At 32.3% G+C, this 288,358-nt stretch overlaps 19 protein-coding genes and 2 long non-coding RNA genes across 57 annotated transcripts; 8 read left to right on the top strand and 13 right to left on the bottom strand.

The window, feature by feature from the left end:
- Positions 1-51,966: 51,966 nt before the first annotated feature.
- LOC138179937 (protein asteroid-like) lies at positions 51,967-54,680 on the bottom strand. Its single transcript, XM_069113213.1, has 2 exons — positions 52,406-54,680; positions 51,967-52,369 (listed from the first exon to the last, which is right to left on the bottom strand). Exon 1 carries the CDS (start codon positions 54,630-54,632, stop codon positions 52,482-52,484), a length of 2,151 nt encoding a protein of 716 aa, XP_068969314.1. The 5' UTR covers positions 54,633-54,680; the 3' UTR covers positions 51,967-52,369; positions 52,406-52,481.
- An 889-nt stretch (positions 54,681-55,569) lies between these two features.
- LOC138179785 (oxysterol-binding protein-related protein 8-like) lies at positions 55,570-60,095 on the top strand (the record flags this gene model as incomplete). The annotated part of the gene is given in 13 exon segments (XM_069112924.1): positions 55,570-55,735; positions 56,810-56,865; positions 56,938-57,168; positions 57,243-57,387; positions 57,446-57,667; positions 58,352-58,506; positions 58,580-58,758; positions 58,838-59,015; positions 59,116-59,212; positions 59,298-59,499; positions 59,501-59,627; positions 59,700-59,948; positions 60,030-60,095. Coding segments are annotated over 13 exon segments (2,073 nt in total), but the record flags the coding sequence as incomplete, so codon positions are not given.
- Positions 60,096-75,990: 15,895 nt separating this feature from the next.
- On the top strand, positions 75,991-78,006 carry O-fut1 (O-fucosyltransferase 1). The gene is made up of 6 exons (XM_069113232.1): positions 75,991-76,210; positions 76,311-76,426; positions 76,496-76,619; positions 76,682-77,046; positions 77,158-77,394; positions 77,474-78,006. Exons 1-6 carry the CDS (start codon positions 76,105-76,107, stop codon positions 77,675-77,677), a joined length of 1,152 nt encoding a protein of 383 aa, XP_068969333.1. The 5' UTR covers positions 75,991-76,104; the 3' UTR covers positions 77,678-78,006.
- Positions 78,007-78,451: 445 nt separating this feature from the next.
- DCTN2-p50 (dynactin subunit 2) lies at positions 78,452-80,747 on the top strand. The gene is made up of 9 exons (XM_069113608.1): positions 78,452-78,680; positions 78,882-78,953; positions 79,035-79,168; positions 79,235-79,346; positions 79,443-79,594; positions 79,663-79,909; positions 80,010-80,186; positions 80,300-80,402; positions 80,480-80,747. Exons 1-9 carry the CDS (start codon positions 78,645-78,647, stop codon positions 80,656-80,658), a joined length of 1,212 nt encoding a protein of 403 aa, XP_068969709.1. The 5' UTR covers positions 78,452-78,644; the 3' UTR covers positions 80,659-80,747.
- A 260-nt stretch (positions 80,748-81,007) lies between these two features.
- RpL27 (ribosomal protein L27) lies at positions 81,008-82,224 on the bottom strand. Of its 2 annotated transcripts, none has more exons than XM_069113612.1 (4): positions 82,123-82,224; positions 81,424-81,655; positions 81,200-81,336; positions 81,008-81,087 (listed from the first exon to the last, which is right to left on the bottom strand). In XM_069113612.1, exons 2-4 carry the CDS (start codon positions 81,640-81,642, stop codon positions 81,039-81,041), a joined length of 405 nt encoding a protein of 134 aa, XP_068969713.1. In that variant the 5' UTR covers positions 81,643-81,655; positions 82,123-82,224; the 3' UTR covers positions 81,008-81,038. The 2 variants fall into 2 exon arrangements, with proteins under 2 accessions (XP_068969713.1, XP_068969714.1); XM_069113613.1 differs by lacking the exon at positions 82,123-82,224 and adding an exon at positions 81,966-81,989.
- A 114-nt stretch (positions 82,225-82,338) lies between these two features.
- Ntf-2 (nuclear transport factor-2) lies at positions 82,339-85,464 on the top strand. 2 transcript variants are annotated; one of them, XM_069113616.1, is made up of 5 exons: positions 82,339-82,822; positions 82,899-82,970; positions 83,162-83,260; positions 83,778-83,898; positions 85,128-85,464. In XM_069113616.1, exons 1-4 carry the CDS (start codon positions 82,715-82,717, stop codon positions 83,889-83,891), a joined length of 393 nt encoding a protein of 130 aa, XP_068969717.1. In that variant the 5' UTR covers positions 82,339-82,714; the 3' UTR covers positions 83,892-83,898; positions 85,128-85,464. The 2 variants fall into 2 exon arrangements, with proteins under 2 accessions (XP_068969717.1, XP_068969716.1); XM_069113615.1 differs by lacking the exon at positions 83,778-83,898 and having other exon boundaries at positions 82,352-82,593; positions 82,688-82,822.
- Hpd (4-hydroxyphenylpyruvate dioxygenase) lies at positions 85,440-88,239 on the bottom strand. Its single transcript, XM_069113609.1, has 11 exons — positions 88,065-88,239; positions 87,811-87,837; positions 87,671-87,733; positions 87,327-87,431; positions 87,093-87,218; positions 86,944-87,033; positions 86,765-86,865; positions 86,609-86,686; positions 86,289-86,523; positions 85,974-86,213; positions 85,440-85,889 (listed from the first exon to the last, which is right to left on the bottom strand). The coding sequence occupies exons 1-11, from the start codon at positions 88,065-88,067 to the stop codon at positions 85,815-85,817; spliced, it is 1,143 nt and encodes a 380-aa protein (XP_068969710.1). The 5' UTR covers positions 88,068-88,239; the 3' UTR covers positions 85,440-85,814.
- A 1,790-nt stretch (positions 88,240-90,029) lies between these two features.
- HPS4 (Hermansky-Pudlak syndrome 4 protein) lies at positions 90,030-96,741 on the bottom strand. Of its 3 annotated transcripts, none has more exons than XM_069113604.1 (9): positions 96,351-96,466; positions 94,993-95,227; positions 94,458-94,688; positions 94,259-94,353; positions 94,120-94,189; positions 93,872-94,039; positions 92,475-93,809; positions 92,166-92,392; positions 90,030-91,836 (listed from the first exon to the last, which is right to left on the bottom strand). In XM_069113604.1, the coding sequence occupies exons 1-9, from the start codon at positions 96,464-96,466 to the stop codon at positions 91,662-91,664; spliced, it is 2,652 nt and encodes an 883-aa protein (XP_068969705.1). In that variant the 3' UTR covers positions 90,030-91,661. The 3 variants fall into 3 exon arrangements, with proteins under 3 accessions (XP_068969705.1, XP_068969708.1, XP_068969707.1); XM_069113607.1 differs by lacking the exon at positions 96,351-96,466 and adding an exon at positions 95,391-95,712; XM_069113606.1 differs by lacking the exon at positions 96,351-96,466 and adding an exon at positions 96,555-96,741 and having other exon boundaries at positions 90,031-91,836.
- A 417-nt stretch (positions 96,742-97,158) lies between these two features.
- LOC138179780 (4-aminobutyrate aminotransferase, mitochondrial) lies at positions 97,159-101,208 on the bottom strand. The gene is made up of 9 exons (XM_069112919.1): positions 99,332-101,208; positions 99,124-99,239; positions 98,880-99,047; positions 98,724-98,810; positions 98,395-98,590; positions 98,161-98,333; positions 97,710-97,867; positions 97,363-97,631; positions 97,159-97,286 (listed from the first exon to the last, which is right to left on the bottom strand). The coding sequence occupies exons 1-9, from the start codon at positions 99,381-99,383 to the stop codon at positions 97,159-97,161; spliced, it is 1,347 nt and encodes a 448-aa protein (XP_068969020.1). The 5' UTR covers positions 99,384-101,208.
- A 6-nt stretch (positions 101,209-101,214) lies between these two features.
- On the bottom strand, positions 101,215-116,017 carry E(bx) (nucleosome-remodeling factor subunit NURF301 E(bx)). Of its 7 annotated transcripts, XM_069113592.1 has the most exons (26): positions 115,683-116,017; positions 112,612-113,675; positions 111,958-112,240; positions 111,653-111,861; positions 111,192-111,557; positions 109,931-111,130; positions 109,661-109,851; positions 108,446-109,567; positions 108,055-108,364; positions 107,858-107,993; positions 107,228-107,505; positions 106,977-107,117; positions 106,771-106,875; positions 106,491-106,669; positions 106,127-106,375; positions 105,839-106,055; positions 105,406-105,747; positions 105,161-105,340; positions 104,848-105,078; positions 104,426-104,735; positions 104,135-104,336; positions 103,777-104,039; positions 103,539-103,706; positions 103,257-103,452; positions 103,086-103,170; positions 101,215-102,970 (listed from the first exon to the last, which is right to left on the bottom strand). In XM_069113592.1, the coding sequence occupies exons 2-26, from the start codon at positions 113,660-113,662 to the stop codon at positions 102,768-102,770; spliced, it is 8,217 nt and encodes a 2,738-aa protein (XP_068969693.1). In that variant the 5' UTR covers positions 113,663-113,675; positions 115,683-116,017; the 3' UTR covers positions 101,215-102,767. The 7 variants fall into 7 exon arrangements, with proteins under 7 accessions (XP_068969693.1, XP_068969698.1, XP_068969692.1 ...); XM_069113597.1 differs by lacking the exon at positions 112,612-113,675; XM_069113591.1 differs by lacking the exon at positions 115,683-116,017 and having other exon boundaries at positions 112,612-114,465.
- Positions 115,255-117,400, top strand: LOC138180113 (probable aminoacyl tRNA synthase complex-interacting multifunctional protein 2). Of its 2 annotated transcripts, none has more exons than XM_069113611.1 (4): positions 115,255-115,588; positions 116,496-116,654; positions 116,735-116,945; positions 117,018-117,400. In XM_069113611.1, the coding sequence occupies exons 1-4, from the start codon at positions 115,424-115,426 to the stop codon at positions 117,374-117,376; spliced, it is 894 nt and encodes a 297-aa protein (XP_068969712.1). In that variant the 5' UTR covers positions 115,255-115,423; the 3' UTR covers positions 117,377-117,400. The 2 variants fall into 2 exon arrangements, with proteins under 2 accessions (XP_068969712.1, XP_068969711.1); XM_069113610.1 differs by having other exon boundaries at positions 115,255-115,606.
- Positions 117,401-118,585: 1,185 nt separating this feature from the next.
- sdk (sidekick cell adhesion molecule) lies at positions 118,586-161,305 on the bottom strand. 6 transcript variants are annotated; one of them, XM_069113599.1, is made up of 27 exons: positions 161,118-161,305; positions 160,198-160,510; positions 130,893-130,988; positions 129,837-130,016; positions 129,261-129,474; positions 128,818-128,991; positions 128,355-128,563; positions 128,124-128,274; positions 127,846-127,973; positions 127,607-127,717; positions 126,658-126,777; positions 126,429-126,584; positions 126,230-126,356; positions 125,857-126,158; positions 125,586-125,771; positions 123,287-125,510; positions 123,016-123,212; positions 122,740-122,936; positions 122,424-122,663; positions 122,144-122,341; positions 121,916-122,057; positions 121,550-121,828; positions 121,284-121,304; positions 120,593-120,750; positions 120,349-120,511; positions 119,953-120,281; positions 118,586-119,889 (listed from the first exon to the last, which is right to left on the bottom strand). In XM_069113599.1, the coding sequence occupies exons 2-27, from the start codon at positions 160,292-160,294 to the stop codon at positions 119,647-119,649; spliced, it is 6,642 nt and encodes a 2,213-aa protein (XP_068969700.1). In that variant the 5' UTR covers positions 160,295-160,510; positions 161,118-161,305; the 3' UTR covers positions 118,586-119,646. The 6 variants fall into 6 exon arrangements, with proteins under 6 accessions (XP_068969700.1, XP_068969699.1, XP_068969701.1 ...); XM_069113598.1 differs by lacking the exon at positions 161,118-161,305 and having other exon boundaries at positions 160,198-161,024; XM_069113600.1 differs by lacking the exon at positions 161,118-161,305 and having other exon boundaries at positions 119,953-120,278; positions 160,198-161,024.
- Positions 161,306-161,914: 609 nt separating this feature from the next.
- On the bottom strand, positions 161,915-163,830 carry LOC138180456 (small ribosomal subunit protein uS8A). Its single transcript, XM_069114359.1, has 4 exons — positions 163,683-163,830; positions 163,151-163,285; positions 162,163-162,328; positions 161,915-162,047 (listed from the first exon to the last, which is right to left on the bottom strand). The coding sequence occupies exons 2-4, from the start codon at positions 163,281-163,283 to the stop codon at positions 161,954-161,956; spliced, it is 393 nt and encodes a 130-aa protein (XP_068970460.1). The 5' UTR covers positions 163,284-163,285; positions 163,683-163,830; the 3' UTR covers positions 161,915-161,953.
- Positions 163,831-164,184: 354 nt separating this feature from the next.
- On the top strand, positions 164,185-183,784 carry Ubr3 (Ubr3 ubiquitin ligase). 8 transcript variants are annotated; one of them, XM_069114338.1, is made up of 31 exons: positions 164,185-164,351; positions 164,452-164,737; positions 164,812-165,190; positions 166,042-166,255; positions 166,328-166,456; positions 166,535-166,800; positions 166,873-167,117; positions 167,192-167,309; positions 167,389-167,568; positions 167,666-167,892; positions 168,014-168,169; positions 176,385-176,566; positions 176,656-176,792; positions 176,883-177,025; positions 177,098-177,267; positions 177,414-177,657; positions 177,728-177,890; positions 177,977-178,159; positions 178,493-178,645; positions 178,889-179,067; positions 179,146-179,569; positions 179,667-179,812; positions 179,895-180,041; positions 180,115-180,429; positions 180,506-180,725; positions 180,804-181,013; positions 181,079-181,365; positions 181,452-181,799; positions 181,884-182,012; positions 182,105-182,244; positions 182,391-183,784. In XM_069114338.1, the coding sequence occupies exons 3-31, from the start codon at positions 164,950-164,952 to the stop codon at positions 182,506-182,508; spliced, it is 5,814 nt and encodes a 1,937-aa protein (XP_068970439.1). In that variant the 5' UTR covers positions 164,185-164,351; positions 164,452-164,737; positions 164,812-164,949; the 3' UTR covers positions 182,509-183,784. The 8 variants fall into 8 exon arrangements, with proteins under 8 accessions (XP_068970439.1, XP_068970435.1, XP_068970437.1 ...); XM_069114334.1 differs by lacking the exon at positions 164,452-164,737; XM_069114336.1 differs by having other exon boundaries at positions 164,185-164,465.
- orion (chemokine-like protein orion) lies at positions 168,623-175,695 on the bottom strand. Of its 3 annotated transcripts, none has more exons than XM_069114345.1 (9): positions 173,942-174,078; positions 171,017-171,982; positions 170,716-170,857; positions 170,343-170,483; positions 170,064-170,281; positions 169,768-169,988; positions 169,443-169,681; positions 169,239-169,368; positions 168,623-169,156 (listed from the first exon to the last, which is right to left on the bottom strand). In XM_069114345.1, the coding sequence occupies exons 2-9, from the start codon at positions 171,521-171,523 to the stop codon at positions 168,820-168,822; spliced, it is 1,935 nt and encodes a 644-aa protein (XP_068970446.1). In that variant the 5' UTR covers positions 171,524-171,982; positions 173,942-174,078; the 3' UTR covers positions 168,623-168,819. The 3 variants fall into 3 exon arrangements, with proteins under 3 accessions (XP_068970446.1, XP_068970447.1, XP_068970445.1); XM_069114346.1 differs by having other exon boundaries at positions 171,017-171,545; XM_069114344.1 differs by lacking the exons at positions 171,017-171,982; positions 173,942-174,078 and adding an exon at positions 174,858-175,695.
- A 1,455-nt stretch (positions 183,785-185,239) lies between the features above and the next one.
- LOC138180457 (small ubiquitin-related modifier) lies at positions 185,240-186,923 on the bottom strand. Of its 2 annotated transcripts, XM_069114361.1 has the most exons (6): positions 186,785-186,923; positions 186,598-186,666; positions 186,435-186,512; positions 185,996-186,067; positions 185,671-185,770; positions 185,240-185,568 (listed from the first exon to the last, which is right to left on the bottom strand). In XM_069114361.1, the coding sequence occupies exons 1-5, from the start codon at positions 186,797-186,799 to the stop codon at positions 185,708-185,710; spliced, it is 297 nt and encodes a 98-aa protein (XP_068970462.1). In that variant the 5' UTR covers positions 186,800-186,923; the 3' UTR covers positions 185,240-185,568; positions 185,671-185,707. The 2 variants fall into 2 exon arrangements, with proteins under 2 accessions (XP_068970462.1, XP_068970461.1); XM_069114360.1 differs by having other exon boundaries at positions 185,240-185,770.
- A 747-nt stretch (positions 186,924-187,670) lies between these two features.
- LOC138180455 (protein RER1) lies at positions 187,671-195,816 on the top strand. 4 transcript variants are annotated; one of them, XR_011173310.1, is made up of 8 exons: positions 187,671-187,826; positions 188,754-188,833; positions 188,974-189,078; positions 189,150-189,246; positions 189,419-189,636; positions 189,720-189,793; positions 192,618-192,903; positions 195,424-195,816. XR_011173310.1 is itself a non-coding variant. In XM_069114357.1 (7 exons), exons 2-7 carry the CDS (start codon positions 188,759-188,761, stop codon positions 195,440-195,442), a joined length of 588 nt encoding a protein of 195 aa, XP_068970458.1. In that variant the 5' UTR covers positions 187,671-187,826; positions 188,754-188,758; the 3' UTR covers positions 195,443-195,816. The 4 variants fall into 4 exon arrangements, 3 of the variants coding, with proteins under 3 accessions (XP_068970458.1, XP_068970457.1, XP_068970456.1); XM_069114357.1 differs by lacking the exon at positions 192,618-192,903; XM_069114356.1 differs by lacking the exon at positions 195,424-195,816 and having other exon boundaries at positions 192,618-192,940.
- Positions 190,219-273,802, bottom strand: Dh44-R1 (Diuretic hormone 44 receptor 1). Of its 4 annotated transcripts, XR_011173309.1 has the most exons (11): positions 255,919-260,571; positions 213,228-213,417; positions 202,667-202,760; positions 199,306-199,399; positions 199,046-199,126; positions 198,290-198,366; positions 196,642-196,761; positions 196,154-196,339; positions 194,435-194,589; positions 193,934-194,206; positions 190,219-192,712 (listed from the first exon to the last, which is right to left on the bottom strand). XR_011173309.1 is itself a non-coding variant. In XM_069114354.1 (10 exons), exons 1-10 carry the CDS (start codon positions 273,249-273,251, stop codon positions 194,062-194,064), a joined length of 1,248 nt encoding a protein of 415 aa, XP_068970455.1. In that variant the 5' UTR covers positions 273,252-273,802; the 3' UTR covers positions 190,219-194,061. The 4 variants fall into 4 exon arrangements, 3 of the variants coding, with proteins under 3 accessions (XP_068970455.1, XP_068970453.1, XP_068970454.1); XM_069114354.1 differs by lacking the exon at positions 255,919-260,571 and adding an exon at positions 273,146-273,802 and having other exon boundaries at positions 190,219-194,206; XM_069114352.1 differs by having other exon boundaries at positions 190,219-194,206.
- Positions 260,571-265,862, bottom strand: LOC138180461 (uncharacterized). 3 transcript variants are annotated; one of them, XR_011173314.1, is made up of 4 exons: positions 265,079-265,862; positions 264,652-264,741; positions 264,146-264,402; positions 260,571-260,698 (listed from the first exon to the last, which is right to left on the bottom strand). It is a non-coding gene; the product is annotated as an uncharacterized LOC138180461 (long non-coding RNA). The 3 variants fall into 3 exon arrangements; XR_011173316.1 differs by having other exon boundaries at positions 265,086-265,862; XR_011173315.1 differs by lacking the exon at positions 264,652-264,741 and having other exon boundaries at positions 265,086-265,862.
- LOC138180459 (uncharacterized) lies at positions 271,232-278,449 on the top strand. Its single transcript, XR_011173312.1, has 3 exons — positions 271,232-271,869; positions 271,939-272,338; positions 278,325-278,449. It is a non-coding gene; the product is annotated as an uncharacterized LOC138180459 (long non-coding RNA).
- spin (lysolipid transporter protein spinster) lies at positions 274,691-281,149 on the bottom strand. 3 transcript variants are annotated; one of them, XM_069114348.1, is made up of 10 exons: positions 281,131-281,149; positions 280,266-280,667; positions 279,964-280,160; positions 279,716-279,867; positions 279,426-279,629; positions 279,229-279,363; positions 278,880-279,141; positions 278,698-278,796; positions 278,349-278,568; positions 274,691-275,186 (listed from the first exon to the last, which is right to left on the bottom strand). In XM_069114348.1, exons 2-10 carry the CDS (start codon positions 280,474-280,476, stop codon positions 275,107-275,109), a joined length of 1,560 nt encoding a protein of 519 aa, XP_068970449.1. In that variant the 5' UTR covers positions 280,477-280,667; positions 281,131-281,149; the 3' UTR covers positions 274,691-275,106. The 3 variants fall into 3 exon arrangements, with proteins under 3 accessions (XP_068970449.1, XP_068970450.1, XP_068970452.1); XM_069114349.1 differs by lacking the exon at positions 281,131-281,149 and having other exon boundaries at positions 280,266-280,573; positions 280,639-280,789; XM_069114351.1 differs by lacking the exon at positions 281,131-281,149 and adding an exon at positions 276,508-276,602 and having other exon boundaries at positions 280,266-280,783.
- Between the last annotated feature and the right edge of the window lie 7,209 nt (positions 281,150-288,358).

The raw sequence follows: 288,358 nt of genomic DNA, 5'->3' as shown, positions 1-288,358 counted from the left end.
ATAACGTTACACCATATAACGTATTACGTTATAACGTAATACTATATAACGTTGTGTTATATAACGTATTACCACATATCGTTATACCACATGACGTATTACGTTATAACGTTATACCATATAACGTATTATGTAATAACGTTATACAATATAGCGTATTACGTTATAACATTATACTACATATCGAAATACGTTGTAACGTTATACTACATAACGTAATACGTTGTAACGTTATATCATATAACGTAATACGTTATAACGTTATACCATATTACGTATTACATTATAACGTTATACCATATAACTTACTACGTTATAACGTTATACCATATAACGTTATATTATATAACGTAGTACCATATAACGTTATACCATATGACGTATTACGTTATAACGCTATACCATATAACGTATTACGTTATAACGTTATACCATATAACGTATTAGGTTATAACATTATACTACATAACGTAATACGTTGTAACGTTATACTACATAACGTAATACGTTGTAACGTTATACCAAATAACGTATTACGTTATAACGTTATACCATATAACGTTATGTTATATAACGTACTATCATATAACGTTATACCATATGACGTATTACGTTTTAGAGCTATAATATATAACGTATAACGTTATAACGTTATACCAAATAACGTATTACGTTACAAAGTTGTACCATATAACGTAATACGTTGTAACGTTATACTACATAACGTATTACGTTATAACATTATACTACATAACATAATACGTTGTAACGTTATACTACATAACGTAATACGTCGTAATGATATACCATTAACGTAATACGTTATAACGTTATACCATATAACGTATTACGTTCTAACGTTATACAATATAACGTATTACGTTCTAACGTTATACCATATAACGTAATTCGTTGTAACGTTATACTACATAACGTATTACGTTATAACATTATACTACATAACATAATACGTTGTAACGTTATACTACATAACGTAATACGTTGTAATGATATACCATATAACGTAATACGTTATAACGTTATACCATATATGGTATTACGTTCTAACGTTATACCATATAATGTTATGTTATATAACGTAGTACCTTATAACGTTATACCATATGACGTATTACGTTATAATGTTATACCCAATAACGTATTACGATATAACGTTATACCATATAACGTTATGTTATATAACGTAGTATCATAAAACGTTATACCATATGACGTATTACGTTTTTGCGCTGTACTATATAACGTATGACGTTATAACGTTATACCAAATAACATATTACGTTTCAAAGCTATACCATATAACGTATTACGTTATAACCTTATAGCATATAACGTTATGATATATAACGTAATACGTTATAACGTTATACCATATAAAGTATTACGTTATATCGTTACACCATATAACGTATTGCGTTATAACGTTATACCATATAACGTATTACGTTATATCGCTTCACCATATAACGTATTACATTACAAAGTTATTCCATATAACGTATTACGTTATAACGATATAGCATATAACGTTATGTTATATACCGTAATACGTTATAACGCTATGCCATATGACGTATTACGTTATAACGTTATACCATATGACGTATTACGTTATAACGTTATACCATATAACGTATTACGTTATAACGTTATACTATATAACGTATTAGGTTATAACATTATACTACATAACGTAATACGTTGTAACGTTATACCATATAACGTATTATGTTCTAACGTTATACTATATAACGTTATGTTATATAACGTAGTACCACATATCGTTATACCATATGACGTTTTACGTTATAACGCTATACCAAATAACGTATTACGTTACAAAGTTGTACCATATAACGTATTACGTTATAACGATATAGCATATAACGTTATGTTATATAACGTAATACGTTATAACGTTATACCATATGACGTATTACGTTATAACGTTATAGCATATAACGTTATGTTATATAACGTAATATGTTATAACGTTATACCATATAACGTATTACGTTATATCGTTACACCATATAACGTATTACGTTATAACTTTATACCATATAACGTATTACGTTATAACGTTATACTATATAACGTTGTGTTATATAACGTAATACGTTATAACGTTATACCACATAACGTACTACGTTATAACGTTATACCATATGACGTATTACGTTATAACATTATACTACATAACGTAATACGTTGTAACGTTTTACCATATGACGTATTATGTTATAACGTTATACCAAATAACGTATTATGTTATAACGTTATACCATATAAAGTTATGTCATATAACGTAGTATCATAAAACGTTATACCACATGACGTATTACGTTATAACGTTATACCATATAACGTATTACGTTATAACGATATACAATATAACGTATTACGTTCTAACGTTATACCATATAACGTAATACGTTGTAACGTTATACTACATAACGTAATACGTTGTAACGTTATATCATATAACGTAATACGTTATAACGTTATACCATATTACGTATTACATTATAACGTTATACCATATAATTTACTACGTTATAACGTTATACCATATAACGTTATATTATATAACGTAGTACCATATAACGTAATACCATATGACGTATTACGTTTTAGCGCTATACTATATAACGTATGACATTATAACGTTATACCAAATAACATATTACGCTTCAAAGCTATACCATATAACGTATTACGTTATAACGTTATAGCATATAACGTTATGTTATATAACGTAATACGTTATAACGTTATACCATATAACGTATTACGTTATATCATTACACCATATAACGTATTACGTTATAACGTTATACCATATAACGTATTACGTTATAACGTTATACGATATAACGTATTACGTTATAACGTTATACCATATAACGTAATACGTTGTAACGTTATACTACATAACGTATTACGTTATAACATTATACTACATAACATAATACGTTGTAACGTTATACTACATAACGTAATACGTTGTAATGATATACCATATAACGTAATACGTTGTAACGTTATACCATATAACGTATTAAGTTCTAACGTTATACTATACAACGTTATGTTATATAACGTAGTACCACATATCGTTATACCATATGACGTTTTACGTTATAACGCTATACCAAATAACGTATTACGTTACAAAGTTGTACCATATAACGTATTACGTTATAACGATATAGCATATAACGTTATGTTATATAACGTAATACGTTATAACGTTATACCATATGACGTATTACGTTATAACATTATAATACATAACATAATACGTTGTAACGTTATACCATATAACGTATTACGTTCTAACGTGATACCATATAATGTTATGTATTATAACGTAATACCTTATAACGTTATACCATATGTCGTATTACGTTACAAAGTTATACCATATAACGTATTACGTTATAACGATATAGCATATAACGTTATGTTATATAACGTAGTACCATATAACGTTATACCATATGACGTATTACGTTATAACGTTATACCATATAACGTATGACGTTATAACGTTATACCATATAAAGTATTAGGTTATAACATATACTACATAACGTAATACGTTGTAACGTTATACTACATAACGTATTACGTTATAACATTATACTACATAACGTAATACGTTGTAATGATATACCATATAACGTAATACGTTATAACGTTACACCATATAATTTACTACGTTATAACGTTATACCATATAACGTTATATTATATAACGTAGTACCATATAACGTAATACCATATGACGTATTACGTTTTAGCGCTATACTATATAACGTATTACGTTATAACGTTATACCAAATAACGTATTACGTTACAAAGTTATACCATATAACGTATCACGTTATAACGATATAGCATATGACGTTACGTTATATAAAGTAATACGTTATAACGCTATACCATATAACGTATTACGTTATATCGTTACACCATATAACGTATTACGTTATAACGTAATACTATAAAACGTTGTGTTATATAACGCATTACCACATATCGTTATACCACATGACGTATTACGTTATAACGTTATACAATATAACGTATTACGTTATAACATTATACTACATATCGAAATACGTTGTAACGTTATACTACATAACGTAATATGTTGTAACGTTATATCATATAACGTAATACGTTATAAAGTTATACCATATTACGTATTACATTATAATGTTATACCATATAATTTACTACGTTATAACGTTATACCATATAACGTTATATTATATAACGTAGTACCATATAACGTAATACCATATGACGTATTACGTTTTAGCGCTATACTATATAACGTATTACGTTATAACGTTATACCAAATAACGTATTACGTTACAAAGTTATACCATATAACGTATCACGTTATAACGATATAGCATATGACGTTACGTTATATAAAGTAATACGTTATAACGCTATACCATATAACGTATTACGTTATATCGTTACACCATATAACGTATTACGTTATAACGTTATACCATATAACGTATTACGTTATAACGTAATACTATAAAACGTTGTGTTATATAACGCATTACCACATATCGTTATACCACATGACGTATTACGTTATAACGTTATACCATATAACGTATTGCGTTATAACGTTATACCACATGACGTAATAGGTTATAACAATATACTACATAACGTAATACGTTGTAACGTTATACTACATAACGTATTACGTTATAACATTATACTACACAACGTAATACGTTGTATCGTTATACTACATAACGTAATACGTTGTAATGTTATACCATATAACGTAATACATTATAACGTTACACCATATAACGTATTACGTTATAACGTAATACTATATAACGTTGTGTTATATGACGTATTACCACATATCGTTATACCACATGACGTATTACGTTATAACGTTATACCATATAACGTATTATGTTATAACGTTATACAATATAACGTATTACGTTATAACATTATACTACATATCGAAATACGTTGTAACGTTATACTACATAACGTAATACGTTGTAACGTTATATCATATAACGTAATACGTTATAACGTTATACCATATTACGTATTACATTATAACGTTATACCATATAATTTACTACGTTATAACGTTATACCATATAACGTTATATTATATAACGTAGTACCATATAACGTAACAACATATGACGTATTACGTTTTAGCGCTATAGTATATAACGTATTACGTTATAACGCTATACCATATAACGTATTACGTTATAACGTTGTACCACATAACGTATTAGGTTATAACATTATACTTCATAACGTTATACGTTGTAACGTTATACTACATAACGTAATACGTTGTAACGTTATATCATATAACGTAATAATTGTAACCTTATACCATATTACGTATTACGTTAGAACGTTATACCATATAACGTTATGTTATATAACGCAGTACCATATAACGTTATACCTTAAGACGTATTACGTTTTAGCGCTATAGTATATAACGTATTACGTTATATCGTTATACCAAATAACGTATTACGGTACAAAGTTATACCATATAACGTATTACGTTATAAGGTTATAGCATATAACGTTATGTTATATAACTTAATACGTTATAACCTTATACCGTATAACGTATTACGTTATATCGTTACACCATATAACGTATAACGTTATAACGTTATACCATATAACGTATTACGGTATATCTTTTCACCATATAACGTATTACATTACAAAGTTATACCATATAACGTATTACGTTATAACGATATAGCATATAACGTTATGTTATATAACGTAATACGTTATAACGCTATACCATATGACGTATTACGTTATAACGTTATACAATATAACGTATTACGTTATAACATCATACTACATAACGTAATACGTTGTAACGATATACTACATAACGTAATACGTTGTAACGTTATACCATATAACGTAATACGTTATAACGTTATACCATATAACGTATTACGGTATATCGTTTCACCATATAACGTATTACATTACAAAGTTATACCATATAACGTATTACGTTATAACGATATAGCATATAACGTTATGTTTGATAACGTAATACGTTATAACGCTATACCATATGACGTATTACGTTATAACGTTATACCATATGACGTATTACGTTATAACGTTATACGTTATAACGTTATACCATATAACGTATTACGGTATATCGTTTCACCATATAACGTATTACATTACAAAGTTATACCATATAACGTATTACGTTATAACGATATAGCATATAACGTTATGTTATATAACGTAATACGTTATAACGTTATACCACATAACGTATTACGTTATAACGTTATACAATATAACGTATTACGTTATAACGTTGTACTACATAACGTAATACGTTATAATGATATACCATATAACGTAATGCGTTATAACGTTTTACCATATAACGTATTACGTTCTAACGTTATACCATATAACGTTACGTTATATAACGTAGTACCTTATAACGTTATACCATATGACTTATTACGTTATAACGTTATACCAAATGACGTATTACGTTATAACGTTATACTATATAACGTTATGTTATATAACGTAGTATTATAAAGCGTTATACCATATGACGTATTACGTTTTTGCGCTGTACTATATAACGTATGACGTTATAACGTTATACCAAATAACATATTACGTATCAAAGCTATACCATATAACGTATAACATTATAACGTTATAGCATATAACGTTATGATATATAACGTAAAACGTTATAACGTTATACCCTATAACGTATTACGTTATATCGTGACACCATATAACGTATTACGTTATAACGTTATACCATATAACGTATTACGTTATAACGTAATACTATAAAACGTTGTGTTATATAACGTATTACCACGTATCGTTATACCATATGACGTTATACCATATGACGTAATACGTTATAACGTTATAACATATGACGTATTACGTTATAACGTTATACCATATAACGTATTGCGATATAACGTTATACCATATGACGTAATAGGTTATAACAATATACTACATAACGTAATACGTTGTAACGTTATACTACATAACGTATTACGTTATAACATTATACTACATACCGTAATACGTTGTATCGTTATACTACATAACGTAATACGTTGTAATGTTATACCATATAACGTAATACGTTATAACGTTACACCATATAACGTATTACGTTATAACGTAATACTATATATCGTTGTGTTATATAACGTATTACCACATATCGTTATACCACATGACGTATTACGTTATAACGTTATACCATATAACGTATTATGTAATAACGTTATACAATATAGCGTATTACGTTATAACATTATACTACACATCGAAATACGTTGTAACGTTATACTACATAACGTAATACGTTGTAACGTTATATCATATAACGTAATACGTTATAACGTTATACCATATTACGTATTACATTATAACGTTATACCATATAACGTATTACGTTATAACGTTATACCATATAACGTATTAGGTTATAACATTATACTACATAACGTAATACGTTGTAACGTTATACTACATAACGTAATACGTTGTAACGTTATACCAAATAACGTATTACGTTATAACGTTATACCATATAACGTTATGTTATATAACGTACTATCATATAACGTTATACCAAATGACGTATTACGTTTTAGAGCTATAATATATAACGTATAACGTTATAACGTTATACCAAATAACGTATTACGTTACAAAGTTGTACCATATAACGTAATACGTTGTAACGTTATACTACATAACGTATTACGTTATAACATTATACTACATAACATTATACGTTGTAACGTTATACTACATAACGTAATACGTCGTAATGATATACCATATAACGTAATACGTTATAACGTTATACCGTATGACGTATTACGTTATAACGTTATACAATATAACGTATTACGTTATAACATCATACTACATAACGTAATACGTTGTAACGATATACTACATAACGTAATACGTTGTAACGTTATACCATATAACGTAATACGTTATAACGTTATACCATATAACGTATTACGGTATATCGTTTCACCATATAACGTATTACATTACAAAGTTATACCACATAACGTATTACGTTATAACGATATAGCATATAACGTTATGTTATATAACGTAATACGTTATAACGCTATACCATATGACGTATTACGTTATAACGTTATACCATATGACGTATTACGTTATAACTTTATACCATATAACGTTATACGTTAGAACGTTATACCATATAACGTATTACGGTATATCGTTTCACCATATAACGTATTACATTACAAAGTTATACCATATAACGTATTACGTTATAACGATATAGCATATAACGTTACGATATATAACGTAATACGTTATAACGTTATACCATATAACATATTACGTTATAACGTTATACAATATAGCGTATTACGTTATAACGATATAGCATATAACGTTATGTTATATAACGTAATACGTTATAACGCTATACCATATGACGTATTACGTTATAACGTTATACCATATGACGTATTACGTTATAACTTTATACCATATAACGTTATACGTTATAACGTTATACCATATAACGTATTACGCTATATCGTTTCACCACATAACGTATTACATTACAAAGTTATACCATATAACGTATTACGTTATAACGTTTTACCATATAACGTATTACGTTCTAACGTTATACCATATAACGTTAAGTTATATAACGTAGTACCTTATAACGTTATACCATATGACTTATTACGTTATAACGTTATACCAAATAACGTATTACGTTATAACGTTATACCATATAACGTTATGATATATAACGTAATACGTTATAACGTTATACCATATAACGTATTACGTTATATCGTTACACCATATAACGTATTACGTTATAACGTTATACCATATAACGTATTACGTTATAACGTAATACTATAAAACGTTGTGTTATATAACGTATTACCACGTATCGTTATACCATATGACGTTATACCATATGACGTAATACGTTATAACGTTATACCATATGACGTATTACGTTATAACGTTATACCATATAACGTATTAGGTTATAACATTATACTACATAACGTAATACGTTGTAACGTTATACTACATAACGTAATACGTTGTAACGTTATACCAAATAACGTATTACGTTATAACGTTATACCATATAACGTTATGTTATATAACGTACTATCATATAACGTTATACCATATGACGTATTACGTTTTAGAGCTATAATATATAACGTATGACGTTATAACGTTATACCAAATAACGTATTACGTTACAAAGTTGTACCATATATCGTATTACGTTATAACGATATAGCATATAACGTTATGTTATATAACGTAATACGTTATAACGTTATACCATATGACGTATTACGTTATAACGTTATAGCATATAACGTTATGTTATATAACGTAATACGTTATAACGTTATACCATATAACGTATTACGTTATATCGTTACACCATATAACGTATTACGTTATAACGTTATACCATATAACGTATTACGTTATAACGTAATACTATATAACGTTGTGTTATATAACGTATTACCACATATCGTTATATAACATGACGTATTACGTTATAAAGTTATACCATATAACGTATTACGTTATAACGTTATACAATATAACGTATTACGTTATAACATTATACTTCATAACGTTATACGTTGTAACGTTATACTACATAACGTAATACGTTGTAACGTTATATCATATAACGTAATAATTGTAACCTTATACCATATTACGTATTACGTTAGAACGTTATACCATATAACGTTATGTTATATAACGCAGTACCATATAACGTTATACCTTAAGACGTATTACGTTTTAGCGCTATAGTATATAACGTATTACGTTATAACGTTATACCAAATAACGTATTACGGTACAAAGTTATACCATATAACGTACTACGTTATAAGGTTATAGCATATAACGTTATGTTATATAACTTAATACGTTATAACCTTATACCGTATAACGTATTACGTTATATCGTTACACCATATAACGTATTACGTTATAACGTTATACCATATAACGTATTACGGTATATCTTTTCACCATATAACGTATTACATTACAAAGTTATACCATATAACGTATTACGTTATAACGATATAGCATATAACGTTATGTTATATAACGTAATACGTTATAACGCTATACCATATGACGTATTACGTTATAACGTTATACAATATAACGTATTACGTTATAACGTTATACTACATAACGTAATACGTTATAATGATATACCATATAACGTAATGCGTTATAACGTTTTACCATATAACGTATTACGTTCTAACGTTATACCATATAACGTAGTGCCTTATAACGTTATACCATATGACTTATTACGTTATAACGTTATACCAAATGACGTATTACGTTATAACGTTATACTATATAACCTTATGTTATATAACGTAGTATCATAAAACGTTATACCATATGACGTATTACGTTTTTGCGCTGTACTATATAACGTATGACGTTATAACGTTATACCAAATAACATATTACGTTTCAAAGCTATACCATATAACGTATAACGTTATAACGTTATAGCATATAACGTTATGATATATAACGTAAAACGTTATAACGTTATACCATATAACGTATTACGTTATATCGTGACACCATATAACGTATTACGTTATAACGTTATACCATATAACGTATTACGTTATAACGTAATACTATAAAACGTTGTGTTATATAACGTATTACCACGTATCGTTATACCATATGACGTTATACCATATGACGTAATACGTTATAACGTTATACCATATGACGTATTACGTTATAACGTTATACCATATAACGTATTGCGATATAACGTTATACCATATGACGTAATAGGTTATAACAATATACTACATAACGTAATACGTTGTAACGTTATACTACATAACGTATTACGTTATAACATTATACTACATAACGTAATACGTTGTATCGTTATACTACATAACGTAATACGTTGTAACGTTATATCATATAACGTAATACGTTATAACGTTATACCATATTACGTATTACATTATAACGTTATACCATATAACTTACTACGTTATAACGTTATACCATATAACGTTATATTATATAACGTAGTACCATATAACGTTATACCATATGACGTATTACGTTATAACGCTATACCATATAACGTATTACGTTATAACGTTATACAATATAACGTATTACGTTATAACATCATTCTACATAACGTAATACGTTGTAACGTTATACTACATAACTTAATACGTTGTAACTTTATACCATATGACGTATTACGTTACAAAGATATACCATATAACGTATTACGTTATAACATTATAGCATATAACGTTATGTCATATGACGTAATACGTTACAACGTTATACCATATAACGTATAACGTTATATCGTTATAGCATATTACGTTATGTTATATAACGTAATACGTTACAACATTATACCGTATAACGTATTACGTTATATCGATACACCATATAACGTATTACGTTATAACGTTATACCATATAACGTATTACGTTATAACGTAATACTATATAACGTTGTGTTATATAACGTATTACCACATAACGTTATACCACATGACGTATTACGTTATAACGTTATACCATATAACGTATTACGTTATAACGTAATACTATAAAATGTTGTGTTATATAACGTATTACCACGTATCGTTATACCATATGACGTTTTACGTTATAACGCTATACCATATAACGTATTACGTTATAACGTTATACCATATAACGTATTACGTTATAACGTAATACTATAAAACGTTGTGTTATATAACGTATTACCACGTATCGTTATACCATATGACGTTATACCATATGACGTAATACGTTATAACGTTATACAATATAACGTATTACGTTATAACATTATACTACATAACGTAATACGTTGTAACGTTATACCAAATAACGTATTACGTTGTAACGTTATACCATATAACGTTATGTTATATAACGTAGTATCATAAAACGTTATACCATATGACGTATTACGCTTTTGCGCTATACTATATAACGTATGACGTTATAACGTTATACCAAATAACGTATTACGTTACAAAGTTATACCATATAACGTATTACGTTATAACATTATAGCATATAACGTTATGTTATATAACGTAATACGTTATAACTTTATACCGTATAACGTATTACGTTATATCGATACACCATATAACGTATTACGTTATAACGTTATACCAAATAACGTATTACGTTACAAAGTTATACCATATAACGTATCATGTTATAACGATATAGCATATGACGTTACGTTATATAACGTAATACGTTATAACGCTATACCATATAACGTTACACCATATAACGTATTACGTTATAACGTAATACTATATAACGTTACGTTATATAACGTATTACCACATATCGTTATACCATATGACGTTTTACGTTATAACGCTATACCATATAACGTATTACGTTATAACGTTATACAATATATCGTATTACGTTATAACATCATACTACATAACGTCTTACGTTCTAACGTGATACCATATAATGTTATGTTATATAACGTAGTACCTTATAACGTTATAACATATGACGTATTACGTTACAAAGTTATACCATATAACGTATTACGTTATAACGATATAGCATATAACGTTATGTTATATAACGTAATACGTTATAACGTTATTCCATATGACGTATTACGTTATATCGTTTCACCATATAACGTATTACGTTACAAAGTTATACAATATAACGTATTACGTTATAACGATATAGCATATAACGTTATGTTATATAACGTAATACGTTATAACGCTATACCGTATGACGTATTACGTTATACCGTCATACCATATAACGTTATGTTGTATAACGCAGTACCATATATCGTTATACCATATGACGTATTACGTTATAACGTTATAGCATATAACGTTATGTTATATAACGTAATACGTTATAACTTTATACCGTATAACGTATTACGTTATATCGATACACCATATAACGTATTACATTATAACGTTATACAATATAACGTATTACGTTATAACATCATACTACATAACGTAATACGTTGTAACGTTATACTACATAACGTAATACGTTGTAACGTTATACCATATAACGTAATACGTTATAACGTTATACCATATAACGTATTAGGTTATAACATTATACTACATAACGTAATACGTTGTAACGTTATACCATATAACGTATTAAGTTCTAACGTTATACTATATAACGTTATGTTATATAACGTAGTGCCTTATAACGTTATACCATATGACGTATTACGTTATAACGTTATACCATACAAGGTATTACGTTATAACGTTCTACCATATAACGTTATGTTATATAACGTAGTATCATAAATCGTAATACCATATGACGTATTACGTTTGTGCGCTATACTATATAACGTATGACATTATAACGTAATACCAAATAACATATTACGCTTCAAAGCTATACCATATAACGTATTACGTTATAACGTTATAGCATATAACGTTATGTTATATAACGTAATACGTTATAACGTTATACCATATAACGTATTACGTTATATCGTTACACCATATAACGTATTACGTTATACCATTATACTACATAACGTAATACGTTGTAACGATATACTACATAACGTAATACGTTGTAACGTTATATCGTATAATGTAATACGTTATAACGTTATACCATATTACGTATTACGTTAGAACGTTATACCATATAACGTATTACGTTATAACGTTATACAATATAACGTTATGTTATATAACGCAGTACCATATAACGTTATACCTTATGACGTATTACGTTTTAGCGCTATAGTATATAACGTATTACGTTTTAACGTTATACCAAATAACATATTACGCATCAAAGCTATACCATATAACGTATTACGTTATAACGTTATAGCATATAACGTTATGTTATATAACGTAATACGTTATAACGTTATACCATATAACGTATTACGTTATATCGTTACACCATATAACGTATTACGTTATAACATTATACTACATAACGTAATACGTTGTAACGATATACTACATAACGTAATACGTTGTAACGTTATATCATATAACGTAATACGTTATAACGTTATACCATATTACGTATTACGTTAGAACGTTATACCATATAACGTATTACGTTATAACGTTATACAATATAACGTTATGTTATATAACGCAGTACCATATAACGTTATACCTTATGACGTATTACGTTATATCGTTACACCATATAACGTATTACGTAATAACGTTATACCATATAACGTATTACGGTATATCGTATCACCATATAACGTATTACATTACAAAGTTATACCATATAACGTATTACGTTATAACGTTATACAATATAACGTTATGTTATATAACGCAGTACCATATAACGTTATACCTTATGACGTATTACGTTATATCGTTACACCATATAACGTATTACGTAATAACGTTATACCATATAACGTATTACGTTATATCGTTACACCATATAACGTATTACGTTATACCATTATACTACATAACGTAATACGTTGTAACGATATACTACATAACGTAATACGTTGTAACGTTATATCGTATAATGTAATACGTTATAACGTTATACCATATTACGTATTACGTTAGAACGTTATACCATATAACGTATTACGTTATAACGTTATACAATATAACGTTATGTTATATAACGCAGTACCATATAACGTTATACCTTATGACGTATTACGTTTTAGCGCTATAGTATATAACGTATTACGTTTTAACGTTATACCAAATAACATATTACGCATCAAAGCTATACCATATAACGTATTACGTTATAACGTTATAGCATATAACGTTATGTTATATAACGTAATACGTTATAACGTTATACCATATAACGTATTACGTTATATCGTTACACCATATAACGTATTACGTTATAACATTATACTACATAACGTAATACGTTGTAACGATATACTACATAACGTAATACGTTGTAACGTTATATCATATAACGTAATACGTTATAACGTTATACCATATTACGTATTACGTTAGAACGTTATACCATATAACGTATTACGTTATAACGTTATACAATATAACGTTATGTTATATAACGCAGTACCATATAACGTTATACCTTATGACGTATTACGTTATATCGTTACACCATATAACGTATTACGTAATAACGTTATACCATATAACGTATTACGGTATATCGTATCACCATATAACGTATTACATTACAAAGTTATACCATATAACGTATTACGTTATAACGATATAGCATATAACGTTATGTTATATAACGTAATACGTTATAACGCTATACCATATGACGTATTACGTTATAACGTTATACAATATAACGTATTACGTTATAACATCATACTACATAACGTAATACGTTGTAACGATATACTACATAACGTAATATGTTGTAACGTTATACCATATAACGTAGTACGTTATAACGTTATACCATATAACGTATTACGGTATATCGTTTCACCATATAACGTATCACATTACAAAGTTATTCCATATAACGTATTACGTTATAACGATATAGCATATAACGTTATGTTATATAACGTAATACGTTATAACGCTATACCATATGACGTATTACGTTATAACGTTATGCCATATGACGTATTACGTTATAACGTTATACCATATAACGTATTACGTTATAACTTTGTACTATATAACGTATTAGGTTATAACATTATACTACATAACGTAATACGTTGTAACGTTATACTACATAACGTAATACGTTGTAACGTTATACCATATGACGTATGACGTTATAACGTTATACCAAATAACGTATTACGTTATAACGTTATACCATATAACGTTATGTTATATAACGTAGTATCATAAAACGTTATACCATATGACGTATTACGTTTTTGCGCTATACTATATAACGTATAACATTATAACGTTATACCAAATAACATATTACGTTTCAAAGCTATACCATATAACGTATTACGTTATAACGTTATAGCATATAACGTTATGTTATATAACGTAATACGTTATAACGTTATACCATATAACGTATTACGTTATATCGGTACACCATATAACGTATTACGTTATAACGTTATACCATATAACGTATTACGTTATAACGTAATACTATATAACGTTGTGTTATATAACGTATTACCACATATCGTTATACCACATGACGTATTACGTTATAACGTTATACCATATAACGTATTACTTTACAAAGTTGTACCATATAACGTATTACGTTATAACGATATAGCATATAACGTTATGTTATATAACGTATTACGTTATAACGTTATACCAAATAACGTATTACGTTACAAAGTTATACCATATAACGTATTACGTTATCACGTTATAGCATACAACGTTATGTTACATAACGTAATACGTTACAACGTTATACCATATAACGTATTACGTTATAACGTTTACTACATAACGTAATACGTTGTAACGTTATACTACATAACGTCATACGTTGTAACGTTATACCATATAACGTAATACGTTATAACGTTATACCATATAACGTATTACGTTACAAAGTTATACCATATAACGTATTACGTTATCACGTTATAGCATACAACGTTATGTTATATAACGTATTACGTTATAACGTTATACCAAATAACGTATTACGTTACAAAGTTATACCATATAACGTATTACGTTATCACGTTATAGCATACAACGTTATGTTATATAACGTATTACGTTATAACGTTATACCAGATAACGTATTACGTTATATCGTTACACCATATAACGTATTACGTGATAACGTTATACAATATAACGTATTACGTTATAACATTTACTACATAATTTAATACGTTGTAACGTTATACTACATAACGTAATACGTTGTAACGTTATACCATATAACGTAATACGTTATAACGTTATACCATATAACGTATTACGTTCTAACGTGATACCATTTAACGTTATGTTATATAACGTAGTATCATAAAACGTTATACCATATGACGTATTACGTTTTTGCGCTATTCTATATAACGTATGAAATTATAACGTTATACCAAATAACTTATTACGTTTCAAAGCTATTCCATATAACGCATTACGTTATAACGTTATAGCATATAACGTTATAATATATAACGTAATACGTTATAACGTTATACCATATAACGTATTACGTTATATCGTTACACCATATAACGTATTACGTTATAACGTTATACAATATAACGTATTACGTTATAACATTTACTACATAACGTAATACGTTGTAACGTTATACAACATAACGTAATACGTTGTAACGTTATACCGTAATACTATAAAACGTTGTGTTATATAACGTATTGCCACGTATCGTTATACCATATGACGTTTTACGTTGTAACGCTATACCATATAACGTATTACGTTATAACTTTATACAATATAACGTATTAGGTTATAACATTATACTACATAACGTAATACGTTGTAACGTTATACCATATAACGTATTAAGTTCTAACGTTATACTTTATAACGTTATGTTATATAACGTAGTACCACATATCGTTATACCATATGACGTTTTACGTTATAACGCTATACCATATAACGTATTACGTTATAACGTTATACAATATAACGTATTACGTTATAACATCATACTACATAACGTAATACGTTGTAACGTTATACCACATAACGTAATACGTTGTAACGTTATACCATATGACGTATTACGTTATAACGTTATACCAAATAACGTATTACGTTATAACGTTATACCATATATCGTTATGTTATATAACGTAGTATCATAAAACGTTATACCATATGACGTATTACGTTTTTGCGCTATACTATATAACGTATGACATTATAACGTTATACCAAATAACATATTACGTTTCAAAGCTATGCCATATAACGCATTACGTTATAACGTTATACAATATAACGTATTACGTTATAACATTATACTACATAACGTAATACGTTGTAACGTTATACTACATAACGTATTACGTTATAACATTATACTACATAATATAATACGTTGTAACGTTATTCTACATAACGTAATACGTTGTAATGATATACCATGTAACGTAATACGTTATAACGTTATACCATATAACGTATTACGTTCTAACGTTATACCATATAACGTTACGTTATATAACGTAGTACCTTATAACGTTATACCATATGACTTATTACGTTATAACGTTATACCAAATAACGTATTACGTTATAACGTTATACCATATAACGTTATGTTATATAACGTAGTATCATAAAATGTTATACCATATGGCGTATTACGTTTTTGCGCTGTACTATATAACGTATGACGTTGTAACGTTATACCAAATAGCATATTACGTTTCGAAGCTATACCATATAACGTATTATGTTATAACGTTATAGCATATAACGTTATGATATATAACGTAATACGTCATAACGTTATACCATATTACGTATTACATTATAACGTTATACCATATAATTTACTATGTTATAACGTTATACCATATAACCTTATATTATATAACGTAGTACCATATAACGTAATACCATATGACGTATTACGTTTTAGCGCTATACTATATAACGTATTACGTTATAACGTTATACCAAATAACGTATTACGTTACAAAGTTATACCATATAACGTATCACGCTATAACGATATAGCATATGACGTTACGTTATATAACGTAATACGTTATAACGTTATACCATATGACGTATTACGTTATAACGTTACACCATATAACGTATTGCGTTATAACGTTATACCATATGACGTAATAGGTTATAACAATATACTACATAACGTAATACGTTGTAACGTTATACTACATAACGTATTACGTTATAACATAATACAACATAACGTAATACGTTGTATCGTTATACTACATAACGTAATACGTTGTAATGTTATACCATATAACGTAATACGTTACAACGTTACACCATATAACGTATTACGTTATATCGTAATACTATATAACGTTGTGTTATATAACGTATTACCACATATCGTTATACCACATGACGTATTACGTTATAACGTTATACCATATAACGTATTATGTTATAACGTTATACAATATAACGTATTACGTTATAACATTATACTACATATCGAAATACGTTGTAACGTTATACTACATAACGTAATACGTTTTAACGTTATATCATATAACGTAATATGTTATAACGTTATACCATATTACGTATTACATTATAACGTTATACCATATAATTTACTACGTTATAACGTTATACCATATAACGTTATATTATATAACGTAGTACCATATAACGTAATACCATATGACGTATTACGTTTTAGCGCTATACTATATAACGTATTACGTTATAACGCTATACCATATAACGTATTACGTTATAACGTTATACCATATAACGTATTAGGTTATAACATTATACTACATAACGTAATACGTTGTAACGTTATACTACATAACGTAATACGTTGTAATGTTATACCAAATAACGTATTACGTTATAACGTAATACCATATAACGTTATGTTATATAACGTACTATCATATAACGTTATACCATATGACGTATTACGTTTTAGAGCTATAATATATAACGTATGACGTTATAACGTTACACCAAATAACGTATTACGTTACAAAGTTGTACCATATAACGTATTACGTTATAACGATATAGCATATAACGTTATGTTATATAACGTAATACGTTATAACGTTATACCATATGACTTATTACGTTAGAACGTTATACCATATAACGTATTACGTTATAACGTTATAGCATATAACGTTATGTTATATAACGTAATACGATATAACGATGTGTTATATAACGTATTTCCACATAACGTTATACCACATGACGTATTACGTTATGACGTTATACCATATAATGTATTACGTTATAACGTAATACTATAAAACGTTGTGTTATATAACGTATTACCACGTATCGTTATACCATATGACATTTTACGTTATAACGCTATACCATATAACGTATTACGTTATAACGTTATACAATATAACGTATTAGGTTATATCATCATACTACATAACGTAATACGTTGTAACGTTATACTACATAACGTAATACGCTGTAACGTTATACCATATGACGTATCACGTTATAACGTTATACCAAATAACGTATTACGTTATAACGTTATACCATATATCGTATTACGTTATAACGTTATAGCATATAACGTTATGTTATATAACGTAATACGTTATAACGTTATACCATATAACGTATTAAGTTCTAACGTTATACTATATAACGTTATGTTATATAACGTAGTACCACATATCGTTATACCATATGACGTTTTACGTTATAACGCTATACCATATAACGTATTACGTTATAACGTTATACAATATAACGTATTACGTTATAACGTTATACAATATAACGTATTACGTTATAACAGTATACTACATAACGTAATACGTTGTAACGTTATACCATATGACGTATTACGTTATAACGTTATACCAAATAACGTATTACGTTATAACGTTATACCATATAACGTTATGTCATATAACGTAGTATCATAAAACGTTATACTATATGACGTATTACGTTTTTGCGCTATACTATATAACGTATGACGTTATAACGTTATACCAAATAACGTATTACGTTACAAAGTTATACCATATAACGTATTACGTTATAACATTATAGCATATAACGTTATGTTATATAATGTAATACGTTATAACTTTATACCGTATAACGTATTACGTTATATCGATACACCATATAACGTATTACGTTATAACGTTATACCTTATAACGTTATGTTATATAACGTAATACGTTATAACTTTATACCGTATAACGTATTACGTTATATCGATACACAATATAACGTATTATGTTATAACGTTATACCATATAACGTATTAGGTTATCACGTAATACTATATAACGTATTACGGTATATCGTATCACCATATAACGTATTACATTACAAAGTTATACCATATAACATATTACGTTATAACGTAATACTATATAACGATGTGTTATATAACGTATTACCACATATCGTTATACCACATGACGTATTACGTTATAACGTTATACCATATAACGTATTACGTTATAACGTTATACAATATAACGTATTACGTTATAACATCATACTACATAACGTAATACGTTGTAACGCTATACTACATAACGTAATACCTTGTAACGTTATACCATATGACGTATCACGTTATAACGTTATACCAAATAACGTATTACGTTATAACGTTATACCATATAACGTTATGTTATATAACGTGGTATCATAAAACGTTATACCATATGACGTATTACGTTTTTGCGCTATACTATATAACGTATGACGTTATAACGTTATACCAAATAACGTATTACGTTACAAAGTTATACCATATAACGTATTACGTTATAACATTATAGCATATAACGTTATGTCATATAACGTAATACGTTACAACGTTATACCATATAACGTATAACGTTATATCGTTATAGCATATAACGTTATGTTATATAACGTAATACGTTATAACTTTATACCGTATAACGTATTACGTTATATCGATACACCATATAACGTATTACGTTATAACGTTATACCATATAACGTATTACGTTATAACGTAATACTATAAAACGTTGTGTTATATAACGTATTACCATGTATCGTTATACCATATGACGTTATACCATATGACGTAATAAGTTATAACGTTATATCATATGACGTATTACTTTATAACGTTATACCATATGACGTAATAGGTTATAACAATATACTACATAACGTAATACGTTGTAACGTTATACTACATAACGTATTACGTTATAACATTATACTACATAACGTAATACGTTGTATCGTTATACTACGTAACGTAATACGTTTTAATGTTATACCATATAACGTAATACGTTATAACGTTACACCATATAACGTATTACGGTATAACGTAATACTATATAGCGTTGTGTTATATAACGTATTACCAGATATCGTTATACCACATGACGTATTACGTTATAACGTTATACCATATAACGTATTATGTTATAACGTTATACAATATAACGTATTACGTTATAACATTATACTACATATCGAAATACGTTGTAACGTTATACTACATAACGTAATACGTTGTAACGTTATATCATATAACGTAATACGTTATAACGTTATACCATATTACGTATTACATTATAACATTATACCATATAATTTACTACGTTATAACGTTATACCATATAACGTTATATTATATAACGTAGTACCATATAACGTAATACCATATGACGTATTACGTTTTAGCGCTATACTATATAACGTTTTACGTTATAACGTTATATCAAATAACGTATTACGTTACAAAGTTATACCATATTACGTATCACGTTATAACGATATAGCATATGACGTTACGTTATATAACGTAATACGTTGTGACGCTATACCATATAACGTATTACGTTATATCGTTACACCATATAACGTAATACGTTATAACGTTACACCATATAACGTATTACGTTACAACGTAATACTATATAACGTTATGTTATATAACGTATTACCACATATCGTCATACCATATGACGTTTTACGTTATAACGCTATACCATATAACGTATTACGTTATAACGTTATACAATATAACGTATTACGTTATAACATCATACTACATAACATATTACGTTCTAACGTGATACCATATAATGTTATGTTATATAACGTAGTACCTTCTAACGTTATAACATATGACGTATTACGTTACAAAGTTATACCATATAACGTATTACGTTATAACGATATAGCATATAACGTTATGTTATATAACGTAATACGTTATAACGTTATACCATATGACGTATTACGTTATATCGTTTCACCATATAACGTATTACGTTACAAAGTTATACAATATAACGTATTACGTTATAACGATATAGCATATAACGTTATGTTATATAACGTAATACGTTATAACGCTATACCATATGACGTATTACGTTATAACGTTATACCATATAACGTTATGTTGTATAACGCAGTACCATATATCGTTATACCATATGACGTATTACGTTATAACGTTATAGCATATAACGTTATGTTATATAACGTAATACGTTACAACTTTATACCGTATAGCGTATTACGTTATATCGATACACCATATAACGTATTACGTTATAACGTTATACAATATAAAGTACTACGTTATAACATCATACTACATAACGTAATACGTTGTAACGTTATACTACATAACGTTATACCATATAACGTATTACGTTATAACGTAATACTATATAACGTTATGTTATATAACCTATTACCACATATCGTTATACCATATAACGTTTTACGTTATAACGCTATACCATATAACGTATTACGTTCTAACGTTATACCATATAACTTTATGTTATATAACGTAGTACCATATAACGTTATACCATATGACGTATTACGTTTTAGCGCTATAATATATAACGTATGACGTTATAACGTTATACCAAATAACGTATTACGTTATAATGTTATTGCATATAACGTTATGTTATATAACGTCATACGTTACAACGTTATACTACATAACGCATTACGTTATAACATTATACTACATAACGTAATACGTTGTAACGTTATACTACATAACGTAATACGTTGTAACGTTATACCAAATAACGTATTACGTTATAACGTTATACCATATAACGTTTTACGTTATAACATTATAGCATATAACGTTATGTTATATAACGTAATACGTTACAACGTTATACCATATAACGTATTACGTTATAACGTTATAGCATATAACGTTATGTTATATAACGTAATACGTTATAACTTTATACCGTATAACGTATTACGTTATATCGATACACCATATAACGTATTACGTTATAACGTTATACAATATAACGTATTACGTTATAACATCATACTACATAACGTAATACGTTGTAACGTTATACTACATAACGTAATACGTTGTAACGTTATACCATATAACGTAATACAATATAAGGTTATACCATATAGCGTATTACGTTATATCGTTTCACCATATAACGTATTACGTTACAAAGTTATACCATATAACGTATTACGTTATAACGATATAGCATATAACGTTATGTTATATAGCGTAATACGTTATAACGCTATACCATATGACGTATTACGTTATAACGTTATACCATATAACGTAATACGTTGTAACGTTATACTGCATAACGTATTACGTTATAACGTTATACCATATAACGTATTACGTTATAACGATATACCATAAACGTATTACTCATAACGTTATACCACATAACGTATTACGTTACAAAGCTATACCATATAACATATTACGTTATAACGTTATAGCATATAACGTTATGTTATATAACGTAATACGTTACAACGTTATACTACATAACGCATTATGTTATTACATTATACTACATAACGTAATAGGTTGTAACGTTATACTACATAACGTAATACGTTGTAACGTTATACCATATGACGTAATACGTTATAACGTTATACCATATAACGTATTACGTTATAACGTTATACCATATTACGTATTGCGTTAGAACGTTATACCATATAACGTATTACGTTATAACGTTATACCATATAACGTTATGTTATATAACGTAGTACCATATAACGTTATGTTATATAACGTGGTACCATATAACGTTATACCATATGACGTATTACGTTTTAGCGCTATACTATATATCGTATGACGTTATAACGTTATACCAAATAACGTATTACGTTACAAAGCTATACCATATAACGTATTACGTTATAACGTTATAGCAAATAACGTTATGTTATATAACGTAATACGTTACAACGTTATACTACATAACGTATTACGTTATAACATTATACTACATAATGTAATACGTTGTAACGCTATACTACATAACGTAATACGTTGTAACGTTATACCATATAACGTAATACGTTAAAACGTTATACCATATAACGTTATGTTATATAACGTAGTATCATATAACGTTATACCATATGACGTATTACGTTTTAGCGCTATAATATATAACGTATGACGTTATAACGTTATACCAAATAACGTATTACGTTACAAAGTTATACCATATAACGTATTACGTTATAACGATATAGCATATAACGCTATGTTATATAACGAATACGTTATAACGTTATACCATATGACGTATTACGTTATAACGTTATACCATACAACGTACTACGTTATAACGTTATACCATAAAACGTATTAGGTTATAACGTTATACTACATATCGTAATACATTGTAACGTTATACTACATAACGTATTACGTTATAACATTATACTACATAACATAATACGATGTAACGTTATACAACATAACGTAATACGTTGTAACGTTATACCATATAACGTAATAAATTATAACGTTATACCATAAACGTATTTCTTATAACGTTATATCACATAACGTAATGTTATATAACGTAGTACCATATAACGTTATACCATATGACGTATTACGTTTTAGCGCTATACTATATAACGTATTACGTTATAACTTTATACCAAATAACGTATTACGTTACACAGTTATACCATATAACGTATTACGTTATAACGTTATACCATATAACGTTATGTTATATAAACTAATACGTTGTAACGTTATACCATATAACGTAATACGTTATAACGATATAGCATATAACGTTATGTTATATAACATAATACGTTATAACGCTATACCATATGACGTATTACGTTATATCGTTATACCATATAACGTATTAGGTTATAACATTATACTACATAACGTAATACGGTGTAACGTTATACTACATAACGTTATACCATATAACTTATTACGTTATAACGTAATACTATAAAACGTTATGTTATATAACGTAGTACCTTATAACGTTATAACATATGACGTATTACGTTACAAAGTTATACCATATAGCGTATTACGTTATGACGATATAGCATATAACGTTATGTTATATAACGTAATACGTTATAACGTTATACCATATAACGTATTACGTTATATCGTTACACCATATAACGTATTACGTTACAAAGTTATACAATATAACGTATTACGTTATAACAATATAGTATATAACGTTATGTTATATAACGTAATACGTTATAACGCTATATATTATGACGTATTACGTTATAACGTTATACCATATAACGTATTACGTTATAACGTCATACCATATAACGTATTGGGTTATAACATTATACTACATAACGTAATACGTTGTAACGTTATACTACATAACGTATTACGTTATAACATTATACTACATAACGTAATACGTTGTAACGTTATACTACATAACGTAATACGTTGTAAAGTTATACCAAATAACGTATTACGTTATAACGTTATACCATATAACGTTTTACGTTATAACATTATAGCATATAACGTTATGTTATATAACGTAATACGTTACAACGTTAAACCATATAACGTATTACGTTATAACGTTATAGCATATAACGTTATGTTATATAACGTAATACGTTATAACTTTATACCGTATAACGTATTACGTTATATCGATACACCATATAACGTATTACGTTATAACGTTATACAATATAACGTATTACGTTATAACATCATACTACATAACGTAATACGTTGTAACGTTATACTACATAACGTAATACGTTGTAACGTTATACCATATAATGTAATACAATATAACGTTATACCATATAGCGTATTACGTTATATCGTTTCACCATATAACGTATTAGGTTATAACATTATACTACATAACGTAATACGTTGTAACGTTATACTACATAACGTATTACGTTATAACATTATACTGCATAACGTAATACGTTGTAACGTTATACTACATAACGTAATACGTTGTAACGTTATACCAAATAACGTATTACGTTATAACGTTATACCATATAACGTTATGTTATATAACGTAGTATCATATAACGTTATACCATATGACGTATTACGTTATAACGATATAGCATATAACGTATTGTTATATAACGTAATACGTTACAACGTTATACCATATAACGTATTACGTTATAACGTTATAGCATATGACGTATTACGTTATAACGTTATACCATACAACGTACTACGTTATAACGTTATACCATAAAACGTATTAGGTTATAACATTATGCTACATAACGTATTACGTTGTAACGTTATACTACATAACGTAATACGTTGTAACGTTATACCAAATAACGTATTACGTTATAACGTTATACCATATAACGTTTTACGTTATAACATTATAGCATATAACGTTATGTTATATAACGTAATACGTTACAACGTTATACCATATAACGTATTACGTTATAACGTTATAGCATATAACGTTATGTTATATAACGTAATACGTTATAACTTTATACCGTATAACGTATTACGTTATATCGATACACCATATAACGTATTACGTTATAACGTTGTACCATATAACGTTATGTTGTATAACGCAGTACCATATATCGTTACACCATATGACGTATTACGTTTTAGCGCTATACTATATAACGTATTACGTTATAACGTTATACCAAATAACGTATTACGTTACAAAGTTATAAACTATAACGTATTACGTTATAACATTATAGCATATAACGTTATGTTATATAACGTAATACGTTACAACGTTATACCATATAACGTATTACGTTATAACGTTATAGCATATAACGTTATGATATAGAACGTAATACGTTATAACTTTATACCGTATAACGTATTACGTTATATCGACACACCATATAACGTATTACGTTATAACGTTATACAATATAACGTATTACGTTATAACATCATACTACATAACGTAATACGTTGTAACGTTATACTACATAACGTAATACGTTGTAACGTTATACCATGTAAAGTAATACGATATAACGTTATACCATATAACGTATTACGTTATATCGTTTCACCATATAACGTATTACGTTACAAAGTTATACCATATAACGCATTACGTTATAACGATATAGCAAATAACGTTATGTTGTATAGCGTAATACGTTATAACGCTATACCATATGACGTATTACGTTATAACGTTATACCATATAACGTATTAGGATATAACATTATATTACATAACGTAATACGTTGTAACGTTATACTACATAACGTTATACCGTATAACGTATTACGTTATAACGTAATACTATATAACGTTATGTTATATAACGTATTACCACATATCGTTATACCCTATGACGTTTTACGTTATAACGTTATACCATATAACGTATTACGTTATAACGTTATACCATAAACGTATTACTTATAAAGTTATACCACATAACGTATTACGTTACAAAGCTATACCATATGACATATTACGTTATAAAGTTATAGCATATAACGTTATGTTATATAACGTAATACGTTACAACGTTATACTACATAACGCATTATGTTATTACATTATACTACATAACGTAATACGTTGTAACGTCATACTACATAACGTAATACGTTGTAACGTTATACTACAAAGCGTAATACGTTGTAACGTTATACAAAATAACGTATTACGTTATAACGCTATATCATATGACGTTATGTTATATAACGTAGTATCATATAACGTTATACCATATGACGTATTACGTTTTAGCGCTATACTATATAACGTATGACGTTATAACGTTATACCAAATAACGTATTACGTTACAAAGCTATACCATATAACGTATTACGTTATAACGTTATTGCATATAACGTTATGTTATATAACGTAATACGTTACAACGTTATACTACATAACGCATTACGTTATAACATTGTACTACATAACGTAATACGTTGTAACGTTATACCATATAACGTAATACGATATAACGTTATACCATATAACGTATTACGTTCTAACGTTATACCATATAACGTTATGTTATATAACGTAGTACCGTATAACGTCATACCATATGACGTATAACGTTATAACGTTATACCATATAACGTATTACGATATAACGATATAGCATATATCGTTATGTTATATAACGTAATACGTTATAACGTTATACCATATGACGTCTTACGTTATAACGTTATACCATATAACGTAATACGTTGTAACGTTATACCATATAACGTAATACGATATAACGTTATACCATATAACGTATTACGTTCTAACGTTATACCATATAACGTTATGTTATATAACGTAGTACCTTAGAACGTTATACCATATGACTTATAACGTTATAACGTTATACCATATAACGTATTACGTTATAACGTTATACCATATAAGGTTATGTTATATAACGTAGTACCATATAACGATATACCATATGACGTATTACGTTTTAGCGCTATACTATATAACGTATGACGTTATAACGTTATACCAAATAACGTATTACGTTACAAAGCTATACCATATAACGTATTACGTTATAACGTTATGCCATATAACGTATTAGGTTATAACATTATACTACATAGCGTAATACGTTGTAACGTTATACTACAAAGCGTAATACGTTGTAACGTTATACCAAATAACGTATTACGTTATAACGCTATATCATATGACGTTAGGTTATATAACGTAGTATCATATAACGTTATACCATATGACGTATTACGTTTTAGCGCTATACTATATAACGTATGACGTTATAACGTTATACCAAATAACGTATTACGTTACAAAGCTATACCATATAACGTATTACGTTATAACGTTATGCCATATAACGTATTAGGTTATAACATTATACTACATAGCGTAATACGTTGTAACATTATACTACAAAGCGTAATACGTTGTAACGTTATACCAAATAACGTATTACGTTATAACGTTATTGCATATAACGTTATGTTATATAACGTAATACGTTACAACGTTATACTACATAACGCATTACGTTATAACATTGTACTACATAACGTAATACGTTGTAACGTTATACCATATAACGTAATACGATATAACGTTATACCATATAACGTATTACGTTATAACGTTATACCATATAACGTTATGTTATAAAACGTAGTACCATATAACGTTATACCATTTGACGTATTACGTTTTAGCGCTATAATATACAACGTATGACGTTATAACGTTATACCAAATAACGTATTACGTTACAAAGTTATACCATATAACGTATTACGTTATAACGATATAGCATATAACGCTATGTTATATAACGAATACGTTATAACGTTATACCATATGACGTATTACGTTATAACGTTATACCATACAACGTACTACGTTATAACGTTATACCATAAAACGTATTAGGTTATAACGTTATACCATATAAGGTTATGTTATATAACGTAGTACCATATAACGTTATACCATATAACGTATTACGTTATAACGTTATACAATATAACGTATTACGTTATAACATCATACTACATAACGTAATACGTTGTAACGTTATACTACATAACGTAATACGTTGTAACGTTATACCATATAACGTAATACGTTATAACGTTATACCATATAACGTATTACGTTCTAACGTTATACCATATAACGTTATGTTATATAACGTAGTACCTTATAACGTTATACCATATGCCGTATAACGTTATAACGTTATACCATATAACGTATTACGTTATATCGTTTCACCATATAACGTATTACGTTACAAAGTTATACCATATAACGTATTACGTTATAACGATATAGCATATAACGTTATGTTATATAACGTAGTACCTTATAACGTTATACCATATGACTTATAACGTTATAACGTTATGCCATATAACGTATTACGTTATAACGTTATACCATATAAGGTTATGTTATATAACGTAGTACCATATAACGTTATACCATATAACGTATTACGTTATAACGTTATACAATATAACGTATTACGTTATAACATCATACTACATAACGTAATACGTTGTAACGTTATACTACATAACGTAATACGTTGTAACGTTATACCATATAACGTAATACAATATAACGTTATACCATATAACGTATTACGTTATATCGTTTCACCATATAACGTATTACGTTACAATGTTATACCATATAACGTATTACGTTATAACGATATAGCATATAACTTTATGTTATATAGCGTAATACGTTATAACGCTATACCATATGACGTATTACGTTATAACGTTATACCATATAACGTAATACGTTGTAACGTTATACTGCATAACGTATTACGTTATTACGTTCTACCATATAACGTATTACGTTATAACGTTATACCATAAACGTATTACTTATAACGTTATACCACATAACGTATTACGTTACAAAGCTATACCATATAACATATTACGTTATAAAGTTATAGCATATAACGTTATGTTATATAACGTAATACGTTACAACGTTATACTACATAACGCATTATGTTATTACATTATACTACATAACGTAATACGTTGTAACGTTATACTACATAACGTAATACATTGTAACGTTATACCATATGACGTAATACGTTATAACGTTATACCATATAACGTATTACGTTATAACGTTATACCATATAACGTTATGTTATTTAACGTAGTAACATATAACGTTATACCATATGACGTATTACGTTATAACGTAATACTATATAACGTATTACGTTATAACATTATACTACATAACGTAATACGTTGTAACGTCATACTACATAACGTAATACATTGTAACGTTATATCATATAACGTAATACGTTATAACGTTATACCATATTACGTATTACGTTAGAACGTTATACCATATAACGTATTACGTTATAACGTTATACTACATAACGTAATACGTTGTAACGTTATATCATATAACGTAATACGTTATAACGTTGTACCATATAACGTTACGTTATATAACGTATTACCACATATCGTTATACCATATAACGTATTACGTTATAACGTTATACCATATAACGTTATGTTATATAACGTAGTACCATATAACGTTATACCATATGACGTATTACGTTTTAGCGCTATACTATATATCGTATGACGTTATAACGTTATACCAAATAACGTATTACGTTACAAAGCTATACCATATAACGTATTACGTTATAACGTTATAGCAAATAACGTTATGTTATATAACGTAATACGTTACAACGTTATACTACATAACGTATTACGTTATAACTTTTTACTACATAATGTAATACGTTGTAACGTTATACTACATAACGTAATACGTTGTAACGTTATACCATATAACGTAATACGTTATAACGTTATACCATATGACGTATTACGTTACAAAGTTATACCATATAACGTATTACGTTATAACGATATACCATATGGCGTAATACGTTATAACGTTATACCATATAACGTATTACGTTATAACGTTATAGCAAATAACGTTATGTTATATAACGTAATACGTTACAACGTTATACTACATAACGTAATACGTTGTAACGTTATACTACATAACGTATTACGTTATAACATTATACTGCATAACGTAATACGTTGTAACGTTATACTACATAACGTAATACGTTGTAACGTTATACCAAATAACGTATTACGTTATAACGTTATACCATATAACGTTATGTTATATAACGTAGTATCATATAACGTTATACCATATGACGTATTACGTTATAACGATATAGCATATAACGTATTGTTATATAACGTAATACGTTACAACGTTATACCATATAACGTATTACGTTATAACGTTATAGCATATGACGTATTACGTTATAACGTTATACCATACAACGTACTACGTTATAACGTTATACCATAAAACGTATTAGGTTATAACATTATGCTACATAACGTATTACGTTGTAACGTTATACTACATAACGTAATACGTTGTAACGTTATACCAAATAACGTATTACGTTATAACGTTATACCATATAACGTTTTACGTTATAACATTATAGCATATAACGTTATGTTATATAACGTAATACGTTACAACGTTATACCATATAACGTATTACGTTATAACGTTATAGCATATAACGTTATGTTATATAACGTAATACGTTATAACTTTATACCGTATAACGTATTACGTTATATCGATACACCATATAACGTATTACGTTATAACGTTGTACCATATAACGTTATGTTGTATAACGCAGTACCATATATCGTTACACCATATGACGTATTACGTTTTAGCGCTATACTATATAACGTATTACGTTATAACGTTATACCAAATAACGTATTACGTTACAAAGTTATAAACTATAACGTATTACGTTATAACATTATAGCATATAACGTTATGTTATATAACGTAATACGTTACAACGTTATACCATATAACGTATTACGTTATAACGTTATAGCATATAACGTTATGATATAGAACGTAATACGTTATAACTTTATACCGTATAACGTATTACGTTATATCGACACACCATATAACGTATTACGTTATAACGTTATACAATATAACGTATTACGTTATAACATCATACTACATAACGTAATACGTTGTAACGTTATACTACATAACGTAATACGTTGTAACGTTATACCATGTAAAGTAATACGATATAACGTTATATCGTTTCACCATATAACGTATTACGTTACAAAGTTATACCATATAACGCATTACGTTATAACGATATAGCAAATAACGTTATGTTGTATAGCGTAATACGTTATAACGCTATACCATATGACGTATTACGTTATAACGTTATACCATATAACGTATTAGGATATAACATTATATTACATAACGTAATACGTTGTAACGTTATACTACATAACGTTATACCGTATAACGTATTACGTTATAACGTAATACTATATAACGTTATGTTATATAACGTATTACCACATATCGTTATACCCTATGACGTTTTACGTTATAACGTTATACCATATAACGTATTACGTTATAACGTTATACCATAAACGTATTACTTATAAAGTTATACCACATAACGTATTACGTTACAAAGCTATACCATATGACATATTACGTTATAAAGTTATAGCATATAACGTTATGTTATATAACGTAATACGTTACAACGTTATACTACATAACGCATTATGTTATTACATTATACTACATAACGTAATACGTTGTAACGTCATACTACATAACGTAATACGTTGTAACGTTATACTACAAAGCGTAATACGTTGTAACGTTATACAAAATAACGTATTACGTTATAACGCTATATCATATGACGTTATGTTATATAACGTAGTATCATATAACGTTATACCATATGACGTATTACGTTTTAGCGCTATACTATATAACGTATGACGTTATAACGTTATACCAAATAACGTATTACGTTACAAAGCTATACCATATAACGTATTACGTTATAACGTTATTGCATATAACGTTATGTTATATAACGTAATACGTTACAACGTTATACTACATAACGCATTACGTTATAACATTGTACTACATAACGTAATACGTTGTAACGTTATACCATATAACGTAATACGATATAACGTTATACCATATAACGTATTACGTTCTAACGTTATACCATATAACGTTATGTTATATAACGTAGTACCGTATAACGTCATACCATATGACGTATAACGTTATAACGTTATACCATATAACGTATTACGATATAACGATATAGCATATATCGTTATGTTATATAACGTAATACGTTATAACGTTATACCATATGACGTCTTACGTTATAACGTTATACCATATAACGTAATACGTTGTAACGTTATACCATATAACGTAATACGATATAACGTTATACCATATAACGTATTACGTTCTAACGTTATACCATATAACGTTATGTTATATAACGTAGTACCTTAGAACGTTATACCATATGACTTATAACGTTATAACGTTATACCATATAACGTATTACGTTATAACGTTATACCATATAAGGTTATGTTATATAACGTAGTACCATATAACGATATACCATATGACGTATTACGTTTTAGCGCTATACTATATAACGTATGACGTTATAACGTTATACCAAATAACGTATTACGTTACAAAGCTATACCATATAACGTATTACGTTATAACGTTATGCCATATAACGTATTAGGTTATAACATTATACTACATAGCGTAATACGTTGTAACGTTATACTACAAAGCGTAATACGTTGTAACGTTATACCAAATAACGTATTACGTTATAACGCTATATCATATGACGTTAGGTTATATAACGTAGTATCATATAACGTTATACCATATGACGTATTACGTTTTAGCGCTATACTATATAACGTATGACGTTATAACGTTATACCAAATAACGTATTACGTTACAAAGCTATACCATATAACGTATTACGTTATAACGTTATGCCATATAACGTATTAGGTTATAACATTATACTACATAGCGTAATACGTTGTAACATTATACTACAAAGCGTAATACGTTGTAACGTTATACCAAATAACGTATTACGTTATAACGTTATTGCATATAACGTTATGTTATATAACGTAATACGTTACAACGTTATACTACATAACGCATTACGTTATAACATTGTACTACATAACGTAATACGTTGTAACGTTATACCATATAACGTAATACGATATAACGTTATACCATATAACGTATTACGTTATAACGTTATACCATATAACGTTATGTTATAAAACGTAGTACCATATAACGTTATACCATTTGACGTATTACGTTTTAGCGCTATAATATATAACGTATGACGTTATAACGTTATACCAAATAACGTATTACGTTACAAAGTTATACCATATAACGTATTACGTTATAACGATATAGCATATAACGCTATGTTATATAACGAATACGTTATAACGTTATACCATATGACGTATTACGTTATAACGTTATACCATACAACGTACTACGTTATAACGTTATACCATAAAACGTATTAGGTTATAACGTTATACCATATAAGGTTATGTTATATAACGTAGTACCATATAACGTTATACCATATAACGTATTACGTTATAACGTTATACAATATAACGTATTACGTTATAACATCATACTACATAACGTAATACGTTGTAACGTTATACTACATAACGTAATACGTTGTAACGTTATACCATATAACGTAATACGTTATAACGTTATACCATATAACGTATTCCGTTCTAACGTTATACCATATAACGTTATGTTATATAACGTAGTACCTTATAACGTTATACCATATGCCGTATAACGTTATAACGTTATACCATATAACGTATTACGTTATATCGTTTCACCATATAACGTATTACGTTACAAAGTTATACCATATAACGTATTACGTTATAACGATATAGCATATAACGTTATGTTATATAACGTAGTACCTTATAACGTTATACCATATGACTTATAACGTTATAACGTTATGCCATATAACGTATTACGTTATAACGTTATACCATATAAGGTTATGTTATATAACGTAGTACCATATAACGTTATACCATATAACGTATTACGTTATAACGTTATACAATATAACGTATTACGTTATAACATCATACTACATAACGTAATACGTTGTAACGTTATACTACATAACGTAATACGTTGTAACGTTATACCATATAAAGTAATACAATATAACGTTATACCATATAACGTATTACGTTATATCGTTTCACCATATAACGTATTACGTTACAAAGTTATACCATATAACGTATTACGTTATAACGATATAGCATATAACTTTATGTTATATAGCGTAATACGTTATAACGCTATACCATATGACGTATTACGTTATAACGTTATACCATATAACGTAATACGTTGTAACGTTATACTACATAACGTATTACGTTATTACGTTCTACCATATAACGTATTACGTTATAACGTTATACCATAAACGTATTACTTATAACGTTATACCACATAACGTATTACGTTACAAAGCTATACCATATAACATATTACGTTATAAAGATATAGCATATAACGTTATGTTATATAACGTAATACGTTACAACGTTATACTACATAACGCATTATGTTATTACATTATACTACATAACGTAATACGTTGTAACGTTATACTACATAACGTAATACATTGTAACGTTATACCATATGACGTAATACGTTATAACGTTATACCATATAACGTATTACGTTATAACGTTATACCATATAACGTTATGTTATTTAACGTAGTAACTTATAACGTTATACCATAAGACGTATTACGTTATAACGTAATACTATATAACGTAATACGTTACAACGTTATACTACATAACGCATTATGTTATTACATTATACTACATAACGTAATACGTTGTAACGTTATACTACATAACGTAATACATTGTAACGTTATACCATATGACGTAATACGTTATAACGTTATACCATATAACGTATTACGTTATAACGTTATACCATATAACGTTATGTTATTTAACGTAGTAACTTATAACGTTATACCATATGACGTATTACGTTTTAGCGCTATACTATATAGCGTATTACGTTATAACGTTATACTACATAACGTAATACGTTGTAACGTTATATCATATAACGTAATACGTTATAACGTTGTACCATATAACGTTATGTTACATAACGTATTACCACATATCGTTATACCATATAACGTATTACGTTATAACGTTATACCATATAACGTTATGTTATATAACGTAGTACCATATAACGTTATACCATATGACGTATTACTTTTTAGCGCTATACTATATATCGTATGACGTTATAACGTTATACCAAATAACGTATTACGTTACAAAGCTATACCATATAACGTATTACGTTATAACGTTATAACAAATAACGTTATGTTATATAACGTAATACGTTACAACATTATACTACATAACGTATTACGTTATAACATTATACTACATAATGTAATACGTTGTAACGTTATACTACATAACGTAATACGTTGTAACGTTATACCATATAACGTAATACGTTATAACGTTATACCATATAACGTATTACGTTCTAACGTTATACCATATAACGTTATGTTATATAACGTAGTACCTTATAACGTTATACCATATGCCGTATAACGTTATAACGTTATACCATATAACGTATTACGTTCTAACGTGATACCATATAATGTTATGTTATATAACGTAGTACCTTATAACGTTATACCATATGACGTATTACGTTACAAAGTTATACCATATAACGTATTACGTTATAACGATATAGCATATGACGTTACGTTATATAACGTAATACGTTATAACGCTATACCATATTGCGTAATACGTTATAACGTTATACCATATAACGTATTACGTTATAACGTTATACCATATAACGTATTAGGTTATAGCATTATACTACATAACGTAATACGTTGTAACGTTATACTACATAACGTATTACGTTATAACCTTATACTGCATAACGTAATACGTTGTAACGTTATACTACATAACGTAATACGTTGTAACGTTATACCAAATAACGTATTACGTTATAACGTTATACCATTTAACGTTATGTTATATAACGTAGTATCATATAACGTTATACCATATGACGTATTACGTTTTAGCGCTATAATATATAACGTATGACGTTATAACGTTATACCAAATAACGTATTACGTTACAAAGTTATACCACATAACGTATTACGTTATAACGATATAGCATATAACGTTATGTTATATAACGTAATACGTTATAACGTTATACCATATGACGTATTACGTTATAACGTTATACCATACAACGTACTTCGTTATAACGTTATACCATAAAACGTATTTGGTTATAACATTATACTACATAAGGTAATACGTTGTAACGTTATACTACATAACGTAATACGTTGTAACGTTATACCAAATAACGTATTACGTTATAACGTTATACCATATAACGTTTTACGTTATAACATTATAGCATATAACGTTATGTTATATAACGTAATACGTTACAACGTTATACCATATAACGTATTACGTTATAACGTTATAGCATATAACGTTATGTTATATAACGTAATACGTTATAACTTTATACCGTATAACGTATTACGTTATATCGATACACCATATAACGTATTACGTTATAACGTTGTACCATATAACGTTATGTTGTATAACGCAGTACCATATATCGTTACACCATATGACGTATTACGTTTCAGCGCTATACTATATAACGTATTACGTTATATCGATACACCATATAACGTATTACGTTATAACGTTGTACCATATAACGTTATGTTGTATAACGCAGTACCATATATCGTTACACCATATGACGTATTACGTTTTAGCGCTATACTATATAACGTATTACGTTATAACGTTATACCAAATAACGTATTACGTTATATCGTTTCACCATATAACGTATTACGTTACAAAGTTATACCATATAACGTATTACGTTATAACGATATAGCATATAACGTTATGTTATATAGCGTAATACGTTATAACGCTATACCATATGACGTATTACGTTATAACGTTATACCATATAACGTATTAGGATATAACATTATATTACATAACGTAATACGTTGTAACGTTATACTACATAACGTTAAACCGTATAACGTATTACGTTATAACGTAATACTATATAACGTTATGTTATATAACGTATTACCACATATCGTTATACCATATGACGTTTTACGTTATAACGCTATACCATATAACGTATTACGTTATAACATTATACAATATAACGTATTACGTTATAACATCATACTACATAACGTATTACGTTCTAACGTGATACCATATAATGTTATGTTATATAACGTAGTACCATATAACGTTATAACATATGACGTATTACGTTACAAAGTTATACCATATAACGTATTACGTTATAACGCTATATAATATAATGTTATGTTAAATAACGTAATACGTTATAATGTTATACCATATAACGTATTACGTTCCAACGTTATACCATATAACGTTATGTTATATAACGTAATACGTTACAACGTTATACTACATAACGTATTACGTTATAACATTATACTACATAATGTAATACGATGTAACGTTATACTACATAACGTAATACGTTGTAACGTTATACCATATAACGTAATACGTTATAACGTTATACCATATAACGTATTACGTTCTAACGTTATACCATATAACGTTATGTTATATAACGTAGTACCTTATAACGTTATACCATATGACGTATTACGTTATAACGTTATACCATATAACGTATTACGTTATAACGTTATACCATATAACGTTAGGTTATATGACATAGTATCATATAACGTTGTACCATATGACGTATTACGCTTTAGCGCTATACTATATTACGTATTACGTTATAACGTTATACCAAATTACGTTAGGTTATATGACGTAGTATCATATAACGTTATACCATATGACGTATTACGTTTTAGCGCTATACTATATATCGTATGACGTTATAACGTTATATAATATAACGTATTACGTTATAACATCATACTACATAACGTATTACGTTCTAACGTGATACCATATAATGTTATGTTATATAACGTAGTACCATATAACGTTATAACATATGACGTATTACGTTACAAAGTTATACCATATAACGTATTACGTTATAACGCTATATAATATAATGTTATGTTAAATAACGTAATACGTTATAATGTTATACCATATAACGTATTACGTTCCAACGTTATACCATATAACGTTATGTTATATAACGTAATACGTTACAACGTTATACTACATAACGTATTACGTTATAACATTATACTACATAATGTAATACGATGTAACGTTATACTACATAACGTAATACGTTGTAACGTTATACCATATAACGTAATACGTTATAACGTTATACCATATAACGTATTACGTTCTAACGTTATACCATATAACGTTATGTTATATAACGTAGTACCTTATAACGTTATACCATATGACGTATTACGTTATAACGTTATACCATATAACGTATTACGTTATAACGTTATACCATATAACGTTAGGTTATATGACGTAGTATCATATAACGTTATACCATATGACGTATTACGTTTTAGCGCTATACTATATATCGTATGACGTTATAACGTTATATAATATAACGTTATGTTAAATAACGTAATACGTTATAAAGTTATACCATATAACGTAATACGTTATAACGTTATACTATATGACGTATTACGATACAACGTTATACCATATATCGTTATGTTATATAACGTAATACCATATAACGTTATACCATATGAGGTATTACGTTATAACGTTATACCATATAACGTATTACGTTCTAACGTTATACCATATAACGTTATGTTATATAACGTAGTACCTTATAACGTTATACCATATGACGTATTACGTTATAACGTTATACCCTATAACGTATTACGTTATAACGTTATACAATATAACGTATTACGTTATAACATTATACTACATAACGTAATATGTTGTAACGTTAAACCATATAACGTAATACGTTATAACGTTATACTATATGACGTATTACGTTATAGCGTTATACCAAATAACGTATTACGTTACAAAGTTATACCAAATAACGTATTACGTTACAAAGTTATACCACATAACGCATTACGTTATAACGTTATAGCATATAACGTTATGTTATATAACGTAATACGTTGTAACGTTATACTACTTAACGTAATACGCTGTAACGTCATACCATATAACGTAATACGTTATAACGTTATACCATGTAACGTTATGTTATATAACGTAGTACCATATAACGTAATATACCATATACCATATAACGTAATACGTTATAACGTTATACCATATAACGTATTACGTTACAACGTTATACCACATAACGTATTACGTTCTAACGTTATACCGTATAACGTTATGTTATATAACGTAGTACCTTATATCGTTATACCATATGACGTATTACGTTATAACGTTATACCATATAACGTATTACGTTATAACGTTATAACGTATAACGTTATGTTATATAACGTAGTACCTTATAACGTTATACCATATTACGTATTACGTTATAACGTTATACCATATAACGTATTACGTTATAACGTTATACCATGTAACGTTATGCTATATAACGTAGTACCATATAACGTTATACCATATGACGTATTACGTTTTAGCGCTATACTATATAACGTATTACGTTACAACGTTATACCATATAACGTATTACGTTATAACGTTATACCATATAACGTTATGTTATATAAACTAATACGTTGTAACGTTATACCATATAACGTAATACGTTATCACGTTATACCATATAACTTATTACGTTATAGAGTTATAGCATATAACGTTATATTACATAACGTAATACCTTATAACGTATTACCATATAACGTACTACGTTATAACGCTATACCATATGACGTATTACGTTATAACGTTATATTATATAACGTATTACGTTATAACGTTATACCATATATCCTATTACAAAAAAACGTTATATTACATAACGTAATACGTTATAACTTATTACCATATGACGTACTACGTTATAACGTTATACCATATAACGTATTACGTTATAACGTTATACCATATAACATATTACGTTATTACGTTATACCATATAACGTTATGTTATATAACGTAATACCTTATAACGTCATACCATATAACGTATTACGTTATAAAGTTATACCATATAACGATATGTTATATAACGTAATGCATTATAACGTTATACCATATAACGTAATATATTACAACGTTATATTATATAACGTATTACGTTATAACGTTATTCCATATATCCTATTACAAAATAACGTTATATTACATAACGTAATACGTTATAACTTATTACCATATATCGTACTACGTTATAACGTTATACCATATAACATATTACGTTATAACGTTATACCATATAACGTATTACGTTATAACGTTATACCCTATAACGTTATGTTATATAACGTAATACCTTATAACGTTATACCATATAACGTGTTACGTTATCACGTTATACCATATAACGTATTACGTTATAAAGTTATAGCATATAACGTTATGTTATATAATGTAATACGTTCTAACGTAATACCATATAACGTACTAAGTTATAACGTTATACCATATACCTTATTACGTTATAACGTTATACCATATTACGTATTACGTTATACTGTTATACCACATAACGTTATACTATATAACGTATTGCGTTATTACGTTATACCATATAACATACTACGTTATATCGTTATACCATATAACGTATTACGTTATAAAGTTATACCATATAACGTTATGTTATATAACGTAATGCGTTATAACGTTATACCACATAACGTATTTCGTTATAACGTTATACCTTATTACGTTATGTTATATAACGTATTATGTTATAACGTTATACCATATAGCGTATTACGTTATAACGTTATACCATATAACGTTATGTTTTATAACGTAGTATCTTATATCGTTATACCATATGCCGTATAACGTTATAACGTTATACCATATAACGTATTACGTTATAACGTTATACCACATAACGTATTTCGTTATAACGTTATACCTTATTACGTTATGTTATATAACGTATTATGTTATAACGTTATACCATATAGCGTATTACGTTATAACGTTATACCATATAACGTTATGTTATATAGCGTAGTACCTTATAACGTTATACCATATGACTTATTACGTTATAACGTTATAGCATATAACGTTATGTTATATAACGTATTACGTTATAACGTTATACCATATAACGTTATGTTATATAACGTAGTATCATAAAACGTTATACCATATGACGTATTACGTTTTTGCGCTATACTATATAACGTATGACGTTATAACGTTATACCAAATAACATATTACGTATCAAAGCTATACCATATAACGTATTACGTTATAACGTTATAGCATATAACGTTATGTTATATAACGTAAAACGTTATAACGTTATATCGTTACACCATATAACGTATTACGTTATAACGTTATACCATATAACGTATTACGTTATAACGTAATACTATATAACGTTGTGTTATATAACGTATTACCACATATCGTTATACCACATGACGTATTACGTTATAACGTTATACCATATAACGTACTACGTTATAACGTTATACAATATAACGTATTACGTTAGAACAATATACTACATAACGTAATAAGTTGTAACGTTATACTACATAACGTAATACGTTGTAACGTTATATCATATAACGTAATACGTTATAACGTTATACCATATTACGTATTACATTAGAACGTTATACCATATAACGTATTACGTTATAACGTTATACCATATAACGTTATGTTATATAACGTAGTACCATATAACGTTATACCATATGACGTATTACGTTTTAGCGCTATACTATATAACGTATTACGTTATAACGTTATACTACATAACGTAATACGTTGTAACGTTATATCATATAACGTAATACGTTATAACGTTATACCATATAACGTTATGTTATATAACGTAATACCTTGTAACGTTATACCATAAAACGTTATACCATATAACGTAATACGTTCTAACGTTATACCATATAACGTAATACGTTCTAACGTTATACCATATAACGTATTACGTTATAACGTTATACCATATAACGTTATATTATATAACGTAATAAGTTGTAACGTTATACCGTATATCGTAATACGTTTTAACGCTACACTACAAAGCGTAATACGTTATAGCGCTATACTATATAACGTAATAAGTTATAACGTTATAGCATATTGCGTATTATGTTATAACGTTATACTACATAGCGTAATACCGTATAGTGCTATACTATATAACGTAACACTTTGTAACGTTATACATTATAACGTATTATGTTATCTCGTTATACCATATAACGTATTACGTTATAAAGTTATACCATATAACGTTATGTTATATAACGTAATGCGTTATAACGTTATACCATATAACGTAATATATTACAACGTTATATTATATAACGTATTACGTTATAACGTTATACCATATATCCTATTACAAAATAACGTTGTATCACATAACGTAATACGTTATACTGTTATACCATATAACGTAATACGTTATAACGTTATCCCATATAACGTTATACTATATAAGGTAATACGTTATAACGTTATACTATATAACGTAATACGTTATAACGTTATACCGTATAACGTTATACTGTCACGTCCCGCTCTCCGCGCGTGCCGTAACGACGAAACGAAAACTACTATATGCAAATCGCGCGAGTAAGGTTTCGAATACACAAATGAACACGCGCTACTACCAATAGCCGACTCGCGATTTGGAAACCTATGGCTCAATATATTATAAATCAACCAATAATTAAAATCTATGTTTATAACTTTAAATAAGCCTACCAATAACCGACTGGCGATTTGAAACCCATGGTTCAATATCATATAATGTAATACTACAATTAAGTCGAAATGTCGCAATACAATTAGAAAACCTAACCAATAACAATCAGTATAAAATAAAATAAATAAAATCAATTAATAAACTAAACTAGACGCGGGCCGATCAAATAAATCAAGAATAAGAAGGATTATATACGACAAATTAGCAAAATAATGGAAAAGGAACAACAGGAAGATATACTACAATCAATTAACGGAGATGGAATATGTAAAATACAAAACAAAAATAAAATCATCGAATAAAACTAACTAATGAATTGAACGAGTCGCGAACCGAACAAATAAATCGAGAAATAAGAGCAATTACATACAACATAATAGTAATGGAGAATAAATGGAACAATAGGAGGACACATTTTAATTAAGCTACAAGAATAAAATATATAAAATGATTGAGGAAACTAATTAATAAACTGAACGAGCCGTAAACTGTCCTGATGAATCAAAAGAAGAATGACTACATATGACATAATAGCAGGAGGGAAATAATTGAAACAACAGGAATACATATTTTTAATTAACAAATACAAGGAATAAAATAGATAAAATATTACCGACTAAGTAAACCTGTTAACAAATCAAGCGATTAAGAGCAATCAACACCGCAACAAGCTTGGAGAATTACATACAGAAATTCCACCGTCAAGTATAAACATATATGTAAATCACATTAAACACATAATAACCTAGTAAAAATTAGAAACAAAACTTTCAATACTTTGTAACAAATCCAAAATTATCAAATTACAAATATATATGCATATATGAAATCAAATAATTAACAGTCTAATGAATACATAACCTAAAATACGCAATACTATATTATTAAAGAATTTATATGAAAATTACATTGTCAGAAATATGTATATGTGTGCGTGCTCTATACTATTAAATCAAATTAACAATCTAGTAAACATAAAATGCATAATTAAAACTAGCCAACATTCCAGCAAAGAATTATATATGAAAACTATATTACGAAACATGCATGTATATATATGAAATCTATATTTCAAACCAAACTACTAATAATCTAAATGAACATAAAAGAAATAGAACACCCAACATAACACTATTGAAACTAACTAACATTCGCACAACCTTAAAGAATTTTATATGAAAACTACACTGTCAGAAATATGTATATATGTGTGCTTTATATTATTGAATCGAACACTCAATAACCTAGTAATTATAAAAATACAAATCATGAAAACACATTATTAACATTAACTAAGATTTTAAAATTAAATAAATTCTATTATGAAATACAAAAATAAATAAATAAATAAATATATATATATATATATATATATATATATATATGTCGGAGATGAAAGGACATCGGAGCCTTCCCTTTGGAACCCCGGGAAAATCCCTTAACACCGTAATCTAGATTCTATCATAGGCGTAATTAAACAATTGTCGTCTTTCGATCCGATTGTATTTGTTCGAGATTTGTGATAATGAGCTTGGGCTCGAGGCGACAGCCAGTCGCCGAACGTAGCCGCGGTCACGGGATGAACGCTTTGTCTAACAAACGTATGAAGTAATTCTATAGCTCTCCTTAAAAGAAATATTTCTGGCGACACGCGACAGTAAACATTCCAACGGTCTCAGTCCCGTGGCTCGTCACACGCAGACCCAATACTTCGAGTAAGATGATTGCCAGATGTCGATGCGTCTCCGCAGTACATGTTCAGCTAGCCTGAGGGCCCGTTATAAATATTAAGATTTAGCTAACTAAAGTCCTTCAAACAAACAGTCTTTGTCCCAACTACGAGAAGATAGAGGAGACCTATTTTTCAACGAACGACGTCTCCCACTAGCAACTTTCCCTGGAGGGCGACTAGCATCTTTTTCTAACCACCGATATGGAGATTGACCAATTAGCAGTAACATTAATTTCCCTTACTTTCTGAACGAAGACTATCCTCGACGAATCCGATGATCTCGTGTCCTTAGACACACCCCATCATAGTTTTCCTCTGCAGCATCATCGCGACGAAAAGTCATTCTCTCGCGAGATCGTATTAGCGACTTACTTAGCGTCTGTACGCTCGGTGGATATTCCCCGTTTTAACAAAGAGTCTGACTTGGATTTTGCGGGCACGTTCATCCATCACCCCATCGACCGCGGATTCGTTATTGAACCTAGGATCATTATCATTAGTTTCTCGAGTGTCTAATTGCCACGGTTGCTTGTCCAATTCTATAATAATCGTATCTGCACTAGTCAATGTCTTCTGTATTGCTTATCGACAATGTGTAAACCAAACGACGATTCGTTTCACGCCCCTAATCCTAATTCCAATGTAAACCCGACATATACCATATATATATATATATATATATATATATATATATATATATATATATATATATATATATATATATATGGTATCAAAAACTAGCATTAACTAACATTTTAAAATTAAATAAATTATATATGAAATTACATTATGAAATACGAATATAAATGTATATATAAAAATAAAAATGTATACACATATACATAACTTAACAAACATAAATAAAATAAAAATACATATACGAAACTATACTTTAACAGACAAATGCTATATGAAAATTATATTTTTATATATATACAAATACATATATATACATCTATATATTATCAAAACTAACATTAACTGACACTTTAAAATTTTATGAATTCCATATGAAACTATATTGTGAAACACACACACACACACATATATATGTATATATATATATATATGTATATATATATATATGTCGGTGATGAAAGGAAAGCCGAAGCCGTTCCTTGGAAATTTTGGGAACATCCTCTAGTACTCTAGCCTGGATTTTATCATAGCTGTAATTGTTCGAGATTTGTGATAGCGAAATTGGGTTCGAGGTGACAATTGGTCGCCGAACGTAGCCACGGTCACGGGATGTACGTTTTGCCTAACGGAGGTCTGGAGTGGTTGTGTGGGTTTTCCGAGAAATGTGGTTGTGGCGGCATGCTGCCTCGGAAGCGGGCCTAGCCACGTGTGATGCTGCCTCGGAGGTGGGGATACAATGGGCCATACATTGTATTACTAATCAAACTCCAGGCAGAAACTGCCTAACAACGGCGTTTGGAACTTTCTCGATGCTTCTGTCACGACCGGCTCACTTTAAAATCGGAGATAAAGATGTGGCGGCACTCGGCGACAATGTATATCGCTGAAGTGCCTAATGAACCATCAACATCTCAACGGTCCTTCCACCGAAGGTTCTAGAAGAAAGAGCACGTGGCAACGGCCGCGGACGCCTAGCAAATGCATGGACAGTGGGGATGTTGAGGGATGACAAAAGAAAGTGATCGGATCCGATCGAAAGTCAAAAAATCATAAGAGCTTCAGTCTTAAAAGGTCACGCTTAGAGCTCGGAAGTAGATTGTAAAACCAAGTGTTAGAAGAAAAATAAAGTTTCTTTTTTTTATTCTTTTTTGTTGTTCTTTTGTGTAATTTTACGTGACACTTCCAACGAGTCTGCCTAGCAACGGCGTTTGAAACCTTCTCGATGCTTCCAAACGGGTATAGAAAAACAAATGCAATCGTACAGCGAGAAAAATCTCGACGAGGCTGGCATTCTTGCGACTGCTTTGGAGAGTGACACGTCGAGTTTTCAACCATCGTATTTCTGTGCTTAAGATCAGTCTACGCTTAGTAAAGAGTTATCCCGTTGGCCGTGGATTCGTTTGAAGTCAAAAATATTGTTAATAGCGTTCATTAAACTTATTATTCGTAAATCATACTATTCATTGAACTTACTATTCGTTAAACTTATTATTCAATAGACTTATTATTTGTTAGACTTATTATTCGTTCAACTTATTATCCACTAACTTTATTATTTGTTAAGCTTATTATTCACTAGACTTATTATTTGTTAATCTTTGTAGTAGACTTGTGTATACGTGTAAATATAATCTCGGTTGTGTAAAACAATGGTTAATTCACGTGAAGAGTTGTTACGCGCCCAAAATTCCAACCATAACCCGACATATATATATAAATAATTAAAAATATATACTACTTCAGGTTTCTTAATGTATGCATATATATGTATCTTTTTAAAGATTTGCATCATTTTGATTTATTGTTTGTATTAAGAATAAATCGATATTGTAAGTAATATATAATATAATAATAAATAAAGAACATACTAAAAAACAAAATACAAAAATAACATTTACAAAACAATCTGTTTAATATTTGTAAGAAAACACCAAGGAAACAACGTGAAAACATTCAGCTTCTTTATTATGACGTAACTTATAAAAATGCGGATAATATAAAATTGCCTTTTATGAGTACTTATAAATCTTAATATCTACTATAATAATTTTTAATCTTTCAAGTAATAATGTGCCGGAATAGACAAAATTATCAAAAAAAGAAAAACAAATATTTTTGGTTCATATAAAATGAATCTTCATAACGATTACTCTTCTAAATCACGTGAGATTATTCTTCACAGTATCTTTTATCGATTCTAAATTTTTTTATTTCATTGAATTGAACATTCATCATTCTGTTTATCCAAAAATCAATTAGGTGGTCATATTTCCATAACACCACAGATGATACTTGCAGCGATAAAAAGACTTCACTTACGTAAAGTTTATGTTCCATCGAATCTCATTAGCGAATATTTACGTGGTTCCTATCCAGTTGAAAATAATCTAAGAATGTTTACCGAAGAATTAAAAAGAAAATTGGATTGTACTGTACGTGTTGGATTAATATTAAAACATGGAGAGGATTTGTATTATTTACCTACTCTAAGGCAAAAAGCAAATGCACTTAAAACAGCATTCACTGCATTTTGGGAGATATATAAAAACGTAATTATAAATATATCATTATGCGTCCTACAAATTTTATTCAAAATTAAACAATTTTTTAAATTCATATTTATAAATTTGTATTATATCGTCTTTAATTTAAAAAATTTCTAATATTTCTTTCAGTATCCTAAATTCCGTATCTCAAAAGCTAGGAATCAGAACAAAAATCATTTTACATTAAAGGAACGAACTAAAAACGGGAAATATTCCAAAAATAATGACAGTTAACATTTTTGCAATTTCTGGTGAATACGGTGGGTGGTGTAGCACATTCCAACCAAGCTCCAATAGCTTTTGTCGAATAGTTAAAGACACATGAGGTCTCGCATTGCTCTGATGAAACACGACGTTCTTCCGATTCACTAGTTCTGGACGTTTTTATTCAAAAGCTGTCTTTAATTCGTCTAATTGCGAGCAATACCTTTCCGAATTTATCGTCGGGTTGTTTGGTAGAAGCTTGTAATATAGGATTCCTTTCCATTTCTACCAGACACAGAGCATAGCTTTCTTCAAATGAAGACCGGCTTTTAGGATGGCTAACACTAAACCTACTGTGACCACTTAAATGATCGTTTTTTAAATTTCGTTTAGAATTTTTTATATACAACGTTATTGCACCGCCATTTAGCTTCACGAATATACGTATAATATCTTCTTCTTATAATATACGTACAATGAATTTTTTAATATTCACTTCTTTTCTTATTGTGTGTTTTGTGAGAATAATATGTAATCCGTCTTACCTATCACGACTGGTTATTTGACTGGTTAAACGATTTATATTTTTTTGCAATAGTAGTCTCTCGAAAACTCAATTCTGAAACTGAAAGCGGAAGGAAACAGAGGCATTTCGAGTGTTGGGAATTAAATGGGATCTATCTACTGCAAAATTATATGCATTTATTTCACTGTAAAATTCAAATCTAGGAGATGGCCTCTACAAGTATTTTTCAATATCTTAGACATAATCGGGATAAATGCATAGATTTTAAATAAAGAAATCACGAGAGAAGGAATTTCGAGGCAAGAATTTTTATTTCAATTACTAATATTTTTAATACTATTTTTAATAATTTTTAAAACTATATTTTTTTACTATCAAACTGGCTATTATCTTCATTCTATATTAAGAAATACAAGTTGTTTTAAAGACCAGTCACAGTAGGAATATGTATACATGTAGGTTTAGTGCTAAAAGTGATTCATTCTACCTTCCCCCGAGATCTTTTCCGCTTAATCCATTTTTAGTCCCCTATCATTACTTACTCTATAAAACGAATGCTACTAGAGCTAATTGTCTAATTTACCTATTTAACTAGATACCTCCTCTCTCTTTATTCTTTCCTTTTTTTTCTTCTGCAATTTTCTCACCCAGTCTACAGTCCTATTTTTTCCTTGTTCGTGAACTATGTCTCCTGCACTAATCTTCCCTTCTAATTCTGTTTCTTGTTATGCGCTTCCATATTTGATCCTATAGAGTTCACATTCCCTTCTTTCACTCTCCTATCAATATCTATTCTACGTCTCCATCAATCCTTATCTCTCTTGTGCCAGTAATTACTGGCTTCCCTCCTTTATTTCCTTACTTTAATATTCCAGCATTTGCACCACTTATATATTTAGCTTATATATTTATATCTTTAGTTATATGTACTTTAATTTTATTATCACATTGTATTGCATTTGTACTTGTACTTTCCTGTCTCATACTCTTAAATGCCTCAAAGTGTCTTCCTGCCTTCCTTAAGAGATTTGTAGAGTAATATTATTTATTTTGAAACATACATAAAAACATTGGTTTGACTTTTAATAAAAATGTATTAAAAAATCTTAAGAGACTTGGAGACATTTGTAGAACAATATTTATATATTCTTCGATATTATGGTGAGTTTTAAAAGTATTACACAGATTATACAATAAAGTACCATTATATAAATGTGCAACTTTGGTCTGTGGGTAAGGACATCCCAAAAGTGTATTCAAATCCATAGTATGTTTCAAACAACTTTGGAACTCACCAAAAACGTGTACTATATGTATATCAAACTTGTCTGTGTTATATAATGTTTCATCTACTTCAAAAAGTGAAATAAAAAATGGCGCTGCTAGTACATAGTCGTCATGAATGATTTCATTATAGGCTTCGTGAATTGTACCATTTATTATACAACATGAGTTATAATTACTTTCTTTTCTTTTCTGCTTTATAGCTTCCATTGTTTTCTTATATTTTTTGTTAAAAGCCTCTATACTTCTATATTTCCCAATTTTGAAATCTACTATATCAAATAACATACAAATAAATAAAGAATATAAATAACATTTGTGAGATATAGGACATTCTTGTTGATGTATCCAATATTTGATGCATCCAACATACAATATCCACTTTGGTGGAAGTTCATTTATACAATCCATATCTGTAATTCCTAAAGTATTGTTTAAAATCTCTCTCTGAGTAAGTGATGGGATATCTCTAAGATTGAATGAAAAAGGTAGACTAAAAATATTCATAATTTCTATAGCCTCTAACTTATAGCACATAATCTTTTTATCTTCAGTTCTCATTAAGTATTTTATATAATTTATATTATTGTCTACCATTAATTTTAGAATTCCAATGATGATACTAAGGATTTTTAGGCTTACTTTGATGTTTGAAGGATAACGAAAATCTTCTACTTGTATGGGGCATACATATAAACGATGAATTATTAAATTCAGAAAATATGATGGATATTTACCAGTACGAAATTCATTTACAAACCATATAGGCAAATCACTAATAGTTGCAGTGTTAAACATTAATTCAGACTCAGTAAATATCTTTGCTATTTCAATTTCATCATCTTCTTCCTTATCTTCTTCAGTTGATTCATTATATCTTCCACGAACTTCTTCTATATATGTCAATGTATTGATATCTCTATCAAATTTAAAGCTTCTATTGAAGTGATAGGTATTTACATGAGTAATATAATCTCTTGAGAAACCCAAAGTTACAAGTATTTCAGCACATTCATTTCTACAGCCATTTATACTCATCTCTATTAAATCCAAAATTTTTTGTCGCATAGGCATAGTTAACCTACTTAAAATTTCAATGATTGCATCATACAAGCTATATTTACTCAACCATAGCAAAATTCTACTTATACAGTGTTGTCGGGTATAATAGTTTACACTTGATGAATCTAACTTTAAATAGCGGAAGAAGTTTCTAAATGTACCAGGTTCCACATAGTCATTGCCTAATAGTATTGCAGCTAATATTATCTTTGATTGATCTAATCCTGTAAAATATTTGAATAATTTCTCAATCTTATAAATTTTACAAAATTTAATATAACCATTTCCATCTGAATCTTTAATTACATCAGTTTGTAATGTATCAAATGGTATAAATAATGATCCATATACATAAAAATCTGAATCATAGCTGAGAACTGGACAATTTAATATCTTTGCTACTGATGCTATAATATTATCAGTTTCAAATAGACACTGTACAAATCGAATATTTTTTTCCTTCAGTACATTAATAAAAACTCGTTCGTTTAGCAAAGGAAAAATTTGTTCTGGACAATTAGTTTTGAATGCAGAAGTTGGTAATATATCGAGTCTCCTTTTCATTCTTCTTACAATAGTTTTGAATTTTTTACTTTCAACAGCACCATCAAAAAAGACTAAGGGCGTTACATTACACTTTAATAAGTCATCAAAGAAATCTGATATATATTGCTCATAATTATCGTAATCACCACCAAATGTCCAATTATTGCATGTGCACTTTTCATATAATAAATACTTAATGTTATTTCCATCAATTACTAAATACGTATCACGTAATTTGTAGTGCTCTAAAAAATTACATTTATGCTTGTTTATATAAGCAGTTAATCCTGGAATACCCATTATCTTCCTGTTTATTTTTCTTGTCACACGTTAAACTAGTAAATATAAAATATGATGATATTCATTTGTTAACAATATACGCACATATATCATGCTTACGAAAAGGATACTTACAAAAATATAACAAAATTTCTGGTATTCTGTATTCAATAATACAATAGTAAAAATTAATACACCATGGCACAACAAAAAGCCGTATTCCCCGATTCAGTGTTGTCTACCAATTTATTGGATATGTTGTGTAGCCTTCCCAAAATTTAGGGAATTTGGCATGATTGCTGCTCTTGGAGTGCTGAAGTACTCTGCTCGCGTTACAAATTCAAATAATTTCAAAACTAATACAACATTTAAATTAAGAAATACACAACGAGAAAGATTGATTTGAACAATAATTTATATTTAAAACTGAATATTTATTATAGATTAACTACTTTAACAAGATTTGCGCTTTAATGAAATTTATTTATACACTGAGATATAACTTATATGAGATATAACTATAACTGATTAAAAATCACTGGTAAGATGTTATATTGCTTATCTATGTGCTGATAAAATACATTTGTAAAATACATTCTACTGCCCTTTATAGGAAACATATGAAAAAACAAAATATTGACATATGATCAATTTTATTAGTCTATAATAACAGAAATTTAAAATAAAAAATAGAATTGTGTATTCAATAGAATGTGACTATAGAATGTTTACTGTAAATTCTGTCTTTAAAATTTAATGTTATTAGCAGTTCATAACTAGCGTTGCTGAAATGGATTTATACTTTAGAAAGTGATATGATGTAATTTAATCTTAGTATCTTTATTGTTAAGTAGCTTATAGCTCAAAAATTTTTAGAGTTTGTGATTTTGAAAGATAGATATTTATATAAGATTGAAAAATACATATTTACATGAAACAGTTGTAAAAATATTGATAAATAGTAATTGTAATTGTGAACAAAACTAAATATATAGAACCAGTGGATCAACAACTTCGACGAAGCAGTGTTCAAGTTCAATCTGCAACATTACCTAAACTTCCATCAACAGAGTCCCTATCAACAAGTGTAAATTTTGCAACAGCTGCACCTCCACTATCTCCAGGTATAAACACAAAGCTATGTTAATATCATAATGGACAATTATTCGAAATTTGTCAGGTGCTTTTTTGACTTTTGTGTAAATTATTACTATTTCTTGTACAAGTAGTTGATTAGCTGTAAATAATTGCATATTTTTTATTTCCTGTTTGGCTTATATTTTCCTTTCATGCTATGCATATTATTATTCAGATTTTTAAGCTCTGAAATGTAATTTTTGTATATTGTATAATCTTCTTTGGCTGACAAATTATTAAATATGTATATTAAATAGATTACTATTATGAATATAAGTTTCAAATAAATAATATTTCTGTATAATAATTACATATAAAACTTATAGTTTATAAGTATTACATAAGTTTAACTTATGGCTAAGATAAATACAATCGAATTTTGTTAAATGTGATCTTTAACACAGATGAAAAAAATGCGATTAAAAGGTCTAATATGAAGATGCTAACTGCATAATGCGTTATGTTAATGAAGCTATTATATGAAATAATTTTATTTGTATAACATACTGTACTCTGTAATAAATAAGGAACTATAAACTATTCTTTTTTCAATTCTATAAATTTTTCACAATGAGTTTTTATTTCTGTATTATTGGAATTCTATTTGCCAAGCTTGTTATGTGAATGTTTTAAGTTTTATTGTTTTTAAGGCTTCCGGTTTTAATTAATTGTAAATAAAAAGAAGTTATATTAAAATTACTAGAGTGATAATCATAATATTTTATATAGTTCATTAAATCATTTATCAACTTTGAGTAAATATTACCGTTTGCATATTTTCATCATTTTAAAAAGCACATCTAATATGAAAATTAAAAAAATATTCATAGAAGTTATTAAAGATTTTAGTTCATAATTGTATTTAATAATTTATTTATATATAACATACATTGTTTTAAATCATATAACTGTTTAATATTTTTGTTTGTAACTATTTTTGGACATTAATATTTATTGCTAAGTTAATATTTAATGAATGTAACTGTATTTTTATGTTGTTATAATATCAGTGTTTAATTAATATTTAAAAAAATAATTTGTAAATAATTTAATTGTTATAGGTTTAACAACTACAATGGGAGAAACAAATCAAAAAACAGATAACTCATCTGATAAAGTATAAAATATTTAATGCACTGTTTTAAGACATTGAAAAGGTATTTATATTTTATTTTTGTGTAATTTTTAGTCTTTAGATTCTTGTAAGTTAACAAGAAAAGAATCATATAAGGCTCAAAGAAAGAATTACCGGATGGAGAAGAAAAGAGTTGCCAATGAACTCTTAAGTTCGTTTAAAGATCCAACTGTTATTGTTATGAGCGATTGGCTTAAAGTTCGTGGTACATTAAAGAGTTGGACAAAATTGTGGTGCATCCTGAAGCCTGGTTTACTTTTGCTATACAAAAGTCCAAAAACAAAAGTGCTCATTTATATTACTTTTAAATAGAATATTTATTTGCTTCATACATAATTATACTCATATACCTATTACAGAGTAATCACTGGGTGGGAACGGTTTTACTTAATACATGTCAAGTAATAGAATGTCCAAGCAAGAAAGATGGATTTTGTTTTAAATTGTTTCATCCCTTGGAACAGTCAATATGGGCTCCAAGAGGCCCAGAAAAAGAAGCTATTGGTAAATAATGAATTTTGTACAGATGAAAAAATATATTTCTACTTAATCATTTTTATAGGTGCGGTTGTACAACTTTTGCCAACATCTTATTTAATATGTAGAGCACCTTCACAGGCAGCTGGTAAATGTTGGTTGGATGCACTTGAATTATCTTTACGTTGTTCATCTTTAATAGTATGCTCAACAAGTGCATTACCACGTGCTTTACCACATGATACTACAACAACTCATGAAACTCAGTGGAGTGAAGCAGATTACGAAAAACACTTTGATGAATATGGTAGGCATAACAGAACAATATTTTTTACAACGTATCAAGATGTATGTTATATTACATAAAATGTTAACTTTTATTCTATTATTCCTTCTCTTTTAAGAAATTTACTTGATATAAGAAGTAACATTTCTCTTTTATACATTAATACATTATAATTGACTTTAGTACAAGGACAGCACTCAGAAAAATACTTAATTAAGCTTTATTCATGGAAGTTATTGGTACTAATTATGTTGTTATTGTCATTCCTTTCCTGACTTTTGTCACCTTAAACACTTGCTTTAATATCCACAGTATGCTTGTCTAATTATGCTCCTCAATCACCTACAACACCTCAAAGACGTTTGTTATCATGTCCTCAGCCTTTAACATCTTCTATGTCAAATAATCCTAAAAGTGTTTGTCCTTCACCAACTCCAATGTTTCAGCAGTTATATCATGCAGTAGCATATTGGGAGAAACAATTTTGCGATAAATCTCCACCTGTTGCTGCAGATACAGATATTATTTTGTCTTCGAATACTGTAGATATGTTAGGTGATGGAGATACTTATCCCCATTTTGAATCTTCTATCTCCAAGCCTATTACGTCTTGCACTCGACGCATGACTGTTCCTTCTGTACATGTCCTGGAGTATGATACTCCAACAGTAGTAACGCTAGATCCTATGCACTCCTCACATATAGACCTGGACGACATTAGCCAGCCAGAGAACGGAGTAGCAGCTGATGCAGAAATTAGTGCATCAGACAGTGAATCTGAAGGATCAGCTAAAGAAGATCAACAAGAAACAATTAACGAAACTCTATATGTTGCGAATGAGTAAGAAGTCCTTGGAGCGGTAAAATAAATTATATTGTATTGCGCCTTATCCATAATCGAAACTAGAGTTTTTATATTTGTGTTTGATACAGGCTGGAGAAGTAGTTACAGAATTACAGGAAGAACAAAAATCTTTAATATGGTTCTTGATGAAACAAGTTCGACCAGGCATGGATTTATCGAAAGTAGTCTTGCCGACTTTTATTTTAGAACCTCGTTCGTTCCTAGAAAAACTGGCTGATTCTTATTACCATGCAGATTTATTGTCCCAGTAAGTATAAATTTGTAGATTTTGAGAAACATTTGAATAAAATTATTATATATATATGCTTTGTTTCTTGTTCTTACAGAGCAGTAGTGGAAGATGATGCATTTACACGTATGAAAGGTGTTGTTAAATGGTATTTATCTGGATTTTATAAAAAACCTCAGGGTTTGAAGAAACCATACAACCCGCTTTTGGGTGAAACTTTCCGCTGTTATTGGCAGCATTCTAATGGTTCAAGGACTTTCTATATTGCTGATCAGGTGTACAATTATTAAAATTTTTTAATTTTTTGTAATTATATGTACTTGCTCCATCTTTATTACTACTACATACTTATATGAAACATTTCAATGTTAATAGTTATCTCATCATCCACCTATATCAGGCTTCTATGTTACAAATCGACAAGATGGATTTACTATTAGTGCTACAATTATTGCTAAATCTAAATTTTATGGTAAATATATATATTTTTTTGTTAAAAAAAATGAAACGTTTTGCTAAGACAGGCATTATATGAAAATATACATTCCATTTTTCAGGAAATTCAACATCAGCAGTTTTAGATGGTGTTGCAATACTGACAATGTTGCCCAGAGGAGAAGATTATACAATGACAATACCTTACGCCCATTGTAATGGTATTCTTATGGGAACATTATCTATGGAATTAGGTGGGAAAGTTCATAAGTAAATAATAGTCATAAAATTAATTATATGTGTTTGTGTGATTACTCATTCAATAGCCATTTCTTGGAGGTGCAGAACAAATGAATCAAGTTACAGGGGGAATACGTCTAAGAAAAGAAACTCTTGCTATTATATCAGGCTATTGGGATGGTCAAATATTAATTACAGATAAAAGAACTGGGGTATGTTGATTATTTAGGATTCTATACACAGTAATTAATAGTTAAATTAAACTATGTCAATTAATCTTGCAGCAAGAAAGTGTGTTTTTCAATCCTACTCCAGAAATACGTAAAAAGAGATTAAAAAAGTACACTGTATCTCTAGAACATCAAGGTCCATGGGAAAATGAGAAATTATGGTACGATGTTACTCAGGCAATTAATGGCGATGATCAAGTTGCTGCTACTGATGAAAAAACTCAATTGAAAGAAACACAAAGAGAGCGTGCTAAAGAACGAAAACTTAAAGGACAGGAATGGATTCCTAAGCATTTTGTTCAGGTATTAAATAACAATAAAAGAAACTGCTTTTGTAAGCTCCTATTTATATTCTGAACAATATAATTTTTTTAATATTATCAGGATATTATAACGAGTATATATATATGTCGGGGTGGCGTTGCGGACAGGATTGTGGGTGTTTGGTGAGTCTTCATTGAAATTAGCCATCGTTGCGATATAATAAAGACACAGTTTATTAGCACAGGCACGGATGATACAAATTTGACAATCGACTATGGTGATTAGGCACCCGCGATACTAGTAACAATGGTCTCGGGTTCGATAACGAATCCGCGGTCAACGGGATGATGGATGAACGTGCTCGCGAAGTCTAAGTCTGAACAATAATAATTCGTAAGAACGTTACTCCCTTTAGTCGACGAGATCGCGTGAAAGAATGCCTTTCCCGTCCCGATGATGCCACAGAGGAAAACTATATCGGGGTGTGTCTAAGGGCACGAGATCATTGGATTCGTCGAGGATAGCCTTCGTTCAGAGAGTAAGGGAAATCGGCGTTGCTGCTAATTGGTCAATTTCCATATCGGTGGTTAGAAAAGATGCTAGCCGCCCTCGAGGGAAAGTTGCTAGTGGGAGACGCCGTTTGTTGAAAGAAATAGATCTCCCCTATCTTCCCGTAGTTGAGACAAAGACTGTTTATCTGTTCGAAGGACTTTAGGTAACTAGATCTTAGTGTTTATAACGGCCCTCGGGCTAGCTGATCACGTACTGTGGAGACACATCGACATCTGGCAATCATCTTACTCGAAGAATAGGGACTGCGTGTGGCCACGGGACAGAGACCGTTGGAATGTTTACTGTCGTGTGTCGCCAGAGATATTTCTTTTAAGGAGAGCTATAGAATTACTTCACACCTTTGTTAGGCAAAGCGTTCATCCCTTGACCGCGGGCACGTTGGCGACCGACTGTCGCCTCGAGCCCAAGCTCACTATCACAAATCTCGGACAATTACAATTAGGTTGAATAACTACAATTGTTTAATTACAGCTATAGTAGGCTCTAGGTTACAATGTTGCGGGATTATCCAGCATTCCAGAGGCTCCGGTGTTCTTTCCTCTCCGACATATATATATACAGACATATACACAATGACATATTCCTTTGAGTCGCTTTTACCACTTAGTTTGCCCGTTATATCCATGTGAACCGTGTGCCAAGGTATGCTGGTCTTAGGTATGGGATGTAATTCGGCTTGTGCTTTGCCTGAACTAGCCTTTGAAACTCGACAAACATGACAGTTCTCAACGAATTTGCGAACGTATTTCGCCATTCCTTCGAACCAGTAATACTCGTACAGTTTCTCGAGCGTTTTATCCCATCCTAAGTGCATGATTGACTGGTGTACATGGTTGATCACGGACCACCTAAAACCTCTTGGGACAATGGGCAAGCAGAGAGTTCTGCCTCTCCTTTGTATCTTACGGTACAGGGTGCCGGATCGTAATTCGTACTTATTCACGACATCGTCCGCAAGCTCATCGTTCCGCAACTTATCGACGATTTCCGTAATTTGGGGATCGCGACGTTGCTCCGCCAAGAGCCAATCTTCGGAGATTTCGGCCAGATTGATTTCTTTTTCAGCAATTTTGACGATCGTACGGTGATCCGAGACTACGGGGTTCCGCGAAAAGAAATCGACGTGAGCCATTCGTCTGCCTTCCCGATACATAATGTCAAAGGTAAAAGTTTGTAGGTAAGCCCACCACCTGTAAACCCTGTCATTTAAATGCACCTTATTGCTGGATGCCTTCAAGGAATTGCAATCAGTGACAACAAGGAATTCTCGCCCGTGTAGATAGTGACGGAAATGCTTGACGGCGTTTACGACTGCTAACGTTTCTAGTTCATAGGAATGATATCTAGATTCCGTAGGGCTAGTCCTTTTGCTGTAATACTCTACTACTCTATTTTTACCTTCGACCTTATGCATTAGGATAGCCCCGTATCCTTCTGAACTAGCGTCGGTGTGTAGCTCTATCGGGTAATTGGGGTCAAATATCATTAGCACCGGTTCATCGGTCAGAATAGAAATTACTTTTTGCCTTGTCTTTTCGTGTTTATCCGTCCAATTTATGTTCTTGTTACCGGAAGTGAGTGCATACAAAGGTTTCATTACTTGTGAGAATTTAGGAACGAATTTTCGGAAATAAGAAGCTAGACCGATGAACTGCCGAAGCTGTGTGACGGTCGTCGGTGCGGGTAAAGAGCTTAAGGCGTGTATTTTACCCGGGTTGGGGCGAACTTCTCCGTTACGAATTACATATCCCAAATAGAGTACCGAGGTCGTTAGAAAAGAACATTTTGAAAAGTTGAAGGAGAATCCGGCTTTTACAAGGGTATCTAATACGATGTTCAATTGTTCTAGGGCTTGATCTACCGAGTCAGCGATAATTAAGACGTCATCCAAGTAAACAACGACGTATGAATAAGCAAGGTCGCCTAAGGCTTTGAAAATGGCTCTCTGGAAAACGGCTGGTGCATTTTTCAAACCAAACGGCATCGTTACGTATTCGTATTGACCGTCGGGGGTGACGAACGCTGTATATTCAGTCGAGTTAGGGTGAATGGGAATCTGATGAAATCCGCTGGCCATGTCCAAGCTAATGAAGTATCTCGCACTCTGCAATCTCGCGATTTGATCAGCAATAAGGGGTAAGGGATACCGATCCGCGACCGTGTTTTTATTTAGCGCCCGGAAATCTACGCACAATTTGTCTGATCCGTCCTTCTTCTTCACAAGTAACATGGGGCTCGCGAACGGCGAATTACTAGGTTTTACAATTTTTGCCCTAATCAGTTCACTTATTCGCTCGCGCACTATTTTCCGCTCTTCCTCGCTAAGTCTGTAAGGACTTCTTTGTACGGTGACATTAGGGTCAATCAATCGAATTTCTAACTGGTCCGTACTTACACGAGTTCGCGGGAAACCCGTAATAAATGACTCTTTGAATTTTTCGAGAACAGAAATCAATCGATCTTTGTCGTTGCCAACTACATCAGTGTCGACCTCGTTAATGTTGACCGCATCTTCCGCGACTTTGCTACAGGCGTTAACCATTTTTGTCTTGCAAATATCGACGCTTTTTCGTGTAATATTCACGTCAAAACCTTGGCTCAAGATTTCACGACCAATCATGATATCGTATTTTAAGTAGCTATCAGCAAGGACATGAAAAGTTATCTCCAATGTAAAACCGTTAATACATACAGTGGACAAGATCTGAGATGTACTGTTAACACAAGTATTTCCTATGCCTCGCATTACTACTACATCAGTCGTTCGTTTGCCAGAAAATTTCGAGGATATAGATTCTTTAATTAATGAGCATTCGGCTCCGGAATCGAAACAAAATGGGAACGACTCACCCAGATGACTTAAACTGCCAGCTGGAGACTCCACCACGCAGGAGTCGACTCGACGTTCGTTCTTGGAGCCGGGTTTTCTGTTCTGCAGTAGCGGACAATCAGGTGCGATATGGCCCTCCGCACGACACTTGAAGCAAACCACCTTGGACGATGCGGCTGGTCGGCTTCTTTCCTGATGTCGTGTATCCTTCCGCTGTTCGCTACGCATCCTCTTGCGACACTCCATTATTTTGTGTCCGTGAGTACCACAGTAATAGCACCTCACCTGGGGGTCCGATAACTTGCGTCGTTTAGCTTCGGGTTCCGCCGGTGGATTTCTTGACGAAGATGTCGGTTCCTCCTCGTAACAGAAGGGTCTCATCTCGTTTCGAAATTGATCCTCCGTCTTGATGTCGCTCGTGAGAGCCAATCGTTTAAAACGTTGGTCGCGCATGCTTGCCAGGAAGAGAATGATGACGTAAGCATTTCGTCCTTCGTAGAATGTCGCCACCTCGTCTTCAGGAGGGAATAAAGACGACAGTAATAAGCCCCTAGAGATTCGTTCTTTCCCTGTGGTTCCTTGGATACCTTCATTAACGACGAGGGCGTTGTCTCTTGGCCACCGAAATGCACAAGGAATCGTTCCTTAACAGTAGACCAGGTTATCTCTTCGTCTATCATCGTTTGCGTCAGCCAATGTGCCGCAGAACCCTCTAAAGCTTCATTTAAGGCAGAGTATAACGCACTGTCTCGTAGAGGGTTGTCCTTCACAAGCCGACTAACGGCCAAGCACCACGCGGCTGGATCGGCGCCTGCGACTTCGGGGTTAAAGCGTGGTAACGAAAATTTTCCGGGTTTCACACTCGGTTCAAGCTCCCTCGGTTTTTGCGCTAGCGTCTGAATTAACTCGCGCATAAAGGCCATCTGTTCTTGTATCACTTTAAGCGATTCTGATCCCACTTCTGATGTCGGGTTATGGTTGGAATTTTGGGCGCGTAACAACTCTTCACGTGAATTAACCATTGTTTTACACAACCGAGATTATATTTACATGTATACACAAGTCTACTACAAAGATTAACAAATAATAAGTCTAGTGAATAATAAGCTTAATAAATGATAAAGTTAGTGGATAATAAGTTGAACGAATAATAAGTCTAACAAATAATAAAGTTAGTGGATAATAAGTTGAACGATTAATAAGTCTAACAAATAATAAAACTAATGAATAATACGTTTAACGGATAGTAAGTTCAATGAATAATATGATTTACAAACAATAAGTTAATAATCGTTATAAACAATAATTTTGAGTTCAAACGAATCCACGATCAACGGGATGACTCCTTACTAAGCGTAGACTGATCTTAAGCACAGAAACACGACGTGTCACTCTCCAAAGCAGTCACAAGACGAATGCCAGCCTCGTCGAGATTATTCTCGCTGTACAATTGCATTTGTTTTTCTATACCCGTTTGGAAGCATCGAGAAGGTTCCAAACGCCGTTGTTAGGCAGACTCGTTGGAAGCATCGAGAAAGTTCCAAACGCCGTTGTTAGGCAGACTCGTTGGAAGCATCGAGAAAATTCCAAACGCCGTTGTTAGGCAGTTTCTGCCTGAGTACATCCCGTGACCGTGGCTACGTTCGGCGACCAATTGTCGCCTCGAACCCAATCTTGATATCACAAATCTCGAACAATTACAGCTATGATAAAATCCAGGCTAGACTACTAGAAGATGTTCCCAAAATTTCCAAGGAACGGCTTCGGCTTTCCTTTCATCTCCGACATATATATGTATAGCTGTTGTGTGCGAAATAAAGTAAACTATTTGTATTTCTGAATCCTCTCTATACCTTAACATGGTAGCAGAGCGTGGTTACTAGTTTTGCAAGCTATTTAGTGCGTGGTTTTTAGTCTTGCGAGTTAGTTCGAGTGAGTTTAGTAAGGGAAGAAACGTTCAAAGGATATAAAATAAAAGAAAAAATACTTTAAGCACGTAGGAACGATTGAGTAAAGAATAGGAAATCAATTAAAATGGAGAGATTGGAAATTATGATATCGATATTTGTTGGTGAGGGTTACGGTATGTGGAAGAAAAGAATAACGATGTAATGGAATGTTTGGCAAGAGATATGCATGGTAATGTTTCGCTGTCTAAATTAAATACCCATGTAATAGAGAATATGTAATAATCCATGTAATAGAGAAGAATCTTTTCCATAGGTTCTCTAAGAGGTTTTTCTATGTGCGATAGTCGAATCAAAGATTTGAATTTTTCGATTTGATCTACAATGTTTGTATTTTCAATAATGTTAGAAATTTGAACTGAGGACTTACCACCATTGATAAAGCATACTGGCGTTGGCTTTCCTTCGAGGTATACAATTTTTTGAACGGTTTCTCCTGGTGCGAGGGTTGGTCCTTACTGCAGCAGAGGGGTGTTATTATCTAATTTTAATGTTTTATTGGAGAGTTCGAATCGATATTGATTTAAACCGGGTAAGACTAATATGCCGTCTTCTATAATAAGGAAATTATCATCTACTAAGGAAAATTCTATCTCTTTGTTGAATAAATTTAGTTTAATTTTGGAATTGGATTCGTATTTGGAATGCCCCATGGAGAATTTCTTTGTGTCTGGTATTATTATTCTTCCTGGGTGTTTCGACCACTCGCGGAGAGACGCGATCGCGAGGAAGCACGTCAACGGGAGTCGTAAATTCCCGTTACGATTAGATAATCGACGCCACGAAATGATCGATCCCCTATTTCGGTTAGGATAATAGAGATGGTTTAATTGAGTAGTTACACTGAATTAACAGGTATAACTTAATGTTTATTCCAACAACCTTGTAGAGAGATGATTACACTGATGCGTACGTGCAAGTTAACTATGTAATTGTTTTAAGTATAGAAGCCCGATAGTGACATGTTGCCTTGACCCTCCTGATGTCGCAGGAGAAGTGCTGTAAAGTGACGATGCTGTATCGGAGGAAAGCTAGTCGTGGGTGTGTCTAACGCAAGAGATCATCGGATTTGTTGATGACAATTTTGATTAGGAAAGTGAGGGCAGTAGACATTGCTTCTGATTGGGTAAAAGAAGGTTGGTGGACTAGGAAGGGCCTTAGCCGCCCTCGATAGAAAGTTGCTGGTGGGAAGCATCATACGTGAGAAAAACTAACTTTCCCGTGTCAAGCCGTAGTAGACAATACTCTTTAGAAGGCGATTTAGAAATAGGATATTTGTTCGGTCTGAAGGACCTCGACTAGGAAATTCCTTAGATTTATGGAGGGTACTTGAGAATATTGAGGATACGCAGTAAGGACGAGCGGACATCTAGTTACCATCTTGCCCGCGGTGTGTGGCCAGGTCTAGGCAGCGTGTCGCTCGACGTAACACTGGGTAGCATTCTCGTTTAAGCAAGTTGATTCCTGCTCCCGAGTCAACGAGAAATCGCAATCCTGGTCGTCCTGGTAATTGTAGTCGTATTGTGGGTAATCTTCCTGAGATAGCATTGTTAATTCTGATTGTTCTTGAATGTGGTTTGTTGCTGGAGGGGCTTTTGTTTGAGGCGGTATTCGAAAATTTTAGCATTGATTGGCAAGGTGTCTCAATCGATTGCATTTGAAACATTTCGTTTGTGTCCTTTCGTTTAATGGTCGGTTCTCAAGCTTTGTAAAATTATTCATTCTTGGTTGAATGTTTTGTGTGGGTGGAGTTTTATTATTCATGTTACTTGTAATCGTGAAGCGGTTACCTACTGGACGAGACGTCTGGTTACGATAAGATGGCAGAGTGGTTGTTTGTCGTGTCATCCGTCTGCGAGCGTTATCTTCGCGAAAGTATCTTTCCACGTCCATTGCTTTTTTTTCTGCGTCGATGATGTTTGGGAGGGAATTAGCTAATAGCACTTGTCCTATTTCTGAACGAAGGCCTCTTACATAGTCAGTCACAGAGTACATGTATAGTCGATCGTTCATCGCTCGTTGAGTTAGTTCGTTTTTATATTCATTAGTAATGCTGTATTGAAGTTTGTTAAAAGCACGTCGAAATCTAATGTTATAATTTTGCACACTTTCGGTTAATCCTTGCCTTATTTCTCTTAATTGATCTTGGTGTTCTCTTGCTGATGCTTGAGTAGCTACGTTACGTCTTAATGCTTCGTACAGAGTTTCGAATTCATTAATATGGATATTGCGGATTGCCATTGCGGCTTTTCCTACAATTTTCTCTATTTTGATCACTTTTAATAATAACACATCATTCTCATTTCTTTTATTTCACAAATAAAATCTTCTACACCTATATCATCTTCTCCGTATAATATCGGAATACACTTTAATGCAATTTCAGTTTTTAGATTTCCAGAGTTTGCAGCTGTTGGATTGGATGGTTGGACGTATGTTGGTGGTCTTTGTGGCATAGGCGGAGATGGATTAATATCGTATTTTAATACTGATATATTATCGTCATCGTTAGTCATCATAGAACCGAATTCAGTTGATTCTACGTCTATTTGTGATAGTTTAACACGAGAGAGGTTTCTACCTAATATTTTTATTTCGTTAGCGCATTTTCTATTTTCTTCGTTGGCTAATCTTAATGCATTCTTTATTTCGTTAAATTGTTGTCGAAATTCTTCCTTCTGTCTCTGTACTAAGTCTGAAATTGCTCTGGTAGAGGAATCGAGTGATTCCGTTCTATTTTGGGTTCCACTTGTAGAGGGTAAACTTGTCTCGGCTTTTGAGTCTTTCTTATTGTTCATTGTGAATATTGTCTCTTCGCTAGAGTTGCTAGAGAAACTAACTTTTCGCGTTCTATATTGTTTAAAAGAATCCAGACTTTTCTCTCCTTGATACGTAAGTTCGTAGAACGAGGTTCCTTTGCGGTGTTTTCCTCTGTGGCACGTTCAAAGATGCTGTTTGAGTGTCAAACTCGCTCTGTTGATTTATTCTATGCTGACAGTAATCCCGCTGATTTGATCCACTGTGGTAAATTATTGATAGCAGAGTTCACAACACAAGTGGTCCGAATCCTTCGATCTTCAATGATGTCCGTAGACCGAAATCGTAATTTCGTTTACACTGAAGCGAATGGATCCTGGCAGGATCGCCAAAATGTCACGTAAAACATGACAGGAAAATAAAAATAAAAAAATGTTGGGTTCTTGAACCAGAGTTCGAGATACCTTTATTCTATAATAAGAGTACATGTTTACGACTAGACCGTTACCGAAAGACTGAAGCCTCAATCAAGACCCAGCCCTTCTAGATGTTCGTTTATCTTATGCCTACGTGCCGAATTCATATTCCTTTGTTTTGGGAGTTAGTGTCGTGTGCAAGTCGGTTCAGGTTTCCTAAGTCGGTTGTAGATATTTGTTGTCGTTACACTAGAACACTATCTCGACAACGCAACTCGCACTCTCTGACTTTTCGATTCACACCATCTGGCTTCTCCACTGACACTAACTGTTCTAGTGTCACGTAAAATTAAGACTTCGGTTTTAAGGACAAGAAGTTTGAGTCGTAACTCAACTTTAGGTTTCTTTTCTATAGAACTTTATTGAATAACACAAGTTTATAACCACTGTTTACGGGACTGATCTGAGAGATGTTGATTGGTGAGAGTTTGTAATTCCAGTGTTGAGGTGTTCTCGTATTATTACGGAGGAAAGCTCGGTGTGGGTGTGTCCCTTTGAACTAACAATGCGGATTCGTTGTTCACACTTTTCGTTAGGAAAAGCGATGCCAATTGGTTATAGCTCGCGTTAATAAATGAAGATAGGAGGAGGAAGCCTCCTACCAACGTGGCTCGTAGGTGACATTATTTATGGGAAAAACCAGCATTTCCGTTAGCCAAATATTCGGTTTTCCCATTAGGTAACTACCTGCTTTCTCCGTAATTTGTAGGACCGTTTAAGGACCATCCATAAACCGATAAAACTTACAGGAATAAACTAAAAGTTTAAGTTTATGGTGGGTCCTTGAGGTTATTGAGGGTACGCGGTAAGGGCCCGCACACATCTAGCCTCAGTTCTGCCCGAGCAGCCGAGCTAAGTGCGGCAAGTGAGTAAGATAAAGACACGAACGGCTACGCCCATAGCTAAATGTTGGAAACCCGTGTCTTCTATTAAGAAGACTATAAGGAAACAGAAAATGAAAATAAAACCAATAAAGATAATCGACAAAGACGAACAATACTACATAAATAAAACAACAGACATAACAAAACCAAGTCAACAAATAAATCAAGAACAGAACTGCTCAGTTACAATTGAAGTCGATATGGAAACAAACAAAGAAACAACACAACAGGATGGAAGCTGGAAGGTGGCGAGTTACAATAAGAAAAGAAAAATAATAGGTAATCTAGATTCAGAAAAGCAGCGATGGTTGCAAGAATTACCATTAAGAAACTCCTTCAGCTCGCTAACGGAAGAAATAGACGATGACCCAACAAGCAAACCCACAACTCAACCAACACACATTACAAAACTACCACCAATATTTGTTGAGGCGCAAATAATAGACCCGCTTATTGATCGATTAAACAATATAGCTGGGAAGGATAATTACACAATAAAACAAACAAAACTGGAGCAAGTAAAAATCCAAACAAACTCCCCAGAAAGCTATAGGTGTTACGTCGCCTAAAACATCTGCGCTGCAGCTCTCGCGACCGGCCAGCCGACGGCCTGCGTAACGTCATTTCGACCCTCAATAAACCTGAGGACCAACCATAACTTTCTCTTGTATTGTGTACACATGTATCTGCATTCCATCCGTCGTCTTGAAGGCTTTCTTAAGGCTAGAAATATTTGCGACGCACATCTGGTTTTTAGAGAGGTCCTTGGGTTTATTAGGCGCAATCAAAAATGCGGAGAAAGCGGGTACGCGCCCATTAGGAAAAACCAAACATCTGTCTAACAGAACAGGCTGAGTTTTCCCATGTGCAAGGTCATTTATGAACCACGTCGGTAGGAGGACTCCGACTCACTCCTTCAGGTTTCAGCATGGGTCACAGCCAATCGACATCGCGGATCGTTGCCCTCACTTTTCCTGACGAACAACGTGAATAACGAATCCGCGTTCTTCATGCAAAGGGCACACCCACACCGAGCTTTCTTCCGTGTTAGCCTAAGGGCGACAATTAGTAGAAAAACAACGTCGACGTGTAGCACCTAACTCTCCCGTCCACTAACATACGAAATTCGATTGTACGAACCTTGCTCTATTATTCGTGTCTATCTCATATTCGTGCGACAAGTTGTTATCGACGATTTGTATCTACTCAACAGTGTAGTTTAAGTGTTGGAAATATATATTTTATAATTCTGTGAATCACAGTGTTATATAAACTTAATCACCCCTATTATCTTAACGGAAATCAGGGGATCGATCAACTCGTGGTGTCGATTAGTATAATCGTAACGGGAATTTACGACTCCCGTTGACGTCTCTCCTCGCGATTGCGTCTCCCCGCGATTGGCCGAAATAACAATAGGAAAGTGATAAACGAACTAAAGGAAAAAAATGCTATATACCACACGTACCAGCTCAAAACGGAAAGGAGCTACAAAGTAGTTATAAGAGGATTACATCCTAAAACTAACACAGAAAAATTAAGCGATGAACTAACAAAAATTGGCCATAAAACAAGATTAATTAACAATATGACCAGATATGACACAAAGCAACCACTACCATTATTTCTAATCGAACTAGGACCGAAAAACAATAATAAAGAAATATACGAAGTTAAAAAAATTCTAAACACAATAGTAACCACCACGCTACAAAAAAGATATACCACAATGCATGCGGTGCCAACAATACGGTCACACAATAAATTATTGTAACAGAAGCCCGGCATGTGTTAAATGTGCAAAAAATCACACTGCCCATACACAGGAAGAATAGAAGAAGTTAGATGTTATAATTGTAACGGAAACCACTCAGCCAGCTATAAAGGATGTGAAATCAGGAAACAACTACAACGTAAACTGTTTCCGCCACTTCGCAATAGATCTGTCGATAACTACCAACAACAACAAAATACAACGGACAACGAAGCAACATTGAAAGTACAAAATGAAATAAAAGCTATAAACAGAAACACAGATCTCCAAGGAAACCGAAGCTACGCGCAAGTGACCCAAAACATCAGACAAGCAACGCCCATAAACAATCAGAGTCAAAGCAACAAGACCGAAGACGCTACAGAAATCAAAGAACTACTTAAAAAATCCATCAAAAACACCGAAATACTTACAAAAATGATAAGCGAACAAAACGCAGTCCTCAGATAACAAACGAAACAAATAACAGTCATGCTACAACTACTTACAAACATGCTGAGCAAAAAATAAGAAATAAAAACGGACATGCCTAAAATAGCAGCCTGGAACTCTAACGGCCTACAACAAAGGGCCCTACAACAAAGAAACCAAAACATTCCTGTACAACAATAACATCAACATACTACTCGTATCAGAAACACACTTCACTACAAAAAGTTACATAAAAATACCGTATTACACCATATATGATACCAAGCATCCCTCAGGAAAAGCACACGGAGGGACCGCAGTAGTAATAAAAAACGACATTAAACATCACTTACACAGCCAAGTTAGTAAGGAACATATACAAGCAACCACCGTTACTGTACAAACTAACAGCAACCATTTACAGTTGCCAGCAGTATATGTACCGCCGCGACACAAAATTACATCACAAATGTGGGAAGAGTACTTTCAACACCTAGGTGACAAGTATATCGCAGCTGGAGACTACAACTCAAAGCACACGCTATGGGGATCAAGAATCACTACACCACGAGGTAGAACCTTGGAAAACTACATTAGAAACAATAACCTCAATATATTATCCACGGGAAGACCGACATACTGGCCGACAGACCTGAGCAAAATACCTGATCTACTCGGTTTTGCAGTTACAAAGGGACTAAACGTAAATAAACTAAACATAGTACCCAGCCTTGAGCTTACCTCCGATCATACACCCATAATAATTATATACAGAAACAAACCAATACTTTACAGCAATTCTGAGACACTATGCAATAAAACCACCAAATGGCAAACATTTAAAGAAATAATTGAGAGCAAAATCAACTGCAACATCCCATTGAAAACACCTGAACACATCGATCAAGCAGTAACAACATTTATAGAAACTATTCAAGAAGCAGCATGGGCAACCACTATACCTGAATCAACCAACAGACAAACAAAAATAATTCCATTAGACATCCTCGAAAAAATTAGAGAAAAAAGAAAAGCGAAAGCAAAATGGCAAAAACATAGAACAAAAGAAAACAAAAAACACCTAAACAAACTTGCAAAGGAAATAAAAAACAAAATAAAAGAACACAACAACAACGAGTTTACAAAGTTCATTGAGTCACTATCTGCACACGAGAACTACAACTACTCCCTATGGAAAGCCACAAAAAAAATAAAGAAGACAATAAAACTGGTCCCAGCAATCAGAAGAGCAGATAACACATGGGCAAGAAGCAACGAAAAGCAAGCTGAAGAATTTTTCAATCACCTATGCAACACATTTACACCACATAATATCAACAACAGCAACCACAATAGTTATACGGACGAGGATGCGCTAACCACTAGTACATCAACTGACAAACACTACACCATACCTAAAACAACAGCACAAGAAATTAGAAACATAATCGAGAAAACAAAAAATAATAAAGCACCAAGAATCGACCTAATCAATGGCAAAATCCTGATAAACCTTCCGCCAAAAGCGATAAGACAAATCACAATAATATTTAACGCAATACTAAGAATTCAATACTTTCCTAAAATTTGGAAACTGGCACAGATCATAATGTTACCTAAACCAGGCAAAGACCCACATCAAACTACATCATACAGACCTATATCATTACTTCCTGTGTTCTCTAAAATACTAGAGAAAGTAATTTACGACCGCATAAAACTAATAATAGAGAAGGAAAAATTAATACCAGATCACCAATTCAGATTCAGAAACAAACACTCCACTATAGAGCAAATGCACAGACTGGTCAACGAAATAATAATAGCACTAGAAAACAAGCAATACTGTACAGCCCTCTTTATGGACATAGAGAAGACATTCGACAAAATAAACCACGAATGCCTTCTACAAACAATCAGGAAACAATTCCCGGAACAAATATACCAATTAATAAAATCCTACTTAAACAGCAGAACCTTCATAATAAAAATCAAGGACGCATACTCCGAAGTCAAAGACATCAATGCAGGGGTTCCGCAAGGAAGCGTCTTAGGACCAATATTATACACACTATACATGGCCAACATACCAACAACTACCAATAGCAAAATACTGACATTCGCGAACGAGACAGCGATACTAGTCAGGCATACTAACCCTGTAATAGCAGTCACATTACTACAAGAACATATCACAAAAATAGAAAAGTGGCTACAAGTTAACCAAATTAAAGCAAACCCCAGTAAATGCAACCATATTACATTTACACTGCGAAAACAGATACCACCAAACATCTTTCCTAACGGCACGCGCATATTACAAACAAGGCAAGTCAAATACCTAGGACTCCACATAGATACACAACTCACATGGAAACAGCATATCAAATCAATAACAGGAAAAATACAGGCGGCAAGGAGACAAATGTATTGGCTAACAAGTCGAAAATCCAAACTAAGTATAGAAAATAGATTAAAAATATACAAAATAATCATAAAACCAATCTGGACGTACAGAATACCACTATGGGGAACAGCAGCAATGAGCCATATAACCAAAATAGAGACAACGCAAGCTAAAATTCTTAGAACAATAGTAAACGCCTCGTGGTACGTTAGAAACGAGGACATTCGGAAAGACCTGAGAATACCAACGGTCAAGGAGGAGATTAGCAGAAATGCAAGAAGGTACAGAGAAAGAATAGCAACGCACCCGAACCGGCTGGCAGTGGAAACGGTCAACACATCAAGCATAGAAAGAGGACTAAAAAGGAAACACCCAACAGATCTCACAAAGGACATAACCTAACAAACACGAAGATGGTACCCCGCTGGGGGTAACCACCCACATGTTATATTATTATACCACTAAGCTATAATATTTTACCAAATGTCCTACTGGACAAATTGTAAAATTTAAATAAATAAATAAAAAAAAATTAAGAAGAATTGAAAAAGAAAAAGCACCGATCTATGAGGTGAAAAACATCAGGAACCACCAAGACCTGGAAGGAGGACTACAGGGGAATCTAGATTCTGAAAGAGAACTAAAAGGGATTTTGCAAGTCGCGGAAGAAACGGGAACTGCCAGGATTCTCGCAATTCCTAAAGTCGCGACGTCAATTGTACCAAATTATCAGAGAAATCTCCTAAATAAAAGTACTCATTTCAGTAGAACTTAATATTTTTATTTGAATATTTCCCGCATTCCGGCAAGCAGAGAGGATCACAGACAACAACTCACTTTCCTGTTTCCCGAAAAATCACTGTAAATCCAACAACCTTATTTGTCCTACCAGATCGTACAACTGTGATAGCTTGTCCACTGTCCAAATCACGTTCATATATAAACAAGTCTCTACAGTTGCTATGGAGAACTGCCAAAAATTGAGTCGTGTCTAATCTTAACCCTTAGAGTGCTGAATACTCGAGGCCTATGCGGTCCGTACGGACGGCGCGCGGCCAGCGCTGACGATCGCTGTGAACGGAGTACTTTTCGCTATACTGAACTCTGTTGATTGACTATTCAAAGCGCAAATCGTAATAAGTTATAGTAATTCTTTTGCACGAGATTAAATGATTCAAGAGCGTTATTTTTTAGTATTAATTATTTATTATAAACATTGAAATTTACAATAAACTAGAATTTGGGTAATAAACTAGAAAACAATAATCTAAAAAACTAAATTTAGTAAATATAACACAAGTTCATAATTCAGTTATGTGTGAAAAATTTCAAAACAATTATCGATACATAATCCGACATCGCATTTTCTGTATTCGCATCGCGTGTCGCTCCTTCTCTTATTTTTCACACAAACAACACATTTTCTTGATAATTGTGTTGTGCCGGCACGATTAGGGCATTTTGATGGAAAATGCCTATCAATTAAACGAAATGGTAAATCCTCAGACTTTCTCTTTCCTCCTCCTACTGTGCTTCTACGTTGGAAATATTTTTGTAAAATGTCTCTTATCGACGCTAAATGAAATTCACTAAATTTTTGTTTCGAAGCAGTAGATTTTTGATATAAAATATTTATCTCGCACAAACGTAATAGTATTACTTCTGCGTAGGTGTACGGAAAAATTGACAAACGCATATATGCGTCCTTAGTCCATGCCGGACACTTACAGAAAACGCATATATGCGCCCTTAGTCCACACCGATAGCTTTCGCCAGACGCATATATGCGTCCATAGCACTCTAAGGATTAAAAAATAAAAACATGGAAAGTCATGTATGCGAGAAGGGAAACTTTCTTGTCTTCCATGATGATTTTTCACAACTAGTCACGACTCAATTTTCAAATGGTCCTCCCTAGGCTTCTGTATATGAGTGTCAAGACCTGTTTACATGACCGTGGCCTAGACTCGCTTGCTTTGAAAGCGTTTCTACATATGCAATAATCCATGCACGTATCCATAGTAATGGTGGAAATGTATAAAAACCGGAGTAATTTATATTAAATTGTGAGTCCTTAATTATTTGTGATTAAATAAAATAAGTAAAGAAACTCGAAATGTTCAGTATTATTTTCATTCTACTATTAACCACATTTTATAACACATATTGTGAAGACTTTGATATTGATACAAATGGATATATTGTTTATTGTCCTTGTATGGGTATGTCCATGTATAACTAAGATTTTTATATGTAATTATATAAATATATCCTAGAATAAATTAATCCATTAAAATCATCGAGTTGATTAATTTTTTTTAGGGCGATTTGGAAATCAAGCGGATCACTTTTTAGGTGCTTTAGGATTTGCAAAAGCACTAAATCGTACTTTAGTTTTACCACCATGGGTTGAATATAGAACTGGAGAAACAAGATCTGTTTGTAAACAATAACATTTAATATCTTATAAAATATAAATATTTTTAAACAAATTTATCATTTTTTAGATACAAGTTCCATTTGATATATATTTTAATGTTTCAAAAGTTCAAAGCTTCCATAAAGCACTATTAATGGAGAATTTTATGCGAGACATAGCACCAAAAATATGGCAATCTAAGGAAAGAGTATGTAAGTTTAAATGTTTAAGTTCAAAGACAAAGTGTTCCTTTGAAACATGTTATCCTTTTCAGCTTTCTGTTATTCTGCACGTGGAAAAGGAGATTCATGCAATGCCAAAGATGGAAATCCATTTGGGTCATTTTGGGATACATATAATATAGATTTTGTAAAATCAGAATTTTATGGTCCTTTACATTATGATGTTCATCATACAGACATGGCAGTACAATGGAAAAGACAATATCCTGCATTACATTGGCCAGTATTAGCATTCACAGGTGCACCTGCTAGTTTTCCTGTACAATTGGAAAATAAAAAATTACACAAATATGTTGAATGGAATACAGACATGCTTAATAAAGCCATAGCATTTATAAAACAAAAATTACCAAGAGGAGCATTTGTAGGAATTCATCTACGTAACGGAATTGATTGGGTGTGTATCTATCTTCCAGATATTCAAATTATTCATTTCACTATAATAAAACTTTAAGAAACTGATAAAAAGAATTAGATTTGTAAATAAAACACATTTTATGTTTAACAGGTTCGTGCTTGTGAATTTATATCCAGCACACCAAATCTCTTTGCTGCTCCACAATGCCTTGGGTATCGTAACGAACGTGGAAAAGCAACTTCTGCTATGTGTCTACCATCATTTGATTTAATAGTACGTCATCTAAAACGGGTTATTCGCAATGGTAATGACATCAAATCAGTATTTGTAGCATCAGATAATAACTATATGATCGAAGAACTTACTAAAGCCTTAGCACGGATGGAAGTAAGAAATATAACAATATATATACAATACATATACATTTATATATATACAATATAAATACATTTAATATTTACTATAGGTTCCAGTTTTTAAACAAGATTCACCTGCATCGCCTCATTTAGATTTAGCTATTCTTGGAAGAGCAAATTATTTTATAGGAAACTGTATATCTTCATTCTCAGCTTTTGTCGCAAGAGAAAGGGAAATTAAAGGGTATCCCACATTTTTTTGGGGTTTCCCTTCAGAGAGGTCTTCATCTTCTATTACACATGAAGAATTGTAGTGACATAATTCTTAACTAGGTCCGTTTATTTCTATTAATTTTTCCTTCATCTATAATTAATAAAAGCTGGACCCATTTAAATTATTATAATTAAATTATCCTAAAACTCCGCATGATATACATAATTGTATATACAATGAAAAAGGATCTTTTATGTATACTATCTTTTATTATATTTTACAAAAAATGGTCATATAAGATAAAAGTTCTTTTAAATATATAAATATTGCTTTTAATTAAAGTTAAGCTATAACATGATTCATGAAAGTTTCAATAATTATCTATCAATACAACATTGATTGGGAACTTTTTAGTTCTTTCATATTGTTCAGCAAGCAATTAAAATATTTGTTGCTCGCAAATCATAATGGCCTCAGGAACAACTATATCAAAACACATATAAAAGATGAAATTTTATAAGATACCTAAAATATTATCCAAAAATTTTACATTTTTGAAAGACAATACATATGCGTTATACATAAACTTTAATTGTTTTATTGTAAATTACAAAACAATTATAACTTACACAAAACTGATTAGATATCAAATTAAAATGTGTATTTTTTGTATACCTTATATCTTTGAACAATTCAAAAGTTATTTTAATCATATAAAATAATTACATTTACGTTTACAAGATTATAATTTTGTTATTATTAAAATAAAATATATTTTATTTTCAAAAATATGTATCACTTTTCTAAGTTTACCATTTTTTAATGTAGTACTGATACTTGCTGGAAGATATCGTGATAGTCGTACGAACGTGAAACATATGCTATACACAACCAGATACAACCAAATGCTCAGTGACACTTCGTAATATATTCGGTTAAAATCTTAATGCTTTACACCAATATTTTACTAATTTTATTAATCACTACTAAACGAAAAAATTTCTTGTATTTTTGAAAATAATTTGGCTGAATAAAATTTACAGCATTTTTAAAATTAATTACGAAAAATGGCTGATCCTAAATATGCCGATTTACCTGGGATTGTAAGTACTTCATATTTTATGATAAAATTATGTCAATGTGATTTTGTTATTAAATATAATTCATTTTGAAATGAGAATATAATCTGAAATTGAGATAAGGAGATATAATCTGAAATGGTATAATTTTGTATAATCTCGTCTATGTCTTATAATTTACATAAATGGACATTTAATATTTCAATGTTTTCATTGTATCTACAGGCATATGATCAAGTGGACGTTTATGAGACTACTGATTTACCAGAATCAGAACAATTTCAACTTTACCCCGAGGTATAGTATTGAAAATTGATTATAATATAATGTATTATGTAGTATGCTGTATTTAGCAGTATGAATATTTCCTTTTTTTAGGATGAGACAGATTCTATAGAAAAATTACATACTAGTGCCACTGAAGCATTTATTAAATTTAAAAACAAACGTTTCCTCAGCAAAGAAGTTGACTTCTCCGATCGAATATCACTCAAACCAAGAACTGGCTATAAGTAAATATTTTGAATAAGAAAATATAAGATGTAAGATATACGTTGAAGACATATAACAAATTTTAGATTTGGAGATTGGGAATTACCTGGAGAAGGAGAAAAAGAAACCCCTATTCAAAAGTACCAGCGCTTGCAATGTGAAATAAAAGAATTATATGAAGAAGTGAATGACTTGAAGGTATTAATTGTTCTATTATACATATTTGAAATTTTACGATGTACCATATTGTTCAAACCTTAAAAGTGAATGAATATTTTATTGTTTCTTATATAGGAAAAATCAAAAGAGGAAAAGGTGAAATCTGTTGCTGATATAATTTCTCAAGTACAACTCTTAGGAAAACAATTAGATTCCTTAAAATTAGAAGAATGTCTTGGGGCTGATCTTGTTGCAACTCTATCAGATCCACAAGGCACAAGAATGAAGTAAGTTTATTTATATTATAATAAGGTGTTTAGAATGAAAATGTTTCTTTTGTTGATGAATATTTTAGACAACTGATATCACAAATAGAAGCATTCAAGCAGACTAGTATTCTTACTTCTGAAACTGATTCAAAGTCACAGAATGCAAAAGATGATAAAGCAACTGAACCTGGTGTACTTAAGTATCAGATGATGTATCTTCCAGAAAAAGCAAGAATGCAGGAAGCAGCAAGAATTGCATTACTTGAACAAAGGCTTTGCAATTTAGAAAGTGTAATTGGGACAACCAGTGATAAACTTTCCAAATTTTCACAGGTATGTAGCACAATGAATTCTTACATAATTATAATACTTATTGTTAGTCATATTTTTAGTGTGTTTCTAATAATAAGTAAGTAATACATTTTTTTTATAGAATCTCAAAGGTCAAGGAGTAATGGAAGCTCTTCAAGAATTAGGAGCAAAAGCTGCATTATTAGATACTTACCAATTAGATATAATTGAAAGCCGATTAGCTGCACTAATTCATAGAATGGATAATGTTGCACAAAAAAAGACTGCATTAACATTAGATTCAGAACAAGAACAAAAAGTATTCTTTTTTTTAGAAATATTTAAATAACATGAATTTACTTACGAGAGGTCGACATTAGAAACTGGAAATAAGTGAATAACTATTTTATCTAAATCAAATTTTGTTTTTAGATTTCGGAAATGTATGATATTATGAAACAAACGGAAACTATCTCACAAATTTTACCACAAACCGTAAATCGAATGTTGGCTTTAAATACTATTCACCAACAAGGTGTGTATTTAAATATATTTATAAAACTTTATAAATTTCTTTTTCCAAAAAATATATTTTTTCAATATTTTTTTTAGCTGCTACATTCAACAAATCTTTAACACGTTTAGAAGAATTACAATCACAAATAACTTCTGACTTGGAAAGTAACAAGTCTCTTTTAAAAGGAGTACAAGAGAGCTTTGCATCAAACTTAGAAATTATAAAGAGTAACATAGAATCATTAGATGAACGTATTAAAAAACTGAACGTGTAATTCATAAGAGCATCATTGAAATTTTCATTATAGATTATATCTCAACTTGTTTAATAGATATTTATTAAATTATATATTATTTACTAATATTTTCTAAATATATTTTTAATTTATTCATGATTTAGTACACCTTGTCATACATTGTTATTAAAATATTTTTAATAATATAAATTTAATTATTTTTAATTAAATAATGCAAGTTAACTATATTATTGTAGCAAAAAATTCAATAATGTATAAACATTACAAGTTAAAAATAAACTAGAATCATGCTTTTCAAGTATATGTACAAAAAATTGCTTTTTTTATTCTGGAACAGGAAAAGAGGTGGTAAATATTACACTTAAAATATTTGTAGATTTATATTTATTTAAATTTAATTAGAATCGTAACTTTTGGAAGAACCATTTGTTTTTACCAGATTTGTACCTAAAAATAGATATTAATATCACTTGTCTATCTATAGTAAATAATCTTAAACGTAATCTCAAAACAGTTGCAAAATATAATATTAAGGAATAATAGATATAGATATACATACTTTTCTTCAAATTTAACACGTGTTTGAAATCGAATTTTCTTGCGCTTCATTGGGTCTTTAAGGTCTTTGGGTGTTACTTTATCCCAATGTAAGTCTACAGTGTATCTTGTTGGCATCAAATGGTTATAATTAAGTACCTATCATTAATACATATATTTTGAAATAAAATTATATATATATAATAAAACAAGGAAAATTACACAAACAACTAGTGACAAACTTACTTTCACAAATGGCTTAATTTTGGAACGTTTATGAATCTTTGCTTTGCCCATTCTTTTGTGTACTTTTCGTGGATATCGGTCAATACCTGCTACCATAGCATGTCCATACTGTTTTTCTGTAGTACCATCATCATAATTACGCATGATGATAGCTTTCCTTCCTGCGTATCGGCCACTAAGGACCAATACAACTTTTCCTGACTTCATAATCTTCACCATCTTGAAGATATATCTATAGAGAAAAGTTAAGAAAATTAGTTTAGTAGTATCAAAATTGAGAAACGAATATTTTGTTACAAAACTCGTATATAATAATTTATTTTACGTTAATTATTAATTTTTTTAACAAGATTTTTTTAACGCCTAGACTACATTGGCAGTTGTAAACAGATATCACATAACCTCTTTTATATCACCAGTACTTAAAAAATTAACAAATAAATTTATACATAAAATGTTTTTTAAAACACAAAATTTAAATGATTAATCTAATTTTAATCTTAGTTTAACGAAAACAAACTTAAAAATGTTTGTTAACATACTCAAGAACTTATTAAAATTCTACAATCAAATAAATGATCACTATCCCAAAAATACCGGAATAAACGTTACTAAAAAGAATATTATATCTATAAACAAATTATTTTTCTATTTTCCGATGTTTTTGGATTAGTTTCTGCAATGACAAACATCACACACCTCGCGGCTTATCGTACCGGAAAAAAGGAAGTCAACCTAATTCTCAATTGGTTACCCGTTCGATATTTAAAATTCAACCTACAGATGTCGTATCATTAGACATCCGGCGATGTTTAATAATAACCAATCCTATGTCGTGGTTTGAATGACGTTTAACAAAATTATTTCTTGGCAGAAAATTTTTGTTCGGACCGGTTTTATCCACCACATCATTTAAAGATCATTATTTATTTCTTGCAATATATATCATATAATTTTCAGAAAAGCAACGGATTGATTTCGTATATTTTCAATCTGAACCACGAATCAGAAGCAACATTGTTTCTACAAAAACGAGTACAATCGTTGCCGAATATCTAAACTTTTCGAGAGTTCGAGAATAATCCCGATGATTTTCTCGATACATCGAAATGATTGGTCGGCATAAGTAGCTTCCTGCTCGCTTGTATCTTGCACGAGGGATGTTAATAGGTACTATTTTACCCTTGTCGTAGAACTTTTTTTAAATACGATTTGTCGAAGGATTGAATCATTTAAAAAGACTGATATTGTTGATATCGTATAGTGAGTGTGAACACAATAAGTTAGCGTGATGGCATTGAACGCTCAATATGAAGTTATTGGAAAGGGTTTCGTACAACAGTATTATGCGATGTTTGACGACCCCGCACAAAGACCAAATTTAATAAATATGTATAATGTAAGCTTTAATTGTTTCTAATCACATTTATTTATTGTGACAATTTTTTCTCTATATACTTATTCGACGTTTACAGACCGAGTCATCTTTCATGACATTCGAGGGTTTGCAAATACAAGGTGCTATTAAAATCATGGAAAAATTAACTGTGAGTTTCTTTTAAGAAATGGGCTATATATATCATATTTTATTATATATTTCATTATACTATACCTATCATTTTTTAATATAAGTATATTTTATATAGACTAGAAAATCATATAGTTCATAAAAAGATTATGAAATTAAAGAAAAATAAATTAATTTTTTTTATGTTGATTAGTAATCTTTAATTTTCAGAGTTTAACATTTCAAAAAATAAATCGGATAATAACTGCCATTGATTCACAACCTATGTTTGATGGTGGAGTGCTTATTAATGTTTTAGGAAGGTTGCAGGTAAAGAAAATAACTTTTCATTATTATATGAGTATAATATGAATAAGCAGATAGGGAATTTGCATGTAAAAATATACAAAATTATTCATATTTATATATATAGTGTATATATATATACTATATATATAAATATATGCTATATATATGCTAATAGCAGAGATTATACATAAATGAAAGAATTTTATTTAATATGTGCAGAGATCTTATTCCAATTAGTTCAGTAATTTAACTTCTTCTATCATACACAATTTAATGCAGTTTCTAAACAAAGAGATATATTTGGCCCGATATTTTTTTTAAATTCATTGACGCATTTATATTTTTATTCGTCCATATATTGTATTTTATTGGCTGGACATGCTACACAAATGTGTACTGTACTGCCTTACATTTTTTGTGCTGCCATATGAAGATAGAGATTGAGCTATGACTAATGTCCAGCAACAATCTCTCTATATACCTCCGCAAAGAAGATGAAATAAGAAAATTCAGTCAGTGATTGTTGATGATTGGGCAGACTGATGAGGATCAGCCCCATGCATACATCCAGACATTTGTCCTGAAACCAATTGGCACCAGCTTTTACGTGCAGCATGACATCTTCAGACTTGCTCTGCACAACACGGTTTAGGCGTCAGGTATTGCTATTCCATTGATCTTCGTACCATGGTACAGGCAAGCCTGATACTAATTTTTGATGTCTAAAGCTGCTTCATGTATGTCAGTATGCTTTCTTATTATTAATTTTAATTCAATTATGTGTTATTTGCAATATTGCTTTGCTATTTGCTGTAATCAATAATTTGAGAAAAATAATTTTTACATTTAACTAATATTAATATTTAACAATTTGGTAAATTTGAGAACTTAAAATAACTCTATAATAGTGAAAACATTTTTCTACATTTTAATGTTTGTTATTATAATTATTTAAATTTATCAAAGTTTTATAATTTTATTAATTCACTATCTGCATGTACTATTTAATTAATTATATTTTAAACTATGTAATAAGTATAAATAATTTATTGCACCATCCGCATATTTCAATATTTTTGGAATAATACATTTGTAAAAATGCGTACAATGTATTATATGTATATGTAATAAGGGTGATGATAAAAAAAATTTAAATTGCTGAACTGACCGGAATAAAATATATTTTTTCTCTTTTGATTAAAGTCTAATGACATGTTTAATAATAGCTTATACTACTAATAATATAAGTTTATAACAATAATTATTATTATTATTAATTTGTCTTGTGTATCAATATAACAGTAGTTTAAATATTATATGAAATGATATATGAATATATGAAAATAAAAATAATTCAATTAAATTTAATTTTTGTATAGCTTACAATAATATATCATTATTTTTTAATGTTGTAATAATTATCACATATTTTTAAATAGAAAAAATTCTATAGTATTTAATCTGTATATTAAGCAAAATGTTATAATAATATAGTTGAAGATGTTATTTTTAGCTTAATCATAAGTCAAAAGTAATATAACCTTTTTCGCATAGAATTTGATTGTATGATGAGTTTGTCATTGTACTGTATACTTCTTTATTTTTATTACATTTCTAAAACATTTACATAGTTTTTGCATGGGATGCAATTAATAGAATTATTAGCTATGTTTAATAATAATTTACCTTTATTGATAGTAATTCAATTACATACCAATATATTTTTACACAATACAATTTTTATATAGTAAGGTCTATTACAATTATGTAAAATATATTAGCAAGAAAGGAAAATTATGTATTTTATATATTCTTTTATTAGATTTATACATGTGGTAATGATATACATAGCTTAAGTGTATAATTATATATCTATAATTTGTTACAGGCAGATGAAGATCCACCACATGCCTTCTCACAGATTTTTGTGTTGAAGCCACTGGGGAATTCATTTTTTTGCCAGCATGACATCTTTCGTCTTGGCATTCATGATAGTGTATGAAGAGAAATGTCTGCAAGTTTATTACAGTTAATAGCAGACAGGTATCTGAGCCATGGACTCCCCAGAGATTAAAATAAGTGAGCTACTTTCTTCTTAATATCCTTTGTCATCACATATTATTCCATTCTTTCTAGATACTGCAGTTTTTATATGAAAAATATTTGCTTATATCTTGGCCACAAAAGAAAGAAAAGAGCATTAAAAATAAATACAGTTTAATAATTTTCTTGTTTTCCTCTTTTTCTAAATACACCTATTGCTTACATGTTAATGACATAATATCACAATATAATATAGCAGCATATAATATTCAATTTTAATGATTGATTATTACTTTTTAAATTGTATTGTTACATATTTTATTTCCTCATACTACATGTATTTTTGTAAAACAAATATTGACCATTAAATACAATATCTGGAATTAATAACATGATAGTAGTTTCTATTTTACAACTTGCAGTATAAAAAAATTTTAATGTAATGAAGATGAAAAACATGATTTTTAAAAAACAAGCTGCTATATATAATTGTATTTTATCTTAGTTGACATAAGTATTAAAAATATGAATTTTACAAATTGCCACGTTTAGCTTGCTCCATTTCAATAGCTTGAAATAGTGCTTGAAAGTTTCCAGCTCCAAATCCCTATAACAGAAGTAATTTTTATAATTTTATTAGTTTCAGTTTTAAAAGATTTATGGTAGGTTTAATGATCATTATAATACCCACATTGTGATTATGCCTTTGAATGATTTCTATAAAGAGAGTTGGACGATCTTGCATATTTTTAGTAAATATTTGTAAAAGATATCCATTTTCATCATAATCGATTAAAATTTTTAATTTTTGAAGTATATTGACATCTTCTAAAATTTGTACACCACTGGTTTTTAGACGGTTTCTTAACATATCATAGTAAGTGTCTGGAACATCTAGGAACTCTACCCCTCTAGTTTGCAGATTTTGTATCTGTGAAATAACATAAATTCTTATTTTTTAAATTTTATTTAAATTTCGAAAAGCTATGTCAAATGTGTAATTTACAGCTGTAATTATGTTGTTTGTATTAAGAGCAATATGTTGCACTCCTGCTCCCCCATAATACTCAACATATTCTTGGATTTGAGAACGCTTTTTGCCAGGTGCAGGTTCATTAATAGGCATTTTCACTGTTTCTTCCCAATTCGTCATGACAATGGAACGCAGAGCTGAATATTCTGTGTGTAATTGAGAATCGTCTACTGACCAGAATCGATGAAATTGCAAACATCGCTCATACCTACAATAAAACAAATTTTATATAGAAAACACAATCGCGTGTACAGACTTCTCTAATTTCTTAAATTTTTTATCAGTTTGTATACCATTTTGCAACAGGTTCCATTTGTTTGTCAGATTGATTGCCAACAATATGGTCAACAAAATTCAATTCTACTTTTGGTCTAAGTAACAAAAACAAAATTATTAGAAACTTAATAATATTATTTTAAGAATAATTTGTTTGAATTTAAGTTACATACAAAGTCTTTAAAAATGGGTCTTCTGATAGCTTTTGAAACCCTGGCAAAAAGAATCCGTTATACTTGGATCTGTCTATTAGCGTATGATATGTATCTCCGTACTAGTAAATAAGAGAATAATTATGTTTTATTGAAATACTGTTGTTAGTTCATTATTTTCTTTCTTTGTATGTACTTACGGTACTTATGGTAGCAAATTTTACAATACCATATTCATCATTTTCTTCCCATATGTCTTTTACTATTATGGCACCTCTTTCTCTTGCGATCTAAAAAAATAATAATCCTTTCATTCATATATTCGCAGGAAGTTATAATATTAACATACTTTTACAATGATGTCTATGTCCTCAACATTAAAAGCAATATCACGAACACCATCTCCGTGTCGGGAAAGATGGTTTGCCATTTCTTCATCATCAGGTTCATAAGCTGATTCAAATACAAAAATAATCTATAAATAAAAACAGTATTTTTATTTTTTTACTAATATAAGATATTAGACAGGTAAAAGATGTTACTTTATAAAAATATGAACAATAAACATTTGTTTAGCATTTACCTGATTTTGTTTAACGACGTGTGATGCCACGCGCCTGGAACAAGTCTCTAAACCACGATAAGCCAAAGGTTCAAAACCCAATCTAGTGCAGTAATAACTGGCTGCCTAAAGTAACAAATGTGTTTAAATACAAGTTCATAATAGGTGGGTGGCTTATTTCAATTTTGTTTCCGTGTGAAAATATAAAAGAAATCACAAATATCGGAAAACGAGAAAATGTTTTAAAGTATTAACAAATATGAATCCTGAATATTTGCTCATGTCATGAAATTCATGATTTCATTTATTATTTAATGAAACTATCTGGTTTTTTTAGTAGATATGTACTATTTTGTTCTAATTACCTGTTTTGCATTTCCAACCCAGAATTTAAGGTGATCGAAGCACAAGAATTTTCCTCCTAAAGGCTAAAAACGAAGAATTACATGTTAAATATATGGTATAATTATATTTTCAATTAAAGTATTTGTGTTACTATAATTACCTTGGGACCTTTATCTGTATATGTAGTCTGAAAAAAATGAAATTAAAAATTTTATATTATCGATTCATCTGAAAATCAGAGAACATTAAAAGTTTTATTTTATTTAAATTACAAACGATTATATTCGGACTGAAAACTAACATTTATACAAATTAAAATGTCCTTAATTAAATAGTATTAACACTACTACGGTACTGTAATAATAAATTTTTTTATAGTAGAACTTAGTTAAAAACAGATTATAAATTTCATACCATTTTGAATACTTGCGGAAAGTTAGAACGAGCTAGTTAATGATTTCTTTTTCGTGGTTTGTAATCGGAAACATCTTGCTTAAATATAAGCGCGTGAAAATCAGTAATGCTATATCCTGATCGCTGATTGGTTGATCAGAGAGGCTTGTTTGTGTCGCATTCTTTTAAAAACTGTGAGTCGTAAATCTAACGTATAATACTAATAGCAGGTTTTTCAGGATTATTTACGATCACCTGATATTTTATTCATCGGTTTATCTGTGGAACTATCATCTTTAAGGTCATTTTTTTTAAATAATATTTATTAACTTATGTACTGAAGAAATTTTGTTTATTGTCGATTTTCAATTATATCGATTAGTTTATTTATTTAAAATCCACATTAATATCCTCCGTGATATCTTTTAAAACATTTAAGATATATTGAAATGCTAATTTTCAAAATTTTTATTACAATATGTTTGAAAATATAAAATTGTAAAGTATTCTAACATTTAAAAATTTCTTGTACACTTTATTAATTGCAATTAATAACAAAAATGTATTTGTAAATATTGTTCCAGTAAATATTCTTGTTTTTCACGCCTATTTTGTATTTGTATAGCAAACGCGAAAATAAAATACAATTATGTTTATTGAAAAAATATTATACATCTTTTTAGTATTTAAACAAGTTAAACAAATTAATCATTTTTTTAATTATGTTTACAAACCAAAGTCAACTTTGCCGTACATTTTTGAATGATTAAAAAGAGTAAACATTAGTTTACTTACTAAAGTAAAGCAATAGTATATATATAGTATAATATATTTGTTAATATTATATATATATCGTTGTATAAAAATAACTATTTTTCTGAAAACTATTTCACCACAAACAGGAAGAATTCAAAGTATTTCATTCGTATAAAACTTTCCATTTGCGAAGGCTCGCCGTTCTATATGACGAAACGTGATCGTGCGTCAACACTTAGATTCTGGTTTTAGAGGCGCGTCCTGTTTAATATAAATTACCTGTTTAATGTAAATAATTATCAGAAACGTGCGTAGCGCGTGATACAAACATATTAATGAACCGACAGAGCTAGGAGGATCACCTCGACTCGTTTTTCTCTACTATATTGAGGTCTACAAAAGGCAGCAGAACGATTTCAAGACACATGTTAGATATCTGTATATAAATATTGAAAAAAAGGTGACCTCTATTTCTTTAAAATGTTCTTCTTCTTTTTCTTTTGTTATATCAATTATAAAAAAAACTACTTTTTTCCTTGAAAATATTTAGGAATGAAAAATGAAACATATATTATTTGAAGTATAATATCTATAATAATTTTATTTTATATCGGAATAAAAATTTAAAAAATGATTAAGTTCAAGTATTGCATATTTCAATTATAATTTTTATTCAATTAAAGTATATTCCATGGATGACATTACAGTGTTTTGTTGTTCATGTTCTACTGCATGTATGTCTTATATTATTTGTGAATTAATATCTGCGATTATACTTTGATATGACTAGTTTGAATTGGATTTAAATAAGAGGGACAAAGTGTTTCATAACTTAAAATCAATTTAAAGTATACATACTGTTAGTAAGGAATAATTTGAAATATTCATAGCTCCCCGCAATACACAATAACTGACTAGATTAGATTATTATATATTTAAAGATATTATAATTATATTTAGAAGATTATTATAATTACAATATGTAACATATCAACATATGTAATAAAATTTAAATACTGCATATTATTATAAACAATATAAAATATGGACTTTACGTAATAATTAGAAATCGTTTAATACGTCAAAATATCTAAAACGTTTAGAAGAATCATAATTCATTTTAGGTTGTATCTTCATATACAAAGATACTTAAGATAAAATTTATATTCATCTTAGAAATTACAACTATAGTTATAACAGAAGAATACATAAACTACTAAACGTATTAATAAAAAAATTATTTTTTCGGGAAGAATTTACTTTTCAGATTAAAATTAAAATTTAACAAATACCATTAAAAAATATATATAATGTGATTGCGTTGATGTTTAGTTATTATTAAGTTTTTATAACGCATTTTATGATTTTCAGGAATTACATTAATATTATTTATAACATTCTTTTTTGTTAACATATTGACCTCTTATGTTATACATTATTTTTTTAATAATATTATTAGTTTAATCTACTTATACTAATAAATCTAAAAATTACATTATTATTTATAAATCATGTAAACAGATTACATATCAGACCCTTCTTACATATATTTATATACAAAGAACTAATTATATATTTATAATACATACAATATAAATTCATTTATACAAAACGGAATTGTTAAGAGGTCAAGCAGTAAACAAAAATTAATTGCCTTATGCTTAAACGCAATAAAAATCTTTACTCATAATAACACGATTGTAAATAGACAAATAAATTAATACTTAATATCACTTAATTTGGACATAGCATTACAATACTAGAATGATTTTGTTTTATTTAGGATATTAAAAGCTTGGAAAAAACTGTTGCATCATGCTATTAAACTGTATTACAATTTTAAACATTTTAAAAGAATTTTTATCTACCTGTTATGAATATTTATTCATTATTTATCTAATTTTTGAAACCATACATGATAAAAATTATTATTTAGGTATAATATATATTTCTACTACATTTATGTTTATGATACAAAACTTTTAAATGTAATTGCAAATTTTATTGCGTAATATCATTCATATTTAATAAGATAAAAAAATGTAATAAAGATATACAATATCTGAAGTTCACGTTACTTTGTATACTATTATGAAAAAATCAATTGTTCAGTGTGAATTTGTTATCGAAGAATTTCTTTTAATAAAACATTTAATATTTCATATTAAAATACATCATTTATGATCGCGAAAATAGTAACGTTTCAATACCGGTTTTGTTATGTATGGTCGGTACATGTGAGTGATATAAAAATTCCTTGATTACCGCCAATTCTTAAATTATTAGACTCAATAGTATGATCTTTATTACAAAAATATATGTAGAAAATTTGGTAATATTTTTTTCTATGAATATGTAGTATTTTTTTATCGTAAAAATGTTCTTGGTCGATTAAATTAATGGAATGTTTAATTATCCTTTTATTTGGAAAGAGATATGAAAATTTGAACTCATTGTTTCTTACTCAAAATATGGACGTTTTAAATAAATATAATACTAAAAGTATACATACACGCATTAACATATATACGTGATGTTTATATATGGTTATTTGAAAATCGTTGCTATGGTAATAAGAGTTCAACTACTGTTACATACTAACTACTAAATAAAGAATTGCATTCCCATTTTTAATGCCCTTGTATTACCATATAACAAGGTAAAGAGAATGCTTCTAGTTAATATTATTAAAAACATCAGGAAAATGTATGTACTACTATTTGGAGATAAAATATGTACAGAATGTTATATATTATTATTAATTTGGCATGCCAGGAAATATAAAAAAAAGAACAAAATATTAAATAAAACAATTCAATCCTAAACGAGATTGTGATGGAAGCATTTGTAGATAATTATTATTTACAGCAATACAATCCCATGATCTCTTTCCAGTCTACGTTTTGCTTTAAGAGATACAATTCCCATTAAATCTGCAGGAGTTGGAAGTCCTCCAGAGGTATTTGGAGCCACTGCTTGTTGATAAAATACCTCTACGTTTCCACACTGGTTACCATAAACAACGGTATCCTCCGTTCTAGTTAATTAATAAAATATACTCGTTTTTTTACTATATTTCATGAAAAATTACCATGTTTAGTGCTTTATAATGTATAAATATATAAGTTAGTACTTATATATTACTATTATATAATGTTATAATATATATATTAATATATGTTTAGTGCTTTGTAATATATAAAACAAAACATACTCTAAATGTGTAATACAATTCATTTTCTTGAAAATTTTTGGTAGTAGTATTATTTTAACCGAGCAAAAAGATATAAATAGGTCTACTGAAGCAAGCAGACATATGCAAAATTGCACTAAATGAATCAAATTACCTAATGCTTAAATAATTACCTGACAATAATATCTGTGAGATTGCTGGCATATGTGAACCTATCATGAAGGCAAGAAACAATATCCAATTCAGTAACACCCCAGAGTCCAGAACGATTTATTGTGTCCCATTGAGGATCAATACTTAATATACTATATAATTCCTTATTTTCATTTGAAGGTAGAGGCTCTAAACATTGTTGTAGTCTAGTTTCAAGTTTTCCTAACGTATTCACGCAAGTTTGCCACTATAACATGTATTACTATAATATATATTATCAAAAAATTAAATTTCAATATATTAGATATTAGACAATAAAATATACTTACGAGAGAGTGTATAAGATCAGGATTATTAGCAGTTCCATTTTCCATTAATAGTACTAGCACCATATTGTGATGTCCACAGAGAAATAGTTCTGTTTTCTCAAAAGAAACTTCATCTTTGGAAGTAGTTACCCAATCTTCTTCCAATTCATCTTCACCGTCACTGCCAGTTTCCTTATTAACTGCTTCCAGTTTTTGCTTAATTATTTGATTTGTTGCTGTTGAAAAGCCCGATAAATCACGAAATTCGCTAGGAGTTGTTTCTCTACTACAAAAACCGCTAGTTCTCTCATCAGCAAGTAAACTGAGCTTAGACATAAGAGGCGTTAACTGTAAACCATCCAACTTTTTCTTTTGAAGAAATTCATACACGTTACCGCATTCCGATGCTGATTTTCGTCTATCATCATTATCAGTGATATTGAGTGGTTTCAAAGGAAGACTCATTGATCTGCGATAAGTTTCTTGTTTCACTTTACTATCTATTTTTATGTCACGAGAATTACTTGACTTTTCTAAATTATCACTGATCATGGTATCACAGTTATTTGTTACATTTTTCATGTTACAATCGTTAGCTAAACTTGTTAAAAAGTCGTTACGATTAATTGTATTATTTCGATCATCCTTAAGTTCTTCGTAATGCGAAGATATATATTGATTATATAAAGACTGAGATACTGGTAATCCATCACATCGAAATATAGGATAATATGGGTCAGTAATTGTATGAAACTGCCTTTTATGTAAAGATTGCTTTTGAGGAGAAGTTTCGGGAGATATATTTTGTTTTAATTGTGGCAACCCTAATCCATATGTTCTTACTGATATTCGATTGGAGTACAAATTGGACGATCCTAAATCATGCATACTTAAGCTTCTCTTATTAAATTCTTTTCGTTTAACTAGTTTTTCTTTTGGCGTAACGTTTCTTAATTTATTTAAACGTTTATATCTAAGTGCTTCCTTAACAACATCTGGAATATCATCTACATTTGTTTTTATTTCTTTCTTTTCTTCTTCTGCTTCATTATTTGTATCTTCGTTTGTGTTACATATTAACATAGCATTACCATGTAATACTCTATTAATATCTTTTAATGGTGTAGAGCAAACGCTAGGAGTTAAAGGATTTACACACTTAGGACGGTCTGTTTTACTTTCCTGTTTACGTTTCACTGGAGAACTGTAAGCTGTAAGTGGTACGGAGGGTATATAGTGACTATTATCGTTGTACTGTAATGAATCTAATTCTCCTTCTTCAGGTACAGTAAAAATGCGAGAAGTATCACGTTTCATTCCGGACAAAGGGAGTTCCTTACTGTTCTTGGACATGTTCTAAGAATATAATAGTTTCATCATTAAATAATTGTTATAATTCATTGTCAAAAACTACTAACCTTTCTTTGAAATATCTTTTTTGTCACAGAATCTAAATAAGAACTATAATATCGTTCATTATTTGCTTCTTGTACAAGTTTCGTAAACTGTTTTTGCTCTATATATACTCGCAATAACTGTACTCCAACAGGTAGATGAAATTCTGTTGATATTCTCTCTGCAGGAGCCTAAAAAATTGTATTAAAAGAAACAATATTGTATATTATGTAAATATTACATACTATTAATATATTTTAATTGAATATACCTTTATTCTATATGGATCAGTTATAACAATTTGTTTGGTCAACTCAGCACTTAACTGAGTTGCAACTACCCTGAAATATTAATACTTTTAGTTTTTAAATTAAAAGAACAATTTATTTGTCACTGCTCTAGAAACTTACTTATTATTATAGAAGAGTGCACCACCTATGATACCACTGATTTCTTGATAATATTGTAAAACTTGAATTGCTTCTAAAAATATGTTGCTAGCACTCTAAAACAACATAATATTAATTTATATTATATCCACAATAAATAATTAAATATATTAAAAAGGAGCTGTATAAAATAGAAAAATTGATATCATATATCAATTACCTTTGGAAGTTTAATGATAGGAATATTGGAGAAAAGATTGGCACTATATTGAAGTATTGGCAAATATGTTTCAAACATTTGATAAAGCTTCTCTGTGAACTTATTTCTGTCATTATTAAATGATTCCAGTATCTTATTCAAATCATAATGAAAAAATTTTAGCAATGATTCTAATGTATTTGCACGCCTTTCTAGAATCCAGTCATGAATATTCCTATCAGTTCCAACTGCCTGTAAAGTAGTAAACAATGAAATTTATGTGGCAAATATTAATTCATACTAAGTATGACACATTAAGCAATGAGAAAAATATTACGTTTCATTCATTGAGACTACACTGATAATTGTAACTGCTTTAATAGATAACTACTACTATCAAATTATGCCATACATACAATGATTTTCATATTTTGCATTATATTAATTCTGAAGTCATGTAGTCAAATTCTCTTATATTTTCAATTATTTTTATAAGTAAATAAATTATTATTAATTATACCTATATAAAGAAAAAATATAACAACGATACACTTACAAGTATGTATTGTCCAAATTTCTTTAATACAAATTTTCCTCCTTGTAATGTGATTGATTTTGGATTAGAAAACGAAGTTGAAAGAAATTGATTAACAGCCATTAATTGCCCTGCTAGAGCTAATCTTTGCGTAAGAGATACCCATGCAGGATGAAAATACATAACTGCCTCTGCAGGATCATCATCTTCTTTACAACACCTTACAGTGTCATAAACAAATACTATCATCATCTCTCTAAAAAAAAAGTCAGAATTAACATAATTTGATACATATATATTATATTAACTTATATAATATGTTGATAGTATGTATATAGTTATGTAATACTACGTATGATTTGTAAATTCATATTGAACATGAACAAAGTGATTTCTCCTTTATAAATGAAATAGCTTACCCTGGAGTAATTGATAAAACTGTTCTATATGTATCTGTGAAAACCTATCAACTTTCATTTTTACAAAATTATAGACATAATATTAATGTCTATAACTTGCTCTGATTCTGATACACGAATGAATCTATGAAGTAAATAATTGTGAACAGAGAATTGCTGATTAACTGCACCACTAACCGATAACAAAATAAAGGAGATAAGATTACAATTTAGAACATATCTTTTAAAAGCATTGTTATATATAACACTACGTTTTGTATAAGAACTCATTGCATCATTATGATTCAGTAATTTTTTAAAAACTCAACATGTTTTTCCAGTTTTTATGATGCTAGTAGTTGTATGAAGTTGCTGAATTAATTAATTAGCAATGAAAACATTTTCAACTCTGATTAATCTAATAGCTTTAGATAAACTGTTGAAGATAGAATAAAACACAAAATGAAGGAGGAAAATTTTATTTTGACAAAATTCTTAATTTTGAAAATAATTTATTTATATCTATGTAAATTATCTACATTAACTGAAAGTATATAAAATTAATAACATTAATAAGATATATTTTATTATGAAATAATATGAGGAGGCATAATTATAATGTAATAAAGTCTGAAACCTTACTCTAAAAAAAGAAAATGTTTCCTTATACATCATGTCAATTACTCTAACAAGTACAAGTGGAAATATAATTTATATAGTAATTACTCATACTTTTATGGAAAGAATAAAACAAAAAAGCTATAGATACATATAAACTAATTACTTATAACAACATATACATACACATATACATACATAAGTATATACATAATTTTTCAAGAAGCACGAAATAAAGGAAATATATTACTTTAGAACCAATAATGTAAACTAATACATATTCATAACTTAGCAACATAAAAGTTTAAAAGTAATAAAAAAATTAAGTACGAAAATATTTTGACTATTAATCCATAAACTCACACCAACTTGAAGTCAGCATTCTGTTTGACAAAAATTAAAGATTTAAAAAGGGACATGCCGCCAAGAAATAAACCGATGAAATAAGTGCAATAGTAATATAGTTTGCAGCGTGGCATAGTAAACAGAGCATTATCATTGAATTAATGATGCACTTTTTACGCTGCTATAATTAGATAAAGCTAGTGTTACGCAATATCTTCGTACTTTGCCATGGTGACTGTTTACGCTTCAACGTGCCGGGGCTAAGGACTTCAGTTGCGATGTTGCGATTATCAATTGTAAATTGTAACGTCCTTGTAAAATCCTTTCCTCTTCGTTTACTTTTTTTTACTCACAATGACAAACTTAATGTCTTGTTTTCTGTTCTATCCTTATGGTCGTTCAAGATGCTACTAGGCGTCGCGAAAAATGCACTTCGATGGAAATGCACTTTCCCGTTATGTAATGTAAAATCTGAGCCATAATAATCTTGATTTCCAATCACGCTGAATGGAGCCGCTCCTTTACCGCCATACTGATATCGATCTCCTTTATATGTACACAGACAACATGTATATTCTTGGTCCTTGATCGGTAATGTAACTATGTGACTACTAGCCGCGATGTTTGAATATCATTTGAATTTAGATTTGAATGTAATGGCAGCAGGTGCGCTCTGTTATTACTATTACTATCGTATAATATACTTCATAATTAGTTGTTATATACATACATATAATAATGTTATAGAACGTATATTTTTGTATTAAAGTATATATTTAACAAGTGTATAATACAATAAATAAGTAAAATATAATTTACAAATACATCAGCACTCTGCAAGTTCTTGCAAGCAATCGCGAAGAATTTCTAAAAAGATATCGGCATGATATTCTCCGAATATTAGACATGGTCTTAATCGAATTGATTTTGTTCCACAGTCGCCCACTTGTATACCTAACATTTGCAAATTTACTATACAGAAGCAGAATATAAAAATTGTCAAATGAATATATTAAATTTTTTATATTACCTTTATTACGTAAAAGATGCATTAATTTCTTTTTCATATCCCTACATCTCGTATCAAAGGCAATGATAAAGCCTCTACCTCGTACGGAACTTATAATATCCGAAAATTCATGTTGTAAGGTGTTTAGTTGACAAAGCAAATAATTGCCGACATAACATACATGAGTTAATAAGTCTTCTGCTTCAATGGTTTGTAATACTGCCTCTAACAGTAAAATTTGGATTGGATCTCCCATCCATGCATTAAAAACTCTATATGGTTGCTTGGGCCTAAATAAATAGTATGAAAAATATTTATAATGATACAATATTCTATTCAAACACTATTATGTTTAATAAATATGTTACATGTATTCGGGAGAATGATAAAATCCACTAGCTTGCATTTTGTAACTAAATGTAACGATATCAGGAGGAATGTTTAATTCAAAATATTCATGTGCCCATATTCTTCCTGTTGCACCACCTCCTGTTTGTATTTCATCCAATATGAAAGGAATAGATCTCTGAAAAATTTATTGTGTTATGTTTCTCAATATTTATATCTTATAAAAATCTAAACAGAGCATATTAAATATTTACTCTTTTACACATGTCTTGTAATTGTAGAAAAAAGTCTGGGGAAGCGTGTCTATCTCCTCCTTCACATTGTATTGCTTCAACTAGGATACCAGCAACTGGCATATTCTTTTCATATCGTTCTATTAAATCCTCTACCTTTTATATTTTGATGTAGATTTTATCAATCTTTAGCAACAAAATTAATTTAAAATTTATATCATAGTACTATTAAATCTACTTGTTCCAAGCACCGAGCATCTTCCTCTTTATTTTCTTTTTCATGCTGATCCAATGGATATAAATAATGTGGATAAGGTGCAATTGGCCATTGAAGAGAAGGTATATCAATTTTCATTATGTACTTATAATGCGTTAATGCCAGTGCACCAAATGTTCTACCATGAAATCCTCCTAATTTTATAAATTTCATCAATTTGTAGTGTTGGTATATTACAACACTATGTTAAGGTACCTTCAAAGGAAAGGATAGACAATTCAGGACAACCAGGTGGTTTATTAAAAGGTGCACTTTCCTTTTCTTCCTCTGTAAAATCTTTGCCACGTCGATGTCTTTCTGCATATTTTATAAATGCCATTTGTATAGCATGCTCAATTGAACAAGCACCACACATGGCTGTAAAAATGCATGGTAACCCTTTTGGAGCTACCTAATGTATGTGTGAAATAATATTATATTTAACAAATTCATTGTTATTTATTATTATTTACTATCCAATGTTATTTTTATACTTATTGATAAAATAAACGTAGTTACAAATTCGATAAGTAAAAATATCTAACACATGGTTGAAGCAATGTATCCTGTATTTTACACGGCCACTCTAAACCAGGGAATAATCCTATTGCAGGCCTGTTTGCTATTACTCGCTAAAAATTTATTATGTTGACACCTTTAAGCTTATTTTAGTGGATATAATTATTTTCAATTATATTTACTTGATTTCCTCCACAAGATAATGCACCAAGGATTGACCTATGATTATATCCAAGAGCAAGGGTAGATAATTGCATAAACATATCTAAGAAAACATTTCCATCAATATCTGCTAAGTAATTTCCAACAGATCTTTGGTAGTCCCCAAAATATTGAATGGAGCCTACTTGCTGCAATATTTTAAAATTGTTTATATGAATGTGTCAATCTTCAATAAAATTTGAATTTCGTGATAATAATATAAACCTGAATTTTAGAAAATTCATTGAGAAGTGCTTCTGACCTTGGTCCAGGAATTTCAGTAAGCGTATATGGTTTTGCAGGTTCCCCAGGTAATGGTGCTTTTGGCATATGATGAAGTTCTACACATTATTTATCAAGTGTAGTATGTTAAAATTTTAATAATATAATTTTATTTTTCTATTAACCAGCAATATAGTTGTTTTGTACTTACGACGAGGTTTCGGACTCTTTTGAACAGAATACACAATACTTTTGCACAACATTTTATAAGAAATTTCCGTATTTATTAAATAATGTCACTAATATAGAGAATTTATGAAATTCTACTATATGTATGTACATGTATTCTTAACTCATATTAAATAAAAACTTGAGAGAATGTTTAAAAAATGATAAAAGATGTGTAATATATGCATTCACATAAATGACACATTTTTACTTTTGTTTCAAATCATAACAGAAGAATGTAAATAGCTATTAATATAGGTCCTGTGTAATATTATTTGAACTTTGAAGTATTTAAGTTTACACTTAATAGTAATACAAATGATGATGTTAATACTAGTAGAATAATTCGAAATTATTTATAACATTATTTCTTTATACAAAAATCATTGTTTCTTGCAAATAAAACTAAAAATTAATTACTAAACGGTATTAATGTGCTTTTTTAAAGTTTCATGAAGCCACTGTCATACAGTAGTTTATTATTTTTTAAGCAATACAAATTAAAAAATGTAAATTAACATACTATGCTTTTCTCTAACTTATATTTATAGTGCAATAAAAACAACAAAGTTTATGATTAAAATTAGTACAAATATATTTATTATAAACTAGTAGTATTAGATTTAGATGAATATAGTTATGTAATCACACTTTGTTGCTTTTGTTCTTAATAGAAATAAACACCTCGTTACATGATTAATAAGCGGGCAAAGTGAAATAGAGCAGCACAGAATGTACGTGGCTGCAAATTCTTCACCCAGTTTTTACATTTCAGTAGCATGCCAAAAACTTACACGACTAATATATAATATATGTCTTGAAGTATTTCTACAATTTTTTACAGAAAAATCCTTTACTCCAGTATGTCGTCAAGTATCGCTCTTATGTAAGAAAAGAATACTCGATAGAATGATCGTAATCTGATCAAGTTTGTTTTAACATATTCAAATTTCAAGAGTATTCAACGATTTTATAGGTGCACGTGCATCTCGTAGAAGATATTGGGAGATTAACTTTTTGAGATACAATCTGATTCTTCCGTTTGTCTCCGAAGATCAATAAAGCTAGTACGGAGCATTACATATTTCCAAATGCATATATTCCGCTCGCATTAATATATAATGTGAATACTTATTAATACTTATTAATTTTTATTTATAAGTCTCTATGAGTCAAATAATATTCTGAGGCAAAGCGGAAGAATATTAAAGATACACTAGATCTCAAAGAGTAAATCCATTGAGGCATACTTTACAAAATAAAATTTTTTTAAAATTTTTGGTTAACTCTGCGATATATAGATCAAACAAACTTAGAGATATGGAACTTTTTAAAGATAGAATACGACAAAGAATTAAAATAAAAATGTATAACACTCCAGTATATCTAAGTTATAAATATACCGACACACTTTGAGAAGATGATTTTTGAAGTATATTATAATAAAGATAAAAGAAGAGCCTCAATAAATTAATGAGACGCATATGACACGATCACTTGGAACGAGTTTACAATAAAGCTAATATGGTGTATATAAATCTGGGCAAAATAACGAACTGTATGTATTCTGTAACTATAATCGAAAGTCGAAGGTAAAAAACAGATCAGTGCCAGGTTTTGTGAACATTGAATTAAAAATACTGTACAAGCATCATCCTGGCAAAAATGTACAACCTGCTTTGAGCGATCTGTTTTTTTTTCTCACTTAAACAAATGATTGACAATCGTCAAGACGCATCTTGAATTCGTGAACATACACGTTAATGTACATATATGAAACCACAGTTCTTAATATCAGAGAACAGATTTCCTTGTAGAAATACTACTTAGACCTTCACAGAATATTGAGTTGCCACTTAGTTCACTTAGTTGCCAATTCAATAAGTCTATGTAGTTTAATTTCATAAAAGTTCTTGAGTTCTCCAACATTTAAGAATTACATATTTACTATATACTTTCACTCTTGCATTTTATTAGTGAAACATTAGAAACAGTATTTCCTTGCTGCTTTTTATATGAATATGTATGTATGTATATATATACGTATATATTTTTTCTCGATCATTAGACGTTTATGAAATAATATTGCGTCTTCATATCCTGTAAGAATACAGAAACTAAATATACTCGTACATATGCTACACGGTATAGTTTCATAATTTTCACAAATGGTAGTTTAATAGCTAAAATATAAACAATATTTTCATTGAATTCAATTTCTTGCATTTAAATGTCCTCGTCATATGAGGACGAATTTATGGTCACTTCTACTTGGATATATACAAAGCAAACATCTGCTTGCTCCTTATCAACTAACATCATATATGTTACTTATAAACAATTTTATAGAAAATTTATATGATAAAACAACATAATAATAATTACTTATGAGCACAATAAACAAATTTGTACAATTTATTATGCGCTTGCTAAATAATCCTTACATCTATGATGTGAGAAAACTGGTTTCATTTTTTATTAAATGAAACATAATGACAGTGATTGGACCAATTTCTTCCTCTTTATTGAATGATAATAAACTCTCTAATGGTTTTCCACTTTTTCCGTAGTTTTTATAATTTTTCAAAATACATTGCATTGGATTATTAAAAACATACCATTCTAAACGCTCAGTGGCACTGATTTGATATATTTATAATTATTCTTAACATGCATTATTACACGTATTTGATAGATGTACATAAACAGTGATGCCTGTGAGGAACATATGAATTTTGAACCGCAAGTTATGATAATTTTTTATAAAAAGCTTTTTCATCTCTTTCATATACAAAACATAATAAATAAACATGTATTGCACATTTTATTCAATATAAATTATTTTTCATTTTACAGTATGTTAATTGAATTCTCATTTTATAAATTTGAACTTACACCTTCTCAGTATTTTTATATTAAATATTTACTGCTTCTTTTTGTTAAAAAGATGTATATAGGCATAATATATTTAAGAAACTAATATTTTATTGTCTAAATAATTGTATAAATAAAGAATAAAAGTATTATTATGAATGATATGTTTGTATCATCCAAAAATATTAAACGTAATTTATAATAAATTCTTACAATAAATGATGCTTTTGAAGTAATGAGAAAAGCATCGTTGTACTTAAAGAAGACTTTGTGTTTTAGGACTAAAATGTTATAAGTTCTGGTTCAAAATTCATTGTACGACACAATGCAAATAAAAGTTTGCGAAGGCAAATTAAATGTTCACACAATTCTAATAAATAGTGAACTTATACAGACTACTGCTAATATACTTATGGCTATTTTGAATGTCTCTTTTCTACTGGCACAGATCATTTCTGTTGTTATACGAATTAAACCGTTGATACTTAACACTTCCACTCGTTTATAGTTACAGTTTTCCCGCCGTTTATCCTTTATTTGATTGCTTACTTTCCTTCAGAGAACTTCTCTCTTAAACTTTTGATCTTATGAACAAAATAAGTTTCTAAGGATTCTGCACACTTAAAAAAAGGTGATTCTTTCGGATTATAATAACGACAATTGTCAAATATTTTCGTCATATCTCCGATAAATTCACTTAATTTCTTGTAAGATCTGTCATTTATCCTCAATTCTATCGTTTGCAGATCTGTAAACATAATTAGCAGAAATATACTGGTAAAGAAAATTGTATTTCCTCCCTTGAATTTTAAATTCATCAAAGATTAAACAATATCGTTATATGGAATTTAAATAACACTTACCCATCGGCTCCTTTATAACTTTATAATAGTCTGGTGCTTCATTTGGATCTACTGGTTCCATAAATGGCCAAGCACTTTTATGTGCCTAAAGATCAAAGTTTTTGGTGTCAATAATTATAAAAAATATTATTTTAACAAATAACTTTTTTTTATTATTTACAACTATCTTACCTGTATTTGCTTAATTAATTTTTTTAGGAGATCAAGGTCTTTTGCATTAAGATTTTTCATGTTAGCAAAGTTAACGGAAGAATTTCGTTGACAATTTGGACAAACGTATTCATCGATATTGTCTGCTTCCGATTGTAGAATACCGACGCATCGACCATGGAACCAATCTTGACACTTATCGCAGCAAATATAAAATCTGCAGAAACAAAAGCGTTAAAATATGTGATAATAGATCTAGAATAAGCCAATGTAATCTACAAATAAATTGACACCATTACGTACTGAGATTCGTCATAAGGCTGTTTACATAAACAATATAACTCCTGTGTATCTCTTGCATGTCTACATTCTGTACAAACAAACTCAGAAAGTGTCTTACACATTTCTTCTGTAATTCCAACGCAATCTCCGTGGAACCAATTGTTACAAAGATCACATCCAACATAAAACCTAATTCAATACCATAATTCACCATCATTAAATAAATATTACGAGTAAAGAATTTTTTTATAGTACTTACTTCGTTTCATCGTATGGCGTTCTACATAAACAATATAACTTCTCTTTCTTGATTCTATTCGTAGCGGCAGCGGTTGAAGCGCCCGGTGGTGTAGTATTGCTTCCTTGGGCTTTATACTTCCTTGGCCTTCCACCTCTATTAGGCGGACTAACTTGTTGAGACATTTGAGCATTTGCTTTACGCTTCGCACTTCCTACTTTTACCTCATCTTGTTTGTGTCTTTCCGCCTTGGTTCTCGAAGCTAATTCCGCTGATAAATCTTTCTATAATTTCAACAAAGAATAATATAAATAAATTTATATGAATGTGTATATATTATAACAAATAACATATGCTAAATATATTTAATATATAATACCTGAATATCTATCTGTAATTCTTTTTCAAGCAGTGCTCTCTTCTTTAGAATATCCTTTTTAAGTAATTCTTTATGTCTAAATAACAAAACTTGCATTCGTGAGTGAACCTGTTGCTTTCTTCGTTGCTCTTGACTGTCTTTTAGCTTTGCTGCTCTTTTTTGTGGGGTAGACTCATTCTCTATTGGTTCAATCTTTTGTACTCTAAAAAGTAAATGGTATTATTAAAAAAAAGTGATTTTGTATAACAAAGTCTTTATTTTTTATATCTATTCTTAGATTTAGAAATTTACTTTGGAGTTTCACGACTTTCTTGTTTTAATGCGGGCTTCTTTCTAGGTGTTTCTGCCCAATCTGTATCTTTATCATTTGTTATTGATTGTACATTCGTAGATGAGGTCGTTGTTGGAATGTTAGAAGGTGCTGGTCTTTTACGAGATGGAACACGTGGAGTCGTAATTGTAGGCGTGGTATGAGTTTGATTATTGCTTGCTGAATTTTCAACACCTCCTTTCATCTGCTTCTCTTGGTATCGTTGTAGTTGTAGCAGCTTTTCTTCTATTTCAGGATTAAGGTTTTCTTGTTTCAATGCATTCTTGATGGCTGAAGATTTTTATAATAATAATTAGAATATTTGAAATAAAAATAGAAACAATTAAATATTTCTAATCCCATTGAAATCAAACAGTAAAGATAATATTAATTAATAACTAACTTTGTTGTATGTAATCAGGCGTTAAAATAAATTTGTTAGCCGAGGAATCGTTTCCTTCTTTTAAAGATTGCAAAGGTTGCTGACCATTAGCTACATTTGTTTTTTGCGATTCCTCTTCTGTAGTCACACTAGGTTGTGCAACTTGTTGAACAACTACTTTCGGCTTTTCGGGAGAACTTGAAGTTGCTGTCGATGGAAGCTCTGGAATGCTTTCAGTTCCCGTTTGAGGTTCTATCGAAATTAAAATAATATTAATACCATTACAAATTTAATTTAATCAATGCAAAAGATATCAAATCATGTAGATACAAACCAGTTGCTGCTGGTGGTGAAACAACTGGTTGTTGTGCAGTTTGTGGTTTTGTTGCTGGTGTAGCAGGTGTATTTGCTGTTGTAGAACTTTGAATCGATTGTTGACTACTAGGTGCAGGTTGAACAGCTAAATAAATTTTAGTAGGTCCCAAAACTCCTTGTTTTCCTGTTGCAGCTTGGGCTATAAAATATGTATAGTATAAATATGCTAATAACATTAAATACATATATGACATGTATACAAACCTTTAAGTAGTTGTTGTTTGACCTGTTGCTGCACCATTACAAGTTGTTGTGGAGTAAAATCTGCACCTTGCAAACCTTGTAAAACTATACGAGGACCTTGAGTAGTTTGTATAACTTGAGCAGTAACGCATTTAATGACAGTTCCAGGTGGTTGACCCGCTAATAAAGATGCTTCTACACTTCCAGGTGCTGGAGCATTAGAAGTTTGATTTGCTGTAGTTGTAGTAGTAGTCGATGTCTCATTCGTCGATGTAGTACTACCAGTGCTATTATTTGTTGCATCAGTTGACTGTGCTCCTGTTGTTGCTGTAGTTGTTGATTGAGTAGATTGTAGTACAGGAACTAAAACATTCAAAAAGTTCATTTTATTTAAATAGTTTTACCTTTAATTTTTTGATTAAAACATTTATTAAGATATAAAATTTGAATATACCTTGTTTAGTTGGTGTTACAGTATTTTTTACAATAATACCACTGTTTGTCGAATTTAAATGTACAATTTGATTGCCTGTCGGAGTGCTACGAATAACCACTTGATGACCACCAATTGTCGTTAACTGAGCTTTACCCGTTGCAAGCTGTTGAGCTAAATTAGCATTAGTAACCACTATTTGATTTCCACTAATGACTTGTCCACCAGAAGATATGACCTATGTTATTAATTGATATATTACTATTGCGTGCATATATTTTATTAAGATTGAATGTAACTGTAACATACTTGTGCACTTTGTACAATTTGTCCAGTATTGGCCACTACAATAGCATTTTTGGTTGGTTGTGTGGGAGTAGTGGCAATAGTTACAGTGGTTGCTGATGAACGTTGAATTCCTTGCTGAGATGGAGCTTGCGACTGCTGAACACCTTGTACTTGTGACGTTGTATTTGTTATTGTTTTGCATGGACTAGTCTTAGTTGTACAATTAGCTGTCGTAGCCACTTTAGCTGTAGTTGTTGTAGCTGTTTTTGTCTTGAAAAAGGAATTTTATAAATTAATAAACCATTTTTATTTGGAATATTTTATCTCACGATATTTTACACACAACACAACACAACACACACACACACCAAGTTAATAATTTTACCTGTATGGTTGTTCCACCAGTTTGTGCAAGAGTAGTAATTGCTTGACTATTGTTTAATACATGAAGTTTTCCATCCGGCATTTGAACTAATTGTTGGCCAGGCATCAAACCTCGAACTTGAAGCTTTCCATCTGGGCCTCTTATAATCTGTACCCTTTGTTGAATTTGTTGTATAGAACCTATTTTATGAATATAAATTTAATTAGAAAAAGAAAAAGATAAATTGTAATCTAATTGTTGTTGTTACTTGAATAAAAAATAATCAATGTTATAAATGTACCTGCTTGACCAGAAACTTTAATTAGGGACTGTTGATTTCCAGCTTGCTGTGTTTTCGGTAAAATGCTTGTAGGTCCAGAAACAACTTTTGTTGTTCCAAGAGATGCTATTTCAAAGAAAATATTAGATATATACATAAATATCAAATACACGTTACATTTATGTATATATTTGACTTAATATTTATATATTTAATTTGGTATTTACATTTTGCCATATAAATACGCTTTGTACTAATAAAAGGCTTATTCTGTGCAGGTGTTGTCAAGAGGGAAGTTAGTTGTGATTTTGTCCCACTGTTTGGATTTGCTGGTATTGCAACTTTGGAAACCAATTTAACTGTGCCATCTGTGATAAAAAATTAATATTTTTTTTGCTATGTAATAATTACATGATATATCATATAATCAATTATAATTTATTTCAGAATCGATTTGATTAATATATCTAAATCTTACCATGAGTGGAGTTAGCTGTAACTTTTACAACTTGTGTAGGTGAACCAGAATTGGCTGGGCTTTTTAGAGTTTCTAATGCTCTCTTTTGTTGATGAGCAGCTCTTTGCATGCGCAATTGTTGTTCCATCTTTTCTTTAATCTCTTCAGGCGTTGCTTTACCACTAACAAGTTGATCGCTCATACCAGAATTTGCGCCTGCATTTCGGTTAGAACCAACCGCGGATTGTGGTTGTCCCGATCGACTCCTAGTAATAATCTGGGCATTAGCCTTCTCTAACCTGGATAAGACACACACCAAGTGGAGGGTTAGTATTGAATGGTGTTAAGTGAGGATAGGTCAGAACTGAGTGATATCATAAGGTAAAAGCAATAGGAATTTAACGTAATCATTAATATCCTAATTCTAATAAAATTGTAGGGAAATACAGATATTTTAACAAATTGTAAAAAATGTACTTGTATGAAATTTTCTTGAAATGAAATGTTTAAATGACAAAAGTCCTGAAGTTATAGTATAGATAGGAAATAGTATAGTATAGATAGTTATAGTATAGTATAGATAGGAAAAGAAAAAAGAAGTTATAGATCAGAATACATAGAATAAATCATAATTTTTTTTGCTAAACATACCTATCACCATATTGTTTAATTTCCCATAGCTCCAATTTGTCCTCATCAACCCACTCTTCTGTAACTTGTGGTTCGGTGCTTTGTGGTGATTCTGGTCGTTTCCTTTTTCGCAGACCACTTCTTATAGATGTAACTTCTATAAAATATAATCACACATCATATCACTTATTTTTTAAAATTTATTTATTAATACAAACCTCTGACTTGTTTTGGAAGTTCCAAAGGTATAACAACTTTCCTACGTAAGTACTGCGTCTTATCTAAAAATTGGCCAACATGACGGTGTTTAAGAATTTCTAATGACATAATTTCCGTATCAGTTGTAATTTGATGTTTGCCATCAGTAGATAATGGTTTTGCAGCCATATCGTCCCAACGAAGACATGCCCATAATATTCTTAATTGAAGAGCTGCAGCAGCCAATGATTTTATGCCAACTGTTCTGTATAACCAACAAGTCTTAAATAATGGCCTAGGGCAGGGATATGGCCATACTGACATATTTGCCTATAATAAAGAAATTAAAATTATTTCATTACATTGTATTATATTTTATTGTTTTTAATACAAATTTTATTAATGAAATACCTTGGCCATATGATGAAAACCTTGAACTTGTATTCGTCCACCAACTCTAGCCAATTTACGCAATTCATGTTGTGGAAGTAGCAATATACTACGATGTTTATTTTTTGTACAAAATGTGGAACATAAAGGGTATTTAACAGGAGTGCGCTTCTTTTTTCTATCAGCCAAAGAGATTGCAACTTTCTTCAGATAAACTTTTCCTTCGGTTGAAGTAGTAGAGTACACTCTTTCTGTACCATCAGCATTTAACTCCTTAGCCATTGTACTTCTTTGCACTGTTCTTCCTCTTCGATTAACAATCATTGTCTTTTGCCCTGCACTTGTTTTAACTTCGGATGAAAATGTAACTGAATTTTGAGAACTTGTACTTTCTTGCATACTCTGTATAACGCCATCAACTGACTTTATAGTCTGTTGTGTTGTAGTTACTGTCGTAGTAGTAACTATATTATTAGTTGTAGTGGTCACTACATGTTCTGAACTGACATCTTTACCATTAGATTCAACTTTTATTTTTTTGATAGGAGGCGAAGCAACATCTTTTACTACATTTGTAGCTGGTGTTTCTTCCGTACAATGAGTTGCAGATGCTACCGCGGATTCTAAATCTTTCCTGATTGCATCTCTAGCTTCATCATTTCCGTCTGTCTTTGAATTTGTTTGTGGTTGTTGTACTATAGTTGCTCCAATTGACAAATTCGATGTCGATTGATTATTATTTAAAGCATTAGCTTTCCTTAACAATGCTATCAGATCGAGTTTTAGTCTTGCTTTTTGAAGACATATAGGAGAATAACAAGTAGATGTTAAACTTTGTGTTGTAGTTGTAATCTTTCCTGGCGGTGCAGTCATATTACAATATCGTGAATAACAACTAGTATTTTTACTAAATCTCATTATATTGGCATATTGGGCTTTAACGTGTTGAATACGCTTTCCTATTACAGTCAGCATTTCTCTGGTCGATGTAGGCATAGTTTTAGGCTGCTTTCCAGTAAGAATATTCTGTAAAGAATTATCAGCTCCATCTGTATCACTTTCTTCGTTATTTTCTATATCAATTTCGGAATCTCCATCTGCTTTAAGATTTGTCGATTGATTTAACAACTCCTTTGATTTCTCCTAAAATTAATGCGTATTTCAAAGAATACATAAATAATATGCTAATATGTACTACTTATATTCTACTTTATTTTACCGATAATATCTACTTACAGTCTGTATTAATCTTCTTTCTTCTAAAAGTTTTAAATGTGTCCTACGTGCCAAGAAATCGTCGACCCTAGTCTTTTTAGCAATTTTTGGGTAATGAAGCCTCCCGTTAGTCGTTAGTGCCTTAATAATATCGATTTCTTCAAATTCTTTGATAGGTGTATAAACTTTCTCGATTTTCATACCAACTAAAACTATGGGTAGGAAAAAATTAATACCATAAGCTTGATGTATATACTTAAAAATAGTTGAATATTTTTTTACCACACTCACATGATAAATTCATTTTTGTTTCCTGTTTAATCTGTTGCAGTTCTGTTTTTGCCACTGTTTTTTCTTCGGTTTTTGTATCTGTTTCCGTTTTATTTTGTTTATCTTCAATTGGTTCTTTTTTTATGTTGTCTTCTTTGCACTCTTGTTTTATAGATGTGTCAATTGATGTATCCTTTAATGATTCTTCCTCTTTAATTTCTTCTTTTATTTTAATATTCATATCATTTTCTTCTTTTTTAGAAGAGCAATATTCTTTCATCAAAAAATCATATGTAGGAGGATCTAAAGCTAATATTTTTAATCCTTCTTGATCTTTAATTTGTACCATAATTTTCTGTGGGCCTATTCGAAGACCCAATTTTGAGATGTCAGAACATCTGTAACGGCGACTAGCAGATACCCATAGCCATCCGCCTTGTCCGTGTACTCGATATTCTTCTCCTTTTTGTTTCCATACTTGATGTTTCAAACCCAAAGTATATTTGACAAAATTAAACAGACGATTACGTTCTTCTTCATCCTCTCTTTCCTTCTTATCTTTCTTATCCTGGCGCTTCTTCTCTTCTCGTTCAAGGGCTGTTACTCTTTGTAATTTCACGTGTCCAAGTTGATCATGCCATACACTAGCAAACACTACTGATTTAATGCATGCTTGTAAAACAATAAGAGCACGCGCAAAATCTCTGGGATTAACGCAAGCACCCACCGCCGTAGTCCAAGGTTTACGCAAAAGAGGCCAATTAGTATGCATAAATGATGATTGAATGCTACTTTCGAGTTGAAGAATTGTTTGACGAAGTGTGCTTACTAAGAGAGCTCGTGTTCCTGTCAAACTCCCAACCCATTTGAATTCTGAGGCCTGTGTAAGCGAAAATTTATGTGACAAATGCCTCTTTTTATCGCGTTCTTCGTTACGTTGGGCCTTATTCAGAGAAATAGGATTGGTACTGTATTGATTCACGTATGATTTAAAGTTGTTATCCATTCCTAATTTAAAGAGATGTGTACCAGAAGCTATTTGATGAGCTTTCTGTCTTGTTAATCTAGTACCATCTCCCTCCTCTTTCAAACTTTTATCTAGTTTTTCTAACTCTTCCTTTGACAACTGTCCACTACTACGTTTCTTTAAATCATCCATATTAAATGTCCTAGGTTGTAAAGATCCTGTTTTTGACCTTGTTACAATAGTATGTTTTTTTCCTATGAAAAAAATGTAAATTATTCTATCTAATTGAATCAATTTTATAACTGCACAACTTACCATCTTTACCAATTTTTGAAATACCCTCTTCTCCTTCTAATACTTCTTCATCAATTTCTTCAGAGGATGATGATGATATACTGGCTTTAACATCTTTATTTACTCCATCTGTTAAATTGGTATCTACACCATCTGTTTCTACATTTTCTGTTCCTAGTTTTTGAGTATTTTCTTTTGCATTTGATTCTTCGGACGATTTTGTTTCCTGCTGTTCAGTGACAGCTGCCAATTGTTCTTCTAAAGAATCTGTACCTTCATGAATTCTGCGTACCATTTCTTCAGCTTCTTGCCTTTGTTTTTCTTTTTTCTCCTCTTCTTCTTTTTCTTGTTTCTCTTGGCGTTCTTTTTGTAATTTTTGTATAAGACCTGCAATGCATATTTGATGAAAGTATTAAATACTATTCCCTTAAATTAGAAATAAAATTTAAAAAATGCAAAATTTTATAAATGCAACCACTCACTGTTTTCTACTTCTAGGTATGATTTTTTGTTACCCTTGTACTGATTAGTGATTTGTTCTGTAAGTTCCATTTGTCTTACGATTTCATCTTTGTAATCTGATAATTCTCTATAAAGTGCAACTTCCATTTCATTACGGTCTAAACAAAGCATTAATTCTTCTAGCTGTAAAGGTGCACTATAATACCAAACTTCTGCATCTTCACTTTCACTACAATAACCGATTTTATTAATACAATCAACATTTCTTTAATATATAATGCAATATATCGTATAGAAAATTCTTATTTTTGTACAGTACACTTACACAAAAATTCTTCTTGCAAGAAACCAATATTTTCTGCCATGTCTATCAAATCCTAGATGTTCTTGACGACATAGTGAACCATTTTTCTCAACATCAGGTATACAATCAGCAACTCCTGTAACTTTGTGAGCTTTGCATGTACTACATTGCCAGTCTTCAGTAGGAACATCAACCAGTGGAGGTTCAACACATTCTAAGTGGAACACTGCTGGGCAAGTTTCACAACATAATAAATCTCCTAGACGATGACATACTCTACAGTGATCATCATAGTGCATATTTCCTATAAAATAATAGTATTTATGATACATACTGTCATCATAATATATTATAAGGAATATTTTGTAATTGATGAAAAATTATTAATAAATTAATAAAGGCATTAATAAATTAAAAAGTCGATTAAAATAATTTTTAATATACATATTGACATTAAGGAAATATTAATTATTAATTAATATACAAATTGATACATATAATGTTCAATCACTGAAAAATGTTTTAGCATTCATATTTACAAAGGAACAAAGACTTCAGCATGGACATACAAAATTTTCCTGCTGATTAAATAATAATTTATATATTTCTAAACATGAACATTTATGAACCATTATGTAAAAAAATATACATAAGAAATAAAACAACATGAAATACCATTTAGTGTACCTTCGTGCAGCAGGTCTTCTCTTACTGGATTTGTAATTAAAAATTGATCTGTCAAAAATTGTAGCACCTTGATTCTATCTTCAACAGAAGTAAAAGGATATTCGCACGTTGATAAAATATGTAAAATATTTTGATCAAAAGACTTGTCACTTTCTACGTAAGAACGTAATGCTTCTGACCAAGTCATAGAATCCACAAAGTATAAACTAACATTCACAGAGTCTTTTTGATCTAGAGGACCGAAGTGTGTTTGCTGAGAATCTTCTTCTCTAAGAAGCGCTTTGATGAGCATAATATGTATCTCAGCCAATAGATTAGTTTGATCTTCGCACATAAGTGCAGCACAGAAATCTTCAAACCTAAAGGCTGAAAGACGTACCAAAGTACGAAAGTGTCTCAATACTTCATAAATAGATAAACATGGCATAACAAGTTCTCTAGGGACTAATAGATCATCAGATGATTTAGGTAAATTTAACGGCGGCAGTTCCCTATTTTGGAGCCACAATGGTTCTGGACTTGGTGGCCTTTGCTGACTAAGCAGTGTTTTACGGGGTGTGCCACTAGTAGTACTATAACTGGAGAGGGAAAAGTCACTGTCACTGGAGGGATCAGGTTCTTCTATACTTTCAGATGAATCTGCATCGCTTTGCAGAAGATCCTCTTCAACTTCACTTTTTTCACTGGACTCATCTCCAAAGTCCGACCCATAATGATATTCAGAATCGTGATAATCAACGTTTGGGTTGTAACCTCGACGTTGATATGCACCAGAACTTGAGTGACCACCTTTTCGTGAATGTCTGTCTCTGGGTCCTCGAGATTTTCGAGTTCGCGTACTTCGTCTGCTTTCCTCGCTTTCAACTGGCGATGATGGTCTTGAAGGTGTCGGTGTACTTGGTTGTGAGTTTGGTGTTTCCGAACCCTTGTTTTGCAAATATTTCGGCTTCTTCATAAGATGATATTGAAACTTTTTGGGCCTTTCCATGACCACCGATTTCGGAGGTCGGCCCCGTCTCTTCGACCCTCTCCCCGTCATTGTTCGTCACACACTGTCAACGAAATGGCACTTACTTAACACGTGGTTTATGGAAACGCGTGCTTGTAAACAAATACAAATGACATCGTAGGAATGAAATGGAACTCATGTTTGTACTCTGATCTTTGCGCCATTTTTCGGCTATGGTCACGTGACCAAACACAATTCTTTCATGATCAAACGTTTCGGTACGATCTTGCGTGGCTTCTATTTTTCTGTCGACGAACGACAATCACTTTCCCGTAATTATAACAACTTGTATTACTACTAGTAACGACCAAAATAAGTACAGAATTATTCACTGACGCGAATGTAAGGGGAATTTACAATATCTAATCTTTTAAGAGAGCGCTGCTGCAATTGGTTCATCGAATAGCCGCCATGTCTGGCCTCGAACGCATCTACTCCAAAAGTAGAGAAAAATCTTTGATAAAATTTTCCTTTCTCCTATCTAGAACAATCTGTTGCTCAACACATTCCCCTCGACTGAGTTCTGACAAGATTCATGCAATGCAGAAACTAACTGATTGCTTTTTAATTTCTCACGAAACGTACAGAAGATCCAATCGCTTTCACCGTAACTACACAAGAGCCTGTCAGATCAACAATAGGTGGCGACATGCGCGGTTGGAAGAACGCGATTCTAACCACACTTCCGATAAATATGCTTCCTTCACATTATTTGTTTCCTCGATTTTTCACAAGTATCCCTATTTTAGTCCACTACACTTATTATTTCTAACAAATTATGCAATTAATTCGTATACACGATCGAACGAATTCGCTGTTACCCGCAAGAGAGAAATCTAACCTTAGTTATAGAGAAGCTTCGATAGAGGACACCACTATAATTCCAAATTGTGTGTCGTTTTGTCGGTACACATTCTTTTTAGCTCATAGTATCATATTAATTAAAAATTAATATTATTAATATCAAAGAAAAAATTTTTCCTATATTTATCATGTAATTTAGTTAATAATAAATTTCAACTAATTTAAGAAAAACCAGCGATGAACGCGACATCTTCCTAATTGAAGCTAAAATTCTGTCAAGTTTAAACTAATGTTGCACAACTTTTTTCTTTCAATACAAACTTAGTTATTAATTATTGTTAAAAACAGTTGCTTCCTAAATGCTATAAAAGAAAATACTTTGTATTAAAAATAAGAATTTTCTACAAATGTTATTCTTTCTAGTACATTTAATAATCACATAAAAGTTGATAGAAGTTGCCAATCAGATACATAGATAGTAATATATTATGATTAAATGTATGTTTATTAAATACTTGTTTAAGTAATAAAATAATAAAACTAGAATTTACAAGAATAATTTATCAACGATAAATCACCGAATTAACGTCATATATATTATAATAATGTATTTCCAAAATTGATTCCTAGATGAACGAGAAAATAATGTAGCTTTAATTAGCCACTTAAGTAATGACAAACAAAAAAGAAACAATTTTTGGAAGCATAACACGTAGGATAGTACACGGATATATATTAGTAAGAACGACATAAGATTCCCATATGATGTAATTTTGACAAAAATTATGGCGCCATCTTTGAAACGGATGTCAGTGGTTGGAAAGCATTAGCGCCAGTATGAAAGCACGAAGGAGGGAGAGGGGATTAAAGAAAAATGGCCGTCAAGCGAAAATCGAGAAATACGAAAAACGAACGAGAGTGTAACGATCAAATGTGAATACGAGTCGGCGGTTTTTTTTACGAATTAATCACGGGATAACGAACGAAATGCAAAACGATATGAGAATGTATACGTTAAAGCCGATTGTTTCCTTGCCGCAAATGTTGCATCATAGGAAAACGATGTACGAAATGCGAAATATTCATGAAGAACAATCAACAGACGACCATATGGAAGCCGAGAACAAGATCGTGCCTGATATCACTGAGCAGGTTATCAGCTTTTTAAAGGTTTTCATCATTTCTGTTATCTTGCCGACGTGAACGAGAATGTTGCTAGTTTAACTGGAATGAACGGTTTACTCACGCGTTTATTAAGCATGGTAGCTACGAGTGTTTCTTCTGTCTCAAGCTTGTTGTGCATGACTCCTCCCAAAATTTCCACAAGCACTAATCACGATCGACCGGGAATATGGTTCTACAGACTTGATCGATGCTTGCCCCTCCAATTTTTCAACTAACAGGACCTTACGCGGCTACGGCAGATGAAAAATTCAGTTCGTTTGAAGGATAAGCGGGAATGCGCTGATAATTAGTATAGAAGGGCAAGCTTACTAAATTAGAACTGCACTGAAAGCTACAAAGTACAGTTGTATAACCAAACACATGTAAAACCTAACCCAGTAAAAAGATGTATGTACTTTGTAGATATTTACTGGCATTAATCAACAAGTTAGTGATCACCTATCAAATCTATTCTCCATAACCCTATGTTTTTAGGCATTTTTTTTCTGAAGTGGAAATAGTAAATATATGAATGTTGAATGTTGCTAGTATTTTTTAACTTGAAACAGAGTTTGGAGTATATTTTGTGAGAAACTGTATTGTCATAACCATTATATTGAATTGTGAGATTTAGATTGTGATCGATTAGTAATTATAATGATGATGTTATGTGTGAAAACTGCTTTGACAATGTTTGGAAAATAGAAAAATTTTCTTTTAATCATGATGTTTAAATTATAATTGATAGATTCCATACAGTAATGTCAAATAATTTTAGCTTTATTTCAGAACTATCTAGTTAATTTATTCCTCTTATTAAGGTTTATATTATGGTAATCACTAATTCTTTATATGGATAATATTAAATGTACCTTAAAGTAAGATTTTATTTCAGAGTTCACTACCAGAATATAATGCATTAGAAGCACGGCAAGAAAAGATACTAGCACAACTTGCAGAACTTAAAAAGCAAGTTTCAACACTTTCTGGGTTTTTAAAACAAACGAAACAAACTACAGTAGTTGATAAAAGTTCTACAGTTAATAAGAACCAGGTAATATCAATGTAAGATAATATTTTTAATCTTTTAAGTAAGAAGTTCACATGAGAATTTATTAACATTGACTTTTATAGGAGCCAATTAATGTGAATCTTATCATTAATGTGAGTCCTAAAAGACAACCTTATTTTATATCAGCATTGCAAAAGTTGTGGAAAGATACTGATATTAAAGTACAAACTTATGTTCATTCAAGTATTAATAAAGAAGTGTCTGTTAATTATGAATCAACTACAAGTTCTTCCAAAAATAATATTATTAATTTATCATTGATCTGGAAAAATGGTAAAATAAATCATATTTATGGAAATATTTAAATAGTAAAAGATATACACTTACAAAAAGCTTTATTTTCAGTTAATGATCTGGAACTTATATCTGGTCTATATAGTTACTACATAACTGGCGAAACAAATTTTTTAAGATATTTAAGTAGATTAATAAATTCGCATAATTATGAAAATTCTGATTGTACAGAAAAGATAAACACTACTGACTTGATATTAGATTTGTGTCATTCTTTATATTTTGAAGAATCAGCAAAGAAAAAGCAAGAAATATTATCTTTAATAGCAGATAAATTAAATTGGCCAGATAAAAAGGACTTTGATATAGCAGATGTTGCTGTATGGTGTACAATTAAACAATTTTTTCCCAAAAAATATCCGCCAAAACTTAACAAATGGTATGAAGCTTGTGAAAAACATTTTGTATAAATAAAAATCTCTTATTAAAACATATTTATTATTTATTTGTATAAACACACAGTTTCAATTGTTTTAAAAATATTCCAAAACTTAGTAAGAACATCATTGACCAAAATTATAAAAAAATAGAGTGCATAAAATTATATAAATTTTATTAAAATATTAACACATACTTAGAATATGTTGTACAAGTAATGTATAATTTCAGACGCGATTTGTTTGAATTTGTCATTAATATATAGAAATGCGGATAAAAACAATTTTATCCTCGAATTAATTATTATTGGCAGTGTGTAGATACAATCATCTTCATTTGTACGAAGATTAAGTTTTTATGACACAATGACAATAATTGATAATTGATGTTAACAAATAGGGAAATTAATGCTATATAGTATAAAAATCAGAAAGCAAGTTTTCTAATATAATATTAAGAATAAAGAATGTATCGTTTTTAAAAGTAAATATTTATCAAACAATTTGCTATCTAGTTCATGACATATATTAATTACAATTTTTGATTTGTAATTGATATTATGATTGTGTTGAATGAAAAATTAATCAAATTAAAAGTTCGAGTATAATTTTATCAACCTTGTTTCATTAACCAACTACAATTAATAATTACTCTATTAAATATAATAGAATTATAGCTGCCATCATTGAACTGTTCAATTATTTTCATTGTCTTATATTTTCAATGATACATATATTCCTAGATTTTAGCGTATATTATCGAAGAATATTTCAAAATTTCTTTTACATTTTCTACGATTTCTTAACATTTTGTTTGTATCGTTTCTATGATCCTTTTTTACAAAATAAGTATCAAGCAAAAAAGACATTTCACGCATCAATATCAGTCTGAAATGCTTTTCACCTTTAAAACAATAATTACATAGATTAAATGCATTATGGTAAGAAGATTACTGTCCTAAAATTGAATAAGTTTGTGTATGATAATGTTTTACAATACTGTAAGTGTAATATTATATACTACAAATGAATTTACGATATTGTGGTGAATTAAATAGATTGCATTTTCTTTATATGCAAATGTCAATGCATTAAAGTCATGTCTTTTTCTTCTTCATTCTATGATTTAAAAAGAAAGATGAAAATAGACGATAGATATCTATTTGAAGAAGATAAATATATGTTGTTGAAAGATTACTTAGCATAAACTTTTATCTAAGCTGTGCACTAAATGTACAAGTGTTGTATCGGTATTTGCTATTTTGTAATTTATATAAATTTTATGTACATTATACATAATAATATTAAAAACAAAGACCCTTAAAGATAGAAATTCACGCAGTTGCATTTCACGCAATGTTCTCTATTTATTCGGTACAATAACTTTATCAGACTCATTTTTAGTCTATGAAGATTAATTGAAATTGATATGATAGGCCTGATTGTGAACTGTTCATATATTTAGATCGATGTCTTATATTAAACAACTTTTATTTTGTTGCACAAATGTCAATTAAAAACATTAAAAGAAAGTATTTATATGAGTGGAAAAGATTTATAAGTGATACTATGATTAGTATGTTCGTATGTTTTAATGGATTATAATTTAGTTGCTTTTATCATATTAATGTAGTATTAAAATATTTTAAAATAATATTATTTTGTTTTTTGAGTTTATTAATTATATATGCGGTTATCTCTGGCAGTTTTCAATACGATATTGTTTTTTATTATTATTAATGATATTCTATTTCATTTTTAATACGTTATATTAACAGATTGTTTCAAATTTATTTTTCTTACACTTAAAAAAATGCGCAAGCATTACGTTATTCGAGATCCATGCAATATTTTGTTCCAACTTCACTTAATGAAAGTAAAAATATTCATTATACACATTTGGACTTTACCTAAAATTATAAATAATATGTATTTCAATATATCACAATATGGTGGTGCCAAAGCATTTTAAAATTACTATACGAAGTATCAGCGTGCGTGAAACACTCATAAATTTGTGTTTCAACATAAGTCTTTAACTCTGTGTATTTCAATTTCAGTGCTGAGCTATTAAAATTCTAACTATTCTGCTTCATGAAAATGATCAAAATTTTAACAATATCTCTTTTTACGCATATTTAACAATTTTCTTTTTTCTCCAAATTATTTATATGCTTCAAAATTAATTCGTGCTCAGCATAAATTTATTTTACTTTAATCGTATAACGATTATAAATTTTGCTAGTCTATAATTCGGCACCCTATCTACTTAACGAAAACTTTCGTTTTTTATTACGAACAAATTATACGAAAGACGAAAAACCAGGCAATGGTGCTCTCGACCTTGCCATATTGTTCATAATAATTTGTCCCCCATTTAAACTGACAACGGCACTACCTTCAGGTTCAGAATCAGTGTACGATGAATAATTTCTAACTGGTTTTTGACGTTTCCAGGACTGTCTTAAGGAATCATTAACATTAGCGTAATGATTTACGAAGGAATGTGGATCCGATTGTACACTTTCATTCTCGCTTTCAGATCCCTATAACATAAAATACGTTATGTATAATGCATATGTTTTATACATATATTTAAGGAATGTTACCTGTGAATCTGTTGAACTAATTTCGGAAGGTTTTTCCGTAACGCTGCTATCGTCAGGGTTTTCATCATATCCTTTCAGACTTTCTTCGTCGCTATGATAAGCAACAGAGGCTGGTGATGGTCTAGGAGGTGACTTTCCCAACATTGTAGGAGGAGGAGGATGCATAGATTTTCTTGCTAAAGTGTTTCTTTTACCTAATGTACCACAAGCATTAGCCATATTCATAGCACCACCACCTCCTTGTCTTGATCTATAAAGCTCTAAATCAGACTCTTGTCTATCATCAGTATCCATCGCCATAGACTCTTCAAGTGTCTTTTGTGCTTCTTCTAGAACAATTACTTGATTATTATAAACTCATATACTTTGTGTTAGAATGTATTTATTACAACTTACGTTTATATTTATAGCTTTTACTTTTCACGCATAGCACTGCTATGACCATTATAATAATTATAATTGATGCAGCAGCTAAAGTAACCATAAACCAAGTTTGTCTGTAAAATGGTTTATGTTGTAGGTATGCATATTCAAGGTATAGCTTTGATGGAGTTAAAATCTAAAAAAAAACAGGAAATTATCATTAGTATTTAATGCTTAGAAATATTTATAAAAATTTATATACAGCAATCCTATTTACCGTTTCTGTGGAATATGCTGGATAACTAATTCCATAACGATTATATGATATTACTCTGAATAAATACGATGTAGATGGAAGTAAATTTTGATAAGATACAGAATACTCTGTCAATGGTCCATTACTACTACGTACGATTGTCTGCCAACGACTGTCATCTATAATTACAAATATAATAATAAAATTTATTTGGCATTGATAATGAGATCATAAATGTAATTGAACTTCTGCAGGTTTTCATAAAATTATGTGCTACAGGAAAGAATGATATATCTGGTTGCTTTCATAGCTTTTAAGAAAGTAATGATGACTGAAAACTTATATAGTTATGTTGTGTGTTATACATTACATGTTTTAAGGGAATTAATGAAGTATTAGATGTAAAAACTGAAAAATTAAAACTGTAGGAATACACCATCATCTAACATGTCAAACTTTAGCTATTCATTTATTACTGTAAATTATAGCAGCATTCGAAGTTAAGATGTTTGATGAATTTCTAACTGAACTCATGGAAAATGTCATGCTGTGACATTATCATGCAATCAACAGTACAAATATCACTAAACAAATCACAGATTAATAACAAACAGGAAGCTATATTTTAACGCTAACAAAAATCATATTTAACTGTTGATATCATCTAATACAATACTCGACGTTCAATATATTTACGTGCATTGACACTTACAATGCTGCCACTCTTCCATTGCTATATGATTATAAAAAAGGCAATATTAGTAATACAAATAATATAATCTGGAATTTTATAAATAGATAATTTATTTTTAAATATGTGAAAATAAAATAATCAAAGTAACTCTACTATTCAGTTTTATCTTTCACATGTATAAATATATACTTTCTAGAAATATTTTTCATTTTTTTTATCAATTCTGCAATCTTCGTTTTAATATTTGAGGGGTTTTATAAATGTTAATAGTTCATATTATTTACCTTTCCGGCGCGTTTCGATGTAGTATCCTAGAATGGGTCCTTTTCCAGAAGCACCATTAGACCACTGTAATTCAACACTAGACACTGTTTTTGTAACAGCAAGATTGCTAGGTGCCATTGGTGAACCTTCTTGTGGACCTGTTGTAACATTTCCAGATATAGGCGGACCAAAATCAATGGTTTGCGCTCTAACCATAAAAGTATACGTTTCTTCTTCTTCTAAAGGTTGAATTAGTAGACTTGTTTCCGTTACCTTTTGTTTAACTTGCTTACTAAAACCTACAATAATATAAAATGTTACGTATCTAAGCAATTGTTTGTTCGTATATTAAATATTTGGAATAACTTTTATACTAAAAAACATACGATCATTTTGTTCTGCAGTTTCATATGTAACAATGTAGCCGACTATTTCACCATTTCGTAATTTTGGTGCTTCCCAAGAGACGCGGAGACTAGTCATTGTAATTTCTGAGAATTGTAAATTGTGTGGTGGTCCAGGTATATCCTATAAATCAATTGAATATATTTAAAAATGAAAAAGAGAAGAAAAGCAATTACGACATCAGTTTAATTATTGTTAAACTTATGTACCTGTTTAGTTCTGACAGTGATAGATGGGGTTCGAGGACCATCACCGGCAGGGTTGAAAGCCAATACTTGAATGCGATATTCTGTATATTTATCTAAAAACACTAAGCTATGTGTTAAGTATGATGCTGGTACAACTTCTATTTCTTCTTCCTGTTTGTTTTCTAAATCTTGAGGAGAATCAGTAACTAAATAGAAAATCTAAAATAAGAAATATAAATAATAAATATTGCTTACACAATTAAATTAAAAAATAAATTCTATATGCAAATGATAATTTTACTTTATATCCTAATAAATCTCCATTTTGCATATTGGCTTGGGGTGGTTTCCAACGCAGATGTACTTCTGTAGAAGAAATTGGTTCTGCTTTTAGATGTTGTGGTTCTCCTGTAGGAACTGCTTCTCCTACATATACAGTCACTGGAGGGCTTGATGGACCTTCGCCTTCAGAATTGAAGGGTAACACTATTACTTCGTAATACCTATCTTCTGTTAAGTCGCTTAAAACAATCTTCGTAGCCTGCAAAAGTTAAGAAATGATTAATACAACTTATCATTTACAATCTATTACAGTGTTCTATAATTATAATCATTACTTTTATTCCTAAAACTTCTTCTTTAGGAGTATCTTGAAGGGCTGTGGGAAAATCAGAAACTGGTTGATAAACGACGCGATAACCACCTGTTTCATGATCGCCGCTCCAATATACTTCATCTATTGCGTTCCAATGAACTTCTATACTAGATGTCGTTATTGGAACTACTTTCAATCCGGTAACTCCCCGAGAAGGTGCTATAAATTCATATTATGATAAAAATTATGTATCTTAACGAAATAAATTTAGGACAAATGAAAAGTGAATTTTATGTACCTGCTGGTAGAGTTTGAACTTGAACAGATTCTGTACTCCAAGTTGAAGGACCTATATCGTTAGTTGCTTGTATTCGGAATTGATAGAATGTAAATGGTTTTAAATCATTTGCTGTATAAGATGTTAATGTTGGTTCTACTCTTTCAGGAATCGTTTGAAATGGTCCTGAATTTTCTGATTGTTGTACCGTATAATATCTATAAAAAAGCATTATACATATTAATTTTACATAATATAAAAAATTATACATTAGATGTAGTGAAAAATTTACCTTAATGGTGCAAACCCATCACGGCCAGGTGTCCAATTAAATGTTATCTGTCTACTTTGTATTTGCGATCTGCTAATTTGTGGCATCGATGGCGATTGCGGACGTTCTCTATTATTTGTAGTAAAAACGAGAGCGTATGCTGTTTTTCCCCATCCTAACCTCGTTTGTGCTGTTACCGAAAACATGTAATACTTCTCTGGCTCTAGTCCAGTTGCTCTAAAAGTTCTATCTGATGCAGGAAACTCCTTCGAAAATTGATGATCCTGACTATTATTTAGATGAAACATAACTTTATAGGCGAGAATCTCTCCGTTCGGATCTTCTGGAGTATCCCAAATAATCCGAGCAGTGGTAAAGCTTACATCAGGGAACGATACATTCGATGGAGGTCCAGGAGCATCTTCAAATGTTTGTACTCTAACTGGCGGAGTGCTTAAAGTGCCATCGCCAAGACGCGTATAAGCTAGAACTTGTATGTGATACTGGACAAATTTTCGAAGTTCTGTTAAAGTTGTTGTAAATGTTGTATTACTAGGAATGTTTTTATACTGGAATGCTGATCTAGCATTTGCACCGTAGTAAACTTTAAATCCTTCTATTTGTCCATTCTGATGTTCTATGGGAACATCACCCCATCTAACTAATATAGTCGTGGAAGACGTTGCATTGGCTTCTACATTAATAGGACCCATCGAAGGAACTGATTCGCGAGTTCTTTCAACAGCTTTCGGGCTTATTGTCGATGATCCAACGTCATTAAGCGCTTGCATTACAATTTTATAGAGAGCATATTCTTCCATGTTCTCTAAAATATACGAATTCGCTGTATGGTCTTCTATAGTTATGCTCTTTGACTTGTTCGTTCGAATTTCAGTATAAGTAACATTATATCCCCTTGGATTTCCGTACCATTCAATCTGTTGTAATGGAATCCATCTAACACGCAATTCCGTGGCGCTCATTGCACGAACCGTAACATTCCTAGGAGGATGTGACGGTGGTGCTTGAATCGTTTGAAATTCTTTTGTTGGTTCGGAAGGTTGGGAAGCACCGACAACGTTGTTAGCTATTAATCGCAATTTATACTGCATAAATGGAATTAGACCACCTACAGTGATTGTACTAGCATCAGGATCTGAAACTTCGTAAATATTGTACCATGTTGTGTTTCGAGTGGTTTGTGCTTGTACTGTCCACTTTATTATGGACGAATTGCCGTCAAAGCCTGGAGTAAATTGAAGAACAACAGAGAATGCATCTATATTAGATAGTGCTAATTTAGTTGGTGGTTCAGGAAGAACAGGCTCAACGCCTGATTGAATAACAGCTACTGCTGGTTTTCCAGGGCCTACTGAAGTCCAAGCAACAACTTCAAATTTATAATGAGTCATTGCTTGTAAATGTTCGATTTTGGCTGAAAGAGTGTCTGACGTGAAGTTTTCTACTCGTAGAGAATCCGGTACATCTTTGATCATATATTTTAATTGGTATTGGATAAGAACTCCATTAACTTCCTGTGGAGCGTTCCATTTAACGGTGAGTGAACGATCACTTATGTTCTCAAATTGTAGATTTTCTACTTCTTCAGGTACATCTTCGCATGTACGAATTTGAACGGGAGAACTTTTTTCACCATCACCTGGATCAGTGAAGCATAACACAGTTATATTGTATAAGGTGTATTTCTTTAAACCTGTCATAATTGCACTTTGCTCTGCAAGAGGATCGAATAAGCTAGGTGGTACTGTCATCGACTTGTATTCGCTCGCTTCTGTAAAATTATGCCCGATCCAGGCTTGTAATTTATAACCTTGATTTATTCCATTAATCTTTTGCGGATTGGGAGGTTTCCACCACACTTTTATCGATGTTGAATTAATAGCTGTTACCTTTACGTTTGTGGGTGGTGCTTCAGGTACTCCTTCCTTGGTTTTAATCTTCAAACCTTCCGTAAATACTCCAACCCCTTTATCATTATACGCTGCTATCTGTACGATATAATCCTTCCAAGTAATTAGGTCGGTAATAAGATAATTTCTTTGTGCTTCGTTAGTAATATTCTGTATTGTCCATGGATTGTCGTTGTAGCCGTATAGTCTATATCTTAATACGTATCCTAAAATATGGCCATTTCGATATTCTTCTAATGGAAGCTGCCACTGCGTGATTATTTCTGAGGATGATCGAGCGGAACCAACGAATCCTACCGGTGGTCCACTCGGAGCTACAGTAAAATTCACAAATATTAATGAAAGTTTGGGAAACTATTAAGATTTGCAGGCTTGTAACTATTACTTACGCTCTTGAGGAAGAACTACTACATTACTGGGATCCGAAGGAGGTCCTTCGCCAACACTATTTTCTGCAGTCACTCGAAATTGATATGCAGCAGCAGCTTTTAGATTGTTCAATAGCACCCAACGATTTTGTGCCGAAACATTATTACACTCCGTGATCCAATTTAACGCAGAATCAGGTATTGGTCCTATATAAAGTAAATCGGAAATATATAAGTAGACATGTACAGACAGATTAAATTTTTTATTAAAGATCAATTTATGTTTAACTACCGAGATCAGAAACTTCCCGCCTTTGAACGATAAACTTTTTTGTTGGACTGTTTCCATCAAAGCCAGGAACCCAACTAACGTTTATGGTGCGAGGTGAAATTCGCTCGACTCGACTAGCCATTACGTTTATTGGTGCGAACGGTAATTCGATTACACTAAGACGAGCAGATCGAGTCTCATTTCCTCCTGGAGAAACCACAGAACACATATATTCACCCACGTCAGACGCACGAACGGCTGCTATTTCCAATGTACCATCATTTCGCATTTTTACTCTTTGACTGGCTTGTGTATTTATTACTCTGCAAAAGCAACAAATATGCTGTAACCATTTTTATTATCATAAATATCAGTAATGTAGAAATGCACGTACTGTGAATTATGAAACCATGCTATATCGTACAAAACACTTGGATCGTTGGAGACCTTGCATTGTAATTCCGCGGTATAGCCGAGAAGTACGGAGGTATCCACAGGTGGTTGAATAATTTGTGTTCGAACTGAAATGAATTAAATTCTGGTCAGAAACGGGTGATTTCTTAGTACTCTAAAATTATTTAATCATATTTTACCTAAAACAGTAAGATACGCTGAACCATTTACAGAACCAGCTTCATTAGCTCGAATACACGTGTATTTTCCGGCGTCGTTTGGTTTTACCGCAGCGATTAAAAGATCTCCGTTATCTAAGACTTGTACTCTTCCGGCGATTTCCACAGGAATTGTATCTATTAGTGAATCAATGTGTATATCAGTGTTATGGTATTAGTTGCCCGTATGAATTAGTGATTAATAATTTACCATTATAAATCCATGTAGTGTTAGGTATCGGAGCTGCTACAGCATTACATGTTAAAGTTGCATCCTTTCCATCTAATATAGTTTGGTTTTGTGGACCATTCTCCATGATTGGTCCAGATGCTGAAAACAATAATTTGAATCTATTAATGTTTTGCTTGTGACCAGGAAGAATTGATTACATGCACGCAAAAAAAAAGGCAGGAACAATCGATCACAAAAGTAAACTTTCCCCATTTCAGTGTTTTCCAGTATACCATCCATTGACATTTTATGAATAATAGTAAAAAATGAATCAAAAAAGCATTGGAAAGAATTTAATAGCGTTCATTCGTATATATAATGGAAAACGCTGAATTTACCAATACCTGACTTCAATTAATAATAATTCTCTATTACCGAAACTTTATTTTCACTAAAAATTAAATTACGTATACTCTATGGCACAACTACAGAAATAGCTAATATTCAAAATTTTTTCCCTACGATTATATTCCTAATCTAGAAACGTGCTATTCACGATATATTTTGTCCGTTTACTGTGACGAAGATACGTGCAAATGCTTAAAACAATTCGTCTACGTTTTCTGATACTGATAAAAGTATACTAATTTTGTTCCAAATATAAATATAATTGAAAAATACTTTTTGTTTGTAATAGTGTTAATAACACCGTATATTGTATGTTGTGTAATAACATCACATCATATTTATTATTACGTTCTTTGAACATGTTGAGTATTTTCTATAATTTTTCAAAGAGCCAATGTGTTTTACACACAAAAAAACTATCGTGCTTTGCAGATGTATTCACTATAACTACCAGAAAAAAACACGGATACAGCTGGTAAAAGCAAACATTGTGGTGTGATATGCATTCTTCAAGCATGTGCCCGGGGTAATTTCAAAAAGGAGGTGGATATTTCGTGGCGACTTGTCGTTAGAATCTTACTGTCTGGATATTGAGAGAACTTAAAACGGCGATCAGATTGGCGAACTCTGACTACATTGTAGCCAGCTGCCCAGCGGACAACTCTGTTTTTCAGTCTGCTTTCTAATCCTTCTGCCCCATAAAAAATACGTCATTTATTATAAATATAAAGAAACATCGTTTGACTAATAAAATAAAACAAAAAATTAATAATAATATATTTAATGATTTTATGTAACTCCAATGTGTAATGTACTAACTTTTTGCTTTTAACCAGGTGTAACTGGATGCTTCGCCAGCGTCGTTGGATGCAAGACATTGGAACATTCCTGAGTCATCCATGGTTAATTTTTTAATTGTTAAGGAGCCATCTTCTTCCAGTGCGTACCTATACATAAAAGTGCAGAAGAATATAGAAATAGGAAGATAGGAGAATTTTGAATTTGATAGATGATTTCAGTTAAAATACATACTTTAGGTAGCAATTAATGAATTTTTTTACTGATTGAAAATTTAGCAGTTTTTCTAAAAATCATACCTAAATCCAAGAAGATGATCAACAGGCTCTGCATTTCGAAACCAAGTGATTTTAGGAGGAGGTACACCGACAGCATCGCATGGTAACGTTACAGTTGATCCATAATCACTAAGAGTCTCTCGTTTCAATTCCGTTATAAAAGTTGGTTTTTCTAAAATATTATAACATAAGAATAACGCATATGTGGGAAATTTAAAGGTTACGAATCTCCAATTGTTGAATCCGTCTTACCATATACGACAACATTCGCGCTCGCGTTCACTGTTGGATATCCACCGCTTCTTAAGTCCACATGGCACGAGTATACGCCGGTGTAAGTTATGTTTGCCGATATTAACGCCAAAGTTCTATTCCACGAGTCGTTAAAACTATATGATATCCTCGAGTTCTCGATGGGGATCCCGTCTTTCGTCCATAAAGTTCGTAACTCATGAAGAGATCTAAAATTACCCGTTTGAAACATTTCTCTCACAGAACAGTTTCATGTAGAGTGATTACGAGCCAGTTTATCAAACTTTCAAAGCGTAACCCATTCTCTTTAAGAAAGGGAAAAAGGTATAAAGTCTTACTTTTTCAAAGGTTTATTTTGTATTATTGCAAATATTCAGATTTTGTAGAATGGAGGTCGCAAGGGCATTATTATTTTATTATATGACTAATTTGTATCCTTTCTTCTGTAAAATTCACGAATTACCTAGCATTGGCTATGCAATGTATGTAGGTAACGTCCTGGTCCTTGATGATCTGAGTGTCCTGCGGTTTCACTATGATACTAGGTGCTACCTCAGCGTTGGCATCTCCCGTAACTTGCAACTTGAAAAAGGGACTGTTCTCCTCTTTTCCCAATTGCGTGTTAATGGCTCTGGCCCTGTTTAACATATAAAAGTGCAAAAGGAACATTTCCTTTAGTTTCTCTAGTTATAAGAAAATTACATGTAACGAAAAATAAGTTCCTCTATTTCTTTATATGAAAATTCCCTTAAGTTGAAAAATTTCACTGTAGATACATAAAAGAATATATAAACTTTTAGATTGACAGCTTATATAGCTATCGTCCCATAAAGTTTCACAGGTACTTCATCCATTCTCTGACAACTAGACAAGGTAACTCCCTGGACCAGTTACTTTAATACGAACCTGTACAGGCCTTGATCGCTCTCAGACGCGTTCAGGATAAGCAACGTGTGATGAACAGACGCATATTTTATGCCGTATAACAACGAGCCGTCGGACGTGAACCATGTAACGTCAGGTGCAGGATGGCTTTCTATCGGTGGCAGCGTTAAAACAGCCGCGCTGCCCGATTTCACGCTCACCATCCTCTCTGTGAGATCCTCGAACACCCCCATATCTAGACAGGATAATATTACGGTGTTACTTTCATCACGCTGGATGCATTAACTGCGACAAAATATGTACGTTGCTCGTGATAATCAGAGCATCGTGTCCTAGAGCGTGATAAAGAGGAGAACGCAGATGGATCGAATGTTGTGCGCAATAAAACTCGCTGTGTTTAATTTACAATTGGCTGTATTATATAGCTCGACTTTGAAATAGCACGCTTTTCATGTAATTCGTTTCCTGTTTTTAGTTTTGTTATGGTAGATCGAAATAAATGAAAGTGAAAGCAACTGAAACGTGTTCGATTCTTGATTACGATTAATTAGGATAATTAGAAAAATGTGAAACTGTCGTATTTAATTATATACGTACAGGCTACCGCAAATGTAATTCTTTCACTAAATATAGATCCTACGTCGTTCGTGGCGACACAGTGATAAACTCCTGCGTCTTCTCTACGTGTACTTTGTATTCGAAAATAAGGCTCCGAAGTAAGCTCGTTGCTGAGGGGTACCCCATCTTTGAACCACTTATATTTTGGCTGAGGATTTCCTGCGAACAGAATGTAAACGTAATAATGTATCAGAGAATAGTACTTTATTTACCTGAATTTGTCAGAGGGCAAACAATTTATATAATTGAAGTTCTATCTTTTAGAAAAGATATAAATCATTAAAAGTGAAAGTTTCATTAACACAAAATTTTACTAGATACATTACATATACTACAGTGATGATCCTAAATTTGTGTATTTTCAACAAATTATTACAATTTACACGATTTCAGTTTTCGTTTTCATGAATTATATCTACTTCACGTTTAAATGTCACGAATGATGACAGTTCAAGGTGTTTATATTTTTCGCGGCTACTATAGGCATTCTTCGTTTGGTCAAGAAGTAGATGTAATATACAGCGACCTAATACTATTAGTACAGGGTCATACTATCATATTACGGCACTACGGTGCAACTGTAAGGCTTCATCTGGTCACCGTCTCATCCGGTTGTTATTCGATATTTCATGAGGACAATGGGATATTAAAAACACGTAGGAAAATTTGTCAGTTTCCATAGAACTGAAATTCGAGTAAAAAAAAAAAACTCCAGAAATCTCGAAAATGAAGCATAAATCGGAATAATCGCATGATTGTTTCATATCTCAAAACTTATCGACTAAAATAATTTATTAAATTGTACATTTATTAATTGTAAGAACAAGACATTTTTTATTTTCAATTTGATGATTCAAATTTGGAATACGAGAAAAGTACGTTTTACTAAGTGAACTCTATAAAACTTAATCGATTCATCTTTAAAATAATATAATATCGCGGTAAAATCGAGACGAGAAGAGGTTCTTAATGCATTTGAAATCATCGCTTCCGGGTCGAATCTCGTTGAATATCCGTGCTACGTTCCCTATTTACCTCTCGCTTGACACTGCAGAAATTTTGTCCGATTCTCGCTAAGAATATTGCCGCTGCTGGAAGGCTGAGTGGTGAAGCGCGGTTCCTGGAGGGTCTCTGTAAAAAGATCGAAAGAGCGAATTTCAATATGTAGTTCAATTACGCTGTTACTCGCGAACAAATTGATTAGATCGATATAGCATTTCGTGTAGATATACTTTTAGACATTTTCATAGATTTTTCTGGAAGTACTTATGAGATTGAGTATTAAAATAACAACATTTCATACCTTGTACGAATTTGATATCAAAAAAATTGAGAAAGGTGTCGTAAACTCGTTATAAACTGTACGAGAAATGGTTTTTAAGGTACTCGACGAATTAGTAGGCTTCATAACCGAAGCAGTAAAAAGAAGAGAATTCTTTGAAGCAGTTCTGAATGTTATGTTAAAAAAGCTAGATTTTAATTTCTTAAATTCTAGTGATTTTGTAAAAAGGTACGTTTCAATATTATTACTAGTACCTTGTTCCTTGTCTCAAGAAAGTTTTCATCCAATTTACGAAACTTTCAAGGAACGGAACAAAGTTTGCGAGACAATGAAAGAAAAAGCGTATATTTAGACAATTAACGACGAAACAAAGAGAAATATCAAACGAAACGGGTTGAGCGTTGCGGTGAATCCGTCGGTTAGCCGATGAGAAAGTCCACCGTATTCGCCCCCATCTTAAAAATTATCGGACCGTGTCAGAAAAGAGGGTGCACGTGTCGGTTTACGTCCATGTGACTCGGTTCTACGGCATCCGGCTGTTCGCATTCTTTACTCTTCTCTTCATCCTTTTGGTACACTGTAAACTACGCACGTCTAAACCTGATGACTCAGTCGTTGTTACATGGGACTCGAACATAATGCACGTATACACCATAAGCTATAACTTTATGAGCCCTTTTCGGTTGCTTCGCACTGCATTGGAATCCATGCAGTTATTTACTTCGAGTATAGTTCCTGTATTCATTTATTCTATTAATATAGAGTACTATTGCGTTCTTTTTAATTAAATTATAGAATTTCAAACTATAGATTATGCACGATGAGTCTTACAATCTATTTGAGCGTATAGTGTAGAGACAATTTTCTTGATCAGCCATTCATTTGATTAATAAGGATCTGTTAACTTTCACTTGGAGTCGATGAAAAGATAACACCATACGACATTAACGCTGCAAATGTGGTTAAGTTTCATTAAAAACAGATTCGAGCATTAACACGCTAATGGAGTATAATTAGAACAGCCTGTGAAACGATTATTTCCGAGTAAAGTCGTTTCTTTTCAGCTGTACATACAAACACGCAAGAACACTTTACGACGACGATGTGTTATTGTGTTTTTTGGCGTATGGAGTTCCTCGTCAAGAGGATAACATTTTTAATCTTGAACGAGCTGCGGGGAAAAAAATATTCTTTATTAGAGAAATTACGCAGAAAAGCATTTGAAATGAGAAAATCTTTCATTTAAAATTTACAACAAAATTAATTTTAGTAGCAGAATGCACAATTAGTGTCCCGAAATTTTTAGAATTCGACTGTCTTTAAACTTTCTGTCTGTTTTAAATATTTTTTATAATCGAATATTCTATAATTTTAAAAATCTTCCTTTTACAATACGATTGAAAGCGTAATGCGATGAAAGAAACCATCTTCGCGTTAAATAAGATTCACGCAAGAGTAACGAGAGACGGTTTCTGAGTCGATAAATTGGAATGATCGTTGACACAATAATCGATGGTACACTCGATAATAATTTTTTGAAGGCCGGCTCGAGAGGCTTGTCTTGTTGAAAGAAATGATATAGAATAGGGAAAAAAATAACGGGCTATTATCTTTCAAGTAGCATTTTAGACGGTCGTGCTTGGTTGACAGTTTCTATTTCCATGACCATATAATCAGTCGCGTTAGCTTGAAACGATGGCGATGAATTACAGATACGATAAATACACGTCCATTAGAGAATACACACAATATTCTCGTGCTTTTTATTACTCGATTATACGTATACATGAACATCTTTGTTGGCATCTTTGTGTCTTCCCATGGGAATATTTTGTTAGCTCGAGTACGCTCTTTATGAAAAGTTCATTCCAACAAATATAAGTATGTATAAAACTATAAATATAATAATTTTCTTACGGAAAATTATCTTCTTATGCAACTTATCTCCAACTTATCTCTAACTTATGATCCGTATCCAGATAAAGGTAAAGAACACTAATCAAACTATGTAGAATTAATTTGCCATGGATAAACACACGACACACCCTTTGATTTATAGAGCATAGCACAGCTTCGTCTTGAAGCATAAGCACTGCGCTTCAGGACCGCCATTCATTATTCTTGAAATCCATCAGTGTCTAGGAGTGCCGCGCGATGTAATACTTAACTAGTAAACTTTCCATTGACTTAAAATTGCACTACATCTATGAATGCGCGATGGAACTGTCTTATCGATATCACGTTGAAATATACTCCGTGTCTCACAAGTTTCCGTATAACTTTTATTATTGTTATTAGATAGAGCTTATCGTAATTTATTCTAATGATAAACGCTACTAACTAATAAATCCGACTCTATAAATTCGTTTACAGACTACAGCATAAGAGAGTGGCGTAATCAATAATATTTAGGCTCAAAAACTGAAAAAATTTAAGGAATAGCGTCTTAAACTGAATTTCTTATTTTTAACATAGAATCTCTGAAATTCCAGGAAATTTACTGCGCGAGAGAGTAAATGCACAACAGGTTGTTGTTCAAAGGAAGCTCGATGTGTGCGCAAACGGTAAGTGTACAAGTTTAGCGAAGTATTCTTTCTGGTGAGATGGCGAGAAAAATGAGAAAAGCTGATTACCTCATTTTCTTCAACGCACCGAAATAAGACGGAACATTAATGCGGTCACGCTGAAATAAGAAGCGGCAGCTTCATATGTGCTCCTTATAGCATCTCAAAGAGGGATACTCGAAGAGCTTTAATAAGTGGAGCACAACGGGTGCTGCTTTTGGGTCCTGCATACTCTGTAGCATAGTGGGTCTGGAATTTCCTTTCATCCTTTTAATCAATTTAAATAAATTTTTATCATTATTGTAATTTTTATAATACTTCTATGTGTGTTATTTTCTACATGATAAAAATGAATTAAAAATGTAAAATGGAGCATTTTACTTTCCTGTCTTTAGTTATTCCATGACGGGATGTCAGTACTTGACTACCACACCGTGTAACATGGCATAACAGCATGCATTAATGCGACAATGTAATCATTTGCATAGCATCGCGGTGTCGTCAGTAAAACTAACTAACTGTAAAGCTTAAACGCGGTATAATTAGAAAATTTTGAAATTAGGAAGTGCATCTGTATCAGCAGAGGCTTGTATACATGCTACTTTGTATATTTTCAAAAAGGATAGTACAAGTAATAATAGAAAATCAATTTATCATATATCTTCAAATTTTATAAAAATCTACTTCATCTCTATTTTATCAAGATGAAAAGATATTTTTGTATAAATCAAACTTTTAATACGCTAGATATTTTGTAATATTCTACATTCAATATTCAACCCTTTTCCATAATTTTAACACGAAATTATATAATGTAAACGACCGAATACTGCAAACTCATTCAAATACATCTGAGAATTGCCGTATTCGCCCCGCATTTTATGCAGCCTCTTTTGAATTTCCGATTCGAAAAGTTCGCGTCAACGTGAACGATATTCAAGATATTAAACTGTGGGAAAAGAATGGAAAATTTTTCAACGACCTAGAAGCTGCTCGAGTTCTAAGAAATATTTTGAGACATTGAAAGTATTACACATCTTCGTGTTCACAAAGCATTCCGTGTCAAACTCGACGGTATCTTTATGTATTTTCATATCTCTTTTCTTCAATACCTTAAAAATTGTCCTATTCTTTTTAGATAAAATACTAAAACTATTAAAAACGTACGAAAAAGGTGTATAAAAGCGCATAAAAATATTTGACTGGGTCCAAAATGTAAAGTTGGAGTTTCTATCAAAGTTCACCCTTTTGTCTACAAAACGTATGCGAATAGTTAATTATATAGCAACGTGTTTTGCTGACCAGTAACCAACCACAATTCGATCAATAAGTAGAATAAAACTAATTGCTACTCTTTTTTAATACTAAAATGCGAATGAAAATCAATACGAAATTAATCCTGTTCTGAATTCGCAAAATTAAAATTTATACTCGATATCTACGATGTCAAGTAATTTTAATAATTCACAGCAGTATTTTGTAAAATTTAAGGAAGTTTTAAATAACATGATTTGAACGTATACATTATAAATATATATTACTTCGAACTGCTGAATTTTTAATTCTCTTTTTATTTCAATGGAATAGTTTTAAAGACTATTCATGTACCAATGAATATTCTCAGTCACTAATGATTCCTTATATTGATCGTATCAATTACTCACCCCACAAGGAGGTGCATGACTTTTGTTTCACCAATTTGGGCCAAATTTCACGCATAATCAATTTAACACGATATTCAAATAATTTAATAATTTATTATCCAAAATTATACTATTCAAACATATGCAGTGCGGTATATTATTCAAATATTTTGAATTAAAATACCCATATCTTTTGATTTAATATTCTAATGCCTAAATCTTTAACTTTTGCAAAAATACAGATCATTATTATAATACAACATCTCTTATAATTTTTTCTATAAAAACAAACTAATCTTTATTATTGATAACATTTCAATCAGTTCAACGCAGCATAAGTTCTCGTTATTTTTTGCCAAACAACAGCAGAAGAACAGTAATCAACGAAGCATGCAAATGAAATAGATTTTCCGGTGATTCGTCCATCATTGTCGCCGAAGCAGCATACAACGAGCTCTATGAAAGGAAAAATCAGGTTTATTCAGTACGACAATCGCTGCACGATTTATCCAGCACATGCTCGTGTTATCGTGGCTGTACAAAAGCAGCGGTATACGTTGCTGAACTACTGAACCCCTATTTTAAGCACCGCAGCTGTCACACGAAATACGGTAAGAGAGAGGGTATGCGTTTACGCACAAGGGCAAGACTGCAGCCCGTGGATAATCTGCTTTTACTAACAGCATATTACTAAGTTGAGGATATACCGGATCTGTTTGAGAGACGCTTTCCTTGCTCCCTAAAAATATGCGCGCTCTTCACAAGGGTTGAAGTTTTCACTGAAAGTGAACTCGACCTCGGGTGGATCACTTTTCCTGTATCCCTACCGTGTTAGATATCTAAACAGGAGTTAAACACAAACGTTTTTATTACAGACTTCGAAATTGAAGGATTTCGATTGGAGACATCTTATAACTTCTAGGTATATTTTCAAATTGATTTCAGATTTTATCATAACATTCGTATCTCGTTACGATGCTAATGAAATGTCAAGTGTTGTATAACACAAATATTCACGACTACACTGCGGATTTTTTTGAATGTATGAAAAATTGTAATGTGCAAAAATATACGAAATATACGTAACAATGACAAATATATAAAAATCCAGCTTTCATATATTCATTTAATTGCTTCACTTCTATCGTCAACTAATCTGTTCACCACATTTTCCATTATAAACCAACAAGCATCTATACAAACATCCCTACACACACTTCCTAAAAGAAGAAAAAAGGAAAGAATGAAGAGAAATTCCAACAGCGTGGCTTCTCCTTGTCGGATCAGCTTCGATCGAGACGAAGATGGAAGTTCAGCACTGCACAAAGAAGGCAAGCACGAGGTTGACCACCTGCAAACTGCAGAGAGAGGGAGAGAGTGGCATGCACCCCAGCGGGCGGAAGCTATAGCTGGCACTGCGTGTTGTAAGACGCAATGCGCAACATTTTGCGGAGGGCTTCGTCGCTTATCGGTCAGGATATCTCGCGTGAACCAGCCCGAATCAAAGTGAAATCCGTATTGTCACTCAAATCGGACAAACTGTGCGCGTCATAATTTTTCTTTTTCCGGAGCGAATCCATGCTTCAGTTTACGAACCCAGTTGAGGAAGGTTTGTAAGTTTTTATCATTGATTCTGGCTTTCTTTCTCTCTTTCCTTCTGGAGTGGTTCTTCTTGAAGTAGAAAATTAGTGATCGATAAAAGTGAGATTAAAATTTGTGGAACACTTTCTTTCATTTAAATAGGTGGTTCGAATACTTTTAACATATTGATATTTCTTTTGAAAAATAGATAAAATATGAATAGCTTGGAAAAATGTATTACATATGGTGTAATAAAAAATTCATACTGAATTTTGTTTTTAGAATTTTAAAAGTCTTTTTGGAAGGGCTAAGAATAATTTTATCCAAAAATTTCCTGTACTAAAACATCATAATTTATCCACCTGTGATATACACACTTGCGATAAATAGTCATAAAGTTTCAAAAACACCCATAAAGCCAACTGACAATAGTTTGCGGCGCATGTATATCATAAGTTTCTCGATGTTCACAGTTTTTAATATTCGCAATAGGATATATCTCGACTATAAAGTCTGTCGACGTATTTGGCAGAACAAAGGAGTTTCAACAACTTCCAATTCGAAATAGTTCCAGGTTTGTCCCGTAAAGCAAATTTTCCACGCAACAGAGCAACATAAATTTAAATCCAAAAATGAGAACATATTCCAGTCTCGTACAAAACATGGCAATTGATCCAGATTGTCAGCGAAGAGATTTTAATCGATCGGAACCCTGTGTTCATGCAAGATTTAATTACAATCTACAATTTCAAATAAAGTAATAATTCTTAAAAGGGTCAATAATTTGCTTTTGATTCTTTGCGCTGACTAGATTTATTTTCTTCACTTATTTTAGTTTACCTCATAGATGTCCTAATATTTACGGATGGGGATGTAAGGCCGCGTTCACGACATCTTTCTGGGTAAACGCACGCTCTTTGGAACGATTCGATAAATCGGAACGAGGATAGGCAGACGGGCGGCAGAATGCGGCATTGGCGAAAAATTGCGTCGAAAAATTGGCAAAGCAGGGCGACTTGTCTGTGCATTTCGGTCGAAAGTAATCGTCCAACTATCGTGCATTCGTTTTTTCTTCCCCTGGCATCGAATCGATATCGTACCATCCGCGCGCGATCGAAAACCTTCCTACTGGCTTATCGTAAAAACACCCATTCAATCGTTAGCCATCAAAATTAAATTCAATTTAGAATTCGCAATTTTGTCTCATTTTGATAAGAACAGAGAAATCGACAGAATTAGGATAAATAAGTTAAGGAAAACGACGATTCGAAACGGAGAGTTCGTGCGCCACGTTTTTTTATGAAACGATAACTTAAATTATTTTCATCCACAATTTGAACTATTTTTATTCATATACTTGTAAAGCTGTGAGTAAATCGAATAGATTTAGAACAATTTGGCATCCTTTTCCGGAAATATTACAATAGATCGAAAAAGAATTTAAAATAGAGATTATTTGTTAAAATAAGAGATAGCAATTTACTGCACTTTTGCGTTTGAGATTATTTCAATTTCGAATATTTTATGAAAAAGTATTGTGTAATTTTGATAACAATGACAAGCGAATAAAGCGTGAAACACAAGAATGTATTTTAAGAACTTCATATGTTTTCTTCCATCTGTCTTCACCCAATAATAATGCCATACTGGTCCTCATAAGTGCACACAGGTGTGAACATGAGGTAAGTACGCTTTGGTTTCAACAATAATAATCTCTACCCTGTTTATGATTCATTAGAAGTAAAAAGAGCAATGTACTCGATGGAAGTGGTACTTTATTCTTTCGAGAAACAACTGAAGCAAAGAACTGGAGTCATTCAAGTTAAAGTGATTTATAGATCTGATCATATACATCATAACAGTAACGTAGTATCATTTCAATGAACTGAAGTCTACAGATCAAACAATTGTTCTAATACGTTTGGATTTTGTACAAACATATGTGTTTTGAATAAAAATATAAAGGTATTTAAACTTTCAATTATCCGTTATATTACAATAATAACGCTTAATATTCAGTGAGGTCATTTTTAACACTCATTTACGCAGAAATATGCAAAAAACCTTTGAAAAGATCTGATATATTCAACATAACATGTTCAACCATGTGCCCCATGAAGATTATTATTAAACGCTTTCAAAATGCGTGTTACCACACCATGAAACCAGTGCACCTTTCGCAACACTCAACGCTTCCCACCGAAACAAGCATGTTCAAGGTTCGTTATGCCAGGGTTATTTAAATCACCGCTGCTCTCACCGTATTGTTTACGCTCAATAGAGAACGCAGGACGTGCTTAACCTAACCCAATGCTAGCTTTTTCTCGTCTACCGTCGACGAAAGGAGATCCCCAGAGGGAATCGTGGGGACATCGGAACAGGAACGTACGAAAGAACGAAACCAACGGTGCATCGACCCTCGAACACGTGGCATCGTCGTCGAATTCGAGCGTGTGTTTCTCCTAGGACCATATGCGCTTGGCTTCCTGGCCGCACTTCGCTTACAAGTGCACTTCATCGTCGACTAAAGCCGACGACGGGTGGTTATTTCAAGGCGAACCCCTGAAAAAAAAGAGAAAGTTCTCTCCCTTCGCCCTTTGTCTAACGCCGCTGACTCAGCCAGCCACTATGCTAGACTGCCAATACCAGCACACAGAAATTGCTGAATTTCTTCTGTTTAACCTGGAGAAGCTTGTGCCGACTCGAAATCCTCGTTGGTTCACTATTACGAGAATAACGTGGAGCTCGATCCCTCGTGGACATACTGTGACCTTTATCTTATACCTATACTTATATAATGACTTGCATGTGTTAATTGTTGGTATATATAGCTCATTATGACGAGGTTTGGGTTTATTAAGGATAGAAAGCTTGGTTCTTGGATTTGCGTATCGTAAAAGAGTGAATGGTAGCTTTAAGGATTCTTAATTATGATTTAAAGAAAGTTTTGATGGTTGATTGTTTTGTGAGAGAATTCTATTTTTTTAAATTCATTCTCATTCATTAAATTCTTTTGGTCTGCATTTGATAGCAATAGACTGCATAACTCCTATAAAAGCAACCCCAAAACTTTCTGAACTCACGGTTTCTAGCTAAAACAGCTATTAAAATCGACCCGGAACTTTCGAATTAAATACACTCACGTATCACGTCAAAAGCAGAGAATCTACTGGATATCAGTCGGCATAGTACATCGATAAGAAAGGTAGTATAGTGGATCGATTTTCAGTGAATGTATTCCAAGAAATTGGTCGAGTTCAACAGCCACGAAGGGAACTCCAAGATTACACGTAGGCGACAAATTAAGTGAATAAATAAAGAGAAATTAAATTAAATAAATAAAGGGGGATTAAGTCGCAATCTTTCACTGGTCATGTACAATTGATAGTTGAAAAAAGGTTCAACCCACGACAGATCAATATGATTTAATTAATTAATATCAGTATTATCGAATTTACTGAATTAATATTTTAACATTATATATTTTTAATTTTTAAACAAATAATTAAAGACTAGTTCACCCATTCCCTGTTCAACAAATCTAACGCAAATTTATCGCTATCAAATAAACGAAATATCGAGCACATACGAGCATACAATTTCATTATTATATGGAATGATTGTACGTCTCGCATGGGTTGCGTCATTAAAAATCTAAATTCGCTAAATCGCAAAACGTCACCGGGTGAAATATCGGAGCGGCGCGTCGCATAGCTCGTCTGCATCGGGGTTAATGTCACTAACATGCTATTTTATTTACGTTCCGGTCGCGACACCCACTGAACAGCATAGCGTCATCCAACGTGCACCTATCCTAAAGGAGGATGCGTGGCAGTTTCCGCGGTTACGATTTCATTCGGCTTTGGAGCGCAGGCGGTGGCTTCTGAATTCCAGTCTCGACCGTGAACCTCGTTCATTTCGGTCGGCTGCACTGGCAGATAGCCAAATATCTCTTCTTCCCTCCTGGTAACGTGTCTAAACGGCTACCGCGAGACAGTGTACAGTCCGACTCTGTACTCTCCAATGCAATCGCGTTCAAGTACATTACACCGGAGGTCCAATGCCAATCCGAGCCGGCGCTGCTTGTCGTAGCGTCAAACCAGTTTCTCGCCGATAGACGCGGCCTTCTGATGTAAACGTCAAAGAAAAATCAGCGGGCTACGCTACCAGTTACGTCATATCATTCTCAGGAAACAGAATTTCTCTATTTTTGAAAGATTCTTGATTGAGAATGAGTGACTGGAAATGATAACTATGAGATGTTATAATAAGTAGGTTATTCTAAATGTTCTGAATGTAATTTTGAGTGATTTATTTTGATTCTGTATTTATAATCTTATTCTGAGGTTTCCATAAATTACAGACAATTGAAACGAATGATGAAGCTTCGATTGTTTGATGGAAATTTTACTTACTAACCGATTAAATTAACTCATGCTGTTTGAATTCACTTATCCGGACGTGAACTCTTATTAGATCCACGAAAAATTTGTTATTGCGTAGAGAATCAGTGATCTATCTCCTATTATGTGAACTGTAGTTATATAAATTGCTGGTCTGCCGAAAGATGTATATAAATAAAATTTTACTCTATATAGCAAAAACGTTTCTATTTATTTTATTAGGTTTCCTTTATACTATAAAATTTATTACTATTATTATTATTATTTTTTATTGCTCATTTATGACTTTGATTCATTCATTTCAATAATTCCTTAATGCATAGAAAAAATATGTATATCAGATATGTATATGTATATCAATTTCCTAATCATTTCACGCAGTACAATTTTAATGTCAAGACATAAAGTGCAGAAATGACAGGTTTTCGCGTGGACTGCACAATATGCATAGGGCACAATGTACACACGGTCATTGTTCAAGAGTCGAAGAGTAACTCGTTCAGCAGAGCAAAACCTTGAATTAGCACAGAAGAAAATCACCGACAATTCAGTGCACATTCTCACAACTTGTGCATTCCCACGACTGAATCTTCGCCCTTTTTTCGTCTACATTTTCTACAATCCAAGTTTCCTTTACCTAGAAAGAATTTCAGAAAAAGGTTTTGTAAAATGGCTTTTATTAACTCGTTTTTTAAATAACACAGCTCGTCACATTTATTGGAAAATTATAACAAATGATACTACGTCTCTGTTTAGAACAAAGTAAATGTAGGTAAGTACTTTGCAGAATGAGGTCAATAATGGGAATAAGTAGAAGAAGAAAGATATGACTCTGTTACCATTACATATTAATGTGTATTTGTATGGATTCGAAATATAATGTGACCTTATCCTTAATTAGGATATTCTTAGAGTATTCTTCAATAAAATTATTGGTAGAGCTACTTGTCCTCTTTACAGAATATTATCAGAATTGTTCCTCAATATCGAATCTTTTCAGCAGTAATCGAATGTTCTTTCAGGAACAATAATCCCATTTCATTGATTGAATTTTTGTGGCTACGAAAGCGAAATTTACAAAGAATATTTCTAAAATTATGAAATTCGTAAATTCATATGTTGAAGGAAGCAAAGATAACAAGTAAAGCAGAGTAGAAAACTATCTTCTCATAAAAACAGTAGATTGGAATTGTAATCCCAACGGGGTTAATAGTGCAAATTTCATTATACACATGCGAACGCGTGAAGAACGGGCGGAGAGATGCAGCGTGAAACAGAGTGTTTAAAGTTCATTGAACAATCGGCTGGAACGAGGCAGCTGGCGGTTCGCGATATGTAAATGGAACGTAAATTTGTAAGCATCGCGTGCTCGACCTAGAGAGAAAGAAGCCCTTTGAAGGGAAATCCTTCAGGAGAAGGGAGGAAACGCGGCGCACGCTATCATTTTTGCACTACCAAGTCACGGCAGTCTTTCTCCTCTTTTTTTCTTTCGATCGAACGATCGTTTAATCACGTTTCAGGCCTGTTTTTTTCTCCTCTAAAGAAGATTCGAGGTTCAGCCGATTATCTTTCCTGTGCCTGCAGATAAAACCGATAATTGGGTTGCTCGTCTCGGTAGTGAATGAGAATAATAGAATTGAAAATGATTTTATTAAAGAAAGGTCTACTCTCTTCAGTATTTAAGAATCTAATCTATCACATAAATTTATAATATATAACAGAAATCTATTATATCTCTATAATAACCATACAATAGAAGAAGAATGTCAAGTTTGATTATAAAATTGATTGTTTTCTTTTGTTCCCATAATGATTGTTAGACGCAATAAAGGAAGAAGAGTTTCTTCTCATTATTTATGTGGGAATAATCGTGTTGCAACAAGATACAAGTTTTGCAATGAAATAGGAAATAGCTGTTTATAATGTAGTGATATAATCTTCAACTTATATCCAGTTCTGAAATTCATAAGTTGAAAGTAAAGTTGGAATTTCTTCAAATTGAATTCGATTATAAATTCAGTTCGTTTTTATTACGTTTTCGACCCTCGATACAAGTATGCTTAATAATAAATGAAAATGGAATGAATTCTCGAGTAATCTTTTGACGAATCTTTCAATATTATACAATTGAAATAGTCGAACACTTTCGGAGCTCTAACGACAATCGATGGAATTTCTTTTCAGCGATAAACAAGGTTTAAACGCTTGATAGGACCGATTGTACCGAGCTTAGACACTGAAATCAAAGTTCCGCGTTACATAAGGTCGATCGATACGATTAGCTCGTGTATCTATATAACGGTTATTGCACTTTGTTGAATTGGAATTAGTTCATCGCTCTCGCAGTCTTAACTGACCGTTTTACCAACTTGCGTAAGTTGCAACTGGCTCGAGTAAAAGTGAAATAAAAACTAGAAGGCGATCAAGTGTAACAACAATCGGCATCTACGTCATGTCTTTATAAAATTTATCTCAGATCGATTAGAAAAAACTGCTCGTTCCTGAAGTGGAAATACATGAACATAGTTTTTAAAGTGAAACTCGATGGGATAAAATTTCAATCATTCGCTTTAAGGATTTCAGCGTTTGCACGCAGATAGAGCTAATTACAAAATACTGCTATATATAATAATAAAAATTGTTTCACCCACGTTACAGTTCACCACATTATTATATTACATTTGCTTCGCGCTACGGGTGACGTTTAAACTACCAGTACCCTTATCCCAACATACAATACTGCATTTACTTCAGCCAATTATTATTCACGTTCGTGTTATGCTGCGTGAATTCCTACTGACATTCGAAGGACGCACGAAGACATAAGTGGCGGAAGATTACCCTTTGAATCGAGCCATCCCATTTCGTAGCCTTGAGCAGATCCTGTTTTACAACGTCACGGTGACAAAGCGGATGTGAAAGGCAAATGTGCCGAATGAAATTGAAAAGTAGAAAGTCTTTCGATTTTTTACTATTTTCGAGTTTATTATTTTTACCTCTATTCGACTGAGTTATGTACAATAATACAGCCTCATCGTTCTGCCCAATACATATATACACAGAATGGACAAATGACCTAATATGAATTGTGCAATACTGTCCATCCCCAGTACTGTTAGAAAATTACGTTTCTTTCTCAATTTTCCACGTTCTCTTTGTCGTTTATGCACCGCGAAACACGATCAGAAAGGCAGGTTCCCTTATTCATTAGATTAATTTCATTTCGTACGGTTAATGGAAGAAGAACTGGCAGGTTCGTACGGTAGGAAGAGGGCAACCGAGTCCAATTTGGCACACGGCTCGCTGCATGCTTCGTGGCTCGTCTTGAGTGTCCTTACAAGCACCAGGACACTGGACGAGTTTCCGCGTGGTCGACTCGTTAAATTAAGTTCGGCTAAACTGAGCCGTACTTTCCACAAAGAACCTTCGTACATTCACCAGCTATGACGTTCTGCTGGCTATCAAATTAAACAACTGACTATGTTTTAACTATCCGCGGACGATGAACCCATATACGCGTTCAATCTAATTGTAAGTTATCGACATAGCCGATGAGCTCACGTACTTACATACGCGTTTAGGCAAAAACGATTAACGTAGCTGATACTTTCAACGAGAGACTCTGAAAGATCACTTTGATTTTGGCAGAAAAGAAATACAGTATTAGTCCTCAGAATGTTCGGAACAAAATTGTTCAGGACGGAATGCAGAAATTGTAATATATTCTCTATAATATAAATCATACGTTATAAATTCTGTACTTTCTTAAGTCAACGAATGTATTGTTATACTCGCAAGAAAATAGATACTATATGATCGTTAAAGAAACTTGAACGCTGCAATACCGTTATATACATTCCCTACATTTTCAAACATTTCTAAAACAAAACGTAGATACGTCCGATCATCCCCTTAGGATACTTTGCTGAAAAAGAATTATTTACACGAAGGTAGTAAGGACACATAAGGAAGATTCCGGAGTGACAAGACGCTGGGTTAGGTTAGGTTATGTCTTCGTGTACAGAGAGTCCAGAGCGTCGCAGTCGTTGTGATAGCAGTTTCTCAACCAGTCTTTCCTATCCCTTCTCCTCGATCCACAACCGTCCTCGCTGGGTCCCCTTTTATTCTTCTTCTTTCCCGACTTCTTCGACCTCTCTTTCCACGTTTTACCTTCGCGAACTTGGCTCGCTGCTTCGTCTCGACCTTCTCTTTTCCCCTCATCAGGTTTCTCTAGCCGCGTCGTTCGTTTCTCGGGCTCGCCGATGGGACCGCGTTATACACACGAGCGCGTATTCTACAAATTGCTCGGTCAAGAACGCCAGAGACAATCATACCACGAGAGTTCGTTCGTTCGCGGAACCCTTTCACGAGACTGTAATCCCTTCGTCCGACGGTACAGGAAATACCCATCCGAGCCGATATGTGACTAAGAAACCGAAAGGTGTTCATTAAGGGTTCCAGGAAGACCTCCCTTAACTATTTAACTGCCAACGATTTTTCTGGAATTTTTTAATCCTGTTGTTGAATTTAATTGGCTGTCGATGGATTTATTTAAACTTTGATTTTAAATGCATGTATATTTGTTTTGACGTCAACTAGAATACGTTTAAGAAATTAGAATTTAATAGAATTTCTCACTTAAAAATTTAGTGACTTTTGTAAGATTTTCCAAAGTCATTAGAATGTTAAATAAGTTTCGTCTTTTTATTATCAATTTTACATATTTTCAACATTCTAAGAAGAATTGGCTTCTTACAAAGATGTTCCACTGCAAATTTATTGTATCAAATATTTTTGCTAATTCTGATAAAATACCTGGTAAACAAAGCATTATCGTCAGTTACAGAATGAAGTAAAAAACTCGAGCACTGGAAGGTTTCTTAAGCCTTAGCTTGTAGAAGCTGCACGGCTCGTAAATCGTCGCAGTTACACTTAAACTGAATGACTCCACGGGTAATTTGTCGAAGGCGTTCGCAAAAGTAATTTATAGTTGAATTTCTTAACGGAATCTCGTATCCGTGTAACAAAGTGTTACACAATTGTTACGATATTATCTGCGAGTTGCAGCTGCATTATTTGCCACATTGATGGTCGAAGAGAGAAACTTTCTCCGATAACCGTTGGAAAATGACGAGGGGAAAACGAGAAAAGACGAAAAGAACATGAAATTTCTCACAATCATTCGATGTAAATATAACAATGTTCAACAATAGTCTGTATTCAGTGAATTAAACATCTAATCCAAAAATGCTTGAAGACGCTAATGTCAAAGATGCTCGATCAAAAAATACCTCAATTGAGAGTTGTTGGTCAAATTTGCTATTTTACCTTCTTTGTATTCAGCTCGCATCGCGAGGAATAAGAAAGGTAAGCAACGAGCAAGAAATCGCGCAACGCAAAAGTTTCTTAAAAAAGAAAAGCGAAAAGCTTGCCACGTTGGTACACACTTTATCACTCAGTTCACGGCAGGTATATTGCAAAGTTGAAGGGGGTACCGGAAACGCGGTATCATGGTAAAAGTGTAGCTGTACTACGGTATGCGCTGTGCGGTAATAACAGTGCACAAACTGCGGACTACGATTGCACAATCAATTGTACTCGCGTAGCCAAGTTTACGAAAACAGTGCCCGTTTCGTTTCATTTTATTTCACTTCGTTCCTATTGATGTTACGTACAAACAAGATATTTTGAACGGAGAGCGCTATCTATGCAGAGATTATTATACGCTGAAATTGAAGTTATTGTTATACATCTAAATAATCCAATAAATACATTTTTCTAAATTCACAGTAAATCTTAATAAATTTCTCACTGAAGGGATTAATGAAGACATCTTATTAACATCTGTGTAGCAACACATATGAAATAAAACGAATGATTTTTAAAATTCTAAGTTCATGATTTATTTTTAATCTAACTTTGTACATTTATTACGTATGTAATGGAGCTGGGAAGAAGCTGTTTAATCATCGTCTTTGAAAGTGAGGTTCACTGTCTGACGTTACATATGTAATAAGCCAGTGAAACTGTAACACTTTTAATGTCCTTTCGTAGTCGTGCTCAAGTAACCGAGCATTTCCGTTAGTGATAGAGACCTTGAGCGTATAGGTACGCACTGGCAACGTAGTACTTACTACTCCATTCACCGGCTATTTTCACTTTTCACGCATTATACTGCTTCTGGTAACAACAGCGGAACACGAAGGCACAAAAAGGCTTTAAGTCTTGTAAGTATGTATAAAGAAGCATCATTTAATGGAAATATGAGGATTCTGTTGGAATATTGCAAGTCGTGGAAACAATGGACTAACAGACTAACTTGGATAAAATATATGACTGCTTCTATTAAATTTTAACTTTGATAACTTTTTATTTAATAATAATTTCTGATTTTAATACCGCTATATTATGACAAAAGAATTTGGGTGATGTTTCGATGTTAATTTCCACCTTTGATAATTTTTCTGTGATGAATGTTATCTATGAAATACCAGGAAACCGAATGATATCTGTATTAGTTCATTCCCATCTTTGATAATAATTTTTCTACAACGGACGTTATTTATAAAATACGAGGAATGCTATGTGATATCTCTATTTTTTTTAAAGAGATATAATACTTTGAAGACAAAAAATCATAGATATGAGGTTGTTGGTTTCAACTAAATTTTTTTCTGATGAATCTTGAAGACCAGGAACATTTGAATAATTTTTCCAGTGAGCATTATTTACCATATTGAATTCGATATTGAAATTTCAATTATTTTTTACTAACGCGCTTAATTGCTTAGGGATTATAATCTAATAGATGAGGGTTACAGAAATATATTCTAATAAAAGATTGGTAGCATATTTTTAGTATCTCTATGTTCAAGCATACATTATATATAAACATGTCTACGTATTAATTGATAGTTTTAAATTTCTTAATTTTTCACACAAAAATAATCTAAATATAAAAATCTAGACAGAAGTAACGCAAAATACTAAAACGAAACGGCTGTGTGAAAAATCTGCAAATACAACTGATCTTCTTACGCGTAACAGCAGATCTACGCTAATTCTCACAAATGCGCGTACGTATGAGCGTTAGTTAAGTATACTTCCGTCTTCAGAAAAGCATGCACCGTAATTCGTTAGAAATAAAAAGACCAAAGTACTTCGCGCGAGTGGTACTTGGTCCTTTAAAAAACAGCCACGTACAGAATCAGATTACTTCGACTACGGTGACTCCACGAGTTTGTTCGTATCGTATACTTCAGGATATTAACTAAAAGTTGCGACATCATTTCTTTCTTTTCGAACTAATTTGAAGAAAATTACTTGCGTAATTCCATTATATTAAGTAAAGTTTCATTTCGACAAAAAGATGTGAAACATTTTTGCACGCTTAAATTTTTCATAAATGCGTAAACACATAATCTACAATAGTAACGAAAATCCGAATGAAGCAACAAACGGATCAACAAACAAAATCAAACAAGTAAATATCCAGTTGCTGTTGCGCAGTTTTTGAAATAAATCATTTCATTGACCGTATGCGAAAACATGGAAGATCAGCAAGCAGAGTTCGGTGCTCGCCACTCTCGAGTCATGAATTTCAGAGCTGTTTAAGACCGTCTTGATAGCCTGGGCTTCGCCCGGTTGAAAGAAGCTTATAGAGCCAGACTGAAAGAGATCGCCCTCGCTCTTCCGCACAGTCGTTTTCCTCTATTCTCCCCTTTTCTTCGTTTTGCATCTCTATTTCGCTCTTTGAACACCCAGTGAGAGGGACAGAAATCTTTCGATATAACTTCGCGAATCTCGCGAATAGCGGCTGTTTAGCAGCGACCCACAACGAAAGGAAGAAGAACAGTCGGAGGAAAAGGCAGAAAAAGCTGGAAACGAGGCGTGACACGTAGGTCGTTCGCTTCGAAAGATCTTAAAACAATAAAGCTGTTCGCTGACGACGAAATACAATGCGTGTGAGTATCAGATATTAGAGAAAAACGACAGGTCACGCGTTTCAGTATTTTCACGTCCCCGACAGAGAGAAAGAGAGAGGGGTCTCCTAGTCTTAACGGAACCTTCTTCCTAGTCGAGGAGGGCACAAGCACGCTTTGAAAACGTTCACTTTTTTCCATTTGGTAGACTGGTTTCATAACGAACAACACGTGGACGATAAATTTCCATTGAAGGAGAAAGAGAGAGGTTTTCGATACGATTATTGCATCCTTACATCGGTATGCAGCGAATGGAACTGGATGGAAGAATACAATTGGCGAGGCACCAAGAGGTAATTTGATGGAAAAGGAAAGAAAATGTTTCTGCGAAACCCTCGCTTTTTTTTATTTTTGTGTCTTATTTTTTAATTTTCGTATTAAGGGGATTAAAGGCTACGGAAAAAGCTGTTGAGGAAAAGCCTCGAATTGATATTGTAGCATATTATTGGTTTCAGTATGAAACAACCATAAATTGACAAATAGAGAAATATAATAATGGCATAACATATACGTATAAGGCATGTACATATAAATAGTTCTTAAAATTTATTTTGGAATTCATTATTAATAAATTTATATTACCATTGCATTTAGCAAAATAATATTTGTAATTTCACGAATGTTTCATGCTGGTCGAATCGACCAGGATATTTCCGTTCTTACAGTTAATTGAAAAATCTGCGTGGATACGTCATTAGATTCTTCGTATCTGTTGAAAGCTTGATTTCTTCGTATTGCAAAGGCTCAACGGGCAATGGTCGACTCAGACTATCGAGGGTCTTGAAAGGATTCCTTTGAATCGAGTCACTGTCCGTGGAGCACACCCAAGGAATCGTTCGAGTCTGGTTTAGTCATTGCTCGAAAATCTACTACTTTATACTATTTCAAGATGTTAAATAGATTTTGCTATAGGTTTACGTAAGTAAACGTAAAGAATTTTTTATAGAACGATCGAATAAATAAAATTCGAGGTTGACTATCCTTTCTAGCTCCAAGTAAAACTTCAGAAAATGGTCAGAAAATTGCATTGAAGATATTGTCTTAAACTTTGTGCTACGTAATTAAACAAAATTTAATTTCTATTTGACTTCTACTTTATTGTGCTCACAAAGCTGTAAATTTACATACAGATCCGTGATCTATGGGTTACATTATGACACCGAATTTATTTCTTCCATCAGTGTAAAAATTTCATAAGAGTTGCAAGGGGCTTTCGTCCAGGAGCGAAACGAAAGTTTCGAAAAGCGAATCGGTCACGATTCACTGACCGGTTCACGTGGAGGAATTATAGCCGAGGAATTAAGCGATGCACGCGTAATCCTTGGATTTTCGTCGAAACATTTTCATCCTCCGCTTCCCTGTTCATTTCCAAGTCAAAGAGATAGAACAACGTGGCAAATGCAAGATCAGCTAAACCTCGGCCATGTTCCACGCCGGTTTTAACGTTATGTAAAGTGATTCCTTTCGCGAGAAGATAGACCTGCTATGACGCGACTGGCCTGAAGTGTAATTTTTATCTCCCTGGTCGTTACCAAGTTTTTACGGCCACCCAAAGCGATCTAAAGGAAAATGGAAACGTTAGAATATGAAATGTTAGATTTATTTCTTTGTTCTCTAGTTCATTCCTCGCTACTGACGCATACGTTGCGTCCTTTTAATTATCTAAAACTTGGCCGTTTTATTTTGTTCAGATTAATGCAAGTAGCTTGAATCTCTTTTACCCAGAGTAAGTAGTTTATACAAAAGTACAGAAGTATAACCAATCTGTAAACAATTTTCGAAATCATCGAATATAAATGAAATCGAATAAAATACCGAACGTGATTCAGAGCACAGAGATACGGCAAAGTTTCGAGACATTATTTGGATCGATTCATTCCGCAAAATTGAAAGCGTAAAAGCCATTTTGCCCAGGTTTACACCTCGACCATGCGCTACTCTATGAACTAACCAAAGAATAAACCGACGTTGGACGCTGTAAGGAGTGTACTAAAAACGAAAAACTTGATTCTGACTTTACTGTTCCCGGTGAATAGAATCCACTGTCCGTAGAATCCGTCATTCCAGGCAGTTACCTATTCTTCCATAAAGAGGAGAGCTCGTCTCAATCGACCTGCACCGGGGCCACTTACCTGCGTCGATGCGTTCGAAGGCACGCAGCACACGTGCATGACCCTCTCTTTCTCTCTTGGTGTTCCACGGAGAACAAAACCGAAAAGAAGAAGTGGAAGATGAGAAAGCCTTGCCGGGGGCGGTCAGTGGCCTCTGCACCGGCTACTATGAGACGACAGAACCGCCTTGGCTCGGTTCTTTACGTGCTTAGACGACCCTAGCGAGAATAATAATGGGAATTATGGCAAACGATGACTCGAACGCCACGAAAGAAACGGTCATTTCTTGTTACACTTCCACAACATCAGAGACACGTTCTAATGAAAGCCGAGCGATGGGAAAACACGAAAATCGTGTACGCATTCTATGAACGAAGGTTGGTAGATGCTTGCCAGATCGTTTAGTTAAGTGATTGACATTGCCCATTTGTGAATATCATTTCAGCTATTATAAATACGTTTCTTAGATCTTGTATAAATTTGTAGATCATGTTAGAAGTATTGAATTTAAGTCTAATAAGTGAAAGTGAGGACATTTTAACATTTTGTAAAATTACTCAACTGAATTCAACGAATTTTAGACATTCGTAAAAGTATTAATACATTCAACGAATTTAAAAAATGATTTTATTTTCCCGAATAAACCGACAGAATAAACGTATAAAGAATTTAAAATAGGCAACTCGAAACCTGTAATAAAATTCACCTCAAAATGAAAGGTTAAACAGGCATAAACTGATACGAAAAGTTAGAAATTAGTAGCTATAGCGGCAAAGTAAAATTCAGCGCTCCGTGATATACTATCTTTCCGCCGCTTCAATCGATTGTTGCCATCTGAACAAACAGTCGTGTATACATTATAAACGAAACCATGATAATAATAACACAAACGTTCCTGCTTCCAACGTTTTGAAGCAGATGCAACACATTTTCATTTGATCAACGATAAACGAACAGGCAGGTAGTACGTAAGTTTTCACTCGATGAATCAGTGATGAGTGAACCGATTTAGAATTCCGTTAAAAAAAGAAATTTTGGTTAACAAAATGATTAATAGTCGGAAACTGATTAATTTAAAAGATATTTAAAAAATGTTATGTCATCATAATGCTTTAATCATGATTATTTATATATAGTATTTTTATACGTTATAGATTGATTCTTTCAATGTTATATAATGTGTCATGTGCATTCATGAACTGCAACGGGGCGAAAATATGTATGCAAGGATACAGATTCATTTCGAGATCAAACACACGACCCAAAAACGATTCTAGGGGATGTAGATCGCTCCGTTCTTTGAAACACAAACGTTTGTCGTTCTGTTCAGCAACTTTTCTCATATCTTCGCGTTCGTACGAAACATTCCAATGGGAACGAGGTGAGATCTTTACTCGCAACTCGGCATCGTTACAAAAGCTTATTATTAGTTCCATAACTTGCTTCCCTCGCTTGCATAGTATGTAATCATTTTTACGATTTGTTCGCAATCAAATTAAATATTTCACAAGAATCGAAATTCTTTCTCCAAGAAGGAAGACAAAACAAAACAGAGACGATAGTATAATAACGTTAATTTGAAAGTAAAGCCATTTTATACAAAGCTACGTTTAGGTTTGATTTTCAAACGATTTACTTAGTTCCATTCAAAGAATGAGACGAATAAAACCAAAAACAAAAACTGCAGTTAAAACATTCCTGCGAGATCCAATAGCGGGCTGTACTTTCATCGACCACTACGTCGACGAAGGTACAAAAGCAATCGGAAACGCAAAACTTGGTCGTTTCATGGAAGCGAAGAGGAAGTTGTAACATGCTGAAGGGCGAATTGGCCCGCTATCCGCTATACGGAGAAAGATGACGATAATGAAGATGATGCGGTGAAGAAATAAAAGGAAAGGAAAGGAGAGGGGGACATCCGGCCGACGAGCAAAGGCATTCATACACGTTTCTTCGTCGCCGTGGGGTAACAGCAACGCACTACACGTGGACAACGAGCCTAGAGATTCTCGTATGGATGGTAAAGCGCTATGAAACGATCTAGGTTCCGATCTTTAACCTCTTTTACGATCTTCAACGAAATATCTCGCGACTTAATGTTATTTACCTCGCATTTTGATATCTCGCGTCTCGTGACTTCTCTTCGTTCATCACTGATCCACGAAAGTATTTGAACATTTATCACAGCAAACTTTCCAAATTTCATTAACACGTGAGACTCGAATGCTATAATTGTCCATATTGCTTACATATTAACGTTACGATAAGAAACAATAGTGCAATGTATAATTTGCAAAATACGAAAACCCCAATACTTGACTAACGAAAAAGCTGATTTTTCCCATAAACAATATTACCTACTAGCCATGTTGGTAGGAGGCTTTCTCCTTCTATCTTCATTTATTAACATGGCCTATAACCAATTGGCATCGTGGATCGTTACCCTCACTTTTCCTAACGGAAGGTGCGAACAGCGAATCCGCGTTGTCAATTAAAAAGGGCACACCCATACCGAGCTTTCCTCCGTAATGAGACGAGAACACCTAGGGAGAAATAGACAAAACCCACGAACAGTGAACATCTCCCCGATCAGTCTCAATTATTGTCAACCTGTGCTGTGCTAGTAAATAAAGTTGGTTAGAAAATAAAGACAGTAGTTGTTGACTCAACCTTCTTGTTTTATCAACCAACCCTTAAGTTTACGTGACAATAGGATAGCAGTTAGCACAACGAAAGACACGAGACTAAAGGGAGCAATTGTCGATTAACAAATAACCTAAGTAGATACATAACGGCAATTTATCTATTATAAAACGTATCCTCTCTCTGTCTATTCGTACGAGTGGTCAATTGGAAAATTGATAGATCTTATTCTTCGCGATATCTTTTAATTGTAAATTATTGAATTTCATGAAATTTTAAAATGAAAGAACGAGGGCATATTTCATAAAGTGTTTGACAAAGAATCTTCTCTTGTCACAGAATTAATAATTAAACTAACGTACATACGACAAAGACAGTCAGTCTAGATGATTTTAAAATTCGTTCGTAGCCATACCTTGCCAGGCCGATATCTTGCCAGGAAAAAAGGGCAGATACCTGGTGAAGGTGAATAGGACGCTGTAGAAAATGGTAGAGTGGAACAGAGGCCAATACACGAAGGGAAGAGCTGGTGCTCGAGGACCAGGTAAAGACCCTTGTCCTCTATTGTACTACGGTTTAAGCTGACGCCAGTGATAGATACCTTTCTTGGCATTATATGCTACTCATACCACCAAACGCTTACCTTTTACACGGCACAGGTTACCGAACGTATGGTCTTTTACCTATAGATAACACAAGACATTTCAAAATTTATATACTTGGAAAGCTAATAGAATTCGTCAAATAATATTTAACTGTTTAATTTGTATGCTTGAATTTTCTACTATTTTAGATATTTAAATATTTTAGCATTCTTGTTACTAAACAGAAAATTTTCTCAATTTATTCAACGCGAAATACATTGCACAAAACAATTTGAAACTAAAATGAAACTGAGGCTTAAAAAATTCAAGGACCGCAGCAGGCAGCAAATTAGAAATGTTTCTCCGATGGTCCATAGCTCTGGACCATCCAGTATCGTTGCGACCACAACGAACTGGAAACACGAGAAATCTTCTCTTCCTGCCGATCCACCGAATCCGATACTCCGCCATATTACGCGTAATCACCCCTTCTCTGTCTCTTTCACTCTTTCTCTGTCCATAATAATAATAATTTAATGATCGTCCAACCGTTACTCTCCACATTGGGGGTGATGTCGTGTAACTTCGCTTTCGTATCGTTGATCGCGGGCGGATCGTTTGCATTGCGAAAGCAGGAAGTCATTACCAACGCGGCGGTGGGATCGCGAAACGAACGTTTTCAGAGCGAAGTATGTAGATCGTTTGATATCTTCGCAAAGTTGGAGCACGCGGCAGGGCCGCGTGAAAATGGTAATTACTGTCGCAACACAGATGAAGTTTTTTGTTACAACCCTTGCTTCATTTTCGAAGCAAACGTGCTCCCTTCCGTTAAAAAAACTTCCTAATTTCAAGAAAATTACAAGGAAGTCGTTGTTATTATGCGAATTTTATGGCAAAACGGGTATTAGCTAATGCTTGATCTCTGTGTTGTAGAATTTCTGATAAATAGTATGATATTAAAATTGCTGTAATGAAATTTTAATATGGCGATTGCTTTATTCTGTTACTAATCTTGAGGAGAATATAAGAAAATTATGGCTGATTTACATATCTTTGCGTTTCATCGATAGGTTCAAAGAAATGGAACTTTGTTGTATTAAAAAGATCTCAAAACTTTTTATTCTTTTACGTCATAATTGATCCCTCAAGCCTGCAAAATCAATTTCATCTGGAAAAAATTCTCGAAGAACCGTTCTATTAGGAAATGAGATACAGTTGACGAAAAAATCAGCATACGTTCCTCGAAATAACGACATTACGAAGCCTTTTAAAAGCTTGGAAAAGGTAGAAATACATTCTGATAATTCGTACTTTTTCTCTTTCATCGTATTTAAGGATTGTTCAACACACTACCGGTCGCGTTTTTAAACGCGAGACCTCGGCTTGGTTGTCGTGTGTTCTTTTCCCTACGAATCGTTCGCCAATTTACCTTTACACCAGAATGCACTCATATACTCTTTACTCGACTGCATCATGTCGACCGTCGACCTGGAAACACGAGAACACTCGTTTTCCTTGCGACGCGTATACGAAATATGTACCAATTTCGCGTACACGGTGTTTCTACAGTGGAAAATTTGACTGTGAAGCTATACACTCGTATGTATGCGTTCTCTCTGCTTTTTAATCGGAGCCATTGCCCGTTGTTCCATCGTGTCGAGGTGGTGTTAAAATGAAAACGATGAAGGGTCGCAAGAATAGTTCTTTGCTCTTCCAGAAATTATTAGGCATGGTAATGGACGCTGTTTTTGCACTCAGATATATTAAGCACTAAGAAAGACGATCATTACTCGGATTGATAATCTCTTGAATATATTATACATGCAATAATAATTTTTTTGTTTTGAAACCTTCTTTTTTTACACGTCGTTTCATTTCTATCGGAAATAAATTCTGCCCTATATGTTATGATTTTATTCCTATATATCTGAATAAGTTATACACAGGCTGTATTCTAATTATTATTAATTACATCTTGAGTGATATAATAAATTATATACGGGCTTGTTTCGTTTTATATACTAAAATAAACTGCTAAACAAGTTAATCAATAATATATAATATAAATAAATTGTTAACTTTTTGAGAGCTTAATGATTTCATACTTTATATTGTTAAGTAAATATGTATGGAATAAAAGAAAATATGGTGTATAATAGACCGCTACGTATGATTAACCTACGATAGCACTGAATGTTTTAAACAACACAGATAAAAGAATTTGTAAATGTTTAGAGTACTATGACACCAGTTTGAGCGTTTAATAAATGGCTGTGCTAACTCGCCTAACATATTCACTTCACTAAGTGCGTATGTAGTTATCAACCATACCATACAGTGTATTATAGTTCATTACATTAATACGTTCATTGTCAAAAGAAAAATTCGTCTTGAAAGAATTAAAGTACTCAGTACTTTTTCCTCTGTCTTTAAATAGTTTGCGCATTTTTTTCCTGCATTCTTTTAGATTCAGTCAGAAAGTAATCTATTATTATCCACCAGTGAGTAATGAAGAAGCATACCTGAGTGAGCTACACATTCGGCTAGCGTGTACGTACTACTCTACCATCGATAATTAGTATTAAAGAGCGTGCATCCGTATACCATCTTGATTACATATGTAGCTAACACCGATGCACGTGATCCTATATTCTTTCATAGGCTGCTCATTGTTAGACCGCGGATATTTATGAGAATGTATAAAGTATATAAATTTCATGCAGTAGCAAATATAGCAATTAGTCTTTTGAATGCTATTAAATAATTTAGATGTCGAAAAACTAAAAGTGAGTCTGAAGGAATGTTACCATCTTCGTTCCAGACTTTTCATTTTATGTCTGACCGACGCAGGCGTAGCTTCGTATAACGAAGACAGTCAATCATTGATTAAATTTTCTTTAAACAACACCAGCCTTTGACATACCACGCCGTCGATAAGAAGAGATAGAGGACGAATTTAGGCAACTGGAGCATCATGCAAGCTGCTCCAAATCTTTACACCACTCCGATTATCTTCTTTCGAAATTTAGCTTGTATCAGGTTAAATTTTTGTTAAATTATTCAAAAACTAATTTAGGATTACTGTGCATATACATCCATGAATTGGAATCGTGGCACCTGTATCGATTCACATGGAAATCCTTGGTCGGTTCCTTTGAAACGCGATGTGAAGAAGGGAAAATAAAAATCCGCGAAAATCCGTCCCTCCTATACACGAGAGCGTAGGAGCCACCCTAATTGAGATTTATTACGACGTTAATCCGGCCAATTGTGTGAACGAAGTTAAACCGTTGACCTCTTGGTTGACGATCCGAAAGAATACATACAGCACGTGCCATGGTCTCGCCTTATACGTGTATTGCGATAAATAATGTCGCCGCCATATCGTAGGAAAATCTGCCCCAATTTCTCGACTGTTTTAATAAACGAATTTCCGGCACGGTGTAAGCACGAGTATTGCCTCCGCGTTTATTCGGGATAAAATGCTTTAGAGGAAATATGCTACTTTGTTATCGTACAATCCGTGAAAATAATCGGTGTTCTAACTTGGAATAATATTATTTCATAATACATTTTCATTTCAGTAATAGTAAAAAAAATATTTTCATTGAACACGATAAAATAGAAAAAATTAATTTCATAACTTATGTAACTTATGATTGCGTTAGATATGTAAAAATTGTCGTCTAAAAATTTAAATCGACAATTTCTTCCGCGGAGTTATCGTAGTGTATAAAGTAATGCTCGCGACTATTCTTTTAGGCTAATGCATGCACTCATAAGAACAGAGCATAAATCCGCGGCGGCATTTGGCGGTTGTTCTACCGTATAAAACAACTTATGGCCCATTAACGAGAATCCACTTAACGACGTTACGCGTGCAATCTGTCCTTGATACCATTCGTAATGAAGCGCATTATACTGCCACTAGGAATGGCTACCCATCGATACCGTCGCAATAAATCATATAACCGCACAATTAATTCCATAATCGAGCGGAACTGCACACTGTATTAAGTCACTTGGGCGTAAGAAATTTCACGCAAATAAAAAGACCTAATTTAAATTGGAATTTATTGTAACGCAAAATACACTCGATATTAGATAGTCATATTATATTAAAAGACCCTCTTTTGTTCTAGATTTAATTATTTAAATCAGGGCTTCTCTCAAACTTTTATGGGACGAAGCCCACTTTCAGAAACAATAATTATGATCAACCCGAAGATTACGCAAAATGTAATTACTACCGAGAATTGATTAATAAACAATTCAAAATTGATTTGCATCAGATGTGCAAGTTGAGAGAAGCTAGACAGCAATAGTAATCCTCATATGGTCTTTAATTAAATCGATTTTGAATTGTTCATCCAATGATTCTGTATGAGTAATACTGTCCTGACGAATATGTAAATTAATCCCTAATTGTAATATTTAACGCGACCCATCCAAAAGTAGCCCGCTATCCACCAATGGTTCGCACCCACACTTCGGGAATTTCTTCAAATTACGATTTTCTAGGTTTAAATATTCGACACCTATCAGTTTCAAAGATCCGAACGCACGTAGTTCAAAAGGTTAATGTTAAATCGAAATACACATTGCGAAGAAGCTTCGAATTTCCTCTATTTTGGGCAAATATCCGCTCATTTCTTATTCACGTATACGCAGATACGTGGATAAAAGCAATTTGGCCAAATGCCAAGAAATCATTGTTTACTCTACTCAGCAATGTTCCCCATGTTTAAATCGCTGTGAATTAGGCTTGACCCGTTTCAGGAACCGTTTGGTTCGATTCTCTGTCGTCTCGCACTCACGTTGAACGTTCATCGTTGTCACAAATATTGTAACGGCGAGTGTGTAACCTGTTCTCGTGCCAGTTTCATGACAAAGCGAATACAGTTTGTACGCGTAATAACGACAGCAATTACCGGCAACCTCGAGAGAGAGTTCACGATTTATCATCCAAAAATCCTGCACCAATATAAATTTCAATAATCACGTCGTACATTTTCGTATCGTGACACCTCCAAACACGTTTAATTCGAAAACTGAAAAATATGCTTCATATTGCTAACACTTAGTAAATGAAGTTATAAATTCCCCACAGCAATACATAGTAATAATCAGCAGTTAGCATACCATTTCGTTCCATGCAACTATGTAAAGTTATGCATAAGATATTATCTTTGAGAGAAAAGAAATTTAATAATTCTTACATCAAAGCGTAGAACAGAAAATAAAAGTATTTCGTATTTTTTTCAACCTTGCTACAATCATCGAATATTTATCTTTCAATTTCAATCTTCTTTCAACAAATAAAAAGACTTCTAATGTCTTAAGAAAAACTGAAACGAGAAACTAAACTTAAGAAACTTATTTTGACCATAGAAAATCGCGTACAAATTGACCTAAAGAATATAGTAGAGTTAATAAAAAGATGTTCGTTTTAAACAAAAAATTGTACGGGTAAAGAAAACGTGCGCGATATATGCGAAAGAAAGTCAAAAAATGGTGAAGGGGATGAAAATGGGCGCGAAAACTCACCGGTGGCGCAGGCGCTTCCAGCGATCCAAATGAAATAAACAGCGGCAAACAGGAAGGTCGACAGGTCCGCCACTGCATTTCTCCACGGCATCTCCATGTTACTTTGGTGAATTCCTTGCCGCTCTTGCCCACTTGCACCACTTCCTTAACACTTCAACCCGGGAACGTCATACAAATTCCACGACGAAGTTACGCAAACGAGTACCAACAATTCCTATACGATCTCCACATTTTTAAGTTCACGTGCGAATTCAGCCTCGAGTTGCGTTATTTCTTTTTAGTAGGCGTAACGGAAGAGTATTACGGCGTACACCTGTGAGACAACATTCCTTTTACTTGCACTCATAGTCCCTCCTCCTTTCGAAAAACCAAATGTCTCGAAGCATCTGTACTGTTTTCCATTCGACTTTTGATTTAATGCAATACGGTAATTGGTTCTTTCTTCTTTCACCTTGGACTTAATAGTTCAAGTTCCTAAGCTCCCTCGTTAAAATTAGCATTACGTATCGTTGGATGTTACCTTGCGGTTCATTTTCACATTCCGCATCATTTTTCGAAATTATACACGTGAAATGCGGTCAGTCTCATAAAAATGTAAACAAAGCTTTGTAATCTTATCGTCGGAAGATGTATGAATTAACGGATGAGATCACACGAGAATTGTTGCAGCAACGGGGAAAAAAAATTATGAATTTTTACGAGAATTGCACGATACACCGATCATAGAACAGGTAAACTTGTACATATACTCAAAATATTAAAATCCAAATGTCAACGCACTTGATTTCATATTTCTTATCGAAACTTATTATTTCTAGCAATTGCAATGTACGTGAGAAGTGAAGTTTTCATGCATTCTTCCGTACGGTTGTCTCTTCAGGTAAATCCCAGGTAACGCGGCACAAAACGGTCACACTCACCTGGTAACACCTGGCAACACCGTTAAATTTGTTAGAAATGCTCTAATACGTTCTTTTTATTCAAATTAAAAACACAATCGAAAAACTTTTATTTACGAAACCCTAACGAAATGTAAAAACTTGCACGACGCGACGCATGATGCGAACCGTCCGTGAGTTTCGTTCGAATTACAAAGTTTTGTTGACTGGCCGTCATCGGCTGCGTTCACAGAAGGCGTAAAGTTGAAATCGCAACCACGCGCATGCTCGAACTGCCCTAATGCTGTTCAACCAATCAACAAAAAGATACGGCGGCCAATCAGAAGTTTTCTGGATGTTAAATGCGTTGGTTGGTTTTTGCTATAGCAAATTTATAATTATCACATGCATATAAGAATTTATTTTCAAATAAAAAATACTTTTATTTGGAACGCGTTAATATTACTCGTTATTATAAACAATGTAGAAGTATTATTTTTATATTATATTATAGTTTCTATAAGTTATTGTACCTTGAAATATATACATTTCAAATTTGTACAGAATACGTTAAAATAATAATTGTTACTCTGATAATTAAATTTTTTACTATTATATTTCTTTAACATTTCCATTAATATTTGCCTTTAATTTTGAGAAACATAGAACTACCATATTAAAGTATAAATACTACTATAAATTACTACAGATATATTAAATTTCTTTTATTGTAAAAATTTTAAAAATAAACAAGCTTGTAAATTATTCGAAAAAGATAAGGAAACAAGAATCAGGTACAAAGATAGTTACTTTATTTTAATAAATATAGAAAAGCAATATTTTCGATATTAAGAAATTTTTATTGAATTAAATAAACATTAAAAGAAAAACCCAAGTATTTTTCCTCCAAGATGCTTCCTTCTAGCTTCTTCATGATCCATAATTCCTCCACTTGTGGTCAACACAACATATCTAAAATATTTATAAATTATAATTACACCATGAAAATACAAAAATATTCATTGCAAAACCATAAGTTTCTCTATAAAATATAACACTATAAATTTCAATATATATAAACACATACCCAAACTGTCGAGATGGCAACAGGTTGTTGGTCCATTTTTCAATATCATTAATTGGGACATCAAATCTTGGTGAAATTACGCCACACTTGTTTAGTCTTCCACTAAGATTTACTACAACTTTGCCACTGCGGTGATCGTCAACAATTTCAAATTCTCCAATATATCCTTGAACATCAAAAGTAATTTGGTAAAAAGATCATGTATGTATTACATATGTACATGAACTTAAGGGGGTATTCTGGTCTAGAAATTTGAAAACATCGACTATTTTTTCTTTTCATATTTCCAAAGTTTAGACATTCAAGAATATGCCCTTAAAAGGATTTTTCAAAAATTTCAATTATTTTATGAGTTACAGCCATTTTTGTGACGCAGCATCTGCTCCGGTCCGACCGGGACCAATGTGCAATAAACGGTAGACGCTGCCCGAATACCTACGTCCCAAAACTTTAAACGCGTTTTTCTCGAAACTACTTTTTTCGAGTTGGCGTGCACGATATCTCAAGTTCTAATGAACCGATTTATTTTAAATTTGGTCTGAATATTCCTTATATACTCCTTTATCGTCCGGATTACGCTCAGCTCAAAATCTTTAATATTACTATTTTTTAAACGTTCGGAATTGTCAAAAAAACGTGCGAAATAAGAAATTTTTTTTCAAACGGCCGTCATTTTGTGAAAAAATGTTGTATTGACTTTTCCAAATTTCAGACGATAGCGGCATCCATACTAATTAAGAATCCATTCGCATTTTTTGTTTCGGATGACCAGAAGGGTTGATATTATGCACGCCACGACACTCCATTTTTTTGGCAGCACCCACTTTTAAAAACAAATATTTTTTGTTTCGCTTGTACAAAGCTTAAAAAATCGCCCGAAATTCATGCCTCTAGACTAGAATACCCCTTTAAAGTCAGAAATTAAAGTTAAGAAATAAAACAATTCTTTTACTATTTCATAAATAAGAAAATGTTCGTGTAGCCTTACCTTTCCTCATCATTACAGTCAGAAATTTAATGATTACTTTTGAACAGGGCCTTAATAGCACCTGTCTTTTTCCACGTTTTTCAGCATTGTTAATGGATTTGAGAGCATCGCTAAGAACGTTCATACGCACCATGGCTGAAAATAAAACGTAATTTTAAGTTATTTAGTAAGTATTTAAAAACTACATGTACTTCTAGGAAATACACAAGTTGTATTTCAAAATGTCAATAAAACATAACCTATAAAGAAAATGGATGAAATTCTAAATGTGTAACTTAATATTTTTATAAGCGTTAGTAATACGATATAATTAGCTTGAATAAAATAATAATCAATTTTAAAGAATACAACTTAAATTTTATAAGAAACAGAACAATAACAATGAAACAGGCAATACCATCTCACTAACCACCTCATACTTTTTTGAGTATTATAATAAATGCAAAATATTATTATAGATCAATCAATTATTAAATCTAGAAACTAATTCATAATTAATTTACATTGGATGAATTTGGAAAACTAAGATTACCTGCGATTTATAATTTAGTTCACCACAGCAACGTACACGCTCGACTAGTTGACCAAAAAAGAGAAGTTGGAAGTCAGGGTTACCAAAGTAGCCACGTAAATTTGCGTGTATCCCATTGGTTGAAATTCTTTGAACTTAAATAATGATTCAGCAATGGTTAATAATAATCGTCGCTTATTTTACGAATAATAATAATTAGTAGCAATACTTATATACAAAAGACATAATTTTATTCAAATACAGAGTACACAATTACATATCTAATCTTTTTATGTGAAACTCCATGATAGACGCAAAACGTATTACGCTCCTTAATAGATCAATTTGTCCAAAGAACCATATATGATTGGATTATAAATAAAGTGAATAAATAAATATATTTTAACCGATATTTTTAATTTTATTTAATTATATCAATTCTTATAAATTTTTTATGCATATTGTTTGGTAATTACTATACTAATGAGTATTATCTACGTGTATAGATTTGAACGTAGTGAAAACGTTCTGATGAAATACATTCATTGAAAAACAAGATCTGGTATTCTGTCATTGTTCTGTCGATAAGATAGACAAATTCTTGATCAGAAAGAAGAAGATGTACCGTAGAAGAATATAAGCTGTGGTCAATTGATCGAACGATTGGTGATCGAGTGCTTTTGCTGTTCGGTAAGTGTGAATGTGTGTTGTATCAACGACGATTATTGTGCAAGTACCGAGTACTTGTCGAAACACGAAAGCTGAAAGTCGATAGTAATCCACGGTTCAGGAGAGTGGTATAAGGTAACGGTCCCTTGCTGCTTTCGTCATGTTGTCAAAATTGATGAGGAAGACAAAGTTGACGGGAGATGCTCACTGATATGGAGGTTGTTGAGAATTCCCTGGTCCGCGGGCCGCCTCTACTTGAAAGGTTTCCCGGAAGTTTTCACACGAGAAACACGCAAAAAGGTGTAAGTCGTCAGGCAACTATCGGCTGTCCTGTCGGCTTCCTGAAATTTTAACATCGGTATCACCTGATTCCCGACTTGACTTGCTCATTTCTTTTCCGCTGTTAAGTCTGTTATTTCTAGGTTACGCTTTTTACAACGATCCGCACCATTACAATAATAACTATTTACATTATTTACAGGTCCATTGAGGTGTTCCCGCGGGATTTGGCGAGCTGGCGAAGCCAGGACGTGACATCGTACACTCGTCATTCTCGGAGGATACCGCAACACGTATCAAAATCAATGATACCCTCGCTGCGCGAGGACAATATTTCGCGATGTTCTCGGTGTCTAATTTATGCACTGAAATATTGAGGAACAGGAGTAAAAGTTATACAGCTGCCCATATACATGCAGAATGTAGCAATTTAGCTAATGACAATGGATGTCCACCATCTCTTAGTAAATTATTGGATGAACTGTTAAATCCTAGTAAAGATATTGGTGATAGAGAAACTATCAACTGGTGTAAATGGTTAATAGCTAGTGGTCATACTCCGGAGAAGTTTGCTAAAACAGGTACGCCATGTGTATTTTATTTTCTTAAACTGCACAGTACGGAAACTTTTTAAATCCAACCATATTCTAGCCCACAAGTTAAATGAATTGATCATTGTCAGTATTATCTCATTAATCATATTTTTGACAAATATAGATATATTTTATGCAATGTGTTTGATATTTTTGCATATTTATATATTGCACTATGTTATGATTATACTATATACAGTTGCTTCAAGTATTATTCATTAGAAACATGTTTCTAAAAGATTTTTTACTTTATTAAATATATCGTATATATAAATACATATTATATATTGTTATAAATAATATTTAATTTAAATGCTTAAACTATTGAAAAAGCAATATATAGAATTTATCTTTAAAATAAATTTAATCTAAGATAACTTAATAACTACTGCAACATAGTCTGGTCATTGTTTGATACTTTTAAATAATATGCTTTGTTATGAGCATTATTTTGAAGTCTGTGATATAAGTATAGTGCAATTTGCGTATTTGGCAGCAGCAAGATTACCCGTCAAATATATATTTATATAAATTGCTATATTTATGAAAATATAGGTGCATGAATGATCTTAATACATGACAGTAAAGTTTATAAAATGTAACAAATACTTTGAAGCCAAAACAAAAATTGCCTAAATCAATAATAATAATTTCAGAACAATATTAAGTATTAGAAAGTTTTTAACCTAATTAAGAAAATTATATTTTTCAATAATGTAGTTATGCAAGTTTAAAACCTTTATAATCTTTAAAAACATACATATTGAAACATACATTTATAAAACATATATTGGATTAAATTTTCATCCATCCAAATCAAATATTTATAAACATTTCAGTGAGAATGTATGATAATGCTACAACATGTGGACTGGTTTGGACACCTAATTTTGTAGCATATCGTTGTCGTACATGTGGTATATCACCGTGTATGTCCTTATGTACAGAATGTTTCAAAAAAGGCAATCACTATGGCCATGATTTCAATATGTTTTTAAGTCAAGCAGGTGGTGCTTGTGATTGTGGTGACTCATCCGTTATGAAGGAATCAGGGTAACAATTTTATCAAATAAAATTGCTTGATATTTAAGAAAAGAATGATATCTAATAAAATTGTTGTCCTAGATTTTGTGATAGACATGGTCCAAAAGCCGCTGTTGATAAATCAGCTGCTCCGTCAAATTTAATGTGTGTGGCAGAAGCAATGATGCCTAGAATAATTCTTCGCCTTATACAACATTTACGCGAGAATTGGTATATCATATATCTTTCTATTTAATTATTAGAAGTATAAAAAATGTGTAATGTGTGGAAATATTTTATTTAATATAGTACTGTGGGTCGACGAAATTATGAAGCTGCAATTCAAGATGCAGATGAATATCTAACAATGCTCATTGATTTCAATAAAATGGGTGCATTAATGAGGCATGTTATGACATCAGCTCTTACCAATCCACAAAAGTATAGAAGTCTTATGGATCCTACTGTATCAACTGGAGAACCAGAATATGATAGCTATTGCCAAGATAGTAACGAAATATATCAAAATGCAGTAAGGTCTTTGCCAAATCCAGAGCCACCTGATGAATATAAAGGTAAATTTTTTTTTTAATGTATATCTACAATTGTAGCAGAATATATTTACAATAAATACTATATTGTTTTAGAGTGTGCATCATTACAAGAACATTTACAGCATACTACTTTCTTAGAAGAATTAATGTTTTGGACAGTAGCTTATCAATTTCCACAGAAATTAGTTTGTTTGCTATTAAATATGTTACCGGATCCAGAATATAAAGAAGCACTTACTCGTGCATTTGTATTACATTACAGTAGAGTTTCAATGATGCTTGAACGTTCAACAGACCCAGATACTTTAAGCAACAAGGTGGTCCATGTCAGTGTACAGGTAGGTATTATCCAAGAATAATATTATATTTATAATAAAGAAAGTGCTTGATGTGTTTGTGCTTTATATTTCAGCTATTCAGTAATGAAAGTTTAGCATTGAAAATGGTAGATCAATTAAAGTTGTTGCATGTTATGGTAATAGCTTTAAAGTACATGATGAGTAAGATATTGATTCAAAACACTTTACATGGTGGGTAATATTTGTACAAGTTCTATTGAACTTTCGATATTTGTTTATTAACATTAAATATAATTTCTTATTTTTTTAGATCCAGATAAAAATTTTCATTATGTAGTAGACTGTGAACGACAAGTAATGAAGGAACACTGTTATTGGCCTATTGTATCAGATTTAAATAATGTTCTTTCACATAAGCCTATAGCTGTTAGATTTATGAGCGATGATACACTTTTAGAAATGTGGTTCGATTTCCTATCTATGTTTCAAGGTATTATTTAACTTTTGTACAATTGTAATTATAGTTACTTTTACACATAAAATATTTTTGATACATTAATAAAATACTTTGTTGTGCTTATTCCTAGGAATGAACGTGAATCAACGAGAATTAAATCAACACGTTGAATATGAATCTAATACGTACTACGCTGCGTTTAGTGCCGAATTAGAAGCTAGTGCATATCCAATGTGGGCTTTAGTTTCTCATTTACGTGGTCCAGAAAGTGCTGCTCTTACCCGTAGGGTGCTATCATTTTGTCTCACTGCATTACAAGATTGGTTAGACGCCATAAATTTCACTCATCCAAATGTGGTAAGTAATTAAATGTTTATTTTGTAATAACATATTTTCTATTTTTCCTAATATGCAATTAATTAGTTGAATTAAGGTATCAATACTATTATAGCCCCAATATCTCTTCTTTTTGTTACAGAGTGACAGTTTACAAGTATCATTTCATCTACCATTGCATCGGTACTTTGCTGTGTTTATGTGCCAAGCTGTGCGTCAACAAGGAGCTACCCTAAATGATTTATTACCTCCTACTGATATGTTACATCTTCTAATGATGCATCCTTTACGAGTTCAGGTAAGTACTTTTCTCTACTTCCTAGTATATTCTCTCAATGTAGTTATGATGTGCATGTACAGTATTTTAAATAGAACTAAAATAATATTTGAAAATATCTATAAAGAATCATATCTTCATATTGTATGTCATTGAGTACTTTTAGTAGAATTTCATTGAGATGATATGTGTATATGATATATATGGATATCGGTTGGTTTTTTTCGGATAGTTATTTTATTTAATAAATCAAAATATCAAAAAATACTTTGAGCAACGAGTAGGTTTACATTAAGTTATTTCAATAGCATAATATTAAAGAAAATCTATGAATTTCTTATTTAAACAATAAAATATAATTCCTTATAAAGTAGCAAGTATCATTTTTGAAAGTCTTATCGGAATTAGGAGTGTAAGAAAATACAAAAGGAATTTAACTTTTGTGATATGTTGTTTTAAAAGAATTATACATGCTAAGATGGCACAAAAAACAATTGTTTAATGGAGGATTGTTTCTAAAAAAAAAAGGGAGTTATTATTGATATATAATCAATTTTATAAATCACACTTATCAAATTTAAATGTAAATTAATGAAAGACATATGAAAGTAGAAATAAAACACAAAAGATAATTACGAACTATATCTTAGTAATACGCGCATAAATTACATTCATACTACTCTTATTTCATTTGGAGCATCGATAACTGTATCTGCAGAAGGAGATAAATCAACTTGTAAATGTTTACTAAAATCATACGTAATCAATCTCATTGCTACAAATCCACCCGATCCTGGTCGGCCTTTATGAAAAATTCCGGCACCTGCAATTGGAACTGGTGGATTTGATTCTACTGGTTGAATATCAATGAATGGTATTGTGTTTTGAGCAACGTCATTTTTTTGATCGCTTGGTGCAAAATTCAGGTATTGGAATGGTTTCGAGTCTGGTAGTGCTAGAAGAGGTAATCGAGTTGGTATATCAGGATTCTCAAATGTCACTTCAGTTCTGCAAATAATTATAATGCTAGATAAGCAAATACACATTCATAAGTATACAAAAATATGTACAAGACATGTGCAGATTTTACCTATTGGTTCTATCATGACTGATCCAGAAACTCCTCTCTAGCGGTTTTATTAATTTCCCAGTCGTGAAATTAAAAGATGTCATTCTTGCTTCTAAGTTTAATCGTGAACCAATCATTCGGAACTTGAGTCCTGAAAAATAGGTATTATAAGCGTGATATTTAAAAAGGGATATGAAAGAAACATAAATTTACACATAAATGTACCTGTCAAAAGCAAATTGTCATCAAGGACTAGATCATCTAAATCTAACCCCCTTTTTTCCCATGATAATGTGTGATAGTCAACACCATTTTTAACATTGTTATCTAATACACTGAACTCTTCTATTGGTTTCCACCATATAGTGGATTTATTAATGTATCCATGTGGCATCAATTCACCTTCCTGTATCTGCATATGTATTATTTGCTTCACTTTCTTGAACCGGATGCCCGTCACGACTCTGTAACAAATAATATTATTATTAATTATGAAAGCAATGACATCTTAAGAGTCTTCCTAAAATATCTGCCATAGTCAGTCACTTACTTATTGTTTGCTACATCAGATACAACTTCCCTTAAGCTGAAGTATCGATCAGAGTTTACATTATTGTCATCACAGTAACAAAAACAATAGCTACAGTGCCAGAATAACCAACGCCACCAGCTATCTACTTTGGTTGTTCCTCTCTTGCAAGTATTTTTTTGTCCGAACAGTCGACCATTTTCATATTCTATGTATTCGTATCTTCGATCACTTTCCTGTATCTAAAATAATTTATAAACACTTCACATACATTCTTATTATATAACATTCGAACGCAGAAAAAATTTTCAATTTACCGAAGGACAAATCCACATATCGGAATCAATATATTCGCATTTTAGTATTCGACCGTTACATTTGCGCTGTTGGGAGCAAAATTGATTTTTGTAACATCCATAAACTTTCGAATATTCGTAATAAGCACAATTTTCTCTACAACTCGAGTCCTTGTTTAAGTCCACTTCGTTCACAATATATCCTTGGAACAACTGCGTTAATTTGGTGTATGTTTCATCTGTAACAATTGTTTCAGTTATATTTGTTACACATGTTACACGCGAAAGTAGGAAATATACCTAATTTATGTGATCTCGCATCACATCTCCAGAGTTGTCGTGGAGCAAACGCCATGGCTGTTTTAACAGCCCGCAGAGTTTCCATCGTTCTCGTCTCATACTGTTGCTTCACAACTTCCATTTCTTCAGTGAAATTAGTACCTACATCAAGTTTATTATAATTAGAAAGCGAATTTTTCAATAATAATATACTATATTAGGTGCAGCATACTTTTCTTTAAATAATAAGCGATCAGAATATTTTTTTTTAAATATGATAAAATAGTGATTGTGAACTGTATACTATAGCATAAAATTTTTAAACATAGTTACAAAAGTTGGAGAAGAAAATAACAAGTTATGCAATATACAGATAACAGTCACTGCACCATACCTGGGTTATAAAGCCGCAGTAGCTTATAAGAGAATTGGATCATACCATAACCCTTGATTTCCGTTAGGGTTACCGTTGTATATAAATTATAGAGCAATTGCTGAAGCGACTGATTTTCATTACAAATTTGCGAAGCTGCTTCCTAGTGAAAAACAAATAGAAAAAGAAAATACAAAATCTGTCCATATTGAACAATAAATTCTTAAATCTTTGAATTGCTAATTATCAAAGAAGAACGTTCGCTACTTCGTTGATCATCAGAATTGGAAGTTCTTTACAACTCGTTTATTTATTTTTGTACCTGATAAGCCGAAACGAACAATTTTTCGTGCACTATCAGGTCACCGATTCGAGTGAGGGCGCGTACAATTGACGCATTCGGATCGTGTAGAATTATATCCCAGAAATCGCTCAGCTTCGGTATATCAAGAGGAATCTTTCTGCCGACTATCTCCTGTTGCATCGTTCGAAAAACTTGGTACAGACCATCTATTCCTTTTAGTTCGTTTTCTGTTCGAGCCCATAACCAAATAGAACTCAATGCATTTAAATTTTCATAACCATTGGTTGAGAAGTTTCGTTCTAGTTCATCGCCGAATTTCTTGAAACTTTTTATGAGCCATAGGTACTTTCCACCATCTTCAAACTCGTGGAGCCTTGAGTGAAACAAATCTCTCTCTAATGTTTTCTCCAATTGCAACAACTTATTTCGCATTTCATCGATCAATGTTGTATCGTATTTTATACCCAATGTTCCCCATATTATGCAGAAAAATAGAAAGCATACATGGATGTTTCGTATCTTCATTTTGTAGTCTATTTATTTGATTCTTGAAGGGTTAAATTTTTCAATTATATATATATATATGTATATATATAGATGAACCGGTGCATAAGGACTTATATTTAATACCTGTATGGAAATATAAGATAGAAATTCGTGCTAAAAGAAATTGTTTCAATGCACAATTGTCTGATAAGTTAAATATTTCAGTCAAGAGTATTTTGCAGACATAAATAGTCTGGTGTACACTCTTCTTACTTGTTAATTAATTAGTTAATTAGTATATTTTGTGATTCATTCCGTGCCGTGCGTCATATTGCTGATCCACAGTAACCATAGTAAATAAAGATACATTTGTATTCACTTTTTAAACAAGTTGTACATGAATAAAAATTCAGCTGACAAAATTCTATAGTACCGTAACTTCTTATAATTATCGTTTACGAATTGGTATGTAAATATCGTACTTCCTCCTCTAGTCCCCTGTTGTTTTTCATATCAAAAATATTATTGATGGTGAGTCATGTTTAACAATACGGAATTAAACAGTGTGACATAGCTGTCATTACTTTGACCTTACTTAAAAGTCTACTACAACTCAAGTTTCTCACGGCTCGGAATAAATCAATCGTATAATGCAGAATGAGATTCCTCGTACAATTTGAAAAAAAATACCAAAATAAAACACTATTCATAATACGTAACGGCCTTAGAATCTCTGACAGTAAGACGTCGTATGTTTATAACAACTTTTCATAATACTGTGTTTATGCGAAATGTACACATAGATTGCTACACGCTAAGCTCAATGGTAAGGGTCGAATGTACCGATTACATTGATAATTAGATACGTCAGTAATTGGATTAGAATCATATCGCGCGTTTCGTTCACGGAAAAATTACTAAGATATATGACATCTCGGAGATTCGTTCTCGATTGATAATACTTTTTTATCTCCGGTAGGTCACGTTTAATTCATATAAACATGAGTCACATCCGCGTGTAGCTATTAGCTCTTCCGGTGATTCAGACAATTTCGACAATAATCGATCGATATTTTGAGCGCCTGTCCTTTCATTTCGATATAGGTAATAAGTTTCTCATATCGTTGTGATGTCTTATATAGAAATCTTTAAGAAGCGATACTTGTTTGTTCGGAAAAAAATGAGTCGGTAATCATATTTGTCCAAATTTATAATAATTGAAAATTTATAAAAATCGGTTTCACTGTATTAAAGATAGCCTCTCTTAAAGTTTTGTCGTATCTATCGTAATCTTATTACATGTGCATATCCCTATTTAAAACGTGATTGGTTTTTAATATCGGTTGATTTAAGTTAGTAATTTCTGTAATATTTCTTTCTTTATTATTTATTTTTAATCCTCCGGAAATCGCAGTTGATCTGACAGATACGTGTTAAATCTAATTCTAAATATTTTTAAAAATTGTTCATTCTTTACATTTAAATTAGTAATTATGTAGTTTATATACGTAAATATATCTATATATTATGTTTTGTATTAATTTTAGTATAATTAAAGACTTTATATGTTTATACAGTTCTTTTGTCAAAAATAAGCATTGCAGCATAGAGTTTAAGTTACTTTGTCCCTCAGATATATAGCGACCTTTGATGGGATTTTTACGATTGCGTCTTCTGCACAGTTAAATAAATAGAGATATCTTATGATATTCGTTGACGCTACATTGACAACTATCGTAACAAGTCACGAATTATATCTAATATTTATTGTTATCTAATTACAAACAGATCGATTTCGAAGGTGAAGGTTAAATTATTTTCATACATATTTTATTCGCAGATATATCAATAAATACCTTTTTAACGAGTATACATGTACAAATGTGAAATATTATGTGACTATTTTAAAATGTACAAATATTGTTTCAACGTGACGCATTTGTATTTACACACAACACAAATCCTGCGTGCAAGTATTCAAGACGACACGACAGAACGATGTGAGAAACTTTTAAGGTGGTACTGTTATTCGGACAGAATATCTAAGAACGAAATCCCCTAACGTTCTTATATTCTGTAAAATATATACTACACTTGACTAGCATCACACTATTTACTGATAACCCAAAAATAATATTCGATTTAATCTTAACATTATTTTTTCCAATGGCTCTATTCTATTAACGAATGGAAAGTAACGTTTGAAAGTTATATAGGCCGTGAAAGGTTAGCATGATTAATTGAAGCGTTTCGACCGTAATAAGCAAAAGCATTGAAATCTGGTAAACTGTTAAAAAATCTTATATTATCCTTTTTTTTTAAATACTTGGATTATTAATTCTATGTTGTTTAGAAATGTTTCACTGTATATATCGTTGCACAAACATTCGCTCAATAGTAGTCTTTTATAGTTGGAAAGTAATTGATAGTCGTGTTTTTGATACGACGAAAATATACCTCCGAAACAAACACTTTTCCTCGTATGCACAGGCTCTACTAAGAACTTTACGTTATTGTTCCCGTCATTTGACTCTCTGTGTTCCTCCCCTCTCGAGTTGGGATCGTTCGAGGCTTAATGGTGTTACATATTTCTGCGCATGCTCCTCTTCATTCTCTCTCTCTCTCTCTTCATACTTCGTACTTAAATCGTTTGCACAAACTGCATCATTGTTGTTCCAACAGAAATGTTGCATTTCGTTCTTTTGCTCTTTATTTTACATTGAATGATTGATTTAATAAAACTTTTTTTGTAAAATGCACTCGTTGGCAGAGTAGACTTAAAATGTTTAAGTTTTTGTTGTAACGATCACGTTACAATTCTTTGATAATTATTTTTGATAATACAAAATTGGAGAGAATATAGCTTACGCAAGAGTTTGTTAGATAATTAAACAAATCATTGTCTATTTCCCCTATATCATTAACTTTGTTAAGTTTATTCTATATTTTTTTTACCGATTTCTTTAAAAAGAAAAAAATATACACGAAATAAAAGATTGTTCGGATAATAAACAATAGCAAAGTTATTGCAGTGTTATCTATGTTCGTACCGAGTATGTAATTTGAATAGGTACAGATTGTCGGATGTCATTTGATCACTATGATATTCTCCCGTATGTAATACCCCTTGATAGTCACGATTAACTAATTTCTAACAGTACATTAACGGATATTCGAATCGCCAAAATATTAAATACTTCAAAATTTGTTCCATTTCATATAATCTAAAAAAATTATCTTACAAATTCATGAAGTTGAAGGAAATTTTTATTTTTCTAAGTTTTTAGAAAACACGTTTAAAATACATATGTTCCCACTATTACGCGTCATTTTTCTTTATTGAAAATGTGTTTAAAAATCTACAAAAACTTACTTGCATTTGGTTTGCCAATAATATGAGAACGCTTCTGCTAAGAATCTCGTCGGGAGAAGGAACAAAAAGCCGATGAATGCTTTTCAAAAGATCAGGGAGAGCATCCGTTCTCGAGGAAACGCACGTTCTCGCGAAATCTTCTAATGTGTACCTCTCGTATTTGTTAGGCGCTTTCGAATACAAATGGAAGACATTGTATAAATCGTTGATTTTCCCAACGAATTGATCAATCATACGTAACTTTTGATCAAGCCTTTCTTGTAACGGCATCTCAGTTAAAAGTTTAGCCACAATGCTGTCCAAACGCATATCTATCTGTTCTTGAAAAGTATCAATCTGTTGCGATATTTTCGATATACGATTCTTTAATTCTTTCTCCATTCTGTGAACAAATGGCAAATTGTTGTCATACTCAGAATCTTTTGGTCGTATAAAGTCCCATGATTCGAAAATGTCTATCACCACCTCATGTCCAAATTTTATTAAATCTTTTACATCGACATAACCAAATTCAAAACTATATGTAAATCGTTCTGCGCATAACATACAAATAAAAATAATCTTCAAATTAATTGTGGCCATTTTTTTAATTCAATGACAACTGAATCGAGAGGAAATTAATTTGCACAAATAACACTGATCCGATCTTGCTCTTCTTTCTTCCTTTATCATTTGATTATTGAATTGTTTTCTTTATTGTCACAAGTTTTAAAACTATACTGATTATAAGGATGGAATCAAGTTTTCGGAAAATTGCTGAAGAATTAATCACACTGACACGAGGAAGAGCTCTTAGTCAGCTCTTCGGACGCTATAAATGTCCCCTCTTTGTTCATTGATTGTAGAATCTCTAGGAACAGTACGAACTGACAACACAGCAGTTGAAAGTTGGAATTCTTTCCAGTGACGGGATTGGTTGATTAAGTGGGGGATTTACCATAGTCTACGAATCATGTATTCTATGGGAACCCGTCTTTCTTATATTTGGATTTCAAATGTTTCGTACGTTACATGTTAACAATATCATGTGCATAAAAGCAGATGATAAATGTATATGAATATACATGAAAATTATGACAAATAAATTTAAATCTTTGTACAAATTTATTATAAGTAATGGATCACATATAGAGATTTTGCTGTCTTCTACATGCTTAGAACTTATCTTTTTTATTTCAATAGTATACCTGAACATTTCATGTTAAATAAAATTTCATTAATGTTAGAAAAATTTGTATTTCATTTATTTAACGTTATGTATCATATTTAACAATTATTAAAGTAACTGAAATTATAGAAAACGAAACTCTTTTCAGTACCGTTAGCTTTTTTACGCATCATGCATACGTTAAAAAATAATACCTTCAGCTATGGAATAAAATAATTTCTCAATAAATACCTTTCTTTCGAACTTAGTTTTTATACTATTTCATGTTGTGCTACATTATATATTATATATCTTATGCTGCTGTAATATATTGTTAGCTATTAAAATAATGAAAATTAAGACAATGAATTTTTGTTTAGGTTGCCTTTTATGAAATTTTAAATGGATTGTGGGTGCGTAATGGTCTCCAAATAAAAGGTCAAATTATGACATACATACAGTGCAATTTTTGTAACTCGATGGTAGATGCAGATCTTTATCTACTTCAAGTTTGTGCAACAAAGCTACAACCAGATATTTTTCTAAAAACAATCGTTAAAAAGTAATTTTCAGTATCTTATTAAACATATATTTATGTTATACATACCCTTTAAATTACAGTTATATTTGTCAATAATTTTATTCCATTAGGTTTCATATAAAACAGGAGATGAGTCTTTGTTTGTATAGAACTCAAAATGAATACATGGATGGAGAACATGACACACCAATGTTAGAAAGCTTTTTAACATTTCTAGCTATATTGGTTAATGTTCGGACAAATTTAGGTAAGTTCTTCATACCATTTTCTTAAGTTCATTGATAACATATGAAATCTACATACATATATGTATATAAAAAATATGGTCTTATTATAGGTTTATCTGATCCTGAAATGTCCCGCCTAGAAATGGTTACTTTATTATCTATGGGAGATAAAACCCATAGTCAATTAATGGAGTTAATGCCCGAACGTTCTGGTAGTACCCAAAATAGAGATTTCGAATCTGTATTAGCTGATGTATGTTTTATATTTCTTTAAACAGAATACAATTTTTTTTTTATAGTACAAATTGTAAAATATGATTTACAGGTTGCAGTGTACAGAGCACCTAATCTTGAAGCTAGTGGAAATATGCAGCAAGGAATGTATGGTCCAAAACCACGTCTAGTTTGGGAAGAATTATTTGATCCTTTACATGTTTTATTAAGAGCAGCACAAAAAGGAGATTTCCAGATGGCAATGGATCGCTTTACTGAATAGTAAATAAACTACATTTGAAAAAATAATTTAAAAAAACATAAAAACGTTGTACTATAGTTCTTTTAATATATATAAAATTATTGGTTTATTTTAATTTTCATAATCTTGTCTAGTTCTTTCATTAAATATTTTGTAAATATTTCAGTGTAAAACAATCAGGAAAATTAAAAAATAGTGCAATTCCATGGCCACCATTTAGGCATCCTGCTCCTGTTTCACCAGCATATGATGATCCACGAATTGTACTACGATCAAGAGTTTTTCATGCTATGATTTTAATAATTTTATATAAGGCTGTGTATGGACACAACATATCAGAGCATGTAATGGCACTGACTATTTACTTATTAGAAATGGCAGTAATTACTGCAGAAATACCTGATAAATCTGTAAGTAACTAATTATAACAGAATTACAGAATTATAAAATAATAATACTATTTCTTTTCATGTTTATTAGATGAATCCTTTGTGTCAATATAATAGTAGTGACGAATCATCTCGTATAATAAAAGATATGGATCTAGGTGGTTGGTACAAAAGTGATGATTTATCAGAAAATTTGAGGACAGTGATACCTCAAGTCATCTTGATCCAAGAGTCGGAGCCAAGTAATTCAGATAGTGAGTAAAGCTATCATTAAATTACAATGGGTTACATCTTGCTACATATGATAGTTTTTGCTTTGACATTTTGCCATTTTTTTTAGGTGATTTTGAGTGGGAAATTCAAGGTGAAATGGCTGAGGTTGGAACTTCACTCATGATAAATGATGCAACAGATGAGGGTTCTTTAGAAGTTTTAGCTCTTCCATCTTTAGATACTATTACTAATGACACTGGGTTACAAATTGCTGTGAATGCTTCTTTACCTGCTTTACCTCAACCAAATGGTATGTTTTGTTTCTGTATTTTCATATATTTTAAGTAATCATATAAAACACACTAGTTAAGAACAAGTTGTAAATTAAATATTTGTGCATTGATAAACTAATTCCATTTTTGTAAGTTTTGTAAATTTTATGTATATATTAAAAACAAACAATCCTTTAATGTTCCTCTACATAAAATTCTTAATCTGTGTTAGTATAGGGTACAATATATATCATATTTTATACATATATTATACTGTATGTTCTTAACTATAAAATGGATACTTTGGTGTTGATTAAATCTATTATATAATATCGCAATGATGTCTTATTCTTTTCTTAATTATTTTATAGACCAATTTCAAATAACTTTTGTACCTGAAGATGGAATTGTTACTATATCAGAAGCTAATAGTGAAGATGATTTAATACCTCTACAAAGAGCTTTGCCACCAACCACTGAAGAATCCATGGCTCTTGCCATTGAATCACCTCCTTTACTAAACAGTATGTTACTTAATCTTATCACCTTAACCATAGTTATATCCTTCTTATCAATGTTATGCATTCTGTACTGTTGCAAAATATGTATATACTCTGCTTTCTTTTATGTTAATCATATAAAAAAAGACACTAATTTTATATAGAAAAAGACACTAAAACGAATGTCTTTTAATTAATATCGTTTTATATTAGAACATGTTTTCAAAATCTTGTATTCTTTTTTCAATCTCTATTAACTATATACAGATATTGGTGGTCAACCTGCATTGCCACCTGCACCTCAACGACCTGCTGTTATGGCTGGTAATGAAATAGTTGCTGCACCCACAGTGTACTCAAGACTGAGTAATTCTAGAGTAACAACAACAGAAATTGTTCCATCTACATCAAGTTCATATAAACATTTCAAAAGAAGAGATGCTCAGGTAATGATTTACGTATATTCTAGTAAATCAATTGTTATATTTATTAATTTATTATTTTATAAATTTTTTTCTGTTTAGGGTGGATCATTACAATCACAAACTGTAAAAGTAGACGAGAGTATAATCACATTATTGTTAAAATTGCATTCACAGTTGTCAGGTGTTCCAGATAGTTATAACCCTGAACAAATTGCAATGTCAGATAATGAAGCTAGTAGCAGTTCAACCATAGAACCAACAGAATCGCGAATTGGTGATGGTCCGTTCTTTATCGCGCAAATACTGAACAAAATTACAAATTTAGATCCTATGTGCAAAGATGCTATAAATGAAGCTAGGAACAAATTATGGCCAAGTATGCAGGAAAGCGAAGATAAACAGCGAGAGAAAGAAGATCGAGAAAGAGAAGAAAGACGAAGACGGGCGAAAGAAAGACAGCAAAAATTAATGGCAGAATTTGCCAATAAACGAAAGCAATTCATGGAAAAAGCAATGGAAACAGGTAAAATATAAAGGATAAAATATGTATATAAGATATAATGAATTTCATGTGCTGTATGTAAACAAAATGTAAATAAAAATTATAATGTTTTGTTTAGATGAAGCAGGGGTATCGGGTATGGATTGGGATCAAAAAGATAATGCGACTAAATTAACTAGCAAAAAAGAATACGATTGCGTTATTTGCAGTCAAAGTAGTCCTAGTACTGAAGATAATCCTATGGGTCTTGTTGTATTAGTTCAAGTAATTAAATTCGTACAATTTTATTCATATAATTTCATTTTTATTGACTACTTACTTAATTCTATATAAATTCTATTCTTAGGGGACAAGTGTAATTGGTCATGAACGACAGCAACCAGATAGATTGCTTTTACCTACTTCTGATGATGATCCGCCTATACCAAAGTGTGATACACGTGGTGCCTATTTTGACCGTAGAATGGATGCAATGGACCGACATTTTGATACTGTAAATATTTAACATATAACATCCATTGAATACAGTAAAACAATTTATATACATTCTTATTGGTGTTTTACAGATTTCGTTGCTGTTATCCGTTAATCTAGGTTGGGAAGGTGGTGTATATGTGCAAACGTGTGGACATCATTTACATTTAGATTGTTTATTGCCATATGTAAAGTCTCTGGGTCACCAACAAAGACAGCTTTCTCTTGCTGTAGATAGTGGCGAATATCTATGTCCACTTTGTCGACAGTTAGCTAATTGTTTTCTTCCACTTTCTCCTCAATTGGGGAAGCGTGGAACAATCGTCCGATCTCCTTACGTCCCTTTCACTACATTACTCTCAGAGATAAATAATCTTCTAAAAGAGGTACAACGAAACCCATCAACAGTAAGTATCTCAAGAATTTTGTTTACTTGCAACTTTATATGTTCTTTGCAATTAACAACATATACATTCTTTATAGAGACGAACATTTTTGTCTGAAGCAATGCGTAAAGCAGTACAGGATATGACAAGATGCACAAATTCTAAGTGTCAACAACAACATAGTTACAAGAGTTTGTTCGTTTTCATAACTTCTATAGCACGAACTAATTTTGAAATTGAACTTGTTCAACGTGGTGGATCATTATGTATTCCACCACCTACCACGATACCTTTAAGGCCAAAACGTGATTGCATTGGTACATTTATTTTATTGTTGATGATAGTTAAAAATAACTAGGATTGTAAATTTTACATTAATAACATTTTCTTTCAAGTTGCACTTCTTGATGTTCTGGCAAAAAATGCACGTCTATGTATGATTTGGCCGGTACAACACACATGGCAACAATTATCTGGTTTGCCTCCAGAGCCTGCAACTCCACTCGCATTAACATTACACGAGGGAGAAGTCCCCTTACTTCTCAGAGATCCGACTGCTCTTCTTATACAGTTTATATTATTGTTACCTTTGCATGCCGATCAAGGTAAGTAAATAACTTCATTTGTAAATATTTTAGTGATTTCATAAAATTTAATTATTTATTTTCAGCGTATTTCTCTAGTGTAGTAAAAGTAATCTACAACTTATTGTACTATCAAGTTATAGTACAAATAAGCGGTGGTCTCACACAAGCAGAGAGAAATACATTTTTAGGAGATACATTTTTAAGAGAATGCATCGAGCGCGGTCCTATATCTTCTGAAACTATATTCTGCAAAATCATTGAATATTTCAATAATAGCCCACTCTACCATTCAGATACTGTTTTATATGATCCATCTACTTCATCGTGTACACCATATGCACGAGATAAAATGCACAGTATCGAACAACAGGTAGGTACAAATTAGTTAACATAATTCATAATTTTCTTGTTTTCCTTTTAAGATACTTTGTCACATACATAATTATATTATTTCAGATACAATTTATGTGTTTACCATTTTTACGAGTAGCTGCATTGCTCCGTTATCATTTATATGAGGAACCGTTACCTATAATTAGATCACCACAAACTGAATTTGCGAAATTAGTTCGTTATTTGGAATTAGTTACAGAAAATATGGATTGGAACATGTTTAACTCTGCTGTAGCTTTGAACTGGCAAGATAGCGAAAGTAGTATATCGGTGCCCCGTATGTGGTGTGATCAATTCCTTGCTTTCGTAAATCAAAGCGATGCAGGCAGGTATTTAATTATGGAACAGCATGTGTCGTGGCAGGTACCCAAGTTACTGAGCCTTCCAAGGGAATATGAGAAGATTTTCACAGTATGAATATATATAATTAATTATAGTTTATATATCATTTTATACTTGAATATTAAAACCTTATAAATGATTATTCATTTTTAGTATTATCATGGAAGACAGTGTCGTCAAGGTCATTCAATTCCTCAGGAGATTAGTATCTGCTTATTGTGTGGTGCCATCGTTTGTTTAAAACAAAATCGCAAGCAGTGGAATGTATGCGAGGTTGTTCAAGTAAGTACTTTATCTATATATATATATGCTTTCCTTTGTATGAGCATAAAAATATATGAGTTATATAAACATAATTATTCCTTGGTTTATAGCATTCGATAGATTGTGGAGGTGGAACTGGTATATATTTGGTGGTGACATCAACCTATATTGTAGTAATTCGTGGTCAACGTGTCTGTTTATGGGGATCTTTATATCTCGATGATTTTGAGGAAGAAGATAGAGATCTGAAGTAAGAGTCTCATTTTAATATCAGATAAGATATTGAAAAAGTGCAATCTATTTTTTAATACATTTATATTGGAATTTTTGTTATATTATTTTACTTCTCTAGAGATATATCAATATTATACTACATTTATTAATTTCGTTTTATAGACGCGGGAAACCTCTGTACCTAAATCAAGATAGGTACCAATTGTTAGAACAGCAATGGCTAGCGCATAGGTTTGATCATACGAAAAAAACATGGGTATGGCATCGTGACATACTGTAACATTTTACAGCGTTGAAAAGTACTTACTCTAAAACGAGTAGAAGACTTTCAACAGATTTATTTCCATACAATGCCTCGCCAAGAAATAACATCGCTTTAAGAATTAACAGATTGCTCTAATATACTTTATGGATAATTATATTTATTATGATGCAATGAGTAAGTAGACATAATATTGAATGAAAGTATTACGAGAAAAAAATGAGGTGAGAGCTGAATTAATATTGTTTATAGTCATAATACATGAAAGATTATATCCGAAGAAATTTATGTTTTGAATTACACATTGTACATTCTATTTAAGTATATACATATAAATTATGTCCTAATAAAAAAAATACTTTTTAGTGTGTAGCATTTGTACTTAAGACACGAGAACTATTCAATTCTTTTAGTCGAAATTTCGGTTACGCTAAGAATTAGATAAATTATATCATTGAAGATAAATATCATTATTAATGAAATCATAATTTTGTCTGTTAAGGAGGATTGAATTTATTGTGTGCTTCTTTTTAATGTAGGAAAAATATGGAAAGAAAATCCGTTATATCCTATAATTTATTATCATAATTACTCTGTTAATTAGAAAAAAATCTTGATTCAAAATTTCCTTTGCATCCGGATTATTCAGAAATAGAATATTTTACAATTCATTAATAAATCAAGAAAAATACTAAGGATTATATTAGATCTACAATCTATAAACATGACAAAATCAAAGACTGAAGTCTTTATAAGAACTCTATCTCTGAATAAATTTAATAACAAGCTCGAATTTAAATCCCTATATAATTTTGTTGCAACTCATAACACGTTTTACTCTGATTCTAAATTTATATAAGCAAGGTAGAAGTATTGATCATGCATGAATTTTTAATTAGAAGGTAAAGGGGTAATTGTCATGTTAAATTGGCGGAGATGTTAAGAAATAATTTTCTAGAATGATACATTAACTGTAACAAGAACGGCATGCAAATTATGTTTGGAATATTGAATTAACACGTGTTTTTATTGTTAAAAGATCCTGTGTCAGCAATGTAGTAGTAAGTGAGGTTGTTATTAACACCATAAACGATATTGTAAAACCTTCTCTTGTAAAAATAGTTTTTGTTCTAATTTAATAATGTGAATTTTTCGCAACAATTCATGAGAAACTATAGGAAATCATTCACCGATCAGTGAACTCGAGATTCAAACAATATTTGATGCATTATTTTTCTGTATGCATATGTATGGGCTGTGTATATGAACCTATAAACTCATCTTATTGAACGAACTATTTATCTACTCGCTGATTTTTTTTCGCACCGGTGCATAAATGCTAAGTAATTGTACTGTGGCAATTAAGTTGTTATTGTTTTTGAAGAAGCAATTTATATGCAAACATTTAACTAAAAAATGATCTTAAATCTTCGTTAGCATACATTTCAATTTTCAATAAATTAGTATTTATGACAAAAAAGTTTTCCATTTGAGACTTCAATTTTTGTGAAACTATGATTACACAGGCAAAAAATTGCTTCTTCCAAATTATAGATCACTGTAAATGTGTAATAATGATAGGACGCCACATAGTAGAATTACTGGTTAACTCAAGATGATCTGTACATAGTTAATTATTTTTACGAATGTCCGCTTATAATGTTAAAAATTTGCGAATAATACATTAAGAAGTGCTAAAAAATAAATAATAATAGCAATTATCAACTCTGTTCAATGTATAAATAAAAGCAATTCTATTAAATGAAAAGATTGCCTTATAATCTATAAGCATTTTTATTTCTGTAACTATTTTTTAAACAATATGTAAAGTAGAGAAAGATGAAGAATCATTTATTTTCTAGATAATTATTACAAGTAATTTATGCTTTTGGCAGATGCAAACACGTTTTGTGAAATCGATAAAGCTATGTAGATGCAATTTTATCGTAAATCTAACGATTATTACAATATTATTTATATCAAAATCATTTTCTGCTTTTGTTACGAAAATGAGAGTCTAGTTTTTATTATTATTCAGTTATTCTTCTATTTAACAAGTGCTACAAGTTTCATGATAGAGTACTACTAAAGGTAATGTAATTATTGTTTTTACTTATTTGTTCTCATTAAAACATCTATTTAAATTGTTTACACTATTTAAAAAAAAGCGAATGTTGTTTAAACATACAATGAAAGAAAAGTGCCAATTAATGTTTACACCTTATTAATGAAAACAGAAACTATATTACTTATCTGTACAAGAATAAATTTTATTACAATTTGTAAAAATTTTGTCCTGTTAAATCAATGAATAAGTATTTTGTAATGAGGATGCCCGTATAGAATCATATAGCTTCAAATTATATATATCAAAAAATTGTTTAAATCTGTAAATCTTTGGCCCAATGCCAAACTTAATGCTTAACTTCAATATTAAATCAAATAGCAGTTTTTGAAAAATGAGAACCTCTTTTACTAAAGTTTATACATAAAGTATAACTATACAGCAGTCACTTTTATTATGTATAGTGATTTGAAATTTTGTCATTGTTATATATAATTTACTGATAATAACATAAAACGAAATCTAAAATAAGAAGTTCTTCAGAAACATCCACATTACTTACATCGAATTAATTTCTTCATAATTTATCCATGAAAAGTAATTTTTTGCATATCAGTAATGCATATTTTTTGAAATAGAAAATACTTTTGTTAATATTAAAATTACATAGAAAAGGCAAAGGGAAAATATTACAATTATCTCTTTTATTATAGACGTACCTTAAACGCAACAATTTTGTTTAAATCATATTCATATTATGTAATATTTACCGTACTTCAATAATGAAATTAAAACTTTCGGAAACTCCCGCGATCTAAATCTATAAATTTGGAAATCCATAGAATGCAAATATATTGCCAAATGTTATTAATAGACAAAACTCACTGTATTTAAGGCATGATTCTTTTTCAGTTCTGTTTCTTTTTTTTTTTGTTTTTGCTGGATGAACATATACATTGTATGAAACTGACTGTTGATGGTCCTTAAACTTGCCACGTTACAGGAATGTAGAACTGCACATCAAAATGTTACGTAAAAAACCAAATTACATGTTTCTTTAACATACATATATATATATATACTGATAAACTTGTCCATTTCTTTACGATAGTCACTTTCACTTTAAAAGATATTGAAACTGAATAAATTTCTTCAGTAGCGACCACCTGTTTGCTCTTGGTATACTTCAATAACATCATCATTTTCCATTTCCAACTAAAAAACAATATTAGTATCATATTATCATTATACAAAATGGAATTATATTAGCTATAAATGTAATAATAAAGTTAATCAAAAAAAAAGATAAATTGTGATAAAATTTTATTCAATTTTAAATTATTTATTTTAAAGGCGTAATGGTAATGTAAGGTAAAGGTGTAATGAATTCTTACTTCTACAATAGTTAATTAAAAATTTTAAGCTTATATAGAAATTTACCTGCTTTGGTGTTTCGTCGTCATTAATTCTTTTACCATCAAATAAAAACCTGAGTGATGTCATAGGAACACCCTAAATAAATTATAAATATCTTTTAAAATACATAAAGATAATATTACTTTAGATACTTCCGCAATAAGAGATAAAATTATCAGTTTTTTCTATTTTTGAAAGATTAAAAATACTTCCGTAAATTACATTTATAAATATAGGATATATATAGAAATTCATTCAAAACTAAAAAGTCTTCTAGTCGTAATGATGATATAAAGTTTTCATAAACTTTTTAACTTATACTTTTACTGTACACGATTTCAGTTAGTTATCACATGTCATGTAAAAAATAAAATAAGAAAATTTTTGTGCTATCTTTTTTAATAAATTATTTTTTGAAATGCATGACATTTAGACACACGCTTATTTTGAAAAGTGGACTAACCACACGATCGCTGTACGATTTCTTTAATTTACCCATTTGAGTGGTCATCTTTACCCTAAAGTGAATTTCATTGCTGTCCTAAAAAAAAGAAATTATGAAACCTGTCATTAAACGTCATGGAACTAAGACGTGAATATAAAAGAATAAAACGGCAACTTCTTACATTTCCAACAACTTTAAGCTTGATGTATTCGGAATTCGCGTCGCCTGGGCCGGCTTCAGGTTTTTGCTCCTAATACGCAAGGTTAGACCGATTAGATTCAAAATATGATTGAACATTCAAATGTTATGTTGCATCTATACCACGAAATGTAGGTCAATAAATTGCTCTTTAAAATCGGGAAGCTCACCTGATTATCAGACATGGTATTTAATTAAATATAATAGTTCTTGACCACGCGCCAGAACAGTAACCAAACACAAGCACGCAATATGGCGCCGCACTTTTGTCAGTTTCACAGTCTTCTATTCTAAAAATGAAAATTTTAACGTTGTGTAGTTATTTTCGTTCCAAAAGACATCAGCTTCCGACAGTTCCGCTTAAACATCATCTTTCAAAAGTTAATCATTGTTTATATATCTATATATACTTATATATGTATATATGTATATGAACGCTAGATAAACATTCATCTTTATCAGAATAACAAAATATTATTGTGATAAGACATTCATTAGATAAAATATGATTCTCCTTTCCTCTTCTTATGCTTAACAAGTATATATGTATATATATGTATAAATATATATATATATATATATATATATATATATATATATTATGAATTACTTCTATGTTAATCAGTTAATTATATTTGTCTTGTTATGCTTTATGAACACATTAAAAATTTGTACGTAAACTTATATTTGTATCGAAAAAATAGTATTTTTCTAAAATTTAGGATGTATTATATTCAATAATGTATATCTACAATTATAAAGAATATAAAAGTGTTTAAAATTAGAAAAAAATCATGCCAAATGATTTCGATTTCTTAAATATCTAGTTTTTAACGTTTTTATTATATGTATGTTATTAAGATTATATATTTACACTTGTTAGTGTTCTTATTGGTTATATAATTATTTTGTTAATAAAATAATCAGATAAATATTTAGAAGTAATAGCGAATTACTTAATGAAAAAATCACCTCGGTACATGTTACCAATCACGAATTAATGTAAATCATATAATTCGTTACATAAGAATCAGATTTAATGGTCATACACACTTGGGATACAATACTACCAGGAGATAAGTTGAAACACCTTGCAAATTTTATAGTACGCCTAATCATAGTATGCCATTAATGTTTTGACGTGTTATTTTTTTAACCGAATAAACAGCGAATTAGTCGCGAAAATTGGCTGAAAACATATAAATACTTTAGGTAAATGTTATTCATTTCCGATCTACCTGCGATTTATAATTGAACTCAAGATAATTGTAAAATGAGGAGGTTATGTGCATATCGTTTAGTTTATTTCGTGCTTTTCGGAATTTGTGAAAATAGTATTAATTTCTTAAACATGAATGTTCGCACTTTCTTCCCAAAATTGATATAGTTAATGAATAGAGATCTGAAATTTCATGCAAATTTTAAGTTATCGTTTGATATAAGGTTCGATCAAACTATTACTGAGGAAGTCTTAAATTCTAGCAACCTTGAATTCGTTTTTATAATTGATGTTAATAATTTGGTATATTAGCATTGTTCTTAAACTATCAAATTGCATTTGTACACGCGAATTATTATTTATTCGAATGTTCAACAAGTATTTTTCACTTTGATTGGATTTCTTATCTAATTGGATCTGTAACATCTGCCGGAGTTCATTGCAAGACATATTGTATATTTCTTGTTTAGATTTATTTGTAAAAATATATTTAGTAATATAAAAAAGTAATGTATTCATAATGACGAAATATTTAATTAGATTTATTAATACAAGTGGAACTTATTATATATATATATTAATGTCTTCTTCTAATAAAGTAAAAAGTAAAGTAAAATATAGTTTACTTTTGTTCTTTACTTTTAAGTTTATGACTTCAGTAAAATATTTAATATTTAATTCTTTATAGTTACATTTGGTTTTTATCTGTTTTTCCAAATTCATTATTTATTTACATATTTAAGGGGTTAAGAATATCTTTGTATAATGTAATATTTTATTTGTGAAACTATAGTATTTATATAATAAATAGAGAATGTTGCTACAAGTATGTAGTTTAGTTGAAGATGTTTTAATAGGAATATTGCAATGTACATATGAATTTATAATCATGATTAAAATAAAAATTTTATTGTAAAAAGGTAAAATGATGCAAGATGAGCATCTGGGTGGTCCTCCAAGACGAAATGTTTTTAGTCAAGCAATAGGAAGAATATCACAGGTACTTAGTGATACGTCTTGAAGCTTTATTTTTTAAATATTTTGTTTTATTGTTAATTGTAGTTCCTAATTGTGCTAATGTGTTAAATATGTATTTAAAATGTATATTTGTATTGTTAAATACATGTATTTTTATTACAGTTATATCAAAGATATTTGGATCTTTGGACTCCTCACGTAGTGTCAAGATGGACAGTGGCTTTTTTTCTAGTATTTGTTTTTTCTTTACGTATACTTTTATCAGAGGTAAGTTAAAGCTTAAGATATATTCTCTTCTTTTCTCTTTATAAATTTAAATATATTCTCATACTTTTTAGGGATGGTACATTGTTACATATGCACTAGCAATTTATCACCTAAATTTATTCATAGCATTCCTTACTCCTAAAATTGATCCTGGAATGGATTTTGATGGTAAGTGCATATAAATTTATGAAAATTATTGGTTATTAATATGAAATAAAATTAAATAGAAATTATGATGGTAGAATTTTATTCAGTGAATTATACTTCCATGTAACTTTAGTACTTAAACAAATTTCACTTCCATTTCTACAACACACTTTTAACAGAATTTTCTTGATAGATGGTGAAGGACCAGAATTACCTACAAGATCCAATGAAGAATTTAGACCATTTATTAGAAGGTTACCTGAATTTAAATTCTGGTATTCTGTGATGAAATCTACAATTATTGCTATGATATGTACTATGTTTGATTGTTTCAATGTACCAGTATTTTGGCCCATACTTGTCATGTACTTCATAACACTATTTTGCATTACTATGAAACGTCAAATAAAGGTAATATAATATTAAATATATTGATGGAGTTGAGTAAAAAATATTTAAAAATATAAAATAATGAATTTGAAATTGATTTGCAGCATATGATCAAATACAGATATTTGCCGTTCACTTATGGAAAACCAAGTTACCAGAATCACGAGGATACTTCGAGGTTAATACCTTCAAAGTGAATTGGTGTGAAGTATGTTTGTTGATGGAGGTGCATAAGTGTGTAGATTTCTATTTTCCCAGTACCATGTGAAAAAATTTTTGGATTTGAAAGCAGTCAGATTCTTTTATCAATGACATTACATATAAATAAAATCATTGACTTCTACAAGAAAAGGTTTAATCCATAAAAGGTGTAATGCTAAAAGTATAATGTTATATGGTATATAAACTGAATTGTCGTAATATATTTGTATCATAAAACTTGTACAAAGTATTGTTAGGTCTTACATAAAGTGGTCACAAACAATAACAATGTGAACATTACAGCAGTTGTTAATGTAATATTAAATTAACATTGGATGTGAAGGAAAACAAAGATAATTCATATATATATATATTAGATTTGTAATCTAAACAATAGTACTGTTTTCTTTTTAGTACATTTTGCTTTTTCGTTATGACATTCCATATAGAAGATTACATTTCTTCTCTTAATTTTTAACATTTTTAAATTTTATTCAAAATTTATCCTGTTGTTTCTGTTGTGTTAGATTCAGTTGTGTTTTTGTTGTTAAAAATTGTAATTGCAAACTAGTCTCCTTTTCAGTAACAATAACAATACGCATTTTAACTATCTAGCTTGATAAATTTGTTCTCCACTGAAAAGAAAGTCGAAATCCTTTCGACTGCTTATGGTATATATTTGTAGTTCGTGATAGACGACATCTAATCATTTTTATCGAATGAATTTATTATCGTAAACAATTTAGTCCAATTTACCGTAACATAAGACATGTTGTCTTAATAGAACTGCGTTCTTACATCAATAGGCATATATTAAATGGTAGTTTAAAACGACAACACATTGAATAACATATACCATTCATGACTCTTCTCTAATTTGTCTCTATACAAATTTGTATATATGAAGTTATTTAATAAACATACACGAATCGCCTGATTCATGGTAAAATAAATGTTAAGTGATAGCGTTATTTAGGGGGTGATTTCTTAAGGTCCAAAGATCATGTGTCTGTCACGTTATATTATCTGATGTTTTACACTGTACCGTTTTTACAAATGAAACGAAATTATAGTACATTTATTTACTAAAAATTATCGAATATTTTACAAATTTTATACAAGTTTTAAATTATATTATAATATACACATATATTGCTCAGAAAATTTTTAAATTATATATCGCTTCATGGTTATTAAATGTGTTTGATATTATTCATTATATTTTCATTTTCCTATCATTTTTAGCCTGTTTAATATTAATAGTTTTGGACTGATTAACTTATGTTAAACTTCAATCTGTACAAAATATAAGTTCATTTGATTATATTTCAACGCAAAAATAAAGTTTTACGACATATCAGGTACCATTTCTTCGGTCTTTCACCTCATAGCTACTTAAAAATAATTATCTTCTTGGATCTTTGGACAAAATTTGAACCCCGAGTAACGTACTCTCCTGTTACTATTGGGCATAATATTACTTTATTTTTCTTTTATGCACACATACACACACACACATATATATGTATATTGCTCCAAAGATAATCGAAACGAATTGTTTCTAATATAGTGTTGATCATTGTAATGTTCTTGAAACTTTTTTATAGATACAAGCACACGCATCACGTACGATATTGTGTAACATGTTTTATAAATCTTGATACATGTAAAATACGATAGTCGGTCATTTGATATCACTAAATAACGTGAAATGGAAAAGTTTGCGATATGTACACGGACTTGGGAATATAGTGATGCCCGACGTTTTACGGAAGCGATTGTTAATAAGTATTTACAATATATTTTCGATACTCAATAAAGCTTTCATGCTTGCAATGGAGTCAAAATAAATAATGTTTTCATTAACAGTTTGTTATAATAATAAATACTTTTTCTCTCTTATTAAAATATTGATACAAATACTTTACTTACTTACAAATACTTTTTTTATTTATATTTCAAAACAAAAATGATATTTAACAAGGACGATCATAAATTTGTAATAACAACACGATGAAGCTAAAAGATATATCTTCCTTAAACGTATTATTTATTATTGTTTTAATTAATTTTTTTATAAGTTTTAAATGTTAATTATGGACAAACGTAAATACTTAACGGTGTAGTAGGCAAGTTTTTGTGTTGAAATAGTTTTTTGTGCGGATATGTATAATATGTTTTCGCATGCAAGGTAACTTAACGAAGTTCATTTAATATTCAAAAATTCTGCCCTTTTTCTTTTCCAAATAATTAAATTCGCACCAGAGATATCAACACATACAACGATGCTAATGCACGTTTCTGACAATAGAGCTATTTTTAACGATTCTTTTAACCTTTTTTTAATCGCAATCGAAACTGGGTAGAATAGCAGAAAATTTTAATAATAGTACAAAGCAGTTTTCCACTTTTTAACTATAAGTACACATATACGTATATAATAAATATAAAAATATAATAAAACATTTTTAATATATTTATTAATTTATAACATATCTATATATTATATATTTAGTACATTTATTATTAAACAATAAAATACATTTAAGAAGAAAGTAAAACATATATATGTATATTAACGGTATTTCATTTCTAGAACTATCACCCAGTTTGAATTGCTAATTTCTCTTCCGGAATTTCTTTGTCCTTTTACGTTGCAAACTTTGATTTCAAATTTTCAATTCAGAAAATCGAAATTTTTACGTTTGACGATAATAGAACGGCGAAAAAAATTGATAATGTACCATAGAAAAAAGGGAGAGTAAGAAAAAAGGATTCTCACGGATTTTTCTTTTTTACAGGAGTCCACTTGTGGAAGTTTGATGATGGGTGTCGTAGAATTTAAACAGGGAAATTGATTTCCCTCTGATTCGAACGCGTTCGTGTTTCTCTTGAGCTGAACAGACGTGAAACGAAGTAATGAGATTAAAAAAATAATAATAAAAAAAAAAAAAAAGAAAAGGAGAATAAAAAAGAACAGAAGGGAAAATGGAGTGAAGCGAATGTGGAGGAGGCGAAAGTGGCAAGGCACGAATGGAACGTGTGAATGGGCAAGAATGTGAGGCTACCCTTTTCCTAACGAAAATGGTAATTCAAAATAAAAGCATCGATGCATTGTTGTATATCCTCAGATCTTTTTTAATTTCTTCAACCATTCCTTACGACGAATCAATACGATATATTGTTCCCCTGAAAATGACGCTGTTGTGGAGCACTAAAGATCTGAGAAATATTCTTGTGGATTTGTTCGTTTTTCTGTGTTTTAAATCAAATTTTACGATTGACGGGAGAGAGAAATCTAATATTTCTATTTTAGAGATATATCCGGCGTTGTTTTTGTTTGTTTGTGCTTTAACAAAACTAGCAGGAGTTTAAGAGTCCTTAGGAGACTTGTTATTTCACAAAAGAAAGATTTTATATTTTACACATTAAATAGTTTGACGCATATATCAAGTACATTTTAGGAAAATATCAATTGTAAAGTTAATTTAATTACCGGTAATTTTATGAATATCTTGGAAATGAGAGGGTTGATTGCGAAATTGAAAATGAAACTAAAAACAAAACTAAAAAGATTGAATGTCGCCACTTTTTCCAAAGCATCGTTTTATTTCATTTGTTCCCGCGTATATTACGTGTATATTTTGGCAATGAAAGAAAGAAATCGTAACAAAAAAAAAGGAAATTTAATCATCCATTCACAATCAATTTTTATCATATTACAATGCAATTAATTTGTACAAATACCATATTGAAAAAATGCTAATTCCAGAATAATAAAAATTAGTTTTATTTTGAAAACGAAAGAAGGTGAAAACATATCAAAAAGTATAAATCATAATATATAAATCTGTTCATCTTTTTAATTTCCATTATTTTATGAACAATTCTGTGACAAAGTATATATTTCAATATGTTGCCCCCTTGACTGCTTCCCTCTCGTTTCCAACATTTGTAAAATTCTTAACAATCAATTTACTTTCTTATACATATTCTTGCTCAAAATATTTCACACTGGCAAACGTAAACCTCCTTCAAATAATAAATAACAATTCTCCATCTTCCCAAATAATTATTTCTTCCTTTGATGATCAGATAAAAAGAAAATGACACTTACAAGCAAAGAAAGAAGATTGGTATCTCTTAGATCTTGATTTGCTTAAGAATATTTTTTCAAAAGAAGAATGTTTAACAGATTCTTCGATAATGGCTCTAATCGGTCCATTGGCGAGATCAGAATCGTTCCTATTCGTTCAGATCCTCCGAAATGGCCTTTTTCGATTTATCTAGGAATGTGGTCGTCGAGTTTAATCCTATTACGGTTGTTGTGGTCGTCTCGCTTACGGATGAATCCCTTTTTCTGTATGGGTTTGACGGTGGGCAGTACAATCTGTAAATTTTCACCGTTAACGACTTCGAAAAGCGATTAACCATTCTAAATTGTCCCCATTTAAGCGTTTTAATTTTCTACAGTTCTCCTAAATTAATCATTAGATGCGCAACAATCACGTGAACGCAGTTTGCATAGGAAGTTTCGCTGATTTCTTCGAACGAAATATTGAGTGACGAAAGAACTCAAAAGAAAGTTAAATAATTAAGCAATAAGGGAATAGAATACCTTATACTCTCTGTTCTCGAACGGGGAGACCAATTGTTATAATACCTTCTTTCTGTGTCCAGATCGCGAGCTGTTGCCCATCGTTCGATATGGTGTTTCACTGTGTTTTGAACCTCGGTGTTTAGAAAACAGTAAAATAACGCGACGAACAGACCCTGAAAATATCAAGTATTCGTTAAAGTATACTATGTGCATTAAGATGATTTTTAATCTTTGACGTCGAAGCTTTTCTTTATCTTATCGTGTAATTTGTCAGAGAACTGTTTCCCCATCCTTTTAAGAGTTTAATTTATCTTTTCCTAATCTATTCTTTGAAATTCGTAATACATCCAAACTTTCTTTATTCCTTCTCTCCCACTCTCCCACTCTCCCACTCTCCCACTCATTCTCTCTCTTTCCAAAATAAGGAAACTAAGGATGCATAGTTCCTTTCGAAGTATTTTATCCATTTAAGCTTTGAACTTTGACATTAAAAAGTCGATAAAGTAACTTTATTAAAAAAGAAACTTTGCAGAAGATACTAATGCGTGCGATTACTTTATCGGTAGCTTGAGCATGCGTTTATCAAATTACGGGTTCCTACGTATTCTGTTTTATATGAAAGTTCTGTGAATGCCAGATTTTTTTAAATTTGCTTGGATCGACGTGGCTTTGAAGCTTACCATCTCAAGATAAAATAAAATAACCAAAGTAACAAGATTTATGGAAGAATATAACCTTTGTAACTTTACCGCGTATCTTGTAAGGGACTCGTATAGTTTTTTTATGGATCAAACCTACGGAGAATAGAAAATTCTTGTAGTAGGAAAACGTTTTGAATAAATATTGTCTTAATGTTTTGATGCGAAAATTTCATTTTCGTTTGAAAACTTCCTTTTCCAAATTTTTATTCAGGAAATTTCTGACTATCTGTGGAGTGTTCTGTTTTCTGTATTAGTCCACGTTACTTTATAACAACACTTTACGACATATGTTTCTTATCGTTGCAGACAGAAGTCCTGGTACTAGAAAAGTGAGAATAAAATCATCTCCAGGAGGAAGAGATAATAAGAAGTGAGAGATTAAAATTTCTTGTGTCTGAAGTTGTGAATACCGACGAACTAACAAATTGATTTTCCTAATTCGAACAATTTCGCTTTCAAAAACTCAATAGCGTTTCCTCGATTATAAATTTTGTCAAAGAGGAAGAAAATTACCGCTTCTTGATCGAATATATGGATTAATTAATAGAGGGTTACTCGAGGTTTGGTAATGTATAAACGAGTGCAAAATCTGCGACATATAATTTTTAAATAATATTACATTCGAAGACGTATAAATATATACGTATAAATTAATATAGATTTTAATCTTTTCATTGCGTAATAAATTTTAAGAATAAATTGTACCGTGTTATAACATTCTACGATGGTTTTGACAAAGGATAAAGCTGTACTGGAACTTTTTATTTATAATTTTATAATTAAGTTATGTTCTATCGAAAATACGCAAGTGTTTGCATACATTTGCACGTTAGTGTACAAAGAAACGTTCAAATAGACGAGATGCGAGATAAAGGGAATAAAGGGAAAGCAACGATTACAGAGAGTCCACGGAAAGAAACGCATCCATGTTTCATCAAAAGGAAAAGTAACGCGCTACAGATGAGTCCCTTTTCGAGATTTTATACAGTGAGGCAAGTTAGTTCTTGTAACGAGATATATCTTTCAGTTGCATTACCTGTGAAGAAAGGAACGCGGCTCGAGTGTAAGAGAATGCATTAGCAACCTGACCCTCCGTTGGTCCCGTCAGTACCAGCACGTAAGTTACTCCAAGGAGAGGTATCAACACGAGTAACGCTTTACTCGCCTTTCGATATTGCTGGGTTTCTGCGTTCGTCGCTGACCAGAGCTTTGTTATCAGCACCTGTAACGAAGAATCGTTGTAACGATGATTAGACAGAGGAAAGTTTAGATGGAGAATAAAATAAAATAAAATAAGTAGAATTGTACTTCTGAAAGATAGCGATGATTGATAGAGATAAAATTTAATGGCTATCATATTTTGTAAAATAATGTGTTTAACTATAAGTAACATTCGCTTACGCTTTTACCACAAAATCTAATTGTTTCACTAACAGGGCTTCTTTGCTGACGATCGTGTTGTTGATGTTACTTCAGATGTTAAAAAAAAAGGGAAAAATCGGCCGTTCAAGTATATGTACTCACCCACATTATCATGAAAAGAAACATCACGTTGATGCATAACACCAAAATAGCGGGGGCTTGGTAGAACCAGTCGTAAGCATGTGACACCATCCAGGGACAGTGCTTGCCCAATGCAACTTCCTGTGAACATTGTTGGCTACAGTGCTACTGGAAACTAAGCCAATTCTCGGTTAACTTTATTAGCAAATGACGCGTCGTTCAGTTTCTTTCCCTCATGGTACGCGAAGAGCATGTCTCGATGATGTTTCAGCTCGTTGACTTTAGCTATTATACTATACTACGTAAGATGTCGAGAAAGTTTTGCTGTACACCGAGAGAAGCAGATACAGATGCATGAGTCTTTTTCCTAGGAATTAAACGCGCAATTTTAAACCGCTGGGGAGCGAATAACGACTTGGAGCATTGGACATTGCGTAACATAAGTTATTTAATTATAGACATGTTGGGTTGTCGGAAACTTCTCTTGGAACACGTAAAATAACTAAAAAAAAAAAAAAAAACAAAAGAAGAAAAGTCTATGTAATATTTTATCTTCGATTGAAGAATTAAAACTGAACCGTGGGAACACGGTTTCAATAAAGGTGAAAAGTCCTTAATTAAATGCGTTTGCTGACGTATATCCCTTGAGAATATCTTTCCCTCTTCCTGTTACATTGTATCGACTACTCTTCTTTGTCCTTATTTTTCGTTCACATCGCGTATCTCGCTGGTATGTTACGATACATGTACATTACGATATTTCTCGATATTACCGGCATTCATAGCAGGAAATTGGGGTATCGTCGAAAGCTTGAGGATCTTGGTGCCAGGTATTCTCCCTGATCATATAATACAATAAGTTGCAAAAATATTCATATTGTCAATTGTCGTCCTCGATAGATAAGAATTGTAAAATATATAGTGTAAGAATAACATGAATCTTTCACAGTCGGCAATAAGGGTGGTATGAATACTTATGTGAGTTATTATAGTACGCAGTATGAGGCGCGAAGCACGTATTATATATATTTCTTACATCTTACGGTTTTAAAATACCTGTAGAGGACTTGTGTAGAGGAGGTTGATCGTGAAATTTATATGACGAGATTGCTCGTTGTTGAAACCGTCATGTGTATTTTAAAATAGTTAATAAATAAGTACAAATAATGTTCGCAAAGACGAAACGGATTCGCTAAGACAGTGTATAAGTCGCAAAATAAGATCGCTGATAACTTGTTGATAACTGACAGACACTCGGTAGATACTGCTTCGCGCGACTAACTGATAACTGATAAATAACTGAAATCCTTACGATCAACTATCCTCTACACAAGTCCTCTACATTGGTGACCCCGACGAGATTTGAACACGACTAAACAATTCAACCATACAATCATAGTCTACAAGTCTCCACATACCCGTATTAATTAATTTAATTTCGTAAGATTTCATCTTTTGTGAAATGCGATGGAGCTCTGCGAAGAACGATTGCTTCGACCACTCCAGGTACAAAATATTCAGATGAGAAAAAGTTAATAAATAAGTTGATAATAAAATAATAATTCTGACGTATAATAACGCAATAGATATTTCAATTCGTTCTTTTCTAGTTATCTAGTCTTTTTAGATCTTTTGTTAATATTTGAAGTTTATGTAAATTTTCTCGTACCTGATTTGGTTGGATCATGATACTTTGATCCAACGATTTGGCGATACCCCACATGGCAATGAAGAGGACTGGTATTCCTGGAATTATAATACGGTATACTTAAAAACACAATAGTTCTTTACTAGAAAAATTTGTTCACAGACTAAGATTATTGTAATCGATAACAATAAAAAATTATATAGAAAATTTCAGACTGTGTGAAGTAAGACAAATTTTAGAGAGCAAAGATAAAAAAATATTTTCCAAATTTCGCATAGTCGGATTGTACGCATGCTTTGGTGACTAAATCTTTCTTTTTCTGCAACGGGGATAGGTTGCGAATTCAAAGCAGTCGATATTGATTTTTAGTTCATCGAGTGAAAGCATAAAGTCCTCATTATTAAGATTCTCTGCGCTTCGAATATGGATTTCACGGAAAGTCACAGTATGAACAAATATGGACCTTTCGCTGAGCGAGAAAAGAAATATTAGGTTGGTATATTTGGAATACCGAATTTTAAAATCAAACTTTCCTTATACGCAGTTTCTCTTTTATTTATTTCAGCGCCGAGCGTAGTAATTCGTTAAAACGTAGCTGTTCTCAAAATACATAATACCAGAGTTATAAAAATTATCAATTCCAGACATTAAATTTATGTTCCCGGTAAAATTTGCTGTACAAAGAATACAAAGTTTGCACAGTGTTTCTTCGTTGATCCGAGTTACCGAGTGAGTAGCAGTGCTTTGAAGAATAAAAATGATGTTGTGAAACTTTACCCCATCCTATAACAAGACACAGCCTCAACTTGATATTATCGCCTGTGAAAGTCTTGACGACCAATAGGAACAGATACAGGCCTGAAATAAAAATACATAATTTACATATAATTTGTGTAATTGACAATCATTGATACGAATAACAGATATTTAAATAATTTCAAGGTCACGAATAAAATTATTCGATACGAAAAATAATAAGAAGGAATGTCGCGATTCGAAATCCGAAATTGTAATATCGACAGACTGAATCAGATTACCTTCTACGAACATCCAAAAGTAATTAGTCAATTGGAAATAATTCAGCAGAGACAGGAAAACGATACAGGTTGGCACGTCCGGTTGCATGGACACCTAGAATAATTGTTCAATTCAAAAATTAAGCTGAACGATGATCCAACGCTCTCGTACAACTCGATGGGATGTTCCATTTTGCATTTATGCAAAAAGAAAAGAGTAAAAAGAGAAAAATTATCTATAGCATGCGTGTGCAAATTTTATCATCCGTAATGAAAAATTGTATTTCTATACGCGTATAAGCACCTACATAAAACATTTTAATTTACATATAAATGTAGTATCGTATCTAGGGTAAACATTTTATCTTTCTTAATGGAACGTCGTGTTTCTGACCGAACTGTTATATTTTAATCCAGTATAATTGAATGTGTATACATTTTTCAATTTTTTTTTAAACGGGAAACCAATTAAAATCATATACCTATCGTATCGAGGTACCATATTAAACATTTGAGATATCATCCTAAAAAATGAATTTTTATATTTTCTCAATTTCTTTCGTTTCTATAAATGAAAGACAAAATGTAGAGCATATTATTTTAATCTACGAATTTCTGCGATTTATAATTGAATAAAATTCTGAGTATTAAATATCATTATTTCACTTTTAGTTGCAGTAGTTGCAGATGAACTGAAATGATTCCGTATATGGAGTGCATTATCTTCATTTATAATGGTGTCTATATTAGGGATAAGTATGAGTTAAACAAAATGGAAATGAGGAAGAGAAAAAGAGTCGAAGGAGGTCGAGTAAGTCATTAGAATTTCTTAGTGGTAAATCAATAATAGGAAAGCGTTGGTTTCGGAGTGTGTAGTATATATTAGATAAATTTTATAATAATTCATTTTTCTAATTCTATTATATTCTATTTCTTTCTATTTGTCTATTCCTCTATTCCTGTTATATTTTTTCAAAATTTGCAGTGATAGAAAAACACAATATATCGGAGATAATCTAATTATATAATAATAATAAAACACTTGTATGATTTTACAAACAGTAAAATTTCTTTTACAGTTGATACGATATTTCTTAATGAAAAAATCAACTGGAAGTATTTTCTACCACAAAACCTTTATCACCTTTAACCGAAACATTTATTTTTTCCTCGTCACACGCATTCCTCCTATGTGACGGCCACATACACAGGGAAAAATGGTAGAAGAATTGGTAATTAAAAGCAGCCCAGTGAATTGAATTTTACGTGAGGCCAATTTCACCGTAACCATTTCATCGTTCGTATTGGCCTTTTAATTATCGAAAAACCAAACGCGCATCGACTATTCCGCAGGCGTAATTAATTTTCCTTTCTATCGGTTCGTTAGCGCGTTACCAGAGGTTTTGCGACCGATGATCAAACACATTTCCGGTTCCTCGTCGGTGAAGCAAATCGCTATTCGATTAATTTAGCGACGCGATACTTTGTCCGTGTCTAAAACAGTTTAGCTGTTTCTCCTGGCATAATATTTTAAGTTTCTTTTATCATGATGATTCTGTATTGGAGATAAAGCAAAAAAAATTTAGTTTTATTCGGGTGTACGAGAACAGATTTTCATCGAAATTGTAACTACAAAGACAGTTTTAATTAAAGTTATGATATAAAAAAGCATCGGAATGTTCTCGAAGTATACGAAAAAGATTCTCGTTAAAATTTCTGTACTAAATATTGCAATAATAATGTATTGTAACGTGTTAAAATATGGTTGAATTTGACTATAAAATCTTTGAAGAATTGCGATTGTATCAAATTTTATTGTAAAATCTTATGCAATTTGTACTTGTGGAAAGTTTGCGATCAAATCTCACACGAAGAATTCTTTCGTGGAAGTTTCATTCAAGAAGTTTGAAATGAATCTTCGCTCCAAGTTCAGTGTATGGAGTGTAAAATTGGAAGTTTCCTCTTTTGATAATGTCGCTATGACAAGTATAAGAAGTGTTTGCTTCGAATTCCGTGTAACGATTGGAAAAGTTGATGGAAGAAGAAATTGTGAGGGTAAAAATATTAAGCAAATCCTTGGAATCTTTCTTTAGAATTTCTTCTTTCTCAGTCATACAAAAACTTAGGAACCACGTCAAAGTATGCAACTTTTTTCGCGTGATAACTTGTGAACAGGAAAATACTTAAACTTAAAAATTGGTATCGTTTACCTTTATTGGGAAGGTGGTTTCAATCGACATGAATCAAAATAAATTTAGGTTGAAAAAGCTGGACAAATTTACCCTTCTTCTTTCTAAATTTCATGGAAAAATTTAATAATACGAGTTTTCTTCCAAAGAAATATTCTAATTTTACGTTTCTGCAATAAGTGACGGCATTCTAGTTCTCGTCATTTTGTAGGTCAGATTTTGTAGATAGTTTTTATCCGAAAGTAATAAGCCTTTCCATTTCCTTTCTACGTCTGTTCTCGAGAACAAAAAGATTTTGTGATAAAAAAGAAAGTCGAGCTCAAAGAACAATTATTTCGAGTAAATATAATCTTCCGTTTTATAAAGGCAAAGTGTTAACGGTAAGAATGCTAAATTTCATTTCTCTCGTGAATTAAGTGATGTAAGTGGCTATCTGATTACGTCAATTGGTTTTCTCATTTAATACTTTATCGTTCAACCGCACTATGTGTATTGTTTCTACCTAGTACACATACGTTTATACAGAATAATAGTAGTATAACTACGTTTATACAGAGCGGAGCGGTAATCGTAGTGTATCGGACAGGCAGTAGTTTTACATGAAACAATAACAGAAAAGTTTGATATAATATTTTTTCACACGAGGTTTCGCTTTCGAGAAAATCGGCTTTAGAGATTTGACAACTATATTTTAATTTTGCTAATTCCGAACTGAACAAGAGTAAATAATCGACAGGGGTTTAAATTACATTGGGAAATAAATAAAAAATGTAGAATATCATCTTTTCAGAAGGTGCTACATTTTCGAGAAAAAGAAATTTGGAAATATATCATGCGCGTGTATCAGATCAGTTCGTAATTAAACACATTCAAATCTTATTTTCTTGAAAATAGAGCTTTAAACAAACAATATTTCCACAGGTATAATAACCTTCTGTTTATTGTTTACTCATACCTAATCGATACTTAGCCAAGATAAAGTATACTCGACAAATTTCTAAGCTTGATTTTCCCAGAAACGAAGCGCCGTATGAAAAGTTTTATTCTATATTTTCGATTATCTTTTCACGTAGCATTTCTTCCTGCTCGATTGTATTATGATTACCGCAACATCCTGTATACATTTAATAAATAAAATTAATTACTCAATAGTTAAAGAGTTTCAGAGGATATTGTGTTTTCCACGAAAATACCTGCATCACGTTGTTTAGAATCCACATTAGGTCTGCAAGGATGTAGGTAAACATCAAGTTCGTGTGTATGTTGTTTCTGATGCATCTGAGTTCCCTGAAACAGAGTTAACGATTTATCAAGTAATTTTTACGGTCTTTTGCTACATTGCTCGTACTGCTCAATATTCTTTAGAACGAATGATGAAGTTTTCGAAAAATTATAGGTATATGTGGATTAAATAATTAGTTAAGAAAAGTTTCGATTCATCTTATTTCTGTTTTTGTAAAAAGATAAGTAGACAAAATAACGTATAACAAAAGCGAATGAATACAAGTAAAAATATCGTCCATAATTATGATTAGACGCACTTTGTTTCGTAGAAACTAACAAGCCTGTACATGAATCACCGTGGCTCTTTGCGGACACAGTTCGAAGTTAAGCAGTCTGTGATTCTGTGTTAAACAAAATTACTGCAGCAAACTAGGTTCTAACTGACCCGACGTAAACGAAACGATGCGCCTGTCTTAATAACGAAGACATATTTGTTCCAACAAACAAGTAATGATTTATAGCGAACTTTTTACAAACAAACTTGATAGTTACGTATATGTAATATAACATTTGTATATATATGTCGGAGAAGGAAGGACAGCGGGATTTCTCGTGTGGAATGTTGGAAAAAACCCCAATACCCTAGTCCAGACTTTTATTATAGCCACATTTAAGCAATAAAGAAAAAAATAATAAGAAATAGTTTTAATGTTCCTACCTGGCTTTATGACGATAGGTTCGGGTTTAAGGTGATTTAGCGGGTCGCTAGACGTAGCCACGGTCACGGAAGGGACGTGTACCTGACAGAGGTATGGAATGATTATATGGCTTTCCTTAAAAACAAAAATTGACCCGAGAAGTGGGGATAGGAATATATAAGGGCAGTTTCATTTGGAGTTGGGAGTTAGTCGTATAGCGAGTTGCATATCGAGTTGCTGATTGAGAGAATTATTGTGAGAATTATCGTACATTAAGTTGGCCTTCGTCACCCCGTGGACCGTGGATTCGTTATCGAACCTGTGGCCATTGTCACTAGTATCACGAATGTCTAATCGTTATACCACATCAATGGCTGCGTCCCGTGAAGAATCACCTGACGCCTGCAACCATACTCCCAGTCTCTCTCCGACATCAGAAGTGGAATCAAAAGTGACGGAATGGCTCGCGGCCATCATAACTCAGTCGAGCCAGTTAACTCAGTCGAGGGAACAAAGACCGAGTGCGGAACCTAAGGATATAATGTTACCACGTTTTGATCCTGAAGGCGCGGCCGATCCTGCCGCGTGGTGCTCACATGCTGAGCTAATTTTGAAAAAACATCCGATAAAAGATGATGCGTTACTCGATGCCTTGAATCGCGCACTAAAGGGTTCTGCTGCGCATTGGCTTTCACAAATAGTGCGCGATGGAGAGTTTACCTGGCCAGTGTTTAAGAAACTATTTCTATCACGTTTTGGTGGAGGAGTGACAGCAGCCTTGACGCTGATACAGATATCCAGAGAACCACCGTTGGAAACCGAATCCCTAGGATCCTATGCTAGTCGCCTCCGTTCCATGGCACAGACGAGGTTGGGAAATCTAACTACGCCTGAATTACTTAATGCCGTCATCCTTTACATGTTGAGCTCCCGAGACCAACGTTTTCGACTACCGCTCGCTAATATCAAGATGGAGGATCAATTTCATGACGAAATGAAACTTCTTCCCGACGACGGTCAGCCGATGTCTCTGCCAGGAAATTCATCAGCGAATACTGGAACCAAACGGAGCCGGCCATCAGACCTCCGTTCCAGGTGCTACTACTGCCGGAATTCTGGGCATAGAGTGACGAAGTGTCGCAAGAGATAAGGTTGAAGCCGAATGCTCGTTAAAGAATCCGTAGCCTCGAAATTCTCTGGTAAAAGAACGACCGATATAGAAACAATGCGAGGAATCGGGAATACCTGTGTTAAAAATACGTCTCAGATTTTGTCCGTTGTACGTATTAACGGTTTTATATTGGAGATAACTTTTCGCGTCCTTGCCGATAGTTACTTAAGTATGATATTATAATTGGTAGTGAAATCTTAGGCCAAGGATTCGATGTAAATATTACGCCTGTTGAGGTTATTCGATGTAAGGCAGAAAATATATTTAAATATAAGTGTAATTATAAGTAAGAATACAATTTGAGCTGGTCCAGATCCGCACGCTAGCTGTGTTACCCAATAACTGAAAACCCCGAAGCCAACGTCGCTTGTCTACTGTTTATGGTCTGACTTCGTCGCAGTCTTTTGTCTACGCGCTGTCGATGGCTTCAGTGCTTGAGAAACTAAAAAGACCAGATGTAGAGTTTTCTTATAAGTGGTGACCACTTCAACACCCTCCCTAAAACTCTACATCTCCACAAACAATTATCTCAAATTTACAAATTATCTCTTAATATTTTTCTAACTCTTGTCGTAAATATCTGAAAATCAATTTGTCAATGCCTTCACAAGTACATTTGCCAGACGCCTTTCTCTTTTTCATTCAAATTAATTTATTACAAAAAAAAAAAAAAAAAAAAAAATACTAGAAGACTAAACAGATCATGTAGAGTTTTTCTTTTTTTTTTTTTAGAAGTGACAACCACTTCGACACCCTCCCTAAAAACTCTACATGTCTACAAACAATTATCTCTTAATATCTTTTTTATTTTTCAAACCTAACTTTTGTCTTAAATATTCAAATCTTGGTTTTGTCAACGCCTTTGTACATATATTTGCCAGTTGCTCTTCGCTTGCTACATACGTCACATCAATTTCGCCTCTATTGTATAAATCTCGCAAGAAATGTTATCTTACGTCAATATGCTTACTTCTTTGATGGAATTCTGGATTCTTAATTAATTTCACGGCACTAGTATTGTCTACACATAGCATATACTTAAGGATCTCTATTTTACATTCAAGAAATATTTTCTTTAGCCACATAATTTCTTTCGCTCCTGAGGCTGCACTGACATACTCAGCTTCGGTCGTAGATAGAGCTATACATTGTTGTCGCTTACATTGCCATGTGATGGCCGCATTCGCATACTTACATACAACGCCTGATGTCGACTTTCTTGTTTCTTTGTCGCCTGCATAGTCAGCATCGCTAAAGGTTTCGAGACTACCTGCTTTTGTATATAAGAGTCCCATGTCCGCAGTCCCTTTTATGTAGCGCAAAATTCGTTTGACTAATTTCCACTGATACTGGTTTGGATTCTCTAAATGTCTCGCCGCTACATTTATTGCAAAACTAATATCTGGCCTACTTACGGTTTGTAAAAACATTAAGTTCCCTACGGCTTCTCTGTATGGTGCGTTACAATCATTATTGCCTATGTTACTTTCGTTCCAATTAATCTCGATAGGTGTAGAAACACTGTTTGCCTCATTCATATTACATTTTTCTATAAGAATCCACGTCTTATTTTCATGGTGCGATTTCATTTCATCGTTCATAGCCGTTTCCCATAACTCTTTCTTTTCGGAACTCATCGCTTCGTTAAAATCCACCGGTAATTTTTCCGCTACGTACGTTACTGGGCTACCATAAAAGTCGGTTCGTTTGATCTTAGCTCTATCTCTCAATTGTCTCACATTGTCGCTAGTTCCGGGAGGTTGTTTTTCATGTTCACTCTCTGCACTTTCATACGTACATGCTCTATCGCTCTGCGCACACACATCTTCGCGCTCGACAATTTTCGGTAAACTTAAATTAATAAATTTCGCACTTTCTAGTTCGGGCTTAAATATTACGTCACGGCTTAATATTACATTTCTTACTGTCGGCACATACACTCGATACCCTCGTCCGTCATCTAGATAGCCTACCAAATATCCTTTGTTCGCCTTTTTGTCAAGTTTTTTTCTCTTCTCCGCAGGTATGTGTGCAAAGCACTCAGTACCGAGTTTCCCGTACCACAGTTTATACGGTGTTTTCTTGTCTTGTCTCGTCGGCCCGGTCTTATTTATGACATGTACTGCTGTGTTCATGGCTTCGGCCCATAAAAACAGTGGTAGATTTGGTTTCGAATATAGCATCGATCGGCCTACCTCTACTATTGTTCTATTTTCCCTTTCTGCGACACCACTCTGTTCAGGAGTGTATGGGACGTTAATTGTGTGCCTAATTCCCTGACTTCTTAAAAATTGTTTAACTTCTTTATTTTTGAATTCTTTCCCTCCATCACTATGAATTTCTTTAATCTTATCGTTGAATTGATTCTCAACTTCTAGGCAAAAAGTTTTTAATTTTTCGATTACTTCTGACTTATGTCGTAAGAAGTAAATCTTTGTGAATTTTGAAAAATCATCCTTAAATGTAAGAAAATACAGTTTCTTGCCTAATGACTCGACTTCCATAGGTCCACATACATCCGTATAGATAATTTCGATGGCTTCAGTGCTTGAGAAACTAAAAAGACCAGATGTAGAGTTTTCTTATAAGTGGTGACCACTTCAACAACGCCCAATAGCCTCGATATTAGCAAAACAAAGATAGTCAATGCTTGCCATAAAACCGCCGAAAATGAGATCGATCTTAATGAAGTAGACACTGAAGTATTTGGTAATGATAAGAGCCGATTGATTTCTATTCTCCAAAATTTTAGTCATTTATTACGGGTTTCCCGTGTACTCGCGTAAATACGGGTCAGTTAGAGATTCGATTAATTGATCCCAACATCACGTCGTTGTTTACTTGGATGACGTCCTCATTATTGCCGACACGTCCCCCGGCGGGGTACAAACTTAGGCGCTGGCAGCTCAGCGCCCCCGGAGCCGCAGAGCAGCCCGGTAGGGGAACCGGACTGTCTGGCACGGCGGCCCCGGCGACGAGGCGCGGTGTGACGTGGCCGCACACCGCTCCACTATGTGACGTATTGAGCGCGGAGGGGGGCCCGGTGTATCGCTTACACCGGTTCCCGGGCCCCTCTCGATCGCAGCCGTGACGGTCATCGTGGAGGTTTTAGTCGGTTGGAGTCCGGCACTACCACGCCGCTTTTCCCCAGAAGCGACCTGGTGTCCGCGCGGATTTCCTCCACGTTAAAAAAAAAAAAAAAAAAAAAAAAAGAAAAAAAGGTAAAATACACGCCTTGAGTTCTTTACCTGCGCCAACGACCGTCACACAACTCAGGCAATTCATAGGTTTAGCCTCTTACTTCCGAAAATTCGTCACGTTAAATTCTCACAGATAATGAAACTACCCTTATATATTCCTGTCCCCACTTCTCGGGTCAATTTTTGTTTTTAAGGAAAGCCATATAATCATTCCATACCTCTGTCAGGTACACGTCCCTTCCGTGACCATGGCTACGTCTAGCGACCCGCTATGTCACCTTAAACCCGAACCCATCGTCATAAAGCCAGGTAGGAACATTAAAACTATTTCTTATTATTTTTTTCTTTATTGCTTAAATGTGGCTATAATAAAAGTCTGGACTAGGGTACTGGGGTTTTTTCCAACATTCCACACGAGAAATCCCGCTGTCCTTCCTTCTCCGACATATATATAAAAATGTATTTTTGTATATATATACAATATATAACTTATATATATATAACATTTAAATGTAAAAAACATTTTATTATACTATGCAGGGTGAGTCGGAAATTGTAGTACAACGGGACACGACATGCTTGTACGTGAAAAAATTAGTCGAAAGTGGATAACATTTCTTCACGTAGAATCATCTCTTGTCCGGTGATACTTCCGCACCACTCTGTACAGATATAACGACGACCAACACCATAATTCAATATAGAATTTTAATAACAGTATTACACGCGTAGAGAAGTCACTTGCCGCCGGTGACAGCAAGTTTGTTAGTTTGTTATTAATTTGTTAGTTGCAGTGGCACTAAACGGAAGTTTACATTGCGTTGATGGCTTCAGCCAGCGGATAACTTTGAAAATTTGTTTGAGTTTCGTCGTTTCTCTCTTGCAATTCGTAGCATACGCTGGGACATTGTACAGTGCACTTTTGAAGGCGAGCAACGTATGGCGCGCGTGCGATGCGATTTACTTCCATGCGACGTAAAGCTTGAATTAGATAGATATGCGACGCTCGTGGATCGCGCTGTTTCACCGGCACAATATTATGGAAATAAAGGTGAGACGATGATTGCACATTGAATTTCCGGTGAATATCAGGTCGGTGAGTTTTAAGGTAGTTCGACCTCAGTTTTATCACTGGCAAACAAAAGGTAAAGCAGTGCGATGTGCAGTCGCTGAATAATTTCAGTAGAACAGCGCCGAATTAGTCAGACATCGCCAAATACACCTGGGACAGCCTAGTCGTTTAGATCATAGTCCCTATTAAATTTCATTCCTCTGAAGTTTGAACTTGATTAGTTAGTTAATAACGTTTATTAAATTTCGTTTCATTATTAATTATAGTTAACTGTATTCGTTCAAGGTACTGAATGAATGAAGTGCGTTTCATAATTACAAAACAACTTTCAATCTTTATAGGTTGTTTTATATCTTTTTGTAGGAAGTTAATTAATTAAAACACTAATAAAAAAATACGGACGTAAAATGATAATACCAAATGTTAATCCTTAACTTACTCTTCCAACCTACATTTTCGAAAGAAATAATTCGAAACATGCACGTTCTTGTTCCAGAACAATACAGAAGCGATGTTATAAAATAATCGGACAATATCGGTCAGGATTAACATTTACGTGTACGAAGGGATAAATTTGGTTCCATACGTTCGAATTGATTAAATTTATTAAATCGCATCGGTCGCCTTTAGGCTAATGGCCGATAAACAATTTCACGTCGAACCTCTCTTCCCCGATTAAGTTTCATTCCAGCGCATGATTTAAAGCAAATTGTTCCGTGCTATGCTTTTAACAGCAGCCATTGCCTTTTAACCGCCACGAGAGTGCTTCGATGCGGTCGGTCGCAAAAACGCGATTAATTAATAAGCGAATATATGATACATACGCGACAATGATTGATACGAAAATAAGGGAATACAGCCGTATCGAATACTTGAAACAAAATCCGCTCGTGGTGATGTAAAAATCTCTGATGTCACAATGTATTTGTTTCAAAAGTCACTCATCGGTCTGGATCAGAATCTGTTGCGTCGGGCAACACTCTACCTAAGCCAGGCCACACACCGCGCGGGCAAGATGGCAGCCAGATGTCTTCGGATCCTTACTGCGTACCCTCAATAGTCTTAAGTACCCTCCATAAATCTCAAGAATTTCTTAGTCGAGGTCCTTCAGACCGAGCAAATGTTCTTTGACTGAATTGTTTTCTAAAGTTTATTGTTCACCACGGGTTGACACGGGAAAGTTGGGATTTCTCACGTATTAGGCATCACACTAGTCACTTCATCTCGAGGACGGTGCGCATCCTTCCTCACCCACCAACATTGCAACTAACCAATTAACAACGAAGCCTATTTCCCTTACCCTCTTAGCCAAAATCGTCACCAACAAATCCGATGGTCCCGTGCGCTAGATACACCCATCCTTAGCTTTCCTCCGCCACAGCATCATCACCGAACTTCACTGATCTTCCATCTTTCAAGCAGTCAACATTCTTTGACCGGGTTTACACCCGTAGATCAGTCACTTATTTATCTTACACATACGCACCAGCGTAACTATCTTCTTCACAAAATTGTTGGAATAAACTGTGATTTCTAACTTATTATATCAGTGTCATATTCAGTTAAACCACCTCTATTATCCTAATCGAAATAGGGGATCGATCATTTCGTGGCGTCGATTATCTAATCGTAACGGGAATTTACGACTCCCGTTGGCGTGCTCCCTCGCGATCGCGTCTCTCCGCGAGTGATCGAACAGAATCATTATTAATGTTTTCGCAATCCTTTCTCTTAATGACTAAATATAAAAATAATACTAAAGGTGGTCTTATTAAATATTGATATATCGTTAATATAATAAGTTATTGTTCAAATACTATTATTTATAAAGTACAGGCTATGGATAATAAACGATATTTCAGTGTTATTTTACTTATAAAGCGGAAGTGGACTTCTCGCAGTATTAAAAGAATATCGTGTCTCACAGTGTAGAAACAGAGTGATATAATAATATATTTCTTTAAAGCACAGCGTCGTTTCAGACGAACAGAATTGACTAAGAAGTTTTCAGATAATTTTCTACGAAACGTTCCAAATTAATTCGGAGATAGGCCATCAAGAAAAGATGATAACTGTTGATCTTCTTTCGTGTTCTCGTTAAAATGGTGAATAAACAGCTTATTCTCTTCCTCTTTTATTTATTAAGGCTCCATTTATTAAGTTAATTATATTATTTTTTATTATATAATTTATTTATTCATTATATAATAATTTATCATATTTTGAGTTAGAAAAACGCTTGTCATGCAGGAAATAATATCTTTCACGTTGTTAATCTTGTGGCAAAACGTTGTGAAATAAAATTTAATTAATAATTGAAAAACATGTATAAAATCGAGCGTAGATTGGTTTAATTAAATATACGGTAGTTTTGTTGAAACCAGGTAGAGTTAACATTTTATTTTGAGAAAACTGATGTTTAGTGTGCATGAGTCTAATATATCCGCCGGAAACCACGGATTCACCACGGAAGTGCGTTTCAATCCTAGATACTCTTAATAAAATATCCTGTGTTCCGTACATTCGAGCACTATACTGAGTTTCATATTACCTTCCTTGCTCTGTATTTCTGACATTCCTCCTTGCTACATAGATTTCGGTCTCAGAACTTGATAAGAGCTGGTTACAAACGACCCCAATGACGACTGCTTTGATTAAGATAAATAAAGATATACGTACTTTAGATTCTAATTAATTTTTGTATATTATACGCTAATAACAATACCTTGAATAAATTTCTTTATCATATTTAAATCTCACGTAAGAAAAATTAAAGGAATTTGTAAGAAACGATCAAGATTCAGCTACAGAATCGAAGCTTTTACAATCGGTTTGTGGATTCTATCTTTCGGTCATTGCATTAGCCTGAAGTATCCCTCAGTAAGCCTTACTTCCAAGTGAAACCATTTGCTTTCATGGAAATATACGCTGGTGTATGCTGTTTCTCGGAGATAAATGAAAGTAGGAGAATTGAAGAATGAAGAAATAGGACTCTGTCGAGGGTGATCCGCGCGATAGGAAGCTTCAAAAAATTGATCTGAAATTCTATGCAAAGTAAAACCGAGGGATGATACATATACAGCATACATTACAGTTGCACTTTCTCATCTTTCCTTTTTCCCCATGTCCCTTTCTACTTTGCTCCGTGAGTATAGTATATTTGCTTTGTCTGAATATCTAAATTTCGTATTTCATCTGTATTTTCACGATAATATTCGAGGATTCACTAATAAACCATCCATATTACCATCTACCAATAAATCCCTCAACTTCTCATCTACTGTACGCATTATATTAATTAAAAACTAATATTACATTTGTTTTTAAAGAAAGTAATAACCATTCTTCACCCAACGAAATAAGAACAAACATTACGATTAAACCTCGTTAAAAAACTTCAATCCGACTTGTCCTAGATGCTCTTTGAAAATTTCATTTACGCTATTTCCATAATTTCACTTCTTCCATACTCAGTCCATAATCGTCCCTTTACCGAATCGAAAACCGTAACAATGGTTCGTTAAATTTATTTAAATTCGATCTACTTTTCGATCAAATTTCAGTATCACGAACACGTTTTGTTTGCGAATCTGGAATTTTACGCTTCCTCTATTTCGCAATTCCATTCTCCCGTAAAACCCATTTTTGTGCTCGAATAATAATCCTTCAAAGCTTATCTTTCAGTTACATTCGAGTTTTTATCCCACGGACGGTTGCTTTCATCCAACGACCGTTGGTTTTATTTAACGAATAGAAAGAATGCGTTATAAGGTTTGCTCCATTTTGCGAGGCTCCATTTCCGGAGACGATGGAAACACAGCACCTTTCAAACGATGCGGTTAATAAATGATCAGAATTGCGAGTGCCAGGTGAAACGTCGTTTCCTTGCTCGTTAACGTGCACAGGGCAAAAAGATACTATCGCGTTTCTTTGAACATGCCGATCGACCTATGCATAAAAGGCCGAATATTCGTTTGCGAATATTTTTCATCGATTTCACGGTGCACCGTACATGCAAATCGCTATCATATTACGTTAAAATTCCAAGTAAGATCTAATCTATATGAAAATTTCGAAGCCTTTTATGGATCTCAAGACGATTCTCTCACATTCTATAACAATAGTTTAGTAATTATATAAATATAGTTTAGTAATCTATTTATTAATAGTCTATAATAATAATTTTTCTTTCTACGAATCTTCTCACACTTCTAATAAGTTCAAGATGAAAATCGTCTACTCGCAAGTAAAGAGAAATCTCTTAATTGTAAATGTTACATATATTGTACAATGTGGTTCCTTTTTACGTTTCTAGACAAGTATTAGCTTTTACTAATATTCTACTAGTATTCTGCAGTTTTTAATAAATGCAAAACGAAAATCACTTACTTGCAATAAAGAAAAATAGAAACAGCGATGATCAGTGTAAACAAGGAGATGCTGTATCCAACGAAGTAGATTGTATTTGAAATAACCTCGACACTGCCCTCGATATCTGGCACGCGGAGATCTCGGCAGAGGCTGTAGTTGGTATAGTTGCTCCAATTACCGTCTAGCCTGCACCAGCGACTCGCGTTCTCTGCAAATGATCCGAATTAGTCCCATTAGTGTTCACGAATTTAACATCTCGTTTTTCTATCTAGGAATACGTAATTACTTTATCACGGAAGCACTCGGTGGGATTTGAGACGCGTGATGTAAAAATTGAAGGACTATTTCCCACGAGAGAATAAACTCAAAGTAGATCGGTTTTACGGGGAAAGTTCGAGCAATTTAGTCGGGTGAATTGGAATTACCATAGAGATGACCTCACCTGGTTACCTTTGATCTTTCGTAATCGAAGTATTTGGTGATAGAAACTAGTTGCAGAAATGATCTGTATTATTAGATCACGTGTTATTGAAATATTCAAGTTGTATTCAAATCGATGTATTTACATTTCATATCTTTTGTGTTTACTAGCTTACTCGGTATTTTTTCAAAATAACTCTTTAAGTACACGATTCTTTCAAAATATCGTGTCTTTCGTCGACGTAACTTCCACACGATTTAGCGTACAACTAAAAATTTGGAAAGAAGACTAACAAAGCGTGATTCTCTCTGTTAAATATCACTTAAGTGTATAAAAATCCGCAGCCTTTCGTTTCCTATAATATAAATGTGATACTCCAACGGCGACGCCTTTCGACTTTTAAGAGTTAAATATAAATGCGATAAGCTCGACGACTACGTGCCCAGCGGTTGAAATCGACAGATTTTCGAGCCAATAACGCTGATATTTGCGGAACCGCAACGAATGTCGGTCGCCTGGCATTATTCACGATCGCCAAAAGAAAGTGCTTGCATTAGTCGATAAGACTATGGAAGAAAGGTCATTCGCGAAAGAGCATGCAAACGAGTTTCTTAATTTACACGAGTTACGGGGTCTTCGCCGTTCTTCCGAGTCGATAATTAATGAACGACAGCTACTTCGTCACGCTACGACGAATTTAACGTTGCGTTTTATTCAGTCTGCCTATATTTAAGTTTCCACGTTAACGCCGTGAATTAATTATCGAGGCCTTTCTGAATACTGTCAAAGTAATTTCCAGCGTGAGCCTTGACAAAGCCTTTAAAATCACCATGGTTAACGTTAGGTTAATCAAATTTTCATTCATTCATATTGTAAAGTCTGTTGGGATAGTAAATTTCTTCGTTAAATTCTAAGTAAAAATATTAATTTATTACTGAGTTTCTAAGCTAAGGATAAATTACAAAGCTCCATCGATCTGCAATTTTTAATTTGTATTCCTTTTGGAAGAAAGAATGACGAAATCATAAAATGAATCCTTGCCTTCAAGAGCAATGATTCTTAAAAGCCCGCAACGAGGAAGTTTGTATTTAATAAACGAGAACGAGTGTAATACGTTTAGTAATTAAAATGCGAGTAATCCTTAACCAAGTTCTGTGATTAATGAAAAGGAAAAGTCGGGTGAGAAGACTTATCGGGATTGTGTTTCAACATTTGACGGTTAAATGCCGGGCAAATATACTTTGGACGCTTGCAGAAAGCTCGTAATTGTAGAGGAATGGAAGTTTAATCGTACGAAAGCAAACTCAAAGCGCTTTCGTTATTACTTTATGGGACATCTTACCATTTACAAATTAAAATTTAAAATCGGTTTCGCAACTTAATTGTGAGACATTTAATGCGACGAGGATTAGACAAGCTATCGTATCTATTAAGTACAACACTGATTAAATTATTTATTCGTAAATAATCGTGTCCTAGAATATAAATGTTTAATTCTACTTTCTTAAATATCGTAGGTACCTACTTACAAGCTTTCGTTCTGCAAATATTCTCACTCTTTTTCCACAACACCTTGTACAACGCAGGGTTACATTACTGCAAAACAACACGCAGGAACATTCGACAAACACGAAAGTTCACTTCAGCCGAAGCAGCTGCTAATAAAACACAAAATTAAGTTTCTTCCGGTCGCACATCGCAAACTTCGTGCAACGTTTGTTTTCTCTCTTTGTTACGCGACGACATATCGCATTTGTGGCAAACTGCGATTTCCACGTGAGTTTCGAAAAACACAAAGCGCATCGTATTCCGATTTCTTTCGTCGAAAAAATGCCGGTCGATGGGAAAACGCGATACGTTGAAAAACTGAATCTGCCACACTGGCGCGAACTAATTCGTCGCGATTCCATTCTCGATTATCTGTTTTGTATACGCGTGACAATCACCGGTGCATCGATTTTCACTGGAGTATTTCCGGATCTCGTCGGACAAAGGAACGGTCCAGTAACAACGTTCGAACGAGAAATACTATTGCCTACGCTACGGTCAATTTGGATTTTTTTCCTTTACTTTGTTCCTTTGTTTTTAATTTTTTTCTTTAGTTTCACCGCATATTCGAAAAGTTGGTAACGAATACTTTATGAAAAATTTGATCGAATGCGATAATTGCATTAACGATATAATTATGAGAAATTCATGTCGTGCAATTTCTAGATTGCGCGTGAAATTTTCAAAACTGTTGCTTTTCTTGTCGATGAAATATAAAAGTGTCGGATAAACTGTCAGGTAGAATGGTTTACTGGAAATACACGTCATACGTTGTAGTTTGCTCTGTACACAATGGAAAGTGGAGGATAGCATTCATGTATTAGATTGGATACCTCAGTTACTATGTAGACGTGAATCCAATCGAAAATTGCTTGGGGATACGCGAAGCTCCGGCTTAGAGAAAATTGTTTGCAGAGAATCGAATAATTAACGAGACAGATATGATTGATATGCAAATAGGATATAACATGGGAACGTCAGATCAATTTGGTTGATAGTATGTCTGGATTGTGTGGGGCTAGTTTAGATAACCATAGTGACTCAAGAAAGTATTTGAACATTCATACCGAAAGTTCGATATCTAACTATCATCTAAACATTCTTCTTATACGAATATATCTACCTTCAAAATAATAAATTAACACTATGAAAATGTTAAAAGAATATCGTAGAAACATCGTTATATTGAAAAATATTTTTGAAAGTCTACAGACTAACGAGAAAACAAATGCTGAATTCATTAAATTGCGAAAAGGTAGGATATGGTCTGTATGGCAAGAATGAGAATGGAAGATTTTATTAGAGCGTATGTAATGCGAAGCAACATCGTGTTCCTTTATAACGATGTATTTCGTATAATAATCAAATGCGTACGATTTCCATAACATTAGCCTGCAGTCAATGGAAATATCCGTGTGGCTATTTATAGTGTTTCGTGAAATAGGATTTTCAAGTCTTCGAGGAAACATGACCATTATAACGCAGTATTTTAAAAAATACTGTTTACATAATTTCATGCTCGAAATGAAAAGTATCATATCGCCTTATTTATATGTATTGCAGACGTCAATATATTTTAATAATTGCGATAAAATTTATTTCTCTACAAGAACGGAATAGAAATATAATAAAATTTTAGTCATTTATTAAAATGTTGAATTTTCTAAATAATTTATATATTATAATTTATTATTATATTGTCCTTAATATTTTATACCTTAATTTATATTTTATATTTATATTTAAAGTTCTACAAATCTATATAAAAACTTTTAATTAAATTTTATAAAAATTGTGTAGTAGAAAACGTAGAACAAGTTAAAATTTTTTAGAAAAATATAACGACATGAAAAAATAGCGAGTATAATAGTGGTATTTGAGGGAATCGAATATTGTGTTTTCTATTTTGAACAACTCTGAAACTCTGAAATATTTTTCTGCAAGTTTAATTGCTCTCAATTTTGACATCTACGTTGGCGGATGACAATCGATACAATATTAAGTGATTTCGATCGAGTTGACTGTTCAAACTGATAGTTTGCATCTTATGTATAATAGTTTCGAGTTTCGATCATTCAAATCTGTTCATTTCATCCCGTAAAAAATATGATCAAAGTCTTTTTATTTGATCTTTAATGTTTAGAACCTTTTTATAAATATTTGCACAATTTGTTATTCACTTTTTTACGTTTCAAGATTAAAAAAGAAATATAACATACTTTTAAAGTTAAAGTGCCTCACATATAAAAGAAATGGAATCTTTTAATTTTCCAAATAAACGAAACCACCGAGGGACGTAGAACATAACGCAAACCAATTTCAGATAATATCTACATCTTCTAAATTCCTTGCACGAGTATCGGAATGTGGAACTTGATAATAATTCCACAAATATTTCCAATCTTATACTTAAGATTATTATTATTATTATTTCTAACCGAAATGAACAAAATTCTACGCGTATAAAACACATTACTTTCGCGTTAAAAATATTCATATAAAAAATACTTTCACAATTCTTTTATACAATTAAATAATATCTGCTATTATTAGCGAAATTTTACAAGTAGTAAAATATTACACATAAAGTGTATCGAAATGAATAAATTCAGTTTCCTCTATAAAATATTCTAATCATCCTAAAATATCGTATAAAATATACGAGATCTGAGCCATGAAAAGAATCATTTTCTCTGCAGCGGAGGCAAAGTTTGAAGAGTGCATCGTCTATGGAAAGATATAAAAATATCTTAGTATATAATACCTCTCAGACCATATTATTGGTCCCCTGTGAATTGCCTGATAATAAGATACTTTAGCGTCGAAGCGAGTCTGTATCACGATGTACGAGTTATTCTGCTCTGCTGGCAGGTAAATAGGATACAAGCCATATTCCTTTCGTCCTTATTTCTTCCGCTTTTTTCTTCTTCCGCGATGCTTATCTTTATTTTCCTCACGGGTTTCAACTTTCGTTCTTCGTTGTTCGTAATTGAAACGCTAATTATGAAGCAGCGAAACGAGCACAAGTTGAGCCAGAAAATTTCCTCTCGTTGGCGGAGGCTTGCCGATTATTTGGCCATAAGTTGGAAAAGTTTGCTGAGAAGGCGGAAGAGAGCGTCAACCACGTTCTTATTGTGACGAGATTAACCACCTGGAAATTGTAGTCTCCGCTGCTTTCTGCCGGTGATACGAGTAAAATTGTGAAAGTATTTTAACGATTGGACGCAAGTTTCGGATTAAAGATAGCGATGTGCTTATGACACTTTTGTTGATTTATTAAATATCAACGTAACGGTAGCACGTAGTGTCATAAATGAGATTAATAATTTGGATTAAGTAGTCATAACAAGAGCCGGAGTTTTATTACGTCTCGTTTTACCTTTTATTTGGAAATAAGAAACAATAAAAAGTAGCATTTACGTAACAGCATAGAGTAGTATAGACGGTGAAAGGAAACAACTCATCTTTCTTCCGATAAAGGCTTATTTTTTTCACTAAAATAATTTGGTACAGTATTATTTATTCTCGTCTTCGTATCTTTTACTTTAAATTGAGCTGTCCGACCAGTTATTTTTAAAGGTATTCTTTAGAAGATTGATACAACTTAAAAAAATCATTGATGGGTTAATAATGGAAAATATTTTACTTCTTCCAATCTGTAAGTGCGCGTGTGCGTGATATTTCATTTGGTGGTTTTATATAGCAACGTAGAAAACTAAGTTACAATTTTTTCGAAAAAAACCTTTGTTTCCTGAAACGATTGTAATCAAATTTAGTAATTATCTTTTATACAATTTTTCTTCTGTGATCCTTAAACAGCCGCTTTCTTGGCTAAATTAAGTTAAACAACTTTTTCGTGTCACAGAGTTGCACGGTTGCTATTATTTTATGTTAAAAAGAGAAAAGAAAGGAAAAGAAGAGGAAACATTTTATGGAGCTAACGATCTCACTTTCGCAAGCATTTTTCTGAAAACTTCAACTTCTTTAAAAGAATATTAATAGAATACCAATTATGGTCCATTGTACATCAGGTACCACAGAAAAAATCTTCCTTTATAATGATCTTTTATTTCCTTAAGAATAAGATCTTCGATGAAAAAGTCATTGAGATAATGTTAATTATAATAGCCAATTATCTTTTCCTGTATCGGGCTTCTAATTAAAAATATTCCTAAAACTACCACGTACAGTGAAAGTAACGAAATTATTTCACACGATAAGTTTTGTTATAGCAATTAATAATCTCGTATAAGTAAGCTCAGATTACTGACTTACTTCTGATGACGATTAAAATCCCCGAATGAGACATCTCGTAGATAAAAAAAAGAGAGAGATTATTAAATAAAACAACGTGATATTCTAAAAGGATATCAAACGACATTTTCAATCTATTCTCATACATATTTTGCCTTACTTAGATTTTTAAATATCGCATAACAGCTATTGAGATACAAACAAAATTGTAACTCGTAAAACAATTTCCAAACATCAAACTCGAATTTCACTTCGAAAATCATGGAATATGTAATACAGGAAGATTATTTTATGGCTTAGTCTAGACGCAGACGCTAACATTCGTAATATATCCCAGCTTCAATGCAATCCACCGTTTATAATCCTTAATTCTACATGATCCGGAATAATTCTACAATCTAAGCTCGTCCTGGCATGCGATCGATATTCGCGTTGCACGCTTGTATTTCAGAAATACATACCGTCATGTCACGTTAAAACCATAGATTCCCACTTCTCTTTCTCCTTTCATTTCGGTAAAAGATTCACGATCGACGAATACCAAAAAAGATATCGAATGTTCGTAAGATGAAAGAATAGAGAGAAATCTTCTGTTCAACTCCCCTTTTGTTTGAGAAGTCAATAAGACTGTATTTTGGAGGAAATCTTTTCGCAATCTTTTTATTTTCGCTCCTCCAAAAGGACGAACTGCCTCCTGGGATTTCTGTTTATATTATCACTATTATCCGTAATTGTTTCGATTTGATTTAGTCGTTCTAAATGTGTTAATTAGATTTTTCAGGCAAATGGAATCAGGTTTTTAAGGGAAAATATTAGATTTGATTTCTTTGTTCGAAGTAAAATTGATCAACGGATAATTTGGGTTTCGTTAAAATAACAATCGTTAATTTGCTAAATGACTGGATCTAAGAAATAGGCTTATTATCTCTTGATGATTTAATTAATGTTCCATCGCGGATTAACTAAAATAGCCCGTTTTGTCAAAAGTAGAAGCAGTGCTATTGTATGGAAATCGATAATTAAACGCTTCGTATCTATTCAGTTCGTTTTGTATTCTTCTCTTGCCGTTAGAGATCAAATATTTGTCGGCATGGTTGCTGCATTTCAATTGAAACATTTATTGTGCTCTTTGTAAATATTTTCACTTTATTCGGGTAAACGTTCGAGTGCAGTATTTGAACTCTGCAATTGAGATTTTCGGCGCGTACAGCTTTTGTTATAGCTGCGAGTTAGGTAGCATTCTTTTATGAAAAACCAGATTCATTCAGAATCTTCTCAAAATCCACCTTTTTAATTTCACGTCAAATATTCGATAAGAAAAGAAACCGGTAAAATAAGGCAATCTGATATTTCGTCCACTTTTGTTCTTAGCTTTTGTGAGCCAGCCGGTAAACTTCTCAATGGTAAGCGTATCCGTCAACTTCAGCATGGTAACGTAATATTACTATTTCATTGAAGTTAGCTTATTCATAGTTGCAGTTATAATCGTGGCATTTACTTCAGAGGTGAAGGAGGTTCGCGCGCTGGGGGTGAACCAGCTTCCTCTGCATTGAACGATAAGTGGACTGAATGGAACGGAAGACATTGTCTGTTTAGGATGCGAACTTCGCCAGTCAGTATTCGAGTAGAAATACAGCGTTTAAGAATCCGATCGCAAGCTTGGAGATCAGAACCACTGTATAATAGTATGCTTCGCGTCGATATTTCATGGGCTGATAAAATTGAAAAGCAAGATCAAGGAGAATTTTATTTTTTGGTATTGACTAAAATTGAAGAGTACAAAATACAACCAGTAAAAGATCAATACTGTACCAAATTAATAACTACAATTTCACCGAAACTTCAATCGACATCAATGAATTTCCCGAAATACAATCACATTTTATTAAGCACTTATTCAAAACTGTCGATAAATCATCGCGAGTCTTTGACGTAATGGAAAAGTCTTCAAAGCCCTCTCTACATGTTAATCAACTTCGATTTCATAAAAATCCGTTGTGATCGATACAGCTTGGCTTCGATTACAGCGTTCGATTCGAGGATTTACGACCCCATCACATATTCAACGTCTTCGGAGGAAGCTATTTTCATAAAATTTACAGACCCAAAGAACGTCGAGCTTTTGGTAGCCAGCTAAGTCTGTCAAGTTAAAATTATGCATTAAAATTATATCCGACCGCGCCCTCGGGTTCAAGGGGAACGTAATGAGTTGTTCATCCTTATCGTCCTCTCCTGCTCCTCTATAAATCTAAAAATTCTGTAGTTTAGTTTGGGGAGCAGGAAACCGCGTCCATAGATTATTCGTACCACAACAATTACGTCGAAATAGACAGGGTATGATATTTGTCTTTTTGTTGGCGAGCCGCTGATCGTTCATTCGATTAATTACAATCTCATTGGCTGTTGCTAATTCGACGTATACGAAACTTAACGAGATTGGATATGAGTGATGGATACTTTATAATTAGATGTGCCGATGAGAGGTGTTATTTATTGTTGACTATTTCTCGTGTTCGAATTATCAGATGTTAATGGCTTCGGGATCAGAATAGCGCGTTCATATGTATTTTAACTAGTTTGCCGAGGAATTAGAAAATGTATATTATTGCTCATCCGGACAGTTTGATCGGTGTGTATGTATTAATGCGTGAATTTTATGAGAGTGGAGAAAGATAAGAGTAATTTGATAATTAACAGCATAACGCTTGCTATATTTCTTATCGAATTGTCAGAATATGAACACAAATTAGCCATTATAAAAGCCATTACTAACATTCGACGTCTTTTTGTCAGTGTAGAAGACGCTTCTTAATCTGACTTTTAAGTCAGAGAAATTAAAGTAAAGAATTTGTCAAGCAACAAAATACTTTCGTAAGATTAGACAATTGTACGCTAAAGATATTTTTCATGCGTTAATATTCTTTGTACCTAACATCCTTAAAACTAAAGCGAGGTTGAGACATAAAAAATCGAGAATCGCAATAAGATTAAAATCCGCCGGGTACTTTAACTAACTAAAACATTACAACTGTCCGTCTAGATCAGCGGAATTGCATCGACCTCGGTAATGATCGATCTGGAACGAAGTACGCTAACTTCCGTCGATGACGGCGGAACCTTTCATTTCTCGAGTTCAGAGACGATTCTCCGAACTCGTTTAATTTCCAAGTGATGGAAGAGGGCCACGGTCCAAGACTAGCTTTATCGTTCCATCTCAAACATTCCGGGAACGTCAAAATGAAGTTACGCGACTCGAGATTGCTCACTCGCGCGTACGTGCACGATCATCACTGTTTGACAACGTAAATGTCCGGCCGTGGAACGTTCGCTGTAATTAACTAGAGTTCTTGTTGCTAACCTGACAATTGATGTGTCCGTTGTTAGATATGAAAGCGAGAAAATGCTTGGAAATGAAATTTGTATGCTACCATGTGAAAGATATAGGGAAAATCTGAGAGATAGAAGAATGATAAAAATCATTTTTATTCTATTAAGCGTTTATTTACGCCCACCTTGTATGTGTTATCGTTTAAAAGTTTCAATAGCACCGTAATGTGACACAACCGATTATATTCGTTGGATTTGAAAGGAATCTGAAGATGTACATAGAAATTGCAAGAGATGTTGCAGAAATAGTTTAATTGGATTAAATAAAAGGGAAAATGTATTCTGCCGTTCAAAAAAAGGGAAAAGAAGAAGAAGAGAAAAATAGGACACAGGAGAAATAAATAGGGATGAAATGGCGCAAAGAAAAGATGATTTTGGTATGTATATCGTCGAGGTAGTTTTATTTTCGTCCGATTACCAGTGGATATACACGCCATTTCTCTAGGGTCTGACTACACTAGTCTATCTACTACTTGCCACAGAGCGGTCACATGTTGGCTTGTACCATTTATTTCACTCTAACGTATAATCGAATGTTAACCATACAACGATGGTTAATATCGCCAATAATCGCTCTCTAGAAGTTGCATTGAAAATGCTTACTTTCTGATAAGAGAGCGAACGTTGTAAGTTTTTCAACTTTGGTGTTATGTTATAAGGATAAGTTTCTATTGGTTGGCACACTCTGCGATCTTAAATTGGTAATTCATTAAGTTAATTGAGATGAAAATTTATTTGTTAAACTTGTCTATTTGATATTAATCTTTGTAAAATAGTTTTTCATGTACGTAGGTAAGAACACAGTTATTCGACTATCTAAACAACATGTGCCGTAACCAGTTCGGATAATCAAGAGTCTATTTGAATATGCATATAATTAATTAAACAACTATTATGCTAAATTTATAGTAAAACATTAAAATCATTCTCCAACATACAGGGTTTCTTACTACTATACGATTTGTTTGATGAACAAAAAATCAAAATAAAAGATAAAGGTAAATTTACACGAAGTTCGCAATAAAAGCCTAAAGCTCAGATCATTTTGTTTATTGAAAGAATATAAAGCAGAGTAATTGTCTCTTTATGTACCATTAGGCTCAAACTGATGCTTAAAATAATGGATCGGACATGCTAAAGTTCACGACAACGACCGAGTTTATGATAAAAACTTGATTTCTCCACTCATTTTCAAGTTTAAGATTCGAAGAAATTTGAATGTCAATTCATAGATATAACAATTCATATAAAGATTCAATAACAATTCATAGAAACACAATTGTTTTTAATGATACAAAAAATATATTTTTTGCAATTCTCTTCACGTAAGAAACATAACTATTATTATTACTTAACCACTTATTGCTACTTTGTTTGAATCCCCTTAAATATTACTTAAATTAAATTTATATAAAAATTTGAAATTACTTATTCGGAATCCGATCTTGTTACTAATAAGAATTGCCTTCGATTTTCCTTTTTTCAGTTTATAACTCAGTGTTGACTACGAAGATTATTAGCCACAGCACCTAATTTTCTCTGTAATTTCCGTCCATTATATTTAATCATTTCAAAATTCGTTATAGGCAGAGACACGATGGAAATTTATCGACACGCCTGTCCGTTGTAGCCGTAGCCTGTGGGTCTAATGCACGTTAATCGGTGCTATCTGGCAAGCTGCGAATGTTATGGGATATTTCATCCATGTTGAAATTCGATTATCTCTTTCACGTTCCAGCCATTAGCTATTTATTGCCTTTTCCATTTGTTGCTTTTTACGTCTCGTCGCAAGAAAAATGAAAAAAATCGACCGAGTGTAATTGCATTGTCTTAGGATGCACTATTAATCGAATTACGCTACCTGACAATTCTATACGTAATCACTGTGCGCCGAGATTGTTGCTAATGCAATGTTCTTGCTTTCAAACGAAGATGATGCTCGTTATGTAAACACGTTGATAATATGACCAATTCATGCGGATTCTTCGTCGTCTAAGGAGGTTAATCAAGAATTAGTCTAATTTCAGATTTCGCTGAATTCAAATTGCTTTGAGAGGTTCGTAATTTTGAATGTAAATGCTTCCTGGTAGAGTCGATGCGACTGATATTTTAGTTTTGGAAATATCGAAATATACGAGAAAGCACTCGTATTATACACGTTCGACCTTTTAAATATTCGAATTTTTATGCCATTGGATTTAATAACTTCGGCAGTTATACAGCCTTACGTCTCGACAATTAAATGAACCAATTATCATTGATTATTAATTGCGTAATTTTGATTAAACCATATTATCGTAGTATATTAATTTTATAATATTAACTTTTAACAATTACTAGAATTAATAATTCTTGAATTAGTAAATTTGGAAATTTAATTTTCCAAGCTTTAGATTTTACAATTTTCAGAATTTCGAATCTCCAAACACAAACTTTCAATTCTTTCCTTCCAGAAAATATAAATTTTCCTCTGTTCGCTAAAAATAAATCGTTGCTCCACCGAACCGGCGAAATAAAACTCTTTTCGCTAATATTACTTTCCTCGAAAGTTCTTATCTGACGATCCGTTACATTATTAACCTGAATGCATTCTAAGAACTTGAAAGCATTTTAAATCTTTTTATTCTTCGTGCTAATGGACAGCAACGTTGTTCCACGAATTCCACTGAATCTCTCTGACCGACTAACAATCATTGTCATTAGTTTCGTGGAAAACTTGAATAACAGACTCTTTAAAGAGACTGTTCCGTAGTTTGAGTGGCGTGCGCTAGAGACATTTATACTTCGCCAAGTGCGACGAAGATAATTCAGCTTATGAAACAAAGCTCTTTGCATTCAAGCTATTCAACAATATAGTCCCTCTTATTTCATGTTGGAACAATGACCTCTACTCGAGACTTTGATTATCCAGACGTCGTTGTCATAAATTGTTCATCTGTTTAATTACATTTTTCACGACAATGCTATTTACGAGCAATGTTATTTACTTACGACAGAAATATATTCGAGTTCATTTGCAGACACCTTTAAACAAATCTTTTTATTAATTTGTTAATTAATAGTTATTTATAAGATTACTTTGAAAGGATATAATTGTCATTTTGTACTACAGTTCTGGTTTTTATCTTTACTTTGTTATTAAATAGGTTTTGATGTTCGATATTTAATTGATTCACACAGATTTACTTTTGTATCTTCTATATTTCACCACCATGTACAGCCATTACAACACATCGGATACTCTCTGATAATCAACACGTGGCAGAGGCGAAAACAAAAGAGTGTCGTTAGAAGTTGTACCAACTTTGCATGTAGAAACTAGTGATCATACCAACCTAACATTTTCCACAACATACTTTATATCGGAAGAGAATTGTTTTATAGAAACTATATGTTTCCCGATTTAATATTAATCTCTGCCTGTACTAAATCATTACTAAATCATTGCACTAAATCATTTTGTGTCAACCATGTAGGATATTCATTTCAGTTCTAAATGTCAAAATATCCCTATAATTTATACAATTTCATTAGGAAATTGCATTCGACATTGATATGTATGGATTACGTAGAAAGATGTGAATCGATAGCATATTTCTCGCATAATGGCATCTCTGCGTCCGATTAATGAATTTCATTTTCGTCGGAGAAAAAATTCCCAGAGAGGATTACCACTCGATAGAATTATAACAAATCGGATTATCATGTCAACGACATGACAATCCGACACGGACTTAATATCAACACTCGAATAAAGTATCAATTCGATCGAATTCCATGCCGGCGATAAAACTAATTAAATCGATTTCAAATTTTTCTGTGCCATTGAATTTAATAACTTCGGCTGTTATATAGCCTTTGTGTCTCGATAATTAAATGAAGCAATTATCATTGATTATTAATTGCGTAATTTTGATTAAATCACATTATCGTAGAATATTAATTTTATAATATTAATTTTTAACAATTATTAAAATTAACAATTCTTGAATTAGTAAGTATGCACATAATTCCCATATGTCCATGAATTATTAATTATACATATTCATAATATTGGTATACATTTCCAGGTCATGAATATAAGCGGACTCTTAATAATAATTAATCAATTCATACATTATATATAACTGTATATGATTAGATATTATTTCATAATTTTCTATGTACATTCGCTTCTATCGAATAAGAATACGAAAATATCTCTTACGATGGAAATTAATAAAATGACGTCTTGCCGATATAATGGACATTAGATTTTCATCAGTTACGTATTCGTATCTCTTCGTGAAATGCATTTTCCGCGTACAGGAAGTTTCTACTTCCTTTCCCACGTCCTCTAAATTTCTACAGGACAGCCAGTCAACTGCAATCTACAAACCGTTCAAGAGTCCCAGACTGCAACTACCTCTTCAACAAACCAATCCCAGCAATGCAGAAGTTATAAACCTCCGAATCTAGTTAGAACTTGACATCCATCACGTTTACCAGTATTTAGCTCCCTTACTTTATATATCTATTTAATGGAAAGGCTTTGAAGGATTTGCATACAACGAGAGATTGAGTATAACTCTTGTGGATATCAACGACTGGAGTAAAGTCAAAATTTGCATGGTCATCTATCTGGATTCTACGAGTACTAATTTTAAGGATAATGTTAAAATATATATTAGGTGTATAAATGAATAACGAAATTATAAATAAATGAAAATAAAAGATTCAGCGAAACTTTCGGAGTTTATTTAAAAAGAAATACTGTAAGTTGTTCAAAGTGTATTCGTCGTTACTGTTTAGAACTTTATGTCATGTATTTGGTAAACTATTGCGTCCTTAGACAAAATACAATCGTGCGGGCACTGACAAAGGAGAACGTTCTGTGAAATTGCTGCGGGGCAACGCGAGATCACACATTGCTTCTACGACAAAGGACATCATAACGAGTCTTGTTTCAGACGTCTCGCAGCAGCCAGCTTATTCGCTAGACATTACTACTTCGGATCACCTGTTCCGATCGGTGCAACACACTTTACCCTATACTTACTTGCAATTAGTGAATGTGATACAAAAATCACTTGACGATTAGATCTTGTTTAAATACACAGCATTTTTCCGTGGTGGAATTCAACTCTTGTCTGATAGACGGTTTTAAGTCGTAGGAAACAATAGCAAATACTCTGATTGCATCGCTTGCAGTATTTTTTTTGTATTTGTCTTTAAATAAACTTTGAGTTTCGCTAAAGAATTTGAATTATTCACTTGCACAGCTAATACAATCGTATTCTAATAATATTATTATAATAATTATTATTGATCTAATATTCACAGTAAAAGTCAAATAACATTACAAAAGTTAAATGAGATCAGTTACAGCAAATAGCTAACGCATCAGACAGGCAAAATACAAATAAACTACATTCTTTAATCTTATTTTCTTAAAACCAAATTTCAATCTATCTTCGTCTTTTCATCTTCGCAAAATTAACTTTTAATTTCCGTCTACCCCCATTCTCCGACCGTAATTAAGCGCAGTTTAAACAAGAAGCGACAATTTCAAGTTCTTTTCTTTAATCGAGCGGAGAAATGCCAAGACAGAATCACATCGAAAGAGTTATTTTTACCGCTAATGCTGATTTCCAGTGCCATCAACATTTTCATGACTCCAAGTCGCTTGTTTCATCCTATTACAGTTACTTCTGTAATAGTGTTGATAATTTGTTAATGATTTTCCATCAAGTTTTGGTCGTTTTACGTGGAATCTCTGCTCGATTAGCTCCTTTGAACATTGATTGGTTTTCTGTTTTCCATTGCGTGGAACTGTTTCGTAACAACGTAGATAGATCCATAATGAAGGTTTTCGATTTATTTTTCTACCAATTCTGAGAATATAATTACCGATATAAATAAAAAGCAAAAAACAATGTTATATGAAATTATTTCATATGAAATAAAATAATTGAAACGATTCATAGTTTCAAATTGTTATTTTTTTTTTGTTCTTATTTGAAATAAAATTTTTTCTAAAAACTATGATTTTTGTTGAAACTTTCTCGCAAAATCGTTCACTGTTTTATTTGTTTCGCTGAAAAAAAAATTCTTCGTCTTTTTAGGAAAAGCCAGGAAAATTCTACACATAACAGAACCTTGCATCAAGATGAGATACATTCTAGTGTTTTCCAAGAGCGTGCAGTTCGTTTACTGTAGAAAACAAACAAAATTCAACTTCTTTTAAAACTGTCATGCCTGAGACGATGGTAATAATCGATTTACATCGGCAAACACTTTAGCAGCGTGATGTATCGAATCTGATTAGCAAGTAGAAACATTGTAAATGTGTAAAATTGAAATATGAAAGAATATATTAAAATATATTGAACACCACATTTCTATTAAATTTATGCATTCAATTGATCTATTATACAAAAATTTAGAGAGTTAATTATAACTTTAGATGTTTGACCAATAAGCATGAATTTTTAATTTTAATTTTCTATTTAGTATTACAGACTATTTTAATTCCTTTCTAATTCACTTCCTTAAGCGACACTCTATTCAATTAACATTACGTTATGCAGTAATTGAAACCTTAGCATGATTACTTCCTTGTGGATGGATCCTGGAAATTGGTATCGTTTTCTAAAGATTATTCTATGTAAAACGATACTAAACTAAAAGCCAAATTCCTGATATTTCAAATATTCCCGATTTATTGTAGTAATCTATATATTCTATATTAAAATCTTGTTAAAAACATTACTACAATTTTCAAGTAGACAATCCAAGAAATGCCTCTCGAAATGCAATAAAGTGGAACGAATGAATTATTTCTGAGAAAAATAGAATAACAGAATAATGTTAAAGACGAATAAAATATCGATTATTTGTATTGCATAATATGAATAAAATTAAATTAACTGGATAACTGGGAGAACAACCAACGAACTACGTACCATATGTCAACAGTTACCATCCAATATCCTTTAATTATTCTAAAAATTTAATTATTTTATACAATATTTGATATTCTGATTACTTTCCTACTATCTTATTTGTTCTTGTACATTATTGTACTTGTATCTCAGTTAATCTACAATTGACGATCACACGAGAAAAATATGATAAGTCTAACTTGCTAATAAAATTTATCGCTAATGAAAATTCTCCCCATAAAACGATCAACCGTGTACGGTTTTTGCATGGTCATCGCGATAGAGAATTGTGTAAATCCGGTCTAGCGAAAGTCAGATATTTCACGATTTTATTCAGAACCATTTAATGTCTCCCTATGAATTCACAACGTTAGAAACGCTGTTCTAAAGGGATCGTGAAATTCATTTCACGGTAAAGTTTGAATAAAGAAAAGCGAATAAACATCGATACGCGAACTGTTTGCTACAATTCCGGACAGGAATTGTTGCGTTATAAAAGCATCGGTGAAAGGGGAATTATTACGTCGAATCATTGTTTCTTGGTACGAGTAATTCTATTTGCACACCAGGTTGAAAGACACGAATTTGATATAGAAAGACTAATGACATTAAGTGCATTATGATATATTTCTGAGAACACTGGAATGATCGAAGAATATTAGAAACGACGAGTTTATCGATTATTTGTATGGAATAAAAACTTATCTAGTATTCTGTACTTGAAAAGAAAGAAAATCATCAATAACAGTATCTATAATCTTTCTATGTAATATCGGTTACGTAACTTCATCGAAATTCTAGCAAGTTTCTTGTTGCGATCTTCACGATTGCTTCTATAGCAGTATCTATGCGTTCTATCAGCTAATAAATTTTCCCGTACAACCTGGTCGCGTTAATTATCGCGCACCTCGTCGTCTGATATCGGCAACCAATATTTGAGTTTCTCTAACCAAACTGTCGCTAATTTTGTCGTTCATGGCAGAGCTAACTTCGTGGGTAGCTCTCCTGTTAATAGACAGAGTTTGATGGCCATATTGTTTCCTACCACGGATATCAAGAACAGTAATTAACGAGCTGCGTTGCTTCCTTTGTTATTTTCTAGCTGTATTATTGTTCCTATATTATTTTGTAGCACGCTTTCAACATGCAATCGTTTGTAACGAAATAATTTATAAAATTCAGTTTTCGGTCGCAGATTTAAAGAGATACGAAGAGAGAATGAGAGTTTCAATGGACTGTTATACCACTTCTTCTTGAAGTTCCGAGGATTCTACTATGTAGAAATATTTAAATCGGTTAGTTCTGAATCGCGAAATAGTTCTGAATATTTAATGGTGGACTTTGCTGAAAGTAAGCAAATCCCTTTTTATTCGATAGGTTACCTTTAAGATCAATTTTTATGGATGTTGCATTACCGACAATTTTTTAAATATGTCACTATTCCAGCAGATCGATCATAATACGTTAGTCACGTTATTTATGTGGTTTGAAAGATCGGAAATCGTATACTTTTCCAAAATCTCTGGAAGAAAGGAAGCCATTGTTAAATAGTTGACTCTTTGTGCATTCGTGAGAGATCGCAAAGCGAGCGTAAAGGTAACACAAGTATTTAGGAAAAACGTTGTTCCAACTGCAAAGCGAGAAATTACGTGTTTGTTCAACCTACTCGCGTGTAAGATGTTATTGTTTCATTCAAAAGCCTTTCCACAATGCCCTTAATACCTATTCATCCTATTATCTTTGTTTTACGAACGTTCAAATATAGGTAGTTACAAAAACATGGTAGTTACGTTAGATATTTGATATATTTTGCGTAAAATTTATTTTACATTTTGAAATAAAATTTGAACGAAAAGATGCCTCAATTACGCCACTCCTTTCGTACATTCCCCAAGTATCAACATTATGTTATCTAATTGCGTGATATCAACCGGGGTCATAAATTTCTTCGAGTCACGTGCATTCGTTTTAATTATCTTCTTCTACGCAGTGGTCGTGTGTCATCGTTGAAAGTATCCAAATACCACGAATATGGTCGTAGCTTCTCTCTTAACATGGACGTGCGAAATTGTATTTACGATGTACTGTATCATGCGATACTACATGCACACATAATAAATGGGAGGAAAAAACATCTTGTTCTTTAGTTTCGCTACTGTCGTCACATCTGTTACTTTGGCGAGCAAATTTTGCAAAGCCACAACGAAGAAAAATAAAGAAGAAGAAAACAAATATGTAGAACAAAAATGCAAAGAGTATTATAACATAACATACGGTATAATATAATACAAAACATACAAAAATAGGACGTTTGTTATGATATAATATTTGTCTCGTTTCTTTCAATCGTGTTCATAATACGAAATATGAATCTGCATGCATATCCAATTTAATAATTACAAATTAGATACAGTTGTATTTGATATAAGAACTTTTCCTATTTATACGTTTGCCATTTTACGACCCGGTCATACCAACTCAAGGTTAACTAAGCAATTGTTTCGTATTCTATCGATTAAATATTCAAATAAGTTTCCATATAGGTAAGGTGCAATACCGAGAAAGCAAATATTATCATATCCTTACAATTATTGAATATTGTTCGAACAATGTCAAACAGTTTAATTTCCCGATCGATACAAATCTGTTTGGGAATCGCTTTATTCAAACAAACGTGATTTCCGAATACACGGCTGTTTCGGGTATATCCAGTTACCATTTCCCGAAATTATTCCTCATTTGCTATGCAACGAAGGCAACAGAACCGTCACAATCCGCTAAAGTAGATGGTATTTGCGTGTGTTGGCCGGTAACACGTACGAAAGCACGTAGCTCCCGTTCCATTTCGATTCAGATCAACGACTAAGAAGAGAGAGAAAGAGAAAGATAGGTGCGAAAAAGCGATAGAACGCTTTCGATACGCCTGACACGATCTGATCCGTAATAAATCGGTCGTGAATGGATGTTCAATGCGAGAATCGATTATTCTACTGGTTACAATTCTTCTTTTTAATCCCATTTATTCCTGGATGTAATACGTCTCCATTAATCAAGGGCAAGATTTAGCCGAAGATATCGTGTGTTTGAGAAATGGATTTAGGATTCTTTTAATTGTATTATGACTCTGAATCGAGCGAACGATTAAAAAATAGGTCAAAATACACGGAGAAACGAATGGAAAATGGAAAATAATACTCATCGTCGATTAACTCTATATTGAAGATATGGGGTATAAAGTGTCTTCGCTGATTAAGAGCAAAGCTTATCTGAAGATTATGGGATGGGTTACTCTGCGCGAAGAAACGAGTTGAAAATTTATAATTCTTTTATATACGCAGATAAAACTTAATTTTCAGACGAGTTAACGTCGAGGATCGAGATCTAGATGTATATTAGGTCTAAAAAATTCTCGTTAATCAAGGGAACAATTTAGCTGAAAATGCGCTCGAGGAATGTTTGATGATTTTTCAGCTTTTTGTACGGAGCGAAGAAAGTTCCTTTCAAGTTTTAAGTGCACTCGATCAATCCCCCCTTCCCGATATTGATTTCTTTGAATAAAAAGTTTAGGTACAAAAGAATATTATATACTTATCTTCGACTCACCTTTTTACGTATTTAAATTCGCTTCTTTTCAGAGACGCCCTGCAAGCGCGGCTTTAGGAATCTGATGTCAGGCAATTTGATTTAGTCTTTGTTTTATGACTAAACTGACCTCATTTTCTCGAAACTTTTTCGATTGTTCTATAAATCGACTATATCCATAGATCAATAAACACGAAACACATCGAAACGCAATTTCGCTATAAATCTATCAATTTCAGACTACGAGTGTCCTTGAATCAAGTACACTCGAATATCTGGATTCGAGACATGTTCGAAGTATTTTTCGGACGATGATTTGGGCGATGTGGACTTGATCTCAAAAAGCAATTGTCAGTATCGTATCGGAAACGAATTTCCGACGACGTGGTGTTATTCATGGCCGGTTATTCTCCAGACTTACGTTTCATCGACGCGTAGATTTCGAATGATCGAGTGCCGTTTTCCCTTTCGCGGATTGGAGAAGTTGAAATATGTTGCGAAGCGTACACGTACATCGATTCGAAAATTTCATACCATGAGTTTGATTTTTATTTTAGGAACGTTGATCTAACGCTATAAAAACTATATTTAATAATAAGATAATAATACGAGCAGCAATTTTACTCGAAACTTTCACTTGTCATTTTTTCAAACTATAACTTTTCATTTGCCAACTTCTTATTAGCTGTGACTCTTTAGCGAGAACCGATAGTAGAAACTGACACTCGCATAAATCCTCGTGCGTATATATATTTCTTCGTAACAATAATCTAAAAAGAATCGAATCAATGCAATTTCGTGGAATTTATTTTCTTTGAAAATCAACACGCGTATGTGGTATGTGAGTGGGCTGCTTTACAAGACCTTTCCTGTACATGTTCGCCATTAACAACTTTTCTTCTTGTTTTTACAACTGCCATTTCAATGAAAGGTCAGCGAATTTCTTCCCATTGCAGAGTTCACTTGGGCAACTTGATACTCGACTGTTCGCGTAGAAATCACGATGATGTTACTTTTTCTCGACGAACAACAGGGAATAGAGGTAAAAAGGAAAGGAGAAGGAGGAAAAGAACGGGCAAACTCGCATGAAAAATACCTCTGTTAGGGGAAAAAAGGGATACCGATATACATATAAATCGCAGAGAATATCGTTCGACGTGCCACGGTGAACACGATCCGTTTTTTCAACGGCGGAACGCGCTTTGCGATTACATCCGCTAGAAGATGACATTGTATCTCACTCTGTTTCGATGTCATTAACCGGAAATTAACGTCAGAGAGAAAGCCGTGCGTCGATTTTTTGTTGTACGATCGTTATTCCTTGAGCGTTTTAGTGAAAGAATGTCGATCGATGAGAAAAAAAAGAAAACCCCGGCTTTACGTTTGTAATAATTTATTCAATGATTATTACAGAACTTTTATATTCGTTACAGATAACTTTTAAACATATTAAAAATTAAAAATAAAATTTCATTTTATATTCTGTACAGTAAACAACTTTGTAAAACTCTCTCCCTCTCTCTCCTTTTGTACGTTTCATAATTTCTTTTTTAATTTTCAGTCTAAGTAAGTAAACATCAATGATCGATAAAAAATACCATTAACCTACCAAAAGCTCTTTCCGCGTATCAGCACTTATAATCCATCAAATACAACAAATCTAATAAAAGCTATCTTCCTTATGAACTTTAACCAAGACACTGTAATTACGAAAATCCTATTTAACTAGGAAAGACGATATTTCTCGTTCTCGTAAGATAAGCGCGTCATATTTAAAAAACCGTAAAAAATTCCTGGATGGTATCGCAATTCGCATCGTATTAAACATTTTATTTTTCGAAAAAGGGTATATACGATATTTGTTTACGAACGTCTTGGTCAAATTATACTTGAATTATTCGCATTAATATTTTTCGAAATTTTGTTCCTCTATTAAAAACAAATATATATATTATATATATATTTTTTATATATATTCCAAAATTCTTCCAAAATACATGAAAATTACACTTCTGGACTAAAGAACGAAGTAGAAAATATTGTAATGGGCTAATTAACCAAATCAAGGACCGACTCACGGATTATTCTTGTTAAATAAACAAACGGTACTTTACACACGTTCGGAGCTTTAAAAGCTGAAAAGTACGATCAACGATATACCATAGGTGGTTATTCGAGAAATTTTGTCTGGAATTTTCATGATTTTAGACCAAGGTCGGTTTCTATTAACGTGTCAAAGCGTTACGTTTTACAATATTTGAACGATTCGTGAAATTTATTGAAGTAGAGTTAAATGGATCGAAAGCGGGCTCACACGTGACGTGCAATCAATTTACTTGTTGCTTCTCTGTGATTTTCTGCGATTAGAAATCGAGTGGAAGGAGATAGGTCGTTTTATTTCTATGATAAGAGTAAAAAGGATTAAATTCTTCAAGTTGTATCTTTTAATAGAAACTTTGTAATTACGATATCTTCTTTTATTTGCTTTATAGCATATTTTTTTTTATTTGGAAAAATTTTACAATCAATTCTCATTGAGAATTATAAGTAAATTATTCTGGCGTGTTTCTATGCCGTGTGCTTTATAGTATATCATAATATATTCTGCTACTTTTAACGAAGAAGATCGTTATAGCAACTTTTACTTTGTTCGTTTCAAAGAAGATGATTTACTGAAATATGATTTCAACAGAAGAAAGATCTTCTACTTTGAAAACAAATTAAACATCATACAATTGACTTTTGATTAAATGTTTAATTTACGCGAATAACATATGTAGCCTGCAAACTACCGAGTTTCAGTTGATTATTTTCGATGTTTGACTATTACTTATTTTTAAGTAAGAGGAAGCAAGAAAACAATTTTCATGCAAAATGTAACGAAGATTAAGATTACGCCTATATAAATATACTTAGGAATCTATAAAGTACAAAACCTAAATCATAATTAACCAAAGATTAACATATAATGTTACAATTAATTGGTACTTTAATCAAACTTAACTTAACTTAAGAACTTAAGACAGAGATAGCTTTTTTTCGAAGAAAAAGATCGAAAAGGAAAAGGTTTCTTTTATTCGTTTCAATTGTTTGATAATAATAATTTTCATTTCAGTGCTTCACTGATTATTGAACCTTTTTATTTCTACCTTCATTTCAAGTATTTGTTTTTTCACTACTATTACCTAGGATTTTCAAGAGGGATTTATAGAACTCTTATATACTCAATAATAGTTTGCATTAACAAGTAGCATAAATGAAAACTAGAATTAATGATATTTCCTGCATAACGAATAATCGAATAGTGTGTTGCATTTTAATATGCTCCTTCATATTTATCATAATATGTTATTACAATTTTATCATTCTCCTTCGTCTTTAAAAAAAAAGTCACCACGGTATTGTAATTTGCTGTTTTTCCACTTTTACATTATTTCCTTGCGCATTTGCAAGCGAACGGTCCGCAGCTTGCCAATCGAATATTATTCCCAACGCCATTTCTCTGCGAATCCCATGAAAATTAAAATTCAACCGCACGAAATGAAAACGTCTCCGATTCAAGCTACCTTATCTCCTTCGGAGGATTGTCAATCCTCATTCGTTATCCTGGCTTTTTCATTTCCCCCGAATCTATTTCTATTATCCTCATTTTATTCCTCCGTCTCTTTCATTCCCATTCGTCGCGTCTCCTTCAAGAACCTCGTTCGATTGGCCTCGTTCAACGATCTAACAAGAATTTCCTTTTTGTGGGCTCCTTTGAGTCACGATTAAAGTTCCGTCGTTCTCCCACGAGACTTTTGTCCCAAAGACTCTGCATCGTTTTACCAAGAGAAAGAATCCGCATTCCTTGAACATTTTGAATTTGCAAAATATAATCGCAAAAGAACTTCTTACATTTTGTAAGAGTAACGAAGTTGCGAAGCGAATGTAGCGGCACTCGGCAGTAAACTTTCCAACAGTTTCTGTCCCGTGGCTCGTTACACAAAGACCCTATCCTTCGGATAAAACTTTTTTTTTTATTTGGAAGAATTTTATAATCAATTCTCATTGAGAATTATAAGTAGATTATTCTGGCGTGGTACTATATCGTGTATAATAAGTGTTTATCGTATGTTTGATTTTAGTTGAATCTGATGTTTAAGTCTAGAGGGTAATGTCTTTTTAGCTTGTGGATCTGATCCGTCGTGTCAAGTAATTGAGTAACTAGTGGGTTTTGGTTGTTGTTAATTCTTATGTTATATCTATTACTGAATTTGGATATTTCTTCTTTAACTGTAGGTATCTTAAGGTCGTGATGTATTGTTTCTGCATCTGTCGTGCATGGTGATGTGCATCTATTAAGGAACATCTATCAAGTGCATCAAGTGCATCTATCATGTTTCTGATTGGAATCGTTGAAGAATTTCTATGTTGGAATTACTCGCTGTTCTCCATAGTTGGATCCCATAGGTCCAAACAGGTCTGAATATGGCTCTATATCATTATTTTACTCTGCACGCTTAAGTTGGAACGTCTGCCAATGAGCCAGTAGAATTTTTTTAATTTTAATTTGAGTTGTTGGATTAATCTACGATGTGTCGTTTCCATGTCATTCTTCTGTCCAGTATCATGTCCAAATATCTGATTGAATCTTTGTTTGGAATTGGAATATTATGTATGGTCACCTGTGGGCAGGATTGTTTTCGCAGCGTGAAGGTTACATGACTGGATTTATTTTCATTTATTTTGAAGTGCCACTTGTGGAACCACTTTTCCAGACAGTCGAGACCTCGCTGGAGCGTTGAGGAGGCAATTATCGGGTCTGAGTGGAATGCTAATAAAGCTGTATCATCAGCAAATGTCGCTGTGGTTATCTCTATTAAAGTTGGTAAATCGGCAGTGTAGATGGTGAACAGCAGAGGTTCGAGGACACTGCCTTGGGGTATGCCAGCTTCTATTGGAAATGTTGTGGTTATAGCGTCTAAGTATTTAATCATGAACAGCCTATTGGTTAGATATGATTTTAAGATGGAGTAGTAGGTGTGTAGTAGGATTTCCTTTAGTTTGAACAAAAGTTCGGACAAGATGATTACCAGATGTCGAAACATTCTTATAGCATATTTTCAACTAGCCTAAGGACCCGCTATAAACTTTAGGATTTTTCTAGCTAAGGTTCTTCAAACTAACAAATAGCCTTTGTCTTAACATTCCCTACAGTTATTGCCTACTACGGAAAGATGCGGGAAATCTGGTTTTTCTGGCCACGATGCTTCCCGCTAGCAACTTTCTCTCGAGGGCAGTTAGCATCCTTCCTCAACCACCAACCTAGAGACTAACCAATTAACAGCAACGTCCTTTTCCCTCACTTTCCTAACGAAGATTTTCCTCGACGAATCCGATGATCTCGTATCCTTAGACAAACCCGATCATAGTTTTCCTCTGCAGCATCATCGTGACGGAAAGTGAGTCGGTAGTCGGCAGTCGATAGCTGAGCAATCATCATCCGAACTCGCTCCGCGCACTCTGCTGAATCGCTATCGTAACGCATCGTCTAGAAGTCGAACTTGTAACCGCGAGCTCTACGCAAAGTGTACATCGAGAGTATTTGTTAATAAATATATTGTTAACTATACTCTAATTTTCTTCAGCACCCATCACGACCTATTCACCTCACGAGAAATATGTAAACTTCAAGTGACGATTCTAGTTGTAACTAAAAGAACTTTGATTCTTCGTTAACTTTTTACGAAGAAATGAACAACGATATTCGTATGGAACTCTTAATATAATATTTATTGGAAATTAAATCGAACATTCCCACACGTATGAATTTTGGAAAAGCTCGTAATTATTCTGATAACATTTCATGCTACGATGACAGGCGGAATATTAAAACAGAATTATTATTATTGAAATAAAGGTAGAAATGAAAAGGTTCAATAATCAGTGAAACACTAAAATGAAAATTATTATTATCAAACTGTTGAAACGAATAATAAAAACCTTTTCCTTTTCGATCTTTTTCTTCGAAAAAAAAATGGTAATTTTTCCATTTGCTGCTATCCCGGAAATATTACGTTAAAGGAATATCGTTATGATCATCGTGTTACGTTATCTTATTTGACACTTTTATACGTCTAAAAAATGTAAAAAATATTGCAAAGAGATTCAACCTTTTTCTACCCTTTGGATCAAAACTTTCCCTTAACAACGAATAATCCTATCTGATCTCACGAGACCAACTCGAAATTCGATAAAGAGGGTGAAATCTTTTCCGTGCGAACGCGAGGGAAACGGAAAAATAGGGACAGTCGACGAACCGTGTCGTAACATAACGACAGACATTATGCAACAATGTTGAATGAATTCAGGAAGGTATATAGCGTTTTAATTATTTGTGTCACAGTTGCATTTAGCTACACGCTACATGTATTTTAACCCTTACTGTATAGATATATTGGGTTGGCAACTAAGTGATTGCGGATTTTGTCAATACCACCTAATGATCAACCCAATATGTATAAATTGGTGCTATTTACTATATGTTTTTAAACAAGAGGTAAATATAGTTTTACAAGGTGTAAATTTGAGAAACTAAAATATTTGTTCCCTTTTTCCATTTTGTATAGTGCTTAATTCTCAGCTCTTTCTTCTATTTCTCTCTTTAATTTAAACAGTGCCTAATTCTCCGCAATAATTTTAACTTCGTTTGCATAGAAGATAAGTACACACTAATTTACCGTATTGCGATTCGGTTAACTGATTCAGATTGCGTCGGATTCTACTTTATGAAGAATATAGTTTCCTCGTCTTTGTGGAATATTTATTTTCTATGTAATTATTCCACATTTTTCATAAAAACAGTTTTTCATAAAAATTGTAGAAACCAGACAATTCTCCAACGTTCAGATAACAGCTACTATAGTATAATGTTTGTTGTGGGAATAATACTTAAATGTTGATTACCACCAGTTCAAGTTGCGTGCGGTAACAGATCACTTCCTGGATCAAGCTAACGTGCGTCTGCTGTGCGTGAATAAATGTGTAAATGGCGTGTTGCGTGTATTTAGGCAACCGCATGATGACGATCTACGGAATAATTATTATCAAACATAGTCACTGGTTAGTACGTCGTTAATTTACTACGATACTAGAGGATACTACAACGGGGCGTTACGACCGCAAATGGCAAATTCGCTTAATTTTCCGGAAACGATAGGTTTCCTTTATAAATTTCGATATGTATTAGGTCGGCCGAAAAGTTTCTTTCGTTTTATAAGCAAATTATGAATGCACAACATTTTTCGTTTTACATTATTTTGTCGAATTACATATGATCCATTTTGTTCTATCAAGATAAAGATTACAACGTTCGACAGATTACGTTTCATGTTTGTATAAAGATGCGTTGTTGTAAAAGGCGTGTCTGTAAAAGATAGGCACTTTTCGGACAACCTAATACATATCGTACGTGACCCAGTAGCGTGGATATTCTATTTCCGATGATCATTCGTTTCATTTACACGACTGCTCGAGAAAAGTAGCATAGAATGATTTTGTAAAAAAAATTATTTCATGAGAAATTTGGATCTCTGGTCGAACGAACCCGAACAGTGGTGGTTGAACAATTTATCCGATAAGAATCTGTCGACAATTTGTAAAGGTCAGAATTACTGAAAATCAGGTTAAAGTCGCACTGAATACTAATTATTTGATACATTCTAGAATCGTTCTGAACTCCACACTATAGCATTTAAAGTTAGGATTTATCCAAATGGAAATTTATCACTTATAGGTGAAATGCGCTATGTGTTTCTCCAAGTGGCTACCTGGAGTATTAAGGAAAACGTGGTTTGGTTAGTGATAAAATATGTACGTGATCACGCGTATAAAATGGGTCTCGTGAGGAGATATTTACTCAGCCAGCCCAGCTAGAAACACTTCCTGGACTCTATAAAGCGACTGAAACAAAATACGGTAAACAATATAGAGCAGGACCTCGACTGATATTGAACACGTACACCTTTGAACTTTTCGTTTCAGTAAAAAATAGGAAAGATACAAAAAGAAAGGCGCAGCTATGAGAAAATTAGATATTCCATTGTTTTCAATTATTTCAACAGACAAACAGAGTACTATTGTATTTAAATAAAATCTAATTTGGATAAACACCCACGGTTTAACTACTATTTTTTTTCTACTTTTCATTTCTTCAAATTAATCAATACCAAAAATTGTACAAAAAACAGCCAGCATATTTTATTCAGTAATTGAAATAGTGCTCCAAAAATAAAGAAATCGTTTCTTTGGTTTTTAAATATTTTGATGTTTTTTATTAAAAATTTCAACCAAAGGCACTTTGACTCTATCTCCAATATAGAAAATAACAAAGGGAACATGATACAAATCACAAAAGGTAAAACGTGAACAATGCTTCGTGCTAAAGATAGTACTTCGTAATAAGATACGCGAAAAGCTTCAAGTTTTGAAATTTTTCATTGTTGGAGCGACCTTTAAACAATAGTACAGTTTTGAAGGTACCGTTCATATTTGATGACCGGAAAACATTTGTACGTGAATTAGCGAATCTGTTATAAATCAGAATTTCGATTAATATACAATTCACTATCAATTGTTTGGTCATTGTTGATGCTAACGCTTGAATTAAATGATGTAACTATGCAATGGGAATTGTTGTCTAGTTTAATATGATCAATCATCATTTAGCGATTGACCAATGCTGTGGACGTACCACAGCGGACCAGTAAATAATTGTGGTTGCGCATGATCCAGCAGAGTATTGTAACGTGTTTATCTTGTGAAACGAAACTTATGATCTCATCAACTGAACGAGCGTAGTGTATGTTTAAAATATGGTAACTGAAAAAATTCTCATATTGCAGAATTTACTATGAGATACATTCGTTTATGAAAAAATACAAAATTTGATGTTGTGTTTTAATCAAGAAAACCAATTAGCGCAAAATATGAGCATAAAATATACAGACTATCCAACTATGTGTCTTCGTTAATTACGTGCCTCGTTCTTTGAAATTCAGATCTACCATGGTAAATTATATAAATCAATAATGAATTGAGTTTGCTACACAATTTGCCATTCGTGCTCGAAATTAGTCAAACTTAAATTCGCTGTGATAAAAATTGCATAGGTCGTTAGATGTAGCCAACAAAGAAATTATCAAGTTTGTACACAGTTACTTGATTGTTTTGGAAAATTAATATAAATTTGGTAGCAAAGAACAGAACAAATACCGTTTTTTTCTTTGAATTAGTAATTCATTATTAATTTGTATATTTTGGTAAGTTACATATTGTTACTACAAATCAATCAGTGTTCGGACATGTATGAGCGAAAACTGTTTGTAAAATTATGAGACTCCTTTTTTCTATCTTAAATTCAGATCGTAAAGTTAAAATAGAAATTAATGTTAAAAAAACGTCAAACATTTTGAAACAAGCAAGTTACATGGAAGCAAGGAAAATTAGGAGCAGAAAAGATTCGCGATCTCGAAATGAAACGTTTAACGTCGATTTTCCAGCGTGTAAACTAATTTTCATACGGTCGCCAATGGATCGTTAAATCGACTCGGCCATTAGGAGCTCGATAATTTCGTCTGAAAACATTGCGGTGCAGAAACGTGGGTCTGACCTAATTTTCGAGCCGATTTAACGTGAACTTGGTTGTCGTTCATCGTTGTCCTCCACGGGATATTCGATATTCGTAACGATCCGCTCGAAACTAGAAACAGAACCACAATTTATCGAATGTCACATCTGTGATGTTATCATCCACGCTTTCAAATCGATTTAGCTCTTAATGGCATCAATTTTATAGGGCGGAAAATCCGGTATCAAAGATAATATCATTGAATGAAGTATAATTATAGCGGTTATAGAAAAACGACGAATATTCGATCTTACGTTTCAGCAATAAAAAGCAATTTAGCAGGTCGATAGCTGATAACGCCACGTTGGCGTCATGGTTTGGTTTCTCCCACAGATAAGGTACAGTAACAGAAAAATATCAAACGACAGAATTTTTATATTTAGCAAAAATTATTAATACAAATCCACGAATAAAATAATATACTAAATTTGAATACAATCTTTGCTGCAAAACTGACAAATTATTTTATGTTGTACATTTTCTAAGAAATTTCTCTTCGAACTTTTATGAAAGAGACGAAAGTGTGAAGTTTCAGTTCCTTGTAGTAAATGATCCGACGAAATGGACAATTCTCAATGACAAATGAAGCGCATCAAGTATCGACGTTAATTTTAGCATCAAATTTTTCATAAGTTTCGCAAGAAACGTCTATTCAATCTGAAGGATCAAACGAAGCGCGAAGGAAAGGAAATTCACTGTTCGTACTCGCATGATTAATAGCAGAGTGCACAAGTGTCTGAGATTACGGGTTCAGGTCAGGTCAGAGCTCAGGCGAGATTGATAGTGATTTCGCGATTATTATCCTACGTACAAATGTTTAGAATCGTGAGACTAATCGTAGGATCGCCTATCTCACGAATTATTTAGTATGTAATAAATATGTACGAAGTCTTTATTCGCGTAAAAGTTTTGAATAGAATAATTTTCTCCTGAATAGAAGTGAATATTGATATATTTCTTAAATATCTAATATAAAATGTTCTTACTACGATTTACTCGATCGAGGTCACTTAAATACGATTTTTCATTAAATTAAGTCCAAGATTCGTTTAAATCTCAGTAATTCCTGAAACAGGATTCTTCAACGATAATCTTCGATCGATTAATCAAATAAAATTTCCAGGCGTATATTTATCACGACTCTCGCAGTACTTTGGAACATTTTCAGTATATACGTCGATTCGAGACATAATCGTATAATATTACTATAATATGTGCAAATTATTTCCGACAATCGTTTGCCGTGTGCACAGTGATTTCATTAATTTTGAGCAAGCATTGCGTCTTAATTAATTTAGCGACAGCAATTTAGCGGTATTTCAGTGGCTCTTTTCAAACAGGAGTGCCTCTGAAATGTCCTTTAATGGTTTCCGAGGGTTCTTCCTAAGCTTCCTTCGCTAATAACGTTAGTACACCCACCAATCTCCCACGATTTGCGCATAAATTCCATTATAACCGTCGCCAACATCGAAAATTGCGATACTTTAGACAGCGATACTCTGACTTTCGTTTCTTTCACTTTGCAATATTTGCTATTTGAATGGGTTCTCCTCTTTCAAACACAAAGAAGAATTATTAATATTCTTTCTTAAATCTATCATTCGATATATCAGATTTTATGACTACTTCGAGAGATCTACGCTTTTGATTTTCACCATAGTTTACTGACTTTTATTTCTATTAATATTCGATAGAGTCCAGGTGGTATTTGCCTAATTTGTTTACGACGTCGATCATAGTAAATACTTTAATGTTACGATGAAGGAGATATCAAATGGCATTTTGAAGAGAAAAATGATCGGAAAGTGTCCTTGGCACCCACGCTCGTCAATCTTTCGCCTTCATATTCCTACGCATTATTTATAATTTAGAACAGGCGAACCTATATTTTGCGGCACCGATAGGACTACTCGATAGTATTGATTTAATCCAAATATAACTAAACACATGAAACAAAAAGTAAAATCAATTTTAGGTACACAATGAATCAAAAACATACGAAATATATTACGATGAAGTATATTATATTACGAAGAAGATAATTTAAAATATTGATAAATACTACAGATAAGCTGAAGTAATCCGATAAAAATTAAGAAACAAAGTGTCAACAAAGTTTATACTTAGACAGGGCTATTTCTAGATCGCAACCCCTTCGACAAAGTACTTCTTTAATCTCCCGTGCTTTTTAATAAACCTTTATTCCACGCGTTTTAATAAATAACAGAAGCGATAAAAGTTTGACGCCGTTTTACGATGACTATCTATGAGCGTTCAATTTCGTTTTTTCCACGGTCAATGTTGTTGACCAGGTTAAACCCCTTTCAGTAGTTCTACCAACAAGTTCGTAGCGAATGAATATTTCCTTCGACGAGAAAGTCTTATCAGGCCGAAAATGAATGACTTGCTGTATAAAAAAAGCTACATTACCGTTTGAAAATACAACGTAAAACTGCGGCGAGTATAAAAATGGAAAAGAATGAACTTTGCATTTTTACTCGGATGTTGATTAAAGCTGAAGATAATTTTTTGTCACTCATATCCTCCAATAACGTTTGTAATTATCTCGGTAATCCTCGATTAAATTGGGTACTAAACGAACGCATTTAAAAACATCAATAAAAGAAACATTTGCTACTCATCCACATCGAAATGAAACCATTTCCTATCGTAACGAACAGCGATAATGTATCCGAAATATTTCCACGATTTTTTACGGCAAAAATGTGTATTCCGGGGAATTTATTTGAAATTTTAAGCATTCCATAAAAATTCCAAACGGACCGACGTATTTCACGGGTTCGGTGATGCGCGTAAATCTTTCACGACGAACGGTGTACAACTTCGAATTCGAAATCGAGAGAAAAGGACAGCTCACTGAGATTTCTTCTATTCTTGTGAAATGGGAGATCCGAGGGTAATCGTAATTTGTAGCCAGCTTTTTCGTTGCAAGTTAAGGAATGTAAGTCCGTATTTCTTCTCGAATAGTTTTATTATCGTCCTAAAAATAAGCGGGATGAAAGTAACTCGTAAAAATCCTGCACACATTCCACCAGTGACTTTGTCTTTTATTGTCGTAAGTATCATGAGTCGAGAATTTGTTGCAGCTCGAAAGCCACTCCGTTTATTGGAACGTATCGCGTGGAGTCGCGTACAACCGTGAAATTTCGTCGACGAGTGAAATGGGAACTACTTCTGGAAGTTGTGAAAGAGTACAAAGAGCAGAGGAAAGCGATCGTTGATTCGACGTATTTTGGTATTTTGGTCGAGGGGAAATCTAGCGAGTTTTTCAAAAGACAGACCAACGCAATTTTATATTGCCGATATCGTCGAGAGGTCGAAAGGTGGGACTTTGGAAAATCAACCGCACGTTTTTACTGATATGTATTTTTTACTATTATACTTCTATTTTATTTTACTTTGTTTTATCTTTGCCTTGTTTCGCTTTAATCGCGCAATATATTTTCCCTTCGAACGATAGCGAGCGATCTACTTAAATAACAAATAGCTCAGACTCGTATCCAGTATACACAACTGTTTTCTAAGCACCTATTTCACTGTTTACTGACCATTTTAAACTCTCAGCCGAAACAACTTTTATCTGCCAAACTTTCTACGCGACATGATACTTCTGTTTTGAAAATTTGCTTTTTAGTAGTGGAACACACTGAAGTAATTTTCTAGCGTCAGAACACGGAAATACATGTCGTCATAAAGCGCAAAGAGAGAATTTATGCTTATTAAAAGAGTAAATCAGCACTGCGAAATAAATATTCTCGTAATAATCTCCGCCATGTTCCAGGATATTTGTATCGAAAAGATTTAATTAAAACTCGGCTATGTGAAGCGTGTTATGTATTCTGATTTGTGTAAGATTACCACCTTTCTTAAACATAGAATACATTTTCCACTTTAAAAATTTAGCGAATATTTAAAAAATCAATAGGTCAGGTTACGGAAATATTTGTACCAAACTGTGGTTTTTAAAAGCTTGTCGTTTAACGAAGCAAACAGTTCCATCACAATTCCATCCACAAATTGAACCATGTTCTTTAATTTAATCTAACTCATCGTAACTCTATGTACCTTGCGTACTAGCAAAATCTATAAAATCGTGATTTACATAACGCTTATTCTGTATACGAGAATGTACTTGCAAACGTAAGTTTCTTGACAAAATATCTTTTCTCTCTACCTTTTTCCTTCTTTTCTTTTCTTCTATTATTATCTATGTATTATTCACAAATAAATCTACTTTTAACTACTCGCTTTTACGTTTTAAGATCCAACATTTTTGCGTTTTAGAGTTAGCAGATAATTCGGTATATAATACACGTGATTTCAAGCGCTTCGGAACATCTGAAAGAAAAGACATCGATTATGGTAACAACGCGAGTCGGTGGAAAGAAAGAAATTGAGTTGCGATATTCTTGAATCTCTATACATTAGCTGGAAACCTTACAGGCCGATGATCGTGATTGGATTTACGTCTAGTCGTGAACATTAAATTGTAAATCGATCGGACACCGTCAGAATGCGGGGAAAATCTTTCAACGAGTTTCACATAGGAAGGATTTTCAAATTTGTAATCTGATCTGCTGCATGACCTCACCTCGCACAACTATTAGATTGTTCGAAAAGTTTCTTTCGTTTTATATAGGAGGAAATAATAGACACACAAGGTTTTTGTTTTATATTATTTTGTAGAATTACATACGATCCATTTTGTTCTGTTGAGATAAACACCGGGACATTTCACAGACTTGGTTTCACGTTTGTACGAAGGTGCACTGTTGTAAAAAACACGTTTGCGAAAGAAAGACACTTTCTGGACAGGCTAATATAAACTTCTTGATCCTCGAACTCGAATTTTACATTTAATCAGTTTTACCTATATAATATCTTAGAGTCTTACCTATCCGATATCAAAGAAACGACTGCAAAGCAATACAGTAGATTTTTTGAAAAATGCAAATGTCTCGATAGACAGGAAATTTCTGCATCCGTGTTGACAAAATAACATTTTCTGTTATGTAAGTTTCGAGATTGGCACGCTTGTAACGCGGCACAAGCACGTGCAGCTAAAACTTTTCAAATGCTATTCACGATGACCTATGAATCTCACCGAGCTACGAAGTTGTTAACTGTAACACGATCAAAATGTTCCGAGTTCTCAAAACTTAGCATCCTGTCGTTTTCCGTCCTATCGAGTCTCCTACGTATCGATCGATTTTATAAATTGTGATTTAAATTCGTTCCTATCAAGCATAAAAGAAATCAAATTCTATTTATCGTAGTCTCCACTTTGAAACATAGACAAAGTCATGTTTGACATAGAAACTGTTAATTACGGAATTATACATAATTGTTGGCGAACGTTGAATAAGTCTATACAGTGCTACAATGCATACATAAAGCTGGAATTAGCATTTCATTGAGGCAGCGTGTGAACACGAACGGAAGTAGGTATTGCGAGAAGGTTTCTGCAACGTGATCGAGTTTCAGAAGCATTTCGCGGTCTTACGAAACACCTGAGGCAGAATTAGTTCGTTGACAATAAATTCCATGTAAAAAGTGTAACGAGATAAACGAACGACAGGACTACACGTAATTTCTTGAAATTAATTTTCATTTCGGACGTAATCGTTTTAACACTCGTTTCATTGCGTTGCAGTGGGAAGATTAATTTCAAACCACTATCTCGTGCACCCTCGTGTCCCATTGTAATTTCATCGTGCAGTATTTCGTATTTTATCGTCGTATGAAACGACGTACGGATGAAAAACTACCTTCCTCTTTCGAAACCATTTAAACATTTAAAAACAAAGGAGATATTGTACGTAGGAGACCCGCTTTGGATGGAAGAAAAATTATTCACGTACTATACAATTACTTTTTGCGTACTACCATTTAACTAATTCTACACTCGTCTCACCGTGTATCGTTAGTCCATAACGGAATAACCAATTTCCCAAAAATTTCTGTCTCTGTTCAAGCGACTTCAAAGATATTCCATTCGAATTAATTAAATCTCCACACACGGCGGAATACAGAGAAGCGCAACATTTAATAACAAAATTCTACGTAAATATTTAGTAATTTTTAGAGATACGATTTATGAAATAGAATTATTGCATCGCGATATGAATTTGTGGTATTCGATGGTATTCGATGGTATTCATTCGCGCGGCTGGTTCGAATCCGCTCGCGTACAATAAGAAAACCGATGAAAAGCACGCTCCATTCCGTGCCATTTGGATCGTTCAATAGCACACTTTTTGACGAATCGCTGGTCAAATTGAACATTCATGAGGATACAGAAGGAATTTCAGACGCGACGTTTCGTAACCAAGATTCCCTTTTAGCGCTCTGTCGTCGAATACATACGTAATGCTATCGTAAAACTCGAACAATCTGGCGACCATTATATTACCGCTCTTCTTGTGCATGTGTATCTACGTAACATGCACGGCAATACACGTACGACATACTCGTACGAGAGGAGTACACGTACATAACGCGTAACCAAGTCTTCTATTCCGTGCAATAGCGACGTACACGTGAGTCTGTTACATTTATGGATATCGTATGCTCGCGTCATAAATCAGAGGAAATAACCAGCTACAAGATCCATTGTCTCGTTGCATGGCATTGCATGAAGCGTTTGGTAATGATCGAACGATTCGTCGATTTCCTGTTGCGCTCAGCTGATTCTTTTTCACGTGCTCGTGATCCGACGTTGTTCTTCCAACACATATCGACGCTTGTTTAAATCGATAGAAATATTGAATTCTTTTTTATTTGCTACGTATCGATAAACCAAATATGGAGGAAAAATTCAGTGACAAATAAATATTTTTCCTTTTGCATTTTATACGCGTTTTACGTATTTCTATATCCTTCGATTACTCGTAAACGCATCAAAATTTACGGTCTAATAATTAAACACGAATAAAAAATGTTTGTTCGATACCATCGAGATACTGTTGGAGAAAACAGTTTCGTGTTTTCCGTCGTTTCAATAACTTGCTAAGTGACTGGATTTCGTTTTTAATTAGAAAGGGAGGCGCGATCGTGCACGACGCGAAGTTAATTATGGAAGTAGCCGGTCGTGCAGCCGGTCCCGCCATTTAAGATCAAATTACATTAGCGTTGTGTAATGTCAGCGGAGAGTAAATTGTGGTCATCGGGTATTCCTCATTCTGTTAGCATTGTAGGTCATCGCAAATACGCGGTCATCGTCTTTTTAAATGAATATTCATGGCGAGGATTTGAAAACCATTAACGTCGACGACACGCGTTTTTTCCTGCGCGAATTAGTTCGTAATTCCCGATAATACCAATCGATTCCATCGTTTCGCCAACCAGCAAACGTGAAAAAACGATTCCATTGTTTCCCATCGATTCTTGTTGTTCGTAATCGGAAGAACGATTGTTACGAATCTGTTTCGATTGGTTCATTTATCAAGATGATTGCGTTAAAGCACAGTCGATGAAGAAAGAACGAAAGAGATAAAATATCAAATTTTAGATCGAAGGCTTATAATGCAGTTGCAAGTTTGTTATCGCAGCTGAACGCCTGGCAATTGTTTATTGAATTGTTATCTTTTATTCGCTTCGAATAAACCCAGATTAAATTAAACATCAAGAATAACTTTTGTTACGACACAAGCTATGCTATGCAGTTTGGAAAGAAACATAAGCCACATTTTTGGAGAAAAAAATGTAAACGAACCGTGAAACATCCTCTACGCTTTCCTATAACAATTTTCCTCTGTGAAATTCTAACGAATTCTGGACCCGTTTTAACCTTCTCCTAGTCCGCCTTTTTTGTTCCATACAGCACACACGCGCTCAAGTACTCTCTTTGAATATTTTTCGACATATACAATATGCAGATTCTTTATGAAAAAAAAATATCGTTTATCGTCTACAATTGACAGAAAATTCATCTGCGATGCATAAATATTTTCCACAAAATGGGATTTACATTCGAATAAAAGGTCGAAAAGTTTCAATTTATATCTAAAGAATATCACTCGGTTAAGAGACCTGCTCGCTGAATAAAATAACTGAACGCACGTACAAGTTATATATATTTGCAAGCGCATTTGTTCGTTGTTAATTAGAATATCTGATATTCTACCGTGTGTTTTTAAAGATCGTATCGTTACATTGTCCTGTTCGGTTCGGCATTTACATGTTAACTCTTTAATTATCTATTAACAATTCCTACAGACGTCCGACGAAAATACTCACGGCCTAATAACAATACCTAGAGGTACTCATCGCCGATTGGTTACTCATATCGCATCTAGCCGCATGTATTTTTAAATAACAAACAATTCCAAAATGCTCGACGCTGGTTGCTTGAATGGTTTCGATGTATCGTACTCTCTACGAATACGATAAACAAAGCTACCTTTGTGAGGGGTTCTTTCCAATATCACCCCGTATAATGCATGTCATCCGCCAACATCGTGCTCGTTTTGGATCAACACGACCGAAAGTTTGATCTCTGTTGAGATATGTGTAATTTTGTGTGTTACACTAGATTAGCCGCGTAGTAGTGACACACATATATGAGTATGAGTGTGTGGGAGTATGTTTTTTTTATTATTTAATTTGCACGTTACAATTTATCCAACTGGACATTTGGTAAATAGTGGGAGTATGTGCGTGCACAGCATCTCGTAAAACAGACGAATGCAACTGTTCCATTGGTAATGTGAAGAAGATTCTTTTCTTTTTTTTATTTGGTAGAATTTTTACAATCAATTCTCATTGAGAATTATAAGTAATTTATTTTGGCGTGGTACTGTAACTTGGATAATAAGTGTTTATAACATGTTTGATTCTAGTTGAATCTAATGCTTAAATCTAAAGTGTAATGTCTTTTTAGTCTGCGGATTTGATCCGTCGTGTCAAGTAATTGGGTAACTAATGGGGTAAAGAAGATGATGAGACAAAGAGAGTGCTGAGACGCATGCAAATATATATCGACGAATATCTTGTAAATCACATATTAAATAAATCTGAAACTATTTTCATATTAATTCTAAGTGTAATCTAAGTGTTTCTATACATTTATTTCGGCGATTAAGATCCACAATTCTCAACAATCTCTACTAAAAGATGAGCGTAATGTAAAAAAAGCAAAAACTTTTTTCAGAAAAGAAAAAGAAAATAAAGCGTTAACGTTTCAATCATAGTTGGTCAATACCGCGTGTCGCTCAATGGTGAAAACACGCGCAGTTACAGTTCCAAATCGAACGTGGCCCGATATAACTTGCGTTTCATAGGACGCCGATATATCGTACTATTGCTCGATACGCTCGAGCGTATAGAAATCGAGATTTAATATTCCTCTGAAGGTTTGTGTACAAGACAGTCTTATGGATCTGGCGTTACAGACGAGGAAAGAGTGGATCATTAAAGCAGAAGCTACTCACGTCAGAAACGTGGCAAGCGTTTACGATCCGGCGTTGGTATCGATTGTAGTCAGCGAGAAAAAGGGGGAAAAACGATCTTTAGGGCTTTGCTAGACCGTTATTGCTATTTTCCATGTTGCGACGTTCCTTTCCTCGTTATTTCGAGGCGCGACCGTACGCAAAGGGATTTCTTTCGACAAGCATTTTAAATTACGCAAAACGTTTAGGAAAACGCGCTCGTCTGCCGCTTTCTTCTACTCGGCCTTGGCAGAAAGTGGGTAAAAGTTTTGAAATTGGTTTGCATACTTTCGAATTTAATTGTAATCTGCAAATTCATTTTACGCGTGTAGACGCAAACTGAATCGATCTAATTCACTTGCTCTAGATTTTTCAACTTTAATTGTAAATAGAAGACAGCAAGGTGAGCTATGTAAAAGTGTCGCAAGCTGTTTTCTCTCAAGTCATCGCGAATGCATACTTGCTTCTTTCTCGTTAAGTTCTAGAGGTTCTTAGAGAACAAGAGGTTTCTCGCTCGCTTGTTTTTCTTTTGAGCGAAATGAGACGTTCGGTTTACGTTCGATTTAAGAAGAAACAAAAGAAATAAATCGATATCTGCGCTAGTTCTGAGAAAACAGCTTGTAACATCTTACGTGCCCCATCTTGTACGTGATTCAAAATGGTTAACTTTTATAAAACGAAATGATTAATTTTCATCAAGTTGGTTAGTTTCGATTTCGTGTAAGTCATATCAGATATCGTGTCGTTGCTTTGAAACTGACACAGCATAAAAATGATTGGCTTTTCGTGGAAAGCAAAGAAATGTCTCCTGAATTACGTAATAAGACATTATCTTGTTAGTAAAATTTTTCGACAGAAGAAAGTCTTCGTCATTTTTTATCGAATAAACCAAGAGAACTCCCCTCGTATACAAAATGTTTCCTCAACATCGTTCAAGAGGCGAAAGTAAGATAGAGGATTTTATGGAAATCAGGGGATGAAGGCTGCATTTCGTGTAACAAGCTAATTTAGAATTCAGAAATTGGATATCGCTGTCGAAGCCTTTTGAATTGGCCATTGAAGATTTATTTAGTATTCCAAACTTTATATTCGGATTGCGAAGTGAATAGCGAATAGCGTGAATTGGTAAGCGAAGATTAACGATGAAAGCTACCGGTTACACGATGCAGCGGAAAATTAAGAACTGAAAACCAGCGATAACAGTTATCGACCATGAACGGAGAAATTATTAACTGGACAAATCAATAAATGGCTGAAAAGCAGTGATTGGAAATGAAAAATAAAATGGCGAGATTTTAAAGAAAGATTTCAGAGGAAATAAAATGGAAAGATTTTGAAGAAATGTAAATAATTTGACTTTGTGAAATACCGTTTATAGATATACGATCTTTGATATTTTTCATATTCGATACGAATAACACAATCGCGAATTTGTATGTTTGTCTTATGCTCGAATAAACTAACACAAAGGTGGATGTACGTATTCCTTTCACTTCAATTATTCTCCGAGTTACGTGATAGTTGTGTTGCCGCATGCACACAGAATGACTTTTATTATGGTTACTCGCCACATCGATCAAAAACGAACAATCCTATGCTTTTTCCTGGCTTCTGCCAACTTTCTTTTATATCAAACACAAGAATCCAAGCTGTTTGATCAAAAGAAATGACTACTTTTTATTTTGCTATATATTTTCTATCTTCCTTACTCGTATCTATTAAAAAAAAAAAGAATATTTCCCGCCCAAAAACTTCTCGTTTATCTTGAAAATTTCAATTTTAAATCTCGATCATATCGACAAATGCGTCCTTCTATACTCTGTACATTTTTAATCGATTTCGTTCTTTTTTCACTGTATATGTAACGAACGGTATTTATTTACCGACCATATGTTGATATTCATCAAAACATTTCGAGAACTTCACGTCGTGTGTTTTTCAATTTCACAGCAGAAAAAATCACGCGATTTCGAATAAAATAAACCGAGTAAGAAAACGACTTGCTGACGATCTTCTCCTGCGAATAGAAAGCTCTAGTATTGTTCTTTATTACGAAAAAAGGAAAGAGACAGAAAGGGAGAAAAGTAGAAACGAACGAATGTAGCGGTTGCTTAACGATTTAATTAAAAACGATAGAATGGGCGTTTCAAGCTTGTCTCTCGCCAACGTTGATGGCCGTTTTAAAACTCGAGTTTTATGGAAAATAAGATCCATGAAATGTTAATTTGCTCTTAACGTTCACGCTAACAACAATTTTAACTATGCAACTATACACTTCATGCGAATAGCGCTGTTGATGGTAATGCACTTTATATTCTACGTGAGAAAGCATTATACGCGACACAAGATGGGATTGCTCTTTCCTAGATGAAATTACGTTTTTAGGAAACGAAATAGATCGAGAAACAATAGTTACGAGGTGATGTTTCATAAAAGACAAATATTATTCAGATATGGAAAACGACTTAAATAATAATTACGCTCTTGCCACTACGAAATCATTGTAGATATCCTGCAATTGATGAATATTTGGGGATGGAAAATCGATAAAAAGGTTTTAAGCTTTTCCCCTTTAATCCGATAACCTGAATCCTTTCTACCCGATCTTTCCTTACTTGAACCTTTTAAATTTCAAAGAATCAAATCGATGTGGTTTCAAACGAACAGATCGGCGTCTAATCCTACTTAACAAATAATCCGAAATAGAATCTTTCCGGCGATCAAATTATTTCTTTTGTTTGAAATATCGTTATCTTTGAGGCTGTACGAAATGGAAAATAATGAAATTTGTAAGTTAATATTTTCAGTGAGATTAATAGCTTCGATGTGGAGGGAATGAAGCATATAAGTATGGGTAAACACGAATATTAATTACGTGGATAGATAGCTATGTATTTGATAAAATGAACGTTAATTAATTTTACTTGAACTTCCCCGCGCTTGGAATCGTATTATCGTATAAACCACATTTTTAATTCCGCGTCTAGCCGCGTGACCATTAAACTAATTGAAATAGCTTTTCTTTAAACATGCGCGCCTAACGTATCAGAACGAGTCACCGGTGGCTGCTGTCCGGTGGTTTTGTTAAATTGAATTTTCAGGCGAAATTTATGTCGCACGTATGAAGCAAAAATAGAAGCTTAGATAAATTTGAGAGATAAATTTTGAAAGATACGTGATTTATAACCGCATCCGTTTGAACAAGACCTGAAAGATCAATTTTCAGCCAGAACATAGAACATAGAAATTATCTCAATACCGGAAAAAGAAAAATTCCATTACTTAATCGAATAAATTACACAAAAAAAGCAAACCGCACAAGTATATCCGATATCCGAATACTCTGATAACCAATCGTAGAATTTCGTTTTCCACGACCAACCATTAACCATTCGCCCCCCGAACGAAACCAACGAGAAAGAAAAGAACCATTTTGGGATACTGTCGATGGCAATACCAAATAGTATTTGTTACTCACGGCTGCTGTCGTAGCGTATTCCATTCAGTTCCTCGAAGCATGGTAGCGTGGCCAGTGTACCGGGAGGTGTTCTCGGCCAACACAATAAAGAATCCCAGCTGATTTCGCATCCTTGATCCTCCTGCTGCGTCCCAAGAGACAACAGCTGCAGCTCTTCCTGTTTGCGCTCGAGGCACTTGATCGCCTCGGGATTCACCGATTCGTTCAGCTTGCTGATATAATACAAAGTGTTCAGCACGTAATTGCCGGTGTCGAAGACGCTCTCGTTATTCTCTTGCCACTCCATGCCGGCCACAAACTAAACACTGTTCGTCTTATTCGTCTTCTCGATCAAGTTGCTTCCTTTCGCGAGACTCGACTTTATTCCAGCAGAAGCAAAAAGTGAAAACAACACGGATTCCCTCTTATCTTTATAGCAGCCCAGCGCTCTTGGCGAATTGTTTATAGAAATTATTTCTCTGTTTATAAGTGTACCATGTTCCTCTTAGAAGAAGATATCGCGATGTCGTTGGTTCGTTATCATTAAGCGTTGCGCATCGTTGATTTTTGGAAATTTTTCAAGGAGCGCAACGTGATTTTGCGTTTCACAAGGACATAACGAGGACCATATACATCGTTTAGGTTTCGAGCAGCAGTCGTGGACAAGGTCGTGGAATGCGTGGCACGCGGCGAAAACGTCGATTACCAGCGGACCATTCCCTTCACGTAGTTCTATAAAGACGCGCGGTTAATCTCTAGGGGCTCTATTTTTCACCGACCGACCGACACGCAATTATTTCCCCAAACCTGGTGTTCTTCGCGAGAAACGAGACCGAAGATAGTATTCTTGGCCAACCGCGAGATTCGCCGACTAATGCTCGCTGATCCCCCTAAATCCTTTGCCATTAAAGGAGGGTCGGTTAATCCTAGAGGAGTCCTTTTCCTCCTTTTACTCGAAGAGCACAGGGCAAGTGTAACAACGAGAGGGCCCCAAAGAGTCTTTAATCTTTCTACGCACGCTCACGCGAATTTCTGCTCGTATCCTCTCCTCGTCCTCGTTAATACCTAATATAAGATATTATCGAGAAGCTTCTTTATACAATATGTCCATTTACATTTCGAAATATGATCGTACAAAGCTTCTTGAATTTTTTGTAATATAAATTAGGGGTTTCTGGGACTCGTTTAATTTTCTCTCTGTCTCCTTTTGATTTAATACGCACGCTTCTTCTTTTTTTTCTCTTATCTATTTACGATATTGAAAATGATGTGGAAATATTACGATCAAGCAAACGTTTTTGTTACCTTGAATTCCACGGGTTAATTCTCAAGGACCTTTTTTTCTTCCTTTCGTCCAATATCAGAGAGCGAGAGCGTAGCGATAAAAAGATCCCAAGGAACGTCTCATCCTCGCACACACGCTTTTTCCTTAGGATTTCTATTTGGAATCCTGCCGATCCCCGTTAATACATTGTACAAGACTTTATCAGAAAACTTCTCTCTATATTTATCTATATATCAAAATGTTACGATCGAATAGAGTTTCCAGAGATCCCCACAAGTCCGTTAAATTCCACGCTCCAGGCACGGGATACCGCGACATAGGATTGCTCTTTGATGTCCTCTGATCCGACGAGGTGATTTCACCGGAGCATCCCAGCTTCGGAATATCTCGGTTGCACGGAGTCTGATCGGAAGGTGAGAGCCTTCGTTTTGTAATTTCTAGGAACACGACGAAATCAGATTGACTTATGACGGGCTTGGAAATGCTTCCTTTTCTAGAGCAAGGAATTTTCTTTTGGTTCGTTGCTATTTCTCTAGCCCTCCATTTACTAAACGATCTTTGATCTTAAAATCCTCGACGATCCAGCTTTTACGCTTTAAATATGATAACGTACAATGGTACGAGTAGTACGGCTTATAAAACAGTCTGCTGCAACTGGTCGATCCGTTTGAAAGCGGCACTCGACAGCCATTAGGCGAACCGCTTGAAACGCAAAGCCAATTACCGAACTACTGGCGGCAAGGCGTCCATCAGATCCAGCACTAACAGTTGGAGACAAAGTTCACCTATTGTCCGCGCGTTAACATCGCGAGCATCGCGCTGAAAACCAGTAACAAGGGCCGGCTTCGATCAGTTCCACGTTTCGATAGTGTACTAATTTCGCGAGAGACTATCGACAAACTCTCTCGAGAGATGTTTCGAGAACCCACTCGGTTAACGCATGTATTCGTGCCTGATTTCAACTGCTCCGGAGAATGGTATTCGTCGATACCAGGGGTTATTACCGACTCCTTCGAAGATAGAAGGAAGTTCACAGCTCCTTATAATTGATAGTCGGTAGTTTCGTAAATGAGTTTCAAAACTTGGTCCATTCACTTTGTAATTTAGCTATTTGTTAACCTGGTCTGCAAGTTCGGCTCCCGTTTCCTAATCCTTTCGTAGACGCGACTCTTTCCAACTGGCTATCTCTTCCACGATACCATCGTAAAATCCTCTCTGAAAGAACGTTCCTCGTGTGACTCGGTGTCTCTACAACGTACAAATTACACCACCTCGAAGATTCTTTTATTTTCTTGGAAATCTTAACAAAGTTTCGCCTGAAACCTTGCCAGATTTCTTACGATTCTTCGTTTCATGGATCTTTGGTTACCTCTACGCGACAGTATTCTAACTTTTTACATTTATCGTTCCTTGTGGAATACCATCGACTTTCTTTTCCAATACGCTATTGTTATCTCTTCCATCAGCTTCCGATCTTCTGTGTTCGCGTTTTACAAATGTTCTTCGAACGTAGGTGTTCACACGTATTATTCGTGTACCAATTTAACCATGTTCGACTTTTTCATTGACTTTTTCATTACCGCGATTCTGGTCTGGGTTCTGGGGTAAATAATACTTTCGATAGTTATTCATGTTAAATCATCGCTTTAAAGTACGAACCTCTTCGAGATGAACTACATCCTTAGTATTTATATTTATTCATAATTCCATAAACATCTTGCGATTTATTTCTAGTTAGCACTTATCTCCTTCGAACTCGTATTTGTTCATGCTTCTATAAAAACATCTTTTCATTGTTCCCATTTAATATTTCCTTTCTTCGAGCGACGAATTTCCTTGAAATAAACGATACTTTTGCATGTTCGTTTGTATTATCATTCAGCAACGTTCCACAATAAGCACCTTTTAATAGCTTCTAATTACCACTGTGTATCTTCAAACGATCAATTTGTTTCGGATAAATAATATTCTTGTAATTCATATTCCTCTACGATATACAACATCTTCGAAATTCATATTTATCCATAATTTTAGCGACGTCCGATCTTTCGATTCCTCTTATAAATATCCCTCCGCTTTTGCGACGAATAAATTTCCTTAAAGCAAATAATATTATTAATATTTCTATTTACATTCATATTTCGATCCAGCAACGTCTATCCCTCCAACTATTCTTAAGTACCATTTCCTTCTTCCAAACGATACATATTTTTTAATTATCTCTAAATAACACTTTACTTCGAACGACCAACTTCCTTAAGATATAAATAATATCTTTGAAATTCCCATCTATTTATCCTATACAGCGTCCTTTCCAATTTCTCCTAATTACCACTTGGTTTCCCAAACGAGACGAATTTCTTTCAAATAAATGCTATCGATGAAAACAAATGAGCTTGAAAACTGGTGAAATATCGTTTGAAAGTTAATTCCGTGGCAGTTTAGTATTCCGCCGGCGAGCAGTGACATGCGACTGTTTGAGGCACGTGCTCGAAGCAGTGTAAGAGGCTACTCCGTAGAAGCGGCGCGGAAGTGTCGAGGAAGCTGCGTCGCGACGCTCACTGCGACGCCCGATCGAGAGGTTCTGGCGTGTCCGCGGAGTCTGTCAACGGCCGTAGGAGACGCTACACGGCGGCGATATGGATTTTCGCGTGTACCTGGAGCCGACGAGGGCAACTGCCTGCTCCACGATACGTGCACAACGAGGAGGAGCATGCGCCACCATTATCCTCTCTCTTCTCCTCTGCCTCCACGTTTTGCTCGTCCTTATTTATCCTCTGCTCGCGTTCAACTCACTTTACCCCCATAAGCTTTGTCCGTACTGTCGTTTCACCTGCTTCTTCGCCTTTACAATTTTTTTACTCCGATCCTTTCTTTCCTTCTTCTTTTTCTTTTTCTCGTCTTCTTTTTTAGCCACCATTTATCCTTGTATGGGTGATCTGTTATCGTTTCGGGCGCTCGTTTCCACCTTTTCTTCTCTCTGAATTTGTTTCGATTACTTTACTTTAGACTTTACTTTAAAGCTTCTTTTCTACTTGATTATTTTCTTTGGCTTTAACGCTTTCATGTTTCACGTAGATGGTGACGCGAGATTGATCGTGTTCTATTATGAGTCTGTCTGTATTTTTCAGAAAGTCGATGTAAAATTTAAAAAATGCTTGATTATACTATGTTGGTGCAACTAAATGTGCAGGTGCGTGAAGTATTTGCTATCTGCTACGGATAAACATCGCTGGTGCAGATACATTTCTTGTTTCAGTTTAACAGCGGAACATTCGACCTCGGTTATGGCAAGAAGCAAAGAATCAACGGTAGAGAAACATTCTTCGATGATAACTTTGAAAACATGAGTAAAATATCAACTTTTTGATCAAATTGCTTCGGGTGTCCTCATTCTTCAGGAACAATATTCGTGGCGACGTTCTTCTAGAAAACTTGAGACTACGTCCGTCTTCTGTCTGATACTTTTCTTCCTTTCTCACACGTTGACGACTCGAATTGAGATTTCGCTGACACCTGGAATTAAGACGACCGACCTGTATCAGAAACGTCATCGATTACCGAACACGTGGCACGGGTCAACCTTCACCCAGAGAAAATTCGTTCGACCGATATTCGTTACCGAGTATCGGTGGAAAAAATTCGAACTAACGCGTCTGATTACGATAGGAATTACCCTTTACCGACTTCCAAGGTCGTTTCCTAATTTTATCATTGAAAAGAATTAAGTATACTCTTTGTGAATTTTAAATTAAGAAGACTAAATGAAATAAAGATTACAGGTCATTTTCTCTTCAATTCTTACATTGATCTTTGAGAATCTCATTCTCGTTCAAAGCTGCGGCAAAATGTACTCTACAGTCAAAGAACTGACATTTAAACGAGAATTTTTCAAGCGATAATTTCGCTGTTGTGCTTCGTATTCTTATTTTCAATAAAGCACCTTCGTTCTAATCAATGCGAAGAAAATGCGAAGAAAATGCAATGCTTAGCATGATAGAAAAATTTACGGAGCAATTCGAGCATCGATTTTTTTTTCAGGCAGCGAAAACTTTTTCGCGAGCACTTTTTTTATCGCGTCAGTCTCGTTTTCTTTTTTCTCTTTCGAAATATCCTGACACGGTAATCTGTCGCTATGGTCCAGCAAAAAGTCACTCGGTTGGTGCCTTGGAGGGCGCGTCGATAGGAAACGATAAGCAACACGAGGATTACGACAAATGTATAAAATCTGTTGTAAGAAAGAAAGCGATTGCGAATAACTTTCCCATTAGATTTTTTTTCTTATATTCGAGCTTGTGAAAGAACGCGACTGGGTTGCTACGCCTTTTTGAATCTTCTGGCGATTCGCAGATTTTTACTGAAGCAGGTTTTTCAAATATAAAACAATAAATAATAGAAGAAAGCAATTGAGCTGTTATCTGTTTGAATTCAACGTGGGTTTGTTTCTATTAGGTTCAATCTCTCAAGTGGACCGTTTCTCTTAATTAAAAATTTCCTTAGAGATAGAATAATAATCGTAGACTAATGGCCAAGGAATAATTTATTTAGATCGAACTAACTCTACTTTTCTAATTAAATCTTTAAAGTAAATATAAATATTCTAGCATTGTTATTTTCTTTTTATCTAGAAACCCGCGAAAGAAAATTTTATACGTTTCTGTTACTTATCATGTTTGTATAATGATTCATCGTAATGAAAATTTTCGATTAAATAAGTCATAAGATCGTAAAATGACAAATAGAAACTAAGTTTCATAAAATATGTATCTCTTTATATTCACGTCAATCCTCATTAAAAATGTTAAACACATAAATTAGCGGTACAACAACTTTGGATAAGAAATATTAATGGATAAATAAGATTTCAAGAAGTTTTGCCTTTAAAAGTTTCTACGTATTCCACTAAATTGTTAAACGTTCTAAAATTGTTTCAATGATAAAATCGTTATTTATTTCGAAATGGTAAAAATGTTTCGCAAATTATTATGTATAAATTTGTAGGAATTTAATTGAAAAACAAGTTGTAGATGTTTAGGAAATATTGGTACGTCACATATTTTAATAAAATTGAATGAGACGCATTCGGATAAATATACTTTAAATTAGAAACCACCGATCATGCATCAATGTGTACCAATATTGCCGATTAAGCTTGCAATCGATATTTACAATTGATAAACATTATTTTGATTAAGTAAAACTATACTTGTATCAATTATTTCTAACGCGCTGTTCTTTACACATTTTCTTCGTATATTAAATAAAACACCTTTTATAGATGAATTAAATAATTTGTATGCATATAAATGTATACATGTACAAAACCACAAAATTCACTGTTATATACATTTTTGTTATGCTGTTTATTTTGAAAAAATTATTAGAAAATTATTGCGATATGTTATAAAAGGTAGGCTGACAAAAATAGCGAGTAGAATGTTGTTAACGTAACGCTGGTTTTTAATGTGCAAACTTTTTTGCCATATTATCAGTGGCCAGGAAGATCGTTACGACGAACGAGCGAGCGGATACGCATGTATATACTTCGTGTCGTCTATCGACGTGGAATTTTTATATTTTTTTTTTTTTTTTGATGGAGAAATCATATTTCTCGCTATTTTTATCAGCATTTCCAGATATTCATGGCATGTATGTATGCTTTTGCCTATAACGCACATACATTTATTATTATTTTTATTTCGAACTATATCCTTTTGTCGCGTTAATTATTATATCGTCAGCAAACATGGTCATGCTGGATTTAATAAATTCCACATTTATTTTTCTCCCATGCAATATTCATTGTCAATGCAAATATCGAGATCCGATGGAAAAAGAGAATGGAGAGCTCGGGGAGAATTCATTAATTTACGAAGGGTCGACGATATTAAATCGTTGAAAGGAACAACGAAGGCATCGATGAAAGTGTACCAGTTGCCAATTTCCACGGTAACCAAAATATTTGCAGATGTTTCCTTTGTCAATTATCTTTGTATAAGGATCGAAATTATTTAGAAGATTTAACAGTCAGCTAAATAGTAAAATATTTCGAATTATTACGTTATTCCAATAATTACTATAACAACTCTTAATGTTTTATCTTACGAGTATTTTTATCGTTAGAAACTAAAAGAAAATTTATTTCGATAAATGAATGAAAATTTCGATAAATTAAATTGGATGGGAAGCTAGGAGAACCGATACAATTGATACAATTAGGCAAATGTTACTTCTTTCGTGGCGTAGTAAAACGACAAAAGAACGAGCCGAGTTATTTATTTGTTTAGTATTTAAATTATTTTCTATCGAAATTGTTAACGTATTTTATTATTGTTATAGGCCCATTGAAAAAAATACGTTGATACTGATACAAATGAAAAATACAAGCTGCCTCTATGCATAGCTTAAAAATTTCGGTTTAACATTTTATTAAATTTTCTCTAACAAATAAAACAGCTTTCATATGTAAAAATTTTTCGCGTTTTTCCGAAATCCGAAACAGCATCGGATTGATCATGTGCCGAGAGGACTAAACGAAGAGCATCTTGTTTACCTGTTACTATCAAGAAAATTGTTGCTTCAGCCAGATAACAGCGTATTTTCAGCACGTTCGATCCTCCGCCTATTCCTTTAACGAGTTTTAATCGCGCCAAAGTGGATGGAATAATTATCTAAAAGGACCAAGAAAGTAAACACGGAGGAAGTAACGTTTTCTTTACTCAAGACAAAATAAATACGTTTGAACGTTCTCTTCGCTACTTTCCAAAGAAGCGAGAAAATTAAGGAAACGATACTAAAACCAAGTCCAGGCATACATTTTGTCGTGAAAATACACAATTTTCACTGCAGCTTGGAAAAGCTTAGTCAAACTAGCAAAAACTATCCTCTTAATCATCGAGATACACTGACTAATTAATTTCTGGTTAAATATTATATTATTCGATAGACACTCCCGTAACGAACCTACTTTCCAGGGTGAACAGCCCTAACTTCAGCGTAATTAGATTCGTTGATCCACCTCATTTCTCAACTTTCCTCTTTGTCTCTTCGCTTCTCCTCTATCTTCTCTTCTATCTTTCGTTGCACTCGTTAACAAACCGTTTTACATTAATCTTCCTATGCATGTTCAATGCACCAACTACCCATTGCGTCGATCATCTGTCTTTTATTCTATAATATCAGTGTCGTTCATTCTTAACGATGAAACTCCAGATCTTTTTCTTCGGAACAGAAACGATTTTAACACTTTGACTGCTACGCCAAAATCACATGTTTCGCTCAGGACGTCACGGGAGTATTTTTATTATTCAAAGCATATAATGGCAAAATAATAATAAATTGATGATGTAAGACAACATTCTTCCCCGATGGACCGTTTATCTTATTGGTGGTCACAGGTGACCACCGTGGCGCCTTGCTAACAGTTAATAGCGACATATTATAACAAGGCTCCGTTTATTTCAACAAACTATTCGCATTCGTTATTTTGTAGCAAGCAAAACGTCCAGAATATATCGTTGAAACGTGTAGAAGATATTAGTAAACAGTATTTGCTCATTCTATATACAGGGTGGTTGGTAACTTGTGGTACAAGAGGAAAGGGGGGTGATTCTACGCGAAAAAAGAAGTCGAAAATATAGAAAAAAAATTTTTTTATTTTTTTAATTTTTTTTTTTTTAATTTTTCCATCGAGACAACGATCTACAGTGAGATCCGTTATAAAGTACCGCACGCATACCGAGCGAAAAATTCAAAGTCGATTTTCTCGAAAACAAAGCCTCAAACGAAAAATTTTTATTCTATATTTTCGACTTCTTTTTTCGCGTAGAATCGCCCCCTTTCCGCTTGCACCACCTGTTACCAACCACCCTGTATAATAGTAAGGTATGTTCACACTTCTAACTTCGATTATATGATTATAAATGTAGCGGCACAGGAATCAAGGGACGACGCGAGTCGAGAGCGACTCATGCTATTGTTTTACCTCAGGACATTGACTCAGCCTTGACGCAGAAATGTAATGATAAACAAACTCCGGGCAAAACAATGTCGCCGCTACATGCAACCATCGAATGAAGACGAATTTGAATTTTCCGACTCTCCCCCGACCAGTATAAATAAACGGACGCGAACGCGAGCGACAGAGTATCGAACAGTATCGTACTGTATCGTACAGTATCTCCGAGTATCTCACGAGTATTTATCGAGTTACGCGACGAGCATTTACGAGTATTTATTCCGCTATCTTATTCCGCGATTTGTACTTTGTAATAACGACTCGCGTATTCGGATGTACGTTAATTTATTTATTTAATCGAAATATATTTGACGGGTTGTGACAGCAATTTCTCGCTCTCGTTATTTCACATTATCTATCCTCGACCAATCCTCCACATAAAGCAGCATTTACGATTATTTTCTAAGGTGTGTTTATAATAATATTCGTAGATTACCCCTCAAAGGTATGAATACAAACACAGTGCACCGCCAGATGCAAGATTTGTTCTTATTTTTTTTATTGATGTTCTAATAAAAATGTTTAATTGTTCAATGGGGCACCTTTTATTTCAAAGTATCTTCTATTTATCGGTTATATTCAAAATGCCCTAACTGTCAATTTTCATTCAATTTTTACAATTGTAAGAAGTTGAAGCGCTCTGGTCACCAATGACCAATGACCAATGATCAATGATGTCGTATATGACCAACAAGGCAGTCAAAGTGTTAATGTGTTTGCAGCGGGATCGACCATTACAATGGGTGACTAGCAACTTGGTTGAAATTCTCGGTTTAGTCTCATCATTTTTAAAGGACACAGTGAGTATCATTTATTACCTTGGCTAAGGTTTGCTTAATTCAGATACTTGGTGCTAATTTGCCGAGATTTCCAGTGTATTAATTAATTATCGTTCTAGTGGTATTAGAGTTTTTAGAATAACGAGCTTTCCAAAAGAAAATGAAGCTTCTGAGTGCACGTACTTTCTCCGAATAGCCGAGTGAGTTTACGTTCCGCAAAAGGAGCGCGCGTCGGTCCAAGGTAATGCGCTTGCGAAACCTAACAGCCTACGCGTACATACTTGAAATAACTATTTAACATAGCTGCACGCACCAAGCTTCAAATTAAGTTCATATAAAGATACTTATTCGTGTTAGAATTTTTATTCAATTACGAGAATAACTGGTAGCTATTATAAATTATGTGTACGTATTAAAATTTGTTTTATCGTTGCAACTGATTCTTAATCGAGAAATGAATTTTAATTTACCAATTTGATCTTCAGCTTTTCGCTAAACTTTTTGATTCTATCGCTTATCCTTGTAATTCTCCCGAGTGCTTTTAAATTTAGGACAAAGATACTTCGTAAGTTACTTTCTACCGACAGATTTATGGATGTGTAATAAATATCGGACACGTACTACCTCAGAAAGAAATGTAGAAACTACGGAGAAGACAAAAGCTAAATGTGTATATACTTTTGAGAAATGTTTCTACGTAGAAAATAGTTTACAGAATGTAGCGTTCTTAGAATAATTAAACAGCAAGTTTTGTATGCTCTTGTAATAATAAATTCACTGCTTTATTTTACGCTCGAACAGACACGTGCATGAATGTTATTTGCATGCATCTATAGTACAAGGTCGGGAATAAATCTGACAAAAATTACAACTTACAACAAAAGTGTTTGAATAAATTTGAATTCATTTCTATCAAGAAACATAATCAAACAAGATTTCTCAAAGCTATTTTCTTCTTCAAGGCTGTAAGTGCGACAATTCTATTATGCGTCAGACAAAGTTAAACACAATTCACTGTCACGCACATAACATGAAGCGCCATTGGATAGATACTTAGATATGATAAGGTGCCCAAAAATATCGGTCACTCGACCCAAATAGCCGAAAGTATATGAAAGTGTACGAGGTAAATGAAAGTATCAAAATCTTCAAACGAAGGCTTGGTATTTCGATGTACGCGAATAAAGGAAGGGCGTGAAATTACATTCGCGATTGCAAATGATCTTGTTAGTTGGCTGATCATGCCGAATACTTTCGTACCGTGCTGCTATCGTCGTTACACAAGTTACGCGACCTGATATTAACATTTCGGTGCGTACGTTGTTGTTTAAATCTCATTTACTGCGATTAGCATTACTTTACATGCTCGTGCAGTTTTGCATATAGTAATAATCGATCGTAAATATTCATGCGAAGAAATAGAATGTTCTCTCTCCCCCCTTTCGTCGCATTTCTTGCGATTATCACATGCATTCTTTGTATTTTTTAACCTTTACTGATCGTTAATAATGCCGTTCAATTATGCACGAAAGCTCAATTAACATAAAATTTAGTGCAAAAGGAAACTTTCTCAAGGAAAATTCCCGCTTTTAAATTTATCGCATCGCTGTATTCTAAACGCGTAGAATATTTAAACGCCCGATAACTCACGCGTAACTTTTACTTGCGCCGTTAACGATTATATGTTTCGTATTGCTGCCCTTTAAAATGTTTCCACCCTATCAGAAACAATCCGTTAAAATCCAATACATCTTACCTGGTATTCGTACTTTATACCGCTTTTACAAATAAAAAAACGAACACATGAACGCGCATGTCACGACTTTACTTTCATTGAAACAGGAAACGTTCTTCTGCCAGGAAAAGGACATTTTCTTCGTAAAATATCGGAACATAGCCAAAACTATAATATAACTAAAATAGTTATATTAATTATATAACCGTGTAACTATAATATTAGCTATATATAAATGTAATATAACTATATTTGACTTCTACAAAGTCTTCATCAGTTACGTCTTTCCATTATCTTCTACTTCTAACTACTTTAAATTTGTCCATTTTTAGTCATACAGCATCTTCAAATATAAAAATAGTAAACAATAATGCTAAATAAAAATAACGTAAAAATGAAAGCTCCAGAGCTATTCCAGATATTTGATAGTGCGGATAGTATCTGATAAGCACAATGGAAGTGTCCTAAATCAATGTCAAACAACACAAATACTAATCTACGATTCGCCAGTCCCGTGTAGGTCTCCGAACGAAATGAGAGTAATTAAGCTAATCGATGTAATTTAGCATGTAAATTACGGTATTCTACTAGATTGTGATTTCGACAAACTCGAAAGATCGATCTACGCTTTATTGCCCCATTGCTTTATTACGCATTAGATTGTTGTACCGATATAGAAGAGTTCCGTTACAAGCTTTAACGCGTAACTGTTAATTAAAGCTGATTGTATTGTTAATATAGTCCATAAAGAACATAGCATAAAACGTAGACATAATTCCTTGGGTGAAATCACGGAATAAAAATGGTAAAAACGTGTCGAATAGATGTTGGTGTCGTTCAGCTTTGCTCTCGAGTTTCAACTCTTTTTGTGCTTTGCCTGCTTCCTTTTTATATCTGTGCAAGAAGCGCCATTAGTATGTTCTAACGTTTCTGATTAAAAAGTAGATGGAAACCACTTATCGTACTCGTTTCATAAGTGTTTAAAAATGGCAAGATTTTATGTATCGTAGAAACATTGATTTAGAAACGTTTCACGTAAAACAGAAATATTAATCCTAACGTTTACCATTTATAAGTGTTCGAACGATGTAAGACGAATGTATCTTGTTACATTATTATACAATTGTTGAATTTTCCTCTGTAATTTTTCTATTATCTCGAGAAATATGTAAACCGTTTTCTTTATTTTTGAACTGAAATTGCATTAAGAAACACAATCCTTTAAACCTTACTTCTATAATTTCTAAACTTTATACTATTTAAACTTTATCTCGACATAATTCTCTTTTCCATCTACCCTTTTCTATGAAACTCACGAAGCTTAAAGAACGGAAGGACGATCGAAACTCAGTTTTATTTAATATTAATCTTCGTAAATTTCCAACGAAGTATTACTTCTTTTTACACGCTCTTTTCTAAATATGCACAGGTACCATTTTTATAGTCGCATTTGTTACTAAAAAGAATAATTACCATTGTAGATTCTCTATAAAAACCGATCAGCAAATATACGATCTACCTAAATAACACGTAAATTTAACGTTACATAACCACGATACAAGCATCGAAAATATATCAATTATGCAAACGATAGAATTACATACCAACAGCGAAAATCAATGCCATCGATCTCATGACTTCTGTATTTGGATATCGGCTTTATGGCAAACAAAAATCAACAGCAAACAGTAAATACTATAGGAAACAAGGCAACTGGGATTTTCAACCAATTTTAAACGATAAATTCCGCTATCTCTGAAAGAAAACTTCTTTCGAAATTGTCTTACATCCAACAAACGGATCATTTTCTTTAACGAGATCGGGGAACTCGAGATTTCTATCCTCCCTAGCAGAGCTCACTGGCCTTATTGTTTCAACGATATCCCGACGTTCTTCGACAACGCGAAACGACCCGGTAAGAAACCGTAAATCGAACGATCAACTTGAAATTTACGACCAGCCATGGATCCGTTTTTATTATAAACCGATATAGATAAGAACCATCGTGTAGAGTGGTGTGATCAACTGTAAAGCCTCGTTCAGATTATTCCAGTCACTTGAATCTAAACAATTTCACTTCAACTTTGTACTCGTACGAGTCCACATGTGCGAATCCAAGCTTGACTCGATGCCAACGCGACTCGTTCTTAAATAAGTTGATCAATTTGAACGAATCTATTCCTTTTGGGGCGTCGATCTCCTCCATAGAGAGGCGTGACTGCTGAAAGGTAACAGTTTTCTTTAAAAGTTTCCTTTGGAAGAAAAATTACCCAATCGATAGTTACCGAGGTCCATTGCAAAAAAGTTTGTAACTTCATTACCACTATGAACCGTTTGAACCGAGAAACATCGAAGAAGGGAGAAACTTTGGAGAGAAACTTCAAGCGGGGTTGAAGCCAGAAGCGTAATTATGTTGATACGGCTGGAACGCTATTGATATTTGTGAAAATTAAAGGTAATGACATTAAATTGGCTGGAGTTGGGATTTTTTTTTTTAAAGTTCAGAAAGTACCATTCATTCTTCTTTCAACCTAGAGAATAAAAGAACCTTTAAAAAACTTATTTTCTTTTAAGAGACTACACCTGTTTTACCTTTTCTTTCTGCCTTTGTAGAATACCGTTCATTGTATCCTTCAAAATACCAGAACAAAATTGCAAATAGATGTAAATAATTTTTCAAGACATCTCCTTCTATTGTAATCTATGGAAAACGAAATAATTTGTGCTGTTTAAGTTGAACTTTAATTAATATCACGAAGTTATTTCCTTACGCATTATAGAATATATAAAGCAAAATGATCTACAATATACGCATCAAATATTAATTAACTTCTCAGAATTATGTCCTTCTAACGTAGCGTACATACATATATAGGATGAAGTAATTTGTGGTGTTAAAGTTAAACTCCGATCAATAATGTTAGGTGTTTATAACGTAGCTATAACCGTATAATTCAATTTCGAATGGCACGTATCAAGAATCAGATAGAGACGGGTTGGTTACATTTGAACCTGTGTAAAATAAATCAGATCTAGATTAGATATAACTGAACCGAGTCGGGTTTGAACTACATAGAACTATATTGGACTATGTTTCCGGAGTACATCTAAATTAGTTCTCAGTTACATCTGGATAACGAGCGATCCAAGTAGAAGTTCAATAAGAAGGAAATTACTTCCCAAGAATGTGGAACTGCTTCGACGAAACTACTTCCAATGGATCTCATTGACATTGCGTAAAGAAAACATTTCATCTGTAACATCTTTCACACAGATTACAAATCAACTAATTATCCGATTTCCTACAAAATCATAAAATTATAAAATAGAAGTCTATAACATGTAACTAAATTATCGTGCGCAAGAGAGTGTAGATTTTCAAAAAGAAATATATTGTCAGCCCTTGCTGACCTAATATTTACGGTGTATAGCGTACGTAAGACAATAAACCAACCGTAGTAACGCTACAATCATCACTACGCTAAATCCATTAACGATTAGAAAGGGAAGCTGCTCCGCCTATTCCACAAACCCACAATCCACTAACCAAACGCGTATCCTTTTCTAATCCAGGAAAGATCATTCTCCTCGCCATTAAACGGCCCATTCTGTCGCACGAAAGTCCAAGTTCCAGTAGTATAACCCGCGTTATGGCGCGACAGGCCACAGTCTCCGTTATGGCTGCAACGTGGAAAGGAAGGAATGGAAAAAAAGAAAGGTAAAAAGGGAAGAATGGAGGAAAGAGTATGGCGGTTGGCCACGAGTCGTTAAAGTTTCGCAAGATAAACGACGAGTGGCAGCAAGCTAGAGGACGAGTGATATTACGCGCGAAAAGGCGCTCGAGCTTGCACGACCTAGAAATGGTTTACCGTCTACGTCAATGCCGAGCAACGGAGAATAAGGTTTAAACGGGATAGTAGGCAGCCACTTTAAGGCTGGCGATAAAAAAACAGATCGACCGACCGACCCGTCTTCCTGCCTCGAGAGCGATGGCGAGTGTTATTTTAGAATTAAGGGCAACTGCCGACGCGGTAATCGTACACAAGGCCGATACACAATCGGAAAAACAACGTTTGTCGATGATGAGTCTGGTTCCGAGAGGAAATTATTGTTCCAGGTGTACGCGGTTCCAAATAACAGCGATGACCGACATTTGGTATCCAGGAATAGTTTAATAGGTTTCCGGAGACGCAAGCCGTTGATGATTCATAATTGTTCGTTACAGATAGGACGTTTCGTTGGATCGCTGTCTTCGGAAGAACGCAAAAGAGAAATATGATAAATACACTTTTATTGATTTTCTGGCTTTAATGTTGGTATATGATTAAACAACTTTAATATGACATAATTGAAAACAACCTGTTCGGTCCAAAGATACGTGTCTTAAAAGTAACTGATAGGTTAATATTTCGTGGAAGCTAAATAATATAGGTATAATTATTATTACTACATAACGCGAGCAATAATATTATTATTCGAATGATAAAAGTATAATATAAATGTTCTTGTTTGTACGAGAGAATAAACGGTGGCGCTAGGAAACGAATTACAAGAAGACATTTTCCACATGAATTCGTCTTCACTGAAGGAAACAGTCAGCAAAATTGAATTAACGATCGTCCACGGTAAACACGGAAGACAATTTACAGGGGACTTTTTGCTCGAAGACTTTCGATTTATGGGGTACGAGTTTCACCTCGTTCTCAGAAGGTAATGAGCTGGAATCTTAAAGACGTAACGATAGAACGTTCAAATGAGTGCAAAAGTTTAAGCGAGGCACGATCAATTTTATAGAACTTTACGAGTCAAGCATAAATCGTTCAGATTTTACATTTAAATTGGCCACTGTTTATACAGTTACATGATATAGTTCAACTATGTAGAATACGATATTACTTGTAATCTAAGCAAAAAGCTTAATCGTTAAACAAAAGTTCATTAATGGGTGAAATTTTTGTTATGAAATATTTGTCCCCCTTAGAAAATATTCGTGTAAAAAATATTCAAACTGAATTACGTGGGAGATCAAAATTACAAACACGTGATAATAACATCTAGAATAAGCTTAAAAGCATATATACATTGTGTGTCATCATTCCTTACGCAAATATTCAAGGTTTTAACCTTCAACTTGTTGACGTGTTCTAAAGGTCATTTTTGTTACACGAAACCTTAAACTAATTTTGGAAGGTACAAAGTCATTAAAAATAATCTATTCGAATCACATCATGTTTTGGAAAAAAATGTAATAAAGTTAAACATAATCGTTGAAACATCCGAAGCAATCATTACTATAGAACATAACCATCGTTGAATTAACTGCCATTACCTTTTATACGCGTGATTCAATCGCATTATGCACACATATTACGAACCAAATTGCCAAAAAAATTAATTTCAAAAAAGATAATAAAACGAAATTGACATCATACCTTTGAAACGAAGTATACGTAAATCTGGTGATTTTCTTCTGAAAACAACAATTGGATGTTCTTTGATAATGTTCTTCGAAAGATCTATCTCCGCGACGATCAACATTAACGATATTAAGCAATTTCGCGACACTTTCTGCGAAATCGTCTCGACCCTTTCTGTGCCGGTAAGCAATTTCCACTGAAACTACTAGCCGCCGGCAAAATTTGAAAATTGCCGATCTTGATTGACCGACTATTCCAGTCGCTTATGAAACGTAATCTGCCAATCAGCTTCTCCCGCGTCCTCCTCTGTACACTATACACTAATGCACGTTATCCACAAGTAATACCGGGCTGCGTTGCATTTCCAGAAACTACTACGACCTTTAATCTTTATTTAGAGCTTTTACCGTCTTGGAGGATTCGATGCATAAATTCCACATAGTTTGTCCATGAAATTGTTCAAGAAACACTGAATTCCCTCGAACGATACACGTGCCGCGAAACAATCCTACTATTTTGATTGGTATACTTTTAAAATTTCCGATGCGTCGATAGTGGCGCCCTAATAAATTTTTACATTTTGTTCTATAGTGATTGAACTATGCAACAGATTCTAAAATGCCGCGTAATCTTTTATGCGTTGCCAAATGCTTTTCACAAAATTATTTTAATCCTTTATATTCACAGTTGCTTGATAATTAAGAAAGAAATTTTCTTCCTTCTGAAAATTTGAAGCTTGCAGATATTACGATGGTAATGATGCTCCATACACTAGTTATGCATACTTTACATTGTCAAGAGGAGGTTCCAACGAATGGCTTATCTTTGACAAATATTAACACTGTCAACAGTCTCTACTTTGTTTTCGCGATAAAGTCGTTCTAAAAAATCGTAATGCAATTGCTTTTCAAAGAGCCTTAATTGTATTGCATTATTCAAAATGAAATTATGGTTAGAGAAGTCGTAGTTAGTTTAAGACAATATCTAGAGAACGATTTCTTTTGAGATCATAGCCTGAAGTAATTCTTTAATAACTAAATGAGCTTATAAATAAAATTCATGTACAAAGTATTACAAAATGCATATTTTATATTTTTTACATAGTTATTACAACGGAAAAGATTGAAGTATTACATGTAATATACATAAAAATATATGATTAAATAGAGAAGGAATTATAAAAGTATTATTTATGATCTTACATACCAAAGTAACTGTTTAATAAGATATATTTTATTTTATTTCAGTTTTTAAAAATAAAAAAATAAATACTATTATCATTTCTAAATATAATTTCACACATATTTTACTTTGAAACTAAGTAAATTATATTAATCAAATAATTTATTTAGAGATGTCTTATCGCAATATATTTTATTATATCTCTTCCTACAAGAATTATTTAAATTGAACAATTTTATTAGACATATTTCGAGTGCATGTAAGGCACGTAAATTGTGAGATTATTAACACTTAGTAAGAATAGAGTTACTAATTCTTTCAAATACAAAGATGTTTAATAACAAAATGTCAATTTTGTTACAGGACGCGACCGATAAATATTTATTTTACATACCACACAAGAATATTGTATTTTCTGTGTTAGATGAAAGTTACTATAAAAATATAATATGTAAAAGTACTATAATACATATATATGTTAAATTGCTTTTAATCTATTTAAATATAATCTTCACAAGCTTTATATTTTTGTACATTATTAACATAACTGCCTCTCTGAGTATAAGTACGAACTAATGAAATTCATAAAAATTTTTTCTGGTATATAGGTTCTGTATTCAAAACATTTTATCATTGCATCAGTTGGATCATAATATAATAATTGCTCATCCTGGATCAAATGAACACTTCTCCCTACTTAATAAATATTCGTTGCTGCGATGGTTACACTTGAATGTCAAATTACATAATTTACTTGTAGTCAATAAATCTGAAAATATTTAAAACATTCACCATCACGGTTTTTGCGTATCATCTTGTGTCTCATTTTCAACTTCATCATTACATATGTACATTGAATCTGAAGTATTTGCACCTAGAACAAAATATGTTTGTGAAAATATGTATTAACAATAAGTAATCCCTTTTTCCTTCAAAGTTGACAATATCATATTATTAACGTCATCTTAATATATTTCCAAGTTCATTTTTATTCCTAAGCTAATTTATAATAACATGTGTAACATTGTAGAGTATAATAATTTTAGAACAAAAATAGTTGCTTTAATCTATTCTAGTTTTATAAAAGCTACAGATAATACTTTGTGACTGTTACTTATTTATTATTGCAAAACAAAGTAATCCATTAAATATACTGTTGCTAGAGAAAATATAAGGCCAACCATAAATTCAATTGAACATCAAATATCAGAATGTTTCAAACACAGATACATCTTGAAATAGAACTTAAAGCCAAATATAAAACCGAGATATTTTCAATGTTATTTCTAGATACTTATTTTAATATTTATTTATATATTTTTATGTTAGAATCTGAAACATATTTGATATAAAATTCAATGAAAATTTGCCTTTTCCTTCTTCAAATAACAATAAATTTCAATTAGTATGAAATGTGGCATAAAATTTTGATATAATAATTTAAACTTGAAATGATAGGTAATAATCTAATGATTGTAATTACACAAACAACAATAAGTGTTAGTATGTTAGATACCAGGTGGTACTGCCAGCAGCACCTTACATGCAACCGTTTATCATGCAAAAGTAACAAGACGCATTTATACATATCTGATTATGCAATATACTATAAAATAACTTTTCTTAGCAGGCAAGCTTCATCAGTTTTTACGTAATGCACAGATTATAATGTTAAATTCATACATTTCCCAATAATTGTTAAAGCATGAATATATCATAAAGCATAAATATAACATAAATAAAAGACCAATGATAGAATTAAAATAAGAATAGGTCGAGATAAAATTAAGCAAAATAATTGAAAAATGTAAGAGAATTATGACTTACAAAAATTAATATAAATGAGAAGATAAGTTCGATAATCAATTTCAAGGTTCAACATTGATCAAATTTTTCTATGTTATTAATGATCTAAATCAAAATACAAATGGCCATTGAAAATGTAAGATATAATTAATTTAAATTAGATTACTACAAGATTGATTTGTAATATCTCAAAAAAAAAAAAAAAAAAAGTAGTTAATTTTAATAATTACAGTATTCTTTGAATTTATTGTTATTTATCATTTAAATATAGCAAATAAAATTTATAATCTAACTTTTTCAAATAGCAGGTTGTAACAATTTTTGAACTTAATAAACTGATTATCGTATCAAATGAAAAAAATTTGAAATCATGAAAATAAATTATGTACCAGATTTACAGCACTCTATCAGGAAAGGCCCAATGATGCCATTTATAAATATGTTGATTCAGCTTGCCCATTATTCTTAGAATCTAGATACTTGTCTGCAAGAAAGATGTATCCATATTATATAAAATTAACTTCATATTGATTTCACGTTAGACCTGTTAAAATATTTAGTGATAGGCATTTGAGGCGTTTCACAATCTCGAAGCGATTCGAAATTTCTTAATATCCTGGAAATTCGAATCACTTCGAACATAATTAAATTCTTAAAACCCTTGAAAATCATAATAAATATTAAATCTTGAAGCTTTATAAATGTAGAATCTTTAAAGTTTCAATAAATCTTAGAAATTTCAGAACATAAAATAAGATAGAAACTTTATGAAATAAATTTCAACTTACTGATAGATACTTCAAGGATTCAATCCCTAGCAAATTGTGAAAATATGTTAAAATACAAGACGTATCATGATTCTTTCAAGAATTTAAAGCATAAAATCATGTTCGAAATAATTTGAATCCTTCGCTACACGTATATATGTATTCGAAGAGATTCGAAGTATTTCGGAGTGCATCACTAAGAATATTACATTAATTTTTCTAATATAGGATTTACTATTTATTATTTACAATTTATTATAAAACAACAAAACAAAATATAAAAACTAAAATGTTAAAAGTATAAAAAAATATAGGATAAATTTACGTTACCTTAAATAGTAAATCCCTTTAGTAATATTCACAATGTTTCGAATTTAGCAATGTGCCTTACATGATTTTTTTAGAAAAATATTTTTAAACAAAAACAAAATTATATTTATTTATGGTACTATATAGATGAAGATGATAACAATGTCTTTTAACAGATTAAGTGCCATGGTATTAATAATCAAAATAAATAAACAAAAGAGGAAAATGTGATTTTTTATTGGTGATTTAACAATCACCTGTAACAGTCACCTTCTGATGAAAATAAATCCATAAGTTTGATACTTTCAAAAAACATTTATTTTAAAAAACTATCAACTTTAACAAGTTAAGCGCCTTTGATTCCTTGAAAAAAGCAGTTATAGAACAAAAAGACAACTTCATACTATTTCCCTCCATTTTCTTAAACCATATAGCAATTTAGTTTCAAAAATATTAAGTAGATAAACATCTTCGACATATTTTTATAGTAAGATGTATGACAAGTTTTATAATCATATTGCATTTAACAATTTCGGGCGCTTAACGTGTTAAAAAAGATGAAGTTATAACATTTTCTTACTTTTTTTCTCAAAAACTGTCCATTTAACTCCAAGCGTGAGAACAATTCATGCACTGTGCAAAAATAATTACATTTTAATAATATCTAGATTATTACTTTCTTTTATATTTACTTGTGATTTAAAAGACTGATATAATTTTTAATGACAGCTCTTAATAGAAACAATATTCTAATTTCACGCAACGTTTTCCTCTATAGAATGTGAATCAATGGGTAATAAAAAATATTAATCTTATTAAGCCTTTAATCTTATTACTTGGTATTAAAAATTTATTAGCAATTAGTAATTTATTTCATGAATAATTCATAAATCTTGCAACTAATATACTACAAGCAATAATGCATTATTTTTTGGTTGAAAATGTCCATATTATTCTTGCAAAAGATGCTCCCAAAACAAGACAATGAAAAACTTTTCAAAAAAATCATAAAACTTGTACCAACTTGTGTATATGTATGTATGTGTACATCATACATTAAGCTGATTAGTAGCAATTTTCATACGGACATGCAAATATGGTGCTAAGACAGAATTTCGTTTTCATTTTAGATATATAAACACTGTTTCACTTACCTGCAATCATAAGATCGACTAAGGCTTTGTCCTTTTGTATGTACAATGCTGTAAGGAAGAAAAATAAGCTGCCAATGACTGCCACAAACATTGTAAGAAACAAAGCATACTGCAAACTGCGAAATTCAAGAAGTGCATTGTCAGCTTGGTCTGTTATGTCTTTTACTTGACCGTCTATACTCAAGTCTGAAAGAAGAACTGTTTTCAGTCCTTCTGATAACTGAAATCAATCAATAAATGTGCCAAAAATTAACAATATAGTGACATAAACAAATATGAAATATATAATTTAATAAAATAAAGATTTAGTATATATTCTCGATGTATTTAAACTTGCACAGATATTTACCAAACCAATAAGGTAAGGACTTCCTGCATCTCCAAAGGCATGTGCAATAAGTATCTGGAAAGCTTCTGCTGTAGATCTTCTTGTTGGTATTACTACATACTATAAGATTTCAAAAGAACAATCACTGGAAAAGTGAATTTAATTTACAAAATACATAGAACGTAAAAATATAAGGACCGTACCAATAATATATCTGCTACAATAGACCAATTTAAGTTTAATGATAATTGTCCAAAGAATATGAGTATATAACATGCGACAGAGTCTGTATTAGCAGTTATAGTCGCAAAGAACAGTAATGGTACACTAATTAAAAGTCCCATAGCACATATCAGAGGATCAGTTTGCTGCCACCGTACTCTTAATTTTTGAGCTAGAAGTGAACCCATTGGCACTCCTATTAAGCCAGCTACCATTCCTATTAATCCAAATTTGTATGCTACACTGAAATAGTTAAAGTAATTAAAAGCTATAATTTCTGCAAATAGAATAGCTTAGGTTAAATAAATAAGAAACAAAATAGAAACACACTCATCTGGATCAACATTATGCCCATTAGGATGCAATGCAAATCCTAATTGTAAAAATGTTGGAGCCCACCAAGCTAATGCACCAGCAACAAATGCCACGCATGTGAATCCAGCAGTAGAAAGCATAAAACTTCGACTAGAAGATAAAAAAGTAATAGCAATATAAAACACAGATTATATATTTGCTTTAATATTTACTTTTTCAATAATGCCTTGATATCATTTGACCACGCAGTATTTGACAAGTGAACTCCACCTTCTCTCTCTCCTCTAATAGGATCTCTTACTACTGCAAGCAATAAAATAATTGCTATTACACCTAATAATGGAGTAATGCGTAAACCCCATTGCCAAGCACCAGTGGCTCTTGCTGCCTCACCACCTATTATATACCCTAAACCACTAGAAATTAAATTATCTTTAAAATTAACATTAAGTACATTAAAATTATCTTTCTTTATTACTTTAGTATTAAAATTTGAATTTACCTTCCAACAGGAATTGCAAAATAAAATAATGCGAGCATTTTAGAACGCACATCTTTTACAAATAAATCACTAATTATTGTTGGGGCTATTGTGGAGTAACTCGCCTCTCCTATTCCAACAAGTGCCCTGAATAAAAGAAACCATCCAAATGTCTGAAATATAATTTTATTTTGTATAGTATAAGGATTCTTCTTTAAATTAAATTATTACAGTTCTTTGATTTTTGTTGATAACATTCTTAACATTACCTTCATATAGGATCCAATAAATGTTGTTAAACACCATAAAAATACGCCACTACTCATAATAACCTTCCTATTGTAACGGTCTCCCAAATACCCAAATAAGGGTGCAAACACCATATAACTTAAAATAAATGCAGTTTGAAGTAATCCAGATTTATCATTAGTGATTTTAAAATCATGTTTTATCTCTGTTAGTACTCCTGCAACGTAGAAAACAGACTTTACATACATTTTTATTACTTTTGTACAATACAACTTTTTGAAGCATGACCATAACCTTTAAGATATTATAACGAAATACACACCAGCGACCGTAAAACGATCCATGTAGTTTATTAAATTAACGAAACACAGTACACCGACTGTAATCCAGTCGATCCTACTGATCATTCTCATTTCCGGAAACATTACTCTTTTTTTTATTCGTCTTTCTCTAGAAGTATTGTGTGCATTTTCAGCGTTCACCATACGATACTCGTACGTCGACACATTTGGAGTGACTGCTTCATCAACCATGACTCGAAAAATTTGTATCGGTGCCAATTATTATTTACAGTGATACAAATTTAATTGCTTATAAAAATATTTTAACCCTCTTGTATCGTAGCATAACCTTAAGCAGATTTCATTTTACGATACAATGAATTTTCACATACTGAAATATCATTACCAACGTACCAACACATTTCTGCCACTTATCTGCAAAGCTAACAAAAATAATTTATATAATGTACGTTTAAATTATGTTCTACAGTTAAATAAGATGCATGACAATAGCATATCACAATTTGTGTCTGTGCCACAATATGCATGTATGTACAAGTCTGACAACTATTAAAATCCAACATTTCGTTATAATTTCTCGACAGTACTTACATACATCATATTTCATATATAGAATTATATAGATATATTTATACGGAATTAAAATAAATCCTTTTCTTTCGCAATATCTTTGTCATTTAATTTTATCTTAAGATATAATTTATGCTTAATAAGGAAAAATGTAGAAATATTCTAAAGTAGTTAAACGACATTCAAATATTTTCATTGTTGTTAAATAATATTCAAATTGCTTTTACTTATGTCCTTGACTTTATTCGTAGTATTTCAATATTCCTTCCATATATAAAAAACTGATATACATTCAAAGTGTTAGTGTTTACTAACCTGCAACCTGCAACTTTCATTTCTTATGCAGCGATATACATACTTACATGTGTGAGATACACACGTATTGCTTCGTATACGTGTACGTAATTACATACATATAAAATATGTACAATGTAATATAAATATAAATAAAACCATATAAATATGCATACATATTTAAAACAGGTACTCTTAATTTCAAAGACTGCGATCTGAACATGCTAAAATGGGAAAAAATTAAATACGTAGCAATTTTTCTCCAAAATTACCGTTTCAGTTGCATATAACTATATGTGTACTCAATCTATATAATAATGAACATAAATATTATAGAAATATACAATTTCTAATTCCTTTTGCATGTTTTTAATATTGTACTTTTATTGTTGATAGACGCAGTATACAGATTTTACATGAATTCGCTGATTTGAACACACTCGACTTGATGCCCGGCTAAACATTCTCCTACCAATATCAAATTTACAGACAAAAATTTTGTCGCAGAATATTATTCGACTATTGAACATCGTACTGTAAAGACCGGTTAGAGCATATAATTTTGTGTGAGGTGTGTGACCTATTAATTACATAGTATACATAGTATTCCCTGCTATTCTCATTGCTATCCCGTTATTCTTTACGTACAGCTATTAGGTTTGTCTAATTAATACGTGTTCATTTATTCATTTAGTGAACATTATTATAAAAAAAATGGAATATGGATGACAGGTTGACTAACAGATAATCTGATGCCTTCTCATGGAGATTTGGCAATGTTTCATTTATTGTAATGAATGCAGTGTTATGTCTTCTCATTGGATCATTGGTAATGTTTAATATACAATTACTTATTTCATGATGCATGTTTAATACATTGCGTCAATGAACGACTCCGTTTCTTTAAGAAATGTTGCGTCTGTAAATGTAATGTCCACAATTCTTTTACTAAGATCATGGAAATACAAATCACCTGATGGAATTAAAAAGACAGTACGAGGGTGATCATACGTCAGCAGCTTGCAACATGATTGCAACCTTTCGTCATTAGTCTTGCGTATATTCAAATATGAAGGCATAAATTAACATTTATTAGAGTGTTGTAAACACTCTACTGTGTTGTAAACACGCCTACAGTAACGCGTGTGTCTCGAGAATTTTCTATCTTTCTTTCTTTTCTTTCCTATTGATTGCGAACTAATTAGTCATGCAAATTAGTAAAACACTCTTCTAGATAAAAATTTGAGATTTTACTATTTTATACTTGAATTTGATAAATTACTGTTGCGATATAGGAAGGATGTTGTGTCACGGTTTATTGTTCGGCATCATTTTATTTTCAACATCCTATAATGCCAGATAAATAAGTGATAAATAAATAGAAAGCAGCAATAAAAACTATATCTTTTCAAATCAAAAATGTAGCCTTTATTTTAAAAGATACTTTTCTAACTCTCTTCTTACTTTTAAAATACAATTGTCATATACAAGTATACAATGTTATAATTATAATGAAACACATTTAATCATTTACTTGTTACGAGCGCATTTATGACGAAGGAACATGTCTCTTTAAATGTAATTTACCGATTTGCAGTTGTTTAATCGTTTACGTAAAACATGTTTTTACGCGATACAAGCCATTTTAATCGCATATCTCATTAATGGTTACTATTCTCAATTACATTGAGATAACTTAATGATCACTAATGTCTTAGATATTTCTTAAGTAATATATATTATGTAACGAGTAGAAGGTGTAAATAATGGAAAACAATAATGCAGAAGAATTCATAATAACATATATTCTATATAACACAATACTTACATAGGTATGTCTATGTATATATTTTTTTGAATTGGTATATATTTATATATATAATATAGGTAATAATTGATCATTATTATATATATATAATATATACGTAATAATTAATAAAATATAATGTTTAATAATATTAGTCGTATATGACTATAATATATTATTATCTCGTTCTTTATCATCGTCATCGTCGTCGTCGTCGATCGATTAACTACTTTCTACCATTTATATTAATTCTTTCTATATGTAATAACAATGATCTCAAAAGGCTTATACAATATTCGGCTAGCGTATAGATAGCTTGAGATTTCTTATTTGTCGTTAAATATTTATGTTTTTTCTTATAGTACACATGGTAAATTCATTTTTCGAACCTTACAATGTCATTCTTTTTTTTATTTATCTGTGCTTAATCCTACTTTGCAAATACATTTTCACTGTCGTCACTGCATTATGTTCGATACAATATGAATACAATTTTAAATACAGCTTTTCTGTTTGAAGCGCTCTTTTAACGCACCTATGTCAGTTTTTACGATCATTTTGCTTCTGCAAAGTATCTTTATCGATGTTTTCAAGGATCGATTGTTTCCATTTCGTTACAGACACATTAAGTAGTACAGTCCATGCAACCAATCAGTATGTACTTGACGTAATAACCGAAATCTTCCTCTTTTTTTTTTTGGTATTGGAACAATTGTATCCAAGTAATTTTTTCATCCTGAATCATAAATTAAGAAAATACGAAATCCGTAATTAAAGTATAAAATACGGTATTCCAGTGTAAAATTGATTAAACATGTTATATAATACTTTATGAATTCGAAAGAATCGAACTTCACGATACTGTGTTTAGAGGTTTGATTATACCCTGTCACAAAATTGCATGTTCGAAATGTCAATGGAAACGAAGATAGAGGGAAGGTGAGCGAGAGACAGACACAACGATACATAATTAATTCAATTGGAAATAGTGAAATGTAATGATTAGGTAATAAGTCAAAATACTTTGTAGTTTGTTGTTTAAATTCTTCATCGTTTTTCTTATCTATCTCGAGATATTAAGTCGTTAATACGTAACATGTATCTTCAATAAATACATCGTGAACTAGTAAAGCAACGAGCTTGCATTGTTCACGCAGGTCCACAAATGAACGTTCACAGAATAGAGAGGTAATGACGACGTTAACGATGAAGTTACTGGATGTATGAAATGTAACTCGCTTTCTATACTCGTGATTGCTTCGATAACCACATGGTGATTGCAAAAGTGACAAAAAAGAGGTGTTTTGCACATAACATTTTGCTACGCGCGCAATTGTTCCGTAATTTTGGGTTAGGCCCGTTGCTGCAAGAGAAAAAGTTGTATTATCGAAACGAACGTGTTCGTGTGTTTCCAGTGTGTGTTATAATTCGTCGGTAGAGCTTATTATCGACGGAAACACACGGTGCAATCGGTTACTTTAGCCCGGATAACAAAAACGATTCGTCGAACAATGCATGCTGTAGGTGTTCCAGCAGGCATGAAAGGCCATATCGGGCGATGCGATTTAGCGACGCCAATGCACCGCTGTTCGTCTCTCGTTCTTTGTGCTAGATTTCGTTGACACGCGTCAGAAAGAGGGCGTGTATAAAAACACAGGACACCTATTGCTATATTAGTGTATTGCAAATACAGGTTTTTGACCCCTGTGTATTGTTGGATTGGTCGACTTGTTGTGACACTGATAATTCGCTATCGTAACAAATATCTACGTGCGATATTTTCACCGTCCGAACGATTTACGAATTATCTTCGTCTTTATTTCTTTTCTTCGTTTTATTATTCTTCAAATTGAATGACCGTGTGTAGAGAACATTTCTTAAAAATGGCTTTGCGTTTAAATATTTGTACAATAGTATCGGGTAGTGTTATTTAAAAAAAACGTCGTAAGACGTGCGTGTGTATACCTCTATATATGTATGTATGTATGTATGTATGTAGGAGTATACAAGCACAGGAGTCATTTTGACAACGTACTTTCTACATCGTTATCTACGATCCGCTCAGCTGATCACAACGAACATATGTGTACGTTGAATCGGATCGAGTTATGAGCATTCTCAGTATCGGATCGATGTTCTCTTCGATAATATTCACTATTTTGGAAACGCGTCTCGGTCGTGTCGAAGGAACATAATTATTGCGCGAAGATGACAATTCGTTTCAGGGTACCGTTTGTACGCCCAGTTTTCGATACCCGATAATCCGATCCTGATATGCTTTATTATCTAATCCCGCGTGTGCAACGTTGGAGACCAAAACAGTCTCAGCGGACACACCGCGAAGATAAAACAGTCTTTGCGTAAAAGGAGTCTTCGTATGCGTGGCGCGCGTCGATGTTACGTATCTTAATATTTATTATCTAATAAAACAAATGAAATTCGCCGCCGTCTATTATCTAATTAGTAACGCGTTGGCAATGTGCACTCGAATATGTGCCTTAGTTCCTTGGTATGAACCACGCTTTTTTGGTCTTCGACGCGCGAAGAACGCGGACAAAAATTCTCAAACATAACCTTTTAAAACATTATATATCCTGGAACAATATGTATGAATTACATAGGGTAGTACATCAGAAATTAGAATACTTTCTTCACTGTTAAAGATACGAAAAAATGTAAAAAGTAAAGATTATGTTCGATCGTTACTCGACACATGTATGTTATGAAAAACAATATCTTGAATTTATGATTGTATTACAAAAAAAAATGGTTAAACCTGTGTAATTTGTAAAATAATATGGTTCTTCTAAAAAAAAATTGTTATTTATCTCAAAAAATGTCTGATTTTTTATTTCTACATTTTTTCGTATCTGCAATGGAAAAGGAAATACTTGCATAATTAGGTGTGTCATTTCTGACAGATCATCTTGTATACATTACCAGTGCTACCAGCGACAAATATACCACTATCTCGTTATATCACTGATTACGTGATACACGCCGAGAAAAAGCTTCATTCTATACCAATACCAATAATTAATGATTATGTTTTCTTTTCCTAAAGCAATCCATATCACACTGCAGATTCTTACTTTATAGTACGTCTAATAATATCGAAAATTTCGTTGCGTTTCCTATAATTTCTTTCTTCAGATATCTATAAATATTGCTAACGATTACTGCAACTACTTTATCGATACAGCTCTACGAATCCAAGAAACTGTTTACGATTAGAAGAAAGATGATATTCAAGATTTTTGTTAATTACTAAACACGTGTAATCGTGTACAAAATCGTGTATGTGCGTGTTCGTGTATTAAGAGTGGGTATAGTGACGGGTTCGACGGAATATTAAATACAGTCGCGACAAGTAATTAAGAGCAGCATTTTCAGCAAGCACAAACGAATGAAACTTCAATGGACTGTCGATTGATCGATTAGGGGCACTGTACTCTCTGATATTGACCTGTTCGAATCGGTGTACATACTTAATTTGTGCTCGTAGAAAATTCATCGAAGCTTCATCTCTAAACACTTTCCATTATACATATTTTATTTTCTTTCTCTTTTATTAATTTTTTCGTTTTATGTACAAAGCCTAACGTACAACGAAGTAACCTGAAATTTTATTAAATTTTTATAATATTATTCGGGTAAAATATATGTAATTTTGTTAATGTAAAGAATGTTAATTGCTAGTAAATTTATGGAATTAAATAAATTCTTAGAGAAAAGTTTTGTAGGATTTAATATTTCTTATTCTTTTTTTCTATCTAGTATATTCATTAATAATCTAACATCGCAGATATCGATCATGCTTAGGATACAGAAAGATCGTTGGACAGAATCACTTTAAAAATTCGATCGATCAAGGATACATGCCTTTAAATTTCGAAAAGAATTTCACAAAGTGGCTTAAAAACTTTTATTTGGCCGGGTGAATGTCCGAAGCTGCGATTATGTCTCATTATGGCACGAGTAAAAGCACACAGCGACAAAACTTCCTTCTACACATATATTCGCCTTCTTTTATCGTTCTGATAGTTTATATATGTATATATGTATATACGCATATTTTTTTGAGCAACAAAATAAATATTATGCGGTATATAATTGAAAGACCTTAGTCAGTCGAAATAAGAATTAGTGATACTCTAGTCACTAAATTATTTACATTACTATCACAATACAATATTAAAATTAATAATACATAGCTAAATGTTTCAATATATCGTCTCTATTATTGCCGATATAGAAACGAAACTACTTAATAGATAAAATAATCTAGAAAAAATAAAACGTTGACTAAATTTTTTTTAATTTTTCAATACTCTCTGTGTACTGAAAGACATATATATATATATATATATATATATATATATATATATAACGCGTAAAAATCTATGCATCGATCGCATAAACAGTGCAAAATACACATGTATGTATGTATAGTATTAAATAAATTATATTGTGGTGATCATCTTTCAAAAGTTTGAACTTCGTTTTTACGTATTTTTAACGGTTCTTTTAATAAATGGTAAATTTAATAGTAAATTAAGAAAGAGAAGTAACGAATGAAAATTATCGTGTTATTAGGTTTTAATAATTTATTAATAATTGAATGAATGAAAAAAATGAATAATTGATATTAGGTTTTAAAAATTTAATAATTGATATATATATATATATATATATATATATATATATATATATATATATATATAATAATTGATATATATATATGTATATATATATATAATAATTGATATATATATATATATATATATATATATATATAATAATTGATATATATATATATATATATATATATATATAATAATTGATATATATATATATATATATATATCAATTATTAAATTTTTAAAACCTAATATCAATTATTCATTTTTTTCATTCATTCAATATATATATATATATCAATTATTAAATTTTTAAAACCTAATATCAATTATTCATTTTTTTCATTCATTCAATTATTAATAAATTATTAAAACCTAATAACACGATAATTTTCATTCGTTACTTCTCTTTCTTAATTTACTATTAAATTTACCATTTATTAAAAGAACCGTTAAAAATACGTAAAAACGAAGTTCAAACTTTTGAAAGATGATCACCACAATATAATTTATTTAATACTATACATACATACATGTGTATTTTGCACTGTTTATGCGATCGATGCATAGATTTTTACGCGTTACATTTTACTTTAATAAACACGATAACTCTGTTTTTGCCACTTGACTATTCATGCAAACGTATCGTGCGATGGCATGTACCTACGTGTCAACGAAAAAGAAAATTGAAGCAACTTAATGTTGGAAGTATGGAAAGTATGAATTAATAAGTCAATGCGACTTTTTTTACCGGTTAGTTTATTACCGGGAGAGTCCAACAATAAAATTTACACTTCAATGA

The sequence above is a fragment of the Bombus flavifrons genome, chromosome 5 (genome assembly GCF_040668555.2).
Source record: "Bombus flavifrons isolate JBK064 chromosome 5, iyBomFlav1_principal, whole genome shotgun sequence".
Lineage (NCBI taxonomy): Eukaryota > Metazoa > Arthropoda > Insecta > Hymenoptera > Apidae > Bombus > Bombus flavifrons.
The sequence above is the reverse complement of the archived record's forward strand: the minus strand, read 5'-3'. Positions and strand labels throughout refer to the sequence as shown.

Coding starts and splice junctions, on each gene's coding strand:
- Ntf-2 (XM_069113616.1), top strand. CDS start 82,715: ATGGCATTGAACGCTCAATATGAAGTTATTGGAAAGGGTTTCGTACAA. Junction 82,971..83,161: donor AAATCATGGAAAAATTAACT/GTGAGTTTCTTT, acceptor TTTAATTTTCAG/AGTTTAACATTTCAAAAAAT. Junction 83,261..83,777: donor ATGTTTTAGGAAGGTTGCAG/GTAAAGAAAATA, acceptor ATGATTGGGCAG/ACTGATGAGGATCAGCCCCA.
- LOC138180457 (XM_069114360.1), bottom strand. Junction 186,513..186,597: donor AGCTTAAAGTTGTTGGAAAT/GTAAGAAGTTGC, acceptor TCTTTTTTTTAG/GACAGCAATGAAATTCACTT. Junction 186,068..186,434: donor AATCGTACAGCGATCGTGTG/GTTAGTCCACTT, acceptor TAATTTATTTAG/GGTGTTCCTATGACATCACT.
- LOC138179937 (XM_069113213.1), bottom strand. CDS start 54,632: ATGGGTATTCCAGGATTAACTGCTTATATAAACAAGCATAAATGTAAT.
- LOC138179780 (XM_069112919.1), bottom strand. CDS start 99,383: ATGTTGTGCAAAAGTATTGTGTATTCTGTTCAAAAGAGTCCGAAACCT. Junction 99,048..99,123: donor ATGAATTTTCTAAAATTCAG/GTTTATATTATT, acceptor AAAATATTGCAG/CAAGTAGGCTCCATTCAATA. Junction 97,868..98,160: donor ATGCTCGGTGCTTGGAACAA/GTAGATTTAATA, acceptor TAAATTTTTCAG/AGATCTATTCCTTTCATATT.
- LOC138180113 (XM_069113610.1), top strand. CDS start 115,424: ATGCAAAACGATATGAGAATGTATACGTTAAAGCCGATTGTTTCCTTG. Junction 115,607..116,495: donor AGGTTATCAGCTTTTTAAAG/GTTTTCATCATT, acceptor ATTTTATTTCAG/AGTTCACTACCAGAATATAA. Junction 116,946..117,017: donor ATCATTGATCTGGAAAAATG/GTAAAATAAATC, acceptor CTTTATTTTCAG/TTAATGATCTGGAACTTATA.
- Ubr3 (XM_069114334.1), top strand. CDS start 164,950: ATGTTCTCGGTGTCTAATTTATGCACTGAAATATTGAGGAACAGGAGT. Junction 180,042..180,114: donor TGGACCGACATTTTGATACT/GTAAATATTTAA, acceptor GGTGTTTTACAG/ATTTCGTTGCTGTTATCCGT. Junction 181,366..181,451: donor TGCACAGTATCGAACAACAG/GTAGGTACAAAT, acceptor ATATTATTTCAG/ATACAATTTATGTGTTTACC.
- spin (XM_069114348.1), bottom strand. CDS start 280,476: ATGGTTGATGAAGCAGTCACTCCAAATGTGTCGACGTACGAGTATCGT. Junction 279,630..279,715: donor TTTGCAATTCCTGTTGGAAG/GTAAATTCAAAT, acceptor TTTAATTTCTAG/TGGTTTAGGGTATATAATAG. Junction 278,797..278,879: donor TTGTAGCAGATATATTATTG/GTACGGTCCTTA, acceptor GAAATCTTATAG/TATGTAGTAATACCAACAAG.
- O-fut1 (XM_069113232.1), top strand. CDS start 76,105: ATGTTCAGTATTATTTTCATTCTACTATTAACCACATTTTATAACACA. Junction 76,427..76,495: donor GAACTGGAGAAACAAGATCT/GTTTGTAAACAA, acceptor ATCATTTTTTAG/ATACAAGTTCCATTTGATAT. Junction 77,395..77,473: donor AAGCCTTAGCACGGATGGAA/GTAAGAAATATA, acceptor TATTTACTATAG/GTTCCAGTTTTTAAACAAGA.
- LOC138180456 (XM_069114359.1), bottom strand. CDS start 163,283: ATGGTGCGTATGAACGTTCTTAGCGATGCTCTCAAATCCATTAACAAT. Junction 162,329..163,150: donor GACTGTAATGATGAGGAAAG/GTAAGGCTACAC, acceptor TTGATGTTCAAG/GATATATTGGAGAATTTGAA. Junction 162,048..162,162: donor TTGCCATCTCGACAGTTTGG/GTATGTGTTTAT, acceptor TAAATATTTTAG/ATATGTTGTGTTGACCACAA.
- HPS4 (XM_069113604.1), bottom strand. CDS start 96,466: ATGCCACGCTGCAAACTATATTACTATTGCACTTATTTCATCGGTTTA. Junction 94,689..94,992: donor AATTTGGACAATACATACTT/GTAAGTGTATCG, acceptor ACTACTTTACAG/GCAGTTGGAACTGATAGGAA. Junction 93,810..93,871: donor AAAAGATATTTCAAAGAAAG/GTTAGTAGTTTT, acceptor TTATATTCTTAG/AACATGTCCAAGAACAGTAA.
- Dh44-R1 (XM_069114352.1), bottom strand. CDS start 256,204: ATGGAGTGGCAAGAGAATAACGAGAGCGTCTTCGACACCGGCAATTAC. Junction 202,761..213,227: donor TCTATTTTTCTTTATTGCAA/GTAAGTGATTTT, acceptor ACTCTGTTTCAG/GGAACTCAGATGCATCAGAA. Junction 199,400..202,666: donor TTCTAAACAACGTGATGCAG/GTATTTTCGTGG, acceptor CAATTATTCTAG/GTGTCCATGCAACCGGACGT.
- Hpd (XM_069113609.1), bottom strand. Junction 86,866..86,943: donor AATTTGCTACCATAAGTACC/GTAAGTACATAC, acceptor CTTATTTACTAG/TACGGAGATACATATCATAC. Junction 86,687..86,764: donor GACCCATTTTTAAAGACTTT/GTATGTAACTTA, acceptor TTTGTTACTTAG/ACCAAAAGTAGAATTGAATT.
- DCTN2-p50 (XM_069113608.1), top strand. CDS start 78,645: ATGGCTGATCCTAAATATGCCGATTTACCTGGGATT. Junction 78,954..79,034: donor AATTTCAACTTTACCCCGAG/GTATAGTATTGA, acceptor TCCTTTTTTTAG/GATGAGACAGATTCTATAGA. Junction 79,347..79,442: donor AAGAAGTGAATGACTTGAAG/GTATTAATTGTT, acceptor TTTCTTATATAG/GAAAAATCAAAAGAGGAAAA.
- LOC138180455 (XM_069114355.1), top strand. CDS start 188,759: ATGATGCAAGATGAGCATCTGGGTGGTCCTCCAAGACGAAATGTTTTT. Junction 189,079..189,149: donor TACGTATACTTTTATCAGAG/GTAAGTTAAAGC, acceptor CATACTTTTTAG/GGATGGTACATTGTTACATA. Junction 189,637..189,719: donor CTATGAAACGTCAAATAAAG/GTAATATAATAT, acceptor ATTGATTTGCAG/CATATGATCAAATACAGATA.
- orion (XM_069114344.1), bottom strand. CDS start 175,439: ATGGCCACAATTAATTTGAAGATTATTTTTATTTGTATGTTATGCGCA. Junction 170,282..170,342: donor TGCGAGATCACATAAATTAG/GTATATTTCCTA, acceptor CAATTGTTACAG/ATGAAACATACACCAAATTA. Junction 169,157..169,238: donor AGTCATGATAGAACCAATAG/GTAAAATCTGCA, acceptor AATTATTTGCAG/AACTGAAGTGACATTTGAGA.
- sdk (XM_069113599.1), bottom strand. CDS start 160,294: ATGGAGATGCCGTGGAGAAATGCAGTGGCGGACCTGTCGACCTTCCTG. Junction 127,718..127,845: donor CACCTGGTTAAAAGCAAAAA/GTTAGTACATTA, acceptor TTTATGGGGCAG/AAGGATTAGAAAGCAGACTG. Junction 120,282..120,348: donor TAAAAGCTATAAATATAAAC/GTAAGTTGTAAT, acceptor TAATTGTTCTAG/AAGAAGCACAAAAGACACTT.
- RpL27 (XM_069113612.1), bottom strand. CDS start 81,642: ATGGTGAAGATTATGAAGTCAGGAAAAGTTGTATTGGTCCTTAGTGGC. Junction 81,337..81,423: donor AAATTAAGCCATTTGTGAAA/GTAAGTTTGTCA, acceptor TATTAATGATAG/GTACTTAATTATAACCATTT. Junction 81,088..81,199: donor CGTGTTAAATTTGAAGAAAA/GTATGTATATCT, acceptor ATCTATTTTTAG/GTACAAATCTGGTAAAAACA.